Source organism: Opisthocomus hoazin, chromosome 1 (assembly GCF_030867145.1).
Source record: "Opisthocomus hoazin isolate bOpiHoa1 chromosome 1, bOpiHoa1.hap1, whole genome shotgun sequence".
NCBI classification, from domain to species: domain Eukaryota; kingdom Metazoa; phylum Chordata; class Aves; order Opisthocomiformes; family Opisthocomidae; genus Opisthocomus; species Opisthocomus hoazin.
The window spans coordinates 128530505-128818862 of record NC_134414.1 but is presented as its reverse complement, the minus strand read 5'-3'; the positions used below and the strand labels follow the sequence as shown (position 1 = coordinate 128818862).

At 43.9% G+C, this 288358-nt stretch overlaps 1 protein-coding gene across 14 annotated transcripts; it reads left to right on the top strand.

Moving 5' to 3' along the window:
- The first annotated feature begins 116945 nt into the window (after nucleotides 1-116945).
- BBX (BBX high mobility group box domain containing) lies at nucleotides 116946-275879 on the top strand. Of its 14 annotated transcripts, none has more exons than XM_075435493.1 (17): nucleotides 116946-117005; nucleotides 120269-120341; nucleotides 200714-200884; nucleotides 202399-202641; nucleotides 208723-208921; nucleotides 214683-214750; nucleotides 221521-221601; nucleotides 222289-222369; nucleotides 227657-227737; nucleotides 231056-231136; nucleotides 233300-234209; nucleotides 235102-235240; nucleotides 238496-238644; nucleotides 245350-245436; nucleotides 252854-253051; nucleotides 253696-253888; nucleotides 256687-275879. In XM_075435493.1, exons 3-17 carry the CDS (start codon nucleotides 200723-200725, stop codon nucleotides 256772-256774), a joined length of 2760 nt encoding a protein of 919 aa, XP_075291608.1. In that variant the 5' UTR covers nucleotides 116946-117005; nucleotides 120269-120341; nucleotides 200714-200722; the 3' UTR covers nucleotides 256775-275879. The 14 variants fall into 14 exon arrangements, with proteins under 14 accessions (XP_075291608.1, XP_075291617.1, XP_075291599.1 ...); XM_075435502.1 differs by lacking the exon at nucleotides 116946-117005 and adding an exon at nucleotides 118745-118775; XM_075435444.1 differs by lacking the exons at nucleotides 116946-117005; nucleotides 120269-120341 and adding exons at nucleotides 129853-129903; nucleotides 133882-133970.
- Nucleotides 275880-288358: the final 12479 nt, after the last annotated feature.

Genomic DNA, 288358 nt, shown 5'->3' with positions numbered 1-288358 from the left:
GCTGATTTCACAGCATGCCTGTGACCTTCTCCAGAAACACAGATGTGAGGTGAAGGTTGATGTTAGCTCAGTGCAGCTGTGGACCGAATGTTCTTGTTTGATAAGGGCTAATTGCTTACAAAACTCAGCCCTGGTCAGAAGAAGCAACATAGTTTTGTTCCAGAATCACATGGGGAGGGTCGGGGGAATGACCTGGTCATCAGAAGTGTGCCTTCTGCCTTACGGGCATTAATGTCCCCTCCATATCACAGCTGTAGGATTAGTTACCCTTTTTTCTCGTGTCTGCATGTATGCTCTCAGGAACAGCCTTACATTTATGCCATCCATGCCTAATTGCCTAATTGCATAATTCCCCTCCTCTTACATGAGGATCAAATTACAACTTTCCATGTATGCCAACTGCTTTTACCCCTTGGCAAGTTTGGCGGTTTCCCTTTGAGAATCAGCAACCAGCGGTATAGAGCAGCCAGCCAAAATCATGGAAACAACAGTATTTATTATTCATACAGCAACAGGAACACAACGCTGAAGAAAAAAATAGTTCAAAGTAGCAGCGGTTTGCGTGCAAGTATAACTCAGCCACTACCCGGACATCAGTGATGGCAACCAAGAGAGTGCCATCTTAACCAACGACCCCAGGGTGCCCCTGACTCTGTCTCCAACCTTCAGAGGGACTGAAGTGTCCAAGCATCCGAGTAACGCTTGAAAATGGGACTCGGACATATCTGAATCACCAAGGAATATTCTACCCAACTGCAAGCCAGACTAATGATTTATGCCTTTAATGAAGGCGCAGAGTATGAGCACACATGCCTACCCTCCTTCCACTTGTTCTGCCTGATCAAAGTTAACGAAGTTTAACGAACTTTGTCCTCTTTTAATTAGTGATTTTGTACATGATTGGGTGGTTCTAGACTAAAGTTTTCTCTTTCAAAACAGGCTAAACTACAGATCTCTGATTCAGTTCTCCTTGTTTCTTCCATATTAGCAGAAAAGAGATTTTTGTCCCCATAAATAATGCAATTTTTTCCCAGAAGACACTGCTTTGACGCCGTGTTGACTAAAAATTCCCTATGCAGTTTTGAGACTGTTAGCAACCATTGACTGTGGCACTGCTTTGTCAAGAACAGAGCTGTCTTTCTGTCAGTCATTTTTCTACTATCCTAGTGCCTCAATGTTAGCACAATTTTTTCCCTGGTATTGCAAATTGCTGAATCTTAAAAAAATTAATTGCATATACACTAGTGATCACTTCCATAGATGGGACCTAAGGCAAAACACACAGATGAAACACTATGCTCCTTCTTCTGACATTTTCTGGAGAATGCTATCCATGCAATTGCAAATAAAATCACCAGGACCAGCTGCTCATTTTATCTGTGCCCTTCCAGTTAGACCAGCTATTAAAGTCTCCTTACTCTAAAGTTTTCTCAGTTCAGACAAAATCTCTGCAGAGCAGAGCTGTTCAGACAATATTAACAATTTATTCCACGGCTGTTATACATATTTGTATATTATATCATATAATTATTACATCTAATAGACAATAAATAAATATATTATTATATATTATAATTATTATATACAGGTACATAATAGATATTGTATATAAGTATATAATATATAGACTATCTATATTATATATCTGTATATAATATATATACAGGCAACTTGCATAGTCTTCCTTTTTGCTGCTCAATCACTGCTACATTCATGTTCACAGGACTTTTTTTTTCATTCACTCACCCTTAGAAGATAATGTAGACACATCTGCAAATGTGGTAAAGGCTGAAGTGGTACCGTTGTGTGCTAGAGATCCTCTCAGTTCTTCGACTCAGATGTAGAACGGGTGCAGCTCTGGGTGCAGGAAGCACCTCTGTTGCCATTGGAAAAGAAAGTAAAGAACCATGGGCATCAGGATTCAGAGAATACAAGCAGAATAACTTTTAACTCCAGTAGACTTTAGTGTCTGAAACTTCTGCTCATTTTTAATAAAATGGTTCTCCTGAAGAATTGCCCAAGCTACTGGTGGGGAAACCTAGGTCTGCTACCTGATACCTGACCTGTCAGCATTGAACAAGAATTGAAGCTTAGCAAAGAAAGTAAGGTATCTCAGCTAGACCACCACAGAGTCAGGTGAAATCTTAACCTAGACATCCTACCCTGTCAGAAGCTACCCTAATAACTCAAAATACAAGATTTAATTCATCATCTCACTTAATACTGGACCCATAATGCATAATAAGGGATCTAAGTTTTTTAGATATTATTTTTTTCCTAAATCCATATATTATTCATCAATACTCATAGTATGAAGGCTCATTGGAAGAGATGGATTCCATGTGAAGGAAAAATGTTACATTTTTTCTGCAGCAGAGCGCTGCATTCATATCTCACTGCTCCCCGCTAAAATAATATTCACTGAGTGTAAAGGTCTTTGTGAAATGTTTATTGAGAAAGAACGTACCCTACTTGTAATTTCTAAGGCAAAATGTGTAGCCTGGTTTAAAGCATTTTGAAAACGAGTATGAAAAGTTAACCTCATATGCCACCTCTGAGCCGTTCCTCTGTTATTCCAGTCAAGATAATTTACAAAACAAGTACTTGCCGTGGGAGACTGAAGCATGATATTACTTTGTGCGAATGCATTATAATAGTCAAGTATTTAATCACTTTTCAATTCTTGTAAAACAAAGAACATTTTCCAGCGTTGTCTGAACTGCTCTCTCTGTAGTCAATGGGTGTTCAACTCCTTTACACAGGAGAATTGAGTTCACCACCCTGGATAATGAAGACCTACTGTATTTTAGACTATAACTCCTCAGGTGATTGAATATTATCTGCTTCACAGAAAAATACAAGTAAAATGAGCTCTTCACCTGTAAATAATTTGGTTATAAACGAGAAAGCTAATGTATTTCTTAGGTAACAGTCTCAGCTCTGCTGCATGGTGCACTGATTCCCCCTAGCCAGTTCTGGAATTCATATCAGCCACCCCAAAAAGGGAAGGTTAGTGAGGATTTTTGTGAAAAGTCGCTTTACTAAACTGAGCATGGAAATTCACATGAAGAGTTTGGTGCAGAACACGGCCTGACTGCATTTTCTTCTCCCCAGCACAATAGGAAGAAAGGCAGCACTGGAATAATCTTCTTTGTCATCTCAAAATAGCTCTTCTTTGTTTCTCACCCTCACCTCCCAGAGTTAATCCATAAGCTCTGAGAGCTCTGTAAATGCTCTCATAGGCTTTAGCAGACTTTGGTTTACATTTATAATACAAAATTAAGGGTTTAGATTATGTTTTATTGATAGAATATCCACAATACAAAAAAAAGCAATGGACATCAAAGTAATCAACTAATCCTTTTATCCAGAGTCGTTCAGATCAATCATTAAAACACCACCAGGTTCTGACAGATGCCACCATGACAGATTTCTTTCCCTCCATGTTCTTTTCATTGCCTCAGATTTTCTGAATTGGGTCATAATTGCATTTGGGCTTTCAATGGCATGTAGTCAAACTACCTCATTATGAATGATAATTTCCTGAAAATAATTGAAAACCAATCCATATTTCTAATCTGTGGCAGGTTCTTTGCTAGCACAGTATCCTTTTGTTGTTGTTGCCACTGACATACAATACGTGATCAAGGAAAATGTCTGGTTCCCATGGCTATCTGCCCAACACTGTCCTCCTTAAATAACTAGTATCACCTAACCAGATTTGGAATGTTTCCAATCATTTACTTGTAATGCCGCTTCTTGCCTGCCACCATTTCGTAAGGCAGCTCTTTGGCATTTGCAGCCTCCCCTTGTTAGCACTCAGCCTGTAGAGAGCCCACCCCATGGTGTATTGCATCCTGATGAGGCGTCCCAAAAATCTTTCGTAAAGTCCATTGAACAGCGTGGGCCGTCTCTGTGCTGCCACACGCCTGAAGCACCACCATAATGCAGCTTATGCTTGAACTGTCGTAGTAGTGGCAAAAGGCCCCAGATAAGGAGACAGCATTTTGATCAGTGGAGCCATGGCAAATTTTCATCCATTCATGAAAATACCGTGTTTGGGATTTTACATACACACACACATGTATATAGATATGTATATTTATGCTAATTTGTTTTCCTCCTTTACAGTTTAAATTATTCCCATATTAGACAAGTGAGGCAAAGTTTGTGGGAAGCAGTAATGTTTCTTATGAAACCAAGCTAATTTATTGGAAAAAAGCAAACAAGCTTTCCTGTATAGAGGCCCTTCTTCAGGTCTGAAGCCAAGGTGTTCATATAAGGTGATTTTCAAACATGGCCACAAGAACTTAGCCTTCAGGAGTGACACATAATATTTAACACCTGTACAACCAGCCAGACCACTAGAAAAAACACAGGGACCCTTCTCATGAAATATCAGGGTATAAAATAGAATAAGTCTCCATAGAAAATGCTGTGTGTGTATGTATATCTACACAGCATACAGCTGTCCCAGGCAGAGGTAATGGTCCTGGTTTAGAATGCAGAATTAGTTGTCTTTTCTGTCATATGTGGACAACTTTTCTGCAGCAAGCTTGAGTCTCCATACTGCTGAGTAGTACAGACGTGCCCCATAGGGTCTAATGTACCTTCACCCTGGCTTAAAGTTCGGTATATACTTAAATGTTTTTCTGGGCTATTGAAAACACTTTCACTGCACTCTACCTGTTAAAAGCAGACCACAGTAATCCTGGAGATGGGAGAAAACACTGTTTAAAAACACTTTATAAACACTCTACTTGTGTGCTAGAAATTTTGAAATTATTGCTGTTTGCCTGTTTCTCACAAGTGAGGACTGACAATGCCTTTGCTTAGCATAGAATCATAGAAATCATAGAATCATAGAAAGTTTTGGGTTGGAAGGGACCCCTAGAGGTCATCTAGTCCAGCCCCCCAGCAGCGAGCAGGGACAGCACTAACTAGATCAGGTTGCTCATCTTTCTCCTCTTTTTCTGGCCCATCTCCAATCCCGTCTGCCCAGGATTTCTTAGTCATTGCTAACAGGCAGCTGCCATTAAAGTCCTTTAAAACAACATACTTTCACACCAGTTGACTGCAAGCTCTACAGCAGTGTCACAACCTCTCGATTTTGTTCCTAAGGACATGAGATTTTTCAAACAGTTTGAATATATTTGATCTCTTCAGTTTTTAAAGGGCTGCCAGCAAGACTGATTGTTCCCAGCTAATTGGAGAGAGAGAAAGGAGGGAGGGAAGCTGGCAATAGAAAAACAGACTTCAGTCATCATAATGCATGAAGTTTGTTGTCTGATTTGGCAAATTTTATCCTGTACCAAGAGACTGAGTCCAACTTGGGCATGACTGTATCATCAAAGTCTCAGTGTTCAGTGGTGTCTTTGGAGGCTGTGAAAAAAATGATCAATCCAGTTCTCAGGATATACTTCAAACTTTCCCCAGAGCAGAGATCTCCACTGTTGGAGGCAACTTTTGAGAGGATGGACCCTCCTGTGGCTATACCCAGACCACAGCTCTGCTAGAAGCTGCAGAATGGCTACTGGTTGTACTCAGAGCTGGGTTTTCCAGCCCAGGGTGACAGCTTTGAGTGCTTTCTCCACTCGGTCTGTTAACACAAGGGACACTCCTCAAGGGGGTTGCCACATACCCTTTGGTGGGGGACAGGCACAAGTTTCTATTCAAAGCCAAAGCCTAAGAGTCAGAGCAGAGGATTTCTTTGCCATACATTCAGGCCTGCCATGTAGAGCAGAAGAGTGAAAAGGGCTGCTCAAGAGATATAAGATGAAGAGGCTGCCTCACTTCTTCCACCTCTGTTTCACTAGGTATGTGAAACAGCTTCTCCGACCAGGTGAGATTGTGTTTAAATGCAAGAAAATCCAAGCAGGAAAACACTTTGAGCCATGTGTTGTGTGCACGTCACATGCCTGCCTCCCCTCCCACTCCCTGGAGACATCACAGAAGTCCACATCTTCTCAGACTGATTCTTGAGCTGAAACAGAAGAGGTGCTGGCATGTATTTAACATGCAAATATTAGACAGGAGTATTGTAAGTGGCCTGACCAGTGAGGTGACATTACTATCCATCAAGAGGAGGTTATTCCTTTCCTGTATGAATTTACTGATCTGACTTGGTAGAGAGCTGTGGGGAAGGTGGTCAAGAACCATACCATAAATCTTGAAGACCTGATGCAAGCACATGCTCATAAGGCAGCATGCGAACCATTAGCTTAGAGGAATCTGCAGAACCAACAAGGAAGATACATACTTTTGTCAGAGACTGGAGCTTGTAGGTAAAAAAAAGAGCCAGAGAGCTTCTAAAGGGACAAATTATTTGAGTTAAGGGTACTGATCCTGTCATCCCAACTGCAGGACTGAGAGGCAGCTTAGCCCACTCAGGAGTTCCCTGCTGTCTGGTTAAATCACAAACCAGAACAAAACTCCTATCTGATAACAAGTTTTACATGTTATTGAGATTATAAATACTACACATTTGCTTTGTAGTTTTAAGATCCATAGGCTGGGAGGCTGTGGACCAACTTTGGGCCAGCCAGTAAAAGGATTTCCTTCGTCAGGCTTGGGAGACCATCGAAGTCTGTGGTCTGGCCATGACTAACATAGAAGAACCAACAGTACAAAAACCTCCCTAACCTGTAGCTTATGCCAGTCAGCAAAGTAATGCCAACCACGCCAGCAGCACAGCTGTATGTGTGCCTGACGCAGCCTGTCTTGGAAGCAGGTCTGACTCATTTCTCTGTCCCCTTCACACATACCCAGTGTCCCCGAGGTGTCTGAGTGTGGACTGCCACAGCCCCTGTTTGACTTCAGTATGCCTTGGCTGTGTCCACTGCACAGCCCTGGCACTGATTTCTCTAGCGGCACTCACTTGCAGCCTTGCTGTGCTATCTATTAAAGACTTCTAAATTATGTATTAATAACAAAGCAAGCAAGATGAAAGCAGATTTGGAAAAATGCATATTATCTATACACTTTCTTGTGCCACTTGGAGATCCTGAAAACTGGATCTTGCTGCTTTTTTTCTTTTTTAAGGCTTCTTTTGAGTATAAGAGTTTTCCTTAGCAAAGAATACAATTGTCCACTGGACTATATCATTGCTAAGCTTCTAAAAGGTACAGTTCTAGCTAAGCAAGACTTTGGAGTGGATTTTCTTTTGCACTGGCCTTCTTGGAATGTTTTATAATGGTTTTATTTTAAAGGAACTTCCTGTTTGTCTGAGAACTGGAGAGGATGGAGACTGGCAAACTGCTCTGCAGTTCTGAGCTTGGCAAAATGTGTTTGAAATCTGCAGATATTCATCCTCTATCTCTTGCAGCATCTTAATGATGCGGCTCACTGAGGTCTGCCACTTGCCCCTGAATTTTCCTCTCATGTTTCCCCTTAGCTTATTTTCACCTCATTCAATAACTATTAACATAATGCTGCTCTTAGAAGCCAGTAGAGGCTCATTGCTGCTCTCCTACAGCAGCTCTCTATCGTGATACACTCACCTGTCTGTGTAAATTGAGCTAGTAAAGAGAAGGCAATTTCTAGGACACAAAGATTTTAACAGCCAGATTTGTGCCTGGTGTAAATCAGCATCATTCTGTACTATCAGGTTTTTCCACCAGTGACTGGTTTAGCCCAGGTGAGGAGGTGTTGGGTAGGAAATTAGAAAACCTCAAGGCAATTATTCTTTGTTTCCTTCCACCTTTCTTTGCAGCATGTCCAGAGCTGCCATCCACTCAAACATCTGGGCACAGACCTACCACAAAAAGACAACCTTGTCCAGCTGTGCCTAGTTTTCTTCAGTGGTACAGACTCAGCTCTGACTCTCAGGAGTGGCTCTTCTCATACTTGCCAAGTAACCTTGACCCTGGAGGGGCGATGCTGGGCCACAATGACAATTTCACATGACCCTGATATTAAATGCCTTTTGGAGCACTAGTTATTTAAACCTAACATGTGAGCCCCAGTTCAGCAGATGACAAATGCACATGATTCATTTTTAAATGTGATGACTCAGTAGGGCCGCAGAAAAGCTCACATTGAGGTGTTTCTTTTGCTTTTAATTCCTGCTGTAGTGAGCCAAAAGATCTTGCACAGCAAAAAAACCCAAAACAAAACAAAGGAAACATCCATGTTAAACTCAGCAGAGTCCAAGTTGTAGGTTTTGCTCTTTTGGGCTGTGATGCTGCAAGTTGCGGTGACTGGGGCTACGGACAGGCACTAAACAGTTGTCACAGGCAGCTGATGTTGTGGTACAAGCAAATGATCCAGCATCACATTCCAGAGCCAACTGTGTTATGTTAGCTAGGAAGGTGGGCCAAATTCATCCGCTGTGCGGTTCATGGCCTTTTCGTCTCCAGATTTTCCATTCATTTTTTATATCTGTCAAGAGGGTAGTTTAGAGAACATTACACTGCAATAACATTGTATTCCATTGGCAATATTCCTTAATTGTAGTAATAATACATAATCAGCCATATATGTATGCATTAATATATTAGCTGCATAGCTTCAGCACTAACTTCTGTTACGCCTAACAACAGTCATGCTTGGCTACCTCATTACCTGAGCTTCAAGATATGAATTTCTTTCTATTACATGCTTGGGGTATACATTATTTTTATAATAGGAGCCAATGATGTTTTTGTCAGAAAGCCACGGAGTTTTATCATGGAGTCTATAAATTTTGTACAATGGGATTTTCAGAGGACCGAACAGTACAGCATTGCAGCGCGTTGATGGGCTGGCAAAGGGTGAATTCTTCGCACGCTCACCAACCCAGAGGAGTTTAGGGACACCTGAAACTACCACTCTCTTTGCCTCTAGCTGCATATGCTTAGGGTGTCAGAGAATAAGGCCTTGCTTTCAGGATGGTCAGAGTCAGCTGAAGATTTTGCTGTGACATCTTTTCCCGAGGGCACCTGTTGGACCCATGGGAGCAGGCGTTGCTCCTCAAGCAGAGGGGAGCAGCTATGGAGTGAGAAGGAAGGACACAAAGAAGAGTCAGAAAATGGGGTTTCTTTGTAAAACCACTTGTCTGCAGTAATGGTTAGGCAACACCTAAAACCTGAGGCAGGGAGCTTCTCAGCTGGCCTGGCGCAAGGGCAGCTTCAGCTGGTCCCAGCTACTGGCCGGGAGTGTGTGTGATCCAATGCAGTGCTCCACGTCCCACCATTCATTCACTGTCCCCCACCAGATTCAGACAGGTGTTTGAGCATGGGCCTACAGAAGCTAAACCACACCACAGTCCCACCTACGAGAGTTACAAACCTACCTCTGAAGCCACTGCGAGCCAGATGAAGAAAAGCCAGTGGGGTCTATGAAGGGAAAAAAATGGTTCAACGAAAAGCATGTTATGGTGCGCACTTGTGCTGGAAGGGTACAATATGGTGGGAGGTAACAACAATGCTGAAGGAAAATAAATCGAACAACAGAGAAGACCAACAACTTTCGTCTGTCTCTGCAAAAGCCATGAATGACATCTGCTAAATGACAGTGTGCCTCAATTTGCAAAGTCTTACTTTTAATTGAAACAAATAGCTACAAACGACATGCAGAATAAATGGACAGCTTTTTGCTATGTTTTGCAAAGGTGAAATGTGGGACTGGAAAGGGGTGACATTGGTGAAGGGACTAACTTTGAAATGATAAAGAAAAATGAACAGGGGAGGAAAAGAAAGGGAATTGGAAGAAATGGAGCAAGAAAAACATTATTTTGTGTAAATTAAATTCAAATAAAAAAGGATGACACCGGCTCTGATTTGTCATGCTGAAGTATTTTAAAGTCAACAGTAATAAGAGAATTATATAGAACATGAGCACCCCAGAAGTGCCAGGTCCACCTTTTTTTCTTTTTTAATAATGAAGCTGCTGATGCACATTTGTCAAGAAGACAAATAAACACCCTTTACACTCACCAAAAATGGTAGCCTTGGTCACTTAACTTCTTCAAACTCAGCTGCATCAAGGTGAGAAACTCTGAAATCTACTGAAAAAAAGTCAAGAAATTACCTCAGAAATGTTAGGTTGCCATTTGACCTGTCTTTCGGGTCTCCTTTAATAGCTGGGCACAGCAGAGGGTCCTTTTCTGTGCCTTGCTGTTTTCAGACTGCTGTAGACGTTGATTTCTTCCACTCCAGTCTAATCAGCTCAACAAGAGTTGCAGAGAAACTCCATCTGAACAGCAACAGCCACAAAGGAAACTTCGAGCCCTCTCTGCATAGAAGGTCGTCATGGGTGCTGGCGTATATATGGTTGGGTTGGGTTCCTTCTAAGAGGAGCAGCAAACTTAGTCACTTAGAGAAAGAGAAAGGGAAGAAAGAACATGGGAATATTCAATCACGTGCATAAAATCCGGCAGCACTGAAAAAGCAATTCCTGCTATTCCCAAAGAAATGCCACGCAGTAATGCTATTATTAGGCATAGCTCAAATTTCATCTGGTGTTGTCACATGCCAGAACCTACCAAGACAAAGATATTTACCTACTCCAGGCAACTGCATGGAGGCATACAGGCTGAGTGGGCCACTGATGCAGTCAGTCTCAGGGCAGATGCGAGGCAGGACAGCGAGCAGCCACATCGGCAATGGGTTTGTAGAATGGAAGACAGGCAAAACCTTGCCTCTGGCCTCACACAGGCTGGCTCAGTGGGCCTCCAGGAAGAAACAGCAAGAAATTAGCTTTCTGGAATAAGAGAACAGCACTTAAATGGTGACTTGTGACTCTAAGAGAAACTGTGCAACTCACCTCAATGGTATATATTTGTTCAAAAACATTTAGACTCATTTATACACATTCAGTTATTATTAAACATGACAGTTTGGATGTAGCTGCCTTTCCAGAAAGCGCCTGAACACTGTCAGATGTTCACTGTCAGATGTGAGTCATTTCATATTGGCCCTTTCCCCCACACACTTTCCCTGTGAATTGTCTATTGGACAACAGCAGAGCTGGGACGCTGGGCTAGATGAAGCTCTGGTCTGAGCTGCTATGGCCTTTCTCCTGTTCTTGTGAGGGCAAATCCACACAGCATGCTAAAAGCATAAAAAGGCTGCGTGGCAGCATATATTCATTGCAGTAAATGCCATGGTAATACATGTGCCCAGATGCTGAGAAGTAGCTGCACTTCAGCTCTCCTGGAGTCTGAGCAGAGAAAATCTGTCAGCCCTGAAGACCACAGAGGCCCATCCTTAGACAAACAGATCATTATCACAGAGGCAAAGTTACTAGTTGTTCCTTTGTTTGCCCTTGAGGGAGCCCATCACTTACTGTGTGAGTCCCCAGACCCTCAAAGCCTTCCCTGCCTGCTTGCTTCAAGCAGCACAAACAGCCCTGCTGAACTTCCACCAGGGAACTCACAGTGCGTAACATTAACAGAGCAAGATTTTCTAAGTCCAGGGCTTACAGCTGCAGCCTAGCTCAAAAAAGCACTTATTTGTACTGTACAATTTCTAACAGCATATTTTCCTGTAGGAGTAGTACCGACTTTTGACCAGTATGTGCAATGATCAGGCAGTTAGACTCACAGTTGATTTTCCCATTCCAGAGAGGCAGTTGTACATATAAGCAAACACTTTTTCAACACCACCCAGCAGGAAGAAAATAATAGTTATACGGCAAACTGTTTCTAAACAAATGTAGGTATCTGACTTAAAATTAAATTGAAGTAGCAATCTTCAGTATGGGTTAAACCTTAGAGAGAGCTCCTTTCAAACCTTTTTCATGTTTGGCGAGCCCTATGTATTTTCCAGTGTATGTCTGCATGGATGGATTAAATCTAAGGCCACCGGCGATCAGCTTGCTGGGTACAGTTACCTTCCATGGGCCCCCAGAAGTAGTCCTTGGACCACTGATCCATGACCACAGGTTTTGGAATCACTGCTGTAATTCTTCAAAATTTGCGAGTACCTTGATGTGCTGGGAGGGCAGAAGTATAGTGCTGTGCTATGAACCTCCTCATAAATTCACCTCTCCGATCTGGTATCATGCGCAAGCCTTTCCTTCCCCACTGCGTGAACAAGAATTGATAAAGTGGAAGTCCTTTTTCACCAGGCAAAGGTGGAAGGTGCGTTGCAGAGAGTGGCCTTGTTTAGGGACAATGTCCAAATCTGGATAGGATTGTCACCTTTCTCCCCGGGGAAATATGAAATGAACAAAGATCCTGAGTTAATAAAAGGATTTGCTAACAAGACCAGGGAAAGGAGGACACGCCAACAAAGTCCCACACCAGTCACACGAGATGAGGCCATTACAGAGCCAGGTCTGTCACCCCTGTAAGGCAAATGGCCCCAAATCGGCTTCAATTCACGCAGGCTGCTGCCTCCATGCCCAGGGTATGGCTCTGCTGCTCACAGCCAGGCACGAGGCTCCTTTCGGCAGCTCTGACACCGACTTCCAGCCCCACCGGCGGGGACGGGGGCAGCCGGGGTGGCAAGGCCAGCAGCACCCTTAGTGTCTGCCCTGCCTCTGCCCGGCATCTGAGGGGCTCAAAACAGCAATCTCTTGACGCCTTTTGGTTTTTTGGCATTTTGTCCTTATTTCCCTCTCTCTCTGCTACCTGAGCCTCAGCGTGGACCTGTGGGAGCCAAGCCCCTACCCAGGCACACAGCCCTGCAACAGGAATGCTGAGCATCAGAGCCAGCATACAGTGGTACTTCTTCAGGAGACTCTTCTCTGCCTCCAGCAAGTTACGGCTCAAGGACATTTGTAGGAAAAATAAGTGGGTTTATTTTTAACAACCCTCAATCATAATTTGCGGAATCAGTTTCTGAGTCCATGTCAACATTTAGCACCATCACTGCCCTGGGGCACAGAGAAGCTCCTTGGCTCAGCAGTTTGCCATGTGGCAGGTAAAGCAGGACTCTATCAGTTTTGAACCTGCCATCAAATAGTTGCACCTCATGATCCCATTACCTGCAGGGAAAATATTAAGGCTGTTTTTTCCTGTTCATTTGCTTTCAGACAAAGGTTTGGAGAGTGACACGTATTCTTGTGCTCCCAGTGACTGCCAGAGGCACCCTCCTTCACGGATCAAAAGTGACAGTTTGGAAACAGAAGAAGGAGATGTTGGATGCAGACAATCAAAGGCGAGGCGAAAGAGGAGCAGGAAAGGGGAGCAAAACAAAGCCAGGGTGAGATCCTATTGCCCTCTGTCAATACATCCAGTAGTTAAGCACCAGGGAGGCAGAAAAACTGTGTAAGGCAATGGACAAAGCTGGTAAAACCAAACAGGTATACCCTGCCTATGAATAAACATAGCCTGCAAAACAGACATGACTGGTTTCCAGTCACGAGAAAAGTGAAGCTTGGGAACAGCCCTTGAAAGGAAGATCAGGGACAAAAATTGCTGCAGCTAAGGTGGAGATAAATTGGTTTATGCAGTGCATACATATCGTGGTAGTCAGTAGTCACAGAAGACACTTTTTTGGTACCTACGCACAAGACCTTTTACAAAGTCCTGTTTTGTTATAAAACAGATAAATCCACAAATCTGGCTACAACCAAAGGATTACAGTTGAGCAGAGCAGGAGCTTCCATCAAAATCCTGTAGTTAGGAAAACATCTGCTGTTGCAAGGCAAGTTCTTTGATGGTATGTCACTTTTGAGATATGAGGGGGATTTTCAAGACATCTGAGGGGAACCCAGAATCTGGCAGCATTTCCAAAATGAGATGTAGTCTTTCCAGCAGAAGTATCTGTTCCACCACAAAATCTCTGATGCTGAAAAAAGCTTGTGGCAAAACAGCATAAACACAATATGGGTCAGTGGCATAGGTGTTGCTTTTGTTTATTAGAATGTGAAATGAGTTGAATAATTTTTTGTCTGTTACAATTATTTATGTGCATGGGTGTAAGCGTGCGGTCACTTGAGCTTTCTGGTTAGGCTGTTATTGCTCAAGCCCAGCCACAGATTTAGCAAATTAAACACACAAGGTCAACAGCACAGCAAGTAGACAGGTAAAGGGGGGGTCGATGTGTGTTTACAGTTACATTACAAGTAAGAAAGCACAACACGAGACGTTGGGACTTGCCTGAGCTGCAGCTGGAGCAAGACTGCAGGCAGGGAGCTGGGACTCAAGGACAGACCTGCCACCTGACTGGGAGGGCGAGCAGTCTGGGGCTGACTGTCACCAAATGTATATGGAGTTGGTTGCAAAGGTCTGGTCTGTTGAGCAGACAACAACTGACTGCTGAGGTGACGGGGCTGACAAGTGGGCTGCTGGCTGGACCTGCTGGCAACTGAAAGGCTCACACTTGAACTCATAATTAAGGGTAACAGGGACTAATCCCCAAATTGTCTGACCTGCTCAATAATTCTTAATCATATCCAGCACTGTATTTAGGGGTGGTCCCCATCACTGACTAAATGCTGTCCTGTCTCTCAGGATCCCAGATCCATTGGCTGCAGCAGAGTGAATTGGGGACTGCAGTTTGGCCATGTTGCTTTCACTTCTGCAAGTACATTCTTGTAGCTTACTTGTGCAAAGAGCGACAGGAAGGCATCACGATGGGTAACAGCTTCGAGGTCTCCCATGTGAAGCTTTCATTTTCCTTTTTTATGGCAGTTTAGCATTTTTATTATGTAGTATATGTACTGCAGTTGCATGCTTTTAATCATTCCTCCTGTCTCCTCCAGGCACCCTTTTTCCCCCCTCATTCTAGTAGCTCTCATGGGCTACGTACTCATTCAGAAAGTATTGGGAATAGGCTCTCAAACCATTTGCAGAGGATTGTTATCACTCAGGAAACACTTCGGAAACAATTTTTAGAAGCTTATTACATGAGATGAAAAGCCAAGGAGTGAACTACTTATCCGTGACTCCTTCAGTCATTTTAGTAATTTCTTATTGTAATACAATTTGAGTGAGGTGATGGAAGATTAGTAAAGGCTGACAGCTGTACTCAAATAGTTAAAAAATAATCCAAGTAATAAACTGTATTATAGGTATATCCAAGTCTGATCACAATATAGGGCCAAGGGCAGCTATTAAGAAAGTGATCAGGCTTTGTGGTTAGAACACTAGGAAGGAGCTAAACCTTCACCTCTCTGGCCGTGTCTACCCCGCCTCTAGGTGGTGGCTGCCTGTGAGATGCAGAAAGTCTGCGAGGGAGGAAATGGGGGCCGGGGCAGCTGTGTTTGCAGCTGCCCTGAAGGCACACGTGTCTCATTCTCCATCCTTGACAAGCAGGAGCAGTCCTTCCTACGCCTGTCCTGCCCTCCCATACGTAGGGAAAAGTACCTGGGGTGCGCTTCAGCAGGGATGGACAACTGGGGTAGGTTTTACTGGGAAATGCAGCTCTAAATAGCAGCAGGTAGATGCCTCTGTGCCTCAGGAAAGTCTCTGGCTGTGCAAGTGCTGGCAGGGGGGTTTCTGCTGAAGGACCCGACTGTGCCATGGGTTTGGTGCCTCCTGATGAGCCTCAGGGGCTGAGATAAAAATGAGTAGGTTCCTCAGCATCTTTCATGGCTCAAGGTGATCCCCGTCAGCTCTATGCTACCTGGAAAGCAAAAGCATCCCTATGCAGCAGGGGATTCTCCTCTGATGGGCAGGTGAGTTGCCAGGCCGTGGCCAAGTACTGGCAGCATTGGCTGGGAGGTTTCTGAGTGCTAATTCATAACCCCGGTGCTGCATGGTGCCCTGCCAGGGCTGCTCAGGGCTCTGCCCCAATGCCATCTTCCCTTCCTCCTCTGCCTCAGCTAGCCACAACAGTGGGCACCACATGGATTTTGGGATGATGGGGCTGTGCAGTTTACTAGGCTCCTTAGGACAGGTGATAAAAATGTGCAGAAAAACATCTCCTTGCTACAGTACTTCCTGGGTCGGTCCCAATTACTGCTGCTGGCAGGGCCCCCCAAGGCCCCCTCTCATGCATGCGCCCATCCAAAGACGAAGGCTGCTGTTTCATCTTCACTTGCCGTTTGGGTTCTCCTTCCATTAAAGAGTGGGTAGGGATGCATGAAAAATTAAAATGTGTTATTACTTATTCCCCTTTTGAACCGTTTCCTTCCCTGAGGGTTATCTGCTTCTTAATTCTACCAGATGACGGGGGCGCATTGTGCATTGCTTTCATTAACCTCCATCCTACACAAACCTTGCTTCTCAGGGAGGTTATCAAAATTAAAAAATATCAGGCTTTTGTCTGAAAACATTTCCTTACCCATTACCACACCAAGGATTATGAGAGTTGAAAGAAAGAGGGAGATCGGTGAGGGGTGGGAGAGGGAGGGACAAGAATTTTTATGCAGGAAGGGGGAAGAGAATTTTTTTTAATTGGAAAATGGCATGATAAAATCACAGAATTAATGAAGTGAGAGAGCTCAAGGTCAGCGTAGTACCTGAAGATACTTGAAACACACTTTCTATCTTGGTTTCTTACGAAAATGAGCAAGTCTCTGCACATCTGCTTGCTTTGTCATTCCCCTCTCCATGATTTTTAAACCGGTTGACAGATTTCAGTCCCATCTTAGAGAGGGGTGGAGTCTTCCTAAATAAATCCACTTTTCCCCTTTTCATAGAATAGCCACTGGCAGAGACATTGGAGCAGGCTGAAGCAATCACATTGTTTCCCACCCACCTTTCAATGCTCTCAGCTCTAACTTTTAAATCATGCGCAGCACCCCGCGCCTTACCACCAAAACCCTCTGTGGGAGGAGGGCTGTGAGGGTGAACCGGCTGGTTTATAACTAATGGGGTTGTTGGTAACTAAAGGAGCAATTAATAGCTGAAGGGGAACTACTGCCTTGTAGTTCAGTTAAAAGAGTCGCTCAAGCAACAGAAACAAATCCTCCGGAAAGTTGGTTTCATTACTTCTTCGGCTTGTAGAGCTCTTCGGCTTTTTTAACATTATAACACATCAAGCTAAAGACAGCGTCATAAATGGACTGAAGAATTGAGCCTGGAAACAGGGAGCTCCTGCCCTGTGAATGACTCCAGGGAAATGAAATCTTCTCATCTACATTTTTGCTCGCAGATGGATCAGCAACACAGGGCAGGCGCGCCAGGGTGGGAGCTGGCAGGGGCCCCGGGGGGCACGCTTGGCTTGCTGTGCCCTCCCTGCTCGGCTCCTGGGGACACTGGCAGCTGGCGATGGGTCGCTTTTGGGTCCCCAAACTACTGCAAGTCCAAAGCCAAAGGCACACGCTTTCCCAGGGGGAAACGACCAGTCCTCTGAAGAGTGCCTTTGCAGGGCCAAGGCCAACACTTAGCAAAAGAAAGCGTGTGCGTGACAGATTATGAATAATTGATTCTGGTGACAGCGATTCACAGATGTGACATCACTGTTGGGTGCATTAGGATGCTGAGCATCCTTTGGGGGATATTAGAAGTTAGATGACCCAGGGAACTCAAAGATATTAATGCATAATTTATTTTACAGGGGAAATAAGAAATGAGAGCAGTCCATAAAATTCTCATCATATCCCATTTCTTTTGTTGTGTCTCCCTCAAAAGGGTGTTCTGCTGGAGACGTTATATTCTTATATAAAAATAATCTCCTTTCCACAGGGAGCATTCTTCTCTGAAAGCAAAAACCAAAGTCATTGTACCTTAAATTAGAAGCTAAGTCTTTTTTAATTATTACAGCTCACTGAAGCAGGAGTCCAAAAATAACATGTAAATCAAAAAAGAGAAATCAAAAAGGCAAAACAAGCCACTGAGCTTCATTCTGTAACTGGAAAACAACTTGAATCCTGGGGCTCAAAGAATCCCTCTGAAGTTCAGTCTTGTAAAATCATGCTCTTTCTTAACCCCTACAGCATTCGCGTGTCCTGCAAGAGTACCTCTCTCCGTAGAGAGGATTTGGTGATGCCATCACCTGCAGTGCCTGGCTGCTGGATACTTTCTGAGGATGAAAACCTGTTTTGATGCCAGCCTTTCTCTCCTCTTTAGTGGATATTCTTCATTCTCCTTTTTTTGAGTGAGTTTCTTTGTTCCTCCTTTTTTCCCTCTGGTTTTGTTCCTCTCCTCTTTCCCCTAAATTGCACAGCGTTCTAGCAGCTTTTATCATCCCTTTCTTCTTTTCTTACAGATTTTGAATGAAAATGAAGACTGCAGCTCTTAAGGGAGCAGGCTGCATGAAAAGTTTCAATTTTGCAATTGGATTAACTCTTTGATTGTCAGATATCCCTCTATGTAGCATTTGGGGTAAGAGGAACTACAAAATCTGTTCATCTTTACTTAGGACCATCTACTTTGGTAGATACACTTCAAAGTTTCCTGTTCTATTCATTGTAGACAGAGTATTTTCTCAATGGCCCATCCATGGAGGTATTGCACTAAGTCTTTAAGTATAGACCATCTATAATAAAGTTATTTTGGTATTGTACAGGACTTCAGTAGCTTGGTTGTTAGATGCTACTCATCTAGAAGACGCAATAACTGAAGCTTCTTCCTGATAACAGCCCCTTGGGTCTGCCCTTGTGTTTACATTTGGTAAACTGTATAAGATTATCACTGGAGCCTCCATTCAAAGCAAACTTCTGCCACAACAGAAACACGACGCACAGAAACGCTCCAGAAGTGATGTTCAGTGTGGACTTTTGTGTCATGTGCTGTTCACAAAACCTCCCTCCTCCAACCTCTGCACAAAGGAAGGCTATTCGGACAGTAGCTTCATCTGACAGGGAAGGCTGGTACTAAGGCCAGTGCTGTACCTGGAATTTAACCCTCCCATCCATTGTGCTGCAGTCCCTGAGTCCATGGTCACCCACAGCAATGAGGGAACTAGCAGGGACCAGAAAGGTAACCAGGTTATTGGGGATTTGCAGCAGAAGCCAGAAGGCACCCAGAGATCAGGGCTGTGCCCAACAGGACAAGAAAGGACAAACTAGCTAAAGCTGTTTGCACCACTGCTGCAGACTCGTGCATTGGCAGCAGATACACAATTTCAGACAAGCATCTTCTTATCAGTGCAGCATTAGCTGCCATATAGTGAGAAACACAGGATGTCTTTATCTCTCAGCCCGGAGAGCATGCCTATTTGGCTTGTAGGCTTTTTTCTTTCCTGAAATACAGCTCACAAAGACTATGAGCCAACGTAACACAGAAGCACAATCCATCAGGATATATCTGTGTACACATTATTAAGCATTAAAGGTAAAGTTAGATTAGCAATAACCCAAATAAAATGCATTGTGATTGAATCATTAATTTTAATAATAATAATAAGTACAATAATTTTAATTCCTTTTTCCTTTCACAAAGCGCTTATTATTCAGTGTGAGAATTATCAGAGAACTAGAAAACATGACCTGCAACGAAAGATTGAACTAATTGGTTCTGTGCAATGTATGGAAGAGAAAATGAAGCAGAGACATGGTAAGAGTTTTCAAATACATAAAAGGCTGCTGCAAAGAAGAAGGGAATATTCTGTTTTCTGCATCCATGACAGATAAGACAAAAACCGTCAGGTTTTATTTGCAGCAGAAAAAGATTCTGCCAAGAAGTCAGGAAGCACGTTGGCTCAGTTAAGGGCAGTAAAGCCAGGGAGTAGCCCAGTTGGGGAAGGTCCTTCTGTAGAGTTCTTAAAGAAGAGGTTAGAGAAATGTCCATCAGGCTGTCTGGCCTGCTGTGGGTGACATTTTAAGGTACTTTCCAGCTCTCTTTTCTATGATTCTAAATTTTACATGTATTTATGAAGACTGTTTGTGTGATAGAAAGCCTCATGACTCACGACATGATGCTTAATGGCAATTCTGTTGCTGGTGTCTGTCAGAAAAGGATTGGGCTTATCGGGTCCTTCAAGAACCTTTCTGAGTACCAATGTGGAGATTAATATTTCTGGATGTTTTTTAATTCTTCATATGCATCAGGCCTTGCTTTGTCTTAAATTCATGGGATAATATTGTGGGTGGGTGATGTGTAGTATACACATTGTGTATAGTAGCCTCAGAATCCAGAGTCTGGAATAAGAAAGCGTATTAATAATGCGTCCAGCTCCTCAGGAGTATGCAGCAATTCAAGCACTTGCTAACAGGGGCATTTTATATGCACCCAGCACCATATCTCCTGTTTGCAACATCAGCGATCAAATGTGTAATCACATTTTATAAATATCACATTACTTGCATTTGTAGAGTTCCCCTGCTACCAAACGATGACCTAGGGGGACCAGGAAAGAGCAGCTTCCTGTACTGTGGGGTGCAATAGAAGTTTAGCAGACTTCTGCAAGATCACATAGCAGCTTTATACAAGGAGGTTGAGAGAAACGTCATGACCAGTTAAAGTACAAGGGGAATTATAAACCATGGAGGTCAGTTGGTGTGTTCACATCAGCTGTTTTAAACTCTCCCAGATATTTAATTTTGAAGCTTTCCGTTGAGGGATTCAGTGTTTCTTTGCAGACTCTGTAAGTGACTTGGGTACCTAAATTAGTTCCTAAGTTATATGGTGTGAGAACCTCCCTGTGCAATTATCCTGGTATTTGTCTGCGATGTTGTGTTTAATGTGCCAACTGATGCACAACAATTTACTGAATCCAGAAGTGATGATTCTTGAACTTCAGAGCAAGTTGCATCAGTAGTTGGATTGCAGTGACATGGGTCACAGCCAGTTTCTGGTCAGATCAGAGTGGCTCCTAGCTGAAATATCTAGAGGTATGACCTTAGTATCTTGCGGTCCAGTGACAGCTTGTTCATGGGAGAATCTTGTAAGAGGAATATTAAGTAGTTATAAAACCTGACTCTTTCTGCCCAGCCTTGATTCCCTTGCGTTTGCTATCTCTTATATGCCTTATGTGACATATAAATGTAATATACAAATGCAATATATAAAGCTTTTGAACTACCTGTTAGATAGCATGCACCTGGTTTCTGACAGACAGGTACTCTTTGTAACTGCAAGTTGATGAGGGACCAGTGAATGGTCAACTGACTTGCAGGCTGCGTGGCTGTAAATACTTGCTTCTCAAAAGAAAGTAACCAAAGAAGGAAGAGGTGTTTCTGAGTTTCACACAGCTCCTGCCTAGGAAAGATGTATATAAGCTTCGTAAACCGGGAAATCTGGAAGCACAGTGAGCCCTTGCAATGATTCATCTCTCTTTTAACATGATGGGTAATGAAATGCCATGGTGGGATAACAGTCCAAGAGCCCATTTGGAGCAAACTCATTTGGCAGTGATTCTTCACAGAGTCAACACCGTGTACGAGCCCAACAGGCAGAAATTGGTGCCTGAGATGTGCATATTATCGTCTCATCTCTTGCTGATTTACAGCACTTCACAGTCTTTCCAGCAGAGACACCTACAGTTTCAATTTCTTAAATATTTAGTCAGGAAAACTTCCTAGGCAGAAATTTCCACCCCAAGATTTAAAGCACAGCATAAGCCCACGTTTGCTCCGCATGGATGTTCCCTCAGACGAAGGTTTTTGGAAGCTATTAAAAGGATCACAGCTTTTAGCCAGAAAATAAGCTGATGTTCAAAGTACTTCAGCGCATACGTCAAGCGCATTAGTATATGCTTAAAGCTAAACCCTTTCCTGGCCTTAATTGGTGCCTTTTCCTTCATTATTTTTTTTTTAATAGCTACATCAAGCTTTCTCCGTAGTCCTGCAAGGTAAATGGAAGACTCCTACTGATTTCAGTGGGATCTCTATGGCAGCCCTGCTTGCTTTATCTTTAGTCCTGGTGACATTATCTTTAATATCTTTAAATAGTGTGTGTGCCAACCCTTACTTTCATTTTCTACTACCTCTCTGACTGATCTACATGGGGATTTGCTGTCATCTGTGGGTAACTGATGGACCTTGCAACAAAATTATATTCCCTGGCCCTTAACTGTCAGGAAGCTTTATTCCCCCGCTCCTCTCCCCCTGCCCCCCACCCCCCCTCCCTTATTTGAAGTGTTTCCAATTCAGGCCACGAAGTAATTAAGGGCACTGGATTTAACATTGACTGTAACAGGACTATCCATCCAAATTTGACTTACATTACCTAATTTTTATTTTTCCCTGCAGAGCATTTACAAGGCCAGGCAGGTGTATTATCTCTGCATACCATTCATTATCAAGCATGACTGGAACAGGTGGCAACATACTGATGTGTGTTTAATGGAACAGACGTTCGAATGCATATTTCAAAACTGGGCAAATTATTTCCTTTGTAAAGCTGTCAAATCATGAGCAGTGACAATTTCAGGAGTATGCTACCTCATCCCAAACTTCATCTTACTTTCATGTCTAACATCTGCCAACAGGTATTTTATTTTTCAGATTTTTGCAGTCTTCACTAATGCCTGCTGTCCACACTTGGAAAAACGACATGCGTAGTCTCGGTATGTAACTTTCTGAATCCACAGCATGTGGCCCTGCCTGGACAGAATGACCCTGCGTGACTGTCACTTTAGCCTTCTGGACCTTTCAATCTACCAACATTTGAAGCCAGCTGTAGTTGTATTTCTCCTAACTGGGGTCCCACACAGTTCTTGTGTCCTCTTCAGAAAGGTGTCATTCTTCTAGTTGCATGCCTTTGTTCTCCTAAGACAGAGATGGAAAATAACAAAGGTTTGCACAAGAAGTGGAGGCTTATTAACACTCTTGACGTTAGATGTGTTTGATGTTTAACCCAAATGTCGGTGGCCCAGTTCTCTACATAATCAAACGACGTGTGCACCTCCAGTGTGGAACATCAAAGGGAAATGCCCAAAGCACTGTTTGGTAGGTGGTATAAATGCTCCTTCAAGATTTCCACGCTCACAGTTTTTTAGATTTCACTCAGTGCTAGTGATGCCCAAGTTGCTAATCCTTTAGACCCGGATGCAATTTTCAGTTACTTCAGCAGCACCAAGCTAAGACCCTCAGAGAGTCTTACTGGATTCAGAAGAATTATTCAAGCTTGTGTAACACAAATGTTGATCTCCTTTCTTAAAACAAGCACAATTAATTTTTGTCCATTTAAATTTTCAGTCCTTCGTGGGTCTGAGAGTCGTAAGGGAAAACACTCTTCAAAGGAGCCCACTTTCACAGGAAGGGATGCTCAACAGGCTGTACGCCTTATGGAGATCACACTGAAGTCAATGACCACCTGTCTACCTTAATGTTACAGCCAACAGCAAGTCTCTGGCTGACTTGAAACCACATATAAGGTGGATTACTTTATTATCACCATTTTAGAGGCACACGAATTTTTTAATTTAACTGAAAACCAAAAATAGGATAAATTATAAATATTATATAAGTCAGTTTTTATAACTGCAATATTCAGAGCTGTTTAAATGAGCCAAAGTATTTGTAGTAACTGACTTAATTCTTGAAACCAGGGGATATTTTTAAAAATAAAATATAATTAAACGTAGCTGGAAGATGTATATTTAGCCAGTATCAGATATTTCAGAAATACAGTTATTTTTAATTCTATGTTTTAAGTACTTCTTGATTCCTTTGAACTTTATTGTCAAATAATAGGAAGTTAATTAAGCTATTTCCTTCAGAATCTGGTCACAGAGTGAACTGAAATAATGAAAGTTACAAAACAATATCCATTGACATGAACTCCTCACAGCTCTGAAATCTTAATGCCACAGAATATTTGCAATACTTTCAACTATCTTTAATTCTTCCCTTCACTTGTGACTTTTGTTTTGCCAAATCTTGCTCCCATCCAACCAGAATAGTCACTAAACGTATTCACAAGCTGACAGGTGTCAAAAGAAATGTCACACCAGAGTACAAATTGATTTTACTCTGCCTGAAACTGATGGAGGGAGTGGGAACACGAGGCATTTTGAGCAGTATGAGCCAAGAAAGAAGACTGCTTCTCCAGAAGAATCAGTGACCACTGGGCAAGTTGGATAACACATGGACCAAACACTCCAAATTCATAAAGGAAAAGGCTCTGAATGACAGAGATTTTATTAAACGATAATGGAGGCAGCCCCTTCTTTCAATTTTGTAAGCTGGAAATAAGTAAAGGCAAAAGAGATTTTGTTCGGTGCAAATACTGGACAACTGTTTCACGCGGGTGTGCTACGATTTCCAGCTATCTATCTGCCTGAAGGAGCCTAATCCGGGCAGGCTGACAGCATTTAGCACCTATTTCCCCTACAGCTGTCACTCATCAAAACTTTTGATCTTTAATTTCATGTCTAAACACAAGTACTCTCAACTGGTTCAAGACATTCAGCTCTCATGCTTTGGAGTACTCTCAAAAATGTTCATAAATAGACAAAACATCAAATAAATGCAGCAGAAGGATAACCCAGAAAGAGAAATGCTTGGTCAGAGCCCCTTTTTCACACGCTGCATGTCCAACGTAACATCAACTGCTTCCTTGAATTTCTTCCGGATTCAGGAGTGGTGCAGAGATAGTGATACCATGAGAAGTCAATAGCTAAGAAGATTTGGAAGTATGTGAAAAAAAATTCGTAGAATTGTTTATATCAGCTTCAACATTAATAAGGAAATTGACCTATTAATAAATGGCAACCAACTTTAATTATCTGACTGGTGACTTCAGTGATCTGGTTATTCACAGATATAAAGAAGAAGAAAAAGAAAGAGGTTGAGAGTTAATGAGCTACTTCTGTGCAGCTTCTTGATAATCTTGGGAAACTCAAAAGAAATTGGGAGGAAAAATCATTTAGTTCATTTCTTTCTCTTCACAGTTACTTGGCAATGCTCTGGACACAATCAGTATTTGCATGATGTCCACACCTCAAGTTTCATGCAGACCATGAGAGCCCCTCCTTAGAAAATCACTCAATCTTTTAGACAATTTTCTTTCGCTAGCTTTCATGGGCTTCACTCAAAGTAGAGTCTCCATTTTGCCTGACAAAGACTGGACTGAATACCATCAGTTACTGGAAGTTTATTCAGCAACCAAATTATGCCAGCAAACACCCATGCAGTAATTCTTTAATCCTGACTCAGTAATTTTATTCTCTAGGAAGGTCACGATTATAAGCAGGTGACTATAATTTGTGTGCTTTATTTTCTCCATGGCTAATTCATTAGCTACGATGACCACCTGGATTTACTGCACTTCAAACAAACTGGGGATTAGATTGTTCCTGGGAAGTGCAGGTCTGACCCCATGTGCTCACAGAGATGATTTGTTGCACTGTTGGCTGCCCAAATGTTGCTGGCAACTTGCTTACTGCAAGTTGTTTGTCTCAGTTACTTGATCACAATGTACCTGCCAGGTGATAAACTGATTTAAATGGGCATATTGCATGACTCTGCAGTATCTGCAAGTCTCTCCAGAAAAAAATGAATACACAGCGCACCACCTCTCACCCTCAAGAAAAAGACTCAACAAGACCCCAAACACCCAAACAGCCAAAAGGCAAAGTCAACCATGAACGACCCAGTCAAAAAGGCATAAGATGAGAGCTATTGATCTACCTCAGGCTGGAGAACCCAAGGCAAGGATGTGCCATCCTGACCAACAGCATGCCATAAAATTCACTGCCCATACGGCACAGCAAAGAAACTTTGTGTCTGCCCACCCTTATTTTCAAGCAAATGGGTATACAGGAGCACTCAAATGGTTCTGTAAACCAAGCAGCCTATAAAGTGGGGTAGGAATATACATCAGTCAACTTATGCGCAATGGGGAGGAGAGTCTGGACTGTCTGGTCCAGAAAGTCATACAAAGCAAAAATCTTGGTTCTTCATGGCAATGTCATTGGCTGTGAAGTATTGTCACTTGGTCTCAAAGAGCCTTCTTAGCTTCACTCAGAAACACTGTCTTCACAAGGGTCATGTCTGGTGCAAGGTATGAGTAGGTGTTTTTGGGGAAGGGTAGCAGTGCGATGCTGAATGATGGCTGGAACCTCCCCTCTGCTGCCTTGCCTTCATCCAAAGCCTGTGCTGTCCAGCTGGGGCTTCTGTTAACATGACCACTTCTCCCTGGCTTTGCTGCTTCCCTTACAAACAGGGGCCATAAATACTAAGAGCATTCAGCTCACATAGATAAAACCTAAATTCAAAGAGCAAAGTCTGTTAGACTGAATAAAACCGGAGGCTGTCTCAGCACATAAGCGCAGCTGTACCTTTGCCCAATTTACAGTACATTTTGAAATGTGCTTAAATAACAGCCTTTTTCACTGCAGTCAGTTAAAATGGTCATTAGAGTACTCTGCATCAGCTTTCCTTGATGCTCTCATGAGCCTGAATAGTAGCAATTTATTACCCACGGGGCCATGCAGCTTCAATCTCCAGTGGCACAATGAGTTTTCTTTCATTACTATAGATACATTTTGGTATGTTCGTTCACCTTCCCTGAAGACAGCAAGACTGCCCCGCTGAGAATTAAGTACGCAAATGTTCCACGCTGTATGATGCACCTACCAATTTTTCTCCTGCTATTTTGCAGCATTTAGAAACAGACCAAACAATTTTCTGAAACGTGACAGTTTTTGCAAGGGTTGGTGTGCACCTTCACTACACCTTCATGCCCCCAACAAGCTCAGTAACATGAAGGATCTGGTTACGTCTTTCCTAGTTGAAGCAAAACCAAAAAGGACGCTCTGGAAAGCAAGCACCTCTTACGTTCTCGGGGTGAGACAAGGGTCAACAATGCAACAGAGCAATTTCTTACCCAAGTGATACATGTCTTTTGATGTCATTGGTGACTCAGACTTCCTTAAAAGCAAGGCTAGATGGTCTCTGCAGTCTCGTAGGCAAGCCAAGTGCTGGTATGACATGTTTTTCTGAGTCATCCACTTTTCTTTGAAAATTCTGCCTACATTTGAACTGTTTGTTTAGGACATATCCTGACTGTAGACAAAATGTAAACAAATTTATTTTTCTTTAGTCAGTCTGTTCCATAACCAAAATCTTATTGGTCCATTTTTAAGCCTTTTAAGCAAAATAAAGAGAATATAACATGAGGTTCACCAATAGCATTCCCAAAGATCCCCAGATTCTTCCAAAAAGTCAGTGAATACGCAAGTGATTTCTAAAAAGGCAAAACACTATTACTAAACCATTGTAATTCATTGGAGTTTTATTCTTCTAGGACTGAGAGGTGACTGAATAATGAGTCAGTCATAAAGTTTGTGGCCTGTGCTAAAATCAGACAGGGATGAGTTGCCTGTTCTAATGTACTCATTAGGGACAGAGTAAGTACATCCCGGTATGCTTGAATAGAACAATTATTTTCTGCTGCAATTGAAATGAATTATCAAATGCCAGGTGAAAAGCTCTGTTCTGAGTCATCATTCATCAGGAAAGATTTGTTCACAGAATTATAGAAGTTTGCAAGATCAAACGTTTATATAGGAATGCATTCTTTGTGCCAGCAATTGACACTTACAGCTCTTTCATATACCTGAATGAAGTTTGCTTCCATCTTTGCTACCAGCACTTGGAATACACTTTAAATTACCATTATCAAGATATAAGTGTGGTACTGCTGCATTCACTGGTATTTACTTCACCTTTTTAGAATTCTGCTGAGTGGTAACATCATGCAAAACCAGTGGGCTTTGCAGTGTGTAACTGCTGGGAACCTCAGCCAGTGCATCTTGAGGAACTCAGAAGGGAACCCATGGGCAAGACACCATCCACAGCCAAGTGCAGACCTGTCTGAGGTAGGCTAGGAAATCCTGAGGGATGAAAAACTATCTACTTCTGTTCAACGGTTAAAGTGACCTTGCCCAGCCAAATGGCCATGAGGTCTCTGCTCATTCCTTAAAGGTCATAGTGCAAGCTGCAGTATGTGTGGTGTCGGAAAACAAAATTAAACTCACCCTACTACAGGGCACTTATTTTCAAATGACAAAAAGAAACAGCAAAAGCAGGTTAAAACTTAATCATATAAAATTTAGCATCTTTCTGTTGGATTCCTTCTTATTTAGCTAAAGACAAAGCTGGTATTACTGCTGAACTTATAAGCTTTATTAAGTAAATTACACTGAAAGATAAGAAGCTATGGAAAGTCAAATTAAAAAAAAGAGGGTTACATTATACTAATAGAATTAAATCCTGGGATTTAACATGTGCAGTTTAAAATTTTATCAAGTACAAATAATCAAACCCGTTAATTCATTTCTTCTAGGCACAAAATGGCAATTGTGCCAAAATTATATCCTTGGTACATAGTACATGCACTATCAGAACTAAAATGGTGGATCGCTTTGCACGATTTCTTGCCTGCGAGGAATGCGAGGCATGCATGTCCAGGTCACAGGTTTGCACTCCCTAGAAAATACCTTTGACTGAGAGATCTTTCAATGCCTAGTAAATAAACCTTATATTAAAAGCACGTACACATCCTACAGCTCTCCTGCTAATGCTTTCAAGTCATATACAAAATTGTTAACTGTTTCAGGTAAAACCAGGTGGGTATTCTAGTCAATCTGGCGCACAACTTCAGTGGCCTCTCTGTACCTGTGCCTTGACCCTCTCCTGTGAGCCTGCTGGGACGCTCTGCCTCCGGCTCTGGCAGTGCCCCGCGAGTCTTCGCCTTGCTGTCTCAGGCTCTTCCTGGATTTCCTACCATAACGTGGCCACCTTTTTGCATGCTTTGCTTTACGCTGCCTCAAATGCTGCTTCGGTGGCTGGTTCACTCTCGCTTTTGCAGTGCCCTTATAATTGCCCCAGAATTTTTCTTTGACATGAAAGACTCAGTGGCTGGGCACTACTTTGTTGCTACAAGTCTTCATTTAGAAAACAGTTTTGGGGGCCAGGTGTTCAGTCTGTTCTCCACAGCTGAGGGTCCCTCACTTAGCACGCTGGCATGGTCTCCCCAGGCAGCTCTCTCAGCTCTGCTGTAACATGATGAAATGAGGAAGAGCAGAAGGGGGAGAAGAAAAGAAAAGCATCAGGTTTCCCTCCTTGTTTTGTAACGATTTTCCCAACTCCCTCTTTCTCAGTCTAGTAAGGACTAGTTCTCATCAGAAAAGCCTGAATCCTTGAAAATACCCTGGAATTTAAAGAAGATAATGAATAAATATATACATTAAAATGGTAAAGGTACAAAGGCAGTTTCAGAAATTTTGGGGAGAAAACAAAGGGAAGTAAAAGGGCAAGGAACTAAGGAAGCTCTTCCCCCAAAACCACTTTCCTGTCCTGCTTACTCCTCTGGTTGCCATTTGTGGGAATAAGAATCACTTGTGGCTTAAAATGGTCGTCATCCTTATGTAATGCCAGACTTTCTGGTTGAAAACTACAGCTGTGATTCAGACTGAGGATTAATACCTCAACAACTGATAAACTAATAAATGACACCTTCAAAAGAAAGCTGTACTATGCAGCTTCAAAGTAATCCTGATCAGATTCAGGGCAGTTATGCGGTACCAAAAGCCAGAATAATTTCCTGAAATTTTCTTTTAACTCTGTGTAGGACAGCGCAGGGCGTTTGAATAAGGGAAATCTCTCTCCGTTCAGGCTCACGAAAGAAGAGCTGAGCCCATCTGTAAGATGATGTTACCATCTGCTGGGCTTGGGGAGGAATGCAGCAGAGCCAGGCGAATCCCGCCAGCTTTGGCTTTAGTGAGCACCCAGTCGCCCACCAGCATCCCTTGCTGTCACCGGTGCCACTCTGGGAGCATGGGTGGGCAGCTCGGTCCTCAACAGTCCCCCTGCCATGGCTGTGCCCTGGGGACAGGGATCCCAGCCGTGGTGTCGGGCACTCGTTCAGATGCTAGGGTTGAGAGCTGGCCTTGAAGGCCAGGAGGCCTTTGCTGAAGGCTTACTCAGCAGCACCAGCCTGCAGGGCCCAAGGTGATCCCTGCTGGGGGCATCCCTGATAGGGAAAAGCACCAAGTCCGCTTACCCCACGCTCCCATTTGGTCCTTACTCCCAAAGGGGCTGTCTGTCAACATCTCGTCTGCCCGGCTACACTCTTTTTTACAAGCAAAGAAAATCCTGTAGCATTGCCTCAATTAAAATCAAACAGCAAAACCAATCTGGTTACTGCTTTGTCCACCCTAAGACCTTGGCTCAGTCTCCGGCCACCTGTGCAAGGGGTGGTGGGCACTGGGGACAGCGAGTGCCACGCGTAGACCTCACAAGCCACCAGCACACTCCACAGGGACGTGCCTGAGAGGTGGTTGGTGGCACGGGGGCATGCCTAAACCATCTTGTAGCACACCAAGCCCACCCAGGGACAGGGTGCTGTCTTGGAGAAGCATGTAGTAAAAGGGAGGAAGACTTCAGCATGTGCTTTGAGCTTGGTAAATGCTCAAGTGCTCTCTTTTGGATGAGGGCCAGCACAAACGGGCACACCAGCATGAGCTCCTGGTGCCTAAAAACGCTGTGCTGTTCCCTGTACTGTCCACGGCAGGAGCTGGGTTTTTGCTCGGGATCTTCTACACTTAGGAAATATTGAGATGAACATTTAACACATTTTCTGTTTCCAGCTGGAATTAAAAAATGACAGAGAGTTATTGCTAGCTGGAACAAATGACAGTTTTATAATCTCCCCCAGTGGGTGGGGGACGAAGAGCAATACAACACCGCTCAACATTTTTATAGCTGGGAGAAAAAGAAAAGAAATTACTTTAAGCTGATAGGTAGAGTACCGTGCACTGCAAGCCGTTACATTTCAGTTAACTGGCTTATACCCCTGTGCACCAAAACTGCTTTGACAAACAATGCTTCTTGGGAACTGACTGCAATATATCTCACCTCATCAAAATCACTAGCACATCCATTGGTACTTCTCAGAACAAGTAACAAAGCTCAAGGACTGTATATTATGTTAAGCAGTTTAATATTGGATATAAAACAGTGGTGCTGGTGCTGGGGAAACAACTGCAGCCTATTTGAAGAGTAATGCCAGCTGAGGGAGGTCACGCGCAATCAAGGAGTGGGGGAGAATTTAATATTTAACTTCCTCTCTTGCAGTATTTAATCACTTGATATAATACATAACTCCTTGATCTTTGACTTTTGGAGCACCACAGGAATTGTCAGATTTTCTGAAGCATCCTTTTCCATCCAAAGGAACATTATTTAGAAAGGATCAGTCAGTAACTCCCTGGCTGAATGAAATGCTAGAGAAAAAACTCAAATAAAATAGTGTCACTATACAGTATAGCTGCTGTCTAATTTTCAGACCCCAGACGTGCTTATACCACTCCTGACACTCTAGTCAAGATGAATCTGCAGCATAAGGCCATAATATTCAAAATCTGCGTCTTTTGTGCATTTGCTATGAATGCTAAATTTAAAAAAACAAGGGACTGATTTTCAGTGCCGCTGTCTAACTAAACCCTGCAAGATTTGTGATTTCATCAATTTGTTGAGTTAGAGTGAGACGTGTTTTCGTGGCAGATACAGACTTATTTAGAGGAAACGGAGACCTGAATTGTTCAGGCTATTTATGTACCTTGCTCTTTTCCAAGTGCTATTCAGCTTTTTTTTTTTTTTTCCAGAGCATTTTTTTCACTAACCCAACCTCTATATTCCTCACTTTCAACTGGGATTGAGACACAGACAGATCACAGACCCTCATTCTTAGCAGTTACACTCATGTACGAACCGAAAGGAGTGGAATACATACGAGGGTCTTTGGAAGACTCGAGCCTTGTTCTCCAGCCTGTGCCAGAACATATTCACAGAGAGGAATGAGTGACACTAATGAAAAACTGGGGTAGGTGGCACGAGCCCTCATTGTGTGATATAATCCAGCGAATGCAAGGAGCACAGGGCCGCCATTCCCATCCGTCTCAAGACAGGGAGTTGTCTGTCCTGAGAAGGAGGTTATGAATACCCTCTAACCTAAGGGATAGAACAGGAGAGCTACTTCTTGTTGAACCAAAAGCATAAGACGATCAGATAAATGGTGAAAAGGAGTCTTTCACACCCCAGTTCCTAGTCCAGAACAACAGAGCCACATCCAAGCTCCTTAGCCTTGCCACTCCTGGGGGGCTGGCAGCAGCACATTGGAGTGGGGAGGCTCTCTGATCGGAGTTATAAAGAACAAACAATCACAGTGTCCCTCCAGACCCAGTTTAAAGTCTCTGAGCACAGTGCAGACCAGCAGGCTAAAAGTCCCGTAAGCATCAGCACGGCAGGCAGAGGACAAGCAGAGCTCTGCTCAGGCCATGCTGCTGCCTAGAAGTGCATGGTTGGTTAATCCAGTTGCAACTGTTGTAGGCATGAAGGCATCCCACCAACACACTATTATCACTCTTCTGTCATTTTCTTTCCTGTATCTCTTTGGTTCTCTGGTTGTCTTTGCCTCAGTAACTTCTTTAAACTCTTTGTAGATAGTTTTCCCACTGTCACTGACCAGACTCATTGCTCAGCACTGGCATTAGCAGAGGACATTTAAAAGTTACTGCATATCTTCTGGACCTTTCCAACAGAGAGTTGAACCTGCCCAGGGGTACAGAAATGAACTGTATGCTTCTCGGTTTTGTAGTACTCTGTGTCCTGCAAGTCTTTGCAGCACAGTCACACAACCACATTTCTTTCAGATGAAAAACACTAAGCAGTTCCCTGCAGAAATGCATGACAAACTGCAGTTCGTAGGGGTGCTGGGTCCCTGGTCAAAGAGTTTCAGAACCAGAACCCATTGTGTTTTAGAGGAAGGAGAAATCCTTAAAACCAATTGAGGAATTGCAAGAAATTCTTCACCCAGTGCCACATCATTTCTCAGGCTTTTCACCCAAGGCTTGATTTGCTTCAGCTTAGTCATACGCAGGGTACGTACATCTGAACACCTTTTCCAGGAAGAGAATGAAATGTGCAAACTCATAACTACAATAATAAGAATGCCTAGCTCAACTATTGTGTAGATAAGAAAGCAGGCATCAGTGAAAGTGCATTTCATTCAGATAATTAGATCCTGCTGACATTTTCTGTGGGAGTAAGTTAAGGAGAGCCAGTGATTCTAGCCGTTGTTCAGATACCAAGGAGGAGTATGAAACAATTGCAACTTACCATAAATAAAGCTGACATGGAGCAATGCTTATTTTAGTCATGATTTTATTTTCGCAAAGACTGTGAAGATTAACTTTATCACTGGGAAAAATCACCCTTCTTTAAGTTAACCTAATGATTTTTCAGGGCCATGTTGTTGCACTAGCTAATCAAGCCACATGACACACCAGGGCCAGCTCCTAACAAAATTCAGTAAACTAGCAGGGAGCAGGGATGTGGGACATCTCAGTGGATATGAGGGGCAGGTTAGGCTGGCCGGAAGAGTGGTGGGTTCCCAGGAAAGTGCCGGGTATGTTTGTCAGTGGGCCACACCTTCACGAGACATAGGTTCCCCCTGCAAACTTTGCGAAGACTTGTATGTGCCTCGCAGAAGTCAATATGAGTTGTGCTGCATCTTTCCATCAGTGCATCCTACAGTGATGTACCTTCGGGGCAAAATGACACTGGTAAAGTTGCTCTTACACTACTCATTTTCCGTATGATCGGCATATTGTCTAGTGGTTGCTGCATAGAACTGATTGCCAGCCTCATCCTTCACTCCCTAGCTTGCCACATGGCTTTCTCACTTCTCTGCTTCCTTTCTACAGAGGAAGGATTTGCAAAAGGTTGAGCAACGCAGTATTTGTAAGATATTTGAGATCCATATGCAAAGGCCCTCCGCAGAGGCAAGGTTTTTGTTGTTCAAAACTTTAAAGATGTTAAACAGGGCTCTTCTTTTTTTTAATTAAGCCATCAAAACATACACTGCATACACTAAACAATTCCTTCCAACACCTAAGTCAGATGGTGTGAAGATGGTTCATGTTAAACACGTTTGGAGTAGGAGCTTTCAGCAGAAGGAACCTGCTGAGAATCTTTGCAAATCTGTGTAAGTACAATGCACAGACTGTGGCTGGTAAATTAGGACATAGCCATATTTTTTTAATGCAGATGCTAACAAGAGCGTGCCATGTCTCTTCCAGGTGCAACACCATTCATCTTTGCAATTGTATTCCAATAGCACAGTCGTGGCACAGATCTTTCTCTCTTTTCTGTCTACAGATTAGAGAGCTGGCAAGAAAAAAAAGGTGTTGAGATGACAATATGTAGCTCCATACAGAGAACAAGGCAGGATAGAGGAAGAAGACACTAGCAAGGATACTCCTGGACTTTTCCATGCCAGAGCAACAGAGATGCCACTGGCCTAGCCTCAAGCCCAGCCACAGATGGGCTGGGAGGCCTCCAGGGGCGAAGAACCAACCCTGGTCACCCCAGAAGGATCCTGGACCCTCTCATAATAACCAATCTTCAGCCCAGAGGCCGCACCAAGATGGTGAGAAAACTGAGGCAGAAATATAATTTCATACTTTATTGTTCTTAGCATTTCTCTGTTGCATTCATTGTGCTGCTAAGTAAAGCACAATTGTGATTTAAGAAATTCCATCCCATCCCAATGAGAATAAAATACAAGTTATCCAGCATAATGTGAGGACAAGTTTAAAATGTGTCTAATCCCTTTTTAAGTCTCAGGTCCCCAGTACTAACTTCGACATACTTGAATAAAAACATGCTGTTTTGAAAAGTTGAACACACTTCTTTAGATTATCGCACTTCCCAGCTGTCTTAAATGAAGTACATGAAAACAGAGGAATCTCTTGAAAACTTTAACTGAGTATTTTTGCTGTTCAATTCTTTGGAGAGATCACTTCATTATAGTGCTCGTTCTTTTATATGAGAACATGCACTGTGCTTGTGGAAGGTCTTTAGCTGGCTTTGTTTGCAATGTTAAATCACCAAAGGGAAAGTTAAATACAGGAAGTAAAATCTGTGTACACAGCACCCCAAGACACGTCTGCAAGAGAAAACCTCTGCTTTTATTTCGGGTCCAGCTGCCTGTAAATATTTGAAGGAGGAATATGACTCTTAGGCCTCTGAAAGCCTCTGTGTTTCAACACCTTACTTTCACAGATGCAATAAACTGTCTCTAGAAGATTCACCATCACCACACATTAACTCGTCACCTTGAATAATAAAGTTCACAAACATCATTTCATCTTTTCCATGCTAAGTTGCCTGAATAAAACAAGGGCACATCGCATTCCTTTGATTTGTAGGTTGTATACTTTGTAAACAGCTTCGCCACAAACAATCTGAAAACATTGAGGTAATGGGACATTCTTTACAAAGTTCCCACACTTACTGTCCTCCTTATTATTTACACGTATCAGCACTGAAATATTGCAATTAGTGGGATGAATTTTGGAGGAATCCATCCAGAGGAACAATCAAGGCTGATTGTCTCAGAAGATGCAGAAGCTATTAGTGATCCCATGAAGTATTAAGAATGTTGATCCTGCTTTGTTAAACAGCCTGGCATTTCCAGCTCTTGCTTTTTACTGTCAGGGCTATCAGAAATGGCACATTTGTCACATATAATTGAAAAATGGCTATCTGCCTTCTCAGAACTTCCTTTCATTTAGGTTTGGTGTGAGATATGCAAAGCATATTTATGCCTGGCACATTGGAATGTTAAATTCAATTTTCTAATGTCTGCCACTAGCTTGGGGGAAAATAGCACACAGGTTCTTTCACGTACCCTGGGGACCATCAAGGAAAAACAACAGTCCCAGAAACCACTTGTGCTGCCTATGTTTCCAGGGCACTGAGGTTAAGAAGAATCTGTACCAAAAAAAACACAATTACAAATACACTTTGAGACAGTCAGCTCCTGTAAATGCTTTAAAAGACAGTTGCATGAATTTTCAAAGGTAAATGTGTGCAGATATTCTATGTGCACATCCTGTATTTACCTCAGGTATGAGTCATGGCCACACAGTTCAGCTGTTTGGAAAAACTAGCTTATGATGTGCTGCATCAGATTGGCACATGCAAATGCAGGCATTCATAAGGGATGTTAAAATTGTGAGACTCTGACTCCCTGTAGTCAGCATGGCCCCAACCTCCATCCCAGGCCAGCACAAGACACTTGCAGGAAGGACCAGTTTCTTTTCCATCATTCCCCACTTCACCCTACTGCATCAGTGGGACTGATTGCAAGTTCAGGACAAAAAGGAAAGAGGACCAGAGCCCCATGGAAATAACCACTTCTGTGATCAAGGTGCCAAGATGATTCATCAGCTCGAACAGTCGCTCATTTTGTGGGCTTTTTTACAACATGCTCTTGAAGGTAACTTTGACCTGGTTGTGACAGAGCCCTATGGCACTGAGCCACAGATCCCAGGCATTGCTCTTCGTCACCCCTTCAGAAGGGCTCTCGCAACTCTCCAGGTGGAGATGAGCTTTCTGTCTCTGAGCACAGCATCTTCCCTAAACAATCAGTCAGAGGAGTCAGCATCCCTTGTTGTGCCTGAGAGATGGTGATTCACTGCAGGGCAGGACATGTTGTCAGTTCAGCACTGCAGGCTCATCACAGGACATGGGAAGGAAGGAAGGAAGGAAGGAAGGAAGGAAGGAAGGAAGGAAGGAAGGAAGGAAGGAAGGAAGGAAGGAAGGAAGGAAGGAAGGAAGGAAGGAAGGAAGGAAGGAAGGAAGGAAGGAAGGAAGGAAGGAAGGGAGGGAGGGAGGGAGGAAGGAAGGAAGGAAGGAAGGAAGGAAGGAAGGAAGGAAGGAAGGAAGGAAGGAAGGAAGGAAGGAAGGAAGGAAGGAAGGAAGGAAGGAAGGAAGGAAGGAAGGGAGGGAGGGAGGGAGGGAGGGAGGGAGGGAGGGAGGGAGGGAGGGAGGGAGGGAAGGAGGGAAGGAGGGAAGGAAAAACTGGGATGAGAAGGAGTTAAACAAAACAACTTTACCCTGGGTGGAGATTAATTCATTCCCTCTGCACCTATCTACCATCACCATATGCACCCAGCCAAGACTCATTGCCATCCTTTCCACCACAGTAGTGTGAGGCAGGACACAAAGACACGGAAGCAGTTTCAGCAGGGCAGCGGCGAGCAGTGCTGGTGAGGAGGCAGCTGCATGTGCCTTTGTGCTCCGAGGGGCCTTGGCTGCCCTTACCTCAGTCCTCACCTCCTTGTCTCTCCCCTCCCAGCCCATGCCTTGATGGTGGATAGCCGTTAGGAAATAGCACTGGAGGGTGATAGAAGTTGGGTAATTGTGACAGACCCCTTAAAATGAGGATATTGAGAAGAAAACACTCTGCAGCTTTTTGGAAACCTTTTTGCAGCTTCCAGGACAATTTGTTGATGCAGTTGGCAGTATTTGAGGACGAGAAATGTAAGAAATCGGCTGCTTATCACTGGTGTAAATGACAGCAAATCTCTATGGATGAAAATAGCACAATAACTATTAGGCTCACTAGTGGGGCAAACTCATCAAGCACTAGGATTTTAGGGGACTTTTTTTTTTCTCTGAGCCATTCTGCTTTAAAGAATTGCAAGCCATGACACTATCTCAGACACACTTCTCTCCCTTTCTCCTACTTTACCTCATTTCTTGCTGTACACCCTCATTGCTGCGGACATTCAAAATCATTCATGTACATAAATCCAAAGATATCCATACATCTGGCCCATTAAGTGCTCAGGTGGCCTGAAGCTCTGACCCAGCTGTGGAACAGCCTCTGTTGAGCCTTGAAGGATGTGTCTTCAAGGCCACACCCATTATCTGCAAGTACTACCACAAAGATAGCCATAACGCTGGCCTTTACAGAGCTAGACTGCATCCTTTTTTTCCCATATTGCATGGTACATGCTGCAGTAGAACCAATCAGGTTATGAAAAATGTAGCTAAGTGGGGTACATACTGGATGATCTGCATCATCAGATGCTGAGATACCTTTTGGAAAAAAAAATCACGCTTTTAACCTTCTTTGGAACCCACAGTAGTCTTTTTCTGGTTCTTATGCTGATACAAAAATGATGTGAAATAGCTTGTGGCTTCACGGTGATGTTAAATAGGATCCTGTCTGCACCCCACAGCATCCTGAGTGGAGATAGCAAAAAGCAGCACAAAGAGAAATGTGACTTTCCAACCCAGCAGTTAGGATATTCAAATGAGCAGTGAGAGGACTGTTTGCTTGGTTTTGCTCCCGAAAGTGTCTCTGTAATTTACACAAGTATTGACTAAAAGCAAAGCCATTTCTGGAGCCTGGGTCACACAACTGTCAAGAAAGTGAAACATCACAGCCCCTCTTGGGCTTCCTCCTGCAAAGCTCGTACTCTTCCTATGCAGCTGGACCTACGCATTTTCTTCCACCACTGTCTTCATAGCTACCACTTGAAAGGGCATGAGTCCCACATCATCCCAGCTGCCTATGACCTGGCAGCCCCAGACTCACATGCTGGCCTTTAAACAGACTTGCTTATTTTTCTTTAAGAGCCTGATTTATCAAGAAAGAGGTTGAAGGGGAGGGTCTGGTCTATCGAGCTTGATTGGGAAACGAGTTAACCCTGCAGTCTCACCACCCAATCAAAGCAGAAGCCAAACTTGTTGCCCCAAGTAACGGTGATAAAACAGAAGTTAGTATAAAAGGAGTGACAATGGTCAGGGGTTCCTCCTAGGATGGGCTAAAATGTAGCTAAAGATATAGTAAAATACAGATAAAAAGAATTTAGGTTTCTCCTTTCTCTTCTTCTTGAATGTTTCCAGGTGGTTGAAGTAGTGTGTTTGAGGGAACTAGAGATTGTGCAATAGGTTAGTGTTTAGGGAATAGAACTTGAAAGCAGTAGTAAGAAAGTGTGGAAAGAGATCCTTAAACAGAGAAGAGGTTTGAGATTATAAACAAACAATACAGCGACACACAGGACTAGCTTGGGGATGGGAAGAAGCTGCTGATTGCAGTCACTGTTCTGCACTTGAGGTCATCTCTGCTGCTTCAAAAATTGGCCATGTGGGAGCACTACCTCTGGGTTCCTGAGTCTAGGGATTTCCTCTCTTCCTTTAGCTGAAGTGGCCACTCTACCTGCCAAACTGAAATCTCTAGTTCTTCCAACCCGTTGCACAATACCATCTCGTTTTGGTGAAATACAAAACTGCTTACAGATGGTGCTTTTGGTTTAAGAAGCAATTAACACTCTCTTTTTTACCTTACACGTTACTAACGACTGAGCTAGCCTAATTCTACTGTAATGGTACCAACTTACTATCTTCTACATCATTAAAAAATCTATGCTTGGTCCCTTCTGAATGCGCACAATGGCATCTTAAAGAAGAATGAAAGATCTTGACTATTTTTTTCCTCTCTGACCACAAGTCCTGTTCACAGGTTTATCTTCTGTCCTTCTGCATGCTCCCCTTCAAACCCAGCAATGAAGCAGAATCATCATGTGCTTCCCTTCTGTCAGCACCCAGGTCTGCTTGCCAAGCCTAACACTAAACAAGAGCTCACAGAATCATTGTCCTGGGTTTGCCCAGGACAGGGTTAATTTTCACCGGAATCCAGGAAGGGGCACAGCTGGGGGTAGGGGCTGACCCCACCTGGCCAAACAGAGCCCGGTATTCCATACCATGTGCCGTCATGCTGGGTTCCGGTGGGGGGGGCGGCACGGCGGGGACTCACTCGCGGTTTGGGAGCACGCGGCGCCGGTCCTGTTCGGGAGAGCGGCTGTCTGGGTTGTGCAGTTCGTTGTTGTGTTTTCTCCTTATTTGTACCGTTGTTGTTCCTGTTTCCCTCTGTTTGCTGTTCTGTTAAAGTGCCCTTATCCTGACCCACCAGTTTCTGCCTTTCTTTCCATTCTCCTCCGCACGCCGGCGGGGGGAGGGGCGGCCGCTTGGCGCTTTTGTTGCCGGCGACAGCCGAAACCAAGACAATCATTCAGGCTGGAAAAGATCTCTAAGGTCGCCAAGTCCAACCATCAACCCAACACCACCATGCCTACCAAACCATATCCCAAAGTGCCACGTCTACATGTTTTTTAAACACCTCCAGGGATGGGGACTCCACCACTTCCATGGGCAGCCTGTTCCAATGTCTGACCACTCTTTCAGTACAGAAAGTTTTCACAGTATCCAATCTAAATCTCCTCTGACACAACTTCAGGCCATTTCATCTCGTCCTATCGCTAGTTACTTGGGAGAAGAGACCAACACCTGCCTCACTACAACCTCCTTTCAGGCAGTTGTAGAGAGCAATAAGGTCCCCCCTCAGCCTCCTCTTCTCCAGACTAAACAGCCCCAGTTCCCTCAGCCGCACCTCGTCAGACTTGTTCTCCAGACCCTTCACCAGCCTCATTGCCCTTCTCTGGACACGCTCCAGCACCTCAATGTCCTTCTTGTACTGCGGGACCCAAAACTGTAAGCAGACTTCGAGGTGCAGCCTCACCAGTGCCCAGCACAGGGGGATGATCGCTTCCCTGGTCCTGTTGGCCACACCGTTTCTGACATGAGCTGGGGTGCTCATGGCCCTCTTGGCCACCTGGGCACACTGCTGCCTTGTGTTCAGCTGCCTGTTGACCAATACCCCTAAGTCCTCTTCCGCTGGGCAACTTTCCAGCCACTCTTCCCCAGGCCTGTAGCGTTGCTTGGGGTTGTTGTGGACCAAATGCAGGACCCGGCACTTGGCTTTGTTCAACCTCACACAATTGATCTCGGCCCATCGATCCAGCCTGTTCAGATCCCTCTGCAGAGCCTTCCTACCCTCCAGCAGATCGACACTCCTGCCCAATCTGGTGTCATCTGCAAACTTACTGAGGGAATCTTCCCTCAAGAGACGCAGCCTCTCATTTATTGAACAAGAGCTCTCCCTTTTGCGGGGAAGGAGGGCAAAAGTGTCATTTCAAACAGCGTGGGAGGATAACTCAGCCTTCGCAAGCCACAGCAACCTTCAGTAATTAGATCAGCCACCTGACACTGACTTCTCACTCTAGTATGGGAAAGCTGTTGCAGGATATAAAGCAAATTGCTTGCCTATACCAATGGCTTTTGCTGTATCAAGATAACCCACTGGGCCTCTGCAAACCTTGATGCCATCACGTAAGTGTCATCTGTGTGCAGAACTGACTTAATGGCTTCAGCTGGTTTAACGATCCCTCAGAAAAGGAAGGGCTTTAGCTAATAAAGGTAGGACAAAAGACTTCAAATGTATTGAAGAGGAAGAAAGTAGCAGGGGTTGCTCTTTACTGGTCCCACCTCCAATGAGAGAAATATGCCCTTTATTAAAAACACTCCGTAAAGGATTTCTTCCAGAAATGATGAGAACACACAAGTTTCCACTTGACATTTTACACCTAGAAATGTAAATATTTGCGTGAACGTACATGTAACATATGAGCTATCCCAATAAAAGCAAAAGTATTGTTCAACTTAATGGAAAGTGAACATGAAATAAAGCAAAAGAATAAACAATGTCTCACTCACAGTTCCCTGCCGTGGAGAGGCCATGGCTGCAGACTGTTTCCCTGCTGTCTATTGCATATTTTAAAAGGGTGATTTGCAACCTAGAAACAGATATTCTGAGTGAAGAGACACAATGCACTGAAAAACTGAGGTTGGACTTCCATTTCTTTGGCCACAAGGCTTATGAAATGGCTCTTTCTGCTTCACACCTCCAGGTGCAAAGTTGAAGAGCTTTTGTGCCAAGCTATGAAAGAGGAGAAGGTTTCCTACTAAAAAACAAGGAATAATATCTTTTTTTTTTTTGAGAGAGAGAGAGAGAACCTGAGGAAACACATCTTCAGAGCTGATAGCAGCCAGAAATAAGGTACCTTGTATGAATCATACAAATGAAGTATGTTGTACGAATTAGCAGTACTCTTGTCAAACCAAGGTGACAGAGGCAGCATGTGCTACAGCTATTTATCTGTGTCACAGGTGAGGTGGGAACTGGTTTCCAAATACAAGAGCGCTCTACAGTCCCTCTATTAAGTTTCTTCTTCTGCTTTCTCCTCTCAAAAGGCATAGCACCATGAACTAGCATGTGAGTTATCTGAGGCAAGAGTGTTTTCTGGAAGGGTGGGATGGGAGATGAACAGCCAGGAATAAGGGAACTGTAAGTTTACAAGACATTGATCTTGTTTGTTTCTTTTCTTTGGGACTTTGGTGATTTTTATTTTTTTTTTTAATGAAAAATCACCTATCTACTTTGCTTGCTTATAAAGATGTATCGATTTGTGGGGAAATAAAACTTCCAAACTTACAGAGGTACACTTAGAAAGTGCCCTTATACCCACTGCATGAAAGAACAGTGCGCTATGACAATCCAGTGTCTCACCACCATGACACTGGACCTCTCAGTGATGAGCCATCCCAAAGCTCAAGTCTCTGTTGGGCATTTTGGCCACTACATGGAGTGCCCGCACACTGATCTATGATCCACAGAGCCCACAATTGCCTTGCCAGGTGCTTCAGACATTCGTGCCATGGCCTGTTTAATCCCACACTTGGGACCAGGCACAAAGGTTCAAGTCACTCCTGTAAGAGCTCCTGAGTTAATGGACCTTATGGATGCAGCTTTCAGGCCACCACCACCACAGCTGCCTGCCAGGGAAGAAGCAGCACAGCTTACAAACAGAAACAAAACCTGCAGCAACACTTACACCAATGAATACAAGTTCTAGCTCTGGCAAAAGAAGCATTTTCTTCCTTTCTCCTCAGAGAAATAAAGTCTTTAGGAAATTAACAAGGATTGCTTCAGGACACATGTAGCAACTCCCAGAAAGCACAGTAGCATCTCTCACCTATTATTCGATCTCCAAAATGGTTGCTCTCCGTAAGGCATGAGGCAGTTCAGACACAAGTGCTTCTTTTAAACCAGATATTCATTGGAGACCTGAATGGCTGCTTTCTGTTTTAAAGATGTCTGCCAAGACCTCATTCAGCAATCATGAGAAGAATCTCAGTAATCATAGAATGGTTTGGGTTGGAAGGCACCTTACGGATCGTCTCATTCCAGCCTCCTTGCCATGGCCAGGGACACCCTCCACTAGACCAGGTTGCTCCAAGCCCCATCCAACCTAGCCTTGAACAGTTCCAGGGAGGGGGCAGACACAGCATCTCTGGGCAACTTGTGCCAGGGCCTCACCATCCTTATGAGGTGAGAATCTCTCATGAGGAGTATCTCTCAATATTTGGAGGGAGGAATATTTTTATTTGTTTGTTTAGGGGACAGGGACATTGGAAGCAAAGCTGACTCTTTATCTGAAGGATTATGTATATAGCCCATTAATCTTCTAAAAAAGCTTTTCGTTTTTGGGCTGAGGTTTTCCCAGTCACTTATGGTAGCCTGTCTTTACTAACAATGGTTTGATGTGATCAGTCTCTGCCATGTTCCTGGACAGGTTGACTCGGCTTCCGCAGTGTAAATAAGCAATTCAAGGAAGGAGAGAAGGAAGACAATCTACTCTGTCTCCATTTGCACATATGAAGATGCAGAACAGACTGTGTAATTATTTACTGATGCCAGTTTCTCAGGCTGTGGCACATTTTTTCAGATGGGCTGGTTCTAAATTCTGTAGCCAGGTTCCATTTCTTAGCATTAGAAGTAATACTCTCTCACCATTATTCTCTCAGGGTTTACTCTCACTCTTAGCTAGTGTTGACCACCATAAGAAACAGGATGCAAGACGAAAAGGATTAGTGTTTAAATCCAGGAGAATATTTGTTACATTAAGGCAGAAAAAATAAATCAACTAATGACTACACACCCACAATGCTGTTTTTCCACACGAAGCTTTTATTTATCCAGGGATATCTGCAAATACCAAAGAGATTTGGATTTCACTTTTCAACCCTGCCCATCAGCTACCAGTCCCACGCAACCATCACTCCCCACACCTGTGGTTTCCAGCGCACACTTACTGCTGAGCCTGTGCGGGGGCTGAGCTGGACTGTCCTGCTCTCTCTGCTTTCCTCCCAGGTTTAGTGATTACGCTTCTGGTGGGAAAGTATCTGATGCATCTGAGCAGCTGCATTTGCTCATCCATTCATCTCTGGTAGCTTCAGCATCTTTTGGGTTCCTGAGTCCGTGTTTCCAGTTCATTCTAGTTTCCAGAACAACCAAGTCTCATTCTTAGTGCTTCTTCTCAGCTAATTAGGTTATGTCTCCACTTCCTGTACCTTCTGGCTTCTCTGCAGTTCTAAAGACTGGTATGACAGGTTTGGAGAAAAAAATCCCAGTGCCCGAGTCCTTTTTTTTCTGGTTTTTTTTTAATAGACATTACATTTGCGACTTCTCTTCCTTCAATGTTTGCCACATTTAGCGGTGCGTTGAAGGACTGGGACTGTATTTTTGCCTTTAGATCTCCCCTTTCATAGGGTCCCTCTGATTTTATTGCACTCTCCAGCAGAACAACCTCTGTTACTGGTATTCGGGGACTATATCAATGAAGAGATACCACTAGCGAAAGTGGCATTGTAGATATCTTTTCATTTTCTGACACCAATGTTTCTGTTGCTGCTGTTCTCTTTTCTTGCCCATGTAAATGCCTCACAGGATTTTTTTCTAAAATGTTAATTTTCTGGCTATCCAGTCCTTCCACGCCTCTCCCTGTGAAGCCAGTCACACTTGGTAACTGTACTCCTGCTCCACGTACATGCCTGTTCCTCCCTTCCCTTGATCTTCTCTGCGCTGGTTTCTTCATGCATTTTGCAGCACCGCCAAAGCCATCAAAGTTATCTGTACAACACGGGGAGGCAGGGGATCCCAGGAGCGATGTGGTCTGTATCCAGGCTGCGTGATATGAGATGCATCCAGCATTAGGGACTCCATCAGCTTCAGGGAAATACGACAAGATCAGCTTGCTCAGAAGTGATTCAGCACAATTTTATGTTCATCCTCTTAGCACTCATACATTCATTTCCTTGAAGCTCAGCCCATGGACTCCAAACCAGATTTAAACTCGAAACTCTTTTCAGCATTTACCACGTTCAGCTCTCAGTGTCCACACAGATCATTCGTGAAATGAGGAGAAAAAATGGCCGAAGTGTCTGTAAAACTTCTGTAGTTATACAAAATAAGTATAAAGCCAGAGCACTTCAGAACTATTTTCCTTCAGCCTTACAGTAAAGCTGCATTACAAGTCTGTCAACAGAAAATATTCATCTTCTTTGTTTCTACCCTAAATTCATTCTTCCCTAAACAGTTAAAGTTCAAACAGTATTTCATCGGAGTCTAAAGTTCTCCCCTCTCCCCTCCTGCCCAAGTCCTTTAAAAAAACCTGGACCTTTAAAAATCAAACGACAAACACGTGGGTACCAGGGACAGTACTCACCTGCTGTGCCGCAGCCCCCCTTTCAGCTCCCGATGAGGCAGGTAGCCCTCCCTCACGCTCCCCTGGGGTTATTTTCTCCCACATTTGCTCTATTCCAGCCACCAGATACATCGGTATATCTTCTCTTTCACTGTGGGTGGGGGGCTCAGCCGCCTGCCCAGAGCACTGCACCCTGCGGCCGTTCCTTCTCCTCATTTCCAGGGGGGTCTCGGGAAGCCCCTCACCCCGCAGAGGAAGGGCACAGGGGGAAAGAGCTGGTTTGGTGTAAGGTGAGAAGCGGGTAAATTCTGCTGTGCTGTGGGAGGGAAGCGATAAACACCCTGCGAAGCAACGGCACGTGTCCCCGCTGAGGGGGTGCTGGTAGCGAGGGGGCAAAATCGTGCTGAGGGATGCTGCGTTGGCCAGGCAAGGCTGTGCAAAGCACTGAGGTTTGGTGCAAAAGTGACGAAGTTTGCAAGGATGGGCTGGTTTAATAGAGCAGCCCAAGCCGTCTGGGAAGGAGGATGAAATGCCCTTAAAATTCAGGATGAGTAATTTATAAACAACTTGGTGATGGCTGGAAAGCTCAGTGGAAAAGAGACAAGGAGCTTAAATCTCTTAAAGATCAGATGAATTTTTTCTGGAGGTGTGTGGTGAAACTTTTCTGATCAAGGTTAGGCAGAAACACAAGGCTTGAGAGAGCACTGAGCAACCTGGTGAGCAGTCTGGAGAAACAAGGTTTTGCTTCTGGAGAGGCTCATAAGGAAAAACTCGCCAGCTGGACACCCCACTTCTAAATAAAAATCACATTCAGCCAGAAGAGCAAAGCTGCCCGATGGTTCGTCCCCTGACAGCTCCCAAGAAAACGCCCGGGACAATAGAGGCTTGACGTGTTTTTAGACAGATGAGCCTAATTATTCCCTTGACGCGGTGTTTACAGAGTTGCGCGGCTTCCTCTCATTAGTCATTCATAACACTGATGCCGCACACCCACTGCCGACCAGACGTTACCTCTGCAAACCTTTGTATTTTCTAAACGCAGCAGATCTCTGCTGTACGGACACCAGGAGGCTGAGGACACCGCGTCCCGTTCTGCCCGAGGCCGGCCACGCCGCCCCCACCCACCGAGCCCGGCCGGTCCGTGAGCCGCCCTCCTCGGGGCTCGGGCCGGCCACTCCGCCCGCGGACACCGCGCCGCGCTCAGCACCGGGACCCGGCGGTGCTTTGGGGGTTTTTTTTTTGGGGGGGGGGGGGGGGGGGGGGCGATTCCTTTTTCGGGCGAGGCGTGCGGGGGTTTCCCCTCCGAGCGCGACGGGGCTGGCGGGAAGGCGCCTCGACACCAGGGGGCGAGAGCGCACCGCGGACGCCAGCCGGGAGCGGCTGGGCCGCGCCGGGGCCTGCCCGCCCTCCGCCCGCCGGCCGGCCTTCCGCCCGCCCTCCGCCCGAGGGACACCGGCTGTGGGGGCCGGCCGGGGGCCGGGCGAGGCCGTGCCGCTGTGTGCGAGGAGCGGGGAGCTCCGCTTCTGCCGGGAACGCGCGCAAGTGCAGGGGAGGGGAGGGCGGGTGGAGCAGCGGCCGAGAGGGAGGACTGAGGGGGGCGGGGGGGGGGCCTGTCCATCATCCAGTTTGCCTCTGTGCCTTGTTCTCTCCGTCCTTCTTCTGTCCTTCAGGCTTTCCGGAGCTGTGCTTGAGGGCTGAAGTCGCTGTTGGGAATCGCAGCGCCAGGGAGTCGCGAAGGTTGGAAAAGAGCTCCGAGATCACCGAGTCCAACCGTCAGCCCGTCACCGCCAGAATTGCTGCTCAGCCGTGTCCCCAGGCGCCACATCTGCACGCTGCCTGGACACCTCCAGGGACAACGTTTCTCATCCCGGGTGTTTTGGTCTGCGTCTTTGTGAGCTGTTGCATCCCCGCTGCCCAGGGGACGGCCCTTCGGCAGGCGAGGGGGTTTCAGGCTGTAGATGGTCCCGTTCCCTTCCAGAAGCAGAAGAATCAGCCCCTAACTGAAGTGTCCGTCCTCGGGTTGTTTGCTGCTGGAATCAGCTGGGCAGCAGAGATCACATTAAGAAAAGCCTTCAGATGTTCATTATAACGCTGATCTTTTTAAAACTGCTGCAGCACACCTTTCCTGAAAGCATAGCCCGTCTCTTCATTAGCATGACTTCATTTCCGTCCTGTAAATTGCTGGAATGTCGCCTTCTCTTCTTTTAGCGACCTGTTCACGGCTTAGTTTGAAAAGCCGCTGGCATTTTTGCCTAGCAAGAATTTTCAGCAACAAATTCAACACTTTTTACCTTTAAAACTTGTCTTTAAAACAGGAAATTTGGGAAAGGAATCAACAAAAATCTTGTTTTTGCAAGGAAGAATCTTGCTTTCTTTGGATTTGTAAGCTGGAATTTTAACAGACATGTCCCATTTGCTTATGCGTCTTTATTTAGGAGGTGAATATGCAGGGAATTTGGAGAAAAGTTTAGGGAAATAAGGAGGGCACTAACCTGGCCCTTTACAGACTTCAGTATTGATAGTGAGTGAATAATTCCCCATTTACTAGACATTTACACATTGTTTACTTCAAGGACATGGAAATTCATACTTATCATATACATCGCTTGTTATTGTTCTTACTTCCTGACTGGATGACTGAGAAAGGAAATTAAGCTGTGCTGAATGAAATGTGTTATTGATAGCACAGAAAAAGAGCAAACTTCACAGAGCAAGCCTAAACCATTATAGGCCTACGTTGCTTAAAGATAACTTACTATTCCTGGTGGAGGTTTTGCTTTAGCTGTGATAAAAGTCTGAGGATGCAAAAAAGGCAAGGCTGGTGGGGAGAGGTAATGTGCTTTATCAGAGTAACTCTTAGAACTGGTCAACTTTTGGGGCTCACGGGTACTTCGCCTCCATGCAAGGAGTCTATAAGCATGTATTTCCTGTACTTTTGCTATGGGAGGTGTCACGTGTGGACCACATCCTGTGGAAAGGAGTTTGCGCTCTGTGCTATTAATGCTGCAGTGTCACAGCCACCCTTGGTGTAACTTGCATGGAGTCCCACTGCAGTGGAAAGTGGGAGCTCCTGGGTTACTGCAGCTTACTGTAGATGTTTCTGCAGCTGGATTTGGCCAGCTGCACGCTTTCCCCACCTCAGCCTGGACACGTGCATCTCCTAACACAGTCAACCAGACTCCCAGGCTCTTCCCATTCAAGCAGTGTTGCTCATAGCAAGGCCTGAAGGCAATTCCGGCTCCAAGACCTGCATCCTGCTTGGATTTGCCTTCTGAAGGGTTGAGAGCCTTCCTGTTTTGGAGCGTTTATAAATATGCTTTGTTAAATTTTTACAGCTACAATTTTGCCATCCATTTGGATTTATGTTACTGGGAAGTTGGTTTTGCTTTTTGCGCACCAATGCCCAAACCTATTTTTGTCAAATTCATTAAACTGACGGAGGATAGCAAAAAGAGGGAAGGCACTTAGACATCATCCAACGCTCAAAGAGGACAACTGGATATTTGACGAATTTGTGTCGTTCTTCTTTTATGGTCCCTGTTCAGTGGTCTTCAAAGTCAGCAGTGTTCTTTGAATCAAAGTCTATGGATGTATAAGCTTTTCAGAAGAAACTCCACACGTTAGTGTAGTCCAGGTTAGGGACTCCCCTTTTCCAGGCTAACATGCAGAATGTATCTGCTCTTTACATTAATAAAGACATATGGGAAGAGAGGAAAGCAACCTCCCTGTTTCATGCTGGGAGTTGTGACATTTGGAGGCTGCACATGCAGACAGCTAGCTCCTCTAGGAAGCCTGCCGCTGCTTCTCCTAGCTGTGGGAAAGAATCGGAGGCCATAAGTTGATTCTATTTTTGTCCAAACAGCCTGTGGAAAGCAAAATAGAGTTTCCTGTGAGAACACGCTGCTTCCGAAGCCGCCTGAGCCTGCCAGTGACTACGGTGCGGTGTCACACAGCCAATCTCCTTCACTAGCTGTCTGTGCTGTGGTTATTAGGGAAGGACAGCGAGGATGGGCAATGGCACTCATGGGCAAGCCGATGTTTTTCTCGTGAGACCTTGTGTAGGTGAACAGCGGTGTTGTTCCTTAGGGAGCTGTTTCTCACACAGGCTGACAGGGACAACTGGCGGGTGCAGGGGTGACGTTTATAGCTTGGTGTGTCAGCAGGAGGCAATGGGGGAGAAGGTTGTGGTCATGGCACCGGTGCTGGTGGCTGCATGCTTGCTGCTCATCAGTCAGCATGCGTACACTGAAAAAAATTGTTCAGACTATTCCCATTGAAATGCTTCCCCCTAAAATGGCCACAGTTTGTTGCCAGGGTGTTTTTGTAGCCTCAATATAATCCTGGAATCCCCCATAGCTTACAGATAATTTCAGACCGAGAAAAAACAGCTGCAACAACCCTTCATTTTCAGTCAGGGTTGTAGCTCAGAAACAATTTTACTAAAGTTTCCTGGGCTTATTTTCATGGGCTGCCCTTTAACTGTCAAGGTGGGATTTTGAGCTACTGATTGTCCATGCTCAAAGCACACATAGGAGCAAGACCCAGCAACTGCAGTCTGACTGAGAGGATGGATGTTTGTCCAGCTATCCCGTGAGAGGTGATGCAAACCAATGACCATGCTTTGGGGTGTCATTGCTTGACATCATCTTTCACTTTCTTTAACCACTTTCCCATTCCTCCAAATGTAGGTAATAATTTTGCTTCTTTCCTGGCACCTACTGGTAAGACCTCAGCAGCACATGGACAGCAGCAGATGTAGAGTTGCTGGAGTGTGCCCAGAGAAGGGCAACGAGGCTGGTGAAGGGTCTGGAGAACAAGTCTGATGAGGTGCAGCTGAGGGAGCTGGGCCTGTTTGGTCTGGAGAAGAGGAGGCTGAGGGGGGACCTTATTGCTCTCTAAAACTACCTGAAAGGAGGTTGCAGTGAGGCAGGTGTTGGTCTCTTCTCCCAGGTATCTAGCGATAGGATGAGAGGCAATGGCCTCAAGTTGCATCAGGGGAGGTAAATATTAGGAAAGATTTCTTTACTGGAAGAGTGGTCAGGCATTGGAATAGGCTGCCCAGGGAGGTGGTGGGGTCCCCATCCCTGGAGGTGTTCAAAAAACATGTAGACGTGGCACTTCGGGACATGGTTTAGTAGGCATGGTGGTGTTGGGTGGATAGTTGGACTTGATGATCTTAGAGGTCTTTTCCAACCTATGATTCTATTATTTTTTTGAAATGAGAATGATCTCATATGCAGGGCTTCAAACTAGCACTTCTCTCACCACCAGCTTGCCTCTCCATGTTACAATCCCAGCCATACCTCAGAAAGTCCTAGTTTTCTTGTAGGAGCTCAGAAGTCTGTGTCATTTTTTCAATCCCCAGCTTTTTCAAATGTAATGTTTTGATGCTGTAATGTTTTGACACACCACAGAGAATTAGTAGCAAAGGGCTCAAGATGTCCAGCACAGCCACTTGCAGTTATGGGCAACAAACCCTGTAACGGCCTTCCCAGAATATCAGATTATGTTTCCACAGTAGCAGGCAGCAGAGAGCAAAGGAAGTTAGGTCTCTTCCAGTTCCTGGTGTAGGCATAGCTATGGATCACAGATATCTACCTGTCCTCGTGCCAACGTTGCTCTTCGGCTTAAATGGCTCTTTTCCTTTTTCCTTCCTCTACGCGTTACAGACAGCAATCATGCTCTCCACCTTCTCTCTGCTGAAGCAGCCAAATCCTTCCATCCACCTTCATACCTATAAAACAAATATCATTGTTCTTCTCTGAGGCAGTGGGCGCACATGATATTTTGGCTCCACCTTTCCTAAGATTCTGGGTTTTAGAGCCAGAAGATCTTATCAAAGGTACACCTGCAGCTGACTTGAGGACAGTGCTTCCCGACCAGAGACAGTTAATCATCAACAATATCCAGATGGTTTGTGACTGGGCCTGGTGATGATGCATATACTTGGGGAATTTCCAGGTTTTGTTCATGATTCATTCAGCTTTGACTTCCCCGGCTGAAAAGGGAAGATCTCACAAAACATGGTAATAGTTTGCATTAAAGAGCACTTCACACACAGCTTTGCACCAATTAAACTGGAGATTCTGAGATGACTCCTTCACGGGCATGGTGTTGCATCATGAGATTGGATTTGTATCAGTTTTCTGTTGTGTACAAGCACAGGCTCACAGGAACCTTTTATAAGATTTGTCTTAGATCTGTCTCCAAGGCCATTTACTGCTGCAGTGGGAGAGGGCTTAGCTTCCCCTCCAGTCTGCCATTCTGCTTGCATCCCTCCTTTAATAATGACAGTAATGCAAACTGTCACTCTCCTTTTATTCCAAAGGCAGCTGACTTTTTACAACCTGACACCAGATTTGCATCTTAGAATACAACTGCAGTCATTCAAATAAGTGATGAGAAATGCAGCAGAGCATCCTTTTGGCACCAGGAACATATACATCTACTGTCGGCACTTCAGTGATAATGAGATGCACCTTATCACTCTGTTATGTGAGCATCTGCAACATCCTTAAGACGTTGGTCCCACTTCAGCTAACCTTCAGGTCCCACGTCGGCGAACTGCCAGCAGTATGCTGTAGTCAGAGGATGTGGTGGCAGTTTCAAGGTCTAATCATGCATATAACTCACAATCACTGTGCTTGATGTATTCTGAAGAGGTTTGATGTAATAGGTTGGGTTTTGTTCTCCTTCTTATGGAGCAGAAACTTACAGCATGTCACTTATCATGAAGGTGCTCAGCTACGCGAACATTGCAGCACTGCTAGCAGCCGTGCATAGTTATTGCAGGCTGGTACCCCCCTATGCTTTCTTCTCCTGGTGCCGTCACCACACTCAGGCTCCCTGCCTCTCACTGTGGGCTGACAGCTCCTTTGAACCCTCACAAGCCCCTGCCCCTCAGGGCATGCCCTGCTTTTGCCTCTGGGCTGCTGGGGACAGGGGACACAGTCACTAGTGGGCCCCGGGCGGTGTGTCCCTCCCGGCACCTGCAAACATCGCAGCTGCAAGTTGCACCCCTTGTCTCCAGCTGCGCCTGCGTGCTCGGCTGGTAGGACCCTGTGCCTCGGGCGGCCCGGAGCCCGTCTGGGAGCTGTAGCACAGCCTGTGTTCTTCCCAATGACAGTGCCCTGCTGCACGTCATTTCTGGGGAAAGCCCCATAACCACTGAATATTATTCACCATCATTTAGTCTCTGCTGCAACACTCTGTTGGAAAGGCAGAGTCCTCGAGACACCTCAGATGACATCGCTTCTTCTGTCCCCTGCATCCTTCACGCCACCAGCCTCGCTCACCCTGCATCAGACAGTCTCTGTGGCTTGCCCTGTGCTGTCACAGGCGAAGGGGAGACCCATTCCCCTCCCTTTGCCCATGACTCATCCTTGCTGTGATTTCTTCAAGAAGCAAGTTAATACCATCAGTTAAAAAAAGAGAAAACAAAACATTTAGTCCTTCCAACTTCTCAGCTGCTTCCTTTTTGTTTCGGTCTGCAGGCTCTCCAAGGCATCTCACTTTGTGTGCTGAACCGTGTCGAGCACTGATGCCGCTTTCCTGATTACAGAAACACTCTGTTCCGCTGGCCAGGACTTCCTGTGTGCATGGGGACGTAAAATACTCTGCAGGACACTTTATCCAACTCCCTAGAGTCTCCAGGGAAGAAGCCTCAGGCAGGTACACTAGGGTGGCGGTGCCAAAATGTTATCGGTCATCCCTGTGCCATGGCCCAGGCAAAAGTCCGGCTCTCGGCTCCGCAGTGCTCCCCAACTCAACAGCAGAGCCAGGAAACAAGGCAGGCAGAGGAGCTGCCTCATCTCGAGGGACCAGTGCAGCCCAGCGATATTTTCAACAGTGAGGTTTTCAGCCATTGTTTGAGCTGTTTCATCATTTATGTCTATTCCTCTCTTCTCTGTGAAAAAAAAAAATCAAAAGGCAAAAGTGGAGGGAGCCTAGAACAGAAAGAATCCTGTTTTTCCAGAGGAATGATAATGGCTCCACCATGCACTGTTCTTGTACCGTAGCCTTCCCAAAAATATTGCTGTAGAAGATAGTTTGCAGTTTGGAAGTGCCCTCTCCCCCAGCTCAGTGCACCCTCAGACCTCAGAGATACAAGCGCCAAAACCAGCACTCACCAAGGTCCTGGCGGGGCAGCAGCAGAGCCCACAGCTTGTGCCTTTGCTTCGTGTGGTCCTGATCCACCGAAGGTGCCTCAGCTATGCTTTTCGTGTGTTCTCAAGCAGTGGTCCACCAAATGTCTACGAAAGGCCATTTTCATCTTCAGCCCAACGATCTAATCCAATACTTTTCTTCTTGAAAATAAAGCAGGTTAATGTTGATATTTTTTGGCCACATGCAGTTTGTAGAACACAGGAAATAATAGAAAACATCTTTTAGCTACCATACCTGTTTTATTCCATATCTTTCTGACTATAGCAGAGGAAGACACGCTCCTGTTACCACATTCGTTTCATTTTTTACTAGATTTGTGTAAACTTCAGCTTCTGTGATACGCAGTTCAATTTCTTTTGGGTTTCATAGACAGTGGCAGAAGGAAGAAGGAAGAACATCTGACAAACATGCCTCACTTCATTACTGTTTTGGATATCCCACCACCCCACCCTCATTTGGGCTGTCAGATGAAACCAATAGCTCTCCTTTAGGCTTCTCTATTCAGGAAACAGAGGTTGTATGGCACTGAAAGGGCCTCCGGGAGGTGAAAGGGCCTCCGGGAGGAGAAGGCTGATGATTTGTGTTTTGTCCTGTGGGTCATTTCAGACCAATGATGTTTTACAGGGTCAGCTTCTCATCATTCCCAAATATCTGAAGGCAGCACAGGCAGCAAAAGAAGCAAGCCCATGCTCTCACAGTGCCTTGGCATATGATGGGACACTTATATTTAAAGAAATCCAACATACCAAATGACAGGCTCACATATACCATTATACGTACAGGTGGCCACTTACATAGCTCCCAGTTTCACTCTAGATTTTGCATGAGTTCTCAGTACTTTGAAGCCCTCAGCGGTTGGTGCATCTCCATGGGACCTCCACCCTCAGCAGTTCTCCTGGTCTGAAGAGCAGCTAGCCCAGTCTTACCGCCCAAGTTCAGTGCTTCCATTGCCTCTCTTGTGGTAGTCTCACACCCAAGCTGCAAAGCCACATCTGTGGCACTTGCATGATGCCAAATGACTGCCCGTAAATCATCCACATGCAACCCCGTCCCTCTCCTTCCCATGCCTCACCTCCCCTCACTTTCCTGTTGTTGGCCTCTGTCCTGAAATAACTTTCTGTCACAGAATGTCTTTAAATCTGTGGTGGTCACTATTTTTCACCTTTCCCTTTCTAGAGCTGGTCTGCCTTCATTGCCACCCTTCATAACTTGGAACAGTAGACAACTCAATAAGAGATTATTATATTCTAAATACTTAAATTGTTTTAAATTGAAAGATACAATTTTAAGTCCCATATTTCATTATCATTGCTAAAAACACTGCTTCTGCTTGGAAGAGAAATGAAACGAGAACTGGTTCTCCTCTCACTGCAAAAGATTTGATTCTCTCCTAGCCTATATGTGATACATTTACTTATCCTTGTAGCCCAAAAAGAAAATGGGTGGCATGCAATGCTTATGAATAATTGTATCATGCTTGTAAAATCTATAGGAAGACCAGTTTTATTTCTGTATGGTATTAGTCTTTAACACACACAATTGAGAATTAGTGCATCACCTTTTTCTTTACGCCAAGTTTATGCCTTTCTATTAAAATTACATATGAACAGACAGCTGTGAGATCAAACTGAGGTGTTGATATTTTACGTAGAAATGCAGAAGCGATGACTCTGAAAACAGCAGTTCCTCACCTGAACGCAGCCCTTAGCATTAAGTCTGCACAACTCCCACCGAGAGCTCTTGGGACTGACCTCAAGCTGAGGCGAAAAAATGTGTCGGGGGTGGGGCACGTGCACAGTGGTGCGTAAGCATACCGATGCAGTAAGAGCAGCCAGGCGTGGTGCCATGGATTCGCTGTGTGACTCCGAGCGTATCCGTGCAGACTCTGATCCTCGGGTGCTGGCGAGGAGCAGCCCTGCGAGATCCCCCAGCCCCTGCTCCTGGCCCCGCCACAGCCTCCCCGCGGGGCACCAGGACAAGGGCAGTGCCCGGTCGTGCTCGGGGACCCAGCCAGGGCAGGCCCTGCCACTGGCAGGAAGAGGGTGTCATCCCTTTTGATTCCTACCGCAGTAAGATGCCAACATAAATACGGTGATAATAATCTCTGTCCTCATGGAGGTGAGGCAAGGATTGGTGTTATGGAGAAACTTCAGGCTCTCAGATACTGGCAAAAGATACACTTGATGCATGCAACAAGAGAAGGACTGTGTGTAGATTGTATGTAAATCTACCTCTTTTTTAGTCTAACTAATGCAAATGGGGTAAAAATTGCCAAGCAGTCAGGCATGCGAGCACGCCCTCCTTCTCCATCAGCACGCAAACTTGCTCTTGCTCACAATTTTAGACCATCCCTGCTGCAGTCCTACCACCGATCTATATAGAAATTAATTTGGATCAGTGTGGTATACTGTGGATGATTGCAACTTAAATTTCAAAGAAATGTATGGAAGTAAGAATAAAGTTGTGGTTTAAGCACTTTAGAGATGCAGGTTTTTAGAGATGCAGGTTTATTTCTTTACAGCATCCTGAGTACAGCAGGGTGTGCTGCTGAGTGATGCAGCTTTCCAGCTCCTGAGATAAAGATGCTCTTTCACAGTTACGATCTTGGAGTACTGTGGTGATCTGACGTTTTGTGTGTTTTTAAAATGTGTTCCTTGGATTTAATTCTCTATGTTGATACCAAACCACAAGAAAGAGACCTGAAGTAAGAAAAACAACGTAGAGTGTATCAGAAGTTGAGACCAATTCACACAAGCCTTATAAGACCTAGAGGGAGAAGGTAAAAACACCAGTCCCCTATTTCCAGAATTTTGTGACAAATCTGTGAAGATTATTAAGCCATAAAGCACTCACTCTCAAACTTCTGACACTTTGGAGATTTCTTCTCATGAAATGGCAAACTTTTTGTACAGTATTCTTACAGTATCACAGTGAGGACACATTCAAGTACAGGGAAATAGAAAAATTGATACTTTGTCTTTAGAGTCTTTCTAAAATTCCTGGGGATTCAAAGAAAGCAGACGATCAAGCAGTTCCCTCTGCTGGAGTAAACTTGGGCACCTGGAATATATTCCATAACAGTGTGACATTGCTCCGGATTACTTCAGTAATCCAATAAATGTGAATTCAACCCTAGGGAAATAGAACTGTGCAAAAATGTAATTACAGGCTTATAAAAATCATACTTTCCTAATATTCCATGGCTTTCCCAAGAGAAATATATTACCTTGGGGGATGAAGTGGGTGTGTATTTGCTACATCCATCGTTACAATACATGTAATCTGCTGCCACTTCTACCTACAAGCAGAAGATGCTGGACTCTGAAGTCTCTTTACTGTAGCAACTACAGTGAAATCAGAGTACTGATGTCAAACAAAATCTGCATGGATTTAGATGAGAATCAGAGCCATTAACACAGTTTTATTTCAGTATTATTCCTGCTCTTTACCTCACACATAGGTCCACACTTCATCTTTTCATAGAGATGTGTTGGCTGCAGTGGACCTACACTAATTTACACTAGTCAAGGACTGGAATATGTGTGTTTAAAACTGTCAAAAAGTCCTTGAGTGGAATATGTCAGCAGGAACATGCTTTCCTGGAGTAGGGACTGTTCTTCGTGCTTCCAGCAAAGAAATGCAAATCGAAATCATTCAATCACACTGAAAAGCCTTAACAAAATGACTGCTGTTATCCCTGTTGCTTGTAGGCAGAACTTGAGATCAACAAGGCCCTCTTGTTTCATGATAGCTCTCACCTGCCCTATCCTTCAGCGGTGGAGGTAGAACCACAACCTTCCCCTACGAGAATTGCTATGGGGATTCCTCCAGAAATATGCTTGCTTGGAAAATCAGTCAGGATTTTTCTCTGGAAAATGTTGATATTTTAGCATTGGTAACCGACAGTCAGAAGAAGAAAACCACTCCTGTCTCCACCACCTTTTTCCACCCCAGCAACCCAAGCTTTGGGAGTTCACAGACTGAGACACTTTTTGAGAATGGAGACACTAAGGTGGACAGTGCTGCTCTGTGACACCAACCAACCTGCTCTTTGCCATTTGGGCAGGAGTGAGTCTCACATTCTGATTTCTTGTGTGCAAAAACATTAAAGTCTACTTCATTCTGACATGGAGTGGAAAATGGTTGAAACCTCCTGTTTTGGGTGTGCATGGCAAGCTGTTGGAGGCAGGGAGCTGCAGGGGTGGCCTCTGTGAGGAGAAGTCAGGGCTGCCCTGCTACCAGCCGGCTCCATCTGACACACGGCAGAGCACAGCTCAGCCCCTCGGCCAAGATGGTGGCACCTCTGAGCTGACCAGAGGAGTCTGCGGCACTTCTGTGAAAACATATTTAGTAAAGGGTGGTAAAAGCTGGGAGAGAGTGAACAGTGAGGCCAGAGGAGTAGGAGGCACTGCGTGGCAGAGCCGGTAATACCCCCAAATGCCCTGTGGCACGTGGAGCAGGTACTCCCCCAAAGAGTCTGCAGCCCGTGGAGGACCCATCCTGGACAACAGAAAAAGTGAGAAGGAAGGAGCAACAGAAGAAAAGAGTGATAAAAGCAAGCAGCAGAAAGAAACCACCGCATCTTGACCCCAACGCCCTGTACCGCCCTTCGCCTCACCAAAGGGAGTGAGTGCAGCCTGCGGCCATGACAAGGGGAGTGGAGCCCAGGAAGGGGAGAGGAGAGCTGTCCCGAGTGAAGAGCTGAGCCTGGGAAAGACAGAGGAAAAGTGTTTTCCATAAGTACTGAAATGTTTGTCATCTTTGTTTTCCGATACCTGAATCAGAAATTAAATGTTTGTAATAATTTGCAGTAAATTAAGATAATTCCCCACATCCAGTCTGTTTTGCCTGCAACAGTAATTGCAGGCATCAGTAAGTGACCTACCGGTCTTTACCTCAGCCTACACGTTTTCTCACTTTCATTCTTGTTGTTCTCTCTCCTTCCCACTGGGAAGAGTGAATGAGCAGCTGGCTGTGAGTTTGGGGGCTGGCTGAGGGCAACCCACCACATCCTGAGAACATTTTTGGCATGAGAAAACCATTCCCTGTCCTCTCTGACTGGTGGAGTAACTGTGGGGATCATGAAGCATTTGAAGAGGCTGCCTGAAACAGCCATGAAGTCTCACCACCAGGTTTTTAAGGATCCATGAGTGAGCTATCTGCTGGGAGTGACATTGTAACCTGGGTGAGGCAGGGGAATACACGAGGTGATCCTGTTTCCTATGACCATATGGCTTAGACTCCTCTGTTTCTAAAGCTCCACTGATCTGATCACTCAAAAATGCCAAATGAAAGCAGTCTACCTTCATGTTTATGAACACACACAAATGGGTAGTTTTACTTTTATCATAAACAATCTCCTTCAAAAATTGGCTTTCAAATAATGTCACATTTATTTCATTATACCTCATATAAGAAGAATTCAAGGGTGATTTTTCACAGTATTAAATAGCACTGAAACAGAGTAATCATTCAGAAATATTGGTGCATATCTTATCTCACCATGCCATCAGCAGCAAGGCAGACACCACGTGGCTGAGTGCTTCCTGGAGTGCCAGCAGGAGTTAACCAGACTAGGAGGATTCAGGCAAAAGTCCAAGGATGATACTGAGGAACGGAAAACTGCAACTTTGATGGGATTTGGTTGGTTGGTTGGCTGGTTTGGTTTGGTTGTTTTAGTCATTCCTAAAGGTGTGCATTGGCCATCCAAGAGAAGAAGAATGGTACTGGTTGTTCTTCGCATCTTGGCAGCCAGAATATTCTGGACTTTTCCTCCAAGCTGGTGTGGATGAGACAGTTTAGCTTCTAAAAAAGTCGTACCATATGTGGCCCCCTGGCATAGTCTGTTGCTCTTTGCAGCTTGGACCAAACTGTTGGAATGAGGTCACCCCGGACTTAATGTGCTGTGATCTCAACATATGAATGTAAATGAGTGGTGCTAAAAACAACTAATAATGATCTTCAAAGAGGAATAACTTGTTGCCTTTCCCCAAATAAGCAGAGCAAAAAAAATTCAATGCAAAAAAACCTCTTCGTGTTTCGAGTTTTCCTGCCAGCAACAGCTCTCAGAAATATCCACTGGAGGAGGCAGGCGGATAGGAAGCGTTCAGCAACTTTTGTGTCTACCATATTTTTTATCACAATACTTCACGCAAGTCTGTCAGTGGTGTATCCTTGCACAGAGAGCATCAGCCAGTCATTGGCAACTCATGATGCACCCCAGTCATAAACACACGGGGGTTTGCAGCTGGAGAAGCGAGGATAGCTCTGTCACAGATGAACTTGTGTGTCATCTTATTATTGAGAGCACATCTCCATACTGCACGAGTTCTTAAGCCACTTGAAGTTTTTTTTTGCTTGGGTTTTTTTCCCCACAAAAATCATTATCTTAAAATGTTCCTGCCTCATTTAACAGCAATTACTGCTAATATACTTCCATGGCGCAATATTGTAATGTAAATTTAGCTTGACTGCATGATGATGTGGAGATTTGCAAGTGCTGTTGAAAGTGTTGCTGTGGGAATCCACATCAAGCTGTGAAAGTAAGATCCTACACTTTGTCTATAATAAAGCGAAAGGGTTCCTGAGACCCTCCACCTTATCCTCCAGCCATGCCCAGCCTTGTAAAAGCTGGGTAAACCGCAGCATATGACGGAACTGGTCACAAATGGGATGCCTGCCACCAAGCAGTGGCAGGACTATCGGGGGCAGCACCTGCATGTTTGTCAGAAAGATCCCATGTGAAAAATAGAGAGAAAGTACTGGAGTCCAGCAAGTGCCGTGCTGACCTCCTGTTGCTTTAGGATATTTGCAGACTTAACAAAGCCCAGCACAGCTCTGAAAAAAGATGTGTCTTTGGTGCTATTTCAGCTCACAACTCAACATTTTCTTTCTCCCACCCTGAGACCCTCCCCATGCCCTGTCCTGGGACAGCAAGGGCCCCAAGGGGTGTGGGATCTGAACAAGCACACTCTGGTCAGATCTGCCACACTGCCGTGTGGTGTGTGGCTGCTATGCACGCAGGCCCGTGGCCTTTCAAGGAGGCTGGTGACAAGCACAAACACAAGAGATGGCTGAGGCCACGGCCCTGCAGAGGTGCCAGGCGGGCACTGCGTGCCCCTGCTCTGTGCAGGGATGGGGCTGGTCGAGCTCGACGTGCTCCAAGCAGAGGGGTACCCTGGCTTTGTCACTTGATTCAAACACACCGACAAGAAGGAAAACAACCTACATGTTTTCTTTTTCAAAGAAGAATCGCTGCAAAAAGCATGACACGAGAGATCAAGGCAGGATGGGGGAGACAAGGGAGTGTGTGACTGTTTTGCCTTTTTCTCCCTGAAGAACATTTCGCCATTGCCCAGGTGCACTTCAAGCAAAGGGGCTGAAGCAGCAGCAAGCCAAGGTATCAGCACCAGACAGACTGCAAGGTACGATGAACCCGATTTAAGTGAAGGGAGGCCTCTTGCCTGTGTCATGGAGATCTATAATGCCCATACATTAGGTCACCCTGATGTCTCTTAAGGAAAAGCATGTGTTCAAGGAAAGCAGATTGTCTTGGCTGTCACTTCCTGATTTAGCCCCTATTCAGTTATTTTCTATTTGAATTTGGCTACACTAGCCAAACCCTGCTTGGATGATTGACATTTTTAGAAGAGACTAGCAAATAGCAGATGACAAATGATTTGCATCTCCTGCAGATTTATGAAGCTTTGGATTTACAAACATTTTCATGACTATGCCACAGCTATCTGAATGTTTCCAAACAAAGAGAAACAGAAGCTCCCAAGCAGTGAAGACCTCAGTATTAGTTGGTTATTCAACAAACTGGAGTTTTGTTATGCAACTGGCTCCAACACTTGACCTGTCCTTTACCCTTTGGTCCATCCCTTCACTCTTTCACTTTCATTGCCCACCTCTCATTGTTTATCCTCTTGCTTGCCCATGTGCTTTCAACCTTATGAGTTTTAATTCAAGTATGCAGAGGTTTTTCGTGTTATGTTGATCTCTGACATTCGGAAAGCTTAAGGATACTGTTTTTGAAAAGCCTTGAATATGAAAGCAACCTATGCATTTATAGGCTGTGACTTTCAACAAAATGCAGGTACTTCACTTTCTGTGGGACAGTCTATTGTACCCATTCTCTCCTCCCAGTGCTTGACTGATAAACACATGATCACACAGAAGAAAAATGAAATAAATCTGCTTACTTAGACACTGAGCTTCACCAGCAGGACAGTATTGCTTAAGCATGGTGCTGCAGCAGTAGTCATGACCTATTTCCATCTAAACACTAAACTTCCTTTTTTAAGTTCCTTGTTCACTTAATTAACTGTAAGCCTTGCTTTTCTTATTACCTTGTCCCCCTGCTAATCTAACTCACTGCAGCCTCCTCAGAACAAGGTGGTTGGCTTCATCACTGAAATTCATGAGTGAACTTTTAATCTCATTCAGTAGTCAGAATGGGAGGGCAGAGGTGCCAGCATGGAAATACTCAAGCCCTGGCATAACGCTATTGCAGCTCATTACTGACCTATAGAAAGTGTCAGGGTATTTTATGAGGTGTCCCTAAGGCATACCAGCCTTTTCTGCCCCAGGATTTTGCCCTCTCTAAGCTCCTGATGTCCAGTACAAATGCTGGAACTGGGTCTTTTCACTGGCTTTATTCTAAGGCCCTGCAGTTATAGTCACCAAAATCTGAGTAAGATCTCAGATTAATATCTGGTGGAAACCTCTTGCGCCATGCTGACTGCTTGGGAATACACTTCCACACAAAGCAAACAAATCTCCCTTCAGACAACAGCAAGGCTCTGTGTGAACGCTCTGCTTGGAGGGAGGCTGTGGGATGAAGAAGGGGTTGAAATCATTGGACATCATTTTATTCTGGTTGTGCAATTCTGTAACGCCTTCTCTCACGCTGCCCTGGCTGCTGCTGGAACCACCTTCTCACTCAGACATGTGAGCCAAAGCCTGAAGAGGGTTGCTGCAAGAAAAGTAAAGCGTTCATCCCACTACATGTGAAAGAAATCACCAGGGACCTTGCTTCTGGAGACTGATCTGCCTGCTGCTGTCACTTTAGTTTCCCTGTTCCGCTGGAATCGAGCATCCTGATGCTGAGGAAATCTACATCCAGGCCCATCAGTGAGTGCCACATCAGCAGCAATTTCAGCTCAGAGCTCCCCATTGTCTCCTCAATGAAAAATTGAGATCAGGACCAGCTAAAATAAGCTTTTCAAAAGGTCTTTTCCAGAAAGAGGAATACCTGTCTTTCAGAACCTTTCTTTTCTATATATACACACTAGGAGCAAGCAATGACTTACTGAAGTGCGTGTGCATGTGCACATACACATACACATATATATGCATTGTAAAGAGATTTTGTTTTGAAACAGCAGCAAGGCACATTTGCCAACACCTAAATTAAAGACAAGGAACTGTATTAGGCAGGAGAGCCAGACCTGCAGGGAAACTTCAGTCTCTCATTTGAGTAAGACAGAGAATCTGCTGATTGCTGAAAGCAGCTTTCTCCCTCTTTCTCTTCTAACACAAAATTTTCTGTCTTTGAAGGCAAGCTGTTCCCCACAAGGATTTGCTAAAAGGATAGAAATGCGAGGGAAGCATTCCTCCTGCAGCAGTGCTGCTGGAGCCTAATAACCTTAACTGACTTTAGGTGTCTCCATGCTCCAGCTCTGTATCTCCTGTTAGCTCATTCCGCAAGAGCTACTTAACCTAATTACGGAGGAGAAGACACCTCAGACTGTGACAGGCGAGGAAGTGGGGGAGGGCGCACAACGCATGCTTTCGTCATGATTTGTACAGGATGCAAAAAATGCCCTCTTCCCTTAAAAATAAGATGAGTTCCACCGATGCGAGCCCTGGAAAGACAATCTGGGAAGCCCGCTCCCCGCCGTGCAGCTGGGCTGCGCTTCCCGGCAGGCTCTGCTGCTCCCGCATCGCCCTGGGCTCCGGCGAGCCGCGCCTGTGCCAGGCACCGCTGCGTCTGACGCCAGCGAGAAATTGTGTGGCACGTGTAGGGCTGCCTCTGCAAGGGGTGCGCCATCCCCTGCTCCCCCTGTGCCCAGGGTACGAAGGCAAGCCGTGAAAATGAGCAGGGGATCACTACGCGTTTCCTGCACGGAGCTCGTGGTGGCAATAGGGCTGTGGAGCTGGAGGCAGTGTGACAGCTGTGGAAAACAGTAAATGATTACGAGGAGAGCAAGCAGGCTTGTCTTTAATTCTTGCAACAGAAAAACAAGAGGGCATCTGTGAAATGAGCCTGGCTAAGTTTTCTTTCCTGATTTTTCCTGAGTTGCCTGTGGAACATTGTGGCAGCTGGAGATAGGATGAAATGAAGTGTTTCCGTTGTGCTTTAGAAAACTCTTGCTATATAAGAGAAGAAAAAAATACATAAAAAGAGGCAAATCCCTCATTAGGTCATATACATGCCTGCAACTTTCAGTAACTGAAAAGAAACTTCTTCAAATGGTGACTTCTACAGGAGGAAAAATTCTCCGCAATAGATTTTTGACACCTTTTTCTGAAATGTTAATTTTAGTCATTCGGAGGAAAAGATCATAAGCAGAGGGGCAGTAAGAGTCAGTACGATAACAGCACTATTTCAGACATGTCTGAAAGCAGATCATCGATGAATGGTACAAAACATGATCACTGCCAGGCTGCAGGGCTGCTTTCTGACAAGAAGTGTTTCTGTTTCTGACGTACGTGTAATTTGCATTCCTGCCTTTTGCAGGAGAAGTGTGAACTACTTCAGCCATTGCTGGCCACAGGTTTGAGGGTTACAGGAAGGGAGAATGATGTTTTTCTGTTGGAAGACGAAGGGGTCCTCCCATAGGCTTCTTCCGTGTTCTTGTGTAAGGAGAGCTGCAAATAGTTTTTCACAGCACCAGACAGAGCAGTTCAGCAGCAGAAATCGTGCCGCTTTGCCGGGTAGAGAGGAGGCATGCAGTGCTCGATGGGAATAACAGTGCTGCTCTCCCACCCTTTTGTTGTGCCGCCTCAGGTCGCCAGCACGGCGGGGAAGGCAGGCTTACCCTTTCTCTGTGCCACGGCTGGTATAACAGGCTCCTGAGAGCGCTGCGGACAGAATAAGGACATGACAGCTCTCCAGATTTGTTCCCATTTTCGCTCGGAGCTGAACCGAGCCTCCCAAGCATTTGTTTGTGAAATGGACGTTTTTTGGTATGGTTGTTTTCAGAACAAACACTTTTGCTTTGCAGCTGAGACGCTGGATGCCATCTCTCAGGCCCCCTCCTCGTGCCCCAGGCAGTCCTGCCAGGGAGCCCCACACGTGGTGAGACCCCTTCCCACTGAAACCTGGATGACACCACCACATGCTGCGCTGACAAAAGACTTTGCCTTCAGTAAACCTGCGAACTGTGATACGTTTACATTTCACCAGAAAAACTCCTAGCTAGCTGTAATCCTGAATTGAGGTGTGACCTTCAGGCACAATACAGTACAAATCATCAGAACAGCACATCTATTATTATATAGCAGAGAGTGGAAAGGACAGCAAGAGTGTATGAGTTAATAACACGAGTCCTGGCCACGCCACAGAATGCCTAACAGGGAGATTTGACTGCACTCCTGAAAAATTGCAAAGCAGTGCCTATAGGAAGCTGTATAGTAATTCCCCTGGGACAGCATCTCTTCCATAACACCTGCTATTCAGATCTGGCCCATCCCCAATCTCCAGATTAAGTATGTAAATCACCAGATATGCAGAACAGAATTTCTGAAGCAAGCAGTAAACAACGGGTTTGGGCGGGCGTGAATTTAAGCCTAGCTTAACTTTTCCAAGCTGATTTGTTCTGCAGAACCCTACAGGCATGAAAGCAGATCTGGAGAGACCCCGAGGTCTTGGCGTAGCACTTCTGTCACTCACCCTGCCTGCCGTCAGCAGCTCAAAGGACGCGGAGACATCTCTGCAGAGCGGGAGGTCAGAAAGAGAAGCGGACTCTGAAATGTCATATAAGTAGGAGAAAGACTCAAATAAAGGGAAAAGTGTATCTCCTCCTTAGTTTCTCAGCATAAATGATACAGAATTACTCCAACCACAAACACCACTAAGGGAAATAGCACCCATCACATAAGATTCGCTACTGATAAATATATTCCACCATCCATACGCCTTGAGACTTTCTCCTTCAGAGAGGCAAAGAAATGTAGAGACCTGTTCACACAGCCCAAATTCCAAAACCTGGCTTCTGTGGCTGCGGAGGTGCCCCAGCTCATAACCCACTCAGTCCCACCCCGTGCTTTTTGTCTGAGGGTTTTGCTGAAATTCCATAAAACGCTGGCTGTTGTTTAAGCATGCCTGCTTCCGAGTGGGATTTGAGAAAGCCCTGAACACATTTGTGACTCAGAGCTTGATATAGTTCACGGAGGGAATTTTTGGGCCAGGCGTGTTGAAGGGCCTCAGTCGCCCTGCCGACACAGCCCATGCCATGCTCCCCTGCCCCACGGGCGCAAGTCATGGCACCCCAACTTCTGATGGCAGCAATGGGTGCGGGAGCTGCAGCGGGGTGCTGGCTGCCTGCCCGGAAAGGCCAGGAACAGAAACACACACAGTACCGGTGTGAGCATGCGCGTGTGAGTGCAGGTGAAAAAAGACTTCAAAGCAGTTGAGTGCATGCAAAGCTGCCTGAATTACTTTTCTTTTTTTTTGAAATAGCAAAGCAAAAAAGTCAGGAAAATAATTGTTTTGGTACCCTTTTGGTTTCAAATCAAATTGAGATAACATAAATTTCAATAAAAACCCCATAATTTTTCTCTTTTTAGGACTCTTTTTTAGTTATTTTTATGGGTAATTATTTGAAAGGATAATTTGAGCTTTTTCTAGTTTTGTTGAGGAACTACTGTCTGATCTTGGCTGTAAATGCCCTAAACAATTCTGTTATATCCACTTTCAAAAATTCACTTTTGTCCAAAAACTTTCACCAGCTTTCAGAAAACAGCCTAGACGACACATTTTAAATAAACAAGTGTTGGTTGGGCAGGCAGAGTATCATAAGACAATTTATTAATGTTATTCTACAGGAAAAAGCATCCCCAGAGGAAGTAAGCTCTGCCTGACCATCGTGCTCACTCTCTGATTGCATTCAATATTGTATCTGGGGTGAAATTACCAAGTGTATTGGACTAGAGATTAACTAAATCATCAAAAAAAAAAAAAAAAAAAAAAAAGATGGGTATGAAGACCGAAAGATAAGGGGAATGTGCTTGAAATTTCCTGAGAAACTTAGCTGCTTCAGGAGCACAGCACTGGAAAGGGAGTGGACCTCTGTGGGGAGAAGTGTACTCGCCCTTCCTAAAGGAAAAGAGTTTTTTCCGTGATGATCCAGAGAAATGCGTTACAAATGCTGTTGAAATATCCTGAGCTCTGGCCTCAACAGCGTCCGCATGCCAGGCTGATCTACAGGTTGCTGACATTAATATACACCACGATACCCTCTGACTGAATGAGCTGTCTCTTAATGTGATGGAGCAGACCAACCTCATTGCACCGAAACAGTTATGCACAGCAGACTGATGAGAAACAGCTGAAATTTCAGCATTGTGTCTAGTGGACCTACATGTAGGTTTCTGTGAGAGTTTTATTAAAATTATTAACCAACATTTTCTGCTAATCAAAACTGCAAGGTAAAAATGTTCGAGATACTATCTCAGTTCTGGGAATCAATCTAGAGGGATAAGGATTTTTGTGGCACTATTACAAAATACTGAAAAAATCAAATGCAGTGACTGCTTTTGGTGAAAAGTCCTGCAGTTATAAAGCAGGGTCATTTTTCACTGGAAAGCATCAATTACTTCTGAATAAATAGAAGACACCTCCCCTGCACACTTTCTTCCTATCATTTCGTAGCACACCTAGCTTTGTCATGTCCTCTTTTGTTCTGCTAAACTAAAAATCTCTACAAGTTTCAAACTATTGGGATGTTGTTTATGTAATTGAAGAAACAAAGACCATTGCAGAAATGACTTGGACACTTTGGAGCAAAGGCCTCTCGGCTCCTGGCTTACTTGTGGAAGCGTTCTCCGACTTCTTTTGAACCGCTTGAAATTCTGGCAAGTCTGTCCCAGGCCAAATGACTGTAGAAATGACTACTAAATAAACAAACGCCCCTGCATTTTGTCAGATTTGGGACTGCAGGAATACACACTTGGCTTTCGAGAGGTCTGTTAGACCACGCTTGGCTGTGCAAAGGAAACTGAGCCAATGGCGTGTCTATTATACATGGTTCCCTTTGATTCCTCGCGCTTGAATAAATGAATTATTATTTTTCTTCAGAAGGAGGAACAAAAACTGGGTAAGAGGCAAGTGGAGGTTCTTCCTTGATAATGAAGCCCTCCTTTTGTCCTTTCCAGCAGAGTTTTATTTGCAAATGCCCATTCTGCGCGAGCTTTAAAAGGCCTCGGCTTCTAACAGTGCAGTGTCCTCATTGAGGCTGACCTGGAGCAGACCTCTATTTACCAAATATAAAGATGCTAATTATTCCGTGTATAGGCCTTAACATGATTACAGAGAGCATGGACACTGGTTGTTGTTATAGCAATCTGAATTAAATTATGCTTGTGCCAGCATAATTAGGAACCCCCCACGAGTTTATTGGGCTGGTATTTTAACATGGCATCTCCGCAGCTTGGTAAAAACGACGACAGTCTCACTCTTGTGCTGACTAAAGCATGCAGGCTGAGAGACGGAAAGCAAATGAAACCCTGAGGAGGGAGGACTGGGCTGCAGGCGAAGCCCAGAGGTGGCTTTCCTACCCCTCTGAGCGTTTCAGTAAACGCTCATAATAAAAATAGGAACTGCCGTTATAAAAACTAAACTTCGGCCAGGCCTTCCTTGTGAAGCAAAGGCCTTTGCGCGGTGGGAACGATCGCAGTATTCCAGCCCCGCAGCACCACGGAGGCAGTGAAGGTGTTTGGACAGGCCAGGCGAGCACGTCGGGGGGCACGGGATGCCCGGGCTCTGCTGGTGCCCCCATCCCCGGGGGGGCCGGCTGAGTCTGCCCCGCTGCCAGAGCCTTTTGGAAAGCCAGGCAGGAAGATGAATGCGGTGGGGGGGCCGGGCCGGTGCTGCTGGCCAGCCCTGGTCCCTGCCATGGCCACCCCCAGCAAGAGGCTGCCTGCGGGTCTCATTAGCCGTGGGTGCTGTCACCATGGCCATCCGACTGTCCCTCTCTCTCCGCCCTGGAAAGCCACGCTGCAGCTTTGTCACCCAGCTTTGGGAGCAGCTGAAGGTGAAAGAGTGTCTTCTGCCTCCGTTCTGCTGCTTTGGAGGACATTTTGTCAAAGGCTTCCCGAGGGCCAGGCAGCTGGTGTTTGCAATGGAGAAGCAGCATCTGCACGCTGCTGATGGCTGGCTCTGCTCCCAGCGAGATGTCCCTGAGGACACGAGCAAGGAGGGCACCCCTGGGGCATCCCTGCCGCGGAGGGGGCCCACACGAGCCCTGCACCCACCCGCTGCTCACCGGTGGGAAGACCCAGCCCCAGAGCTGGGTCCCTGAGAAGGGACGGTGAGGCAGGGACGCACACAGCCATAATAAACAACATGTCCCTGTCCGAATCGTAAACATTGCCAGTGCGGTCCAGAGAGAAAAGGTGTTATTTCTGACAGGAACTCCAACAGGATTAACTCCGACACATGGTTCGGCTTCTAAAACAGACGTCAGTCTGTCAGAGGTGCGAGTCGCGTGGTGGCAGCAGCAATGCAAGTGCTGCGTTTGAAGCCTGTGTGGTCAGTACTACAGGGATCTCACCGCAGCAGAAAATCACCGCGTCAAGTGCTTGGTGGGATGCTTAGCTTCCAGAAACACACAAAAAACGAGCTGAAATCTAGGCACAGGCATTGCAGCCAATGGGGTGAGACACACATTTTGAATTATGCAGGTGCTTAAGGAATTTGTGAAACCAGGGACTGTAGTTTGCTTTCATTTCCGGCACTTTGCATAATTTGATTTTCTGTATACACTGTGAAGTCAGAAACAAGCAATAAGTTCAAGTTTACTATACAGAAAAGAATCCAACATCTACCACATACTTTCCAGGAACTCGCTCAGAAACTTTCTGAATATATGACCTTGTTAGCCAGGCTTACGTTCTCTGGGATCATGGTGAGCCACAAATGCGAAAGAGGCCCGGAGAGAACAAGTTCACAGGGGAATTCCCACGCAGGAGAACTCACCAATCTAAATGGTCCACAACACTGTCTTTGACACTGTGGAAGACTGCAATAACAGCAGAGCAGCAAGTACAGCTTCCCTGGTTCTCACTGTATTCCACCCGCCTCATAAACAGTCATACGAAAAAGGAAACATTACCTTAAAGGCTGGTGCTTTTAAGCATATATTTACATCATACATTTGCCATATAATCAGCAGCATTAAGTGCCCTAAGAATCAAAGAGCATGGGAGGAAAACTTTGCAATCAGTAACTAATATTTGCAGTTGGGTTTGTTGGGGGGGTTAGGTAGGCTTAATCAAGTCTCATCAGAACTGACCACTTGATGGCTCATGGTAGATTTTGCTCCCATCCCAGAGCAGTGGTGGGACAATGCCAGTGGGGTAATGCTCAAGGGCCAGATTCAAATCCTGTATAGCTTCAGTGTTTGTTAAAAACAAGAGTTGGGGAAGACTTTTTCTTGGAAATGGGATCACCACCCAACACATTCATGCATTCTACTGTCAGTAAACATCCTCCTCTGTCCTGCTCTATCCATTTCTCCAAGGTGATGGGTCCCTGCCTTGCTACAGGGCACATACATCACTGGCTGGAGTGTCAGACCTGCTCACGGGAGGCTGCCCCATTGGGCGGGAAGCACACACACCCTAGCAGAGCCTCAGCAGCACCAACAAAAATGATTTTACCCTTCCAGGGATGATGACACCAACTCTGATATCTCCCACCACCCTGTGTGAGTGGCGTTATTCTCCTAGCAGTCCAAGGAAAGCTCCTTCTTGGCCCAAACAGGCCAAACATCCAGACTGCCAGGGCTTTGCCTTCTCTGGATGATGGGTCCTCCCCAGCTCCAGGCAGCAGCAGCTTTTAGCCCCTGGCTCCTGTTGTTGAAGGAGCCAGTCCAGAGGTGCTGGCCAGCCTCCTGCCCAGGAGCGAGGAGGAAGAAGGGTGATGGAGTTGGAGGGATGCACATTGTGGGGCTGGTGTGACACCAGCAGCAAAGCCACAGCTGCCCCTTTTGAAGGCAACAACCTCAGCTTGTGGCCAGCGCCAGCCCTGTACTCCAACAGCAGGATCCAGCCATGAAAGCTGACGAAGCACCTTAACGATCACAGCAACTGCAGAGCAAAGAGCATGTATTCACACAAATAAATTTTGGTAGATTTGTTTTTTTCCATGTGACACCTGAAACAGGAGCATCTTCCCTCCTTCCCTCGGAGCAGCGGTATTTCTCTGGTACAGCTGCACTCTAGGCGATGCAGTTGCGTTGCAGATTCATCTGCAATGGGTGTCTCAGCACAGCAGTGCAGGGGGGATCTTCTTGCTGCCAGCAGTCACGGTGACTACATTTTATCTAGATTCAATCTGTGGATCTTAACATAGTTCTTTGCTACATGAGATGGAGTCCTGTTCCTGTGAAAGCACTGTCTTTTGGAACAACAATTCAATGAGTTTACTATGAGAGCACTCACCAAATTGCGGGGGGGGGGGGGGCAGGGTGGGGATAAGGTATTTTAGGAATTGAAGATGAACTCATGATATTTGGCATACAGCAGTCTTATAGGCACCTTCAGACTTAATAAAAAAACACAATTGAAGTAAGGAATCAGGCTTTGACAAAAACAAATACAAATCTTTGTGTGATGTGTGTCAGTTCCCTGTGGCCCATAAAGATAACTCAGCATAAACTCGACTATAAGGACTTATGAAACACAGAAGAATAAGCTAAGCTGGTGCTATAAGGCATGGACTAAATGCAATTGAATAGTGTACTGAAGTAACGTGACACAGACGATATTGAGAAGCAGCACATAATAGTCTGGCTTCATTTTCACATCGGCAGGGCAGTTTGTTTGAAGCAAAGGAACAAAACCAGTTCATTATTTCTGCAAAGGTCTGCTGATGATAGTGCAGTCTAAATGCCATTAATGTTAGTACTGCTGAATGTTTTACACTGACTTGACTTCTGCTGTTCCTTCCTGAATTTGAGAAAAATTATTTACCCGTAACTCTTGTGCCGTCGGCGTACACAGAGGCTGTACCGGGGACCAGAAATGGGAGCTTTCCTCAGCTATTAATTTCTCTCCCCACTAGATGGCCCATATCCCTACCCCTGAGCCAGCCAGAGGAAGATTTCTTCCCTGCACGCACGTATTTCTGCTCTACAGAGCGATCCCATGCCGGCAGGCAGTCTCTGCATGCTGACAGCCCGCCGTGGGGAAGCCCACTCCCTGCTGCCCTACCCCTGGCATCGCGGAGGGCTCTGTTTTGGAAATCCCGTCCTCTGTATCTAGGTAGAGGGACACGGCCCCTGAGCCCTGCGATACGTGCCATTTCACATACAACTATCCCCCGGAGTACCAGTGCCAATTCTGACTGTGTTTTTCCAGAAAACTGTGTTTGGAAACTCGTATCCTGAATTTAAAGGCAACTCCCCTGTTTTTACAGCATGCGGCTGTTTCACCCACACGTTGCTGTTCCCCTTGCCGCTGCACAGAGACATTTATGCAGCGTTAAGCAGGTCTGGCACTGACCAACAGAAAGCAGGGTGCATCCTCTTTTATAGCTACGTACTCACACTCTTAAGTACCTAAGTCCCTTCCTACATTGAAGAGGAAAAATCTACCCCCCCCCAAAAAAAAAATCTCTAGCTGCATTATTCTGTGAAGATACATATACGTAAGTTCTTCTTTGTGCCCCAATAAGGACAGGGGAAAAGCACTCCATTGTAAACATATTTACTTACAGTTAGAGAGCAGGAAGGGCTGATGTATTTCAGACAAAATGAGTAATCTGATATGGGAGTGAGGATCTCTGGCATAAAAATGGGAGCAAACCAGTACAGCAGCAAAATCAATGCTTTTTTTAGCTTGAGGAACTTGGATCCAGGTAAATCAGAAAACCTCACATTCCCACTCCAAAACCAGAGACTTCATGCTAAGAAAGGAATCAGACACACAGCAAGGAAAAATCTCTTCTCTTACAGCATTTATGACATGACCATCTCCTTGCGTTACATCTGCACCACTCTCAACTACACGTCAAAATCATATAGCCTGAGGAATCCATGTCCTTACGGTGAAGGCACAAAGTATGCATACACATTATTAAAGTTGCATTGGTTTTGTTCAATCTGCGACACAAGGCCTTGGAGGCATTGCTGCCTTGAAGAGCAAACACCAGTTTTGGTAGTTAAGGAGCATAAATGCTAATTCCTTCTCTGATATTCACCTAGCTTGAAACTTCAGCTATGTCACTTACGCTGCAGTTTCCTTACTTGTGAAGTACAAAGGAAATAGTGCTGTGTTTGCCTTGCAGGGATATCTTGAACTGTTTATGTTTGAACTCCGCTTTGAATGCACAGGTAGCTGCTGCTTAATGGCTCTGTATTTTTAAAACCCACTCCTTTTTCAAGAAGTCAGAGGTCTTTGTAGTGATTCATCTGGTTTTCCCTTGGTCACCCTTGTGACAGACTACGAAGCTGTTCCGGGAGGAGAGAAGGAAGGGATGTCAAATGGCAGAGCACGGGCGCAGGGCACGCTGCCGTTCAGAGGGACACCATAGCTGCCCGTGTAGGACAGGCCGGGGATGCATCGAGCCCAGTGCGCATCGCCCGCAGTGGCCCCTGCTCTGGAAGAAATGGTAGATGTTCTCCCATAATTCAACCCATCAGGATGAGCTACGCATGCCTAACCTCCTCTGTCACTCATGCCAAGACAGAGTATAAATGATCCCTGTAAGGACCAGAATAGAAATGGTACTAGCAACTATCAGTCTTCCTCCTTTCTGTACTATCCAGATTTGTACCTTATCACAGACCAAGCCTGCCTCTGAAATTCCCCAGAGGTCCTGGCCAAAAGCACCAAAATCGTCATGCCAGACTGCACTGTCAATGTAACATGCTCGTATCTCTCCTCGGTGCTATGGAAAGCTCTGTTTGCCCCTCTTCTTGGGGTGGTTAGTATGCCAGCGCCTTGCCTGCCTCACACATCCTGACAGGCCCAGCATTCCTGTACTTCATGGCCCTCAAGGAAGAAGTACAACCATCTCCAGCCACCACACACCCATAGCAATTTACCCTGGCCATTGCTATAGGATCTCTGTCTCTCAAACCACTGAAGACATGAACATCTCAGGTCCATCAAAAACGGGCATAAGGTTGATGTGTCCAGCCATGGCTAATCTGTGGAAAGTCTTGAGATCCTTAGGTCTTAGGAATAAAGGTTTGTGCTGATTTGATAGGCAAGAAAATACAGTGTGTAATATGTGAGCAGTCTGCTGTTGACCAGAACACGGGGAGCCTCAATGAAAGGTGTAACCTTGGTGGAGCTGGCATAGGACTGCAGCCTTTCTCCGTCTCCAGCATCGTAGGTGGCAGAGATCTCTTCATCTTCAGTAATTAGCAATGAGGCCTCAGAATTAAAGGCAATCAGTGTAATACAGCTGCAGTGCTGATGTCAGATGTGCAAAACCGAGAGCATGGAGAAAGAAAGCAAGAGCACGTCACATATGAACAATAGCAGGTCTCCGTGAAGTTATATGACCAGTCAGATGGTGGATTAACAATTTTAGCAGCTGTTCCCACCAATCTGACTCTCCTGAGGGAAAGCATAGAAGAAATGCTTTTTTTTTTTTTCTCCCTGGGAGAGAGATCCTCTGTAACGGAGTTCTTAGTATCAAATAGTGCATTGAACTAGAACTGTAATATTGATTTTCATGATGTCTTCCACAAAGCAAGCAATCCTTTGAGCCACCAGTTTGGTCACTGGAGAAATGCAATCTAAGATAATACAGAAGTATGCATCAGGGTGAACGACTGACACAATTGATTTCCACATTCCCAAGATGCTAGGCTGTTGAAATTTGGTATGCCCATACATTAGGAATGGAGCTGCATACAAGCACCCGGAGGAGAAGCAAATATCATTTTTGATCTTTCTTTCTGAGATCACCAGAAGGTCAGCTGTTTTGTTAAAGCTGGTCTCAAACACTGATGTTGCCTTCAGGACGAGATTTTGAAATTCATTCTGGTCCTCCAAAATTCAGTATTTCTGTCACAAAAAAAGTCATCACTCTAATATTTCATCATTCTATTTCATTTTCCATCTGTGGGACATGTAGGACACGAAACTTTGAATCTGGAGAAACTAAGGTCCTTTGAGGTCACTAGTTCAGTTCTTTGAGCTTTAGGCAGGACACCTCTCAAAGGGGTGCAAGCATATTGTAGACATTGATGCTTAGTGTCACTGTGAACTAATGGGCCAGCTGCGGTCAGTTAATGAAGCCTTGAGGTCCATACAAAGAGGATCTTAATTTTGGATTAATCTGAGCACACATACACAGGAGCTTCCACAGTAAATAACAGTTTGACAGTTAGGTTACTGTTTCATATTATGTTCCTACTTAATAATACTAATTCAGTGATGTGCTAGGATCCAGAACCTGAAAATTATTTAGCTGTCTAATAAAGAGTAAAGTCATTGGAAGAAAAGTGTCTTAAAGTACCGTGGAAGGTGCTTTAGGTGTCATGTTTCCATAGAAATTTCAGCTTGCTGAGTACCACATTATTGACACTACTTTCTCTCTGAATAGCACACCACAATCTTTTCCCATCCTTCTTCTGAGAAGAGTTTCCACATTCAGAAGCAAGAATCCCATGGAGTTTGTGAAGAATTTTGCTATTGCTAATAACTTTCCAGGACAGGTGCTCAGAGCCTATGCCAGGCAGTTATGAGTCTGCACTTAGGCATAAGTACTGAAGTCTCTACTGTAGTTAAGTCTCATCCTAAGTAAACCTGTGATATGCCAATCAGAGGACAAGTCAGAGCTGATGACACGTCTCCATAATACTGAGGAACAGCGCAGTGATTGTGAAGGCAGTTTAGGTCAATGATTATGAAATTCTGCACCCGAAAGGACATACAGATAATCTATATAAATCTTTAAAGCCCTTACAGGATTAATTTTAAAATGATCTAATATCAGACTAATGCTTTCCTCTCAAAGAAGAGAACATACCGCTTCTGAGCAGGAGCTGTAGGCAAGCCTCAAATCATCTCTTTCCAGCCAGTCACAACGGAGTGGGGCACTAATCAAAGCTTTTCTTCCCCTTCCTCAAGTGTCCACCTAACAAAAGGCTATTTCCAGGACGGAGAAACTGAAAGACCAGAGGAATGTAAGAGTCCAACATCTCCCATGTTCTGCAAGTTCTCGGGCAGAATGAAAAAAGTCACAGATGTGTCTAAACCCCTCTAAGAAACTGGTATGTGATTCAAAAGCCTGAGACACTTTGATATGTATCTCAGGTAAACTACCCTCATCAGACCCTGACAGAAAGTTTTCGCTTCCCTCTTACCTACCACATTAATTCTGAGCCGGAGCTGGATTAGCATAGGTTGGAAAAGCAACAGGTATTGAAGAAAAAGCTGTGACGCCGAACATCCTTTTCATCAGAAACTATGAAGTACTTTTCTAATCTTAGCGGGCATTGTCTGTAGGCTTCCTAAAATATTTCCCCAGAAAAGATCAAAATACTATGCATTTACTCTTGCAGCAGCTGCTCCACAAAGGACAACATATTGCCTGGCTTGCCTCTAAATTCTCTGTACGTGCCTGTCCTTTGACTGGGAGCTTCTCTGATCAGAGAGTGCTTGGCACATTTCTAACATGTACTTGTGATTAATTAATTGCAATCAAAGAGAGACCTGTAGGTGCAGACAGATTGCTCGCCTCCTTAGAGAAAACATTGCCTTTCTCCTGTCTGATATCTGCAAATGAAACAAGAGCCCCCAGACACCACCCTTTGTCATCAGTCTGTTGGAAAATTTGCATTCAGAGGCTAAATGATGGGAAAGCGAGCAACACGTCTCACGCAAGAGCTCTGAGTTGCTCTGCTGTTGCCTTCTCTGTTTCCAACCACGAGTAGACATGAGGCCATTCAGATGTGGGCAAGGTATCTGTCTCTGAGCTGTTGGAGATGAATCCTGGTGAGTTCCCTGCCATCTGTGGGCAGCACAAACCTAGCGGCCCCCAGGAATAACGAAGAGCCCTACAACAGCATTTTCTGCCTCCTGAGCAACCCTCTGCAATCAAAACATCCCTTCGCTAAAAACCTCTTAACATGAAAAGCAAAAGACAGACTCCAGAGGAAAGGAACAAAAGGAAGGAGATTGAAGGGATGAGTCTGGAGCAGAGTCCTCCACACAGCCGTTTTCCACACCTACGTTAGCACAGCATGCACCACAGGCACAACTTACTCTGGGAAAGAAACTCACTAAATACTGCTTCTCTTGGAAGGTTTTTAGTGCAAAAGTACAATCTGACCAATCACAGAATCAAAAAATCACAGAACAGCCCAGTTTGGAAGAGACCTCCAAAGATCATCTGGTCAAGCCTTTCAAGGGAAAGGGAGCCTAGCTCAGATTATCCAGCACCCTGTACTATCACATCTTGAAAACCTCCAGTGACAGGGACTCAACCACATCCCTGAAGAGGTTCTGTCCCTGATATGTTTATGTTCCTCAAAAGCCACCAGGTTCTGAGGCAAATCAACACAAAAAAGAGCCATCCTCTAACCTGTTGCGGCAAAGATTTTTACATGACAGGAGGAGTAAGTAGTTACTCATATGGGAAAACAGTAACAACTGATCTGAGACCAAAACCAGCCTGCATGACTTGGCCATGCAGGACAGTGAAGCATGTTAATATGACCCACTCAGATGTGTGCCTTTTCTGCCCTTTGCGAGTGCTGAGTGTAACAGAGGGTATTTTCAACAAAAAAAAAAAAAAAAATTAGTTTCTTCCAGAAGAAGCAGTATTAACATGCAGAAAGAGTGATGACTAATGCTGGACAAATTAATTTTGTTGCAACATTCATTTTATGAAAAGCCTCAGATGAACCTGTTTAGTTTATTTCCAGAAAGCGGTGCTCTTTACTGATGACTGACTTTTACTGATGGCATTCTTAGAAACCCCCAAATGATCATTTTGGGGGTTGTCAGTGTGGTTATTTGCAGGTGATGAAGAAAGGAAGTAAATAAAAATATGATTTGACATTTCATTAGTAATGCTAGAGATGGCTGTGCACAGAGTGGAGGCAATGAATATTGCACCTGCTGGAGTGCAAGCAATAAAGGCAAATGCGTAGCCTTCTCTGACCTCTAGCCTTCATTACCCACAACAATATGCCGTTCCCTGTATCCGAAATCATACTATGCTTGTGATAGCAGCAACCAGTGGCTGGATTTACATCCACCCAGCCAGAGTTAAATTGCTCTGATTCAGCTACCTCCTTCCTTTCTCTCTTGAACATAACCTGTCTTCTAGCTAGACTGCTGCCTTTCCAGTTGGGAATAAGCCACTGTTTTAAAGAAAAAGAACTGTGTGGGTGGAATGAAATGCTTGGAGGATATATGCTCTGCCATTTAGATTTTTTTTCCCTAATAAAGAAAGGGTGCAAAAAAGATGCCTGGATCCAAAGCACAAACCCAAGTGTGCAACTGCGTCTTTGAGGTTCTTTCTTGATCATTTAGATAACTAGCTGAAAAAGGCAGTATTCAAGGTTCAAATCTCCAGACTAACTCCGAGTAATAAGCAGTGACTAGTCCAAATATTTTAATGGTAACAAAGATTAACATTAAAGTGATAATCCTCTATAAAGAATTTAGCAATTCACACAGTTTACAGTGGTATAAATAAGATCAGACTTTGACCCGGTATGAACATATAATCAATCAGTGAGATACCCTGTGAACAAAAAGCCATTTCCTTGTACTTCATACTTGAAGAGATTATGAGAAAATGATATGCTTTGCATAAAATATAGTGCACAGTCTTGTGCCACTGTAGCTTGAAGGAAAGGTTACATTCACAACCGATTATTAATAAGAACCTTATTTTTCTCCTGGTCATCTAGTTCTTTACTTAAAAATAAGAGCATCTAGAAAACACTGTGTTGGTTTTCCATCTGGTGGGCGATAAAAATGATTTTCCATACAGTGGGTGATAAAAATGATTCTCCAGCTCCAGTCTCACACACAATGCTCACATTTGGCTCTAACAGGACCAGTGCTCAGTCTCAGTGAGACGTGCGCTAGGAAAAGCTGGCATTTGGAGTCCACTAACTAACTGTTAGTTACTGTTTGTAACTGTTACCTCCCTGATATCTTCTGGCAGAGAGCATTAAACTCAGCCGACTAACACAATCTCCCTGCACCTCTCAGACTGCTGGCCCAGTCCACACACCACCACAGCTGGGTGCATCATGATGGAAAGTCTAAAGGTGTTCATGATGTGGTTGAGTCTCTGTAATGGATCTGAGCTTATCTTGACTACAGAAATTAGCTTTATGTATGTGTACATCTATATATAGACATACATAGTGAAAGATACACATTATGCATAAATATACATAAGGATACATACAGATATAAAGATATAAAATACATAGAAATATGATACATCCTTCTTTACAGATGGGCTAAAAAATATTTTTTGTGTCCAGCAATTTCCATTTCTCTTTGGAGAGCTGGCCAGTCTCTGCCGGCCTCTGCTTGCTGGGTTAACCCTCTTTCGGCTACCTTGCTCCAGAGAACAATTAACTTACACTGCTTTATGCCTGAATTGGTGAATGTCGCATTCCAGTGTGGATGAAAATCAGTCCTTTCGTTGACATGGCTGCTCACACGCACACACACCTTTCCAGGATGCAATTCAACGGCACCCAGGAAACTCAGATTGAAGCATGACCCGATCGCGACAGTGAGGAAACGTAACAGTTCCTCACTGGAAGCTAGTGAGGAGTAACTTTGCTGGTGGCTCACAGAATGGCAGAGCCCTATCTAGAGACTTGGGAGATATACAAAGCATTAGGCACAAGCTTTTCTACCTGCCCATGAACTCAGATCCAAAGTTACTCTATTAGTACTCTGCTTTCAGCTTAACTTTGCTCTCTAGTTCAGAGGAGTATTGCAGGCAGCAAGGAACAGAACTGCCAGTAGTTATTGACAAGGCTGCATCTTAGGGTACCCGACAGCATTGTATTTATGACATTCATCAAATGAGTGGAAGACACAAGCGCATGTGCTCAGGTACAAAGAGGAGTTGAACCACCTGTAGGCAGATAACGAGCTGTGACCTAGGACCTCAAAGATGTAACAGCAAGTGCCCCACCTCTGCATGACAAAGGGTCAGTGAGAGATGTTCAGTCGATATAACCAATGTTTTTGATAGTAAATAAAACCTACCTGCGGGAAAAAAGTGCTCAGCTCCCACATCACTTAGTCGTTTATGAAGATATCAGCCTAACCCAACAGAAACCCTCAGCAGGTTCCAGTATAAAACAGAAACAGAGCAAAAAAAAGCAAATAAAGAAACCGAAACCTTTCCAATAGCATAATGATTTCTTGTTTACTTTGAGAGTGTAAAGGGCAGGTGGGGCATCTGACTCTTGTTGATACTCGGTGGAGGTCAGTATTTCTGTGCCTTTTGATAATTTCCCTCATAATTTGTAACAAAGAGCCTAGACAGTGAGAAGGGAAGAAGTCTCATGATCATCTGGATAAGTGAACTAAACAGTCCATCATAGTCTGACATCTCTGCAGAAATTAGTTGGATGAGGCCAGCTTCTGATCGCTTGTGAATCACACCCTCACTCTACATGGCAGTAACAGAGACAGTACCTAGTCTCACATATCGTTTACAATCCACAGCACTCAAAGTACTTTAGAAAGTGGAGGACTAATCCTTTGAATAAGCTGGTCAAATACAGAGTCAGGAGTTCGCAATTTGTTCTCGAAGAGGGAAAGGGAGGTAGTAGCAATGTTCTTGTTTTGTGCAGCTAAAATGAAAACTTTCCATTACACTGAATAAGCAAGAACCATAGGTGCAGGCTGTGGTGTCGATCAAAATATGGTCCAGACAGCAAGCACGGAGTCTGGGGACTGCATGTAAGCACGTATTTAAAAGCAAGAACGCACCCTTCACTGCTACATTCACCAAAGGAGAATGCCCAGCACCTTTGAAGTGTTTCTTTGAACCATGGTGTCTGGATCTGGGCCAAGAGAGAAACAAATTCCTGGCTCCGGTGAGCTCTGCAACCTGCCCTCAGGTATATAAATCTCAAAGCACCTCATCTAATTACGGTTTCAAGAGCAAAATATTGGAGGAAGTCATTCTAAAAAAACATTGCCATCACTTCTGCCACATAGATATTTATGATCTCATCTCTGTCTGCAGGGTCAATACTTCCACCTAGAGGTGGTTTTCCATAAGAATGTCAAATTTATGTTGACGCTTTTGTAGAGCCGTTCTGCAGAAACAAATGGGCTGGAGACTGGGGAAAACTAATGTCTGCAGCCAATTATTCCTGTTTGGCAGGAGTCCTTCCTTCTGTTTGTAAGTTGCGGCCTATCATTTCCCTGTGATTCACTCACACTTCAGTGTCAAACCAATGTACAGACCCGGTGCAAAGCTCAGACACAGTCAGAAGGCTCCAGTGGTTTACCCAGTGAAGCCAGCTGGCGATTCAGAGGAGATAAAATTCTGTCCTGTTTACTTTTAAAATCAAACCTTGTCATTGCTGGCTTGCTGGAGGGCTTGAGACAATGTAAAGGGAGCTTTCTCACCCTTTCATTGATGACTACTCCTGAAGTCTCTGCTTCAAGAGGATGAAATCCTCCCTTCAGCTCAGTAGAAGACATCTGCAAAACTTCATCCTTAAAACACACTTTAGAAGTGTTGCACAGGACCCTCTACACAGAGGTGAATTTTACAGAGGAATGGCACATCGATTGCTTTAGCACACACAGGTTGTCTCTGAAAGTCCAGCAGTCTGTTCTCCTTACTTCAGAAACGAACAGTTAGCATAACATTTTTGCATTAGGTAGCCCTGATTCTGTTTTCATGTGCATGTCTTGTATCCTGGTATAACTTTAAGCATACTCAGATACAGTTGTTCTGATTGCTGACAGCAGAAGACCTAGAATGGCTCAAATTTATTTCATAATTGTGACAATACAGAGGCAAGTGATGAGTGTATTTGTTTTAAAAATATCAAATTATTTGCAGCTTTAAACTTTCCTTTTGATTTTGGATTGCAGTTGGCATTATATTATTCTGAATAGTGAAAACCCTCAGCAATTACACTGTTCTTGGAATACCAGGAAAGTTAAGTCTGTCGTAACCAAGAATGCTGCCTTGCAGACTATGAATGAAATCCTGATCACATTGACATCAGTTGTACAATTTAATTTGACTTCAGGGAAGCCAAAAATTTATTACAAACTGTAATTACTCAGAAACTGGATGCACTACCTTTGCAAGGGCTTTCTACAAAAAGCTTCGTGTCTGGGTTTGCAGAATTTAACTGAATTTAAGGTTTCTGAAAAATCTTGATGGGAAATGTCCTGCTTTGAAATCTCCATGTTTAAATTGCCATTCTTTTTTATCTGAATGTATTTTATAAAGCAAGTTGGGTTCCTAAAATTCTGTTTGTGTGCTTAAAATAAATAGATTGTTGGGGTTTGGGAGGCTTTTTCAGAAATGCTGATCAGCCAGCAATTTTGTGCTGAGGGCGTTCCGCCCGGTGCAGCACAGCCGCTTTCGCCCTGCCAGGTCCTGGAGAAACGCAGGGGAAGCTCTCTCCTCGCACAATGATCCTTGCCTGGGCAAGAGTGGGGGCAGGCCCCGCAGAGCTGGTCCCCACAGCTGGCATCCCGCTGCCAGCCATGGAGCATCGCCCCTGGGCCTCCCAGAAGCTCCCCCTCAGTCTTCAAAGATGGGAGTGAAAGCCTTGATTTTTCTTCTTGTTTCCTGAAGGAACAGGCGCAAAGAACGCAGCTGCTGAGCATCCTGACATCTTAGCTGTAAAATGAGAACAATGTGCTGCCTCTGCCTTACAGAAACCCCATGAAGATGCACCAGGGCTGTTAAGGTCCAGCCAAGGTCTGAAACTCATGGACACACAGCATCCAGAAATGCCTTGTTTGCTCCCCTCCTGACCCCTGTGCATCTTCTGACAAGAGAAAAAGACGGCACGCAGGACCATGGGTCTCCCACGTTTTTTGACAGGCTTCACCTAGAAAAAAAAGTCTGTTCCCTTTTATGACTATGGTTTTAGAGTTAGGAAAAGAGACTGCAGGTTATGTGTGTGAAAGCCTTTTCTGTATCATTTGCTCAGTTATGCTACCTCAGTAACTGTTGTGATTAAAGTAAAGCAGCTCCATAAATTATGGACCTTTAACTTGGCTTAACGGTATTTAAAGCTGGTTCCTTAGAGGAAAAGGAAAGAACTGTATCATGGAACCTTGTTTTTACTGTCACACCTTGTCAGTTAGCAGTACAACCACACCAAAACCTACATTCTGAGGCAGTACTTGGACCCCAGACATGTTTCAGTACCAAATCATGGGGAACCTGTGCATGGAGAATCTTTCTTCACATACCAAGATACTTCACTGTCTTGTCAATACCAATCAATGCTAATCAGACCTATCCCTTAAACCACCAGACACGTAATGCCCAACTTTTTTTGTCCCAGCAAGCTATGGAGTTTTTCCAGCAGCAGCAGAAGCCCTTCTGCTCTACCGTTGTTACCCTGCTGCTGCGAGATGCTGCCAGCAGCAAAGCTGTTCACCGTACCCAAAGTGCGGTGCACTCGCAAGCTGCTGCTAGAGGGAGGCTGAAGGCCTGACGTGTTTGGGCAGCCTGTTGACTGGTTGACAGGCCATTGACTGAGCATCCCAGCATCGGACAAAATCCAATGCAGTCTCACTGCCTTGGCAAGCTAACCTGCCATCACTGAACTCAGTAATAGGAAATGAAGCTCTCCATGCTAATCCCAGGTGAAATCCAGGGAAAAATCCAGAAAAACTCTTAAGCGTATCTGATACTACATTTTGAACCTGCTGGCTATTTGTCACTCCTCACCCATTAGACCTTGCCCCAAACCACTTAGTGGCACCAAATGCCAGTGGCTATGGCAGGGGACCACCCTGTTCCTCACACTCAACACTGAGGGGTACCATGGCCAAGTGAAACAAGCCTTAGAGATAACAAGGGTGAATCTAAGCACAACACAGAAACAAGCAAGACTGATATCAAATAAATTAAGCATTTATGTTGCTCTCCGAGTCCATGAAGCCTGTACTCTGACAACTTTGCAGAGATGGAACCACCACCCAGGACTTAGATTTCTATAGGAGTGGAAGGGGGAGCCTTCTTACTCAAAATATCTAACTGGATAATCCATCTCAGGAAGAAAAGCACGATCGCATGGGAAAAAAATTTGCTACTAATTTTTTTTTAATATTCAGTTATGCACAGAGTAAGTTAACAGTTAGCCAGATAGGCCCACATGGTATGTTTGATAGTAGGGAGGGTGTGAATGAGGAAGATTAAGGGTTGCAGAAACACAGTTGTGTAACTATTCAGCTGATTTGTATGAATGTGCTGGTGGTTTTACCCATGCTTCTTCCCTTTTTTCTTTTTTTCTTTTTTTAAGAAAACATGCTGGATGCAATCCTGGTCTCTCTGAGATGAATGGAAAAGAACATTGACTCACTTTGTGTGGGCACTGTGGAAGAAAGTGGTGGGTTTTTTTCAGGGGGAACTTAAATAACAGGCTGGATGGACCAGCATAGTGAAAGACGACCGAGACTGCCGTGCAAAAGTGGTTGGCGGTGTTGTGATTTTTTTAAAAAAGAAACTAGGGCAGAAAAAAGATCGTAGGTGGCTTGCTACTTCATTGCGGGGTGGGAGATGGTGGGGTGAGCACAGCAATTTCGGAAAGCTGAGCAAATAGGACAGAGTGTTGTTGAGTAGTCACGGTGCTGGGCTAGGAACATGGGGAGCTACATTTTATTCCCACTTTTAACAGCAATTAAAGGTTCATGCCAGGCAAATCATTTTACCTGTGTTGCCTTCTCTGGGCCCCTTCTCCATGGCTGTCCCTCAGGATTGCCCTGCAGGGCAGAGCAACCTTTCTACTCAGAAATACATGTTTCTCAAAGTATGGCATAGCTAGAAAGCCCTAAATTGGTAACACCCGCTCTTCCTCTCCCTTGCGATCATACAGGTGAGCTAGTGTCTGGTGCAGCATGCCACATGGCAGCAGGCCGGTGGCCACCCCGATGCTGGGGCTTTCACCTCCCTGTTCAAAAGTGCGGCTCTATCAACGGCAGCTAATGCACCATGCACGCAGGGATCCTAGCTTCACTCCTGGCGGTGAGGACTTGGAGAAGCCCTCAGCAATCCACTGGAGCAAGGCTTGGTACTCACACTTTTGGCAAAGTCATCTGATGTATTAGCTGTCCAGTTCTCGTACCCTCCTGTTGTAATACAAACAGTAAATAACAAATAGAAATGGCAGGCATTCACTATGACTGAATGTTATGCAGACCATAAAACTCAAACAGAAATGACAAAGAAATGTTCCACTGCATAATTAAAACTGGAAATATTTCAGGCATTTAGTAGTGTGAAGTAACATCAATAAAAAGAGAAAGTGAACTCAGGAGTTTAAAAATGAATAAATATTTATTTGAAAATTTATAATTGAATAAATTCTGTTCACAGTCTCTTCAAAAGAGGCTGAATATTTATTGTTTAAGCCAGAGACCCGTGACTTGGCTGAGCCACAGGCAAAGCTGCTGAGTAGGTGATGTGCTGCAGGCAATTTATACTTTGCTCTTAGCCCAGTTTTAGGGCACGATGCTGCCTGCAAACCATTGCCTGAGAACCACTTCTTTGCACCAACATTGCCCAATCTTTTGACCGCAACAGACCATAACTGCCTCCTCCGTCAAATGAGACGAAATTTCTGTCTTGTGTTCCTGATCCCATGCTTTCCCAACACTTGAGAAGCATGCCATGCAGCCCCATCAAACAACTTGACAGACCTCACCATCAACCACACAAATAAGGGGACACCTCTGTTTTGGTCACTTAACATCTATGAGTCTTGTTAGTGTGGTCAGACAGTGTGAGGTCCCTAAGAAAGAGGACAGTAGGAAGCAAGCCAAGAGATACCAAACCTCTGAGCTGGGAAAATTATTTGCTCCTTTTCCATATTTGACAGGCTTCAGGAAAACCAAGGAGCAAGCAGTGGGCTGGATTAAATCTGAACTCTGCTGGCTGGAAATTACTACATTTTTGCAATATATACTGTGGAAATTTATTGGTACCCCGTACTGGATCCATGCATTTTTCATGGCCACAATAGCAGTAACAAACTTGTATTTTTTTCTATCAGCACATAAAAAACCCAACACTATCCACCCCTGAGTGACACCAACAGTCTTGCTAGCTTAACTGCATTAACATCAGAGACCTCTTTCACTGGTTAGGTCAGCAGTCACATCTCTTCAACCACTAGCATACAGTACGGTATGCTCAATTTATCCGGGTTCCAGAAAATCATCTTGTGATGATTTTTATCATCACAACTAGAAGAAATGTAATTCCTTCATCTAAAGAGACAGGCAGGCATGTGTCTTAGAGATTACTGCTGTGATGAACTCTGCATTTTAGTATGAACTATGATACTATGTCGATTCTAAAAATATATAAATAAGATGTAGGAAAAGATCCTTAGCAGTTTTAGAGCACAGTAGCTCTGATTATTTCAGAAGAGCTATATTAATTTACACAAAATGTAGGTCCAACCCTGCATTTCCAGTGCATCCTTCTCAGAGGCAGAGTAGAAAAAAAGGTATAGAAAACAGAAAAAGAGATAACACTGTAGATCTAGTCCCTCAAACTGGGTATTAGTCAAGAAACATGAAACAGAGAGTAAAAACCTGATCTCATTTCTAATGGTGTATATTCTTTTCTCAGGATTACTTTTGACTTTCCCAGTTTGGGTCAGGCACAGGTGCAGAGGATCTAGATCATATCTTTAAGGTTCCCTCTGATTCAACATCTAATAGTGCTTATCAGTTGCTGGTTTAAAAGGCGCAGAAGTCATTGAGTAATTGATGCCTTAGCTGCAAGAAATAATTCTCTTGAGAGAAGTCTCTGAGCAACACAAAACCAATTATTATTTCCAGGAACTTTTAACTTTTAAGAAAAATGCATCCTTGAAAAACAGCAATCTAATTCCTAGTGGTAAAACCTCATAACTCAACTGTTCCATTCACTTTTAATAATTTACAGCCTTTCGCCTGGAGAAGGCTATGTGAGGTGATCAGAGTGGTCAGCAAATGAGGTGAGGTGAACTTTCTGATACTCTTAATTAATTGTTCTGTGCCCATTGGTCTGTGCCTAATAAGAGCTTGTGGGGGCTTCATGAACTAGGACATTGAAAAATGTATTAAAAAATCACTGTTATCTACAGTTGGTAAACCTAGTCGGTTTTCTAAAGCTATTCTGCCTCCTTGCCTGAAGAGTCAGACCCTGTTTTCAGGCTTCCAGCTAGAGATCTGAGGCTGAGAAACAGAGAATGGAGAACCACAGTGGATCCCAAACCCCATCCATTGCAATCACAGGAAGCCACGCGGCTGTCATCACTGCCTGCTTATCCTACGTCCTCTGTAAGCATAGCTTTTCCATCTTACCCATTGGAAATCTTTGATTCACAAATGCTCTAGAAGATGCTCAAAGTTTGACAGCGTTCTGCGATTGTTCAGTGGTGAATCAGAGAAAGGACCAGTAAGAAATATTTTTTGATTAAAGGATACAGCATCTATTTTTGTAAGAAGCTTTGGGAAGATCTCGTGGAGGGTGTCTGCCCTTGTCCATCTTCCCTGACTCCTCAGTAGTGATGTCTGCAAAACAGAAAAGGCAATGCCAATGAAGTGGTGCTACCATTTCTCCTCTTTCTCTCCTTGAGAGCAAGAAAGGCCATGTCTGACCTGACTTTTGCTAGAGAGGTGAATGGGATGATTTCATGTGTAAATGAGGAAACCTTGGCAGTTTAAATGAAAGTTATAGCAGTTTATGTTTGAGAAAATCAACCAAATGGACTAGTCTCACTGTCAATAAAAATAAATGATCTAACACAGTAGCTAAATCATGAAGAAAAGAGTACTCTGAGCAAATGGGTCTCCATAAAAAAAGCTGTTCTGGAAATATGAAATTCCTCAAGTGGTTTTGTAGAAAAGAACACATAGTAAACACAGCCATCAGTCCAAACAGAAACACAAGTTAAGACTGAGTTAATAATTTTCTGAAAGAAAATCTGTTGTGAGTACATTTTCTTCTTGGGGAAAAACAAGTCTCTTAAGATAAATTCAAGCTCCCCTGTACGTGTATGTTATATGACATCTGTGCAGATTGTCTGAAGGCATTTAAAACGCAATTCATTAGTTTGCATTGATATTTTCAAAATCCTGCTGAGGTTATTTTCTATGAGACAGTAAATTGCGGGACAGTTCCCTAATAAATATCTCATTTCTTTTTGCAGACTGTGGGCCAAATTCAGTGGTGAACTCTATGGTTGTGTAACACACATCAATGGCTTCACTCTGTTCTCCCTTACAGAGGTAGCTCTCTGGTGTCACCAGCCTCAGAGAAGCAGAACCGCTTCTGGAGAATAAATGACAAGAGAACAAGTGACCAGGCATAAAATGACTATGGGGGATTTACATGGGGCAAAAACTGTATCTCCACTGACATTCAGGCATTTTACATCCATCTGGATCTGGGATGGTTTAACTGGCATTGAATCAGCTGAAAACACTGTGTGGACTCAGTGGAGCCGCAAAAATTTTATCCAAAACATCAAATTCGGACTTGAGTTAGTTCTTGCCAAGATCACTAATAACAAGGTAAAAGTATGGCTTCAGGTATGGATGAATGTATGGACATCAAGGAGATGCCTGCTTTGCCATCTTTTACTCACACTGCTCTTCTGTGTCTTTAGTATGTCCATTACCCTCATCTTGTATGCTCAGCTGGTACAAGCTCTCATGCCTTGCAATTTATGTATTTTTTTCTGACTAATTTCTGACCAACCTGTTAATATCTTCAGTTACCTGTCCTAATATCTCTCCTGCCTATATTTGATTGCTATTCTTCCCCCCAGGTTTCCTCTCTGAAATTCCTTGTATCAGAACAGAGTGTCAGTCTGAACTGACATCCATTTTGTGTATCTTCAGAGGCCTACAAGGTACAGATACCTACATCTAGGCTAGTTTTTCGTTACAGTCAGTGGAGGGAATCAGGCAGTTATGGGACGTGATTCATATGACCTATTTTAGACCTACTTTAGATGAAATGAATCACAGCCTAGACGTGCCTATTTTTTCTTCCATGGACTCAAAGGAAGTCTGGAATGACTTGTTTAGCAGTGGATATCTGCAGCTAAGATGCCTACACCATAGATATCTATATAATGTCAGATGGATCCTACCTTTGATTGATAGCCTCATCATAGCAGCAGCTTAGTTTTCCAGACAGATAACACGTACTGTTTGGTGAAGACATTAATTCTGTTGAATTTGGCTTTCTTTGATATTCATCCCCAAATATTCTTCACTGTTAAAAGGAAAGTGGCTGTATCTTTTGATGTGTTGTTTTGTGAAATTGCTTCTTGCATGTGCTTTTCCTTTTGCATTCTTCCTTTTAGCAAGGCTGCTGATAATAAACACCGAATTGAAAAGAAAGAGCAAAAGCAAATCTTCATCTTCTCCTAAGAATCTGATGAGTTAGTCAGAGATCTGCTGTTTTGGATTTGTATGTTAGGTCTAAGGATTTTATGCTAGAGTGTTGGTTTTCTGATCTAAAATCACAGAACCACAGAATCACAGAATCACAGACTCACAGAATGTTAGGGGTTGGAAGGGACCTCTGGGGATCATCTAGTCCAACCCCCCCACCGAAGAAGGGTCACCTACAGCAGGCTGCACAGGTCCTTGTCCGGGCAGGTCTTGAATATCTCTAGAGAAGGAGAATCCATAACCTCTCTGGGCAGTCTATTCCAGTGCTCCGTCACCCTCAAAGTGAAGAAGTTCTTCCTCATGTTCAGATGGAACTTCCTGTGCTTCCTAAGTTTGTGCCCATTGCCCCTTGTCCTGTCGCTGGGCACCACTGAAAAGAGTCTGACCTGTCCTCTTGACACCCACCCTTAAGATATTTATAGGCATTTCTAAAGTCCCCTCTCAGCCTTCTCTTCTTCGGACTGAACAAGCCCAGCTCCTTCAGTCATACAATTTTTCTTTAATAATTTCTAACCTCTTGAGAATAAGAGGGCAGGGCTATCCATGATTTTTTCTGGTTCACCATTTCCTGAATCCTGAACTTCTCATTAGGATGAGGTACATCCTAATGTAGCAAAATTTTCTCTCATCTGTAGTATCACAACAGTTTGTTGGAGTGGAGTTCATATAGTCATGGACATAAACATTCTATAGTACAATACTTGTGCTTTACAGTATCTAAACTCCACTGATTATGGAGCCCAAAGAGCCTGCAAAGAAAATGGGAGGAAAGCTCAGCAACACAATGAGGTGAATAGCCAATTGTTTCAAAGAGCAGATTGGAGACTCCCTCACTTGCGACTCAGGCATGCTATTAGAAGGCAGAAGGAATACAAGAAGTAAATCAAATCATTGTCATTATAATGCCAAGGAAATGTCCAGAGGAATGAGAAATAAGGGAAATATATTCATCTGCTTAAATAGGATTTGGTCTGAAAAAGTCTACAGATTTCCATTGCAAAACAACAGATACCTAATGCAAAAGTTAACTCTATCTTGACACATGACAGTGAGAGCCAGAAATCCACCAAAGGCATAGACAGAGATCAAATATTTTCAAAAGCAAATTTCTCAGAGAAAATTCTCTTATTAAATATACTAAATTTGTAACAAATGCTGTAGCAGAGAGCTCCACAGGCTCTTAGGTCATCCAGAGAAAAAGAAGAAGGAAATATCTAGACAGTGGGCTCAGAATTAATCTGGAGTATCTCTCCAGGCAGCAGGATCTTCAAGTTAGCTGCACAAGCCCTCCATCAAACAGCACATAAAGGGAGCTGCGGCATTTAATGACTATGAGGACACACAGAGGGCAACCCAGGGCAGATGGGGATGATGGAGCCATGCTTGTGGCACCACCATCATGGTGGTGGAAGAAGGGCACTGATTCAGCCCGAGAAAGTCATAATCAGAGAGCAGGACGACAATCATGGTAATTCCAAACTCCTGCAACATCTCCCTTTTGCCATCTCCCATGGATGTCTAAGCAGTCCGTAAACAGCACGACAGAACTGCCAGGGCAGTTTGTAAAAAACAGTTATGGAAGACTAAGTCTGCAACGTCCTACATTTGTCGTTTTTCTATCTTCTTATCTTTTCTTCTTATCAAACTTTCTGTGCATTGTCCTCGGTCTTGTTTGAACTTCTGTTGTGAAGTCACTTCTCCATGGGCTTTTGCCCCCTCACCACTCCTACTCGCAGGAGTACTGCCAATAATAAGCATTTTTCACACTGCCAATATTAATCATAGGTTAAAACCTCTTCGCAAATTTTTAATAATTAGCACAGGCTAAAACCTATGTGCAAGCACAGGTGTGGTCTCATTCACTACCACAGATCTACACTTGATCTACAGAATTGTGAGGAAACAGAATTTTTTGTCCTTGAAAGCATTCACGATTTCGTGGACTATTCATGACAAACCAGAATAAACTTAAAGGAACTTGACATTTTTGGCAAAAACAGATCTTCCCGGGGAGGGAATGTTACTGGGGGAAAGGGAGGGTGTCATTCAAAATTCCATAACAATTGCTCCATATTTGGTATTTTTTTAAACAAAAGGTGGTTTCAAAATGTGTTTTCACAACAAAGCATTTAAAGACAGGATATCGTCTCAATGAATGTCTGTTTTTTTCAAAAAAAGTTATGTGTCTGATAAAAGTAATTTACCAGAAAATATTCAAACATGTCTAGCCAGTAGAATTTTTTATAACTGTGAAACAAACTTGAATGAATTTAAATTTTACCAAGAGTGACTGCATACTTTATACTTAAGCCATCTAAACAGTATTTAGCTAGAGAGAAGGTAAGTAGAAAGAAGTTGGTTTTTTTCCCTGTGTTCGTTAGACTAATGTGTTCTCTATAGCTTCTCTTACTCAGTGTAGCAAATGTAGGCTTGTGGGTGATATACACTCAGAGATACATAAAACTTAGGAGCGTGTTTAACCTAAAGGACAATGCTGGCACAGAAACAGATGGTCCAAAACTAGCTATGACTAAGTTGACGACAGACAGTTTCTACCTCCTGCACCAGAGAGGCTCTGGAGCAGCCTTCCAGCAGGAAGATGGGGGAAGGAAATCTATCCAGTAAAGTAATACATTTGTAAAAGAGATGGTATGGCCTGTTTGCCTGTGATAGAAGAGAGCTGGACGCAAGGATTTTTACACAAAGCAAGGTGATGAATATATTAGTTAAACCTGAATGATGGCTTTTGTTTATTGCAGCTTTCAGAGTACTTTTCTGTTATCTATCACTGCTTCCAGCAAAACCTTGTAAAAAACATTAGCTCAGATGTATTAAATGTGGGAGAAGAGGAAGAGACGGCATGGGGGGGAAAGGTGCAAGTACTCTTGACTGAATGCTGCACTCTTGGCTCCAAACCATCTGAAGCAATTAAAAAAAAAAATACCAGAGTGTTGCAGTATGACCCATGGGACAGGGTGCAACTCTGGTCTTGGTGTGCTGGACAACCTTCAGCAGCGATCATCAGTGTTGATGATTACAACCCCTTCCCTTAAGGGCTTTGAGATCTACCGATTTGAATAACGGTATGAAACAGAATCATAGAATCTTAGAATCATAGAATGGTTTATGTTGGAAGGCACCTTTAAAGGTCATCTAGTCCAACCCCCTGCAGTGAGCAGCAACATCTACCACTAGATCAAGTTGCTCAGAGCCCCCTCCAACATGGCCTTGAATGTTTCCAGGGATGGGGCATCTACCACCTCTATGGGCAACCCGTTCCAGTGTTTCACCACCCTCACTGTAAAAACTGTCTTCCTTATATCCAGTCTAAATCCACCCTCTTTTCATTTAAAACTATTACCCCTTGTCCTGTTGCAACAGGCCCTGCTGAAAAGTCTGTCCCCATCTTATAATCCCCCTTCAGGTACTGGAAAGCTGTTGAACAACCCCAACTCTCAGCCTTTCCTTATAGGAGAGGTGCTCCATCCTTCCGATCATTTTTGTGTCCTCCTCTGGACCCGCTCCAACAGGCCCATGACTTTCCCATGCTGAGGGCTCCAGAGCTGGAAATGGGACTCCAGGTGGGGTCTCACCAGAACAGAGCAGAGGGGCAGAATCACCTCTCTCGACCTGCTGGCCATGCTGCTTTTGATGCAGCCCAGGATACAGTTGGCCCTCTGGGTTGCAAGTGCACATTGCCGGCTCATGTCCAGCTTTTCATCCACCAGTACCCCCAAGTCCTTCTCGGCAGGGCTGCTCTCAATCCCTTCATCCCCCAGCCTGTATTGATACCAGGGGTTGCCCTGACCCAGGTGCAGGACCCAGCACTTGGCCTTCTTGAACCTGATGGGCCCACTTCTTAAGCTTGTCCAAGTCCCTGTGGATAGAAATTATCACTTTGCCACAGATTTAGTGACAGGAGATTTCATTGTAGATTTTATCCAGTAAGGTACTGTATGCTCTTTTATCTACATGAACAACAGATCCTTGGGGGATGTTTTTAAAAGGTGTTTAAGAAGAAAACACTTAAAATGCCTTTTTAAATATCAGCCTTAGCAATAAAAAAGAGGAAATTATAATATAAATTAGAGCAAAATTACTCAGGAATTCTGAAGATTAACTGCAAATAGATGTTCACAGAAAAATGGCAAAATAATTTGTCTTAGAATTTAAGATTGCTACAAATTTGCTACTAGTAGTTTTGAGGATGTGTTGGACACCACTGGGGGTAAGACACCCTCCCCCTCCCCCCCAAAGCCCTCTGGTTCAAGGAAGCTTTATTTTCAGTTGACTCTGCTCTGATTTACACCCAAGAGAAAACTCAGGATGGTAGTTCACCTTACTTCATTTTTCTTTAATATTTCCTTTGTACATTTTCTCTCTTGTTCAAATACCCTCACCCCAGACTGAGAGCAAGGTGCAGCTACCTGCCAGAGTGAGAAGTTACTCACACAGAGAACAACAGGGCTACTCACACTTCCCAGGGAAAGCGGACCCATTAAAACTGCCTAATTTTGTACAGGCCACGTTGGTGGTTGGGACTATTGCTCTTTACATGGTTTACCTTACCATTTAGCTTACCTTTTTTCCCATACGTTTAGGGCTGAGACTGCACTCACTGCAATGGGCCTTGTTTTGTAGGAACACAAAGGCTGTCTTACTAACTAAAAATAAAGCTGACCTGGCACTACTAGTAAGCATATTAATCACCAAAATTTGTTTTGGAACATACCTTGTTTTTGGGACAAGGAAAACATGGTGCAAGTTTGACTTTGTTTCACTACATTACTGAATGGCTGTGTTTCTTTTTGGTAGGTTTTATTTCAACCAAATTCTTTTCTCCAAGCTGCTTCTGTTTTGAAGCTGCTTTCTTTTTTTTGAAGAGACAATAAAATGATTAAAAGAAACTCTCAAACCCAGAATAAAATGTTTTGAGTGAGGTCATATGAAATATATTTTTAATATAGTCCGCTCTGAGTTGTTTTTTTATTTTTTGAATGACAAATGAATCCAGCAGCAGTCAGTCATTAAGGCTCTCTTCCCACTCTCTGCATGGTACTGCAGGCCGATGCAATCAGACCTGTGGCATTTTATACCCGCTTCTGTTTGAACAAATACAATTAAAGGGCAAAGTAAGATACAAGGCAGGGGCATCTCAGGCCTTTTGTCCTTCAGGGTGGTATCTGTGCACTGCCTGTACAATTTAGGCAGGAGACCAGCAGCCAGAGTTGACACAGCTGGCCTCTAGAGGCAGTCCTGCTTTTCCGTAGTGTAAACTACGATAAGGTCTACATGGCTAAACCTATGTGGAGTCTGAAACAGATTATCACAGAGTATTTGGGAATTATAACCGACATCAGTGTAATTCCTGCCATTTGCTACACTGAGTAGATTTAGACAGAGCCGAGAACACGGCCTGGCATTATTTCCTGCCTGGGCATTTCCGATTTGTTTGTCTCTTTTATGCCCTCAGAGACAGCCTAGAGCATATTAAGAGGTTTCATAGATAACAGTGATAACAGGTTACATTTATAATAGTTTACAGGTTCTAAACAAGCTTCTACCAATAAATTCCATCAATTGGTCCTAATGTCCTAAAGCAAAATTCACTGCATAAAACACAATGTCTAATTGTTTCTTGTGCTCCTAATGGACTTGTTTCAACTTCTGGCCCTTGCTTTTAAAAAAGAGAAGGTCTGTAGGGTGGAAAATGTGCCAGAGGACTTCAGTTGACATGAAAGAGTTCCACCATCTTGAGCTACAGTCATGCAACTTCATTCGTAAAATACATGAGTAATTATGTGGCATAATTACATGGTCTATCCAGGTAATTGCATGTGAAATTGAGCATGGTGTCATGTGCTAATGAGGTTTACAGCTACACATAAATTTTTGTGTGTATGATTGTATTGATTGAGATATTTTAAATCTATTCTTAATAGTAAGGGTTATTCAATTGTCTGGTCTAAGCTACTCCCAGCAGAGTGAAAGTCTACCATCACAGAAGTTTAGCGGAAGGCCTTTTCATCACTGATATTTCTGAAAGCAAATATTAAATGTGAGCTCTTTCTCCTCCCACTGTTGGTCCAGTTGCTCTGTAAAAAGCTGCCTAGCAGTGATCCATTTCTCTTGTGCCAATGGAAATCAGGAATAAACAGGAGAAATCAGGAAAATTGCTGAGGTCCTGCTACCGCTGTCATGTGTCAATAGGCTGTGTACAGAATAGTAGATAAAGCATGTCATGTACAAGCTGGGTGTTTAGTGCTGACAGAGTGGCATACAGATGGTTATCCTATTGCCTCAGGGAGGGAGCAGGAGGAGGGCCTGGTGGACCTGCCCTGGTATGGTTTTACTCCTCCGGGTGATGAAGGGTACATCCAGCACCTCTCAGAAAGCTGCTGCCCCTGTTATTTCGGTATATTGTGGAGCCCTGAGGGTCAGTTTGAGGCTAGGTACTCTGCATAAATCCTGCAGAGGCCACTGTCCCCAAAGAACCTGCAGCATACCCTGCTTCTCGGTGGTTGGACCCACTTGCAACAACCACCAGATCTCGGGGGCCTTCCCCCTTAGAGCAGCCCCCAGGCATGAGCTGCATCACCATCCATGCGTAACAGCAGCCTTCCTCCACGCTCATCCTCCCTCCTGTCTTCTGTACGCTCTGTTATCAAGTACTGGAAAGCAGAGGAGGGTCCACAGCAACAGCAATGGCTGGCCAAGGACCCTTCTTGTGCCCTAGGTATTACTCTCACGATCCCGTCGTCGTCACCGTCTGTGGAGATGGCAAGGCTGAATAGTCCAGGAGAGCGGGCGTAGGGAGGTGTGCCTGACCGAGGAAATTAGAGATGTATTAAATGCTCATTTACAAAGGAAGGTGAGATCATACCAGAACACAGCACCTGGCCTTTCTTGCAAGTTTATAATACTGACACCTGCTAACATTAAAAAAATACCCTATTAGGAAACAGTTTTCACCCACACTGTCTCGCAGTTGTCTTTCCTTTCACTGAAAAGGCTATATTAGCACCAAAATCTTCTGCTGCTGTTTTCCCGCTGGCTACAGTAATACTGGAATCAAGCCTAAATGTGAACATAATTGAGAACTCTTTTGAATATAATTATCTCATTCAGACATACTGGTTCTAGGAAGTCAGGCTAATGCATCATTACAGTAGGAGTCTAGAAGTCCAGGGCTGCTTACTTCTACCTCTGATTTGCCTACTGACTTGTTTTATGACTTTAGAAACAAGTTAACTTTTCTGTGATTCATCTTCTTCAGCTGGAAGACGGATATGATAATGTTTGTTTATTTCAATTAAGTTTTGAGTAGTTTAAAAGGGATTAATTAACCTCCATCAGACAACTTTGAAAGGTACTAATGCATAGTGCTAATAATACTATAATAACCCTAAAAATGAGGAGGGGGGAGGATGTTTTAGAAGAAGAGCTTTAAGCTTAAAGGTGGTGTAAATAGGAAGGACGAACAGTATTTTCATGAGTGGGAATAGAAAAGCTACTGAGCCATCTAGTCCATTCTTGAGCAAGACAAGTTAAATTTTGCGTATTTATTTATCAGTGAACCATGTGTCTTCTAATTCCTCTTTGGCTGCTAATTCATTCCATTTAGTTGGGGAATGTTTACATCTGTTCTCACAAAATCCCATTCATACCTCTATTTCAAATTAATCAGCCTGGCTCAAACTTGGGTATACGTTCTAGAGTCAATCCTTTCAGGAGTATCTTACACTGTTAATACATCCAATACACAATGCTTGGGATCATATCACCTCATCCAAAAAGAGCATTAGATTTGTAGCCTACTCCCAGCCAGCATGGGTTTTCTTCCAGCACAAATCTGCATTTTTGAGGCTGAAAACAAGAGCTGATATTCAAAGTAACCTGGAGTAAATCATTACAATTTCTCCGAAGACAATGGAAATACGTCGATCCACAATAGCTGAGGCGCTAGCCCTGCAATAATAATTAAGAGCTGTGTCAGTGCCAAAATAAATACAGTCTAAATCTCTACTTATTTGTGTATTTTTAAACGAAGAATTTAGTGCTAAACTCAGTCTTTGTGTACAACTGCAAATAAGTACCTGAGGGCAGAGTTGATTCTTGCTGTCATAAATGTCATCGGTCTTTCTCTGTAGCTTCCAGTGGGAAGCACAAAGCTGTGGACCTTTAGGCTACAAGATCCGTCTCTTCCCATGAGTAGACTGGGAGTAAACGGTTCTCCTAAGGTAGAGTTTGTGAGTGCTAGTGTGTTTTGCCAAGGTATCGTTTAAGTTCATTGTGTTTTCTTAGGACGTTAAGTCAATTATGTCATTGCATTTACAGGTTATATCTATAATTAACAGAGCCCAGAATTAATCCTGCTTGGAACAGTCACAAATACACAGGTGAACTAAAAATGATCATCATTCTCTATGCAGTTGACCACTTTCACCCCCATATCATCAATAAATTAAATAATAATAGAACCAAAGTATTCCTGAGAGATAGCTCACTTATCAGTCCTCTTCAAACCTCTGTCATAATGTTGAACACATTCCATATAAGAGCTCCTTCCTCTGTGGAGGAGCTATTCATCTCCAAATAGTTGTTGATTTTAATTAAACTCTATAGGTTCCCCAATACACCACTTGGTCTCATCCATGTGCAGCTTCCACAGTTTTCCTTGGTGGATTTACTTCGAATGCAGTATTAGTGGTGTTTTAGTCTTTGCGGTAAGTCTGTTTCTAAGTATTGCTCCTAGGGAACTTGTGGTAATGTTTTCAAAATCACCTAAGAGCCCAAGTTCCACTTTCAGTGGTGGGCGAGGTGCCCACGTCTCTGGCCAGAGCAACGCGCCGGCAGCCAGACGGCCATTTCAGCATAGGCCACGCAGCAGCTGACACCCAGCATTACGGAGGTGCAGAAATCTCCCTTCTTTTGGTCACACCGGGCTGCTGAAGAGAAAGTCATTCTCATCGAGCCTTCTGGATATCTCCTACCTCATCTGCATTTGTTCAGTATCCCTATGGCAACTACAACAGTTGCTCACTTGGAATAGTCATCTTAGGATAGTATTCTATCATTTTTTCTTTTAAGTGATTTAGCAATTGAAAATAAAAGAAAACAGTAAAACAGCATCAATGACCCAATAGCTCTATGGAGACAACGTACAACTGCTTAACAGGACCAGGACTGCTGTTCGAGTGGAACAACTGGACTCAGCAAAAAGCTACAGCCTTCCTCTTGGGCAGCTCAGCACTTTTCCTTGGCGCTAATTAGAATGGGGAGAGGGGGAAATAGCCCTTAAATCAGAAAGAAACCTCAAAAGTTACATTTAGGGAAGGAGTAGCCTTTATTTAGGTCAGTGCTTGTGAGGTCTTTAATTTCTAGCATCGCTCTCTTGAAAGGGTTTTGTAACTGTGAATTGAAATTCTTTATCAGGGTCTCTAAATGGCAATGAAAATTACACAGTGAAGGACTCAGTCAGTAGTGGGATATGTTTCCTTTCTCCATCTGATTATCGCTTAGAATCCATATCAATATGCTGGTTTTGGTTTCATCCAGTTACTGCAGAAGCATTATACTAACTGTATACCAATAAAGCTTTGATTGGTGGTGGCTTTGATCAGGGTGGTTTTCTTGTCTCCATCTGCAGCCGTTTCATGGAGAATGTCTGTTAAAATTCTCATGTCTTCATGTTTTGCAGAAGTTTACAGTGTTTCACTTTGAAGATCCATAGCTCAATCCCCAGTGTCAGCAAAGGTGAAGTCAATTAGACTGTTTTAAGGCCTTTATACCACTTTAAATCCAATTTAATAAAATTAAAATTAAATTAAATTTTCCATGTTTAGTTTCTACCAAAGGTTTTGTTTGAAAACATAACATCATGCATGATTGAGGCAGTGGTCCTGACAACACATTCAGAGACAAGCTGATGAAACTCCTCTTTCTTTCATGAAAAGAAGTATTTTCCATCTGGGTGAGAGCAAGAAACAGAATGTTTCATTGCAAGTTATTTCTGTATTTAAAAAAAGAAACAGACACCTTCAAGCACTTTCACTTTGAGCCTATCATGTTTTCTCCCATATTAAAACATGAGTAGAGGAACCTCTCTGTCTGTATCCATGTGTATTTTTGTATACATCTAGTCACACAAATATTTTAAAACAACACTGAAATCAAACATTTGAAGATGAAATGTGTCCTCTTTTAAGCCAATGGCTAACCCTCAACTTCAACATGTCCGTTCTTACCTGTAATTATGTCTTGAGATTGAAATCGCTATCTTCAGTGAACTAACTGGAAGAATTTAATTTTGGAACCACTCTGTCCCCACCTACTTTATTATGGATGGTTCTTCCAATGAAATTAAGAGCAAGAGGAATGGTAAAAGGCAGGAATAGAAACAATTTTTTCCATTGATATGTGGGCCATCTGACTGGCAACAACAATCAGATATACTGAGATGAAAATCTAAAGATACAAACTTGGACTGAGATTATTGGAAATACAAAGTTTGGTTAGTTCAGAACTGAGAAATGTTGACAATTTTAACTATTTCACATTAACTTTCATTACTTCTTTAGTTATGTGCAAACCTCAAAAGTTACAAAATAGAAATACATGCTTTTGCGAGCTTATTCTTCAAAATGTATTACTTCTGATGAATTTCCTTTTTCATATATTTTTAAAAGTTGGATTTCCACATGAGTCACAAAAATAAATCAGAAAAGAGAAAAGAAACATAATAGATATGTACATACTTTTAAAATCAACATATGTTCAATTAAATTGTATTTTGCAATGAGGTCAGCCTCCCGCTTCAGAAGCTTTCCTGAAAAATACATTTGTGTGGATGAATCATTTTAAGATTCAACAGTCAGTGGAAGTTGACAGAGGCTTTTCATATGAAATATTACACAACCTTATGAACATCAAAATTATATGGCAGGAACTGTTCTGTTGAGCACTACAGTCACTTTCCCAGGATCAGATCAATACATTTTCTGTCAAAGAACTAAATCTGCTAAAACAACCAGAAAATTTTTGCATGAAAATGTTATTTTTAATACAGCTTACAGTGTAATTCTAGAGCAATACAGATAGGCTTTTTAACATGCTTTCTTATTAAACTGAGGAGGTACTACACAGATTTCCCAGTACATTTTCACAAGCTCAGACCCATCTTGCAAAAGCTTGTGGACACACTTCACTTTTCACAGAGGTGTATTTATTTTGATAGGATAGGTCTCTGCCTGCAAAGTAAGCACCTATGTTAAGTCTTTTCAAAATTAGGGTCTTTGGTTCTGATCATACAGCCGACTGCATAAGCTCACCCCTGTAACTTGGCTAAATCCCTTTTACAACACGTGGAAGGGTTGTGTTCGTAAGCAGCTCTCCGGGTATAGCCAAACTCTGGGAACATTGTGCGTGTGCACAGCTTTTCAGAGGAGGTAAAATTAAAGACTACCTTACTCAATCCCAGTGGATCTAGCCACAGTTGAAGAATTGTTTTTAAAGACTGTGTGTCAGCTGCAGCTCTTTATGCAGCCCTCGTGGAACTTTCTGAGTTGGTTTCAGGGAGTGTCAAGACCTCTTTCTGTGACAGAAGACACAAAGATAAAAGAAGGGGTTGATGTTTCTTTGCTTTTTAAGAAATCAAAGTTATCATTTGAAGGACCAGTCATCATTTGGTCTCTTTGGTTTGACAGACCTTTATTCCCATTCCCTAGCAGTCAATATCCCACTGGAGGTAAAGAGTAATAATCAGTAAAAATCATTGGTTTTGTGTGTTGGATTAAAAATAATGGCATTATGTTGATGGTTGCAATGATTGTAATGAGGTGAAGAAATAAAATAGTTGTTGAATTGGGTCTTTTCTTCAGGTTGAAGAATGTGTTTGAACTGTAAAAACATGATTATTTGAGGCAGGGATCCCTGGATACTTAATTTAAATCTAGTGGATAGGAAATTAGTATTTTTCAGGTTCACGTTCTTCTAAATCTTCGTACAGAAAGCTAAGCGGAATTGTGACACCACCTAACTTCAGGCACCTAAGAACCTCTGCCAAAAGACAAGCTCCTCAGATTCTGTTTACTGACAGTGAGGGGAGCTGAGCAACCACCAAAAGAAACCCAGAGTGAGTCTACGTCCAAAGGGAGCCTGTACATCTCTTCACCACTTACAGAAGGAGCCTAAGGAGATCTAGCCTAAACTGAATCCCCACCTAATTTTACTTGTTCTAGGCCTCATCATCTATGGCTTACATATTCAGAGAACCCGATCACTTTACCAGGAGGCAGCTACAATGGAACTTCATGCCCCATTCACAGACCCTTTGGTTATGAGCCTGTGCACAGACCCAGTAAGTCATTCATAGATACTCCCTGAAAAACGTGCCCAAAGTTTTGCTTTTGTCCCCAACCTAAGGCATGTAACTGGGTAACAATGGCTTTGTTTGCCCTTCACCCCTTGCAAGAGACTTTAGATGCCTCAAGGCTGTTGCTTCTAACAGATACTCAGGGAAAGAAATGGAGTGACAGGTGCAGGACACCTTGTGAAGCAACCACAGAAGAGGGCAGTAGCTGCAGCACCTGGTATCTCAAGAAGGAGTCTCACACAAAGCTAAGGCCTGAGCTTCCAACACCCACTTCCACCTCGGCAGTGCTTACATGAAGAATGGGGTTCTGAGAAGGTGCCCTACAATTTCCTGATGAGTTGCCATCAACCGCATCACCTTCCATCAGGTAAATCCAATATGAGCATCTGCTCTTGTCAGTATCTGAATACCAGCTTGCTCCTCTGGCTAGGAGTAAACTTCTCTGCAAGGAAGGACCACCTGTCTGCACCCAAGGCTGTTTTTTTGAACTTCTGCTAGTTCCAGAAATTTCTTCAATTTCTTATCTACCATGCAGACTCCTTGGAGGTTGGGAAAGGTACGTTCCCTTTTCTTCTCAGAGGTCGTAGCAGTACATCCCTTCAGCAATGTCAAGGTCAGCTACAAAACCCATTTTAGCATCTGGGTGATGCAGGCCATGGTGTGAGACTCAGTCCTCTGCTGGCTCACACTTCTCCTCCTTGGATTATTGCAAGAAAGAGAGAAGAAAAGAAACCAAGCCCTGGGCTTTGCTCCCTCCCAGGACATCAGGAAAGCCACAGTTCATCTTAAGCATCCTTGAACAAGTTGCGCCCATCAGTCTGCAGTACCGTTTAGTTTCAGCTCACCTACAACTCAGGACTGGCTCCGGTAGACGACTATCCCTACCCTGAGGATTTAACTGGTCCTGTGTTTGGTCTTGGAGTGCTAGGAACACTGAATCTTTGTCCTACATTTTAATTCAAATTCTCTTCAATCATACCTTTTTTGCAGAACTGTGAGGCATTGAGTTTTCATTGTCCCCAGCCAAGAGAGAATGTAAAATGGCTCCAACAGGTGCAGCCAAGAAGCACTTCAGAATCCACTCGCAACAGACACAAAGTAAATATATTCACTAAATATTTTATTTTGACACATAGTACATATTCATCCTTTAAGCAAATACTATAGCCAAAGGGATGCTTGCAAAGAGACTGACACAAAAGAAATAGCAAAGTATAAAACTATCATTATCCTGCACAGAGAGATTTTTGTACTTTGAAGAATTTTTATATTACTCATTGAGTACCGTTCTTGTGCTCTGTACTGCTGAAAATGTATAGCCAGCACTGGGATAAAAATTTTCAGAGTTATCCAAGTGATCTGGAGACTAAGACCCACTGACTGCCAGTAGTTATTAGGTGCTTTTGATGGTGTTACCTGTCTTATGGAGTCCACAGGGCTCACTATCTAAACCCTTGAGGTCATTAAAAGACTTTCCATTTACTTCAAAGGCTCTGTGTCAGGCCTGCAAGGTGCTGTAAGCTCTCTACGAGGAGACAGGAACCTTTCTGGAATAGCAGATTGCTTTCGACTAAGAGAGACTGTTCACTGAGGATAATACAAAGTATTTTTAAATAGGTGACACTCACTGCCAAATGCAAACAGTGGAAGGACTGACACTGGGATAGCACTGCATGTGCATTTTGTCCTTCCCAGTGAATTAAGAAGAAAACCTACAAAAACAACACCCCAGTTTGATTCAAACTGCTGCAGTCTTCACTCACACCTCAGCCAGGGAAAACTCAAGTAATCTTTGGCAAATCTACAGCATCCCATCGAGATTAGCAAGGAAAAAAAAAAATGACTCACCTTGCTCTCTTCTGTCTACTCAAATTTAAAAGAATCAGGGCTGCCTTTTGTTATGAAACCCAACCTTGTGTGGATTCCAAGCTGATGAGCACGAGCGCCTGAAAATATCAGAAAACTGTGGTTTAGCAAGAGAAATAGGGAGTGAGTGGAGGAGCCATCCTGTTGATTTTGGAAGGAGTGGCAAAATTTCCACTGACTTCAGCTGGGCACGAGCCAGGCCCACTGGGCATAAAACTCCACTTGGCATCTCTTCCATCTTCCACACACAACACTGACAGGGGTCTTACAGACAAAATTTAATTCACTGTGGCACTCAGACATCACCCAGAAATTGTCTCTTTGCGGTAGAGTTTACCTCTGTGTAAAGAGTCAGCACAAATAGGACTACGAGAGACTTGGATGGTACATAAACCTTGTTTTGTTCCCCTGCATAACTGAATTCCACCCTTGGAGAATAAGCAAGGAAGTCTGCTTCTTAATGGTTAGTTTTCTGTTACAACACATGATGGATGACTGTTTTAAAAATTTTTGTAAAGGCATGTATGCATTATACTAAAGAAGGGTGTTAGTTAAAGAAGGGTGTTAGTTTGATGGCGCTGGGGAGTGAAACCTTGGATTTAGTCAGAGATAAGAAATAACCCTTTAACACTTTCATAAAATCTCTGGTTGAAATGAAGATACAGCAGCATCCTGTGACTTCATCAGCCCCCAGCACCACAACCTAACAGCCTTTCACAGAGCTTAATACAGAGGACAAAGATCAACAGGATGCTATTATCAAGCACCATGTCCTGGGAAAGGGTAAATGCTGAAACAGTCTGTGCTAGCATCCTTGTTGTATTACCTCTGCATCCATGGATAGTGAGAAAATGAGGGCTTCTAAAAGTTAATTCACCTGAAGAATTTGACATTCATCTTATTATTAGGCTAAAATACTACTTCACCATACGTAAAGGAGTCCCAAAGTGGACTAGGATGATTGCCATACTGAAACCTTTCAATTTTGTAGGATGTTATTCCTCTCTTCGTTTCACATATACACATACACATACACATACATATACACATGCGCATACACACACGCCTGTTCAGAGTGAAAACTTACTAGCTAGGCATCCACAAAATTTCTCCAAGAATGCCTAAGTTTCGCGGCATAAAGCAATGAGTTCCAGTGGCAACGTATGTGCTTGGTTACTGTCATGAGATAGCAGGCTACCCCTACAGACCTCAGTGCGGGGATGACAACCTGACAAAATCACACCCTGGACTTACTTCACTGTCACTGGAAAAGCTCTGAACAAAGCTGGAGAATGAAAGGGGTCAAAACAATATGTTAAATAATAGTTGGTATCCTAACAAAGACAGCACCAAGATTTCACCAGCTGGGTCTTGTCTTGGGAAGATGCTGAACGGTCTTAACAGGGAAGGCAGCAACCACACAATTTTCTTGGTGTTACAGATTAGCGAAAATCAAATAATACCTTTGGAGAAAGTGCATTATTATTCACGGTAACAGGAAAATGCCTAAAAGTATTTGGGCCCTTTCATTAAACCACTGCAGTCAATTACATAAAAACTACTTCTGAGGAAGGATTCCATATCCATTACTGGCGCTAAACCATAAAGGAGTATAGATGTGAACGAACTAATTTTTCCTTGATTAAAAGTGCTACTGAGAGTTAAACACACACTAAAGTTATGTTCAGCATAAGGAGAGAATCTGAAATAAGAAAAGAGAGAAAATAAGCTAGCGGGAAAAATGATGGGGCAACACCCACCTGAGTCTGAGCAGAGTGGAAAGCCAATGCGGAGAAAAGATAGAAAGTGAAGTGATGATGGTGGAGAAAATACATTAAACAGAGTGTGCCCCATATTCCTACTTGTACATGTCTTGGAGGACAAGGGGTGTTCCAGCCTCCCCTGTGGTAACAGAATGATTCAGCAGAAAACACAACACAGAAAGAGTCAGCAAGAGTTTTTTGTCCTCAGGGGCCAATGCTTATAATCAGAAATCAAACCAAGTTAATATAGAGGCAACACCAACAAAAGAAGAACTACAAAAATTCCCTAGTGTAGAACCACCTATTTCAGTAGCGGAGTTTCGATGCATGGTGGCATCCTTGTGCTCTCATTTTCCTAAAAGATACCTTCAGTGTCTGGTGGCAGCCTTGCACTCTCATTTTCCTAGAAGATACCTTCCCATACGACTATGGACAGATTAGACCTAACCTGAACATTGAAGGAGAGGTGTTTATTCTCTAGCCGTTCTGCCAGTAAGAGCCATGCAGCTTCACAGCCTCCCAGCCGCACACTGTGTCTAACTGGTGAATGATTTAGAGGCACTGACGTTCCCAGCAGCTCAGTCAGGCACCTGTGAAACTAGGCTCTTCCACCCAGTGCCATTTTGAGGCCATTGCTGCTAGTTCCTTTGGATTGGCAATACTTCCCTCAGAGAATTTATTATTGTACATCTCAAATTACTGAGCTAGCAGATAGCTGAAGTGATTCTTGTCCTAGCTCACAGTCATTTTTTTCCAATCACAATTGATATCCCATAGTTTCAGTCCACATTTCATGTTTGTGTACACCATATCTTAATTGTGTCTTTAATTTGTTTTCCCTGCCCCATTTCAGAAACTGGATAAAGCATTTTAGAAAGTGGCTCGGCAATTAAATGTTCAAAACTATAAGGGATATGTTGTATTACCCATGCTGTTTCCTATGTTGAAAGGCACTAATTTAGGGAAAACTGCTGTATTTTGGGCATGTTCATCCCTGTGTGCATGGGATGAACCTCACAAATATACTGGGTGAATGGACATTTTGTGTAAGTGAACTTATCCCTGGCAATAACCTGCATTCAGACTTGCATGCTTACCCCGTCTCCACGTATTCAGTGTTTCTGCTTATAAACTTGTGTGTATAATGAAGCTTAGTCCAGTATTCGCTCCATAAGTATATTAACAGGCAGTGGAACTGTGGAGACCTTATTCATATTGGTGAGCATTTACTTAGGTCATTGTACCTGCTGAGAAAGTGCTTGCCAACATGTATTACAGCTCCACAATCTAGCCTCACATAATCAGGTTCTGCCTGTACGCAGTTAGAGGCCTCCACAATGGAGCATTTCCATTCCCTGAAAAGGAGAGCTGCATGTGGAATCAAGCAAGATGATATTTTTACCCATACAGTTTTCCTCTTGCCAGGAAGCTGGTTGGGTTTTATTCAGGTTTGTTTGCTTGCTTGTTTACTTATTTTGAATGTCCATGGGGAAATGTAATTTCCACTTAAACTTTTTTTTTTTTAATTTTGATAATAAATATAAACAATACAATGAAGATAAACGTTCTGCTTGGTATGTGTTGCACAAGAAGTATGAAAAATTTCTAATGAAACATATTCATTTGAAATTGGAAGGTGAAGGGGTTCCTATCAACTATAATGTGAAAGACTAGAAGGATTAGTCCTTAAGGAAATAACACTTCCCACAGCAGTTAACACTCTGTGTGGTAAGGAAAGGAAACAGAAGAGGGTGCATGGTCACAGCTTCTCCTCCACTCATCTGCGCATGCCTGTTACACCGGCTTGTGTGGATGCAAATATGCCAAGCTCTAAATTATACCAGTCACATCAGAACAGCAGAGCTTTGAGAATCAACCCGCACTGACTGACATGAATGTGATCTTTTCCAATAACTTCAACAGGGCTTGGTACAGGGCCCTCCTTAGAATGGGTTCACACAGCATCACTAACTTGGTGTATCAGTTTGTGAGGGCAGCCAGGGAGAGACTTCACTTTCTTGGACAAGTCAGCATCTTATTTCATGATTATTCATGAAATGATGCATGCACAAAGTACCTTAAAAGTACATTTAAAAAAATTGTTTTCAACTGTTTCCAGCTGACTGAGGAGTTGCACTGGTGCAGGACCGAACCACAAGTGTGGACCTACAGGACTGAATGCCAGCTTGAGCACAGATTCAGATATATGACAGCAGTGAGAACAAGCCACAAAACTGAACATTGAAAAACCAGTCGTGGTAACTGGCTTCGGGGGATCCTTGAGCCAGTTCACAGGGTCCCCATAGGCGTAGGGAAGGTTCTGGGTCTATGTAATTTCAGACCGGAGAAAACTCAGTTTAATCTGCTGTTTGGCCACCACAGAGTCATGGAATGATTTGGGTTGGAAGGGACCTTTAAAGGTCATCTAGTCCACCCCCCCTGCAGTGAACAGGGACATCTTCAACTCGACCAGCTTGCTCAAAGCCCCGTCCAGCCTGACCTTGAATGTTTCCAGCGATGGGGCATCTACCACCTCTATGGGCAACCCGTTCCAGTGTTTCACCACCCTCACTGTAAAAAATTTCTTCCTTACATCCAGTCTAAATCCACCCTCTTTTCGTTTAAAACCATTACCCCTTGTCCTATCGCAACAGGCCCCACTAAAAAGTCTGTCCCCATCTTAGAAGCCCCCTTTAAGTACTGAAAGGCCACACTAAGGTCTCCCCGGAGCCTTCTCTTTGCCAGGCTGAACAGCCCCAACCCTCTCAGCCTTTCCTTATAGGAGAGTTGTTCCAGCCCTCTGATCATCTTTGTGGCCCTCCTCTGGACCCGCTCCTAAAGGTCCATGTCTTTCCTGTGCTGATGGATCCACAGCTAGATGCAGGACTCCACCATTCTCTTTGATGCAGACATGCCAGTGAGGGGCAATCTTTGGCTTTCAGTACTCCGCATACCCACTCAGAAGCCCAATGAGAAATAAAACAAATAAGCATAAACTTAAAAGCTATACAAGCAAATGTGGTTATTACTGACCAATTCCCTCAATTCTTTCCAGTAATAAAAATTTAGGATGCAGTATTGGTTGACTGAGAAATCTCAGGCCGGGTCTTCAATCTAGCTGTTGCCATCCGTATTGCAAAGTAAGAGATCCTGACAAGTACTTATAAACCGATGATAGCAGAAGAATATCCCACTGTAGTCAACAAGACCTCCGTCACTGCTTTTCATAATCCCAGGATTTCACTCACTGATCGTAAAGTTTTGTAGCAAGGAACGTGTCTCAACACAACACTCCAGCTTCACAAGGAGGATGGAGAAGCGACAGACCTTTGAAGCCATAGTCACTTGTTTCTAGGCAGGTCTTCTTGGAAGAACCAAGCTCATGCACAAGTTTAACCTTAAGTGCACAAACAGCCCCTTCAAAGTCAATAGATGAGTATATAAGCTTTCCTTTGACTGAAAGCTAAGTTTGGATGTACCACGCTCTAGTACTTTTTAAAATAAGGTTTTTGTATGGGCAGAATAAGTGGAGTGGAAGCAACAGATCAGCCTGGAAATTTAAGAATGAAGGGAAAATAATTATTAACTTAAACTGAGCACCGCTGAGCATGCACAACTTGAGTTCTTCTCAGCAGGACTTCAATAGAGTCGCAGATTTAAGGTTTCTTTATGAACACCCAGTTCATCACAGACCATAAATCTCACCGTAGATCTCTGCATGCCTTCCACAACTTTCATTTGAAAAAAAATGCAGACAGTGTTATGCAAACCACCGATTTTTCAAATTGCTGGAAGTTCCAAAAAAAAAAAAAGGGACAACAGATCACTTGTGTTAACCTAGATTGATTATTTTTCAGAAACGGATGTTGAAGTAAACTGACACTGAAGGCCAGGAAAGCACACTAAAAATGCTATGTTTCGGGTCTGATCATTTTTAAGGACTTTTTTTTTTTATTGAAACATGAAAATGTTTTATTTGAAAAGTATTTGAAAATTTAAACTTTTGCATGCAAATACAGGCACTTATACCTGCCCTTCCCTCCACATACGTAAACATAATTCCCCAAAACAGCGACTGACAAAACTCACCCTTCGCAAAAAATGGCCCAGTACTATCAAACTGGTTTTTTTCTGAGAAAGTTAAAACTTTATGGATCAGATCCACCATTTACCTTTTATAAAATCATAAGGAGCATTACAACCAGAGAGGGTTGTAACTTTTAGTGATGCAGAGATCTCAACAAAAATAAATTCTTCAACTAGAGCTGTAGACAATCAGAATAAGGGGAATACACACCCACCATGGGTGTTTGAGGGCTAAACCAAGCAGGGCTGGCAGACAGAGTCCAGTGTGGAATTTGCCTGCTTCATAGAGTAAAATACCTTCTTTGCTGGAGCACTGGCACTGGGGAAAGCTATGAGAACCTGCCGACTTCAGGGAAAAGCCACATTAAGAGGGCGTGCAGCAAGGTACACTGTATATCTTGTAAAGGGCTAGTTCTTACAGGCTGGCCTGCCAACGATTCTCATGTTGGAGCAGTGAGGAGCAGGAGAAAGTGCCCTTCTTAAGTTTCACCTTCTCCATCTGAACCCAGTGGGACAGAAACAATGCAATGTTCTGATTTAATTTCCTCTCGCAAGGCCTTTCACCTGGATGCACTGAAGCAGCGCATACCCTTGCTCCTGCAGGAATATTTATAGTGTGTTGTACTAGTCCAAGACATGAATTGTGTTCTTCTTCCTTTCTCTTTTTTTTTTTCTCCTGGAAGGCCTCAAGATCCGTCCAGTTTTGTTCCCCACCCTACATGAAACTTCAGTGCTGATGATTTTAAATCCAAAAGCAGTTCCTCGAAAAGGGCAGGCTAGACGTGGCCCTCTGTCTCTGGGCTCCACTGGATTGGGTGCTTCCACCCTCTTTGCCAGGAGCTGAGCCAGGACTCCTTCACTGTGTCCCCACGTGACTACAACCTGAAGGAATAAAATTCTGATCTCTGCCTCTTTGAAGCCTCTCCCTTGCAGAGATGAACAAGATCAATAACATTAAATCTGCAGTGCTCTGGATTTCCCTAGATATAACAAGTTAAGAGTCAAATACCATGTCTCTGAGCAGTTCAGTGACTAACGCATGGTCTTGTTATTTAGGGTCAAATGGTCACTTACTTTATTTACTTTACAACCATAGCAGTACCATGCATACAAAGAAGTGTGCTGCGGTCTCAAAATGGACATAACGACAGGCATGGCAGTGGGGCAATGAGATGCGCATCTGGGAAGCTGACCAAGCTGTAAGAATTCATGCTCAGACCTACTGGGTGCTGCTCTTTCACTTGAGTCACTGCAGGGACTTGCCACTTGTCAAGCACAGACTCAATGACATCCACTCCAGCTGAGCAGTGGACTTAGCAGGCTAAAAACTTCTTGCCCCTTGATTGTCCTTGTTCTTCTAGACAGCAGTAGGCCATCTTCTTAGCGCCCACTCACTGAGGGGAGCAATGCGGGGAAAGTGACTCCTCAGGAAAGACCCAGCATGGCTGCCCAAGGAAAGCCCCAAGTGCAGTTTAAGCTTGTCCTGGTTGGTGATGGTGGCACTGGTAAAACAACATTTGTAAAATGTCATTTGACTGGTGAATTTGAAAAGAAGTATGTAGCAACGCTTGGGTGTTGAAGTTCATCCTCTGGTGTTCCAGATGCCCTATTAAATTTAACATACGGGACACAGCTGGCCAAGAGAAATTTGGTGGCCTGCGAGATGGCTATTACACCCAAGCTCATCATAATGTCTGACGTAACATCAAGAGTTACTTACAAGAATGTACCTAATTGGCACAGAGATCTGGTATAAGTATGTGAAAACATCCCTATAGTGTTGTGTGGCAACAAAGTGGATATTAAGGACAGAAGAGTCAAGGCAAAATCCATTGTCTTCCACAGGAAAAAGAATCTCCAGTATTACGACATTTCAGCTAAGAGTAACTACAACTTTGAGAAGCCCTTATTCTGGCTTGCTAGAAAGCTAACTGGAGACCCTCACTTGGAAAAAAATTTTAGTGCCACTGTACTCTGCACTGGTGAGGCTGCACCTCAAGTACTGTGTTCAGTTTTGGGCCCCTCACTACAAGAAGAACATTGAGGTGCTGGAGCGTGTCCAGAGAAGAGCAACAAGGCTGGTGAAGAGTCTGGAGGAGCGACTGAAGGAGCTGGGGCTGTTTTGTCTGGAGAAGAGGAGGCTGAGGGGAGACCTTATCGCTCTCTACAACTACCTGAAAGGAGGTTGCAGTGAGGCAGGTGTTGGTCTCTTCTCCCAAGTAACCAGCGATAGGATGAGAGGAAACTGCTTCAAGTCACGTCAGGGGAGGTTTAGATTGGATATTAGGAAAAATTTCTGTACTGAAGGAGACTGGTCAAGCATTGGAACAGCCTGCCCAGGGAAGTGGTGGAGTCACCATCCCTGGAGGTGTTAAAAAAACGTGTAGATGTAGCACTTCAGGACACCAGCTGACGGCTGGACTTCATCGTCTTAGAGGTCTTTTCCAACCTTAACGATTCTGTGATTCTATATATATTTGTGAGGTAGCTCTGAAGTCTCTGGTGTTTCTTCAAAGCACCATGAACATTTATAGAAAAGAAAGAATGAGCAAATAAACAAACAAATGTTTGAATAACAACAGAAACAGAGATAGGAAAAAGAGGCCCTTGGGTGGAGGAGGGAGAGAACTACTTGATAGCACTGAAATGTAACAAGGGGCAAACAACGTAAAATTGAAAAATTAGTTCCAATTACATTTTATGCTTAAAGCAGTTAAATATTATTGCAGTTTACATAAGAGTTAAAGCAGTAACTGTAAAAATCAGAAGTGCGGGGTTGCTGGAAAGCTGCTCTCCTTTGGCTTAGCTTTTAATGGGGACTTTGTCAGTCTGAAGCAATCCCAAGTTACTGGATGTGAACAGTAGACCCACTGCGCTCATGTGTTGCTGGCTATGGAAACTGATTTGCTTGCACTACACTAGCTCAATGGGCTACAAAACCTCAGGTGAACAGGTCTGACCTGATTTACATTTTTTTTGTAATGCAGTATACTTGTATCAGGACAAGGAAAATCTACTGAGTTTAGAGCTTAGCGGGCAATTGTTTCATTATTGCAGACACTGCATATTGCACATACACTAGTACGTTAAGTAGTTAATACATATCAGTTTAACATACACCTAAATGTCTTGCAGAATCAGAAGCAGTTTTTACAGAGCTGACTGATAGACTTAAATGGATCTGGATGCTCTGGCTAACCTATTACTCCATTCTTCTGAAACAGGGAAAAATCATAAACAGCTCCTCAAGGTGTAGTAATACTTCTCTGAAAAAGGAAGGGACTGTGAAAGAGAAATCTCAGAGCAACAGAGAAAGAAAAGTATGGAGCAATGCACTGCAAGTTAGAAGCCCAGATTTGATTCCCGACTTTGCTCCTTCCGTACTGTGAGACTACCGGCAAGTCATTTCACTTGTCTGTTCCCCTTCCTACGCTCTTGTCTAACTTGTCAAATGAAACTGCTAGCAGCTTAGGCCAGAGGTTGCTTGGAGGATCTAATGCTCTAAGTGGCTGGTTCTGTCAGAGGGTTGCAGTTGTTAACGCTCTGCTAGTACAAAAGAGGCTTAAAAAATAAGAAAAAGACTTAATACGAGGCAGTGGGAATCAGGTGCACAGGTCTAGAAAGCGAACATTCAGAAGCAGCATCTCAAAATTACAAAGGAGAAATTATCCTGATTATTTTAATGCTGTGAAGTAACAGGAGTAAGGAATATGAGCAAAGAAATAGCCAGAATTTAACTGTGCCCTCCCACAGTGAAACCAACAGAACAAGCTGGCCCTTTCTTTGACTTCTACAAACTTCTGCTGAGTTCTCAAGAAACTGAAAGTGTTCCTAAAAGGGGCTGAGGTGGGAACAATAACTTCCTGAAAGCGTGGTTCTTGAAGAATGGCTGTCCTGCACTGATCCTGTAGCTCTGCTGCTACTCTAAAGTGGATATTCTGCAGCTTTAGTTCAGATAAAATGCCTCCTCCCCTCAGTGCTTGCACATAAATTGCTATTAACGTTACCATGTTACGCAAGTGCATTGGGGAGGAAAATAGGCACACTAATGCATTGTCCAGCTCCAGTGTTTTTTAACCTGGAGGATGCCACGCTATTCCATGGACTGTGGGTGGGCACAAGCCACGGTGAAAAAGCAACAGAGGTGGGACAGGCTCCATAAGGCTGCATCTGCCTCACCCTTTCTTCCCCATGCTTCTCCTCAGGCTGTGTGCAAAGCTTAACGCAGATCAAGCATATGCTCCCGGAGTTGCCTTATGGCCTTCCTTCCCTGCTCACATGACAACCGTCACTTGTAGTCAGCCATGGTAGCAGCTCAGAGGGATCCGGGGCCTGCAGGCTCAGGCTGCAGCTGGCTAGTCCAAGCCTCCTTTTTATTATCTGAATGCATTTAAAACGGCCGTGGAAGCACGCGTCTGTCTCAGCCTGGAAGAGCTGCCAGTGGTCAGCTCGATTCCACGGGCAGCAGGTAGCTTCCACCGTGGGCAGGAGGAGGAGAGAAAATGGTAATCGAGGACCAAACTCAGCCCCCCCCCCAAGCATTAATGAGCTCCACGGCAGGCCCCAAACGAAGGGAACGTAACAAATCCTGACTACTATTATTTATATCAACGCTATTATTTTTCCTGTTATTATTAAATAACAACTAAGTTTTATTAAGAAATATTTTTTTCCCTCTTGACAGATCACAGACACACGGCTACTTGCTTCTTGTATGTTGTGCCACAGATTAATTAAGAGGAGACACACACGTGGGAGGGAGACGCTCCACTGTCAGCTGGGTGCGAAACAGACAAACCCAAATTAACTCAAAGAAATGCCAGAAATGTACAACTTCGAAGGCCCAAATACTGCTGCGTCTGCATCCGAGCAGACTGCTTTATCTGCGCTGAACGGCACCGACTGCAGCGGAGCGCTGGCTGCACGCAGGAGTACCTGTGAGCAGTCCACAAGGTAGGGCCGGACCGGACTCTTTTAAAAGTTAATACCAATTACACAGAAGTGACAGAAAAGTACCATCCGACCATACAAGTTTCTGCAGAAAAATCTGGAAATTCAACCTGTGTGCAGTTTTAAAACAACTAATAATCAGCAATTTTAAAAATTCCAGCACTCGCTGTTCCTCGAAAAACTCCTCACAGACTCTGGTTAGTACCTTATAACTCTTGAGAAGAGTGACTGACAGAAGCCAGAATTATCTCCAAGTGGGCATGCAAAGGGATTAGTTTGTTTAAAATCATAGAGAAATGGAAACCCAGAAATATTTACCATCCTCTCCCACCACCCCTCATGACCTCAGTGTTTGCAGAAGGTCCTGGATCGATAGCCCGGGAAAATACAGTCCTCTCTTTCACTACGGACACAATAAATCAAAAGCAGTGGAAACCCAGACATTTTATATTCTGACTGTAGCAGCCTACCTTAGGTTACTCACCTCTTAAAGGGCAACAAAATACTTCTGTTTCTACAGGCCTCATAGGTGGCTGCCTTGCAACTCATGAAGCCATTTGTAACTGCAGAAAGTTGACATAAAACACGATTGCTCTAACGAGTAGCACTGTATGCCCATTTCGTACAGCTGTAAACACCTACACTACATGTAAGGCGTCCCTATCTTGACCTCTCTTCTGAAATGGCCAGTAAAGGCATCAAGTGTAATAGGGAGTCCTGTCCACAAGAAATTAAAGCATCCTTTAAAATTGACTTCACGTATACTGTCAAGCATCTACATCACTGATATTGCTCAGTAATTACCTACTTTGGCAGGATTTTAGCAATGAAGAGGTATAAGAGGCTCCATGGTGTACTATTATAAATATGGGTAAAAGAATCCAAGAAACAAGGCACTAATACGGAAAAGTAAGAAACTATACCATTGAAGTTTTAACTGTCTGGCTTAGGCCTCTTAGCGACAACTGCTTATGCCCACTGAAAAGATGCCGCTTACCTACAATTGCCAAGCACTTCACAATCTACAAATGATAGGAGGAAGCTCTGCTGAAAAATTAGGCCAACCTTTTCAAATGTGACTCATGAAATCTGTATGAAAATGAACTAATGAAATTGTGGCCTTCACTTGCCAGTGTCCTGATGTGCCAGTGACACCCGATGTGCACGGTGACTTCCAGCGGGTGGATGGTCGGCTCTGCTTCATTAGCACTGGAAATGAAGAAATGGAGTACAACACCTTAACTACAGACGACGTTTATCCTGATATTTTTATATTATTCAGGCTCTGACTAACCCAGCCCTGCTTACGACAAGCAAGATGGTGGGGCATTCAGAATACTTTCCGCACATCTTCACGAAAAAATGCGTGGGCTAACTTAAACTGACTTCTCAGAAACACGGATACCATTAGATTTTCTAAAGTCAGCTTGTACCTTAACCCACCATTTTATTCAGATGTAAGAAATATTATTTCACACCTATTTAATTTAACATAATTAACAAAATAAAGAAAAATGGGGGTGGAGGAAATGAAATAAGAGTAGGCAAGCAATGGGAAGACGCCGAGGCCAGCCGTACCGCCATGGAGAAGAGCTCAGGACAGAGACCGTACGGAACGAACCCGGCAGCACCCTTGCCGTGTCCGATACGTGACGCCGTTGCGAAGCACAACCATCGCTCCTCTACGGCAAAAAGCGAGTGCGCTCCAGTTTCCATTGTCATTATTACTGCTATTTTTCACTGATCTTTTCTTCCCCAACGCGCCAGTTGCCGGCTGGAAGCCCCAGCCTCACCCGGGGACAGCGCCGCACCAAACCCGGCGCTTCCTCACGGCAAGAAGCGGTGCCCCTCGCCCTCTCCCCACCCAGCGTGGCGGGTCTCGCGTCCCCGCAGGACTCCGCCGCGCTGGAGCGGGGCTCTCCCGGCCGACGTTCCGGCGGGGCTTTCCCGCCGCCGCGGCGCAGCCCCCCGGGCGCCGCCGGCCTCGCGCCGCTGCGTCACCCCGCGAGCGACACGAGCTCCCAGGTGAGCTCGGCGTCCGCGCGGCCGGTAGTGCGGGGCAGAGCGGCGCCGGGCGGGACGCGGGGCGGGGGCCGGCGCTACGCCCCGCCGCTCCTGCCCAGCGAGCCGAGAGCCGCCGCCGAGCCCGCCGCGCTGCCGGTGCCGGCCAGGGCCTCTCCGCCACGTTTGGGCGAGGACTGCCGCGGCGGCAGGCACCGCCGGTGCTCCACCGCATCCCTCCCCCTCGGCCCAAGCCACCTCGCCGCGTGGGTCAGGGGGCGACCGCCGGGCTCGGCGGGGCCCGGCCTCCCGTGTTTACTGCCCGGGCGGGGGCTGTGCGGATGCGCTGCCGCCTCCCTCAACTTCTCCGCTCGCCGCGCTCCGGCCTCTGAATGAAACCCGCCCAACTCGGCAGAGTAAGTTACCGGGGGGCTGCGCGGGGGGCGGCCGGGGCCGCGGCCGAGGTGGGCCGGGCCGGGCCGTGCCCGCCGCCCGCACCCCACCACGGCCCTTACCCCGCGGCGCTGCCCAGGGCAGGCGTAGTTTACTCTCGCAGCCTTGCCCGGGTGGCCAATGGACAGCGGCTGCCGGCGCCGCGGCCGGCGCGGGTCCGCCGCTCCCCTGGACGCCGGGAGCCGGCGGCCGGCGGCCCCCGCTGCCTTGCCCCGCTCCCCCGGCGGCGGCGGCTCCCCAAACACCGCGCAGAGCAGCGCGACGATCTTTGTGTGAGTGTGTGCGGGGAGTGTGTGTGTGCGCCAGCGGCTCCCTCGCGGGCCGCGGGTGTAACGGCGCCGCTGAATGGCTGGCGAGCCCGTCCCTCAGCGCGCCGGCCAATGGCGGGCCGCCTTATATCCCGGGGAGTGTTGTGGCGCTGCCCGGGTTGCATGGCTCTGTGTGGAGCCGCGTTCCGCGGGCGCCGAGGCGGAGGGGCTCCGCCGCGCGCCGCGCTTCGCTCCGGCCCAGCGGCGCGCTGCCCGCCCGCCGGCCGGCCCCGCCGAGGTGAGTGCGCGCCGCCCGCCGCCCCTCGCCGGGCAGCCGGGAGACGGGCAGCGGCAGGGAGGCAGGCAGGCAGGGAGGGGTGCCCTCGCCCCACGCTTTCCCCCTCCGCGGCCCGGCGGCGGGGCAGCCCCCCGGGCCCCTCCGGAGGCGGCGGCCGAGAGGGAGGGAGGCGCGGAGCTTCCCCTGCCCTGCGCGGCGGCCACCGCGGCTCCCAGTCAATTTTCCCCCCTCTCGCCAGCCCTGCTTTCGCTGGAAAGTTTGGGCAGGGGAGCGCGGGGGGGCTGGTGCCGGCCGGGAGGGCAGGGGTGGCCGGGGCTGTTTCACCGGGGGGAGGGGGCCGAGGTGAATTGCGTTGCAGCGCAGTGCATTTAAAAAAAAAAACAACCAGAGAAGCCCCGAAGAAGAAGCAGGCGGCGGGGGTAGGCCAGCCAGTGCCAGGCTGCGTCTGAAACCAGGCACCTCTCGCCGCCACAGAGAGAGAGAGAGGCGAGAGCCGCGGCGGAGGGAGGAAGGGGAAGGAGGAGGAGGAGGGATAGCCATCGGCCGCCGCTCGGTGCGTGCCTCCGGGGGGGACTTGACAGGGAAATCGCGGCAGGCAGAAACGAAACTTCATCCCGAGGGGCGGCGAGGCGCGGCGCGGCGCGGGGGAGAGTGCGCGGATCGGTATCGGCTGCCGCCGGCCCGGGGGGGCTCCGCGCCGCCGCCGGGAACGTGGGGGGGTGGGGGGGTGGGATATCGGAGCAGAGGGGGCGAGGGAGCCGATCCGGCGGCCGCGCGGGGCGGGAGGAAGAGCCCCGGCGCCGACCCCGACAACAACAGCGGCCGGGCTCGGCTGGAGTTGGGCTGCGCGTTTTCCGGTAGTCATCGGCGATGCACCCGGGGCGGCGGCGGCCCCGGTGGGCAGCGGCCGGGCGGGGGCGGGCGGCCCTGCCGGGGCTTCTGGTGGATGCGGGGTCGTGTTGTGTCAGTAAGTTTAAGGTGGAGAAGGGAGGACGGGAGGCGGGTGGGGGCCGGGGTGGGAGGCGGCGGCAGGCCTCGGCCGCGCCAAGTCCCGCTTCCGAAGGTAAGTTGTGACATTGGGTGGTCGCGATGACAGAAAACTTGGCGGGGGGCGGCCCGGGGAGGGGGCGGCCGCCTCGGGGGGGGCTCTCGCCGCCGCCGGGAGCCGGATGGGTGCTCGGCTGTTTTTGCTGCTGCGAGATCGGGTCGCTGGTAAATTACAGAAAGCAGCTCTCCTCCTCCCCCCCCCTCCCCCGGCAGCCGCTTCGCTCTTCCTCCTCTCGGGTTTATTTGCAATGTATGAAACTTGCATGGCTGTGAGGAGAGCGATCCAGCGTAGGTTTGCGAGGAGGAGGAGGAGGAGGACGGGGAAGGAAGGGTTGGAGGCAGGGGAAGGGAGGCAGTCGCGTTAATCCCGGGCGCCGCACGGCAGCGGGGCTTTGCGTTAGAGATACCGGTGGCAGCCCGCCGCCGCCGAATGAGGAAGGTAAAACGAAGCGATGCGAGAGCCGCCGAGGCGACATGTACGGCGGCGGGGCGAGAGGCACCGGCAGGCGGCTGCCCGCCCCCTCCCTGCCTGCCTGCCTGCCTCTTCCCTCCTCCCTCCCTCCCCGCCGGGGCGGGGAAGGACCGTGCCCGGGTCTCCCCCGCTCGCCGCCAGCCGAGCCGGGGGGCCGCGGGGCTTTAACCGTGCGCGGGGCGGATCGGCCACTTTTTTTTTTTTTTTTTTTTCCGGGAGAGGCCGGCGGTTAAAAGTTTTATTTTCCAGAGGTGAGTGTGCGCGGGGAGGCCCGGGCGGCGGCAGGCCGGCGGTGGTCACTCGGGCCTGGGGCGCCGAAACCATTGCCCGTCCTGCCGGTGACACGTCCGAGCCCCGCAGCGCGGCGGAGGGGCCCGGCCGGCGGGGCAGGGACGGGGCACCGGTCTCCATGTGGCTCTCCCGGCGGCGGCGGCACCTCCTCCCCGGTGGCAGCGGCGGCAGCAGCGGGATCATCGCCCGGGCCCGCGGGGAGGAGGAGGGGAGCAGCGGGGAGGTGTTTGCTGCCAGCCTGCCTCGCCAGATCCCGGCGGGGAGGGCCGGGGAGCCCCCCCGCGCCCCCTCCCCGCGCCGCCGCCCCTTCCCTGCCCGCCCGCCCGCCCCCGAAGGTGTTGGGCAGACTTTTCCCCCGGGAGGGTGAGATTTATGCGCTGCATTATTGCTCCTCTCCTCCCCCCTCAAAGCAAGATGGACTCTCTCTTCGCTCTCTCTCTCTCTCTCTCTCACTCACTCACTCACACTCTCTCTCCCTCTTTCTCTCCCCCTCTCCCTGTGTCTTGTCAGCCCTTCAAGATCGACATTTTGTAACTAAGATGCAAACTTGATGGTGACCGGGGGCGGGGGGATTGGCGGGGGCGCTGGGTAGGGGGGAGGAGAAGAAGACGACGGGAAAGCCCTGGGTCGCGGCGGTCTTTCTCCATGTTTAATACCTTTTCTTTCCACCCCACCCTGGAGCCCGGATTCCGGTGGCCCTGCACTTGGCGGGGGCGGGCGGCGGCCGGGGGTCTCGGCGCTCTCCCGGCGGGCGGAGGGGGCGGCGGGGCGGGCGCAGGGCTCCGGGCGGCCCGGCCGGGCTCCGCCGGGGGGAGCGGGCATTACCTGAGACCGCGGTGCAGCGTTGCCGCCCGTCCCTCTGTCGTTCGGGTGTCTGTCTGGCTGTCTGTCTCCGCGGGTGGGTCTCGTACCTGCAGTCTGGCGGCTCGTTCGTGTTGCTAATTCGGCGTTGTTTGGCTCACCCACGCGCGGGGATTGGCCGCTCACCCCTGTGAGTTCCCGGGGGTCGTTGTGGCGTGTGCCTCCTCGCAGGTGGTGGGCAACTTTCCGCCTTTCGTTTCGGCAAGGCGCGGGTGTTTCTCTGCGTGTGCATGTAGATAATTGCGTGGTGCATCCCTGCGCGTACGTACGTGTGTCCGTGTGCGCCCGTGAACACACATCCGTGTGTTCGAGAGGCACGCAGGAAAAATAACCCACCCGGCTGGTGCACCCTCGGAGGATTTGCTCCATTTGCCCAGTCCTGGTGCCCTTTAAAGACACGCCGCGTCTTTTATTCGCTCCTTAAGGTTTCCTGTGACTGTCATCTTGTTTCAGTGGCAACTTGTCTGGGGTGGGGGTGAGGAGGAAGCAAGTTTGAAGTTTTGGGAGCTTTCCTCTTGTTGGCGTTGTGGTGAGTTGCAATATTGTAAAATCATGGTGTGCTGATGATGTGCCTTTATTTGATACTTTATAGGTCACTGTCACATGACAAAAGCTTTGAGACAGCTTCATCTTCGTCTGTCTGTAATTTCCATTTGCCTTCCTGGGTAAGTATGTAAACTGTACGCACGGAAAAAGAACTTGGTTGTTCTTGATAAGATAGAGCTCCTCGTGCTGCCCCTTCTTACATGGGAGATGCTTGTTCAGGTTTTAGCGCCTCAGAAAACATGTCTCCTCCGAGTGCTTATAGCAACTGGTAGATTACAAAGTTTGTATGTAGGGGGGGGTCTGAATAACCTGAGAATTAAAAGGCTGTGCATATTCAGATCTCTCTTCACTTATTTTCTTTTCTCTTGTTTTTTCTTAAACCTTGTTTTGTAAAGATAATCAGCTGATTGACTTAGGGCGTAAGTTTTAAACCAAAGTAACATTAGAATATGCGAAGTGCCACACACAGGTCTAAAACTTCGTAAGAATGTAAAGTCCTTCTAAAATTCAGTGGTAGGAGAAATAGGAAAATATAAACAGAATAGGTAATTATAAATCTCTGGAGGTCGAGAATCAGTGAGAAGTTTAGCAGAACTGTAATACTACTGCAACAGGAGTCGGTTCAGCTTTAACACGTAAACTGAGAGCTAATTAGAATTCCATCCATGCTCTTTCTGTGTTACTGTTTTTTCTTTTGGCATTGATTAATGCAGGTACTTATCAATTTGGAAGATAAATCTTAGTGGCTAGTTTACTAGTATTCCTGAGCTCTCAGGTACACAAATTTTTTTTTTCTAGCTGTATGTTGGGATAAGTTTTGACACCTTTTGAAGGGTTTGACGTCTTTTAAGCTGAAGTAGAAGTGATACTTTAAAAAAGAGGTTCTGAATTTGTGGGATCACATTTGTAGATGACATATAGCGAGTGGCACTTGGAGTGCTTCTTGTACAATCGCCAGTGGTGGCACTGAACTGCATTTGGCCCAGAATGGGGAAGTAGGAGCTAATTTTTTTCATGGTACTATTGTGTACATAATTAAAAACAAGACAAGACATGTATTTGGGGTAAGCTTAGTACTCATAAACATGAATGATTAATAACATACTCTTGACCTTTTCCAAGCAGTGTATAGCGGGCATAGGATAAGTGATGGTCCTAAAAGTACTGGCTCAAAGTGTGCTGTTGGGAGCAGCAGCTGTTCCAGTGTGATATTATGACCACAAAACTAGTCTTAAGGCTGGGATAACCGCTATGGGGTAGATGGTTTGAAGGGAGGATTCTGCCTGTTTTCCAGTTCTTGTAGAATTATACCCCAGTTCCATTTTTTTTGTTTTTATGGGCAATGAGGTTGGTGTGTGTAGGTCTGAGAGTAATACACTAAATTGAATTACTGAAATTCTTCATGATAGACAAGTTGCATAGGAGAGTATTGCTTTCAATTTGATAGCATTACTGAGAAGAATCATGTTCTGTGTAGAGTAATTGGTGCAACAATTTTTAGAGAGTAAAAACATATTAGCAAATTTGAAAACTGGCAGATAGGCTTGAAACTGTTGTTCAGAGCTGAATGCAAATACACTGATTTCTGAGCTTAATTTTCTGTGTTTTCAGGTAAGTCAGATTAGAGTGCTGTAAGTGCTAAGGACTTTATTTGGAGTAATAGTAAAAGATACTGAACAAGAATATCTCAGGGACCTTGCTTCAGGTAGTATCTTCAGTCGTTACCTGGTTTTAGTTTTATGCAATGAAGTCTTCTGGATGCATGGAAGTTTGATCGTAGAAATGAAGCGGTGGTCATCATCTCCCCAGAACTTTCAGAGGAGTGGACCTTGATTTTGTGTATAGTGCTAAATGTAGGTCTTACTCGATGTTGAACTGTTGTGAACAGATTACAAAGAAAAGAAGGGTGGGGTATCTTCTTGAAGAAAAAGGCATAATAGAGGCTTTAGAGGAAGCAGGGAAACACATTTCCTCATAGCTTAAAAAATGGTAATAAAAACAATGTGCCTGGTTAAGGGGAGAATAGAGATTTCATTAGATTTGTCCATGACTAGAAACTTCCTGTTACTTTAGGGTGCTTTTAGTTTGGTAAAAGTGATGATTTCTTTGTTTACACAGTTTACACAGTTCTGAGTAAAGTAACCATTCATGAGTGGAGTTTACTAATTTGGTCTTGACTTATGGGAGAGACACCTGGGTTCTGGTCTTCGTTAACAAGTGCCGAGTGGAGTGCTGGTGTGTTGCAAGCTAAAAGGGGGTGAGCTGCTTGGGAAGGGGCCTTGTGAATGCTTCAGAAATTGGCCCATGGTCTCAAAAGTTCATTGGATACTACTGTCCCTCTTGGCACAGCAAGCTGATAAACCATTTCAAGCAGACACATCATTTAGCAGAAATGTAACTCGTTTCTGTGTTGAAGTAAACTCAGAATATTTAAGAAGCTTACCCTTGATGCTTTTGAGTTTTTTGGGGTCTGCTTGTCGTAAACCCGTTGCCTGCAAAGCTTCCATTGGTTTCAGCAGGAGGTTTATTGAGGAAAGGAGTGTAGGAGTGATGGTGAGAGGAATTTGTCCATGTTTATTTTCCCATTCAGGGAAGAAATTGCTTTCTCTTTCATAGCTGTTGTGTGAATAATTAAAGATATTAAATGTCACTTTTCCACATAAAATACCAGGGGTAATTGTGCAGTTATTTTATAGCTAACATTTTTTCTTTTCATCCAGAATGATCTTAATACATTTTGTTCGTAAATTAGTGGTTCCATAGCTTGCGATCGTGTAAGCATGTGAATATCTTTAAGCAGATGACAGATCTTGTTAAATTCACTGGTACGAGTGCTCACATTCAGAGCTTAAAGATATTCCAGGTTGCTGCCGCTCGTGGTCTGTGGGCTGAAGATGCTCAGCATCTCTGAAGCTCTGTCAACATGGCATTAGGCAGGGCAATCTTCTGCTGTACAGCTGGTAGCAGAGTGGTATGAAGAAAGGAAATTTTGACCAAGAGAGCTGGGCAGGGTTGCTCTTCCACTGCATGTAGCGGTGGGGAAGGTGCAGGTGAGGTAGATGAGACATGCGGTGTACAAGGCTCTGCTGTCGTGTCAAGGCTGTGAAGGTGCCTGCAGTGAAACACTGCCTCTCTTTCGGTGGTACGTGGCACGTGTAGTGTTCAGGCCTCCCTCTTTATCCGAAGGTGGTTCCTTGGTGGAGGAAGGCACTAGAAATCAAAGTCGGAACTGAACTGAAACTCCGATTTTAATTTCTGAGTGTGCCACAGACTCTCTCTGTGAGCTCTGGCAAGTGAAGTAGTCACAACCAGAGGCCACTTTCCAAATTTCGGACTCAAGTTGGACTTGGTGTACCCTGACACAGGGGTCGCCCGCCACAGCTGCCAGTGGAATCAGCGGCACTGCCGTGGCCTGCCGGTGGCTTCCAGGATCAGAGTTTTTTCCTGGAAGCACAGCCATATGTGCCTTTGCCACCTACAAATGGAGACTGACTGTACTTCCCTGTATCATTAAGTCATGTGGTGCCCATACATTGGGACAGTTTTCCTGAGTGAATTAAGGGTGTTTTTTTTAAAGCAATATCGATAATGTTTTACATTTCTGTAACCTTAATTTATGTTTTCTTTATTACTTAGGAGTCTATAAAGCTGGGTTGAAATAATAGTCACGTGTATTTCAAAATATTCTTGAGAAGAAACAGGAAAAAGTCAACTTTCTGACTTCTGTAGTGTTAACTTTATTTCTTTTCCATCTACCATGTTTCCCACCTTTCCTGGGGTATCATTGTCAGAGGCTTTTTCATTCTGTTTCATGTCAAAAGATTGTTAGGACTTACTTCATGTTTATTATTTTATTTTAATTTTTTTTAAGATCAGTAATAATACAGTGTTTCTTCTGAGAGCAATGTGGTGAGCCTGGTACTAGTGGACGTGTGAATTTCACAAAAGACTTCTACAGCTGTCGCCCTTCTTTACAGTTTACGAAGGGGTAAGACAAACCAACACGAGGATTACTCTAACATTAAGAATGGCTTGGTGGGCTGCTGTTAGATTGCATTGCTTGGAGGGGGGGGAAATCACATGTTACTCTTTCAATAAGAACAATGTTATTAATCATTGGCAGTTGTTGGCATTGCATTATTCACGTGCTTATGTCCTGTCTGGCGAAGTACATAAGCCATACTGTAGTCACACACCTCAAAACAAGGAACAAGCATTTTTGTCCCTGTTCGAGGGATCTGAGATGCAAAGCAATGAAGGAGCATAGGCTTGCCTGCGGTGGCTGAACAGGTTAGCATTAGAAGGGAATGGAATAAAATCTGCATCTGACTCCTTAGTTTTGTGTCGTTTCCATTGGTGCATGCTACCCCTCTGAAGCTCTCCTGGTAAATGCCTGTCTTGACATGCGAGTCGTCTCACTGAATTCTGTGCCAGTTGGACATCTTTTGCTAATACTCAACTTTCATTCATAATGCTACTTAAAAAAAGAAAAAAACAACAACAAAAAAACCCAACCCCCCAAAAAAACCACACCAAAGCACTTTCAGAATAACGTGAAGTTACTGACTTTCAGTTCGGTTGTATTTGTTGACAGCAGAGTATAAAGTAGGAGGAGAGCTTACTTAAGAGGTTTTTGGCCCTAAACGTGGTATTTGAGATACTGTGTATATTACACTATTTATTATATTACACGATTTATTTAATACTACTTTCTTTGTATTAACTTTATGAAGATACTCATTTTCATAGCATAGTTTTAGAAGTTTGCATTCAGCTGAAATAGTTCTTTACAATTATTTCTCATATTCATACTCTAATGTGAAATCGCAACTTACTTTCTTGCGAAACATGGAATTGACAGGAGCAGCCACTTTGGTACTCTGGCAGTATTGTGATAGATGGGGCAACTTACTAATCTGAACTTTTATTTCTAAACCAGCTAAACATATTTCATGCTTTAAGATTTTCAGATTTGCTGATTACTAGTATTTTGTTACTGAGAGTAGGAGTTGGCTTTGACTTTAAAATAAAAGTTGTAATTGAGGAGGAAAGTGTACTTTACTTAATGCCTGAGTGTAGACCTAATTGTAGTATTCTCACAATGGTATCAGCATTTTATTATTTTTAATATTTATAAATTGGATTACATAAAAGATGAATTGATAGAGAGGAGCTGACACTTTCCAGTGTTTGTGCCTTTTCCTTTATACCACACAAATGCATAATGTAATAGGAAGTCCTGAAGAGCATGGACAATTCAGCATGTGAAAATAAACTAGCTTCAGGCAGATCTGAGTACAAAGAAAGCTAGTACAACAAAATTTCAATTTTTAGCAAGGGGAAGGAAAGTTAACAGGATTTCATGAGGCTACACTGAGAAAAACAGTTGCTTAGGAAGCATGGAATTTTTATTGTCAGAAATCTTCCACGTGGGTATTTCAGTATAAGGGATTTCATAAAGTGTAGCAATCATCGAAAATAAACAGCATTTTATTGACCCTTTGTATCACAGAGAGCCTCGTTCACCAAAGATAAAAATAATTCAGTGGACTTGCACGACATGGGATCTATAGATGTGGAAGCTCTCTTGACAAGAAGCTTAACAAGTCCTGTCTACGCCTTCCCTTGCCGAGGGGAAGTGGGAAAGTGTGTCTCCCCTCTGCCTGTTTGGTGTTTTCTGTTTGTTTGGTTTTTTTAAATTATGGTTTTCTTCCTGAAGGGCAATATGTATGTAGCAAATCATTGAGGAGTCTGCTTTGGGACACTATGAAACCACACTAGCTGCGTGCCCAGCCGTGGGGTTACTCTCCTCTCGCGCAGGTGTGGCAGCAGGAAGGTTTCTGCCATCCACGCTCGCAGGAGGGGCTTCATCCCGCTCCTCTGAAGCCCAGAGTTCCCTGTGGCAGGGCCAGGCTTGCTTGTTAAGGACTGATGCCTTGGTACTGTTGATGAGAACTGAACTGGCCTGTGGCAGGATTCAAGTGAGGAAAGCTTAAACCTGCTGGTGGGCCTCTGGTGGGCTGGGTCAGGCGTTGGTCACCACATGGTGCTGCGGGGCATGCCGGCAGTGCTTCGCTGCGGTTGAGTTGATGGCTTTCAGCCTGCACCTTTCAGGTCTTGCCCCAGTATATATTTTTCTGCCAGCTACGTAAGGACTTTTAATCATATGCCTCGTCAGAAGTTGTGATTTTTAGGTGGCTTTATTTGTTTTTCGTTTGTACCGATGTCCTACACAATCAGGACTTACCCAGCAATTGCAGTGGGTAAGGCATGTCACACGGTAATAGTTAGGATTGTATCTCTTGTGGCAGAGTAGTAGGTCTTCACTATTCAGCCTGTGTGTTCTTTTATGAAGCAATTAATCCTTGGGTTTTGTTTGTGTATGTGAGAGAATGCGTTATTTGGTCGTTGTCAAAGCAATGTTGAAGAGAATGACACCATGAGAGATTTGGAGATGAAGCTGTATAAAGAAAACCTTGAGAGAGAATGGAAGGAGTGAGGGAGAACTTGCTTTCTTACCTTATTTCAGCATCTTCAGTATGAAGTAACTCCACTGAAGTCAGTGGAGCTGAAACGTTGTGATGTTCTGCATTAAAGTCTGTCTGTGAAAATTGGGAGGAAGTTGTCCTCTTTTGCCAGGTTGATGAAAAAGGCATTTTTGTGGTTGACCATGTTTGATTTGCTTTCCGCAAGTGAGCTTTGAGCCACATCATGCCTACAGTGATCTACAGTTAGCAACATCATGCAGATTTTTTAAAAAATTATTTTCTTTATGAGGTGAAGTCCAGGAACATCAATGTATCTTGGCCCAACGACTGAAGAGTTCAATCCTGCAGCTATAACTGTGCAATTGGATTTCTGAACAGAAAGCCAGAACCAGAGCTGCGTCAGCAATGTGCACCCCTTTGCAGATCTGCTGCCTGAAGTTGCTGGTGGCCTGTAATTCCTCAGGAAAGCTGCAGCTATCGCATTATTCTTAATTACTGATGTGCAGATAGTCCTGCCAGGGTCGTACAGCTGTTGTACTCGGTGGTCAGCGTGCAAGCTGATAGGCAGTCCCTGACCTGCTGATGAGCAGTGCAGGAAGGGCTAGGAATATAGACATTGCTGAGATGTGCAGAGTTCCCATAAAGGAAGAAAGGGTGGAAGAGCGTGAAGAGTCAGAATGCCATTTGGTAGGTACACGTCTTTTGGCACGTATGCCATTTTTGCTTCCCAAGTTGGTTATATGGCTAGGCAAAGAAAGCATTCTGATGTACTGCAAATCAGTGGCTGGAGATGATAGATTTGGAAAGAAGTGGCATTATCACCTCTGCTTCAAGTCTGGCTTCAGATGTTCTTTCTCTTTGCAAAAGGTTTCTTTATACCCAGATTTGATGTTGAATAGTGCAGACTTCCTGCCTGGCTCAGTTCTAATCAGTGAGTGCTCCTTGCTACAAACTTGTGAGTTTCAGAGTTTGTCTCTTTTTGAATACATCTGTAATTTTTTTTTTCTCATAGAAGTTAAGTGTCTTTATTTGTATTTCTTCCCTCTAATTTGTTGGAGATACTTTTTCATACATTGTGTTAAACATCAGTCATCAAGTGCTCATAATATATTTTGAAACAAGTGTGCAAAATTGCAGCGTGATCCAGCACTGATTACAGAGCTACGGCATAGAAATTAATAAGAAAATAAAAATAGCATCGTTAATTTCCAGCTGCTTTTGGAGAAACAGAGGTGTTTATATAGGGAAATTGGTGTCTGCAAAATGAAGAATGGCAAAACTGGTAGCAAATATATTAATGCAAGTAACTATTCACAATTTACTACTTCTGTTCTATTGCTGAAAAATGGGTTCCAGTGCCAAAAGAGTAAGCAGAAGCTCCAGTGTCATTCTTTGAAAACTGACTAAATGAAGAGCACAAGTGTCAGAGCTAGAGTGAGGGAAGGAAGTTTTATTTCTCGGTGTAGAAAACCTTAGATAAGGGAAGTAGTTTATGGATAGCTAAGTGTAACGGTTGGTTGTATGTGTCCATTTCCCATTAATATGAGAGAATTGCCTGTGTGCGTGTGAGGGGAAAATTATTTTTAAAGTGTTTCCCTTGGTAGTAAATCAGTATTTACCTTGCATCTCTTGTATGTGCTTGCTTGTGCTTGTCTGTCTCGCCTCAGCGTGCTGTACCAGAGCAGCAGAAGGTAAATAGAGCCTATGGGTAAAAGTGACCCAGGCAAAATCCGACACCGTGAGGGCCCTCGCCACAGTCTGGGCCGCCAGTTTCCTTCCGAGGGGGCTGTCAGAGGGAGCTGGGTGCTCCGCTGCAGGTTTGGAAGTCTCCACTGGGTTTGCTGTTACTCGGGGCTGGCCTGTTGTTCAGGTGGGAGCTCCCAGCAAAGCTTTGGGCCTGCGTGCCTGCAAAGTCTTCCTGGTTTCCAGTCAGCAGGGGAAGATCCTGCCCTCCTGACAGACATGCCTGGAGGAAGCGGGTTATTTATTTATATGGCGAAGCGGGCTCTGGAGGATGTCCCTGTCGAGCTGTGTGGCGGTGCGGCCAAAGTGAGTGAGAGGATGCTGGAGTGCGGGAAGGGAAGCGACCGAGAAAACTGGCCAGGTGCTGCGTTTTGCCTAAGAATTGTCCTGCTGGATCCTGTGCCACGGGTGATCCGGTTTCTGGGTGCAGGCTTGCTTTCCTGGATGGGCCCACAGGGCTGCATTTGAAGTTTACTGCTACTCTTCACTTACGGAGACAGAAATACAGGAATCAAAACGGCAGTGAGGCGGTCATCGCAGACATCCCCATGCAATTGGTGGCGGGAGAGAAAGGCACAGTTCAGGTCTTCCAGTGAGGACAGTATGTGTTCTCATTCAAGGATCCTAGAGAAAAAAAATATTTGAGTGGGGGATGGTGTTTCGTGGAGTGCTAACAGGCTTTGCAGAGATTGAGCAGGGCTGAAGGAGAGGGTGGGGGCAGGCACAGTGGAAGCAGGGGGGTTTTTACACCTTGTATTCCTGGCCCTTGTGAGCTCTTCTGTACATACCCTTACGTGTCTGCTGCCTTATTGCAGTTATAACTATTCAACTGATTTAAATAATGATTTTTATAAATAAACACTTGGTTTAAATTGGTGCTCTTAATCTCATTTTGCTTTGGTAATTTTGTATTTGTTTTCTCAGAAGCAATATCTATTGGTAGACAATTGTTAAAATACGTTACTAAATACAGCCTTTACACTAAATCTGGCACACTTTTTTGTTAGTTCAGATAATGCACAGTATGCCTGCGCACTTTCTGTGGCTTACATGCATTTATTTAGGTTGCAATTGTTAAGAAAGTTTTGATTTAGAACATGACAAATTATGCTTTTTTTTTTGAGGCCTTTAAAAAAAGTCCTATTTAATAAATCTACACTCAACCACGAACACACATGTGCACACAAGTTAATGCAAATAGATTTTGCACTTAAAATGTCAGTAAAATATTATTGCTAATAAGGTAACTGATTCTGCTGTAACCAAACGCAAGCTTTTAGAACTAGTAGAACTCAAACTTCTCTGCTTTGCTTTCTCAGATGAGGAGGAAAACAAGTGATCTTGCTTCTAAGTTCCCAGTTAGTTTCTGAGCTTTACACCAAACTCTGCTAAGTGACTCATGGACCAGAGACATTTTCTCTGCAAATACAGTGGAAGTTACTGCTTTCAGGTAACTGTGTTCTAAGCCTAATGCTTGTTCCTGGTCCTTCAGTGAAGAGTTACATGTTCAGTATTTGAACTTTGTTTACAGTTTTGATATCAAACATCTAATTTATTTTAATTTAATAAAAATTGAGTTATATAATATTACAGTAGAATTTTACATTGGTTTGTCATAATTTAAAGGTAAATTACAATTTGGTGCTTTTTATTAAAATACATTTAGCATCAGTAACATTTGACTGAAATTTGAGGCAGATTTCTTTGTTCAGAGGGTACTCATTTGTAACTGTATTTGTTTCTGTTAAGATGAATGTATTTTCTCAGATGACTTCAGTATCCATTGTCCAAAGTTTCTGTTTGTAATAATGGATGCCTTGGGCAGCATCTTCCACCATTAAGGAATGGAGAGTAGCTCACTAGGTGACAAGCTCGCCATATTAACCTTTTTTTGTGAGAGCTAGACCCCTGTGTAGCTTCTAGCAGGTATAGATCAACAGATACCTGTCTGTTTACACAGATATGTACTGAACATTAAAAAAAATTTTTGATTATTTTAAAATTGCTGTTGCAAGTTTTCCTCTAGATTAGGTGGCGTGTGACTGTGACTTTTAATGGTTGAGGGGGGACTTTTACAACTTTCAGAAACAAATCTAGCACCACTGGTGTCCAGAAATCAAACAGTGAAACCAAGTTGGTTACTGGATGCTGAATGTATTATTAATATATTAGATGAAGAAAGAGTAAGGGGGGCGGGAAATGGTAAATATGTCATAGCAACCCTGTGGGCTAACACAGATAAAGAATTCTTACCCCCACCCTACCAAAATATTAATAGCATCTGGGCAGAGTCAAAGAGCTTGATAACATGTATTGACTGTGCAACTCCATGCAATTTTTCTGCAGCAAGGGAACTGTGTAGCGGTATCTGTGACCATTGAGGAATGCAGAGTTGGACCTCAGGTAGTAGAAGGGTTGTGCTCAGAAGTGTGAAGTGTGTCTGAGGCCTGGTAGCACCGTTATACAAACTACTTGTGTATTGCAATTTTGCTCCTTCCCCCTGCGAAGGAGGAGTTGTACACTTCAAGAAGTGTTTTTATGGCTTTCTCTGGGCAGTGCAAACATAGGTTTTGTGATCCTGACTTTGTCCTGTTTTTCTGTATTCTTTTGTATCAATGTATAGGGTATTCAGTCTCAACAGTTATTATAGGCTTACATAACTAAATACGAAAAGATAAAATTAGAAAGCTAAATAGAAATTAGAAGAAAATCAAAGCAAACATCAAAATGCTGTTGTAGGTCACAAATGTTTTAAATGGTCAATTTTTAAAAAGAAAAACAAAACCTTCCGTAAAAAATTGAAATGGGAAAATTAATGAGTATTACCTACTCTTTTTCTTAAGAAGAGAACAAGCCAAAGTAAGATGAATCACTTATCCTGAAAGGGTCGTCATTTTCACATACATTTGGTACAAGATCAGTAAGAAAATACGGTTGGATATTTAGGCAACTTTTCTGATGTAAGTTGTTTATTGCTGAAGCATTCGTGTTTTATGATGCTGCCCTGAAACAATTAGCTCTTGTTTAGCATAAGTGTTTAAACAGAATGCTTTACTAATGTGGCTGATTTTATAGTTATTGCATTTCCATAGGATTGAACTATTCTTGTTCTAACTTGCTTCCACCCCCCCCTTAGACAGTTGAAATGTAGAGGCTTTGTTCCCTCTCAGAAAATAAGTATTTGAGCCAAGATTTTTCTCAGGAGAATTGGTATCTTTGACGGTGTTCTGTCTGAGATGTCTCGGAGAAACCTGTTACTCAGCATGTGCTTAGCAGTGTTTTCCTGTTAGGTTACATTGAAATGGGCTACTGGTCAGGCTAAAAAATCTGGATAAAAAATTCACTTTGGTCTGAATTAAGAGTTGGTGTGAGCTTTGCAGTTCCACTGAGGCCGCTGAACAGAATTTGGTTGCATTATTCACAGGGATTGTGGCAAAACCAGCTAGGAGCAGTGCATGCTTAAAATGTTGCTGTAACTACATCAGTAACACTTGATCAGAAGAATGAGACACCCTCACTTGTCTTTGGTTATTATTTGTGGGGGGGGGGGTTTGGTCCCATCACTACAATTAAAGCTCACTTTCTTCCCCTTTGGAGAGTTAGTCAGATGGATCAACTTGGTGAAATAATCCCACCAACAGTCCATATTTAGACGATAGGCCAGTCTTTTTCTTGAAACAATTTTATACTCGGGAACTTCCAAAAAGTCGTATCTTCACAACCAGAAGCATTTCTGCTAGTGCTGAGCCAGACTAGTGTTGCTGTGAAGCAGTCTGCTTTCATGGCAGCTCCAGCCAAGCACAGGGGGAGTGGAAAGGCAGGTGCATTGTCTTAGCCTGAGTACTCCAAGTTTGTATAAGGTAAGCTGCAGGGGAATATCCTTTGCAAAGTATTATATGTGTTATTTGCTGCCTGCAAAATAGATCCTGTCACTTTCCCAGGTACCCCAAAAGTAACAGAGGCAACTAACCATATGTGTGATTTTTTATTTTTTTTTTCCCCCTACCTCCCATCCAAAAAGGAGCTATGCGGTTACCGGGGAGCTGTGGGCCATTAGGTCTAGTCACTGTCACGCTGAGCTCAGTGAGAACTCTGCTGTTGACTTCAGTGGAAATAAATTCAGACTTGTAAGAAAACCTTCATGAATCTCATTTAGGATTCTTTAACAATCATCTGTACTTTACCAGTATAATGATACTGGTGGTTGGTGTGAATTTTACTGTTGTATAAATGTGAGTGAAAGTATGAGCGTGGATGGAGTAACCCTAGAGTATAGTATGCCACGACAACTTTTTCATCTGCGGAGACAAAAGAAAAGCAGTATAAACCCTTTCACAAGGATGGACTTGCATTTCTGTAAGTTTGTGTTTGTGCCCTTTGAGGTACGCTGGTGGAATAACTGAAACAGAAGTGAAGTGTGCGCGCACACAAAAAAAATCACTTGCTAGGTATGGACTAGTATCCTGGTGCCATAACACTTGTTCCGATTGTTCTGGTGTAGCTGAAACAAGACTATTTTCTAAGGTAGACAAATTCATAGCATAAGGCAGACAAATTCATAGCATAATGCATAAATTATACTCTGATGGTGCTAGGAGTGAAGGAGAGCGATCCTGGAGTGAGTTTCTAGTAAAATGTGTCCCACGCGCTGAATGAACTGCTTGAAATACACCATTGTGTATGCCCCAGGTTGAATCTAGTACAGTTTACTATTTAGGCTCAAGTATATTCAGAAGGATGGGTGAAAATACATTCCAGCTCCGCACTTACATTTTATCAAGCAAACTTAAGGTTAGCACTTCCTTCTGGGATTCCAGCAAAGGGTGAAAATTGTGCCGGATGGAACAGGAAAAAAAACCCACTGGCTGGTGCTGCAGTTTTTACCATTAACTTGCTTCATGATCTTGTGCAGATTGCTGCTTCTTTCTTTCTGTTTCTCCGTTTACAAACTTGGGATGGTGGTGGCTTCTTTCTTTGTAAAGTGTTCTGCAGTCTTTGGAAGAAAAACTTGGTACTGAGTAGCAACGCAAAAAGTCAAGAGTTGCCAGTATTTTTTTTTTTTTGTATATATATTTATTACCATGTGTTAGCTCTATCATAGGGTCAAATAGCAGTTGCATTAATTGTGGTGGAGTTACAAAACTTGAGGGGGATTTTACACTGAGACTCAGTTTTGTATAATGTTTGTGAAGATCTTGAAAAGATGCCTGCTTCTTTCTTGAGAGAGACAGACTTCAGGTTGACATTTAGCAATTCATCCTACCAGAGAGTCAAAATAATTCACTATCTAAACAGGTGTATAAGCAAAGTCTTTAAGAGTGTGTACTGTAGAACACAGGTGGTGTTGTCGTCTGTGTTACATATTTTGTTAAACAGTACATTTTTAGGGTATAATAACACTTTGCCTTCCTATTGTGTACTTTTACAGGTGTCAACTAACTACATTTTACAAACATTTCAGAACCAGTGTTACCACCCCAGTTTTGCAGATTGCAGAGTAGACCCAGGGATGTTCAGGTAAGACCAGATGGCTGGTGGCAGAACCAGGTACAGAACTCCGGAACTTCCTGCATGTTTCTACGTCACCATTAAATTTATTACACCAGCTACCTTTTTGGTACTAAAACATCTGCCCTGTGTGTGTGCACATATTACTTTTCCATATTGGTAGGTGGCAAAAATTATTATGAACTATCATCTGTCGATTTGAGGCTTACTAATTAAGTATTTGTGAACTTACCAAATCTGTTAGCATCCAAGTTCAGTTCAGAATTCTTCTACATTTAAGAGCTTGTGCTGCATGATAGGAACGTAACCTTGTAGGTCAGAGCTTTTGGACTTGGTGTTTTTTTTCTTCCAACCCAAGGTCTCTTCTTCACTCAGTGCTGTGTAAATATTGCCCTCTGTCCTCCCTACTTCTGTGAAAGTGACTTTTGCAAGGATGGACAAGCATGCTCTGTTTGCGGTCTGAGATGTGTGAAGGTGATAGAAACGTATTTATGCTGGTTGCAGGCATGAGCTAAAGTGGCCTACTGCTTCAGAAGGACTGCTTAGGCCAGGCTTGGTCTGTGCTTACATATTTCAGAGCACTCAGTTCAGCTTTCTAGCCTGGAGCTTCTTGCTCTAAGGATTGGCACAGATTGTCTGGAAGTTGGCGTTGTGGCAACATGGGGTTTTGTGGAGCACTTTGTAGTTAAGGTCCAAAGTTTAAACTTGTAGTTTCATAGTAGGTCAGTAACAAGGAAGCTTAATGTCTGTCTTTTAAAACAGATTAGATTGAGAATCCATCGATCACATGCTTTCCTTTCTTAGGCTAGTGCTGTTCAGAGCTGTGTTAAGCATATTCCACTTTCTCAGTTGGTACGTAGTCTTGAGCATACCAGAACTGGATTTCACAGAAAATTCTTAGTACTTTGTTCACCTTCTGATGTCAAATCCAGCCATCTGCGTGCTATACTGTGAAGTAAAATGATAGAAAGCTAAGAAGATAATAGGTAAAAATCTGTAGATCCCAAGGGAGTTATCCCCCATCCTTGCTCTGCAGTTCCAACCAGCACTGTCAGGTTTTTTAGCTGCTGACGTTTTTCTAAATGCTGCCAAACTTGCATCTTTTGGACTGAGTTTTTCCTGTGTTGGGTTTATCTTTAAGACAAGGGCTGTGTAGGGTTTTCATCTGAGGGAGATGGGAAAGAATTAGTAGAATAAAAATATTCAAGAGAAAAAAAAAATAAACTGAAAAACAACTTCTAAAAAAACCAGTAAAACCAAAAATGGGGAAAAAGCCTATAGATCTTAAGGAGCTTGGCCTGAAGAATACTGGCCCGGCTTGTCATCCAAAGAATTGATTTTTATTTCACAAATACAGAAGTTTTTTTGTTTGGTTGGTTTTTAAGAACTCTGCTTCAGCTTGGAAAGGACAAAGATCTTTATATACTTGATTATTTTAGGGCCCAGTCCTGCAATGCCTCTGTCATAGCGGTCTCCCTGAGCTGTTGCAGTTGCAGGATTGAAGCCCTGCATGCAGCTAATCTTACAGGGACCTGATTCTGCTTTGAGACATTTTGGCACAGATCCTTGGGCATGTGCACAGTTCTGGGTAAGCTGTTCTGGCTTGGCATCAGCGAAACAATTGGTGAAGATGGAGCTGGTTGTGGATTCCAGTTTATGAAGCAGTGAGGTTCCTCTTGGAAATCTGATAAGATTTGTTACATACTGAAGTTTGTAAAATCTGTCACCTGAGTGATTTTTAGAGGTGTTTTTCAAGAAATAGAGGCAATTACATTCAGACCTTTCGTCTTTTCTTCTTAGAGTGTAAGGGTAAACAGTTGACAGCAAAAGGAGATCAAGTAGGGTATAGATAAAATAAAAATGGAAGGTGTAAGTGGCCCAGTAGTGCTTTTTTTAAAAAAAAATACTTCTTCCCTCAGTTAATACATGAATAAAGTGATGAATTTCTGTAACTGCTTGGAAAGAAGAAGTAAAAAAAAAAAAAAATCTTACCTGACAGCTAAGGAGTAGTGTTTCAGATGGTAACCAGGCTGAAGCCATGCCGTGATGCTTCCTTGGCCTGGGCCAGGTGCTTCTGGCTCCTTAGAGAACTCACAATTCTAAGCAAAGTTAATGCTGGTCGTTTTTCACTGCTGGTATTCAGAATGCTGTGGACAACAGTGACAACTTAAAATCATCAGATACTTTTCAGTCTGCTGTTGCTTGGGAGTGCTGTTATCGGGTCCAGCAAAGTTACACTCATCAGGAAGAGGACTTCTGGTCAGGGTATGAGAAGTGTGTCTGTGCTGCGCCAGGTTTCAAACCATCTTGAAGAGTAAAGTGGTTGCTCAGCTCCCTGATACTGCAGTTAGTCTGCTGTGGGCACGTAGGCAAGCAGAAGGTTAGCTCAGAGATCCTCCTGGTGCGTTGGTAACACTGCAGAATATAGGACGAGTAGAGAAATAAAATGGGAATAAGAGGATATGGCAGGAGATGATTTACTTGCATCAAAGTGGAATTTCTTGTAGGGTCCTAGTATTTTCTCCTCATGCTTTATTGTGTTATTGAGACCTGCAACAGGTGTTGGATCTGATCCGTTCTGGTGCTAGAGCATGCTATTTCTTTTTCTCTCTAGCCAGTGACTGAAGGCGGCGCTTAGGTACGTGTCTGCAGTTACAGTGAGACTGACTTACCATCATGCTGCTTCAGAGCAGGGAAAAGGTCGAACCAAATAGCTCATGATGAGGAGATGTCTGTATTCCTAATACCCAGAGTACCTGGGCTGTCCTTGCAAGGTGTTGGCTGTGTCCAAGGCAGGTATGGTATGCACTGCAGTTCTGATTTCCTGATCATCCAGGTTAAGTACTCTCTTCTAGAGCTCTTTGCCTGTTTGTCTGTCTAGGTTTCTGGTAGTGGAGATGGAGATGGGTAAGGACAACGGTGAGGAACAGTTGTGTCTTCCAGTCAGGACACAGACACAGCTCATTCTGGGAGGGATTCTCAGTACTGGAGCTGAGGTGTGATCAGAGGTTGTCACAGACACCTCTGAACTCTGTCTTTTAAGTTAATTGTATAGCTACTAAGACTTTAAGAGTAGATAGGAGGAGATAAGCGGGGGGAGGAATATCATGCTATCAGAGACAACCCCACTTGTGAAGTTACCAGGGAAGCTGGTGAGATCGTAAAGCTTTTTATTCAAGAACACAAAATTTCTGTCCCTCAGGTATACTGTGCCAGCTTGATTAGTTGCCTGACATTTTGTCATTGTTTCACTCTGTAGCAAAAATACATTCTGCTTACATATGAAAGGGGTCATTTCTGCTCTATTTCCTTTAGCTGTGGATCTGTAATTATTGTTCTTGAGTTTATTTATGAGCTACTAGGGCCTTTACTAGAGATGATTTGCTTGTGACATTGGGAAGAGCTGTTCCTGTTTTGAATCAGTTGACAGTTTTTCCTTTACCAGAAGGAAGTTCCACGGAGTTAAGTTTGCTACAGCTGGCATCAAGTACACAGCGCAGTAGATCTCCACCAGGTTCAGTGAAGCAGTCGCAGAATGATGCGGGGGGTGGAAGTACTCACTAACTGTTCTTGCATTACTGTGCATCTGTAGCAAATCACTTGGGTCCAAGAGTAGGAAGGAGCAGGTTCATGGAGTCACAGCATCTGCACTGCTCTGTGCTTTTTCATTTTTGAGATCTGGAGTAGCAGAGGTTTTGCTTCAATAAAAAGAGAACCTCATCTCATCTGTATTGTTTGCAGCTGCTGTTCTCTTTTGCACCTCCACAAAGTCGATGTGAGGAGTTACCCATCTGAGTGGAAGTAGACAATGTGTAAAACATGGGGTCTGTGATCCGTGGATCTTCACCTGTTTGTTACTGTGCTGAAAAAGTTCTTCCATTCCAAATGTCTTACTCTTCTTTGGAGAACTTCACTCAGTCGTAAAGTTGGCCATGTATGATAGGGGTGGAGGGGGGTGAGGAAATGAAAAGCGTAAAATAGAAAAGTCAAATTGCAATTAAAAAGTAATCACATGGAATCAGATCTTTTTGGGAGAACTGGACATGTGTTATCGCTGTATTAAAAGTTAAGCACATGCACAATTCCTTACAAGACTCAGATTGTTGGGTTTCAAAATTGCACCTGACTGCAAGGACTTTCAGCCTAAATTCATATTATTTCTATGTGGAATCTATTTCAAATATGTGAAATTTACTGCTGGTGACAAGTGTTTGATCATAGTGTTGTTTTAAACTTAGATGCATCAGCTTCCAAAACTTAGGTTTCTTGACAGATATTTAAATATTTAAAACATCCTCCATGAGATTACAAAATCCAGCAGTTCAACTATGTAAACAATGCTAGGAATAATGAACCAGAAAATATTCAAAATGGCATACCCTCTCCATAAATACTTGTCTCTTGTTTTAACATTCACCATGATGAAACAGCAAGGAAAGTAACCCCTGAATGTTTATTTGTTTTAACTTACTAGCTTGCTGCTGAAACAAGCTTTCAGGGAGATCCATGGAGTCCCACAAGGTGGCAGGAGCTAACTGTTGTATACTAGAGCCATGGTCTGAAAGAAAGTAAAGGTAATAAACTGATTTTGCTAGTTGCGTGCATTGGAATTATGAGCAAGTTAGACCAAAATTTCAAAAGCTCACCTTGTGTAGGTGGTTCTTGGACTTCTGGATAATTTGGGCAAATGAATGAGATTCTATCCTCAAGAATCTTACTTCAAAAGAGAAAGTTCAAGCATTCTTACTTTGTCAACAAACAGGACCTTTATTTTTATTCAGTGGTGGTAATTTGCTTGTAGTGTGTGTGATCGCTGTGAATGGAGAGCAGGGATGAAGCTGTGCAGGAACTTGCTGGTGTATGAGGTTCACAGTTTAACAAGTCAGCAGTGAGCACCTCTTAACTTGCAAACTCACCTTGACAGTGTGGGAATGCTGACCACAAGGTGGGACACAGCCGCCAGGGCTGAGGGACTGCGGAAATAAAGGAATTTTCTGCTGTTTCAGTGAGGCCGTAGAGGTGTTCCTCTTTGGAAGCTCTGAACAATCAAAACGACATTGAAAGGATCCAAGTTTGGAGATTATTGGGAGTATTCAAAATAGCTCATCCTAACTAGTGAGACTGTCTTGGCTGGTATATAGAGCATAAGGCTGAAATGTATTCGTTTCTCTACCCAGTGCCCAGATCTTTCTTTAGACTGATGGAGTTCTTATTTCTTCCTTTTCTTTCCACTTACCCACTGATGGTCAGCGCTCTGCTGAAACGTTCTATGATCAGAACAGATTACAGAACAAGGGGGTTAATCAAGTATGTCTCACTGAAGGCATGATTCAAAACCTGTGATTATAAGCTCCTGCTTGCCTAACCTAGGACTTTGAGTTCTATGTCTCATTTTTGTAAAATCTTGCTGGCCTGGCTTAAAAGGAATTTGTGGACTTTAGGGTTTTAGGTGGCAGAAGTAACACTGAACAAAACAGTAGTAAGGTGAAATGATTGGCCCTGATTCAGTGGACCACAAAGTGTTGGTTTTGAGATTTGTGAATCTTTTGGTTTGTGTTAAGAGATTTTATTTTAAATGAGTAGACGTCCCTTTTTATTTTTTTGAATGAGAGGACAGATCTGTATATTAGCCAGATATCTTGGGAATTTGGGCAGCCCTGTTTGTGTGGACAAGACAATGCAGTTCAGTAGGGCTAAGGTGAAATTGAGAATAGGTAGTTTTCTTAACCAGTAGACAGATACTAGGAGTAAAAATAATTCAACTTTTATATGAAACTTCGGTTTTTCTCATCTCAGTGTCAATTGCTTGTCATTATGCTGTAGAAAAAGAATCTAAGCATTTGTGGTGGGGATATCTGAATAGCTGTATGAGGTGATTTGGGTGAGAATTTGTCCATGCCCGTATATGAAATAGTGTTGCTTCCATCATTGCTAGAAAAAGAAACAAGAACATTTAAAATCAATTCTGGAGTGACTTACAGACCTGTTGCACTAGCATGCATTGTCCAATAAAATATCTACACCTCGTTTTACTGACAGGGGTGACGGGACAAGATGTGGAGAGGAGCATTTTCAGCAGCTACTGTAAAGGAGTAGCGTATACCACTGTCTTGCCAAAATATGGGATCTTCAGAAGCATTTCTTTTTATACCTGTATTTGGAGGAATGTATGAAATTTAGGAAAATCTGTTAGGGCTGACCTGAATAATTTTAGTGGATGTAGTCAGATGATACTTACAATTTTGAAGTAAAATTTTGTGATTTCCAGTGGTTACACCTTTCACTTGCCTCCAGTTTGAAAACGATTTTAGTTCTTACAGAAACATCCTCAAATAATGATTAGGAAGGTAAATAATTAAGCAAGGATTCAGCATGTGATGAGCCCACTGGTGACATCTGTGCAGTTGAAAAGGTGCGTGTTATACAGTTATGTACCGATAGGATTGGACTGGTGATCATTTAGTATTTAAATTGAATGACTATCAGGTGTGAATTATTACGCAGTTGGTGCTTATTGAAACAAACTTAGCTGTACCTGACATTACTTCTGTTTGCAATTTTCAGTCACGCAAGTGTGATTAGATGCCTCATTGCCATTGCAACTCAGAAGCAATGGATCACTTATGTTGACTTGAAATACTCAAAAAACCCTGCATACCTGTATCTAAATATGATGAGAGAAATCGGTTTTTAACTTCAGAATGGGAGATGACATATTAACAAGGTGTCTGTGTTCAGCAGTGTTCTTTAAGTGTAGTTCATTTATGCTACAAACATGTGGACCTTAATGTAGCTTGCAGAGAGCTTGCTACCGCTGCGTGTTCAGAATACTATAGCAAGGTAAGGGTTGATTCTTAAGTTGCTTTATGCGCAAAGGGTCAGTGATCATGATAATACCAGGAGTAGAAGGAGTAGTGCAAGCAACTTGCTTCAATTTGACCACAGAGTCAATACAGAAAAAGGCTCCAGAGTGTATGGCGACGTATGTCTTACTGGGTAGAGTGGTAGCTTTCCAGAAAACAGTGGACGCTGGGGGGTATTTCTCAGCAGTGATAACTAAATGATTGTGAGAGATTTCTGCTTTGTGGTGTACTTAAAATTATTACGGACAGCTGAGAGGCCTGTTAGAGATTACTGAATAGTTTGGCAATTGATGGCAGTTGGTGCGTAACTCCAAATTAATCACAATGTTACTAGAGGAGGTAGAGGTGGGAGGTGAAGAGGACTACACAGGACATGTGCCTCTCCAGTGTAAGTATCTTCCAGGAAACCCATGGTCTTCCCTCCCTGTCTTGCCAAACCGTGTCTTAAATGTTTCAACTGTTCTGCTGATGTTAGTTAATTCAGGGACAATTGGAGTTGTCCCATCCGCCAGATCCCCTACCGAGGTGCTGAGTGCTTTCTCTTCTCCATGACCTCCTTGGGAATGCAGGGCATCGCTGGCCTCTAGTAAACGCCTGACTCAACTGAAGAGTCCAGCCAGACAAACAGACAAATATATACTGCCTGTTTACTACAAAGCTAAGAGTTTTCTGCATCCCTCCCAAGTCTGAGTTGCAGTTGGATTTGAAGGATTTTGAGGTCTAGGGAGTTGGCTACGCAGAGTCTTTTAAAGAAAAAAAAGATTCTTTACTACCAACTCTTCAGAAGCACCTTGTTAAAATGTAGCATTTCAGAATATAACCTATCCGTAGAACCTGGCATAATCTCAAACCTTAAGGGTATGTCTACATTGTAGACCGCTGTTTTGCAGTTACTTGAGTGTGTCTTCAATAAGGTAGAACAAGTATCGGAAGTGGTTTGGCAGTGGTAGCATGGAGCTCTGCACACTAATTTAACTTGCACTGAGTAAGGGTAAATTAGCTCATGCAGAGCTGGGCTGGGCTTCTATAGTTAGAGTTCATTGTACTCAATTAGTTGGTTTAAATCAGGTTTCTGTGTCTAGGAGCATAGGGCTGCTGAAACCATCTGGAGTCTCTGGGGCCAGTCACTGACACTTGTTGCCATATGCAACGAGGGCATGTCTTGGACATTCCTTCAAGATGCAAAATCTGGTTAGGCTGCAGTAACTAACAACTCTTCCTACACTAGCAGGTTGCAAATCCTGTTTATGGGTTTCTTTTATAGCACTGGATGTTGAAAACAGTACTTTCTCTTGGGAGATTATTTAATTAATTTGGCATTTATTTTGATACAAAGTTTTGCTGTTGTTGAAAGTGAAAACTAGTTGGGGATAAGATCTGCTTATTAGAGGGCTTGTTCTTGGGTTTTATAGGAGTGGGGGTGGCAGGGGAGGATGGGCGTATTGGCTTTTATGCACAGGGTAGAATTTTTGCCCTGCTCTTCTGCCTTTGCTTAAAGAAGCTGTAATTGAAGACTAGAGTCCCTGGGAGTATATGTGAAATATAGACATCAGTCAACACTGAGGCCAAGTTACCTGTGTTTATCTAAAGTATCTGATGTGTGCCAGTTCATTTAGTATCTGTTTAGTACCCATTGCTTAAATAGATGAAACTGGTCTTTTATTGACTTCAAGAAAGTCAGGTATGTCCAAATTAAAATAAACTGTAAATGTGGTGACTGACTAGTTAGTGCTCCAATTGTTGGGCGAAGCCTTGTGCTCTTAGACCAGCATAATCCTTCAGGGCCATGTTTAACATTCTCCCTTGTCCTCTCTGCACTCTTACAGAAAAAGTAAAATAAGAATGAAGAATAATAATCAGTGCAACATTTAGTGTGCTGAAGTTTTAAACAAGTGTCCATTGACAAGGAATTATTATGTCTGTGTGGTTCATGTCTACAAGTGATGCAGTTAAGTTCACAACACACATCTACACCCAGATCAGAAGATCAAATTGTAAAAGTGGAATTTCTTTGACAGAAAGGTAAATGTTGGAGGAGGTGTTCACCTTGTCCAGGTTGCTTGTTACAGCAGCCTCTTGCTCTTGGAGGACTGCACTTGCTATGTCTTGGATCTTTTCAGCACTGAAGCTAGCAGCTGCTTTCGCTCTCCTACCTTCTGGGCCGTACAGGGCAGGGTCCGAGAGAGAAGCAGTGGTGGTCGGCTAGGTGGGAGACACAGGGATGCAACCGATGAACCCTCTGAAGTTTAACAGGAGCAGCTTAAAGTTTTACTGTCTCCCATGGGCTGTCGTACCTTTCTGTGGCAGTTTAGAATGCATCAGTAGCAAAAGTAGCAGTGGGTCAGCAGTGCAGCCACCGCGTTTCACAGCGTGAGGTTTGTGGGTCAGTAGCTGTTATTGTTAACCTGTGTTTAGCTGAAGGAGTGCAGGACAGATGCAGGAATAGGAGAATTTGTGTTACTGGCAAACCAGTGTTGTACCCTGACAACTAGAGTATTTGTTGCTCTTCTGAATAGACCAAGGATGTAGTTCGAATCTATGAAGTATTGCATCCTTTGGTAACGAGTGGCCTATCTTAAACTTTTTCTTCCTATCAATTAAACACAAGAAAGCTGCTTGTATATTACAGGAGGGCGGATATATTAATGCTGTTACTGCGTTTATATTTATACAGGCAGGTAGCTAATGTGTAGATTGGTGCCTGTTTCTTGTGTTCGTGCTGGAGTGGCAGGAAGAGACCCACCCTCTTCTATGGTGTCCCACAGATGTGTTTTAGAGTTGAATGCAAGAAACCTGTATGATTTTTCCTTGATGGAGAGGTTTGCTGTATTTATATGTGCATCAATCGGTACTTTACATACTTCATTGGCTTTTGGTGGCTGAACCTAGAATGTAAAAAAAGTTTGATTTGGGGTTGTTTGTTTTTTTCTTTTTTGAGAGGTTGCATGTTTGAAGTAAATTGTGAATTTTGAATGTTGGTAATCTGTTTTGTGTTCTTTTATAGTAAAGTGAAGTGTTGCATAACAGAAACTTTTTTTAGCTTTAGAGTCCCACACAAACACTGGGGAGAAAACCACAGACCAGAGAAGAAAAAGCATCTTTTTTTTTTTTTTTTCTTTTTATGATTGAATGAGGAAAAATGACTCATTTAGTTTTAGATGGTACTCTGACAAAACATCGAGAAACTCTTAGTTAGAGAAGACCATGTGATAGCCACTGATTCACACGTCCGGCTTTGGTGTCAGGTCTCTGGATAAAAGTGGACATCGTCACGAGAGATGTTACAGCAAATGTTTTGCTCTGATGTATGAAACCCTAAGCAACACTTATTGCTGGAGATGAAATGAGACAGGTTTGGGTTTTTTTTTTTTAAAGTGATTTTGGAATTAGACAAGGCTAATGGATGGTTTTGCAGAAGCACCTTGAGTTCAATTTGTTTGCAGTCATTCAGAGGAATTAGTTGTTGATAAAACAAAAGATCAGCTAAAAATGGGTGACATCTCATAAATCTGCCATGATGGTTGAAAATTTTACTTTATTTGCTGAATTTTCATGTTGGGTGCTGTATTTACATGGTGCTTTCTTTCTGGCTTAATCCTTCCCCGCCCCCCTTGTTTCCAGGGAGGAGTCCTCTGTCCTTGCTCGCAGCTGTGATGGCCTTGGCTGGGGCCAGCCGTCCTCCTAGCAGCTCTGCTTCCCAGGGATGGCTGTGCCAGGCCCGGCTGTTGCCAGCACTGTAGGGTGCGGTGGTGTACCCCTGCAGTGGGGCGGAGTGGGGTACCTGGGCCCCCTCCAACGCAGGGCAAGGGCAGGAGGGGAGGCTGCAGAGGTGGGAGAGCAGCCAGAGGTTAAAATGCTGTAAGGACAGTTAAAGGTCAGGCTGGGTTTCCTCTTAAGTAAAAATGAACAAAAATTACTTCCACACTGCTTCTGCTGCCCTGCTAGCTTTTCCAGAAAGCGTGTTTATGGAGGAGAGTATGACCTGGGTATGCTGAGAACAGGATGGCAGCCCACCTGCAGGGACCTGACCTCTCCTCTGTGCCTGCTGCCTTGCTCACTCGATGCTGCTACAGAGACTGATCTCATCTCCTGCCGTGGCTGGCACAGCTGCCAGCAGTCCACAGATGTGGCCAAAACACATTTGTTTAGGGCACTTGCCTGTCTTCTACATCTTTCCCACTTTATTCCCCAACTGCTTACAGTGCCTACAGAAGTCTGGCAGATTTTTTGCCCTTAAATGTAAAAGGAACAGGTCATAGATTACAGCCCAAAATAAAGCTAAACTTCAGGATTGTGGCAAATGGGATACCAGTGGGACCAAGCTCCAAAAATCTGAGCTCTAGTTCTGGTCTTACATCGCACTTGATCACTATCTTAATAATTAGTATTCAAATAAATGCTAAACTTGGGCTTTCTAATGTGCAAGCTAATACTCTAACGTGAAGAAAATCACGAGTGTATTTTGAATGCAGAACTCGGGCTTCCATAGTGGTTTTCCAGCATTTCATTAAAATAAATTAGATTTGAAAGTTTGATTTTTATATGTATTGAGGCCTGAATTAAGTGAAGTACTTGGTGAATGAGATGTGGAGCTGAAAGAGGGTTGGGTTTTTTTTTTTTTGAAGAAAAGATGACAATATTTGGCCCAAACACTAAAAGATTCTGTAAAAACAATTACACATACTCTAAAGGAAATCATTCAAATAAATAGTTGTGTGTAGTGGCTGTTTGTAATTTGGCTTGATATTTTATCGCAGTTAGTTTTCCATTTAGGAGGGAGGATAGGAACCATAAAACTTGATGCAAATTAGCGGAGTGAAATAGCTTTCTTTGCAACTGCTCTTTGAACCTTTGTGTCTCTTTTAAGAATATGCTTACAGAATATTGCAGCAGTACATCTAGGAAGAAAACTGTGTTGTTTTAAGAACCAGAAGTATATTTCTTCCTAATAAATCATTTCTGATAGAACTAGAAAATAGAGAAGATCATACTAATGCAGTTTTCTTTTTAAAAGTCTGCTTTGCATTTTAATCTCATGGAGAACAGCTCTCATTGTTCTCAAAGCAAAAACTAGACAAAACACTCGTGAGTTTAAGAAATTTTCATACTGGAAATGCGGTGGGGTTTTTGTGCTAACAGGTAATGCATGATCTTGCATTGTGAGAAGTAAAACTTCTGCATCTCTGAACTTGCCAGTATCTTGTTCTAGTAATTAAGCCAAAAAGGGGACAACAGGATTTTATTCTGCCACATTGTATGTAGTATCCGAGCGCCTTCCATCTGTAGTGGAGAAGAACTGGGATTTAACTTCTCAGAATAACGGCATGGGGGAGGGATAAGATGAGACAGTGTGCTGCTTGTGGTACGAATTTTGGCTTGGGTATTTTATGTGTTATGACGTTTGTACCTGTAGTTGTTCTGACGCTTGTGATGTGTAGGGGTGTGTGGTAGGTAATGGGGCAGTGGCTTTCTGGTGGTGGAAATTTGCTGGTGCATGTATGCTGTTGCTGTACTGCATAGCTCAGAAATCCTGTGTGTGTACATGTGCATATATGAAAATATTTGATACAACTTCTAAGAAGTGCTGAGATCTAGGAATCATTAAAATGATGATTCTGCTATTTCTGAATACACAGATTGTTGGTGATGTTTTCTGGAATGCTTTATGAATTTATCCGTTTACTGTTACATTAACTGTGTGGTATTGCAGTGTTATATAAATGTTGGATTGGGAGATTGTATCCATTTTGAGCTGAGTAGTGACTTTGTTTAGATTTAGTGATTAATATTGTATTTCTTCATGGGATTGGAGTTAAATGCAGAGCTTCAGTGGAGATGATAACTTACTGATATTGCTGCAATGTGTATGTGAGCACAATTCTTTTGTGAATTTTACAGGAGGCAAGATTACAATAATAGACTGATGTTGCAAATTTGATTGATTGGGAAATAGTTTGGATGTCTTAACTGACAGTCACTTCCAGGTGAAATTTTGGGGTGTTTTAAATACGCTCTCAAAATGTTTGTTTTTTTCCTTGATTGTTTGCTGTTACATTTCCTTGCTGGTTAGGAGGAGAAAACTTTCAGCCATGCAGGATTCATCAGTGTTACTTTTTTCCCTTTGTATCTTCTTTCACCAGGTCTTCCCCATCTTGGTCCTTTTCTAAGTAATTTTAATGCTCGTAAAGTACCAGAGTAACAAGCCAGGAGAAGTCGTCCTGTCATGTCAGCTCAGGAGAAGATAGATGTACTGATGGAGTGAGTAAATTTGTGATCAAACTATCTCTGGGTTGGCTTGTTTTAAATAAGCAGAGAGATTATTTGGTGCCTAATCCCCACCTGCCTTTAATGTGGGAGATGAGAGGTCAGAAATCGTCACATGTAAATGAATTTTGACAACTGTAGCTTAAGCAGTACAAAAAATTCAAATTAATGTTAAAACAGTACAGAATAATTACTTGATTGGAAATGCCTGGACTTCTAAGTGTATGTGAATGAGTTTAAAAAAGCGCAGGAGTGCATACGCTTGTAGGTGCAGGCTACTTAGTACTTCATGCTGCCTTTCCAAGGTAGGTTTTTATCTTGTCTAGAAGCTAAAGGATGATTATGTGTTAGAAGATCCCTTTCCATGACTATTTTCGGGCTTTCAAAAAATTCATGTTCTCCCTGCAAGAGAAAAGCTGGCACAGTTTGAAGTAGTGGGTTTTCAACTTTTTTTTTTTTTGCATTACTTTAAAAACTCTAAAATATGGATGCCTGAAAAAGTGAATGTAAGCCTACCAACAATGGACTAATCTTAGTTACTTTCACAGACCCATAGGATGTAACGACTGCAGTGTAAAAACTGCTGATCTAATGCTGTATCTATACTGAAGTCAGAGACCTCTGGACAGGGTAGTAACACTAGCCAGCAAAGATAATGACAGAAGTCTGAACCGTTTGGAAGTGTTAAGCACGAACTGTTTCACTTCGAGAAGAATGGTTGCCTAATAATGACTTTCACAGTCCTGCCCCTGAAATCCTACAAACGGTAAACTCTGATTTTTAAAATGTACTTGTTATTTTGATGACCTCAGTCAAGGAAACTTGGGAGAGGCAAAGGAGGAGAGAATAATTATTTGAAGTACAAGCAGATGCTACTCTGATTTCTCAAGGAATTTTCTTGCGTAGAAAGGCAGGGTTAAAGAAATGGAGCTTTTTGTACTGAAAACAATGCAACATTTTAGCCTGTGTCTCTCCAACTTTTTCTTTGTATGACCTGTATTAAGGATGAAGTGCTTTCAATAGTAAAAAACTGAAATGGGATGGTAAAGGAGGGTCTTTCAGAACACTTACAAAAATTGTTTGCAAAATAAATAATGGCAAGTTACTCAAAAACATGTATGAGAGTGTTTTAGTTTGTTACTAAGTCAAGGTAAACTCAAGTTAAAGATGTGCCGTAAGTCATTTGTTAGTCAACCTCATAAATTGGTTAATGAATTTATTTTCTAAATAAGAATACTTTTTTTTTAAGTGCTTCTGGTGTTTTCTAGGTTGCTGGAATAAATTGTCTTTGGCTGTCATGTCAGGAGTGACAGAGATTGCTCTTGTCTATCTAATGAAATACTCTCGCTGGTGTACATGTGTACTTGAACTGAAGAAGTAGAGAGGACGAAGGAGGCTAGGGTACCCTGTAGCAACAGCATACCTGGCCGGTATTTGTGAGAACTGAGAAGTGCCCTGTCAAAACTGAGTATCAGTTTGAATAGCAGGGGAAAACCAATGCTCCGTGCTGTAGAATCTCTCTGCCATAAAGCAGGTAGGAAACAGCTTCTCTGAAATAGATGGAATAGTCCTGGGATTGGAGGTGGGCTTGTGAGCTCATTTATCTCTGTGGTGGTGGATTCCCAGAGCTGTGGGTGATGCTGTACAGGTGTTGGTTTTGGTTTGAAGAGAAGCCCAGGCATTTATGTTAACAGTATTTGTATCAGAAAAAGTTTGGGAAGATCTTTGCTGTTTCTCTGAAGTTGAGCTCTTAGCTGTAGTTTAACCTTGCCTGCTGTTGGTCCTCACACTGCCATCGGCACAATATCCCGTGCAGCTTTTGTGGATTCTTGGTTTTAATACTCACTAAATCTGTTTGGGTGGGTGTGTAAATTACATTCCCAGTTCCAATATAGTTCTGGCTTTAAACTATATGTTTTCTTAGTAACAAAGCAGCTGTAAGTCGCTTCGGTACTAACAGTTTCCCTGAAAAGAACGTGTAAGTTCTGAGAGTGAAACTAGTCTCAGTATGTGCATGAAAAGGGATAAAGCTGCCAGACTACATGGACACTAGTGCAGAAATGGCATTGAGATTAAGGTGGATGGGATCTGGCGTGTTGCTGCGTGTACACTGGCTGGCATACTTTGAAACACTGTCAAAAATTCAACAAGGCACAGTGAATTTCAAAGGAGTCATTAAGTGCTTTGTTAAAGTTGCTGGGTTTCATAAGCTTCTGGAGTGGGATCTTCCAGATGTGAGTTAAAGATGTGTTACAGGTTCCTATACTGAGCAGATGAGAAAATACATGAAAGAAGTGGTAAAGGTCAGATTGGTTGGCCACGTTGCTTCTTTTTTTTGCCTTCTCCCGTCAGTACTAGTGTAGAGGACATCAGACAGGATTTTCAGAAGTGTAAGGACTTGACTTGAACTGATTCAGTGTTTTTGTTTTGGTCCTGTGTCCCCTCTGTACCCCTGGTGCCAAACGCCTGCAGATCTCGCCGTGCCATGCTAGTGAAGCAAAACACTTGGACCCGAAGGAGAGGAAGACAAGTGTCCAAGCAGGACATACTCTCCGTGGTTGTCTCCACGGTCTCATTTAGAAAAAAACATAAACTAACAGGGCTGCCTGCTTTCAGCTGAGAGGTGGGGATCGGATACTGGCCGTGTGAGTGTTAGGAAGAGCCACTGACGTGCCGTTTTCCGTTACGGGTTTTAATTCTTCTTTTGAAACAACGGCTGGCGGCTCCCGTGGTGGTCAGTCCGCCTCGCCTGCTGTCTTCCTGGCTTCGCTCCCCAGGCTCACCTTCGCTGAAGGGTTACGCGTCGCTCTGCCCTGGCCGGGTTTCGGTGGAGCCGCCCTGACGACAGGGGCAGGCCCCGCTCCCGGGGCACGGCGTGGCGAGCGGCGGGTGCCGCCGGGCTCTTGCCGGCGGCGGAACGGGCGCTCCTGGGGCGGGGGCCGGCGGCCGCCCGCGGGGGAGAGGGCTGCGGCAGCGCCGGGGTGCCGGCGGCCCGCTGGGGCCCTGCCCGGTGCGGGCTGCCGCCATGGCCTGGCGAGACCCGCGGGGCTCTGTCTGCCTGCAGAATCCCCCGGCTCCCCGTCTGCCGCCTTATTTTTTTATTTTTTTTTTTCCCCTCCAACTTCGTCAAAGGAAGTTCGCTGCGCACCAAACATGGCAGTCCGGGCTGTGGGAAGACACCCTCGTCGGCCGGTTGCGGTGCGCAGTGAGGGCTTCCCCCGGGCGCGGCAGCCGGCGCGTTGAACCCGTCCGTCCCTGCGGGACGTGCCTTTCCCGGCCGGCTCACGCGTGAATGCGGCCGTGGGGCGGCGGGGGAGCGTCCGCGGGCGCTTCGGCGCCAGCGGGGCGGCCGGGTCGGGCAGGGCCGGGCAGGGCGGCAGCTTGCGCAGGGCTGGCTACCTGCGCGGCGAGGGAGCGAGCGAGTGCGTGCCGCTGACGTCGGCCCGCGCGGCGGCGGTGGCGGGGGGGGGGGGGGGGGGGGCGGTGGCGGCGCGGCGGCGTGGGGCCGTAGCGCCGCGGCCGAGCGGCGAGTGCGCGCCCCCCGCGCCGCCGAGCTCGGCTTCCTGCTCCTCGCCGCCCCCGGGGCGCCCGTGCTCCGCCCCCGACGGACGGGCTGCCACCGGCCCGGAGTGGGCGCCGGCGGGGCGGCGAGGGGTCCTCCCGGGCGGGCGGTGTCACGGTGGTTCCGCCAGGCTGCGGCGGTGGGGAGGCTGCTGCGCCGGGGGAGGCGAGTGCCGGTTTCACGTCGCGCAGGGCCGGGGAGTTGTGCGAGGGGGAACCGGGAGCCGCAGCCGGGCCCGGCTCGGTGGCGAGGAGCGAGCGGTTGCGCTGTTGCGCTCCCTGGTCGGATGCCGTCGCTCCCGCCGATGCCGTGGTGGAGCGAGCCACGGCAAAGCCCATCGCTTGCTGAGCAGGGAGCTGGGGTCGGGGAAAGTTTGTAGCGTGTGAACTTGTTTTGGTGTCGCTGGGAAGCGCGGACAGATACGGCACAAACGCAGCCATGAAGGAGAGGTGGGAAAGGTGAGGTTCACCTCAAACGACGTGCGGTAGAAGAGACGCTCGGGTTGGTGGTTTGGGAACTTCTAGATGGATTGAATAACGCCAGGAAGAGACTTTACAGTGCTTGTGTAGGAGCTGTGGATGTGGAATGCTGTGATGTATATGATGGAATGACAGCATTTTATAATGTGTGGACTCTAAATTGTACACAGCAGAAACAAAAACAACAAAAAAATTATTTTTACAGTTGCCGAGTATCCTTCAGGTTGGAAGCCGGGTTAATTGAGAGAAAGCCGATTGTTTGGAAGAATATCCCAGTTGCAGTAAATGGGCAACTTGTGTAGAAATGTGTCGTCTTACATTATTATATTTTTTTAAATTTAATTAAAAAAAAATTCTTTATTGGGTGAAGAAGGTAAATACCGCAGCTATATTCCAGCTTTTTAAGCAGGTGAGCGTCATTCTCTGCGTACCTTCTAATGGAGCTTCAGAATCGTTAACCTTGGTGGCAGGTTGCTGCTTGCTTCGCTGCCTCTTGGCAGGCAGGGTAACGGAACGGCTCCGCTCCTTCTGACTGTGGTGCCCCGCCTGATTTTGCAGAGCGGAGCTGTGGTGGGCCAGCCAGGCGCTGGTGCTGCCGTTGGAGCTGCAGGGCAGTGCCGCAGGCCTGAGCTGCTCCCTGGGTGGCACCGGGCAACAGGAGGGAACCAAGGACCTGGTTCAGGGCTGTGGGAGGTGTGATGTGTCCCAAGCTCTGAGGCCTGACCAGAATTACTTGTGCTCTTGATCCAGACCAGAGTGTGTGCGTTGGGTGGTTGTGTTCTGTGATGCAGAGTTGAACTTGCTGGTCCTGCTATAAAAAGAAACAAATTTAGTCTTTGATTAACTGTGGGAGTAGGGTACACTTCTCTTACAGTGAAGTTCCCCAGTAGCTGTGCTGACAGCAGTTCCAGGGAAACCTCCATTTCAATGTTTGATGCATTTTGCTGGAAAAAGAGAGAAGTATGGTAAATTAGAAACTAGGGTTTGATTTGTGGTAATGTTTTGGGGCATGACTAACTTTCCTTTTTTCCTTGGCAGAAATTGGCACTGCTTCTTTTAGTTGTGGGGCGGGTAGGGAGCGTATATTCTTAAGGTTGTCTTGTGTTACTGTGTTACACACTTACCACTTGTAATTGAACAGCTTTGTAGATAAAGGTGTAAAGTCAAAAGGAAAACTGCAAACCACTTTTATTGCCCAGTCTGTAGCCTGTCTGTGGTAGTGGTGGAAGAGCATTGTATAGGAAGTAATAATAAAACTTCCAGTCATGTGCAGTCCTGCATCTTTTCCATTAGGTTTCAGGCACTGGGTATACTTCACTGTGTGGTTTTCCCTCCATGCAGTCTGTAAATTTGTTGAAATCTACTTCTTGCTATAGACTGGTGCTCAGGAAATTAACCCTGTCTTACGTCATTACTCTGAGGGATAAAACTGTGGTTAAAGACATTTTATGTGCTGTTCATATCAGTGTGTTAAAAAGGTGATGCATGCCCATTTGCCTCAGTGAGTTGATTCTAAAGATAATTCTAAATGCTAATGTTTCCACAAGAAACTTATGAGAAGTGTGCTTATCCTACAGATGCCAATGTATTTCCATTGTGGGCCCGAGTACCCAACTTTTATTTTCCAAATTTACTACCTTTTTACTCACATTCTGCCAATAGAGAAACTGCAGCACTGGAAACACAGGCATGGTGTTGAGCATTAAGCCAAACAGCTGCTGGACTTCTGTGCTGTTTTACTCATATTGTAGTTATTTTCAAAATTTTCATTCTGATTGATAGGACACTGCTGTAAAAAATCCAACCTATATCAGTAGAGTCAAAGGTTCCTACCAGCAGCTCTAAATTTTGTGCTTGTAACTGATTTGCCAGTCTTGCTGATGGCTAGGGTCAAAGCATTTGCTGCTTTTCTGTCACATTTTGGCAACCTGATCTCCTGTTAAGTTGTTGAAATTTGTTAATTTATTTTGGAGTGCACTGAAGAGGGATGGGAAGTTCTGCCTGCAAGTTGAAGCCTTCCTTGTTTGAGAGATCACAAGGGTATTAATAAGTGCTGTCTCTTTGTAGGCGTGAAGAGTGAAGGGTATGGCCACCACAATCTTATTTCACCTTCAGTTTCACGTGTAATGCTGACCCCATCTTCAACACAGATAGAAGATACAGTATGTTATTTGAACTACAGCTCCCTGACAAAGCAGTGAATAAGACTTATTTGACAGAGGTAATAGAGAAGCACTATGTGTCAATGGTAGTCGCTGAAAGAAACAGTCCCAGCCTCAGACACGTCCATCCTGCCCCACGAGGCTGTGCTGGTGTTTTGGCAGTTGTGTAATGAACTGGACTGGAGGACTGATCGTAGCTAAAATTAATGGGTTTTATTAGCATAACTTCTTCTGTCCACTAAAGATAAAATGGACCACCATTGGGTGGATCATATATTGTGTCATGAATCCAGCCGGAGAACTGAACAGCTCTGTTGCCCCAAAAAGGGGGTCCAGGACTGTGGGGAATAGAAGCGGGACAGGGAATGGGACTGCTTTTGGCTTCAGAGCTGGCTTATGCTATCTTAACTGCTTGTCAAGCTAGAGTCTTAAGGGCAGGCTAGGTAAAATGCAAAAGAAGGAGGATGCATCTTCAGAAATAGACCACTGTTGTCAATATTCCTTCTAGTGGGGACACAATATGCATCTTTATAAAAGTGATTTTGCAGTCTGAGTAGTTTCCAGTCCAGATAGCACCAGTTAGTTACTGATGCTGAAGATAACGTGTCTTAATTGTGATGTTGCTCTTATCTTTCTCCTGTGATCCTTTCTGAAGTCAGTGCTGCCTTGCATAGCTTTCCTTCATGTGACCCAGCATAGCATGCTACATGTCGGGCTGTTCTTAAAAGTTGCATGGGACTTTCAGTGAGTGTGTTTGATAAGTGATTTTAGCAAGGTAGCTCCATCTGAGTGCAGAATACACTTTACTACAGGTTCAAGGTGCTGGTTAAATTGTAAGTCTGGAGTTGGTGCTGTAAATTGTTCATATGATCAGGTACTCTGAGATTTTGACTAGTGGCGGAATATTTCTAAAAGAGAAGGTAGCTTCTCCAGTGGCCTGTAAGAAGCGTATGTATCTGTGGCCAGTGCCATAATATTTTTTGTTTGTTTTTTAAATAGCAGGGTGATTGTTGTTGTTTGTATGTGATTTGTGGAGTTCAGGAAGTTTTTGTTAGTGGTTTTCAAGCATTTTTTATGTGTGTTCGGTGCTGGCAAAAAGCAGCAATAAATATTTCTACATGAATTCCCTGGGGCTGTGTTTTGGCTGGGGTAGTCAGATGTTACATCCCAAGATAAAGACCAGATTTTGAGATTTGCTAGTGTAGAGCTATGCATTTGTTCAGGGCCTTGTTACCCTCTATGAAACTCTGTGCAAGTACAGATATCTGTGCTGGTGGATTTTGACAAGGGATTAAAGGATCGATGTTTGCTTTGCTTGGAAGTTGTTCAGATAGTAGAGTTAAGAGTTGAAAATACCATCTCCACTCCTTCCCTTGCCCTACCAAAGTAAACTGAAATCCCATAGCAGAATGTGGCACATTATTACTCAAAAATCTGAAGAGTCAATTTAGTGTACCTTAAGCAACAGAAAGATGCTGTCCAATGAAAACTTTATACAAAACAAAAATTGTATTTGCAGGAGAGGAACAAAAGGAAGGATGAGGAAGAAAACTTATTTAAATATTCCTATCAAGATTCCACAGCATGAAATTCGGTTGGCTTTTATAAAGCCAGAAGGGTTGTGAGAATTGCCTAGAATCCCAAGCATTATAAAAAAATATATATATAAATTCTCAGTTTGGTTTGATTATATCTTACTTTTGGAGGGAAATGTAAGTATCTCTCCTCTTCCTGCAAGTGGAGGAGCTAGTTAATGAGAGTAAATCCCAGGAATAAGGCTTTTGTTGTTAGGCAAATTATAGCAAAATGCAAGAGGCCTAACACCTTGAGAGCTGATGCAGCTGGGCCGTGACCATGGTTCAGTAAGTACACAGCTTCTGCTGGTGAGGACATGGAGTTACTGCCCCTGTTACTGCACCTTCTAACAGTGTTGGGTCCACCCTCCGCATGGACATGGTGCAGTGGCAGCAGTGTTCTCCACGGACTTCTGTCCTGTCCGGGAGGATACTGGGAGAGCCTCACTGGGAAGCGCTGTCACAGCTGTGGAGGGGTGGTGCAGGGAGTTGGTGTGGTGTGCTGCCTCAGGACATAGTCTTCCCTGATGACCAGCTAACCTGAGCTGAAACCCTAGTAGCATCTGATATTTTTCGGATGTGAAACTTGAGTATGGTGGGACATGGTTTTTGAAATGAGGGCTAATGCTTCACAGGGGACTTTTTTTCAAAAGAAGACCTGAAAGATGCTACCAGGAAAAACCTGTGCATTTCAACTAAAAATGAGCAGGATCCACTGGAGAGTAAAGCTACTTAAAATGGGCTCCTCCCCTTTCATCTGTTAGATCACTACTGTAATGTCAAGTGTTTTTTACAATATCAGGAGATTAAAATATTTTTCAAATTGAAGGGAGATCTTTATGCAGATGTTCAAGCAAAATGTTTGTTTCCCAAACTAATTCAAAAGTGAAACTGCCTGTAAGAGAAGTGAAAATAATTTAATTGAGTTTTCCTGTTGCCAGTTGGCTACAAGAATGCATGTTTTTAAGTTTAAAATGGTAGTAGTATAGCTATAAGTGTTCCACACTTGCATAAATTAGTTTCTTTTTGTGACTGATGGTGCCCCTTGAAGCTTGTTAATGTATGGAGTAACTCAGACATAGCAATTGGGTTTGTAAACGCCTAGAAGTTTCTTGGGTAGAACTGCAAGCAAATTCCGTGTGAGCCTATGTGCATTGACAAAATCTCGGTCAGCGGTAATACCTTCTGTGTTGGTGGAACTCACTTAAGAAGCAGGTTCTTGTTAGTCAGGGCCAATAAAGAGTTACTAGATTTAAGCTATTTCCTCCCACTTCAAGGCTGCCAGAAGGCAGCCAGCTAGACAGGCCCCATTTGAAAGAGACTATGACACATTCTGACAACATAACGAAGGCCTTCCTGTCTATGTTGTTGTTCATGGTTTATTCAAAATGATCACAGGAGTAAGACTGTGATAGAGGATTTCTGAATTAGATGCTGGGCTTTCACCGAATGGCTGACTCCAAGTCTCTGGTACGTTCCACCAAGCTCTGAGTTCTGAATCTCCACATCAAAATGTTTGCTGCAGGTACAGACATCTGCTCTCTGGTGGACCTCTAGTGAGATGAGGAACCCAAGTTGGTGAAGTAGTGGTTAGGCAGAGGAAAAAGTTACTTGCTGGCTGAGCTTTCAGAATAAGTGACTATATTTTAAATATTGTTGGCAATTTACACTGATGATTCTGATTAAATTTGCTGCAGTATGGGTTGAGAAATGTACATAAAAGCAGATAAATCCTTTGCTCCTGGCAGTTCTGAGAGAGGTATTTCAGCTTGTCCTGCAGGTCAGCAAGCTGAGGAATGATAGGAGGGCAGGGCTCTTGGAGAAAAGCGTCTTCAGTTGACTGATACCAGATTTCTGCTGAGTAATTAACGTGCAAAGAGGGGCTGTCTTGAGATCCTTAGGCTTCAGTCAGTAATGTTTTTGTTTGAAGATGATCAGCTTCTTTGAATTATACCTGGAAATAATTCTGAAAAATTGTGCTATCTGTGGAAGATGAGTGTAATACGCTCCCTTTGTGAAACATCTCAGGGGCTGGCAGACAGCAACCCAAAGTTCCCATGTAGTCTTTGGCAAGACCTTTAGGAAAGACAAATTGTGGTTTTCTTCTGGGGTCATAAAAGCCTGATCAATATAATAAACCTTCTATCAAAAGGAAATCTGTCAACCCACATATTTGCAGCACTAACAAAGTACAGCCATGCTTCGGCTGATCTGCGTGTTAAGAAGCAGTAGAAGCTCTAGAAGGAGCTTCACATTTTAATTTCAGTGCACAAAGACAGGAAGGTATTTTAAGAGTGACTGTGGTATTTTGCCATTTCTTGTCTTTTTATTCCACTCTGCTACTATTTTTCTCCTGCATGGCTACTTTGCAAACCAGCCTACTGTGTGGTATTTTTTCTTGTCTTGCATATACCTTCAAGAAAGTACGTGTAACTACATACACACGTAAATGTGTATGTCTGTGAGTGTATGTATATGTGTGTAATGTAAGAAGTGTGTGCATCTTTCTTTTACTAGCAGCACAATGTGGGCTTGAGTAACAGTTACTGCTCTTCGTCCACTCTGTGCAGTTCACCAAAAGCATGGTGTGAGACGGGGCAAACGTGACTTGGCCCAGCACGCTATAAATCTGTAGGTCTCTACTACTGTCTACTACTCATTTCATCAGGGAAATATTTTGGCATGCTGTTTTATACAAGCAGTGAACCCAGTCTTTTGTTGCCCTTTAAGAGGATCTTGCGTGTAAAATACATAAATTAAGAAATAAAATTAGAATGGGTTAAATTAGTGTGAAAGTCTGAAAAGTGGCCTTACCCTTCATATGATGTTGGCCCGTTAAGACTGCAGAATATCAGTATTCTTATTGACAATACAAATTAGGCCTGTTTAAAAACTAGAAAAGTAGGTCTAGGGTGTGCTTGTGCAAACCTCGGACTGCTGCAGAACTGTCTTATAACTTCCAGACACCTCCGTGACTGGGCCCCTGAGCAGTGAGTGACAAGAAACAGCTCTTGGTGATTTACTGACCTAAAAGGGTAAGGTGTCCCCCACCTTTCAGAAATAAATGTGCGTTAGAACCAGTCTCTCTCCTGGTCCTTCATGTAAGGCAGATCTGACCAACACTTAATTTGCTAGACCTGTGAACAAGCAAGGTGGAGGTGTTGCCAGCTGAGATCAGAGGGCGGCTGAGCTCAATACTAGCTTGAAACATCACTTAGCTGCTGTTCGTGCCACACCATTTTGAAGGAACCTTCTCTATTTAACTCTGACATTAAGGCCTGCAAGGCTCCTTTTTCTTCCTCTCACCTGTTGGTATAGCTGTGGTACCACCATTTTCCACCTTGAACTGCAGCTTGAAATAGGTCAGAGCTCCTTAACAATACTGTAATGATAATTTGCACTTTTATAGCACTTTTCACTTGAATTACCCAAGTGATTTATAGACTTGATGAAGAAAGCTACGTGACATCTTTCTGGCTGAGGTGCTTGAGGCAGACAGAGGCTCTGAGTCACAGGAAGGTTGAGTATAAATTTAGGGAAGTCTCTTGGCTCATCCATGAGAGGTCTGAAGAACCTATAGTTCCTGACTGGGGGGGGGGGGGGGGGCCTGCTGCTGCCCGCGTGAAGTTAGAAGATGTTAGAAAGCATGGCTTGTGTGTGTTAGAAAGCTGGAGGGGGGGGGATGTTTAGCACCTGATACTGCAATAGATTCGTCTCTGAGCAGCCGTGCAAGTGTTTGGAAAGATGTAAACAGCAATCTCTGTTCTGTGAAGGAAGAGTAGCAACACTTTCTTCCAGAGTCTGGCATTAATGTTGCAGCAAAGTGATTTCTGGAAACAAAAAGAAACTTAAGACAGTCTTGCTCTTTGGTTGGGTGCCTGCAGTTCAGTCACTCAACAGGTGACACAAATTAACACAGAGTAACAAAAAATGACTAGAATCCCAGTGTGTTTCAAACTAAGGTGTTTATGTGAAAAATCAGTACTGATTTTTCACTTTTTTATTTCCAACATGGTTGAAATGACCATTCATCTGAGGGATAAATATTCGAAGTTTTCAAAGAAAATTATACTGCCTTAAATTTCTGGAGCTTACCTGATAGAGGTGTTGAACAGAGAACTGATAGTGTTACAAATTTTTATGAAGCTTAATAAGATTTGTATGGATGCTGATACTGTTTGTCAAAGTGTTTTGAATCATACTTCGAATAGCTGTTTAACCTATTATGGTTCTTACTGAGTTTTGCATGTTATTAGGCAGATGGTTCTTCCGTGGCAGAGGTACCTCACCTAAATACTTCGGTGCTTTGCCCAAACCCATGCAGCAGGTTGGTGCTAGAGGAGGGGTGGGAGCCAAGTAAGATCGGTGAGCTTGCTGTGCTGCTGCTTTGCTCTTTAATCGGCGGGCACGATGGTCGCTTGGGCTGGTGCTTCGCGTGTGTAGCAACGTTGTTCAGAAAATCTCTTTGCCCACCCCTGAAGAAGAACAGCGAGCGACAGACAGGTTAGAAACACAGCCGCATCGGCTCCAGAGCCTGTTGGAGAAGGACAGAACTTGAATTTGGCCTTGATGTCGGCCTGGAGTGGGAAACCAGCGATAGGGAGTACGGACACAGGACATGGTGAGCATGGCTGCTAGGACTGTGTCACGGTTCCAGTGCTGGACCTTCAGCTGAAGCCCAGCCAGCAGACTCGTTGTGTGCTTAAGCGTTCCAAATTCTCGTGTTGTGCCCCGACAGCCGGAGCGTGGCCACTGGTGTGGCTGCAGGAGTTGTCCATGGCCACTAGATGACTCCTGCAGCCTGCTGGTGGGTGAACTGGGAGCTGAGAGACACTGTGGAGGTGAGGAGCTGGTACGGGAGGAGAGGGTTCTTCTTGGTCCCTACTGAGTGAGATGGGCCGAAATAAACAGGTTACCTGTCTTGCAGCTGAAGGAAGTGTTAACGTGGTTGTTAGTTTGAGTTGAAGTAGTTGCAGAGTAACATACCTCTAGAAATCACTGATTTATGAGGTTTGTTAATAGGTACTTTGAAAGCTTTGGCAAAGCAAAGGTCTAGACCCCCGTAAGGTTAGGGCAGATTTATTGAGACAATGAACATGTGAAGAAGCTAATTTTACAAGTTGTACTGCTTTTTGACTACACTACAAGCGATATTTGGTTTTATGTTGAGCTCTGCTGTTACAACTCTTTATTTTTCAAACTTTCAAAAAAAGAAAACCCAGAAAAAACCCCACCCAAACCAGCAGCCACATAACGCTATCTTTGCCTCTCCTTTGCGTCTTGTAGATGGATGGACAAATCCTGTTAGGTTGGAAAAAATTTGAACAGACTATGTCGAAATTAAGCCCCAGGCAGAATTTCCACAAACTCCATGCGGATTTCACTGCATACTCAGAGGGTCCACTCACCCTGCAGTGCTCAGGATTAAATAATCTTCCTGTCATTTAGAGACAGCGTAAACGATGCTTCAGTTTCATAAACATGTATTTGCCAATGTCTGTACTAAGCATACAGTCACTTTATCAAGGTAATTGTGTGGTGAGGTGGTGCCATTGTTGCTCCATGTGTTTCTCTGACATCCATTTTTATTTCTAAGGTGTAATAATGAATCATTAGTTGCCATTAAATATGACCAGTTCCTGGTACAAAGTGCGTGCTGGATAAGAGTAGTGCACATGGCTGGAGATATTATTTTTTTCAGAATTGTTTTTGTCAGCCAAGAATCCCATAGAGATGAGACTTGGCCCTGAACTGTGGCTTAATCTGTGAAGATTTTATACTATTCTTTGAAGCTGTGCTGTCTGAGTGGTTCGGTGTTCATTGTAAGCATAGTGCTACTCCTGTTTCTAAACTTAATACACATGAAGAGTGTATATTTACTTCTAAGTAAGGGTCAGGTGTACCAGCCTTTCTGCTTCTATCGTGTTTGGAAGTTGTCTTCAGCTAAAGTTTTCACTTTTCTCTTTTAAATACATAAGACCTTTTGGAAAATCCCAAACCCCTTCTGAATTAGTTTCCAAAAATGCAATTCTGGATTGAGTCCTTGCAAACCAGGACTAGAATTTGCTTGACCTAAACCCATCTTCCTTTTGAGGGCTATGTTCACCCAGTGGCATGTTGGGGTTTAGTTCTTTGGATGTGTCACAAACACAAGATGTAAAAGCAGCTGTTGTATGGGATTTTCGGTTACTTTCTCTTTATGCAGACATCCCCTATCACTCACTTTCTCACTTTCAAAATACACGTACCTTGACATACATGCGTAGGCATCCTGTTCTTCCTCCCTATCTTCTTTTCTGCTCCAAGACCCTGTACTTTGGGCCTTCTAAGTTCAGAAGCCATGCTATGGCAATTTCATACTGGTCTAAAGGGAAACTGCATGACCCATAATTTAGAGCTAGACTAATGGACATTTAAATTCAGTATGATAAAACTGATGAGAAATACTGAAATAAGGAAACTGTTTTTTGGCATTTGTTTACATCACTTCCATCCTTCTTGCTACTGCTTCATTATTTTATTTGTTAAACTGCAAGTTCTGTTTAACTTGCTTTCTGACATTTTCATGTTTTTATCTGTTTACTTAAAAGCCATAGTTCTAAGGGGATCCCTTGCCTTGGTTATTTGAAAGGTCAAGGAGGGAAGGTTCAGGGGCAAGGCTAGGGAGGAAGCTGACCACCATCTATTTAAACTTACTTGGTTTGGGTGAATTTAGTGCTTTAATCTCTTACGTGCGGCAAGAGAAAATTATTAGTAGTAATTACCCTGCAACATGTTTATATCAGACTAGTAAAATAAAAAAAAAAAAAAGGAAAAAAAGAATCCTACTCTTGTAGCTCCCATTCATTTCTCACTCTTAAAATTGTTTTGTTGTTGGATTTATGCTACTTTTCCTGCCTCTGTCGGTGATGGTTGTAGATACGAATAGAAGGCAGCATGTAGTGTGGATCAAAGTGAAGTGAATGAGATGAATGGAAAATTTACTATGCTTGAGCTAATCTGGCAGTGGAAGTGAAATGAGTGGCTTAATTTTGTTTAGAACTATGCAAAGGGAGAGGCATTCATGTGTGTGAGTGTGTGCTGGTCCTGTCTGCCCTGGCTTCTGCCTGGTCCCTCTTCCCGTTCTCCCAGGCCCTGAGTGGCGTGCTGGGATGCCAGCATTACAGGTTATCGGCTGTGAGGGCATCTGGCATTTCAGGAATTAATTGGGCTGCTCCAGCAATCGGGAGCACAAGTGACGGTGGTGTATGTTATGTTCAGCTTCCTCTCTGAAGTGGCTGAATTGAATCAAACAGCAGCACTGACAGCAGCAGGGAGAAGGCTGAGCAAGGTGCTGTCGTCCCTGTGCAGACCTCTAACTCACAGGACTTGTGTGCCTGCCTGCCTTTCTGCTTCTGTCCTGTCTATCAGCTATCAGGTGGTGATAGAATAGCCCACAGAATCACAGAATAGTAGGGGTTGGAAGGGACCTCTGTGGGTCATCTAGTCCAACCCTCCTACCAAAGCAGGGTCACCTGTCACTGGGCACCACTGAAAAGAGCTTGGCCCCATCCTCCTGACACGCACCCTTGAGATATTTATAAGCATTTATTAGGTCCCCTCGCAGCCTTCTCTTCTTCAGGCTGAACAAGCCCAGCTCCCTCAGCCTCTCCTCGTAGGGGAGATGTTCCAGTCCCCTCATCCTTGTAGCCCTCCACTGGACTCTCTCCAGTAGCTCTTCATCTTTCTTGAACTGGGAAGCCCAGAACTGGACACAGTACTCCAGATGAGGCCTCACCACAGCAGTGTAGAGGGGAAGGAGAACCTCCCTCGTCCTGCTGGCCACACTCTTCTTGATGCACCCCAGGATCCCATTGGCTTTCTTGGCAGCCAGGGCACACTGCTGGCTCATGGTTAACCTGTCATCCACCAGGACACCCAGGTCCCTCTCCACAGAGCTGCTCTCCAGCAGGTCCACCCCAAGCCTGTACTGATGCATGGGGTTGTTCCTCCCCAGGTGCAGGACCCTGCATTTGGCTTTGTTGAACCTCATCAGGTTCCACTCTGCCCAACTTTCCAGCCTGTCCAGGTCACGCTGAATGGCAGCACAGCCTTCTGGTGTGTCTACCACTCCTCCCAGTTTGGTGTCATCAGCAAACTTGCTGAGGGTACATTCTAACTCTTCCTCCAGGTCGTTGATGAAGAAGTTAAACAAGACTGGGCCCAGTACTGACCCCTGAGGGACACCACTATTTACCAGCCTCCAACTAGACTCAGCGCCGCTGCTGACAACCCTCTGAGTTCTGCCATTCAGCCAGTTCTCAATCCACTTCACCGACCACTCATCCAGCCCACACTTCCTGAGTTTCCCTAGGAGGATATCATGGGAGACTGTGTCGAAAGCCTTGCTGAAGTCTAGGTAGACAACATCCACAGCTCTCCCTTCGTCTACCCAGCTAGTCATGTCATCGTAGAAAGCTATTAGATTGGTCAGGCATGATTTCCCCTTGGTGAATCCATGCTGACTACTCCTGATAACCTTCTTTTCTTCCACTTGCTTGATGATGGTCTCCAGGATAAGCTGCTCCATCACCTTTCCTGGGATGGAGGTGAGGCTGACCGGCCTGTAGTTCCCTGGGTCCTCCTTCTTGCCCTTTTTGAAGATTGGAGTGACATTGGCCTTTCTCCGGTCCTCGGGCATCTCTCCTGTCCTCCAGGACCTCTCAAAGATGATAGAGAGCCCAGTCCCTTTGATATTTCTTTGTTCCAACCCTTAGTATAGTCAACTTTCAGAATGGTTGATTGGTGTGCTTCGTAATGTTACGTCTTGTGCAAAGACCCAGGGAAGGGAGTACTGAGAGTGGTTGTGCTGAGGCAGATGATGAGGGTTGCATTGTGTTTATTTAGGAAAAAACACACAAAACAAACTGCTTCAGAGTCCGAGAAACTTTTTTGAATGAAGGGTGATAATTTTGTTTGGGTCATGGTTTTACAGCAGTTTTTCTTAGACGTTACTGGATTTAGGATTAAGAAGTAAAGCTTTCAGATATTTCTTACCCATTTCCAAGAGTTTTCCCCTCAAATATAAGCATTTGATTATGAAGTAAGATTTAATGGTAAACTTGGAATCATATTGAGGACTGTTTGCAGATGTCTTTCATTTATGTATTGGGTGAGATAACTGTAAACTGAATGTGTCTCAAAACAAGAGCTCCTGAAACTTCTAATTAGCCCTGCGAAAGCCTAGGATATTTTCATGCTTTAACCTTGTCTTTTTCAAAGGTCTGTACCAGTATTACTATCAGCTAAAGCAGAGGTGGCCTTGCACTAGTGCTTTTATGAAGTTTCTAACAACTGGAGTCTTTCCCAGCTTTGGTTTCAGAAGTCAGGTTTCATTTCCTAGTGCCAATATTGACATAGTTCCGAGATGGGTGTATTTAGTGTTCCTGCTGAAGAGGGTATGTTCTTTGATGTGCATCCAGAAAATTGTTTTGGTGTGGGTGGGATTTCTATTGTACATGGGCGCGAGGGTTCCCTCTAGGATTAGATTTCCTCATCCTCCCAAAGCTGCTTTAAGATGAATGCTTTTTGTACTGCTGAGAATTGGATTTGGTGTAAAAGCCTATTTCAGTGCATTGTGTAGTGACGGCCTAGGCCACCCTATGAAGTACGAGAAGTCCTCCCCAACCAGGGTGACCAAACTCCTGCCATCTCCTTTACCTTTCCTGGCTTTCAGAACAGGAAACCTGCAGGAGAAGAGTGCTGAAATACTTAAATAGCAGTTGTTAGCACTAATACCTCATTTTAGGATGATACTGGTGCTAATTTCACTGGTTTATGGAGAATCCTTTGAAGTCACTCATAATCTCAGTTTGGCTCCTTTCCAGTGTAATATTTCCAGGTAATTTGCAACTAAACACTCTGTTTCTGGGTTGTGCCAATGCATTGTGCTGGACAAGACGACACATTCACTTTTTGCATATGCAGTAAGAAGCATAAAGAATCTGTGTTTATTAAATAAAGCTTGGTTCCTTAACTGGGATTGCAGCAGAAACTCCACATAAGGTGCTGGAGACCTCGGAGAAACTCCTCATGCTGGCCAAGCCAACAGTCTTTCTCAAGCAGTCAAAAGTTGTAGATTGAGTTTCCAAAGAGATGAACCAGTTGTACGAGGGCTTTTACAGCCTGAGATGGGCTGCAGCAGATCCCATGTGGAAGTGGAGTCCTGATAGTAACTAGCTGATACATATTCTGAATTTCTCAGTCACTTCAGTTGCTCACTCTCAAATGTGAAGGAGCAGCAAAACAGACTTCAACTGCAAGAATTGATATTTATTTGAATATAATAGCCATTACATCTGTGTAATTGACAGGTTAGCTCCATTTATCTAGTGGTGTATTTCTGCATCAAGCACTTTCTTTAGAGTTGGGAGAGGTCTGTAACACCTCAGTTTGGGATAGAATACAGAGCAATTTCCACAGATGTGGTTGCACAAACCTACTAAGTGTTACTCATTTAAAAAAAAAAAAAAAACCACCAAACAAAAAGCCAAACCAAAACCCAACCAACCCAACCAACCCTAGATTCAATACGCATAATTTTGTGTATGCAGCAGTTCTGCACTCATCCTTGGAGTTCTGCTGTTGACTGTCTGTACCGCTAGAGTGGTTAATAAATACTGAATACAGTGTTCTTTACACTGTAATGTTGTTGTATTATTTTTTTCACAACAGCTGAATCTTACCGCAAATCCTTTACAAATCTGTTAACGATACATTCGTTATTATGGAAGAAACAACTAAATTACATTTCTACTATGTCAGACTCAAAAGTATGGGGTTTTCTTGTCTAATGGACATGTACATGCACAGGTGAGGAATAGTAAGGAAATCTGTCTAGAAGCTTGAAGAATTGTCTTGGTGTCACCTTTTCTTACTCTGGTATATGCACAAGGACTGGAATTGGAGGTTTGAGAGTTTTGTCCAGAAAGCATGAAAATTTGCAGTCTCCATGTTGATTTGTTTTGTGTCTTGACAAGGTTTTAAAGAAAAATGGCATTTTTTTAATTAAAAAAAGTTTAAGTAATAACTAGATATCTGTGGCCTTTCCTCCCACCCCCACAAAAACTGTTTTAGCTGACCATTCTGATAAGGTCTATAACTGCAGGATTACATAGCGGTGGGGAAGGAAGGAACGTACCATGCTGTTCAGCAAATACAGTCTACAAATACAGGTTAATGGTTAACTACATTTAAGTCTGGAAATGACTGTATAGTAATTACAGCTAATTGTGAGATGATACAAGTGCATTGCCATGTGATGTCCTCAGAGCACAGCGTGACTTCAAAATGTGCTGTTAGGAAAACGATTTGAGTATTACCGCGTCATCTTATGACAGAAATACCGTTCTTCACTGTAAAATCACTGAAGAGCCTTCATGGCTAGGTCTGCTTTTAACGTGTAGGCTCATCTTTTTTTCAAATATGTGCCTCTAAAGAGAAATTAATCGGTTCCCACTTTAACTGCAGTGCTAGCAGCTTGTCCAGCTGTGCAGTTTGCTGCCTGTGCTTGGCCCCGGAGCACCACGTAGAGCAAAGGTAGTTTCTCCTGATGCATTTTTGGAACTACTTGGTAGCTTGTCCCTGTTCGAGTTGCTGTTAGGCAATTCCTAGCATGCTATGTTTTGGCTTCTGCATATCTCTTGGCTAGGCACCAAGATATGATATTTAAGAGTGTGCTGTGCTCCCCTGTGACTCTTCTCCTCCTCTGGGGCAGCCTCTGTGAAATGAGGATTTTTATAGCCAGTTTTCCCTGCCTTTCTGCCCTCAATAAGAGCCTGTGGCAGAACAAATAATTGGCTCCCCTGGTTTTTGGTTTGTTTGTTGGTTGGGTTTTTTTCAAGACAAAATGAATCTATTCCTCATCTCATGGTCTTTCTTGTTTTTATAATACTACTAATAATTTTTGTTATTATTGGTTTGCACCTTCTGCTGAAGGATTTAGCAAAAAAATTTTAGCTTGCGTGACAGGGACTTCTGTGTGCAGCCCATCTCACCAAAGTTTCTCAAGGTCAATAGGAGTGCTGCAACAAGTGAGGGCTCAAAGGCCGTGGCTCTGAAGTCTTGATGCTAAGAATATTTATGTTTAGGCAAAACTTCTCCACCAAAGCTCCCTTCTGTTGACCTCTGGGATTACTTGTGCACTTGAAATGGAGCCCAAATGTTAAGCGCTCACGAGCTGGTGACCACAGGAGGGAGAGGCAGGGTGTGAAGGCATTGCTGCAAAAGGTGGAGTTAAGTGTCCTGCACCCAGGGTATTGACTGGCTGTCCAGGGGTTCTGCCGGACCTCCAGTGACTGCTCCAGGAGAGTCGGGGTCCTCTGGGGTTCCCCTGGTGTGTCCATCAGCCCCTGGGGAAGCCTTGGGTACTCCAGCACTTCTCACGGAAGGTCTGGTTTTAAGCAACAGCAACCCATCCCTAGCAGCTTGACTCTATTTCAGAGTAATGAAATCTTCTACTGAACAGGCAAAATTGAGATAAATACTTGTATCTCTGAGTGTACAAAGCAGTTAAGAACCTAAGACATCGACATTTGTTAAAAAAAATTTACATGGATTTTTTTTTTTCATCCTTTGTAAGTTTGAATTGGTTTTCCAAGTGATTTGTAACTGACCAGTCTCTGTTATGGTGAAACTAATTTTTGAGAACTAATCACTACTTAATTTATTTACATCATAAAAGGCTACTCCTGCAGCAAACTTAAAGCCACTTTCTATTGTATACTACTGAAACAAATATATGAATAGTAATCCCTAGCTGACACCTAGTGCTCTTTATTGCTGCCTTACTGGGACTCTTCACAGAGGAGTTACCGATGTTGTACCTTGTTCTCCAGAAGGCTGGAGTGGGGTGGAGGTCCTGGGGTGCTGGATAGATGGTGGAATAGAGCCCTCAACACCTTCAGCACTGTGTGTAGTTTTGCATGGCCTCCTGATTTTTGCAGGAAAAGCCAATTATGACCTGCAACACTAAACACAAAAATCCTCCCTAATTAAGAACCAGAATTTGGGGACAACCATGGAGTGGTGCTTACTGAGAGAGTGTGCTTCCCTGAGGATTCCTTTGTAGGAACATTTTCCTCATACATCTGGCTCCACAAAGGGGTGGGCACTGTCACTGGACCAGCATCCAAACCAGGTCCATTTTCATGAATTTAGAAAAGCTTTTGAGAAAGCCGTGACACCCTGCATCGGCATATGGGCTGCCTGGCCTCTTCACAGTAAGATGATGCTTCCATCCCAGCACACGTCCTTTTTGTTGCACCCAAATTTATGTGAGGGCTGCCTTGAAAGTTGAGCTGTTACCTTTTCGGTGTGATTTCCATGGACCTGAACAGGCAGGAAAGGACTGAAAATGTGAATGAAGGCACACTTTGATGAATATTATCAAAGATTGCAAAGCATCACAAATCTACACATTTATAGCAAGTTTATGTAATCTGTGTGTAAAATTTGGTACCATGGTATAGTTTTATGTTGCATTCTTGAGATGAAACAGAAAAGCAACTAAGATTATTTTTTGCCTTTAAAAAACCAAATTTGTTCTAAAATTCTTATAAATAAGTCTGTTTTTAAATACATCTTTGTAGACTTGTAATCATACTTAGAATATCTTTGTTTCCTCAAATGCAGTGCCTCCCATTTTGAGACAAAATTGAACTGGAGAGCGGTTGTGAAGAAGGCAGCCTCACTGTGAGAGTCCCTACTTTACTTCAGATTAGTTTAGATCGGAAATCTTACTTGGGTGTTGTTCTCAAGTAAGACCACTGGCTCTGTTAGAGCTGATGTACTGAAAATGCAAGTGGCTACAAGCACACCAGATGTATTTGGAAAAGGTTTATTTTCTTTTCGTGCCATTTTCCTTGATTGTAACCTTTTTGTATGTGGGTTAGTCCTGCTGCTCTGTGCGTATAGCTGCTGGCTTCAATAAAAAGCCTGACACAGGGCATGCAAACAGTCTTCTAAATATCCACAGCAGTGTGGGTAAACGTAGAGCTTGTGAAAAATAAGTCTTGACTAAGCTAATTAGGAAAAATATGTTTTCTGCAGTTTATTTGGTACATATTTCTGTGTTTTTTTCAGATTCTCAGAGTGCCTAGCATCTAAGTTTTTTTCACATTTTTTTTCTACTTTAGGGCTCCTGTGGTAAGTCTCTCTAATGAAACTTAAAAATAACTGTTAGGGCAACACTTCTGAGATTTTACTTAATTCTGTACACCGGGAAACAAGAGACTGAAAAGCTGTTGGCTGATGCTGGAACAGCATGTTGGGAGCAAAATAACTTCTTAATGCTGAATTGTAGATATGTGTATATATATTTTTAATGTTGAGACCCGCTATTTAGACCATCTTTTATAATCTGGTTAATCACAAGGTGTGAAAATAGAAGTAGCCACTCTAGTTGATTTTTGAAACTTGACAGCTGCAGTGTAGGAAAGGGTATTTTAGTGTTGAGGAGTATTTTGCTGCACTATGGTTTTTGGGGTGGGGTTTTTTTGGTTTGGCGTTCTGAGGTTTTTGTTTTTTACTTCAGGATTTTGTGGGGTGAGAGGGTCTAAAAAAACTTTTTTGATACTTCCTTTTTTCCCCTCATGCATCATCATTCAGTATTTAATGGTGCTCTCTAGGATTAAGAAGAATTAATAGTCATAATTTTTCTCTTCACTGTACTGTTTTCCAGTCTCTTGTAAAAGAGCTCTAATATTTTAATACTAAAGTCTGTCAGATCATTTAAAAACAAAACAATGGAGAAGATTTTATCATTAATTTTGTTTCTTTCTTTCTTTCTGCTATGAGGGCATATTCATGCTTTTCCAGTTAATATTCGGCATTGAAAGACAATTGAAGAAGAATAAGGATCCTGTTGAGCTGAACATAGCACAAACGAGCCTCGAAAAATGAAGTGTACTCCCAAGCACTAACTATTTAGAGGCACAGTTACTTTAGCTCATCGAATGGTGTGGTGATAGTTCCGGATGTGAGAGTGCTGTGGCGATTTTGCAGACCTGTCTGTCCATCCGTCCATTCCACGGAAATGCTTCTGCGAAACTGGAAATGTGGCTTGAAGGTGGCTGGGGAGTGGGCTAACTCAGGAAGCGCACCGGTGGGAGATGGAAGGGAGTGCTCAGGAATTCCTGGTAAATTCAGCGTTGTCCTGTGTGAAAGGCTTGTCAGGCTGCAGGCTAGCTGTAGGGTTTCTGTGACAAATCTGCTGAATGCGAAAGCTGGAGGAATGATAGGAACGCACATTGTTCGTCCTGCTGAACACAGCTTGGGGTAGCAGGGTTAATTGGGTTCTTCCTGGGGTTTTACTGTGCTTGATAAAGTTAATTTTAGGCCTGATCCTGCCTTGTCTGGCAGCTCTGCTGTCCCGTTGGGCTGAGTGTGGGAGAAAGGGAAATGGGTCACATGCACAGAAACTGGTCTTGCAGACAAAACCTGGCCGGTAGCTTTGGTGACACAGGGCTGAGCCTGCGATCTGTTTATCCGCTGGTCTTTCTGTTGGCTCAGCGGTGGTAATAGGGCTAAGAACTAATAAAACTTTGTCGTTAAAGTGAGCACTGACAGCGAGATTATCTGCTGAGTCAGAAAATGTCAGTTTTACATCGCTACTTTTAGGAGTTGTGTACTTAGGGAAGGGATGTTTACTCCTAATGCCATTTCGTGCATGTATACTTTCTCCATTTTGTGTAGTAAATAGCAGTTTGGTAGTGCCAAGTCTTTAATTTGAGACAATCCCGTTAAAATGTATGCAGTTAAAGAAATCCAGATGATGTTTTAAAATGAGTATTGTTCAGAATAATAAAGGGGTACATGTGCGTCTGCACTGGAGCTGAAATGTCCCTTGTTACCACTGTTTGCAGAATTAATGAGACATCAGTGTACTGAATTTTTTATTTCTTTATTTTTAAAACAACATGCTGTTGCGTGTAGAAGGACCAGACAGTGTTTAACAAAAAAAGTGTATAAAATATAAAAATTTATATTTCTATATAAAATATAAATTATGTATATTTATATAAAATATAAAACCAACATGTGTATAGTAAATAACTTTATAGATAATATTTTATATCTTGCATACTAAATAGGGGGCTTGAAAATTGGCTGTGTTCCTCTCCCCCTCCCCCCCAGGTGCTGAGGTTATAGAAGTGAAATCTGAGCCCTTCCCAGTGTTTTTCCCTAAGTATCTTCAGGGTTCCATCAAACTCTGGCCAGGGAATTTGCTTCGTGCCCAGCACTTTACTATAGCAGGAGACCAGGAGTTTCCATGTCATCCCTTGATGCACACTGGTCCTTGCTCAGCAGATAAAGAGGGCAGTTTCCAAGTGTCTAGAGAATTTTATTACAGTTGGGTTGGGGTGCAATAATGAATATGGCTTGTAAACTATATTACAGCTTCATCCTAAACTGTGAATGTCATAGTGATACAGTGGGCAGCTGAACCTTGTTCTAGCACAGGGCCAATTCCAACCATTGCGGGGGAAAAAAAACCAAAAACCACCCAACACAAAATAACAAGCATCCAAGAACAGTGGTTGCTTACTGATGCATCCGGCTTTTTAATGAAGTTGGACAAGGATGCTTTTTCAACTCGGTGGCTTTTAATTCCCATGAATGTGACTTATGTTTTTAAACATTCCTCTGCAGCTATGAGCTTTGTCATATTTTCTTCTGAAGGAAAGCAGAAACCACTGGATTTCAAGAATTTGCGACATGCTAATAGAATAATCATACCATTTAACTTTCCACATCTGTCTGCCTGAGTTGAACATAGAATATGATTTGGAGGTATGAAAGGCTACTTCCCCAAATACCACACAGCGAGCTATAAAACTGTCTAATCTGTCAACATGGGTAGAGGTCTTTCTGTTTCCATTCCCAGGGTGGCTTTTCAGCCGTCCCAGTGTATGCCATTGCATGAGGAGGATCTATAAGAGGATCAGGGTTCAGGAACCGTTTCTTCAGTAATCTCCTGCAGGACACCTGAAGAAATGACTCATCCAATAGTGCGTTACCATTCGTGGCCTTAACCTGTAACTTGAGGATGCAAAAATCTTTGTTTTTGCAATACACGGTTATAATCTGTGAAGAGACAATTTCCTTTTCCCCAGTTGATTCAACCTCAAATCAAACATATACTCCCTTTGAAAACCCAGTTCCTCAGATCTCCTTTTTTGGTGTTTGAATTTGTTTCCTGTCAGATCCTAAAAAAGAGCAAATCCTGCTTGCAGGTTGGTGGGGTTTATTTGTGGGTTTTATGTGTGTGTATGTTTGGGCTTTTTTGGTTGGTTGGAATTTTGTTTGTTTTATTTTTGCATCATTTACTGTCTTGTGGATCACCTAGAGCAGTTTGCATGCCTTCGGCATTCCGTGCAGCCCAAGACCTTCCTGTAAGATTCAGGTTTTTGTTTGTTTGCCTTCCTCTAGCAGACTACGTAGCTTACTTGGTGCCAAAGAAAACCAAATCGGAATGGCTTAGTTTTGTCCTTGGTGAGAATAAGCTTAATAAACTCCATTAGTCAGCTTACCTTTATGGTATGAATCCAGCCTTCTTACATACCTTTTTGTCTGTCCCACCTTATCTTACAAGCAGGAAACAGCAGCGTTCAAATGTTTTAATGCTCAAAGGGTGGGGAAGATCCTGCTCTAGTATCACTCGATTTGCATGCTTTAGTCACTAGAGGGCAGACTTGTACTTCTCTTAATAAATTAGTAACTGCAAACTAATAATTAATTAGATCGAAAGAAGTAGAAGTAGTTGCCTAATGCAAATAAACATTTTTGATGCATTGGGGTTTAATAGAGCAAATAGGAAAATCACCGTTTTTGTTTTAGTTAAAGATGCTTCATTAAGGATTTTGTTGTTGCTGTGTTTTCTGAATTGTTCAGTGGTCTGGAATTTGCTTGCTCTGATTTATGTGAACTAACATTGATGGGATTGGTGGGCAAGCTTCCGTCTCCTACTTTGTATATACATTATCTCGTAGAAACTCCCTATATGCATATGTTTCATGCTCAAAGTCCAAGTCCAGTAAATTTTCCTTTCAGTGAACTAACAAAAGAATTTTACAGATAGAAATGAGTCACCTGTTATTTGGGGCCAAAATCACCGTTATTACACTACATCTCTGTAATTCTTTTCCCAGTATGAGGACTGTTCTACCATGCAGGTGGGAAGCATTTTGCACTGGTGTAAGAGATGACATGCACCAACAAAGAATAAAGCCAACCTTTGTCTTTTTAAGGTATAGTATAGGAAATACCATACAATGAATGGCTCTAGTAATTTTCTTTGAAATTTCTTTTAAATTACATTGAGATTAATAAAAAGCAACCATCTCCCAGTCTTAGAATTTCATGCCCACTTACTCGTATTGGCTGCGCTTTCCCTTTTTTGTCCCTTATTAGCAGGTATGTTCATAAAATACAGTAATGGAATTGATTTGCTCAGCACTGTCTTGTGGATCATAAACAAAAGCATCTTATTGCTTGTTATCTCATATTTCAAAAACAGTGAGAGAACGTCTGGGATCTGCCTATATTGTAGTAAAAGGTTCATTTAGCAGTGGTGTTAGCAGTTTTGATTAGTTGAGCGAGCCATTAAGAGTGCTGATACCTGGCACAAGAATGCCGGTGGGAGGGGAGATTGTCAGCTATTTGTGATAAAATTCCTTTTCATACACAAAAATATATTAAAAATGTCATCAGAGAGATGTTGCTATTAACAGCACCTCTTTTTATGGGTTTCATGCTGTCTAATGACAGTTTTAAAAGTTCAGCTCTTAAAATTATGTTTAATTAAAGTCAGGAATTTTAAAGTCAAGGATTTGAATTAAGTAATCCACCAGTGATTCTATTTTTTTAAAAAATAAAAAAAATCTTGCAAGTGCAAGTCCTTGTAGCTTCAGAGTTAGACACCAAACTAACAGAGTTCGTAACGACTTTTATTTGAAATCACAGGATTGTTGACTCAGTCCCGTTTACCTGGAAGCTCCTCTGGTCTTAAGACGTTCTCTCAGTAAGATTGTATCTTCTTCTTACCTTATTAATAGTGTAAGTATCTTGATAGATGAGAGGAACAACAACAAAAGGACCTTTTCTTATCTTTTTTTTTCCTGACATCACTCTCTACTGGTGTATTTTTGTTTTCGACTGTTCTAGTGCGACAGCAGGTACACATCCCCCTGCGCAGGCCCTGAGAAAAGGGCGGTGACCTCAGTTATGCACAAACATACCTCTCAGTTTGGCAAAGACCTGTTGTGAGTTGCAGTGTTCAACAGAGCTGAAGCAAAGGACATGCACATTGTTCACACAGAAGATTCAAAATGCAGTAGGATTTCTTCCTTTCAGTACAAAAAACTTTCTACATCCTCTGGTTTTTGCCGTTGTTTCTTAGCTGAATAATTCCTGCAGCTTGGGTGAACGGGTACTAAATTTGTGTGGCTCATTGACAAGGTCTAAAATGAGTGATGAGTAACAGTTAAGAAGAATATATGCAAATGGAAGATATTTTCCCACCTCCTCTCACTTACAAGCATATTACCACTTGCCTGTAACAATAGCAGGTACAGCATACTGAGATCGAAATTATGATACTTGAAGGTGATACTAGGCTACAGTATTGTGCTTGGCTGATAAAAGCTGCCGTGGCAGCCTTCAGAAGGTCTTTGCTGAAGAGTTTGACTGTTGCAAGACCTATCATGAAGACACCTTCATTTGAATAAACACTTGAGAAGTCACAAAGGCTTTTGAAGACTAATTGTCACTTGTATGTCAGCTTGTCTTTTCTGGATCTTCTTGTCTCCCTTTCTGCCTCCGCCTCCTGCCTTCTGTTTGTGTTTCCCTGGACTGCTCAGCTCTTGCTTTTCAGATGGTTACGTTCACTTGCCTTCCTCTGACTGCCCTCTGTAGCTACAAGAAGCTGGATGTACGCTTCTCTCCTCCTTACTGAAGACTCAGCTTTAATGTTTTCCTTAATTTCTTTTTCTAGTTTTCCTGAATACGTCTAAGGATTTATGAAAGTTGGGTCAATCAGGTCTGAAAATAAAAGAATGGTTTCTTTTCTTACCTATCTAATACACTTTTAAGAAATGGTGCTCAGGTGAAACAAGTAAAATCATTACATTTGGGTATTCTGGTATCAACAAATGATTAGCCTTCATTTGCACAAATCATTTCATGCTCTAAGTAAACTTTTTTTCAGCGCAAAGGGTGTTGGAGTACAAATTATGCTGGTGGTCTACAGCTGCTTGTGATAGATGCCTTCTTGGGAACACGTGGAGAATTAGAATTGGTTAAATGGAATCAAAATTTGCCTTCTCTGGTTGACAGTTATGTGTTTATAGTTCCCAGAAGCTTTTCGCTGAACAATGATACATTGGATATGTGATACTAAATAAATATGAGGTACTGCACCAAGATTATAGAGGTATTTTAGACTGGGGAGGACGCTAAAATGAACATGTTAATTGTATTGGAATTAGACTGGCACACCTTCAGAACATGTCTTTCCACACTTCACGTGCCTGTGCTTGCTGGTCGCAGTAACTTCATTGCCACTGTGCAGGTACTTCTTCCATGGTTAATATTTTCCCACATTGGTAACTGGGAGCTCTTGCTTTTCTCTCTCAGAAGTTGTTGCATAGCAGTAGCAGTACGTGTAGCAGTTTTATGGCTCTGCTGTGCCCGATTTGCAGGCAAACGTGCGCTGTCAACCACCTCTTTCCTGTGCTGAACAGTCCTGCATCTGTGGGAGCAGATCCCTTATGCTGGCTTGGAAAAGACTGGCAAAGCAAAGAGCTGGTCCCCGGCAGTTCAGAGTAGCCTGAAGGAGCCCAGGAGCACATATAAGGAAATACCACTGTTTTTTCAACTATTTTTTCACAGCTATGTTCGCAATTTTGTCCAAGCTATATAAACATTCAAGTGAGAGTAACTTCTGCTCATATGGATAATGTTAGGGATCATTATGTGTTGTGCCAAGCTTTGTCTTAATTAGAAATACTGTTGCATGACTTTATTTGGGGTCGTAAGCTGAATTAACCTACCAAAGGGGTTTTTTTTCTTTTGAAATTGGTTATCAATTGGACATAACCAGATCAACCCTTCTATCGTTCGCCTTGTTCCGACCAAAGGGAAAGCTGGGGAGAAAGGAGGAGGAAAACTTGTTTTGAAACTCAAGATAAACCTATTCTTTTCTTGGTCCTGTCTCCCTCTCTTTATCTAGCGTAAAGCAGGTAGCAGCCACCTGTCCTAATTGTGGTGGGTGTATGGGCATGTCAGTAAATGTTCAGATGAGATGACTCTATGTTATTTCCTTTTTTCCCCCAGCCTCTTAGCATTAAAGTATCTTAGGACTTACCAGGCAAGACTTTGAATCCAGTGGGAGGTGGTGAAGAGCACTTCCCACGCTTGTATCACCCTCTGTTTGATTTTCAGACAACGTCCATGTGGATAAGCCCCTGACAAGTTGAGGGGGATTGCATTTTCTGGTTTGTGTAATTCTGAACTGTGCTCAGGGTCATAACATATAATGTGATTAGCTGGGGTAGTTCTCGAATCTCTAGCTTCTTTGTGAGCCTTTTCCAGTTTGGAGGTTGGTTACTGTTTTGCATAGCTTTCTGTGTCAGATAGAAAAGTGTCAGATACTCTTCAAGCTATGGGGTCCTTAGGTCAAGGGTTGTGTTGCTGAAGTGTTTGGAAAAGACTACATGTGAAACATAGGAAGGTTTGGTATCGTACAACTCAATCCTGAAAAAGCTTTGCAGTAGGGAATGATGTGCGTGGCATCAGTGGCTCATAGTGAGCTGGTAGATGAGACTGAGCCACTGCTGCGAAGCTGGCTGTTGTAGGCTGTAGGGATGCACCTGCAGATTTGCTTGCAATTCCTGCTTCATTGATGGCATTTCTCAAACTTGATCCCCTTGGAAGGAGAGAGTATTTGAAGCATCAGCAGGTGTGTTCATCGCTTCCATGCTAAGCAAACAGATAAGCGGTGTCCTGAGGGTCGTTCAGTTTGTGGTTACTTGTGTCTCCATGGTAATTCTGTTTTCCATGGAGATGGTGGCCGCCTGGGTCCGGAGGAGCTCCTGAGCCCATGTCCCCAGGCTTGGGCAGGCACCTCCAGCCTGCAGTGCCACCGGACTGTAATATCTTTACCAGGAATAATCTCTTTGCTAGGTATTAGGTGAATACTTCAAAATCTTAAAATATTTCTTCTCTAGTTGGCATTGGCAACAGTAGCAGTCGCTGTTCATCCAAGAGTCTTGATGGGAAGAAGGTGGGTAAATTTTACTCCTGTCAAGCTAGAGGTAATGGTTTGTAGAGCCTAGGGGTGCAAGTAGTGCATTGATAACATGGGGCAGATCCTGTAGGTATTGTTCATCGGTGTAGTCAGCTGAAGAAAGTGGCCTTGCTGAGGTTGTGACCTGTGACTTAAAATAGGTAACAAGATTCAAGAACGTGGTGGTTAGCTGTGGCATCTAATAGTGTCTTGCTGTTCAGGAAGATGCCTGCTTCCCCATTTTCCTCCAATTCAAGCTGATATTTATATCTTTAATACCGTCTTAGATGGCTCAGCAAATGCAGTATTGTGCTGTTTCCTTCGTGCATAAATTGAGGAGTACAGGGCACACGCTGAACTCCAGACAATCCTTGTTTGCTTTTGACTCTGGGCCGCAGCTTTGTTGGGTTAGAGTGAGTTGGATAACCAGTATCTGCCCAGCATCTGATTCTGTACCTGAGCCGTTTAACAGTGTATTTACAGTTCAGCTGCAGTAGGATAGCTTTCCATTACTCTAGTAGTGGCCAGCCTACTGCAGTTGCTTGCCAGCTGCTGCTGCATCCCCCTCTGTGCTGTCTTAAGGTTCCTTAAGAGGTGGCCGTTGCATGTTGAGTGTGTGGCCAGGCGTGTGGTGGGACACGCCATGCACATTGTTTTCACGCATGGAGACTTCTGTGTGGTCACAGTGGTCTCTGAAATGCGGACACCAGGTGGGCGTTCTGGTGTGAACACCAGTCTGGATGACCTTGCAGCAGACCACTGGTTGAGGATATGTTTCAGCAGGAAGATTTGATACCTGAGTATCTGCAGCTTTGGCTGGGAATGCTCTGGTCCCAGTGGTGAGGTAAAGTGAGGTATGCTCCACAAATCTCCTTTCATTGTGTTTTCTCCATTCAATTCTCCTCCTATTTGACTTTCATAAGCCAAAAATGTGCTTGGCCTAGCTTCTGCTGTGCGCTAAAGTGCTGATGTATGGTCAGCTACACAGCTCAGCTATGCAAATTGTGGCAACTTAGTCCTGTTTCTAAGCTCATAAATCCATTTAACCCAAATCAAAGTAGTGAGGTCTTCTGAGGCTTCAACTTTGTGGCTTTTTCCATCAGAAATCAGTCCAGTTTTTGCGGTGTTGAGGAACCAGCCTAAACTAACTGAGAATAAATAACTCTTAGACTGAAATAAGAATTGGAAGCATCTGAGTTGGTTTTAACTTAGTAATGTAAGTTCCTGTGTAAATAAGGGCATATTCCAGTATATGCAGTGTAACTTCCATAGCCTGAACAAATAGGAAATTTTAGAAGTCTGTTTGCTGATTTGAATTTCCATAACGGCCTCTGAAAAGTTATATGACAGAGGTAATCTGGAGAAAGCAAAATGTCAAATACTAAACACTCACTGAGTGATGTAACTGACTTCTAATCTGATGTAGCGCTTGCATGCAGTCTGTCTTGTCACTGAGCTCTAGCAGGCTGAAGCATAAATGGTCTTCTGAGATGCATCTTGTTAGGCGTTAATGTCATGAAGCCGTTCGTAATTCAGAAGAGTCTGAGGGTAAAAATCGCCTTTCCCATTTCTTGTAAGTATGTGTGTACAGTAAAATAAGCAAGTTTGATAAAGCCATAAAATCCAAAAGTTGTACATGTTACAGTGTATCTCAGCTATTTCAATTTAGGTATAATTTCAGTGTATGTATAATACAACAGAACAAAAAGTCTGATTTCTGGCAAATTACTTATTGTTTACTTTCTCCAGTGAGACGTTTTAAAACACTCTCTGCATTCCCATATGCTTTTATTGTGCAAAGCAATAAAAACTGCATTAGAACTTTGTCAGGTAGGAGTTCAAAGCCAGCAGAAGTCATGTTTGCTTCACTAAATACCCATTCAGGGAGATAATGCATACAGCATGTTCAGTTATATTGTAGAGTCTACAAAACACAAAATTACAAACCTGAATGTATTTATCTTATCTATCTTATCTGTGTCCTTGGCTTTGCTGGGGACTTTGTTATGAAGAGGTGCTCCAGAGTAATGTCATAGAGCAGCTCAGCAGAGGCCTTCAAGCATCATACAAGCTGTCAGTTTGTTTTCACTCTTTCTGGATTATTCTCCTTCAGTAAGTTTTGATTTACATAGTCTGATACAGGTATTGTAGGTCATCATCTGAATTGTAAAAGCTGCTTTTCCATGCAACAGGAAAGGCACAATCTCAGATCGTCTGAGGATGAATAAGAAAACCCTTTGAAAACAAGGGTGTCAGTAGTTCAGTAATGGTCTGTATTCCCGTCTCGTGCATGTTGATTTAAATCACTTTTGAGTCTAAGCTTAGTGTAGCCTTCCATTTTTATGGGGTTTCTCTGATAACACAGTAGAGACTTTAGAGCTTCCTTAGCAAAACATGACGGGGGGGGGGGGAAGAAACGTGGGATTTTTGTTTTGTTCGTTATAGCTTCTCCAGAGAGATGTCTTTGCGGGGTTGGGTTTTTTTGTATGTGGTGGTTATGATTTTGTTTGTGAGGATACTGTTCTCTTTTAATGAATCTTAAGGAAAAAAATTCATTACTTAAATGCACAGTCTTTTTAATAAGAAGAGATATTTTCTCAGGCGTTACACTGCTTTCTAGAGATGTTTTTGAAGCTCAGCAGGGTAAATCAAAGTCTACACTTCTCTGTAAGACAAAGACCTAACATCATCTTGGGACTTTGGGAGATATCCTCTGGAGTTTTGGCTGGAGTCACCCTGAGTGCTAGCAGATACTTAGTGTACTTGGTGTGCTGTTACTTGCATAACGATAAGTGATGGCAGCTTTTATTACAAAAAAGATGAGCTCCAAGGTGTGCTGTCTAATATATCTGCTGTCCCACACCCACGCCCCCTCCACATGCACGCTCTTTTATCAACCTTAGAGGAAACACCTAAATAATAATAACTGAAAAATATTAGTCTTTAGGTCCTTTTTGCTTGCTTACTCATGGTGCAAGCCCATTCTTCCTAATGGTTTTAGGCTGTTTTGTAGTCAGTTTGCTGCTGTTGCAGGTGCGAGACTTGCAGAAGGAAAGTGTACAGAAGTCCTAACTTCAGGCCCTCGGAGAGAAGGCTGGCGGTGGACCAGCAGCAGGCTTTCTGGAGCAGATGGGGCCGTGTATGGCCCTGTGCTTGGCACTGCTCTGAGGCAGCTGGGGCCATTTCAAGTGAAATCTCTGCGGGCTTTGACATAGGAAGAGCATTGAGGTATGTCGTAATGAAGGGAAACTGCAGCGTAAAAAACCACAACGCCTGGACGCTAATCTTGCAGCTGGAAGTGCTTGTCAGCTCTGCCACACTAGTTGTCATCCTTGAACATCGGAGGGACACCCATGCTTGCCTTGCTGCAGCCACTCGTGTGCAGCGAGAAGGGCCCGAGATGCTGCTCGGCTGCCCTGGTGGCCCTAATGCCGAGTGGTGCCCAGTGGGAGCTGCAGGCAGAGGTGCGGGTGGCCAAAGCCACTCACCTGCCACGAAGGCAGGGTGGCTGCAGGAACGCTGTGATGTGGTGACTACTGTGTTGACCTGTGTGTTTTCAGAGGAGGCTGTGTTCGTGAGGACACAGCAGGAGTGAGGAAGACTTGGCGGTTATTGTTTTGGGTGCAGGGCAAGGTGTTCATTTTTCTTTCCCTCGTTGGCCCTGAATGGTCAGTGTCTGGTCCTCTCGGCTGCTGCTCTGCTCTGTTGCAGGGGATGGCTGAACGTTCTGGGCAAGGCCTCCCTTCGGGGAGGGTTGACGGGCAAATAGTTTTCCTGCTGCAGCAAGGGAGTTCACTGCAGGAAGGTGAGAAGGTGGAGGGTGGCTGTTACTGTTCTGTTCTGTGGTTTAAAACTACCTGATTTGGTTCCTGATGCAAACAGAAAAAGGAGTTTGATTGGCTTTGGAGAAAAACTAGAGGCAGATTTATCACATTTGAGTAAACCAGACTCACAGCAAATAGGAAGTACTCCAGAATCTGTGACTTCATTGTATCATTTACAATTACTTTGACATGATCAGTTCTTTAATTGTTAATTGATGAAGCAGTAAATCATTATTAAAAGGGCGAACCTTCGTGTCATTGTTGGGCCGCTCACCAGAGAAAGCAGGAAATTCTCCTCCGCTCGAAGAGATCCAGTCTTTAACCCTAGATGAAGGGGCTTCATCAGCAATTGTTCTCTACAGGAACAGTTATGTATTGATGGTTTCAGTTCAATAAACTATATTTTGACTTATCTGTGGGCACAGCTGTGGTTTCACCTTGGCCGGTGGCAGAATAGCTAGATAGAAAAACCTTGGGTTTATGACTTAACGTGTACGTAGTTAGATGTAGATGTATCTTGTCCAAACATGTATCTATGTTTCTATCTAGGAATATCTGCATGGGCATAATAATACATTTTATAAAGCTCATAAAAGCTTTAGAGGCATTCACAAAAACTCAATTTTGCATGTGTTAATCAGCAGAGATCCTTAGCAGTGATCAAAAGAACTGGGAAAAACAATATTCCTATCTTTGTTTCTCTGTGGTCATAAAGATGACGAAGATAAAAACCATAACGCCTACCTGTAATCTCAACTCTCTGGTCTTGTTTGAGGTGTGGCTTACTTGTGAAGTGGCTTTTTTATGTTGGCTGGAGGTTTATCGTTTTGTTTTTTTCCTCTGGAGAACTGCAGAAGCAGTTTTTACCATCCAGCTGGAGCCAGACTACTGGAGTTTTTGTCATGAAGCCACTTCTTCTTTGACTGTCGGTTAAGAAATGTGAGTTTTAAATAGGTGATAATGTAAACAAAGCAAAAACCCAAAGTTTAAATACTTTATCTTACTAACAGGACTTCTCCTTTCAGTTTTTACACGCCTCCGGTGCTTTCTTGATGGTTCTCCAGAAAACCATAATGAAACAGTGCAGACTGAGATCCTCTGCTTGTAGCAACATTGTTTTTGACTGCAGCTCTTCCAATTTACAATTTTACTCCAGATTCTTGAGGTGTACAAGGTGTTAGTGAGAAAGAATAGCTGACAACAACAAAAACCCAGATGAAAGGGCAGCTGTTTTCCACGTTTTTTATATACGTAACGAGCATAAAGAGCTGAATCCCAGGCCCTGGGACTTGGCAGCAGAGGGAACCTGTGTCTTATGTGTTAGCGCTCTTTTTCCAGATTTCCGTGTTAGTTAGCAATGTCTATTTCAAATGCTTTCTTACAGTATTTTTCTTTACTTTTTTTCTTTAAATCAGCTTTCTGACTGGTTGCATTGTTGCTGAAATTTGCTGTTGCTACCATGGGTGGTTGTGAAGCGTCCTTCTTTTCAAGAAAATACGTAGTGTGTAAATGTTGTAGAGAGTATTTTGCCTTTACATTTTGGGAATCTGTTTGTGCTGTCTGTCTCTGTGGGTTTTCTTCTTCACTGGTAGGCCTGTGCAGTGGAAGTGTGAATTTAAGATGATTGACTTTGGAAGTGGTGTAGTTTTTCCTCTGAGCTGGCTTTGCCCTTGTACTGAGAATATTTACAATGGTGAGAACTCATTTGCTCTTCCTAAGCTTTAGCCAAATGTTTGACTTGTCATAATTTAACTGTGATACAAGGTGAAATGAGGTACTTAATGCCAATGTCAAAAAGTGTTACCTAGAGCCAGTTTTCACAACTTCAGTTTTAGTCTTTAAGGCTGGGATGAGTCATTTAATCTGACGCAGTGAAAACAGAAAAGTAGGAAAGGTGTTGAAGCACAGAGGTGTCAGCACGTTCCACTTTTCACATTCCAGAGAATATCTTTCCAGTCAGGAGGGAATTGTTAAGCTGTCTGCAGTGTAACTTCATGAAGATGCTCTGGTGTTTCCCAAGAAGCAGGAATTCAGGACTGTGACAGGGAAGAAGATGTCCTCAGAGTCCACTGAACTAAAGGAAGTCCCCCTGCTGAGTTCAAGTAGTAGCATGAAGAAGGTAGGATGGATCAAGTAAACTGGCACATCCACAGTTAAGTCTGCTTCCTTCCCTTACCATAATGTCACAGTTTAAATCGGGGAGGAACTCGGGTCAGGTCATAGGTAATGAACATAGCATAGGTGGTAGGATGTACTCTCTACAGGAGCACAAGGAACAGTAAGCTGCATGATGAGTAGTTTCTTGTCCACAATAGCCTGCCATTGTTGATACCCAGAGTGTTCAGGACAAACCCATCGGTTTCCCCAGGCTTTTGAAAACATTGGATACACATGGGGATAATTTTTTGAGTGGTGAGTGCCTGAATGAGGTGTGGCTTGTTGGCTGCTATTTTAAGAGCTTTTTCTAAACTGATTTTTTTTTTAAGATTTCTGTTTATTAAAGAAAGTGTCCAGCTTTGTGAGTTGTATTGCATTGTGAATGGGCATCAGAAGATAAACATGAAGGACCACTAGATGTTTCAAAGACAGAGGTTTCTGAGTTACTGCTTAATGAATGGTATGTGTTTGTGTTCCCTTACGCATGAAATCCACCTGTTCTGAGAGGCTTTGTTAAGTGCCTAGCATTTAATAAGGAAGGATCCACAGCAAAGTTTCAGAGGTTTTTTTGTGTTCTAAAGTTCCCTTCCACTTAAAATTTTTTTAAAAGAAAAGAAAATCCCTTGCCTATTTCCTAAGGAAGTTTCAGCGCGAACCTGGACTGCTCATGGAAGGAACTGTCTTAAATGATTTGAAGTGTTTGAGTCTTCGGTGGGCAGACTTCAGTTTCTTGCAGTGAGATCCTTTGTGTCACCACTTCAGGCTTGTGAAAGACTGACATATCGCAAAGATTGCTGCCAAATTCATGCATCCCATGGCAATTCTAGAGTATTTCAAAGACCTTCCACCTGTTTTCTCCCAAACTCCAAACTGTGGCAGACAGAGCAAGTTGTTATTTTTGAAACTTGAATTCTAAAGTCCTGTCCAAGCTTATTGAAGTCCTTGGGCATCTTCTCTGTTTCCAATAAGCTTTTGATCAGCACGTCATGTGGGGTTGTCTGTTTGGTTGCTTACCAGCTCATCAGGCACCTAGACTTACAGGGAAGACTTGTTTGTGTTACACCCTTGAGCACAGAGCAACAGAATTCTAAACTGGCCTGTCCCCATCAGGTCTCTGATGATGTCAAATTCTGGATTTAGAAAGAATTTGTTCGTTAGGTGCCATGCACTCTTGTCTTAAATTACACACATTACTTGACCAGGAAACTCGCTTACTGTTGCTTGCTGAGTTTTTTTAGAGCTTTCCTCAGTACCATGGTAACTTCATGCTTTTCCCCCTACTTAAAACCAAACTCTTTTAAAAATGAAGATGTGAAGGAAAGCTTGGACTAAATTGGACCCACATTTCCAAACACAATGGAAATACCATGCTATGTTTAAATCCTGTGGATTTTTCTTTTTGTTTGTTTGTTTTGAGTGGGGGAGAGGTGTTTGAAAACTTGAATTTGTACTATTGTGTAGTCTTCTGAAAAAATACATGAAGTGTTGAGCCAAACAAGCTGTGCTACCTGTTCTCCAGCTGCTGGTATTTCCAGTGCTTCTGCATTTAGAATTGGTGGCAAATACGGTAATGTGGCTGTAATCTCAGTTTACTGCAGGTCAAGTGAAACAGCGTCGTCATTCTCATGGTTTCGTGCAAGAGGAAGAAATCGGACTCTGAGGTGTTTAATTGTGCTCTAAGGCACAAAGAAATGTCTGGGAGACAGGAAGCTGGCTGACCTCAGCTTAGTCCCTGTGAGGATTGTGGCACTGATCCTCATGGAAGCCATTTCCAGGCACACAAAGGATAAGATGATGACTGGGAATGGACAAGCATGGATTTACCATGGGCAAATTGTGCCTGATCAATGTCATGGAATGACGGAGACAAGGTGCTGTGGGCAAGGGGAGAGCACAGGGCCTTGCTTCCTTGGATGGTACCAAGGTTTTTCACACTTCCATTAGCATCCCTGGAGACAAACTGGATACAGACTGAATGGATGGCTGGATGGGTTGCGCAGTGCGTGGAAAAAATGGCTGAACCAGTGGTTCAGCACTGAACTAGCAGAGAGTTACTAGTGGTGTTGCTTGGGGGCTGGTACTGGTGCCAGTGTTGATCAGTATTTTCTTTAATGATACAAATGGTAAGATGGAGTGCACCCTCAGCAAGTCAAAGGTGACACCAAATTGATGGAAGTAGTGGGTATGCAGGAGGGCAGAACTGCTATTCAGAGCGACTTAAGAAATTTGGAATGGACTAACAGGAACCCCATGAAGTTCAACAAAAAGAAAGGCAGAAAATAGCTTTGTAGATAAGGTCTGGGGATCCTAATGGGCAATAAATTGGTCAGGACTCAGCAGTATGACTTTCTAGCCACAAAAGCAAGCTGAAGGCTGGGCTGTGTGATCAAGAATGTAGCCAGCAGGTTGAGAGAAGGGGGCTTCCTGCTCTGCACTTCTGAGACTGTGGACCCCCATACAAGAGGGACCAAAGAACTGGAGGGTGCAGAGTTGAAGACCACCAAGGTGGTCAAGTCTGGAACCCATGGCTTAACAGGAAATACAACCAGCTCTTGCAGCCTTTCATCTGAGAAGAGAAGGCTGAAGGAGGCTCCAGTTGACTCCAACCATCTGTAGGACAATTATGAAGAAGATGGAGCTAGACTCCTCTTAGAGGTGCACAGTGGAAGTACAGGCAAGAGGCAGCAGTCACAAGTCGCAGCAGTGGAAGTTGTTGGTTGAGCATAAGGAAGAATACCCTCCATTGAGAGGGTGGTGGAGCAGGTGCTAAAAGAGGTGGTGAATTCTCCATCCCTGGGCAGGCTCCTGAGCAGCATGATCTAGCTTTGAAGCTAGGCCTGCCTTGAGCAGGACTAGAGACCTTCAGGTGCTGTGAAAGTAGTCTTTCGTATTTCCCTTTTCTTGAAATAATGGTTTGTTAGTGCATGAAAATTAGTAACTATGCTGTCTAGTTTTTAGGGGAACAATGCAAAAATATTTGCCCTAAATCCTTCATGTGCAGCTTATGTCAAATTCCTAGCTTTAGATCTTTTGAAGTGGATGTTAGTGAATCATGTGGTTGTCTTTCCATGAATTAAAAATAAGCCAAGCCTCTTTCTCCTTAAAAGACCCAGTTATGTTCAGCAGTACTTGAGGTGGTGATGCATTTTTGCCACGTTAGTGAGCATGCGTATGGCTTAAGAATGGGAGCATTGTCTACAGCCCTGCTTACTTCTGCTTAGTTTGAACCTTATTTGAGTGGGAGATTTTTAGTGAAAAACTCTGAAAACTGTCTTATGGCATAAAGTGACCTCGCTGGCGAAGAAGCAGGTTTTGCTGATAGCTTGCTTGCTTCCAGGAGTTCGAAGTCATTAATGCCCAACATCTGTTGAGCTTCAGGAGAATGTGGCTGTAACACTACAGGGAATGCCAACCCTTAAATATGGGTGCATTCAGTTACACACTTCTTATCTTTGTGAATATCACTTACCATTCTGCAGGATTTTTTTAATTCATACTGGTATTCATGTAACTCTCAAGTAAGGCAGCTTCTAAAATCTTTGTATGAAGGACACTAAAAATATTCATTTTTTTCTTCTGAATTTGCTTAAGCTCTGTAGGTTTGAACTTTAGACCTTTTCCATCAAATGAAGTAGCTTAAGAGTGTATGCAGAATTTTAGCTTATGTTTCGCCTGCAAAAAGACTTGGGCTTGGTGTTGCATGACATCCTGGAGGAAGTTCTGTGCTAACTTGGCTCAGATCATTTTGATGCATGGGCTCTGAGTGGGCACACACCTGAGAGAATACACAAAATACTCGTATCCTAAAAAGGGCTAGCAGCCATGTAGGCCAAAACTTCCATGGTCTTCAAATTAAATGCTCATTTTTGTTTAACGGATTAATTGACTAGTGAAGTGCAACAATTTAGGCAATGAGATGTGGAACTGTGGGACTAAAAAATACTTTGATTATTTCGATAGATGTTAAAAGGAGAGTTTAATGTACTGAGTAGCTGAGGCTGCCTTTTTAAGGGTAGACATGCAGTGAGATAATATTCTGCCTTCTGAGGGGTTTTTAAGTAACAATGTTTATTCCATTTTTTATGTGTGCTTTATGAAATGTTATTACTCTTTCTGGCATTGTGTGTGCCCTGTTCTTGTATTCGGAGGCAGCTTTGTGATTTCCTGCATCTCCAAATCTTTGCATTGCTTTTTATCTAAATGCCCAGAGGTAGTTGCACTATCCCATAAAGTTTCCAGGACCTCTACGTGGATTATTAGGCTGAGGATGTTGGATAAGGCCTAAATCGGATAGACACGTTCCATGGTGTGTTTAAGGGCTTGTATGCATTACGAATGGGAGACAGTGCTCAGGTCTAAGGTGAGATACTAGGAGTAGGAGGTTTGTCCGTGTAGCAGTTAGTCGGCACAACACCAGCAAACCCCTTGCTGCTGATGTCATGGTGGGGCAATGCAGCCGGCTTGCTCAGGCTCTGCGGCACAGGGACTGCGGCGGTCACTGGCACGGAAGGTGGGCTGGCATGGGTCGGGGTCGTGCGTGGACAGCAGCCTGTGCCTGCAGAGTGGTCCTCATTCTGCAGCTCCGTGGAGTGGAGGCCTGCCTGGAGGTGGATCTACAGCGTGCCTCGCTGGGGATTTTTAGTGTCTCTGTAATTGCTCATGTAACAAGCACACAAAAAGATTGCTGAATGTGAAGGCTTTCGTTCCAATTTCTTCATTTTATGTCATCTGAAGAGAGAGACGGCAGAAGGGAGCAGGGGCTGGGATCAGAGTTACAAGCTCTCTTGCTGGTTTGACTGTGAATTTGTTTCTAACCTTTTTTTGAGAGGTTTCATCTCTCTCAGACTCTGTTTCCGAACTGGAAAAATAAGGAAGGTATCAGTGATCCCACCTTTTATTAAATTGCTTTGAAATCTGGATTCAGGACAGAACGAATAAGAGCTAAGCTTTTTTTTTTCTTTCTTCTTTCCAGTGAATTTGGTTCTGCCACAGCAAGGTAGCTAACAAGTCTTTCAGTAGAAAAATAATAGAAGATGATGTTTGGTAACGGTATGTTTTTAACTTTGGTTCTGTCTCTACGTTCTAATGCTTTCTCTATAGAAGATAGAAATTTGTGTATATTGCTGTAGCTCTACTGAAGTATGTTACAGAAGTTAAAATAGCATCTTCCTTTTAGGCTCTTAAAGGTCCATTGTAAAGAAACCCAGGTATTTTCCTTGGTTGGTTGGCTGCCTGACACTGACTTCCATGTTTGTGTCTGGGAGTTTCCAAATGCAGATACAAGCACATACGTGTCTCTGATTACACACTGAATTCAGGATTTGATGTGCTCTGTGTGTTTTGCACAGGTGGTCTGCATGGCATGCGCCCCAGCTTGCATCCCCTCTTGGGCACACTGTATTGCATGGGCACATTTAGCCATTTTTTGGGATACCTAGTCAGCCCAGCTCCTTATACGTGCAGAATAAGAGGATATTTGAGGTGGGAGACAGAAGACCTGAAGTTAATTGTTCCCGTTATGAGACCAATATGTTAAGTCACCAAACTTGGCTGAGTATCAAAGGTTTGGGCCTGTGTAAGATCACAGGTTGGGTTGAGTGTAAAATTGAAACCTCTTGATACGGCACTGTGGATTTTTTGCTTTATCTGGTGTGAGGAATGCTTAGAAGATGCTTTATTCTCCAGGATTTTTGTGTACGTTCAGCTGAGGTCCTAATAACTCACGGACTTTAACATGTCAGAATTTTCTTATTATAAGAAACCATGAAGTTGTACTGAAAAAGCTCTGAATAATGAACTGATATTTGTGCCTTGTTTTGTTTCCATGGATAAGTTTGGGGTTTTTTTTTCCCTTTTAATTCTTTAGTCCTGAACTCACCTGTCTTCTGGCCCAAAGTCAGTTTATTAGAATGCTTAAACTTAGGCTTAATTTAAGCATCTGCTTACCATTGCAGGACCGAGAGTTGCATAATAGCATAAAAATAAGTAATAGAAATAACAACTTCTTTAAAATTTAAAAAGTGGGGAAAATTATTTTTTTAAATACCAAATTGAAGTTAAAATGAAAATAACCACTAGATGGCACTTGAAAATTGTGTGTTGAGAGAGTACATCTGCTTTCAAAATCATTACAAATTTTGGCAGACCCAAAAGGATTTTATGTGGATCTGCATAGTTCTGAGAGATGGTGTTGTTTCCAAAAACAGTCAATGTTCTTTTAACTGTATCTGCTTCTTCTGTGATCAGATTAAACCACTGCACTAAGGAATCTAGTCTGCATGAAAAGCTTGTTCCTGATGCTTAAAATGCTGCATTTAGAAAGAAGAGAAATACATATATAACTGATAAACGTGCACATTTGTTTGGTTTTCACTTACTTATATTCAGCTTCTTAACAAAGTTCTGCTCTGCCCTGGCATTCTGTTTACCCTCGTGGATTATGCCTAGTTTGAGATACAATGTATTTTGACAAAATATTGCTGTTTTAATATTTCTTTTAATATTATTTTAGGTCAATAGCTTGGAAATTACCCAGAGTCTGGTAGGGAGCATTCAGACAGGGAACACAGACTCCAAGGGTTCACTTTTCACTGCTTTTTTGCTTCACCCACTTTTTTGTCTTGGTGTAGGGGGAGGGGATGGAAGGAGACTGTCACAGTTTGGTTCCGCATAAAATGCGATAGTAGATAGGAATGTTTTATCAAGTAATTCTTGAGGTGTTTCTGTCAGTGATTGTTGCACAAGCCTGTTCTGTTTTGTTTGGAATTTTCGTGTAGCATCTTTATGGTTGTTCCTGAGGTGCGTAAGAGTTACATCATTGTGATTTATGAGCTAATAATATTGAAGATGAGCAAAGCTGAGTAAATACTGTCTGTAGCCACTAATTTGATTCTTCTTCTGTAGGAGCAGTGGGTAGTAGCTGTTTTGAGGGATGGTTTGGACAACTGTCTTAGCCAATTGCACTTGAGTTGAAGAGAACGAAAGTAGACAAACTATAATACTGGGTTGTGCAAGGATGTTTTATGGCCTGTTAAATATATATTGAGGGACTAATTCTTTCATTTGCTCATACAGCTGTATGTGGGTCCCCTGACACTGGTAGTAATTACAACTGAATTTTATTATGAAAGCTTCATTATGCACATGGTAAACCTTAGAATGGATTACAGTAGCGATGGACACAGCCGCATTGTCCCGGCTTTGCAGAAGACACTGGGACACAATCAACAAGAGGTGAAAAGGAGAGTCGAACAATTTTGCCATTCATCTGTGCTTCCCCTGCGATGTCTGCTGGAGGAACGTCCCCTCTTTTGTGCTGCTCAGTGCTGTGCAAAAGCATTTGGCTGTGTTTCTGCCGTGACTGGACCCTACAGCGCTTTGTATGCCTACTAATTGGAGATAAAAATGAAGCTTTGGGAGTGGCAAGTCAAAAAGATTGACTCTTTCTTGTTGTTGTTTTTTTTGCCATTCAGAGGGTCTCATCCTCTGAAGGCTGTGAGCAGAAGTCCAGGCCATCCCTTTTGTTCACATAATATTTGAATTGACTTTGAGTTCTTTCCCGATAGGCCCTTCACTGAGGAAGCTGTTGCTGAACTGCAGAGGCTCTTATGGGAATGAGCTGATGGAGAGTACCCATGTACTGAAATTCATTGTTTGCTGTGGCCAGCGTACCTGTGATCTCACTGGCTCTAAAGCTCTTTATGCTGAGATTAACTGTTTAATGACTTGCAAAAGCTAGTGGGAACTCCTGGTGATCCAGTTAACAGATCACCAAGAATTTCGTTTTAGGACGATGTTAAAATAACGGCAAAACACAGGAATGACAGCTGTCTTTCTAGAAAAGCTGCTCTTCATGCAGGCTCAGGTAGTCCTGATCACACAGGAGCACAAAGCAAATTTTTTGGGATGTGTATGCAAATGCTTTCTCAGTTCTGGACCCTTGTTTTCATTGCTGTCGGGCAAGTGTTCTCTCTGTCAGAATTTAACTTGCTAAAAGTCGGTGTTTTTTGGATTGCGCTGTTGCTATGGCCTGTGATGCTCTGCAGACAAGCACTCGTCTCCTGCCCGAGAGGTGGCTGCATTTCGCAGTCTGCTCTGTGTTCCTGGAGGAAAAGCGCGCTGTTGATAAATTGCTCTGGCGTCAGCAGAGGGCTTTTGTAGCTCTGCGTTGTCGTTATCCCCCTCTCCGTGGGAGGAAGCGTGGCAAAGCAGGCTGGGCTCTGCCTCCTCATGGTGAGCCTGAGGCGCGAGCTCCCGTTCCCCTCCCTACCGGTCCGTGCCCTCGTTCCAGCCGTTCCACACCCCCCTCCCCCCGGCTGTCCGTTTAGAACCCCGGGGCCGATTTCCAGGTAAACATTCCAGCCCCTTCACCTGCCGATCGGGCTCGGCGTCCGCTCTGCGCCCTCCCGGCTCCGAGGCAGCCTTCAGCAGCAGCCTACTGCCAGGGCAGCCGCTGCCCGTCCCCTCGCCATCAGGTATTTACTGCCGCCTCCCCCTCCCGAAGCGCTGGGTGCTGGCTCGGTGGCGTGTGGGCACAGGAGCCCTAAAACGGCCGGCGTGCCCAGCCCCTTGCCTGCGAGTCGGGTGCGGTGGGAGCGGTGCCCCCCTGTGCCCCAGCCGGTGCCCTTGCTGTGCTCTGGGGAGAGTTCCCTGTCCCAGTTCCCTGCCCCCAGCCGCCCCGCAGCCCTTGCCTGCCCTCACTGCACCTCCCTGTCTGCCTGGCCGCGGCAGGGCTGCCTGGTCCAGCACCCCGGAGGCTCCTTTCCAGCCGCCGCTGGTCCTGCACGGGAAGCAGGGCCATGGTGCGGGTACCGGCCGTTTTGTCGCGGACCTGGCGCAGGTCACCGCTGGCACTGGGCAGCAGCAGCGTTTCTGATGCCTCCGATCCCTCCTGCTCCCGAGCTGCGGTTGCTGTTTGTGCAGCATTATTCCCATACCCTCTCCTTCTTCTGGGTTTAATGCTGACCAGCTGAACAGGTCAGGCGCTGGGTTTGCGGATGTGCGTTGGGTTTGAGCGGCATTGGTGTTCCGTTTTGGTGCGGAATCGGTAGGTTTCTGCCAAACAGAAGTCACGTGGGCCAAACAGAGCGAACGTTTCCTGTGGGGTCGGTGGCCTGTCGTTTCATCCAGGAGATTTTCATTAAAGGCTTGGTCCAAAATACAGCTGAATCTGTTGTGCCCCATCTCAGCAAGTCAGTTTGAAAAGTGTTTGTCCCTTTGTTATTTTTTAAAAATTAGTAATTAGTTTTTGAAGTCCTGGTTTTTTTCTGAGGTTTATTTAAGATAAAGCATAGTAGAAAATAGAAGCTTGACCACTTCCTAAACTATTTCTAATTTATAAAGGTGGGTTTTTGTAGGTCTGGGAGCTGATTCCCGCAAGCCTGGTAGTTGGTACCTTCCAGCATTGAGAAGTTACAAGATAAATGTACTGATTTGGTTTTACCTATGAAGTGGCTGTTACCTGGCTTTCAGACGAGAGAAAAAACAGCCAAATGGGGGAAAAACCCAACATAATGAAAGACTTTAGAGAACCAGGGGGATGTCGTTGTTATGAAGATTGTCCTAACTCCCATCCAGCCATCCTACTTGCATTCTGTGCTTTTTGAGTACATTTTAAAATACTCTGCATTTTAATTATGTTTGAAATATCATGCACCACTTAGTTTTCGTAATAGGATTGAATTTTTTTACGTTTCGTGTAGGGGGTGAGGGCGATGACCCACGACAGTCTGGGCGGTTTGTTCAGCAGTGCCACTGCGCCGAGGTCCGGGGCGCTGGGCGAGCCCCCAGCAGGCAGTTCCCTTCTGCGGCTCCGGCATGGCTGCCTGTAAGGGAGTGCTCGGCTCACTGGGACTCGGCCTCCGTGTCCCTTGTGTCCACAGTGGCCACCCGCTTCTGCTTGGCATTGTGGGTGTGGAAAACAGATTATTTGCTGCTGTCTTTTATGTGTTCAAAGCCTGTTATTTGTCTTTGTCAAGCTAAATGATGTTAGTTCTCACAGAGCTTTGCCTTCATTTTTCTTTGCCCTTTTTCTTGATTCTTTTTTCTTTTCTTTGCCCTTTCTTCACCCTTTTTTCTTTCCTGATCTTTTCATGTCGTTTTACTGTTAGTTCTCTTTTTTTTTTTTTTTTTTGAGTGTGTTTTCAAGACTACAGCTACCAAGTTGTAGTTTGACAAGTAGTTTACCTTGCTGACAACAACAAGCGCTTGCTGGCAGCCTAGGTGTGATACACTCTTAACTTGGGTTTCTGGTACTGTAGCTAATGTAGCACTCCAAAGTTTGGGTTACATACTGAATTTCAGGCCAAGTGTTGGTTGAAATACTTGGCTGAGTAGGGCCAAGTCAGGTGTGTTTGCTCTCTGTCAGGGGTGTAAGGAAAACCCAGGGGTCAACATCTATGTTAAGTTTTGTCCTTTTAATTTCCTAATCAGTTTTCTTGTGTACTGTAATGATAGGATCCAGTTCCTAAGTGTCTTTTGAGGACAATTTTGTAGCAGGCAGGGTTTGCCTGTCTTTCACTTATTTTAATGAGGATGTTGCTAAAGGCTGAAGAGCTACCTGCAAAGTAAAATAGTGTTTTATTTCTTTATGTAGTCTTCTGCAAATGAAGAGGGAAAAAAAAGAGAACTGGAAAGGAAAGGAAGCAAGAAATTGTTATTTAAAATCAGCCATCATTAAAAGACTTTACAATAGATTACATATCTCTTCCTAACTTTTCAAGCTTAATTTATTTTATTATGCTTAAGTCTCATGGAAAGATTCATGTTTGTTTAGTATCTTTCGGAATCGTCAAATCATTTAGGTTGGAAAAGACCCCTAAGATCATAGAGTCCAACTGTTAACCTAACACTGCCAAGTCCACCATGAAACCCAGTCCCTAAAACCACATGGTTTTAAGACACAGTTGCCTGAAATGGTGACACAAGGTCAGGGCAGAGTATTCATCGCACAGAATAGGCAAAATGTGTGAGGTTGTCTTGGTGTGAGGTTTTCTTGTGCCATTCTGTGCACTTGCTGTCTGCATGTGGTTTCCATTTTGAAAGCAGATTTGGAGAGAGCTAGCCCTTGAAATGCCTTTACAACTATTCTGACGGATAGCTCTGAAGAATTGACTATGACTGCATTAACCAAAAGCAAAACTAAATCATAGGCACATAAAAAGGCAAGTGAACACTACTAACAAAGTTATTCCCACCACCACCCCCCCCTTTTTTTTTTTAAATTGAAGCATCCTGATATCATGGTAATAGTGAGTACAGTTGTGAAACATAAAGTGCTTTTCGTACTAGACAAAACCTGATTTAGTACTCTGCTTTAAAAAAACCCAGATAACATCTTATATTTTGTGCATGTGTGAATGGGCAGAGAGAGAGTAGAGCTAAAGTATAAAATCTGCTGATTTTTATAATAAGTTGCTTTTATTCCTCTTTGGTAGATGTGAAAGATTTACTTCAAAAAAAAAATTTGAACTAAGTGCAGTTGACATTGTTTTGATGATCTTGGGGTTTAGTTTTATGTATTAGAGAACAAAGAAAGGAAGCAACTCGGATCTGAGTTTAAGAGAGTAAGGAATAGCTTAAAATCATTTATGAAGATGGAAGAGCATGTCATTAAAAATTAAGTGAGACTTGTTGCTGTGTTGCTAAGCGTTTCGTGTGGTGACAGTCTATCTTGAACCTCTTCTAGCAAACAGGATTCCATTGAGTCTCAGCATGTCCCCCATTAAATCATCACATCTCCGAAAGTTAGAAAGCTCATTATAATGGCTTTCCACTGCGAGATGATAAAGAATATATTCACTGACTGGTCAGTAATTAGTGTCAACTAGTTCTTGTCCTTCATTATAGAAATATTCTGGTTCAATTATTCCAGAGCTGAAAGAAATTTATTTTTTAAAAAAACTGTTTGTATTCATGTAGATGTATTTTACTGCCAGCAATCTCCTTTTGCTTTTATTTGAAAATCCAAATAGCTCTTCAGCCCACTAGACCTGTGAGAACATGAATTCTTTTCCCAGTCTCCTGCTTCTTTGTTGAAACAGCTCAGTTCACTAACTGGGTAGCACCCAAAACACCAAGCCATAGTGTCATAGTTCAGTCCTCTTTTCTCTTTTTCGTATTTGTGTTTGTAGGGTAGTAGAGAATTTAGATAGTATAAAACAGAGCAGAAAGCGTGGAAAACCCACATGAAATTTTTGCTTTGCTTCTTTGTACCAGTAATCTGCATGACATCAGCTGAGGGCCCAGCTGGACTCCAGGAAATGTGGTTTTAATGTAGCAGGAAAACAGAAATTCATTTCCACTATCCTCATGGAAATGAGTGTTGCTGAAGTTCAGACATTCTTCCACAGAGAACCTTCCAACAGGGACTGCACCATAGTCACAGTTCACATCTCTGGGATTCTGCTTTTGCAGGTCTTGGATTTCTTTCTAGCCTATATTGACATATGCCTTACAGCGCTTATTTACTTTTAAAGACCTTTATAAGGATTTGGGTGTTTGTGGGCACAGTTTGAGGAACGCCTGGTGAGTGCAGATTGTTCAGCACAAGCACTAGTGGCATTCTCAGTGGCAGATCAACCATGGAATGAGATAGTCCCAAAATAAGGACCACAGAAGTTGGTCACCTGTCTATGTCAGGTTTTGTAAATAACAGAGGAAGATAGGAGGAAAACAAAACGAACACTCAAAAAATGAAGACTTACATTCAGTTGTGTAATTGATAGAGAAACGTACGCTGTAAAAAGCTAAACAATCATTCTTCTTCCCCACTCCCCTCCACCATCCAGCTCTTTTCCTAAGGAATCGTTTTGTGTGGTTTTTTTTTTTTCTGTGGAGCCCTATTAGGTATACATAGATACAAGACATTCAAGAAAACTGTAATTCTTTGCTTAATAATTCCAGGATCAGAAAGGGAATAATACAGCCAACACAAAAAGAAAAGGAAAAAAATTGTTAATTTTTTTTACTGGTGTAATATCTCTGTAACATTTAATCTGTATCTACACTAAAAGTAGATGTAGAACATCACCCTGAAGGTATCTCTTGCTGTCAGTGGATGATGAATGTCAGCCTTGACAGGTATCCTCAGGTGATGTTGTAAAGGTGTGTGTGGCTAATTTTAAGCAAAACTGTCCATACTTTTGTCTTGTCTTGTTGGAATATTCCTACTTTCTCCCTAGAGTCTGTCACTTTTGTTGTCATCCTTAAGCTGAGAAATATCTTGTAAAATCTTGTTTTCTGGTTTTAATTGTTTTTCTTCTTGCTAACTTCTAAAAGCCTCTTGCCTTAAAAGCCATCTGCCTTAAAAGATACATGATATTTTTACTGCTGCTGTAAAAGAAATTGCTTTTTTTGGTGATAAAGTTCATAAATTCCAGTTACCGCGAACTTTGGATGCTGTGTGTCTTGTATACTTTTAAGCACCGGATCCTGCAGAGACTGCTCATGACTTGTTCTGTGACTTTCTATGGAACTATTTAATTGCCAAGCTTAAGCACATGCTTCAGTTCTTGCAGGGTGCAAGTCCAGGTCTCTTTTGAAAAGCTTGCTGGTAGGGATGCTTGCCAGCACTGTGGGATCCCTGAGAGAGAGAGCCGGAGCTGGTATTTTTGCTTGATTCTGTCTGCCAGCTTCCTGTCTCCCATACAAAACAAGCAACTAACATGCTATAGATGATACGTGGAGAGGAAAAATAAATCAGATAAATAAATAGAACCTGAAGAGTCTGCTAAATGGATTCTGTTGATGTTTTGCCATTCAACAAATAAAGAATGCCAGTAAAACTTGTGCTGTCATTTAATCATACACGTTTTCACCTGACCATGGAGTGTCTTGTCTAAGTAGTTACGCTATGTCTTGCCAAAATCTTCTGAACAAAAACTAAATGGAAGTGGCCATGTTAGCTGTGTTTTGCGTTTGACTGGATTTTTTTTTAATGGGACAGCCTCTCTCATAATTATGTAATTATATGTGACTATATCAACAATTGTGACAGAAATGCCCATGAAGTGTGGGTGTAGTAATATGGAAGATGAAGCAATCCAAAGGAAGACAAGTTCATCACACTGTCAGCATCAATTTTAAGAAAAGTCTTGTGTGATGTAATAGAGAATTAGAACATTTTTCATGATGCCAGTCCTACTTATGACTGAGGCATCAGCAAAATGTGAACACCAAAAAAGTCTCATAAATGTACGTCAAGACTTAGGAGGACTTAAATAAGCAAAACATGGGGGAAAAGGATTTGGAAACACAGAAGTATTTTAAATAGGGGCTGAAATAGTTTATCTGTTCATGTTATGAATGACCCCCTGTTTTACAGGAAAGAAGAGAGGGCATAGGGGATAGAATATATAGCTTGACATGCTTAAGGGACAGGGGGCTTCCAGGCCATGCCATAAAAGTAAAGTTTGAAGTCAGTCTGTGACCTCAGTCCTTCCATCAGTGGGGTGAAATCAGGAGATTTTTTGCTGTTGATAATTGCAGAGATTCACTCCGAGTGACTGTATGTCTTTCTGTGCTAAATGGTGCCTGTGTAACAGCCAGGACCTGACTTACTCTGTCTTAGATCTCCTAAATGCTTGTGCAGCTGACACAGTGATGACCCATCTTGCTAAAAAGCCTCTTTATAGTAGAACTGCTGCTCAGGGTGATGACTAAGGTAAAATGGTTCACAATTTAAGAAAACAACCTAATGAACATCACTTGAATTCCTGGAGCTGAGCATACGTTTTCTATTTCAGCACTACTGTGCAGTGAGCTTTGGTTAGTTTATTTTAGGGGTAACTGGGTGTTCAGTACGTAGCCCTTCATGCATGCAAAACAAAAATTGATCTGGGCAGTAGTAAAGAGACGTAACACACTGAGAGCCCCTTTGGGGTTTGCAAGGTTACCAGTGCCTAGGCTCTGTGCTGCCTTGCCAAGCTCAGCATGGAGCGTAGGCAGGGCCTCAGGGATCATGGAGAACACATGTAAATACACCGTGAGGTCACTTAGTCCTGTGAAGTTTTCTCTTGCTCATCTTTCAAAGGGCAGTAGGCAGAGAGGTGCCAGCTGAAGGCGATGCTGTTGTTGACATAGCCTGGAGACTTCAGCTGAGCTTTGTAAAGGAGGGTCTTGGAGCACCCTTCAAACATCACTTTCACACTAACAAGGCAGAAGGCTGCCAGTAATCTCAACTTACTTAGGTCTGACAGTAGACAGAAGCCATATGATTAGCTCAGCTAGTAAAGTCAGTGATAAGGGCTGGAGTAGCTGACTCCCCGTTGTACTTCTAGCGCATTTATCCTGCTCAGAAATAGCCCGTGTACTTTATTGACTACAGTGATAGGCAGGTCTCTGTCATTTAGCAAACTGGGACCTAATGAATCTCTACTACCCACCAGAACTGAAGTTCCTGCTTGAACAGTAATTCAGCTACTTTGTCAATTTGTGTCCGAAAATACCGCAAACAAAAGCAAATGGCGGTTCAGCAATTTAGAAAGAGACAGATGGAAAGCATGATGCAGTGTGGTACATGGTGGAGGTGGGGGGGGACAGAAACAAAGTCAAACTTGCATTTCGTGATACTGGATTGCAGCTTGATTTTTTCCACACTTTAATGTGCTTTTAAAGCCAGAGGTGTTTGTTTCTGTGTATTTAGATCCACTTGGCAAGTCAGGGACAAAGATTTAGATGAAATGGTGTGTGATTATGTTCTATATGATACTCGCTGAAAAGACAGGAGTTGGTTACAGAAAATGAATAGAGGAGCGGGTGCTGTGAAATCAAAGTTTAAATGTGCTCCAGGCAGAAGTGGTGTGATGGGGACAGAAAACTGTGGAACTTAAGGGCAAGCTGCTACAAAGTTACAGGGCATCCTTGACTGGTGGGGGGCCAGGTACTGCTGACGAGCTGGGGGGAACTAACAAAATCTAGTACTCATCCAGGAAAATGCGATTTTTAAATGTAGGTTACAATTTCTGAACCTACTTCCTTCAGGATTCAGTTGTTCCCTCCAGCAAGCAGTGTCTGAAGGTCCTTCAGCTTTCTGTGCTGTTGGAGTCTGCGGGGTCACCACATTTCTGGTGCAAATGAGGGCATATTGCCAAAATGCCCTTGAGTGAGGTAACGAACAAGAAACACGTATGAAAGAGATGGGCCGGAGCTGTACAGGCTGTAGCTCCTGAGTGCTGCTGTGTGAGATGGTTCTGGTGAGGCTCACTCTCACAGTGGCACCAGGGCCTGGGCAACCAGTGTAAGTGTCACAGCTTTTTTTTTTTTCTGCCACTGTAGGCTGAAACGTCAGTGCTCTAGCAGGCATCCTCCAGAAAGCAGCATCCTAAAATGCAGTGTGGCCTTGCAGTTATGGAGCACTATCTCTTTTGATGCCCATCTTAGAGTTAAACAGAGCTTCTCCTGGCTTCACCTGCAGGACTAGAACTAAGCCCATCTTCTTTATCCTGCTGGTGAAAAGTCCCTGTAAGACTTTATCAACTTTTGTCTGCTCTGTAAAGATCTAGCTGGCTGACTACTCTCCAGTTTGTTTTGATGTTTGCGTTGTGCTCTTGGAAAGCCAGTCACGTTCCTGTCAGGATATTCATTGACGTTACACAGTGTAAACAGAAGGCTGCAAGGGACCAGACTGTGTGCCGGCAGCGCGTGCTTCCTGTGGGCTTCAATACTCAAATGTGATGTGCTGCTTTTATTTATTTATTTATTCAGCTATTCAGCCCTTACTTGGGTAGCAGATCTTTAAGCCATTCCTTAAATTGGTAGTTAGCATGTGTTAAGCATGTCTTTTTACCAGGAGGTAGTTCTGAGGTATTTTTTAGAGGAAGACACACACATGCAAGGTAGATGTGTAAGTATGTGTAGCTTCTGCATGCACTTGGTTCAGCAGATGGTTTGGTTTGTTTGCTGTGCATGGGCTCTTGTTGATGAGTACTTTGGAAGTGTCAGGGTAGCTGCTTCTGGTTGTTTCAAATTGATGTATTAAAATTCACTTTTTTAGGCAGGGAGTCAGATTTCCCTGTTGCACTTTTTAATGGCACTTGGGAAATCCTAGCTCATAGTGTCATGGGGTTCTGCATCAACATTGCTCTGTGTAAGTGCAGGATTAGCAGATGATTGGCTGGCGATATGTTCCACTGCTCAGAAGAGAGGTGTCCTAACATTTTCAGTGGCAAAATGTGCAAAACTACAGTGGACACAGGTGTGGAAGAGCTGTGGAGTCTGTCACCCACTTGACCGGTGAATTGTGAAGGCTTTTTCTGCTGTCCTTCAGACAGGAGCACATTCAAGAGCTGGACTAGCTAGTGCCCTTGCTTTGTGCTCTAAAATTGTATATTGCTAGTTAATCTGGGAATTAGGTGGAAATGTTAAGATTGGAAAAGATACTCCATAATGATAATTGGAATAAACCTCTGTCTGTTACCTTGCCAAAAGACGTCTGGGAGTCTTGCATTAGTGCCCCATGTATTTGTCACTGGTTTAAGTATCTAGATGATGGTTGCTTGTGCTTAAGGGTTTGTTGTGAACTTACAAATATTTTTCCATGACAGGTCACAGTAATGAAAGGCAGTAGTAGGAATAAGGATCATTCGACAGAAGGAGAAGGAACTGGGAAGCGACCAAAAAGAAAGTGTCTTCAGTGGCATCCCCTGCTTGCCAAGAAACTTCTTGACTTCTCTGAAGAGGAAGAGGAAGAAGAAGAAGAGGAAGATATTGATAAGGTAGTCTTCAGTGGATGCTTTGACTGTAGAAGGTTAATGGTGATTCTCCATAGTTGTGTTTTTGTTTGCTTCTTGCTGTTCTCTTCTGTGAACAAATTCAGCCAGTTAAAAGGAGTGACGCTGTGCCCATAAGGCTATACAGGTAAATAGCAGATAACACCACAAAAGTGAGTTATCAACCACGCTTTTAAAATCTCAGACAAAACTCTGGTTTTCAGAGTTAGACTGTAAGAGGGTAACATGGGTTTTTGACACCGGTTTTTTTTTAATTGTTCATTTTAGAGAAGAAGTTAGCCTGTGATTAATAGCTGCATCTAGTGGCTTTGAGGTCATACCAAGCTAATACTTTGTATTTTTTTAATCTTTAAAAAAAGAAATAGAAGATTAAAAGAGAAAAAGAAGAAAAAGCTGTGTACAATTTTTACTGTCTTTGCATGTCAAATTCAACTTATCCTCAAAAATACTGAGAGCACAGGTGGAATAATCTCTCTCCCTTTTGATGCTTAGTATTTTGGTATTGTTTAATAATGCTGGCCTTACCCTTTTTTCGTAAGGATCCCACAATGTGGCACCTCACAAATGCACAATTAGACTCATTCTCTGTAACATGAAGTGGGAATGGGAGTTGATGGGTTTTGGAGACATGATGTTTCCATCATGTGGATAATGTTTCTGTCTGCATCTCCTTAATGCTTTGCTAAGGCAGGAAGGGAGAGGTCAGTGCTGAGGAGGCTGCCTTGAGTCACGTACTGATAAGGAAGAGTGACCTTGACAAAGATAAGGAGCAACACGGAGGAGCCTGATACTCTGACAGTGCTTTCTGTTGACCTTACAGGTCACTTGCTGGAATGCGGCATAGAACAGCCACATTGCTGTTAGGCAGGGGCCGGTTTTCTGACTCGTACAGTAATAAGTTTCACTCAGAACTAGTTTTCTGTGGTGCGTCCCTTGCAGGAATGATAGGCTGGTCTGTGGGTGGGCAGAGCATATTTTGGCAGCGTATTCTGTTCAGATTTGCCCTCTGGCTCCAGCTGGACAGCTGTGCAGTGGCTGCACTGCAGCACAGCTCACAGGCTGAGTAATAAACAGCAGGAGATGGGGGCACAACCGTTACCTTCATGCTTTCCATGCTATGCACTTTGTAGTTGCAAACAAAGTGATTGAGGTCCAAGGTAGCTGTGCTACCCGCTGAGATGATTTCTAGTTTGTAGGAAGGGTGTATGAAGGATCTCCTCCCTCCAGCCTCTTTAGGACTGTTACTAGAGAATGGTCCTCAGCTTAGAAATCTGCTCCACTTGCAAGTCGGAGTTTAAGTCTTGTAGAGAACGTGAGTGAACCTTGGACCGTCAGGTGAGGAGGTTTGATGTAGAACTCCCAAGTCTTCTGGACAGAACAGATGGCCTTTGGAGGCAGCTGTGCACCTCTCTCTTTCACACACAGCATGCACAGACTCTCGGTCTCCATGAGAAGCGTGGATAACTGAGTTTGCACTCCTTCCCGTTTGTTTCTGCTAGGTGCCACTCCTTGGCACTGATGGTTTAGAGCAGGATGCTGATGAAACTGAAGATGACGAGTCGTCAGAGCAACGAGCTCGCCGACCAATGAATGCATTTCTCTTGTTCTGCAAACGCCATCGCTCTCTTGTGCGAAAAGAACACCCTCGCCTCGATAATCGTGGCGCAACCAAGATCTTGGCAGACTGGTGGGCAGTTCTAGATCCAAAAGAAAAGCAGAAATACACTGACATGGCCAAGGAGGTATGTTCTGTCTGAATGGTGGATGTGAAAGGAGTTCATTACATACTTGTCTGTCTTCTGTTTCTCGATGTATTAAATGTTTTCTGTGGAGTCGTTCTCTTCCCTGTGTTCCTTGGCTTCCCCAGTGGGATTACGGTGCTCAGAGCAGCTGCCATTCTTGCTTTGATTCACTTGGTCGTTTGGACCAGAATGAAAAGAAACTGGTCTCTGTACACAGACTAAGCTGGCTGTAGTAGTCATTGGTACAAATATATGCACTTTGTGATAGGTATCACCTGGTAATTCCTGCGGTACAAGCATTGGCATGTGGATAGTGGCCACTGAAAACAACAACACGCAGTTCACTGTCAGCTGACAAGTGATATGTAGCTCAAGGAGTGCGTTTGCTATTGAGAATACAGGTTGCTATTATAATACAAGTGGACCAAATCAAAAGCATAGTGAACAAACGTAGTCCCTTTTTACCTTTGATGCTAAAGAATTTAAAAATTACTAGTGTTTCATGAGGTACTCTCCCTACCCATTGGTTGACCAGTGTCTGACAGAGCAGCCTTTGGTGAGGCAGAGTCCAATACCCAAATTGGAGAGCAATACATAGAATAGAGTTCCTTAACTGAGAGCAAGGGAAAGAGATTTATCCCCATACTTCACAAACTATCTTTATGTCTACTTCTAAATGAGGCTTTTTAAGAAATAGCTTGCTTGGTAAGCTGGCCCCAAGAAAGCTGTGGATATTGATAGCAGAGTGAGAGACACACAGCCAGTTACTTAGGTTGATAACATCACCCCAAAACAGAGCCCCGTAGTTGCCTGTGTGATGTAAATCGCAGGTAACCATTAAATTCAATCTTGGAAAACACAGTGGAGGGCCAAAAAGAAGGAAGAACGTCTGTCTCATTTGTCGAGTAATGCTAGCGCTACTAGAAGTACAGATAGCTGTGCAATGGTTGGGGAAACTATTACCCGTACCTACCTTACTACCCAGAGTTGTCTGCTGCTATATACACATAGTCTCAGCTTTGTCCAGCCGTTCCTGATTTGTTCTGCATTCCCACTTACAAATTAGCAATGCTTCTTGAAATGTGTGGGAAAAGCACGATTAGGAGATCCAGTACAGATAGAGAGGAAGGAAAGATGAAGATGAAGAAACAATTTTTTGAAACAAACCTCATGTGACTGATTTTTTTTTTTTTAGCCTTTTGTCTTGCTGAAGGAAACTCATTCATTATGAAGGAAAATAATTGCAGAACTTCTGTATGAAGTGACAGATCTGAAACTATAAATCATATTGTTGTAGAAATCATTGTTCCTGTAGTGATTTATTTCTTTTTCTTGGCATGAAGAACAAATTGCATATTCAACGTCAAAGCGAAACAATAAATCTAAGTAGTTTACATCATTACAACTAGTTCCAAGAATGTGCAGAAGAAAGATAGCATATAATTTTTATTCTTTAAACAGTTATATGTTACAACAATAATTAGCAGCTGTGATGTGCCATTGAATATATTTGGGCCTTGTTCACCAACAGGCCTATTCTGTGTGTATGGATCAGTTGTTTTGTTTTAACACTCGTGTTAGTAGTTAGGCTTACTGTGGAGACTGTCAAAAAGATGTTAATGTCAAGTGTAGTGTGAACCATTTATTGGTATTTTTTTTCTTCCTAAGGAGAGCTTATTTAAAAGTCAAGAAGGTAAATAAATGCCTTTGGAAGGACAGAAAATTACCATTGTGCCAATAACCCTCTGTTTGAGTACCTGTATGTATAATATGCTCACTGAGGTTTAAAAAACAGTGGGTAAGCTTCTGTTACTTAAATGTAGTTCTTTAGTGCCCTTTGACTTCCAGTTTTCACCACGTAGCCTCCAGCCGCTGCCCTGGCAGGGCAGAAAGCTCCCAAGGGACCCTGTGTCACACCCGCTACCCCCACAACGTGTCTCATGTTCCCCAAGCATCTGAATCGCTCTCCTAGAGGTACGAATGGGCCCGACAGAAGTGGTCCCTACTGCAGTGGCTACAACCCTGTTTTACAGTCTCGAGACTGCTTTTACTACTTGATGCCAGAGTTTACAAAGCCAGTTAGCTCAGATCAGGCTTCAGGCAGGCGGCTTTCAGTTTCTTACCTGCTCAGTACCAGCAACTGATGCTATCTCAGCAGTGTGCAAATCAAGGCATTGGCATATTTACTTTTACGTATCTAGCTGTATGCAAGATATAGGATTTTGGAAGATAGTGAGGTGCCCGAACGTTTTGCCAAGTGGAATGATGAGAAGGAAGTTTTCTGTTGGGTTGAACATCTACCTGTGATTCCCACTGAGAGGATAATCAGGTCTATGGTTCATTTAGGCACTTTGGGAAAATCCTATTATGTACCTGTCTGTACCTTGGAGTGCCTTAATTCCCTAGAAAAACTGTCCCCGTGATCTCTCAGTTTTCAGTCTTGCGCTTCCTGGTCTCTTGTAGCAACACCTGCCCCGGAGACCTCGTACCGTGCCTGCAGAGCTCGGTGTCAGCTTCTGCTGCTGTTTTGTTTAGGAGCAGGCTTTCTCTTTGTAGCTTACAGGCTTTGTAGATTAACTTAACTTTGAAAGTTTCATTCTAGAGGATTTAAGCCCAATATCTGATAAATACTGCCAAGTGGAACCACAAGTGTTCCTGATGTTTGTTGACGTTTCCCTTCACTGAGGGGAAAATGAATTCTGGCCACTCGTAAATATGCTCCAGCATTTTTAGTTCCTAGAATAACAGGGGCAATGTTCTTCCGTTAACTCTTGTAGGGCTTACTGGGAATATTCAGCTGCCTTGGAAAATATCCAGTGGGAGTATTATTGTTCAAGCCCTGTTTCCCTTGCTAGAAAACACTTCATTTTTAAATATGTCTTTTCATCAGCAAGATCCGGGCAGTCGGGATTGTTTCTTGTAGGGAGCAGCCTGGTAATCACAGGCTGCTGCCATTTGGTGCAGAGCCGAGCGCTTCTCCCGGCTGCTGCAGGTGGGGCGTTCGCAGGTGGGCTCAGCCCGACCCGCCGCTGGCTGTCCCCACCGTGTCACCACCTCAGGGTAGCAGGGGACGAATGTTGTGGCTTCCCGGCTAGAGTCTGGCGAGCTCACTGGGTGACGTATGGACTGTAACATGTAGTGTGAACCCTGCATCTCTCAGGAGCGCAAAATGGAGTGTAGTATTTTCTGGGGATTTTCTTGTTTTGTTTTGGGAGGTTTTTTTGTTGTTACATCTCTGGAATTCATGTGACATTTAATAGCTGGTTGGTGGGATTTAAGCATGCATTTGAAGTTAAGCATGTGCTAACTGCTACCTTGAGGTGTAGCTGGAATCGACATGTGAGCTCCTGTTCCCACCGCACTGGAGAAAGCAACACTTTTTTAATTTGGTGATGAAAGCAACTTGGGGAATTGCACTGAAATGCAGCACCTTTTATAATCTCAGCTCTAAAGTGGCACCAGTCCCACGGCATCAATGCATCCTTCCCTAGGCTTTCACGAAACAGAAACGATACATCAGACTGATCCCACAAACGTATCCTGTGCTTTTTTTACCTCACCTGGAACTTCGGGGCATGACCCTGCCAGGTCATCCCTGCCACTCATATGGGAAGCAAGGTGGTGTCTTTGTATTCCCGGTTAAGGACTTACCTTTTTTTTTTTTTTTTTTTTCCGAACGACTTCAGAGACATCCTGAGACTGGCTGTGTTAAGTTGGTTTTCTGCAGGGTTGGTCGGGTGGAGGAAAACAGTAAGCTCTGCTATTGCCTTTGGCATTTTCTTGTTACTGTGTAGCTCATTTAAGTCATCTTCTCATGACCTGGTGAGCAGAACCTATGATTTCATTTTAGGCCTTGGTCTAACAGTCACAAAAATCAATACTGAAAGTCTTTCTGAGATTTGGATCAGGCCCTTGTATGCATTTTATAAAACTACTTCTTGGCCGTTGTTTAACTTTCTAGATTTCTTTTTCGTTTATCTTGAGTGTTGAAACTGTGAAAGGGGCCGCTGAGTTGTCCTCCCTCAGTTTGCTCCCTCCACTTTGAAGAGTGCAGTTAATGTTCACTTTTTGGCTTTGCAGGGGAAAAAAATCTGTTAATGTGCCACCTCACTTGAATTGCTCTGATTGGAAACTGATGGAAAGCTTATTGTTGCCTCATCTCTCAAATGGCACGCATTCTAGATCCTATTTGATGGACAGCCTGTCGGCTTGTCAAATTACTCCATAGAATAATTCAGTTACTCAAAGCAGCAGTACTGATACGAAGAGCTTATGTACCTCGTTGCTAGCGATTCCGTGCTTTTCACTCTGCTGGCGGGAAGCATGATTTCCGAGTGGGCGGTGGCTTTAACAACGGAAGGCAAAGCTGCTTCTCTCTGTATTTCCTTTCCGCCTCTTCCTTTACCCCCTCCCCCTGCCTCCCCTCCACCAGGCTATTTTTATGGGGTACTGAGCTCCCAAACCAAACTGAGGGAAAGGGAAAAGGGGCGAGGTGAGAGGTGGTGCAGTCCTTAGTTTGCAGATTTAATACCTACACCCTGTTCAGAAAATACGGTGTGTATGTGGGTCAGCGGTCCCTGCAGATTTTTATTATTTATAGCCATTTCTATAAATACAGGACTTCACACAGCAGGTTCAGATGGTGCTGTGCTTCTTGTAAACTGAATTGTTTTTATCCGTGCTACAGTCTGGAGGTAGCAAGTGCCAGCTGGTAAATGAAGATGGAAGTGAAAGTAAGCGATACACGTGCGACGGTGCATAAGGCATGCCGCTTACTGATCTGGAAAAACACTGCAGTGACTCTTACCAGAGGACGAGGTTTTTGGTGTGATTTCTGTATTTGATACCCAAGGGATTTTTCTTCCCCCTCTGCGCATGTTTCAGTGCAGGCGTGTGCATGAAACAGAGGTGCTTCTCTGTGCCGTAGCCGGGACTGGTGACAGCTGGCTGAGCGGGAACATGGGCAGTCATGGAGGAAACCTCCGGCAGCTGCCCTGCCACGTCCTTCAGGGTGAAACCGCTCTTTTGGTCGTTTGCTGCCATCAAGAGCTACCCCAGTGCATGAGGAGGTGTTGGGTTCCTTCTCACTGCGGTCAGCACTGGTCCTTACTGGGTGGGCTCCCAGAGCAGCCCATGCTGTGTGCCCCAGTCAGCTGTCAGGCAGCTGGAATGCGTGGCATGTTTCTGTGATTCGCAGTTCTCTGCCTTGCGTGGCAACACGTTTAAAACACTGAAATGTTTTCTCTTTATTGCTGTTGACATTCAAAAAATCTTGGTTTGGTCTGGTCAGCAAGGTACTTGGAAAATGTTAGTGTTGCATTTTGTGAAGAAAATGGGTCGCTGTCCTTCCCCCTACCCCGCAAACTCTCTAGGATCCAGACCTTTTCCCCCCGCTCCCTGTGTGTAGTCTGGCTTGGTTCATTTTGCTGCCTTGTACCAAGACTATAGCAAACAGCTCATAATGTGTGCTACATGCTCAAGGCCAAACAAAGTTTTAAATGGTCCCGGTTTGGTTTATTCAGCTATGCAGCATGGTACATTTTGGAAGAATCACTGCGGTATGTATCAGAAGTTCCTGATAATGAGGTGATACTGGTAGTGGTTTATTTTTGGTGCCTGGTTTGGGAAAGCATATACTCAAATATTCTGAAATATACAACTGTTAGAGAAAAATGAGTGCAAGGTAAGGAGCATCATGCTGCATTTATTGCTAAATGTATGTTTTCATTTCATTCAAACTAGAAAGTAAACAAAGATTGTACCTGCAAAAGAATTCTAGTAGCTGTCTGTTTCCCAGAGAGTCAGTATACAAGCACTGTGGAGGAGTTTGCAGTATCAGAACTTCAGCCTGCCCTCAGGAGAGGAAGGAGAAACCCTCCTCTTAAATATAGCTCTGCTTATATTAATGTTTCTTCTTAATAGATTGTGTTGGCAGTTAGACTCCAAGCATATGATTAAACTTTTAAAAAATCAAGATATTTAAGGATTATTTATTCTATTAAATCCTCTTACACGCAGTGCACTGTGTTGCCCTGCGGATAGTGTAACGTCATGACTGGTAATTTTCCTTTTCTTTTGTAGTACAAAGATGCGTTCATGAAGGCAAATCCTGGGTACAAATGGTGCCCCACAACCAACAAACCTGTGAAAACCCAGACATCCACTGTTACCAACAGGAAAAAGCTGTGGGCCTTCACATCAGATTCTGCAAAAGATCTACCAAGCCCAAGGAAGATGACTAAAAGTGAAGAAATGCCACAGCTTAACTTCGGGATGGCAGGTGATACTTCCATCGGTGTTACTCAGACATAACATTCTTGTTTCGTTTGAGGTTGTTTGAGGATGTGGTGTTGAAACCAAACTGCGATAGCAGTTTTCTTTGCTGCACGTGGTACTGTAGGGCAAATAACTTTCATGTCCCAAATTAGGTTGGCACGACTCTGGTTGAACCTTTGCATAACAGCTTTCTAAAATTGTCCTTAGTGTATGATTGCTTTCAAGAGTCTAGTCCAGATACGTGGCATCATAACCCATACCCCGTTTGGGGTCCAGGTTTGATTGATTTTTAATTCTCGCTTACCTGCTGTTAAATGTTTTTGTTTTCTAGTCAAAAAGGAAAACACTGACTGTGTGCATTCTCTTTCATAGAGCATTGTACTATGTTTAGTAATTTGCTGTTTACAAAAATAATTTATGGGTGTCTATGAAGTTGGAGTTGTTAAAGTTCTTGTGGTTTAATGTATTGCTGGAACTATCTTTTTGTGTTTAAATCAAGAGAAGAGTAATCTCAGTTAAAATGTACTCTTTTGCCCATTGTACCTTGGAGGGGCAGATTCTAACCTTTCAAACATTAAAAAAAAATTTAAAAATCAAATATATGAAGAAGTGTAGCTGGAGTGCCTGAACTGGTGAAAGACAGATAATGTCTCACCGATATCCACAAATAGCAGAACTGTTGCAATCATGACCTTGAAATACAGACACGTTAATGTTAAATACAGGCAGTTTAAGAACCTAACAGCCAAGGTAGAATATAATTTTTGCCCCACCACTGTTTTCTCTTTTTTCTTTTTTATATTTTTGCGGTTTAATGTTTCTGGTTTTATGAGTACTGATGTATTTGAAGCTTTGTCATATCCTACATAGTTTATGACAAATGTGTGGCTGATAGGAGTTTTCTGCTTAGAGAGATTGTGAGCTGGAGGGTGGAAAATGGTTTTATGGAACAAGTGTAAAGGGATAAAAAGGTATGTATACCTTTTTGCCAGTATAGTGGTATGAAAATTCCTGTAATGAAATTCCTTCTAGCTATGAAGGAACTGTGAAATGTGATCAAAATAGTTTTTCATGCTGTGTAGTTATGATATATGGGAGGCCAGTTCGAAAAATTGAAGGGCCCTTCATCCCATTCTGCTTTTGCTGTCAGAGGATTAACTTCTATGCTCCTTAAAGGTTTATTGACTTAACACAAAGAACAGGTAATAGGCCTTGTCTGCCTGTCTGCCATCCCCCACTGCTGCTGCTGGGCTATCCAAATGTAGAGTTTCTGACTACAAGAAATCTTGATTTAACACCTGTCAGAGCAGTGGACAGAGAATTTAAGAATTAATTAGAAACTCATCTAATTCATTGTTTTATCTATAGAGCCATTCATTTCTGAAGAAGGCCCTTTTGTGCTACGTGCAATTTATTTCCCCCCCCCCCCCCCCGCAAAGTGAGTCAATGAGTGTGGTAATTCATAGGGGTCTCACTCCAGTCCTCATGCCAATAAAGGCTGGCTATTTCTGGAGTATAACAATAGCTCATAAAATAACAACATCTTCTAACAGAGATATTAGCAGCATCCCAATCATGACAAGTCTGCCATGTCAAATGGATTACTGTTTTGTCAACTATATACCAGTTCGTGCTAAATGTATTTTGTTGTGTTCTTCTCTCCTTGGCTTCATGTGATAGTCCATTTCAACTCTGACTCTTCTATCCAGCACAACCCCTTTTAAAATCCAGGCTGTATACTAGCTGGTGAACTAAAATATAGTAGAATCACCTCAGAAACACATTTGCTTTTGAAATGCTACTGACTGTCTTACATCTTCAAGGCCAATAGCTTCGTTAGGACAGGGATTATGTTTCCAGAATCATTCCAGGAAATCTGTTTTACTGGCTGGTAGTTGTTAATCCTGTCTTGATTGCTTTTTAGATACTACATTTAATTTTGGAAAATGTAATATATGGAGAGTAAAATCTTCCTTTTTTTAAGTCCTACACAGGCCGTGTCTCCCCTTTAGTTTTGGCATTCCAACAATAACCTGTCATTGTGTCAAGAACCTGATGTGTGGTACCAGCAGTGGGCTTCTGACCTGCAGGCCCACTAGTGGTGTCCTTGCTCATCCAGCCTGGAAGTTGTAATTGAGCATGTTTTTCTCATGTCGTGGCTCACCTGTGATCTGTTGTAGGGTGTAGGGCGAGGACAACTGGTTGTTTGCAGGTAACCGTGACTATTGCATATCTACCCTCACAGTACAGAGCTAAGTGGGCAACAGCTTTGCTATACAAATGTGCAAGATTCCCAATACTTTTGCATTTCTGCATCAGAAGAAAACTGTCTGAGCCAAAAAGCTTTTTTAGTGAAGGAAAGGGTGGAAAATCCCACTTTAATTAGAGTAAGAAATATCCTGATAGAGATGCAATTTGTGATTTTTAGAAAGAAGGTTAGTTCTGCACCCAGGTAAAAGTTAATTCAAACTGTACCTGCTGGCCATCTTTCTGCTTCATTCTTCCTCCGTTCATTTTTTCCTCTAACTGAAAAATTGCAATGATGAATAAGCCAGCCTGTTGAGTTTCTAACCAGACCAATACTAACAAAGTATGTCATTCCCAAATAGTGAGATGGCTTTAAGTTTCATCAATATTAAAAGCTGCTAAGAAAGTCATGAATCGCCTCTCATTCTGCAAGTCAAATGTGTGTGCTGCTTCCTCACTACTGTTGATTTAACTGTAAATTGCTCTAAAATATCACTTTAAATTCTTAATTTTTCATACCAGTAAGTTCTTAGTTCTATAAGAGAAATGTTGCTGTGCTGAGAAGGTGCTATAAACATATGGCAGTGGCTGCATATGTACGTTTTGTCTTCCCTTAGATGAAGTTATTTTGTAATTTGAAGCCTTAGTGGAAGGATTTTTTTATCGTGATCAGGCGTCTAAGTGCCAGCCCTCTGCTACAGCTGCAGCATGAGTATTCATGTTGTTTAAGCACTGGATTAAACTTTAACTTTCTATTTAGTTGTCACTTTTTTCCCTTCCTATTAATTTTTGTATTTGAATAAACAGCCCAAGTATTCGTTTACTTGGGGAAAAAACAGCCCTATCCTTGTCCTGTTATGATAAGCTACTTGAAGGATGGAAAGCTGAGATCACCAAGAAGATATTTAGAAGAGGGGGAAGAATTTTAGAACTATAAGCTGGGTGTTCTCCAGTTGGCCAAAACTGAGAAGGGGGAAGACGACCCACAGTAACGAAAGTGACGCACAAGAGAGCAGCTGGGAGCCATCAGTGTGATGTGGGCAGAAGAAAGTGCTGTACCGCAGTGTGTCAGGTAAAGTGTTTTCAGGAACTGCAGGGAAGAGTTAATGCTGTTGAACAGAGTACAGCTCATCTGGCATGGCTGCACTGCTGATCATTCACGTACAAGAAAGATGAACTCCACCTGGAATAACTGGAGAGGAGAGCTACAGGGATGGCTGGGACCGTGGGAGATGGACATGCTCGATGATATCAGGAGATCTTGATTTGCTTAAGCTAGGAAAGCAAGTGGAAGAAGAGTAGGATGACTCCTGTAAACGCAGGAGAGGGAAATACCATTTAGGAAGAACAGTTATTTAATCTTAAAGATGCGGGCACCAGAAAAAAATGTGTGCCACCTGGTCCTGAGTAAATTTAAGCTGAAAACTGGAAGAAAGCTCTTAGTGCTTAGAAGATATGGGTTCAGCAACAGCCTTCCAATGGGAATAAAGAAAGTAGAAAGCAACCAGCCGAGCCCTTACTGTTTAATATGGGACTCAGTAAGTCTGTGATCCCATCTCTCCTTCCTCCAAATTAACTGCCTGCTCAGGCATTATCTTTCAAGATACGTATTCACTTGTCACTATTTAATTGCTCTGATGTCCTCTTGTTTGAAGGACTGAAGGGTTTCTGATCAAATATTTTGATGGCAGAAAGTGCTGTGCTGACAGGATTGCTTCACTTCTGAATTGTGCTTAGGTACTTCCTGGCCCTTCCCATTTTCTGTCTTCATTTTTGACTACTTCTTGTTAGTAGATCCTACACTTCTGATGGTGCCTTGTCTCTTTGTAGAAATTTAGTATCTTTTGTTCCTTTTTTATTTAAAAATAAAAACTTATTTAAAAAAATTAAACAACAAAAACCCACACACCTTCTTAAAAATTAATTCCAGTCAAATATTGAGTTTGAAGCCAGATGCTATTTAGGCTGTGTTCTTAAGGTAAAGAGCCATTCTTCTATCCTTGAGATAGAGGATGAGCCTGGTTTATTCACATTGCTTTCCTCTGCTTCTATTTACTGCTGTTTTAAGAGAGTATTGAAAAAACTTACCCTGTGAATGTCAGTGCAAGATGCTGTCTGAGGGAGACTTTCGGCAGCGTCTGTGGTATTGAATGAAACAGCACCAGTGAGTATTCCTGTGAACTGGACCTTGATCATCTGTAGCACTAAATCCTTTTACAGGCACAGGTTTGGCCCATGTCAGCTAAAAAACTCAACAGTTTCCTCAGCACTACTCGTGAGTGGGAATGGGCCAAGGTATTTCCCAGTGGGCATTTTGGATGCAGCTATTCTGCATCCAAATTTTGCATAACAAAATACAACCAAATGGACAAGGATAATTGTGACAGTTGGCTTCTGTTCCAGGGAGTGGTCCTAGACACAGATAATTTATTGTTGTAGGAAGTTTTTATTTAGTTTAGTGAAAGAAAATTGGAAAACGTGAGTGCACGCTTAGTGAAACCTGGGGAAAGTTACTTACCTTTGATGTCTTAGCATTACTGAGCTTGGTGTCTCATCAGTACAGCAAGGATAATGCTTCCTTTTCTCTCACATTGTGGCTGTTGTGTAAGACTTTGGGTCACAGATGGTCTCCCCCTCTCTACATGACACTCAGTTAAATTGGGCACCTGCATTGCTTCCAAGGCACTCCCCCAAAATCAGAAAATTAGTCTTCATCATGATGAAGGGCAACCACTGTTCTGAGTGGAAAAGCCACTCTGTGAGTAATGCAGTGCCAGAGTTCGTTGCTTTTGCTTCTTGTCGTTTTCCAAGCTCCTGAGGTGCGGGAAAGCTGGAGGCGAGAAACTGTCAGCATCAAATACTTGGAGAAAGAACATTTATATCTCCATTTTACTTTCCTCAATTATATATTGTATTGGCAGGGCAACAATAGGCAGGCAGCTTGCCTGGCCAGTGCCTGCGCTGTTCTGGCACAGAAAATCAAGCGCTTCATGCTTCAGAGCTGTCGGGCTGGCACTTCTCACCACAAAATGCAGCTCTAAATTAAAGCTAAATGAAAATAGACATTTCGCTTCAGAACTTGATCGTGTCATTTTGTTCCATCCTTTTACTTGTTCAGTGGCCAAGGAAGGGAACCACTCCCTCAGCAGGAGCATCCATTGGGTGATGAACACATGCTGTATTTGAGCGTGTTTGTGTGTATTTATGTATGAGATCATTACCATTGCTGTTTTAAAGATATCCATCTCTGTAGTACATAAAACTTTTGGCAGTAAAATTGTAAATCCACGCAATGGGGTGTTAAGCATACAAATCCAATTAAATCCTTCGAACAGCTTTGAAAGCCTCTCCCAGAGGGTGCAGAAATGGTTATTTGTGATTCTCTTGAACTGCCTTTTATGGCAGCTTGCTTAGAGTGTCTGTGACAAGTAGTCTTCTGGGGGTTTAATGCTGCAAATGGTAGGTTCTTTAAACAGGCAAATGAATAAACTTAAGACTTGGTTTTACTCTTTTAACAGATCCTACACAAATGGGGGGCCTGAGCATGCTGCTGCTAGCAGGGGAACATGCCCTCACTGCACAAGAGGTAAGAAACTTTTTTCTCTCCCTTACCACGAGCCCTCAGTTTAAAGAGAGCTCTGAAGAGGAATGTTAGACCAGTGGGAAATGAAATTTGAGATACATTTTGGGTAACCTCAGGTGGGACTGAAGTGTGAGCCCTGTGATATGTGTCTTGCATCCCAACCATGAATGTAGAGGTTGGGCCTAGTTTTTATACCCGTTCAGTATTAACTCTGCTGGCTGAACATTTGATCAGAGCAGGCAAGTCTGCCCCATGAGAGGATATTGTCACAGGCAGTAAGATTGAAATACAGTGACAGTGATTAAACAGGTGGTTTGCAGGGTCTTTCGAACAAGGTTTTCATATGCTTGTGCAATGCCTCACACAACAAGTAGCCTTGGCTCTAATAGCAAAATAAATACCTAATGATTTCCATACAGTCAGCGTCATTGTAGATGCATTCTGAAACCATGCAAGTGCTGACAGGTAAGCAAAGTATTGCGGTCTACTCCTATTCACGAAGTGTGTATAGTTTGTAGTTCAGTTGCTATCACAAACATTTTGTTTTTATGAAGGAGTCTGGTAAATAAGTGTTCCTGCATATCTCTAGTAGTGTCAAGACCTCTGGTCTTTCTTTAGACTGATTGTTATTTATGATCTGTTTTGTGGGCAGCTTTGAAAAGTGTTCAAAAGGTGGCTTGTATGTTGGATGAAATAGGTAATCACTGTCATAAATCTCTAGCCAGGAAAGAAGAGCAGTGGAATTGAGGAGGGTTTCTTTTTTCTTTTCTTTTTTTCTTTTCTTTTTTTCTTTTTTTTGTTACTGGGAGGAAAAGCAATGGTTAACTATCTATATGTGATACTCCCAAATGCAAAATGTGTAGTGCATTTTAGGTTGATTGCTCCTGTACTGCCAAGACTGAGCCAGGACTCCTCAATGCTTTGCACACTAGTTTGAGCAGTGGAAGCCTTTGTGCAGATGTGGGTGCTGGCTTTCTGTGCCACAGGATGAAAACTAAGAAACTTACTAGGGTAAGGTTGGCAGAGAAGTGATAACGAATTATTTTGTGCTAAAATAAATGTCCTGTAGTTTTCAAACTTCGACTCTCTCAACTTGGAGTTCAAAAACTGTTTTTACTGTTCTGTTACATTTAAATGAGAGGGAAGGTGTTTTGTAGTCACAGATACTCAGTTCAATTAAGAGGGGTCTTTGCTATGACCTTGTGAGTTGAGCTTTCTTGATTTTACATGAAAAGTGCCTCAAGTAGTACAATTTCAGATAGCAGTGAAGGAATAAAATTTACATGTGGATTTAGAGACACATCAGAAAGGATGTTGCGTGATTGTTTAAGTATAGGAACATTTTTTTTAATCAGGACTCTCTTTTTTTGCGCAAGAGACATTTCCCATGTGCCTACATAAACCCCGTTTTTTCTGGTAAAAGTATACAGTATGGCTTTTGATGTAATATTTATGTTATGTGTAAGCTATACTATGCTGTGCTCTTTTGGACCTGTAGTCTTCTTTTGAAACCTGGCCCTCCACATCAGAGGCAAGCTGTGTAATCTGCTTTCCCCCAAAATATAGAGCAAAATACTTGTTATAAATACAGCCTGAACAAAATTAGTTGAGGGATTTGTTGGCTGTTGTTAGAATCATGATGGACCAGAAAGTAGCCTGTGCTTACTATGTCCCCTATGTAAAATACATTCCTCCAGAACAATCTGGGTGCTTGGTATTCTCAAAGGGACCCAAATGGATGAAGTTTAGTTCTGCTAACTGCGTGTCAGCAGGAATTAAGTCTGTAGCTGTGTCTCTGTGCCCTGGGAAAATTCCTCAGTTTCTTTGCATGGCAGCCCTGGTGCGTCTTCCATTTTCCTTTGTTTACTTTCGATTCAGCATCAGTGGTCATCATTAGATATGGAGCAAATGTTTCTTAGGCTTATGCTTCCCCAAGTGCAGTAAAGATCCTAAACCTATTTGGACTCGGATAACTGAACAGGATTCCTGGCTTCCCATGCTCAGGCGTGCGGACAGAGGAGGAGTAAGATGTTCATCTTTGGATGCCTATGAATAATCTGTGGTTTGATTTCCTTGCTTACGCTTGAAAACAGTTTCACACCCCAGCCAGTGCTTGGGAGGTTAAGAGAACATGCTAGGAGGTGATATGACAGGCTCAGAACGAAGCGCAAGAATTCATTGTAGAATTGGTAAGCTGCTTTTGTTTTCAGTGGAGGGGCTGTTAGTTGTGTTGTGTTAGACCTGGTATTTGTGTGGGGGACAATTTAGTATACTAAGGTGCCTGCTGAGGTATTGTCAGTGAAGAGGTTCAGAAGTTGCTTAATTATGGAGAACATAGGTATTGTTTTTATATGCATATCAGTATATAAATATGTCATATATCTAAACCCCTAGCATTTCTATTTAAAAGAAAAAAGGACAAATGCAGTGTCATCTTTAAAAGAATGCTCTAAATGGTGTCATGTAGTCTTCATTATCGTTAAAGCATGTGTGTGTACATCTGAGATACATGTGCATGTATATGGTTCTTAAGCTGGGGAACTGCCAGACATGAGATTACCTGTGAATGTGCAGTTTGATTGCTTGTGCATATTTATGATTATGCAGACTTGGGTGGCCTTGTAGACATAGGTTTTAAATACTGTTATCATCTTAAACATTGTTAATAGAAAGGAGGGCAGCACTGGTATAGTTTTCTCAGAACTCGGGAGGAGATGAGGGAAATGATACTTGGAGGTCTGCTAATCCCATGTAAAAGTATTCAACACCTGCTGATTTTCTGTCAAGTGTATGTTAAATGAACGTATAGGGACTTTCCAAGTCAGGTGTTTAACGTTTGAGTTCTCAGAGCCCAGATGTCAGGTAACAAAGTGAACAGGCACCAGCGGGAGATTGGGAAGAGGCACAACAGAGATATTTACGAAAATGCATTGAGGCTTCAGTTGCCATCTCTGTACGCTGCCAGCTATCTTCTATTTTTGTAGTTTTTTACAACAGACTAGAGAGTTTTTCTTCTGATAACAGATAACTCTGTGTTGGTACATGATTGATTTCCAAGCAGCGGCTGGAGTTACTAAGCAGATAGGCAGGAGAAGCCACATACCTTACCAGCAGTAAACAAAGGACTTGGACATGCAGTGGGTTTCCACCTGGCTTCTGGGTCCCCTCTCATCAGTTACACCAGACTGTGGTGTGTATATGAGCGTGTTTTAGTGAACCCCCGAAGCAGAAACGCTGTGCGGGTCTGCTGCAGCTGCTGTTGCTGTGCTGGGCGGACCTTGTCCCCACAGCAGGTTAGTGAGCAGAAAGGCTGACATGTTAGTGAGCAGAAAGGCTGCCGCCGGGTGCGGAGCGCTCGTTGCTCCCCTGCAGATCTCCCTTGCTCGCCGGTCGGGCCCGTCGCCTGCCTTACAGCAGCACCTAGTGGCCTGCCTGTAGGTGACTGCCCGGGAATCCCGGAATTCGTCACGTAGCCCACAACCTCGCTCTTCACCATCTTCCCCCCTTGCCACTGCCCGGCACGTCGGGAGGACATTGAAGCCTTGCCTCGGTCAGTGCGGAAGGTGGGGAGCCAGGGGCTGTCCTTCGCCTTCGTTCGGCGGATCCGTTTCGGAGCGTGTTACGGCAGCCTGCTGGGAGAGGGAGGCTGCGGAGGCCATACCCGTGTGGCTGCCGTCTCTGTGAGAACAAAAGGTTACCTTGCGTGCGATGCCGGGTCTGCACAGGGTGGTGTTGCCCAGGGTGTAAATTGTAAGTGAAAAATATCTTGGTGCAGCTGAGGCTAAGCTGGGAGGAGGGAAGAGGAGAAGAGATGAGGAGACATTGAGGATGTTTTGTTACGGCAGGAAATGAGGTGTATGCAGTGGCACTATGTGTGCATCCACTCCCTCCAGTAATTGTTTTAAGGCTTTGATCAGGTTCGGCCTGGCGGAGGTTAGAAATCCTGGAGATCATAGAATCATAGGTTGGGAAAGACCTCTTAGGATCATCAAGTCCAGCCATCACCCCAACACCACCATGCCTGCTAAACCATGTCCCGAAGCGCCACATCTACACGTCTTTTTAAATACCTCCAGGGACAGGGACTCAACCACTTCCCTGGGCAGCCTGTTCCAATGCCTGACCACTCTTTCAGTACAGAAATTTTTCACAGTATCTCACATAAACCTCCCCTGATGCAACTTGAGGCCATCTTCTCTCATCCTAGTGCTGGTTACTTGGGAGAAGAGACCAACACCTGCCTCACTGCAGCCTCCTTTCAGGTAGCTGCAGAGAGCAAGAAGGTCCCCCCTCAGCCTCCTCCTCTCCAGACTAAACAGCCCCAGCTCCCTCAGCCGCACCTCATCAGACTTGTTCTCCAGACCCTTCACCAGCCTCGTTGCCCTTCTCTGGACACACTCCAGCCCCTCAATGGCCTTGTAGGGAGGGGCAAGTCAGGAGTGTGTGGGGAGCAGCAGCATGGGAGAAACAAACTCAAATTAGTGCTTCTGTCAGGCAAAGGCAACAGCATAAACTTCTTAAAGATAGTGGAAATTGATAGGAAAAGTGTGGTTGTTCTAGCCACAGAGTCGCCTCTGAGTTGCTGGGTGCTGACAATCTGTCCGTTACACACCGAGCTGCAGGAAGCCCGGCTTCAAGCCTCCTGCCGCGCCTGCGTCCTGCAGGGTGGGCAGGCCCCAGTGCATGGCCTGGGGGGCGAGGAGAGGCCTCGTCCTCCCTCCCAGGCTTCTCCACTCCAGCGTGGCACTGGTCTGGTGTGCACCGGGGTGCAGGGGCATGCCCCAGCGTAGGCGGAGGAGCTGTGAAGCCATGGTCCGCGTTGCGACCGCTGGGCAGGGTTTGGGCAGCGCCAGCCTCGGGGAGCGGAGCAGTTTCACATGGATTCCTCGTTCGTGTTGCTCCTCCTCAGCAAAGTGGTGCTCTCTCATATGGCATGTTGGATAGGTGCTGCTGGTGAGCAAACTGCTTTGACAGACACCACAAACTAAACTACGTCAGACAGCTGGTCAAATTGCAGAAAATTTCAGTTATATGGGGAACCAAATCCCAAATTTGGTTATTTCTGGGAGAATTCTACCAGTGAAGTGGTCTGAAACAACCAAAGGAGTGCTCAGACATGGAAGCAACATCCTTCTATATTTCACACCAGTGCAGAGACTCAGACCTTTAGAGACGGGTCACTCAACAGCAGTAAGATCGGTGTGTGTCCCTGGAGCAATCAGCACCACTGCTGAGGCACAGACAGCTTAAACATTGTACAGAAACGTGAGAAAAGCAGCAATAAACATTACATCAATGAAAACAGTAACACAAAGCATTGAAAACGCACAGGACAAGCATTAAAAATACATTCTTTATAACCCGTTGGGTTGGTATACCGCCATAGTACGCTGATAAAATATCCTGCTTGGTGTTTAGTAAACATAACGGAAGCAGAGAACATAGGAGGCACTGTGACTGCTTGGTTTGATGGCAGGGAAGAAACGAGTTCGACTGTGTATGTAAGCAAATTGTCATGTGATGTAGCTTCCCTTGGTGTGTGGGCTGCTACACTTGGATCTGGTGTTTTCAGGGGAGTATGGAGAGCAGGTTCCTGAAACAAATGCCACGGGTGCTGCTGCACTGCTTAAGCATCTTGGACAAACAGCAGCAGGAGCAGCAGTGCAAACCACATGTGCTGTAGGCCTGGCTATTCTGTGGTGCTTTGTGCTTACAGGCAACAGATGCAGTTGCTGGCTAAATCTCATGTGTGCATTCGCTAATAACTGCTATTTGTGTACTTGTTTTGGTAATAAGTAAGAGAAAAAGCACATTTGCATCAAAATGTTTTAAATAAACTGAGATTTCATGGAAAAATTAAAAGTTGTTAGGGGAAAAAAAATTGCCATCCCATTACTCTTCCTGAAATCCCACAAAGCCTCATTCCATTCTTCTGTTTCCTGTAAGCCATGTTACATACTTTATTTTATTCTAACAGTACCTCATGCTTCTAGGAGTTACACATGTAAATCTTTTACACTCAAATGTGACATGTTTGATACAATTCCTGTATAGAATGATGCTTAATGCATTTCTGGCTAAGAATAGTAGTATGGCTAAGCTCTGTATTAATTCAAATAAGGCTGTAGTTTTTGAACAGTGGTTTCTTTGTATTCTGATTTCAGAAGTTATGACTCTTTCTTGCACAGCTTCTCATAAGCACTCCTAAATGGATGTTTAGGAACATTATTTGAACAATTTTAGGCTTGTGGTACCCTTAACTACTTCTTTTCATGCTGGTAGGTGATGGAGGATTATTTTTCTAAGAAGTATTTCTGTCGCTTAGCAGCTCTGTGTCTTCAGAAATTATTTTTTTTTAGTTTCTAAAAAAGTAATTTTTTTATTCAGAATGGTAGTACAAATTACAGATAGAGCACTGTTGATTGCATCACCAGTACAAGGTAGTTGTGTGTGGAGCCCAGTATCATCAGTTTAGTATTCCGTTGCATAAAACTCTTTTGCAAAGTTTGGAATTATAGAAGAAAAAAAAAAATCCATGCTATTTTTGCGATCTTTCTTCGTAGATGATTTGGAATGGATTAAAATGGCTGCTAAACTATGTTTTCATCTATAAAAGTGATTTAACATGTCCAGGACTGTGAAATATTAGATTGCCTGTCTTCTCTTAAATGTTACTTCTTGTTATTGCTGCCTGGTATTTCATTTTGCTTATTGTTGTTCTTAGCTTGAAAGAATCACCTTTGAGGTTTTACTCTGCACATTCCTTGTTTCAGGTTTCCCCGAGTACTTGCCCGTCTGATGCAACTAATTCTACAGAAGCCTGTCAGAAGTCATCGTTGTTTCAGTTTGCAGAGGTGGGTTTCTTTAAAAAGGGTTGTCTTCCCCAGTAGCTAGTCTTAATTTTCAAGGATGTTAAACAGCCTGTAGTGAGGCTGCATCTAACCAGTGCATGTATGTGTGTCAATGACAAAATAATTGATACTTCTACCAAGGTTTAACATTAATCAGAGGTGTCGTTTGCAACAAAAATAACTGACACAAGTTAAACACTATAAAATGCAGTTCCCTTGATGTCTGGGATGGATCTGATATCTCTTCCTAGAGTACCCGCATGTGTTGTGTCCCTGTCCACCCTTATCTTCGCTGCTAAGTAGCAATTGGTGCTGTCAGCACCACCATTGAGCAGTCTCACATCTTTTACTGAACTGTGAAATACAGTATAGCATTAAGTTTTTGCTGCCAACCCTCTTTTGACATATCAGAAAGTAAATAAAAGCCCCTCAAAAAAGTCTTAGCCTGTCCTGTTGATCATAGGAGATATTTTCCTTGTGAAAAGTAGTTCAGGATCACCATTTCACGAATCACCCATGTATGTGTTACCTGGAAAGCAGATACTGTTCTTTTACGGGTATGCTGGGACTGGTTTGCATGCTCTTAGTATTAGGAGTCTCTCTGTGTGAGGGATCAGAAATTTAGGGTGTTGACGTTTGATGTTGAAACTGAAGAGTTAGGTAATACAGAAATAATTGTTTTCCTGACAGATCTCTTCAAGCACATCACAGCCTGGAGTCCCAGGAGCTGTAAAACAAACTGAGGAGTCTGCCTTGTTTCAGTTTGCTGAGGTATAATGGCTGAAATGTGGGAGGGGAGGATGGGAGGAAGCAAGGAACCAGTAGGAGTCCTCGCTGAATGGCTGAGCACCCTGTCTCAGAAGGGATTCCCATCAGCAGATGTTTATATTCATGACAGCATTGTGTAAAGAAAATCGTGGGGGAAATGACTAGTGATTTGAAGAGACATTGACCAATCCTACCAGCTGTAGCATGCACAAAAGGTACTGGGCTTGTGAACATTACCTGGCCTTTTATACCAAAGGACTACTGCAGACTTTTTTTTCCAAATGGCCTTTTAATTTACATCTAGGAAAAAAACAAAGACAAGACATTCTGAAATGACACTATGTGTACTGTCTATGGAAGAGGCTGCAGCAGTGCAGTGTAGCAACTGCCTTAGAGGCAGGAATGCTTTGGAAAATAAACTTGCAGGTCAGAGGAAGCTTATCACAACAGCTACAAGGACATGTAACAGCATTGTTAGGTGATGACTTATAAAGCCTACAACTTACCCCTAAGTACATAAGCTATCCATCTTCCTCCACGTATTGAAGATTTGGAGTTCTTAAGGATTGCTTGTAAGAATTTCTTCTCCTGTGTGTTTAAGGTATCTCTGTTAATTGACTTTCCACACATATACTCTTCTTGCCCGTTTGGGGGAGTCTGGTACTGCTTGCAGAATCAGTTACATACTAAAAGTATATTCAGGATGTGTCTGAAGAGATGGGGAAATCGAGCTGGTGCTGTCGTGGAGGAACATAAAAGGATGAAAAGATACCCTGTTTGTTATTCTTGTGTGTTTACAGAGGTTTCACTACATACAACACGTTTCTTTCTGTTAAATGTTAAGCTAATTGTGTAGTGTTTTTAGCTTGGCTAGGGTGGGCCTCGATTTCTTATGAGGTCCAGCTAAGAAAAAACAATTTACTGATTCGGGTGCCATACAATACATGACTGCAAAACACCCCTATAAAAGATATGTTAGAGTTGATATCTCTAATCGTGAGGATGTTTTCATATGTGCCACCTTTTTTTAAAGTTACGAGTGAATTTGGAAAGTTCTTTTGAGAAAATTAGTGGAATTAGGTAGGATGAAGCCATGTGCTGAAGCCAACCTGTTAAACCAAGTAAAAGATACAAGCTGGAGAACATTTCTTGTGAATTTTTACTGCAAAATACTGCATGAGTGAATCTGCTAACTTAGTTTCAAAAAAATCTTAGCCATCTTACATTTTAATTAAACAGCAATTTTCGGTATCTGCAGAGTTGAATAGGGTATGAATTGCCTTTAGTACAGCATTTCCAAATTGTCATGTAAAATGTGACTTAGCCATACTTCTCAAAATTTCACAGAAACTAAAATCATTTCCTCTCCTAATTGAACAAACAACAAGATGACAAACCTGAGAATTGTCATACGGATGTGACAGTGCATTGAGTTGCATAGCACTACCCTGAGCCAGCTCATCTGGCACATTGGAGTGCATGTATGAATCATAAAATGTTAGGTAGAAGAGGTGCTTAGAAGCTGGAGAGGACAGTTTTTAAATCAGTGTTAATAATCTCTATCTTGTAAAAATACATGCAATCTGGAGGGGGTTGTATTTTTTGGTTGTTTTTTCAGTGTCTGGTAGTAAGGGACAGAAACCTGGAAAAGCAAACAGCAAAACAAAACAAACAAACAAAAAAAAAACCAAGCCTTATTGGCCATCGTTATTCCTCTTGTTATACTGTTGTTGTGAAACCTTAATGGCAGTGACTAACACCAGGTTTTTTCTATAGCAATAGAGAAATGGCATTTTTTTTTTAAGACTGCAGCCTGATTTCATTTAGGTTGTTCTAGGAGAAAGTATTGAGCATGCCACAGAACCTCTTTAAGCCTTCTCCCCCCGCTATTAAAGCAACTTGTGCTCTTTCAAATCTAAGGGCTTTCATTTGCACAGGGTGTCTTTGTCAAGTTTGGCAAAAATCCCATTCCTTACAGTGCGACTTCTTACTGGGTCCTGTCTATATGAACTTGTTACTGCATTTAGTAAGCTAAGTTATGGGGTCGCCACGCCAACGAAGGCGACAAGTGGTAAGCAATTTGCAGTAGGCTGCTGTCAGCAACGTACAGTGCTACAAAAGAAAAGAGAGAGGGAGAGAAAGTAGTCATTTAGCCAGTAGCCAAGTAGACCTGTGAAGAAATGCGAAGTGTGCTGTGGTCTGATGTGCCTGGAGACTTTTGGCAACTGTCCCAGCTCAGTTTTGGTTCTGGCTGGGTGTTCTTCATATGTTCCCTTTCTCTTCGCCGCCTTTGCAGCAGGGTGAATAAGAGTGCCTCCTCTTTGTGAAGACAGCGATCCATTGAGTAGACTTGCCATTTAAAATGGACACCTTTACCCCAGGAGTACAAGTCCCCTGTCACTCAGAAACAGCTCAGTGGATGTAGACACAGCATGGGATTCTTTCTTCTTTACAGCCTTGGTTAGCCTTTCATCTGTTTGTCTGTTCCAAGTGCTGTAGTCTTCAATTAAATCTATTGAGGATATGGCTAATGAGGCCTGCCCAATGACTTGTCACAACAGATAACGAAAATCACGGGAGTAATTCGTTGGGTCCTGCAGGTGTTGCAGCAAGCGCCTTGGAGGTCTTTGAAGATGGTGTGACGTTCTCACAAGAGTGTTTTGAAATTTTGGAGTGTTGCCAAGTTACACGCTTGGCTTTCTCATTCTGCTCTGATCTTGGAAATACTTGGCCCTACTTTTGTCCTTCTCGTTTGTACCTTCATGGAAAGCCCTTATATAGGCCAGTGATTTCTGAGCAGTGGGCTGTGTTCCTTGGTGCGGTGGCTGTTTGCAAGCTGTCTGCTCACATGGGCTGGTTGTCGTCATCCTCATTGCCATGTGAGGGAAGCAGAGCAGATGGGACCCCTTGCTCTCTTGGTCTTACTGGATGCGTGTTTGGCAAATGCGAACAGATGGTGATGGCTGCTTCATGGAGAAGAAACACAAATACCTCTTAGATTTACTTAGCTAAACTCTCATCTGTTACTAAACAAAGAAAATGCTTCCTGAGAGTGGAAGCAATATAACTGCAAGTTTACCCATCTTAAAAACAAGATGAAGCCAAAACCCACAAACTCTTCACTTCGAGCTGCTTTTCTGAAGTTTTCTCTAGGTGACTTAATCAAAAAAGCAATCGCATGCAGCATGCAACAAGGTGGAATTTTCTTCGCTAGTCCAGCAGGTTACTATTATTGAAGAAAAATGCATGCTTGAGGATGATTTTGTCCCTGCTGTATTCTCACATACGCACTCTGAGCTGGCTTGCAGGCAACTCTTTCTGTTTATTTCCATGCTGAACAGGAATTTTTGAATCAAAAAATTTTGGTCAAAATGCCTTGAAATCGGTGGCATGAGACTAGTCAGCATTTTCTCTTCCAGATTTCCCCTAGATAAAGCTGTAATCTTCCCAGGTAAAGCCGTTACATAAGATAGACAAACATTTGCTGTTTGCCTATATACTGCAATTATTTAATATCTGTGTTGAAATTAAATGTGTATTCTAGGAGGGAGATGAAAAAGTGGTACCATGGCACATGCTTCTTATGCAAACTAGAATGTAATACAGTAGCTAAAATGCTGACATGCATTGTAATAAAAGATAATAATTTGGTCGTAATGATCCTCAAGTTAAACCTCTACGTAAGAAAGGGCTATTTGTGGTTGTAGTACTGCAGGTTCTGATTATTCTGATTATTCTAATTAAAGCTGGAAAGTGGTGTTAAGATGGGGAATGAGATCTCTCATCTCGTTGAGAGCTGATGGATCAGCCATCCTCTTACTTCAGGTGTTTGGCCAGCAACTTCAGCAGAATGAGTTCTAAGTTTGTCTCTTGCTGTTTGTTTTCTTGACTATGAAGAGAAATTTTTTGCTGAAGTGAAATGTTGGCTTCCTTTCTTTCTATTAGTACTACAAGGATCTTGCTTGCATTTTGTTACGAGCACCCATTCTCTTGTTAAAACAAAATTCCTTACTCTTTCCTCACATTGTACATCAGGAAGGCAAGATATGCCTGCATGTTCTCAGGTTATACTTATGTGTGTGAGTGTTTTTCTGTCCCTTTTCTGCCATTCATATTGCACTGAAAAAATCATTGAGCTGAGAATTTAGAACGGTAGAAAGATAAAAAGTTGAGGCCCTCTTCCTGTGAAGAAGACCCGCTTAACTCCGGTGGAGTCCTGAGCAGGTTCACTGAACTATTATCAGAGCAAAAACTAGGATTTTGAATTATTTTTGTTTAATATTAAAAATTATTAATAGTACGCATTCAGGTATCAGTCACCATATTTTAAATAGCTTGCAGTAAAATGGGTGTTCTGAATTTTGGTGGGGTAGGGCTATGTGTGTATGTAGTGAATGTCCTTGACGATTGAAAGCTAAACTCTTCAAATAATCTAGTTCAAAAGAAAGACATTAAATGTAAAGAGAAAGGCTAAGCTGATAATTTTGGCATCTGAAAGATCATGGTCATCAGAGTGATTTTTGTGATTAGGTGCCACAGAAACACTGGTGGTCTTGTCTCTAATCTTAGGGCTTTTCAAGGCTTCCAGGTCACATACTACCATGTAATGCCATGCCAAAGATGACCAAACATGAGAAATAGTGATTAATTCTTGCATTGGTGAACTGTTAGTGCTGCACTTGGAAGCAGGTCAGGAAAAATTTGGCTGCAAAAGCCATTCCCTGATGTGCAGTGGTAGTTACTTACTCAGTGCTGGTGCTGGCACACCAACATCTGTTTAGAAGGCTAGATTTGATCTCTAGGCATAAGGTTGTCTTTTTTTTTCTAACTAAAGAAAGTGAAACAACCAGTGCCTGTGAGGACAAATGGTCCTCCTCTATATCTAACCAAATGGGAAATGCTGCCCAGGCTTTCTGGGAGATTTTTCTTTAACCTTGACCAGCACAGTTCATGTTTTTAAGCAACAGGTATGTCTTTATCACTTAGTCATATAAAACAAACATAAACCACGCGGAGCGACAGAATAGTAGCTGTGGATGGTACAAACACAGAAAAGAATCCATGAGCCTAGTCTAAGGTAGAAATTCTGTATTTGCTTGTATCCTGCTGACTTCTAAATGCATGTTAAATGTTTTTTGGATGGGATTGCCTGTCTGAAGTACAGCTTTCTGCCAGATGGATCTAAAAGTAACTGATTCAACTAACTACTTCTTCATTCTTTTTCTCTGTTCCTTTCTGTCTTTCCTGTGTCCCACTGAAATATTTTCTCCTCTGTTCATTTGAAACCTAGATCTCATCAAATACTTCCCAGTTGTCAAGGTCTGAGCCAATAAAGCACTGTGGGAAGTCGGCACTCTTCCAGCTGGCAGAGGTAAAGTTACACCCGTTGGCATCACAGTGGGAAGATGTGTGTATCTTTTCCCCAGAAACGTATGAATTGTATAAGGTTTGCTCTAGCATCAATTTTAGTATTTCCAGGTGCACAAATTAGTAAATTATGGAGTAAGAAGAGAATTAGACAGTTGCAGTGGCCCAAGGGACCTAGCTTTTCATAAACACTTCTTAATGTGCATAGTTTCTTGGAGACCACACAGAAAAAATGATGCTTCTTTTTAAGAAAAATGGTCTTGTAACTGTAATAAAAACAATGCTCAGGACAACAGCAAAGTCAAGAGACAACAGTGTTCTTAATGAGGAGCTGAATACCGTGATTCAGAAAAGTAAAGCTTTGATAGAAGGACTGGAAGGTGCATTGCTGAACGGCACCAAGAATAGGAAGAGAAAAGTAGACTTTGAGATCATAAGGAATCTGTATGAAGTGCTGGAGGTTGAAGCAGTGTATTAAGTTCTGAAATTAGCAGCTGTCAGCAGCAGCAGTAATGAAGAATACTAGATCAGGTTTCCCAGCAGTCCTAGAAATTCTCTGTGAGTCTTAAATATATATTGTAGAGGTCTCCCCTTTGAGATGTATGAACCACTTGAAAATCTTGGAGACTTGATGTGCAAATATTGCTCTTGACAATTGAAAGATGAAGATACATGCTGCATTCTGGGTAAATAAGGGAGGATGCTAGCACCCTACTAGTATGCTTCCCACCCCCCCAAAAAAAAATCACCTCCTAGTTCCATGATGAAGATGGTTCTCTGGATCCTCTCGAGTGGCATCCAGCCATATATTCTTGCCAATGAGGTTAATCCCTCTCGGGGAAAAAAAGACAGATTGGGAGCACTGAAACAAAAGTATTTTATGTCTTGTCTGTGGATAGTAATGCTACTATCTGACTTTACAGGAATTTAAATGAGTGGAAGAAAACCTGCTTTACCCTGCAGGCAGTCCTTGACAGCAGCAGAGTTTGTGGGCGTGTGCTATGCTGTCAGCAGTGCCTGTGCAAGGGTGATTACACCTGGCTGTGGTCAGTGATCTGTAAGGGTGTTTGACTATTGCAACCCCAAGACAGCAGAAAGGCCTGGAAGACTTAGTCAAGGACACCAGAAGTTTTTGAGGTGTCCTCTGTTACAGGACAGCAGCAGCCTTTGAGTAGTGGTGTTCGGAGGGAGGCTGTTGCTGAGCCCAGCCTGACTTTTGGAAGTCGTCGTTAGAAGTTGTGATGTGACTGTGAAGCTTGTGAAGGCCCTAATCTGGGGGAAGGACAGGTGCTTGTCCACAGGAGCGCAGAGTTTGTATTGCAGTTGGCAGAAAAAGTGAAGCTGTGTCTGGCAGCCTGACGTTTGCACGTTGGACAGGTTTCTGTGATCTCTCTCTCAGTGATTGCTCAAATGGATTCCTGCGAGCCTAATTTAATATACAAAATGAATGTTAAAGGCTCTGATTCAAACTGAGAAAAGCATGGCAGTTGTGCTAAGTACATCCTTCTTGCCTCTGGCTGTTGTAGGATGTTAGTGCTAGTGATTTTTTTCAATTTCTGAGATCTCTGTAATACCGGATTGTAATTGGATAAATAAAATGACAGATTCAGTTTAACTTTTCATATGGCAGTTCAGGACCTGGTTTGGAGCATCCCAAATAAAGGGTATTCATTACCACCTCGAGGGTGTCCTAAGTTTGCAGGTTCACTTGGCAGACATCTGTGCCATGCTGCTGCAACTCCAGACCGCAGATGCTGTGTGCTGGAGGGGACTGGACTGCTGTCTCCATGCTGCTGGCGTGGCAGGGGTCTGGCGCCTGAGGGCCTGTCTGCTTCAGCACACCACACTGCTCGGCTCTTCTTTCGTCTCTCTCCTATGTACACTAACCAATTTTATCTTCTTTCCTCCCCCTCCCCTCCTTCCCTATGCCTTCCTGTCTGATATTTCACAGTATTTCACAGATGGTGATAAAAGAAAATGCAGAAGTGGGTTAAACGATTTTTCTAAAAAATTCTGAGAATTTCAAAGTTTCTAAAAATGGTTGGAGCAGTCGCTCTGCAGTCTGAAGCCTGGGAGGCTGTTGATGATCTGCTCTGCTCTGCTGAGCCTCTTGCTGTGCCTAAATGCGTGCTTTGTCTTCAGCCTTCAGCGCGGAGGCACGAGGTTGAAGGGAGGCGGTGGTGGGAGCACGCGTCACCCCACAAGGCAAGGCCGCCACTGCTGCCGCGGAGTACGAACAGCACAAGCAATGTTTGGCTGTAAGCGGCGTCTGGGGACTTGAGCTGTAGTGGTCAGAGCTTGGGAGATGCTGTGAAGAGCTGCAGCTTCCAGGAGACACAGAGATAGTGTGGTTAACCTTTTTTGTCTGTTTCCTTTACGGCAACAATGGGTTGATTTCTGCAAAATCAACTTTGTGGGCCCGTGTTGGCTGAGAGCAGTGAAAACTAAGTTTGGGAGGGTAGGGGGAGCTGAAAGGTTGTGAATGCTTTAGTTCCTCAGTCCCTGGAACTTGCCTTCTTTCTAAGGAAGCAGGTATAAGAAACCTGCAAACCTGAACCAAGATTATGGCATATGTCCTTAAAAACAGAACACTTTCTTCTTCATACTAGTGGCCAGTCCTGAGACTGATCCTTTAAATTTCTTTAGAAAACAGATCATTTCTTTGCACCTAGCTCAAAACTGATACAAAACACTCGAAAGTATTGAAGAGAATCACAACATGATACAGGAAAAAGATTTGGGAGAATAATCGGCTACCTGCTTGCCAGACAGCCTCCCATACTCTAGAGGAGTAGTAAAGGTTACCGAAGGCTTGAGGGCTCCTGCTACACTGTGGTTTCATAGGATCTCTTTTATAGGAGTCCAATAGGACGCCAACAGGCAGTGCCATAGCCTGACAGGAGTAACCTTCTTAAGCTATGACAGTGAAATGATTTTGCAATCAGATGTCCAACTAAACCTTAAAAAAACACCACCAATAGGTGGGTTGCATGCTGGTGTAGATTCGTACTTAGCCACTGGAGTCTGTTTATGTGTGAGAGAGCATGTGCTTCAGTTCATCCTGCTCTTTGAAGAAAGTCCTGACAAGATCCCCAAATCTGCAAATACCTTTTAGTGTCCAGTGGTATTATCCACCAGATCAGTGGTGGAGCAGGGTTTTGTTTATAACAGCACGTGCAGGTCTGCACTTCTTTTTCAGTATATAATCTTACAAATGAATTTTTGGAAGAGAGGAAATAATCTGTTCAAAAGCTGTGTGGTAAAAATATAAGTTGTGCTGGTAAAATAATGTTTCTTTTTTCCACCTTCTTTTTTTCTTTAGATTTCCTCAAGTACATCGCATTCATGCCCTGCTGATTTAACAAAGCAGTGTGGAACATCCGCATTATTTCAGCTGGCAGAGGTAATATCAAAATACTGATGATTAATTACCACAGGTGCAGTGGGGCGGAGAAATTAATGATGTTGTTTGCCAAAGTCTGGAAGGCAGAACAGTGCTACGGTTCTAATTACAGTGTTGCTTATAGAAGCATAAATGATCATGGCTGGGGTGCCACAAGTCAAGGTTTCCCCAGACTAGCCATCAGTTCGAGGTTTCTAAGATTCTGTGCTGCAGCTGAGAAGAGGTAGCAGTCCCTGGTGGGAAAGGGACTTTCCAATCACCATTGAAATTGTTTCAATTCCTTGTTCTACGGTTTGGGGTTGTGACTCTTTGGTTTGGCCAGGGAGACACAAGGAGTGGAGAGAGAGGGCTGGGTTAGTCTGTTACTCAGATTAGGCCATTGCCATTACAAATACCCTTTAAAGTTCGTTAGTTACTTTCATTTATTTTTGCCTACTGCTTTTTGAAGTGGGGAATAAACAACAACTTCTGTGGAAACTCTGCTGTGATACTCTCAGCAGGTCCTCCTTCTGGGAACAGTTAAAACCAATGGCCTCTTATTGAAATGTTGTATTTCTTTTGTTTCTAAGCTTGCTTTTTTTAAGCTCTCCCAATCTTAAAGATTGTGAATTGCAAGTTTATTTAGAGCTCACAAAACAACATAAGTCGCTTTTTTGTAGCTACACCCGTAGCCCTCTGAACTGTTGGCTACTGCAGAAGCAGCAAAGGTATAAAGAAAAAAAAAGAGTCAGTTGGCAAGGGGTGTGTGTGTTTAATTGACAAACTGTTATTACTGTCCAATGAGTTGCATTTTCAAGTTTGATCTTTAGCTTTCGAAAATCACAGGCTGTGTTTGCATTGCAATGTAATAAAAAAGTCACCGATGTACCTTGGTACCAAGAGCCCACCTCAGCATAGTGGTGGGGTTCTCCCATGCATAATTTAACCTGCTTGCTAATAGACACTGTGCTGCCCAAGCTCTGGTGTTTCCAGTGCTCATCCTCACTTGACCTGAGCCAGATCAGGAGTTCCTACCCTGTGCAGCAAGAATTCTGGAAGCTTACTACAAAGCATTCTATCATTGGTGTTATGCTCATACATATATTGGTGTAAGAGATATTTTTAGATGGCAAGGAAAAAATTCCTTGCCGATATGAGAAATCTAAAGCTGACCTAAAGAGAACCCAGTGATCTGGAGGGTACAGCCATACTGACAACATGGCCCATGGGCTGAGCTGTGGGATAGGGAAACTCCTGACATCTGGTTCAAAGCAAGCCTCTTTCATCTGCTTTTGCTCCAGGTGGCTGTTTGGTTGACATTTGTTTTAAAAATAAAATAGCACTGGGAATTCAGCTTGGGGGGTTTGAGAGGGAGAGTAAGAAGAAGAAAGCGTATATTCCCAAGGGCAGCTACTTGATGCTGTGAAGGACTACCCTCTGTAGCAGTGTCAGCGTAGCTTGCAGGTGATCCAAAACCAAGAGGATCTCCCAAGTCAGTGCTGCAGGAACATGGCAGCTGGAGGAGCTTTTTACAGTTCTTTTTTTGAATATCTCTGTTCCTCAAACCATATGAGGAGGAGATAACCATGGCAACCACTACTGCTTTGCAGTTCTTTGCAAAGTAAGTCTGTGACATGAGAAGAAAGATTTGGAAGACTTTTTTACTAACTTCTGAATTATTTTGCACATTCAGGTAAAAGAAGATAATTTTGATTACTGAGATTGAGGGCCATTTGGAAAACGGAGGAAAGAATTATATATGGGGACATTTGGGAGCTGAAGGGGATATGGATGTGAGATTTCAAGTAACTTGTCTGTGGGCATAGTGAGAGATGCCATATTGTTCCATTGCACTTAGGGTATTCTGCAAATCAGTCTAGCAGTGGGTTTCTAGGTTATGTAAAAGGCACTTAAAAGGATTATGAAAACACCACTGAGGTCTGTTGGGAGTCTTCTCCGATTAGAGCGGTAGAACCCACCAGCCTTATTCTAGCTCTTAGCCATCATCATGTCGCATCAGTTTCCGTAGGGCTTCACTGTGTTCTCAGTACTGCCCTCTAGCACAGTTTGCTTTCCTGAATGAAGATGCCAGAGGGATTCCCTGTGCAATGCTCTTGTTCATATGGGTAAGTAATGTTAACAGTTGATGGTGGTTTCATGGGATTATTTTTAAACTCGTTCTAGATGTGCCTTGCTTCAGAAGCAGTAAAAGAACCTGGGAGAACAAAAGTGGAAGCGTCAGAAGGTGTGGGAAGGGACATTCCAGAGGAAATTGGAGTAGAACTGGAGAAAACAACAATTAAAGACTCCTGTAAAGGAAAAGCAGAACAATTGGAGATAGAGAAAATGCAAAACCAGGGTGAGACAAAAGCTGAGGAATCAGAAACTGCAAAATGCAGAGATTTTACTAGTCTTGCAATGGAGAGCAATCCTTTTGAGACAAATGATGACACAAAGGATCCCATGTGCTATTGTCCAGAGTTTTCAATGGCTGACATTAATATCCTCGGGCTAAAGCCAGAAAAGATAAAAAAGAAAAAGAAAAAAAATAAGTTGGACCGGCACACAAATGAAAAATCCACCCCCAAGAAGCCCTGTAAAAAGAGGCAGTCCTCCGAGTCGGACATTGAAAGTGTAATGTATACAATTGAAGCCGTTGCAAAGGGAGACTGGGGTGCTGAGAGACTGGCGGAAACGCCCCGCAAAAAACCCCGCCCTGTCCCAAATGTGAAGGAAAGTGTGTTGGATACAAAATCACCAAAGAAAAAAGTGAAATCAAAAGAGAAGAAAATATCAAAGGAGAAACCCCCAGAGACCACCAAAGAATCGAAGCCTCCCGATTTCCTTAGTATTGTAGCCAGCAAGGAGGTACCCTGTGAGGCTTCTGGTAACATTAAAGTGGAACCACTGACCCCAACAGAGGAGGTGGTACCCCAAAGCTTACCGGAACAGGTCAAAACTGAGGACAGTGACTGTGTTAAAAAGATAGAAACCTGCGGCTCCAGGAAATCAGAAAGATCTTGCAAAGGTGCTCTTTATAAAACTCTGGTGTCAGAGGGCATGCTCACATCTCTGCGCGCTAACGTGGACAGAGGTATGTGGCTTTGAGTGTTTCATTTACAGCATGAACCACAAAAGCCTGCGTGGAGTGGGAGGAAGATCAGAAGTCTGTGTTTAAGCTGGAGTCTGAGCAGTGTGTGATGGGAGTGCTGTGTCTGGTCACCTAAGATGCTGGGGGCAGGTGGAGGGGGTGGACTTCAGGGTCCAAAGCAGGTCTTCTCTAGTCCTGCCATCTGTGTTTCTGCTTGACTCACAAGCTCTTAATCTCTTCCTTTTTTTCTCTCCTGATCTGAGATTCAGCTTTTTGACAAAAGGCTTTGTTGGTTAATTTGTCAGCCTGCTGATTGACGTATGCAGGGCTTGTGTTGTATGTAACCGTGAACAATTAGCCTGTTTCTGTATAAACAATTCTTGTGGTTGTGAGCGTGGTTCTTAGTCTTACAAGAGGCAAACGTGTTGTGTTTTTGCTTTAGTTGTTAGTTTTGCTGTAGGTGGTGAGAGAGAACCCTTTAACTTGTGGAAGGAAAAACTTAGATAATTTCTGGAAGCTTTCGATGAGATATCTTCAAATGTATTTTTCTAATTATTAGATTTATATGTGTAATTAGAACAGAAAAGAAAAATATGTTTTGTAATTTAGGGAAGTTTATTACTGTAAATCTACTCATCTCTTTTTCCTCCTTTATACCTCGAGAGATATATACTACCTCTGACTTTAGAGGTAGTATAAATCCTGGTGGGAGCAAACAGTTGCCAATATTGTCATTATCCAGTTTAAAATAAATGAATAAATGTTTTGTAACCCCTTCAAGAAGGTCAGGGATCGTAAGTTGCAGTACTGAATAGGTACACAAGTTCCTTCTGAGGTCACTTTGTTTTGGCATATTTTTCTAAAGATGAGAAACAATTTTCTGACTTCATCCTAGGAAAAAGAAGCTCAGGAAAAGGCAACTCCTCAGATCATGAAGGATGCTGGAATGAAGAAAACTGGGCTTTTTCCCAAAGTGGGACAAGTGGGAACAAAAAACTGAAAAAAACTAAGCCAAAGGAAGAGTTTGTTTTTGGGTAAGTTGTGGCTTAACACTGTTCAAAGTTTTAGTTAGGCCAAGCTGGTAACTTATGAGTGAGTCCTCCTCATTGTAGCGAAGTGAACTGCATCCAACACCCAAATAACGACAATTAATCAGAATTCCTGAAAATTAGAAACCCTACTGGGCTGAGTCATGCTCTAGATGCCTGTTCTTTATATATAAAAGTAATTCCTTTGAGATCTTTCCAGGTTTACACTACTTTAAACAGATTTGAATGACATTATTTGCTCAATTGTAAAAAAAAAAAAAAAAGTGCAATATTTACCTGCTTAAGAGGTGGTGAAGAGGGTTACTTATATTTTCAGAGCACTTCAGAAGCAGTATTTAAAGTTCTGTGTAGGCGTTCAATCAGCATAAATAGAAGTACAACTAAAAATAATAGATCTCTTTGCCCACTTGGAGAGATTGCCTATAGAGGAAGAGTAAACAATGTGCCAGTATTGGCAAATAATTATGATAAATATACAATTTTTCATTGTAGAGACAAGATATTTAAACTGTTTTTATACACCATGAAGAAATTAAATATATCAGAAGAATAACGAATGATTACAAATGTATTAAAATTTAGCAAGGCCACACAATTACTTGTCTAGTGTATGAATAACAATTTTTGTCAGAGTATGACAGATATATTTAACTGCAGACGTAGTTGTTTAATCTGCTTAGCCATTTAGACTTAACTTGCAATTTCTTGAAGACTTCCAGTTATCTGAATTCCGAGAGTGAAAATGAATTAAAAAGGAGTAAATTTTCCCCACTTCATGCTTAAAATTGTAATGTGTTTCTTTTGTGCAGGCTTGCAGTAGCCTTTTTTTATAACCTAGCCTACATGAAATTTAGCTGCAGCTCACTTTACAGCAAAGATGTTAAAGTGATGAAAATCTCCAATTCTTGTTTGCTTGGAATAGTCAAGAAAAATTAATGAAACACTTTTTGTATTTTTAGTGCATTGTACATAAGTTTAGTACATATTTTCAAAATTTAAATTGAAAGGTTGAAAACTTCTGCACAGTGGTGTGAAAACTGAATGCATCTCCTAGAAAAAGAAGAATGTAGTTAAGAATGATTTATTCAAAGTAGCTAGGAAAGTTGTGTAAATAATTCATTCAACAAATAACTGTTCTCCCATAATTAGCTGGTTGGATGGGAGAAATACGTATTTGCCCATCTTGTGTCTTGATTAAGTCATGTCATTAATGAATATTATCTAGTGAACTCTGTAAAGGCAGAATCGGTAATTTGTGGAGTGTATGTGCAGGAGAAGGTATCCATTACCCCTGTTCATTGCACCTACTTCATCTTCTGGCTACTTGAAGAGCTGGTTTTACCTGTACCTGCTCCTCCTAACTCTGCTGCCTTCAGCATCACCTTTCAGCCTCATTTTGTTTGTGTGTGTAGGGGGGGAGGGTCCTCACCCCTTTGCAATAATGTCTTTCTCCCCGTGTACTCTTACGTTCTTCTCCATCAGTAGTTGCCCACACTTCCCCAGTGGTCCCTGTCAAGTGTGCTTTCTCCATGTGCAGCCCACTCCTTTGCTGAGCAGTGCTCTGCCTGCACGTATCTCCTGGCAGGACGAGGCTGTACAGCATGAAGACCTCAGCTTAGCTACGTGTGTCTAACTAGGCTTGTGAGATGCTCTGAAAATTCATGACAATGTGAATTATTTTATTTTTTTAAATAATTAATCGCTGGCATAGTGATAGCACTCTCCACTGCCTCTGTGTCGCACAGGCTATAAATTACTTGCCAGGATGGCAGCTCGTCTGACTTCAGGGTAGGTCTTTGCTAATTAGAGCTCCAGCCTCTTCTGTGCCCTTGGGGCAGGAGCCAAGGCAAGTGGCAAGAGGCAGCGGGAGAGGAGCTGGGGCAGAGGGTGGAATTGCATGACGGCTGTCAGAGCAGAGAATTGGCTTGTGGTTGTTAGGCAATATCCGCATGAAAGAGAAAGGTGGCAGTACTGAGCACCACTAATGTCAGATACCTTTGTGATATAAAAACAAAACAAAACATGCACATACACAAACAAACCCCACCATGCATCCAGTCAGCCAAGACCCAGGGCTGTATTTTAAGATGGAAGATTGCTTACCTTAAGGAGTAATGATTACAGAGATAAAATGAAGCATCATTCTGTGTACCAAAACTTTCAGGGTGCAAGTTTTTAAGTGCTGCTTCAGAGAGCAGAGAGAAACATCAGGTTTCTTGTGATAATTCCAAGTGTACAGTACGTAGGGGCCATTCCTCCAACGGTCATGCCAACTTTTGTCAAGCTCAGGTTTTCCGCAGCAAACAGAATTAAAGACGAGTAGAAAATGTCGTTTTTTCACTGTCATTGATGGTGCTGTTTATAATCTGCCTAGCTGTGCACATTGCCTTTCATTAAAATGCAATTCCTTCCTATACTCCTGCCTGGCTGCAAAAATTTTGTATAAGCACGCTGTTCTAGCAGACAGCGTAGTCACTACAGCCAGCAATGCCATGCCACACCATCCCATTGGAGTGATTTGTTTTCATCTGGCTGTTAGGAGCAACAGCACCATGTCTGTGGATTTCCTGAGTTGCAGGTAAAGCTAATTACGGTCATTCAGGTTGGGCTGAGGTATGAGGGGTGTTGGGTTTCATGAAAGCATGAGCTAGTTGCATTTTTGTCTTGGAACAAATAAAATATGAGGGGAGCAAATATAATCCCTCAGAACAAATACGAAGCTGATTCCCAGCCCAAAGCATCAGGTTTTAGAATATGCCCAGAAGGTTGAATAGTTTAATATTTTTCTTCTGATTGGAATTGTGGTTTGAATTGTTGTTTTCGTTCTGGTTGTAAGGACTTCTATGTGAAGTTATTTTATTGGCTTGTCTGTTTATTGATTTTATTGTCTTTTTTTTATTGCCCTCACAGAACAGGCATATCTCCTCTACGAATCTTCAGCAAACAGAGCTAAATGTCACCAGTGTGACACTGATTTTTTTTTTTTTCTTAATTTTAATATATGCAGCTAATATGATCAATTTCTACTGAGTTAGAAATGCAGAAGATGGAGTGTACATTCCTATCCCAAAGTTGGGTTAATATATACTAGTCTGATGTTTACAGTGTGTGCGCTTATCTCTTTCCCCCTTTCTCTGTGTAGATAGGTATGTACATACGCACACGTGCTCCTAAACAATATATTATTTTTCTCCAGAAACGGAGTTACGTTTAATTTGGTTGGTTTTGTTTCCCCTTTAGCTTAGCAAAATTGGAAGAAGAATTTGAAAAGAAATTCAACAGCCTCCCTCAATACAGTCCTATTACCTTTGACAGGAAAAATTCAGCTGTTCCGAGGAAAAAGAGGAAGGTTGGAGGCGGCTCCTCTGAACAACCAAAATCCAGTAAAGGTAAATACCATGTGCCATACGTTCTTAAGCAACAACAATGGTACGACAAGCTCAGGAATTTATACTTTCTTACTTTCCTGTTACATGTGAAAAGTGTGAAGTCAAAGAAAACATTTTTCTAGCACTGAAATTAGTGGTTTCTCATCAGGGTTAGTTTTCAGGCTGTACTCGACTCCTGATTTTCACGCTGAGTACAACTGGTTAGAGTTTGTACGTGACATATATTCCTCATAGCAAGCAAATTTGTCAAAAACATGACCATTTGTGAAGGGAGTGAATTTGACAAGTTTTCCCACGAGAAAGTAGGGGAAAAAATGGCAGATGATCAAAAGGTTACATTTTGACATTTTTCAAAACATAGTTTTATGCCGGTTTGCATTTCATTGTAATTTTAGGCTCTGTAAATTAAAACATAAGATACCAGAGATGTCTGAATTAAACATTTGGGGTTTTTTTTTTCCGCATCAAGATTTCAACTCCTATCATATTTTGGAGCAAAAGTGTCCTGACATGATAAAAAAATACTAGAGGACAGGAAAACCAATTCCAGACCCAGCTCCATTGCTTGAGGCTCTTGGAGGGAGAAACTCATGACGCATTTGTTTTATATACAAACAAACCTGTGATGCAGAGGTGGTAGAGAAGTGAGAATATAGTAGGGAAGACTACTTTTAGACTGTGGCAGAAACAGTGATGAATACATACAGTACAGAAGTATCACAAAATGAAGGAATGACGTACCAGTAATTCTACAAGACAAAAGCATGCTCAAAAGAATCCTCATTATGCACAGTTCACAGTATGAAGCTGGTTTCCTTTTCTGCTACTATTGTAGTTCCACTGAGTGACAGGTTTTCAGATCTAATACAGCTATTTTAGACAGGTGACCCTGGATTAGATCTATGACTTTTGAATGCTTCACAAATAATCACATTACAGTATGCAGGATTGAGCAGCTGTTCTTTTCTAGTGCATGCCAGTTTTGGTATTGATTTTTCTATTTGTATAATTAGATGTGGAACAGTCACTTTTGCAAAATTAGACTTGTGCTAATACCAAGTGAGTTCTGACTTCAAATGCCTTTCATTTTTTTATGGTATGTATTTAAGAACTTTAACAAGCATGAATGAATTGCTTTACAGTATGATAACACAGTGGTTAATTAAGCAACATCTGTTGCGAACAAGATCTCATCTACCATGGTCTGGCAGTTGAAGTTGTAATAGCAGCTCCTTGTATTTCTCGCTACAGTGTTTACCTGTTCAAGTGTCTGTATGTCTAAAAAATTTTGCAGGCCCTACGTTGTTTGGGAATAGCATGCTAGAATGCTGCCTCAAGTCAGGAAGCCCAGAACTGCCTTCTACATTTGGCTAGGTTCATAAGCAAGAGCTTAATTTTTGTCCTAGTTTGTCCTAGTTTGTATCTCTTAAAAAGCTTTGGAGTATGTTTGGCCACGTCTCAAGGGAAGGTCAGAAACGTAACTGCAGGCAGTTTACAAGCCTGATGTAAGTAGTTTTGGCACAGCCCTGTGGAGAAGGCCGTGGAGCATTTGCCTCTAGCTGACAATAAGGGCTCTTTAAAGTAAGCCAGCTGACTTTGCACTGAAGCAGATGGTACAGAGTCATGCGAACTTTTCCACCAACTGAGCTGTGGGGTTGCAACAAGCAGCCCCAGGGCAGGAATATCTGATAGTGACACTGCTGTTTCTGTAGTGAACATCTAACCGCAGCCCCAGACTAAATCCAGACGGAGCTAGTGATATCTGCTCCCAATTTCAGCGCATGCTGAATTCACTCAAGTTAGCTGGGCAAGCTGTCAGCTTGTGTCAGTCATTCCAGCTCCCTGAAGAGTGAAGTTCAGCTCTCAAGAGGTAGCTGAGAAGCTTTCAGACAAACCATTTTTCTTTTGGAAAAGAAAGATTGATGAAAAGTAAATATTCTATGGCAATGGGTTGATTTTAATTTGTTTTATTTTGTTAGGATGCTTCAAATTAGAGTGAGCTGTGGATTTGAAACGACCTGAACCAAATTGCATACAAGCAAGTTTACTAGCTTAGTAGGGAAATTCTTCCAGCTGAACCGCACATTCATTAAGCTGAATCCTCAATTTAATTTGTGGTGTACTGACAGGCCATTCAGCCTCATCATGTTGTTGGCTTGCTTGTGAACTGTGACAAGTCCAAAGATGGGCATAGAATACTGACCTCCAAAGGTGTTAAGCGTACAGGTCTGCATACTAGGCTCCTGCAAGTATTGCAGGAAATGAAAACGGCGTATTGTGCAAAATGATAGAGCATTGGTTTGGTATGGTTCTGGGTTTTTTGAATTATCTTGGTTTTTTACACCATCAGAATTAAACAAAAGTAACATTTTTTTCTAGCAATATGATGAGCATGAACCATGAAGAGTGAATATAGTCTTATCTGTGTGATCGTTGGGATGTAGGAGACCTTAAGTTTGCTGTGCTGTGGTCTGCATTAATTACTGTGTCATATGGAGTTGTTTCTCCTTCTTTGCTCTTCCTTGGGGCTGTCTGTCTGTAAGGTAGTTAGAAGAGATGTCCAGCACAAATGGTGCCTACTAGTGGTTGGAGCCTCTGGATGTTTCCCAACAACAAATAGTGATCAGTAGGGGTAGGTTTATTAAACACTCTTTAAAATCAGTCCCTGCTTTTTCTGAATGAGCATGTGCAGGATAATAAACTTCCCAGGCATTCTCAGTCTTCAGATAAGTACTTAATTTTTGCAGTGTACAGATAAGTGCCTACTAAATTACATTTAAAATTTCCAAAACAGGCTGGAGTGCTACACACAAAAACTTTCCCAGGATGTTAGGTGAATTTAAATGGAGAAATGTTTTTGTTTGTTGGTTTTGGGGTGGTTGTTTCCCCTCCCCCCCCCCAATAAATAAAGTTGTATGCCTTAATATGTTTTATTTTTTAGTAGATGGTGCTGGATTGATTTTCTGTCAAATGTCATTAACCTATACCTACAGGAGGCCTAATCTGCTACATAATCCAAACAGCCAAGTTTGTCAGGTTGTTTTCCTACTCCTGAGCAGACAATCAGTTGGTCAGTGCCACTGGCTTCCCTCCATTGTGCTTGTCATGTCTAGTCCTCGCTTCAGCTAGTTCTTTTCATATAAAAACACCTGAAGAACCAAGTAAAATGAAACCTGTTTCAAATCCACATGTGCAAGGGAAAATTTGAACTTTCTTAAATGAACGGCAATTTTCCCCGAAGTTTTCCAAATTGTCCAAATTCTGCTCTCACTGAAATTAATGGGGGTCTTTCTTCAGCAGGAGCAGGATTGAACAAGTCATAACGCTTTGACAAATTCTACCTCGATCATTTTGAACAGGCAGTGTGCATATACGATAACAATGTCACAAAATGGCTGAAAAATACAGCTATACTGAATCTGTGCAGATGGCCTGCTCCGACATTTGCTGAAGCTGTGACTGATTTCTTTCTTTTTTCCTTCTTTCCAATGGCATATGTGCCAAAACATCCCACCACACAGAAGTCAGCAGTCTGCAGTGAGTCACTAATCCGCTTGTATGCAAAAATGAGCAACAGGCATAGTCATTATTTCAGCCTTGTGCTGTGAAGAAATGCTCACTTACACAGAAAGCACTTCACTGAAGTGTTCACGTTGCGAAGGCAAGGAGAGGAATACATAGTGTGCCCTTCTTTGAGAAAGGGATTGTCTACAGCTTTTTTTGTCTGTGGCCCTAGGACTAGAACTAAAGCATCAGCTTAAAATGGATACTTCTTTGTGGCATTCCTCTCGGTCTTAGCTGAGGGGTTTTTTTGGCTCAGTTCAAAGCATTCAGATGCCTGGAATCGCATGTTGTAATATTCCAAAGATAGTGACAAAAAAATACAGTATCTTCCTCAAGAGATGCGGAAATGCACAGACAAATCTGTTTGTCCTGGTTTTCTTACAGTCAGGTTGAAGTGTTCTCTTTGATCAGGCCCTTTAAAATAGGGAGCTTTGTGAGAGCAGAGGGGGCGTACGCCCAGCAATGTGGAGGAAATGCAGTTATGGTTTGTCACGTATGATGGATTCAGTTTCTTGCCTGCTGCTCCCCCGAGCAGCTGCCATTGGCCATAGCGAGTATTCCCAGGAGGAAATCCCTCCCGCCCTCAGTGACCACAATGGACAAGCCAGGGATTAGCAGGTGGTGAAATCCTGTGGCAACTGCTGAAGTGCTAGGGAAATGAAGAGCCATGTTGAATATTTCCAATAGAGAACAATGAGGTAAACTAACATTAAGGGGGGGGGGGCGGGTGTCAACTTTCTGTAGGAAATCGCATCCACAGTCCACTGCCTAACAGCAAGCCTTTTAGGTTAATTAGGTTTTTCCAGTCACAGATTTTGTCTGTTGAATGTTGACAAGTCGCATTTGTTTGAAGTCTAGGACTTCTTGCCTGCTGTCCCCATGAAACAGGAGTAGCATAGCCAGCTCTCCTGCAAACTCCTGCGTGGGTGAGTGTGCCTAAACTGTGCCCTTGGGGCACATGCTAGTGGGAGCCTGAAAAGGGCTATTAACTTTATCCCAGCCAAAACTGGCACATGGTCTCAGGAATAGCCCCTTGTTCAGCCTTTCCTACACGCAGATGTCCTGTCTGGTCCAGACTGTGTTTTGCCTTCTCCATATTGGTTTGGTTAATTTCTGTTAAAAGAAAACTCGTTTTCATAATTGAATATGCCGTGCAGAGGTCCTGTATTTGGCAGTTCATTGGCTTAGGCCTTAATCTAAAGGCAGGATGGGATGTGGCCATTTTCAAAGAACCACCACGTAGTCTGTTCAGTAATTACTAGACAGTTTGTATGTGAATATGGCCTCTTCTATTGAACTTCCTGATATTTTTTGCACAAGTTCTAGTGAAGCTATTCAGATTCAAGCTGATGTTGCCTAAGATGGTGTCTCACTTGGACTTTATTTGGTGTGTTGTTTGACTTCTAGATTTTGGGGAAATTATTAATCTTTTCCCAAAGTTTTGATTTCTTCAGTAGTAAAAAACAGCAGTGAGACACAAAGCCAACATGTACAAAATCATAGCGTTTCTACCCCTGTTTCTGGCTGGATTTTAGCTTTCAGTAATTTTCAGTGTTATTCAAACAGCCTAGTGCCTGTGAATGGTTTTCCAGTTCTAAGACTAGATCCTTCTTCCATGTGCTACACACTTTTCTCCTCCTTTCCCTGCATATAGAGAGTCAGTGGTGTCAAATTGAAGATGCACGATGTAGACTTACCTCAGTCGCATGTTGCTGCATGGTTGCAGTTGTCTCAGTAGCCAGTGTCTGTGTCTGGTTCCTTTTAAGGATGAGGAGGAGTGGAGGAGGCCAGTAGTTGTGGCGGGTAGAATCCTGTTCCAAGTCAGCTACAGATGGGAAGGACACCCTTTTGTTAGACTATAAGCCATCTTGTCACCTGCAGTGCGTCTCACTTCTGTTTGGGCCAGTCTGTTCTGAGTTAGCCTGAAGATTTTCTTGCTTGCTGTATCGTTGGAAAAAAAAATTTTAAAATGCGGTTTCTGAGAAGTAACTCGATAAAAATGGCTTTGCAGTGTAGAGGTTATGCACCTGTGATGTCTTTGGTCTGTTATGTCTGTGTTGCTGTTGTATCACTGTTTACTCCGTTAATGAGACAAAGAATAGCTTCTTGATGACCTCCGCTAGTGGCATACTTTGTGGTCTGATGTCACATAAGATGTCTTCTGACTATTACTAGTAAAGAGACTGCTATCAAAGTAGGAATGAAACCATGAGCTGCGCATAACCTCAGCTTCCTCTCCTGGGAGGTTTTACTTCTGCACTTAGTGTAAACTCATTTCTGGTCACCAGAAAGGCAAAGGTAACTCTTGCCTCCTGTGGTGGGTTGGCCCTGGCTGACAGGTAAGTGCTGCCCTGTCAATTGCTCACTCTCCCTCATGGGATGGGGAGACAACTGGAAGGGCAAAGGCAAGAAAAAAAACTCAGGGCTGAAGACAGTTTCGTAGGTGAAGGGGCAGGGGGGGAAACAAATGATGCAAAAGCTAGCACTCACCACCAGAAAACTGATGCCCAGTCAGTCCCTGAGCAATAACTACTTTGGAGAAAAACCTCTCCCCAGCTCTGTTGCTGAGCATGACATTACATGGTATGAAATACCTCTTGGTCGGTGTGGGTTAGCTGTCCCGACTATGTCCTCTCCCAGCCTCTTGCGTACCCTCAGCCTACTTGCTGGGGTGGCAGAGTGAGAAAGAGAGATCGATCTTCACGCTCTATAAACACTGTTTAGTAGTAACTAAAACACTGGTTTGTTACCAACAGTGTTTTGGTCACTGGTCTAAAACACAGCACCATCCAGGCTGCTAAGAGAAAAGTTTACTCCATTCCAGCCAAACCCAGTACACATCCAAAAGAGAGCGTATCTTTAAACAAGCAAGCAAAACCATTATTTTGTTGTATGGCTAAGTTTTCCTAAGGTCATCATTCTCTGAAATGCTTTGTATGTGCGTAAGCTTTGGGAGCTGATGGGTTGAAGTACAGCCTGCTGAAAGCCTCGAGAGCCATTGTGGCAGAAGATCGGGTTTTGAGGCTCCCCATGAAATGGCATGGTATTAGTGGAAGGGGAGGTTGTATAGTACATACTGTGACTGTTGTACTCTTTTTAAAACTGCTAATTAAAAGTATGTGTTATTAATGTTGTCTGTAGGTTCATTCCAGTCTCAGAAAAAGAACTTATTCCACAAAATTGTCAGCAAATTTAAGCACAGAAAGAAGCTTAATGTTCCGGACACAGGTACTGGTGCATTACTTAGTTAAGATTTTGGGCTGCCTTCTCTTGATTCAGTCTTGGGGAAGTGCTTCTAAGACAGAGGCTACTCAGCTCTGTAGTCTTTGATTGGTTTGGTCCCTTATTTCCCTGTCTGCTCTGATTCCATTAGCTCCTGGCTCCAGTTTATCATATTACCTTATTGCAGTATGATGCTGTTTTGTTTTTAATTGGAATCTCCCTTAATTAGTTTCACTGCTCCAGATGCCATGCAGCAGACCTGACAAAGCAAGGGCAAGTCTGCTGTTGGCCCTGAACTCTGTCTTCCACAGCTCACAGCTTTTTAGTCCTTTGCTTGATCTTATCTCTGTCCCTTCTGTAATCAGAGAGCATATTATTTATCCCTTTGCCAGAGCATTTCTCCTCTCACTGTGATTTCCTGCTGTGTAGAACTTTGCAGATTGCAGCTGGTCAGGGTGTAAGAGCTTTTTTCTGCACCAGATCTCAGAAATACTAACCTAAACCAACCCTTCCTCTGCAGAAATCTTAACTAGCTTTCTGTTTGCCTCAGATTGAAGATAACTTTGACAATTTATGTTATGTCCTGGACTTTATCTGTCCGCTACCTTGCATGTACCTCTGCAAGGTCTGTTTCTTGTTACAGTATTGTGGTCCTGCTTACCTACATACTCACAACTCTGAGGGGCATTTTGAAGTGCACAGCATATACAGGATTATAGCTTAGCCTGCTTCCCTGCCCCCCCCCCCCCCCTTTTTTTTTGGTAGTCATGTTGCCCACACTATCCAAATCACACCCAGGCTATTCCTTCGCCCTGCCACAGTGGAGTTCTCTCCCGCATCATCACTGTGGTGTGGAAGAGCCTCTCTGGTTCTGCTTACTTGGGTAGCTCCATGAATTTCTTCCAATTTTTCCCCATCCCTATTCATCTCTAAGATAACAAAATGACTATTCCCATCTCCAGTTCCTCCAGCTACCTTTCTGCTTAGTATCTTTCCCTAAGGCTTGGCCATGTCATTTCCTCTCCTTCCATGATGCTATGTTTTCTGTTCTCTCTGGTGTGTGTGCACTGTTTTCCCACCTAGGCTCTGCCAGCTCTGCTGCATTCAGTGGTGCAAATAGTTTGAAATTACTTGCTCTGTTTCATTGTATTGGTACAACAAACACGTTGTGGGAGTCGCTTATGAGAAGTAACTATCTTGCTTCCATGACCGTGTGAAAAAGGCATCATACAGGAACATAGCTTTTTATTGGGTGCCATTCAGATTTTTTTTTCCTGAATTATTCATAGACCATGTCGACAAATCAGTAAGAAAAATGTGTGTTTAAATTGTCCTGTGGGAAAAGAAAGAGTGTTTAATACATGATAGAGTAAAAACCAAAAATCTCTTAAAATCTGCAGATGTAAAATGTGGCTAAGCAAAATGTCAAAACCTCCATTTTATTAAAAGAAACCAGCCTGTTTTGATACAAAGTGAAGCGTGCGCTATGATCAAAGATTCAAGCCTGGCAAGTGTTGCGTACCCTGGCCTCATTCCAGCACAACACAGAGGCATGTCCTTGGAAGTTAAGCATGTGAATAATGTCATCATGTCCAAACATTAAGGATGTGTCTGTGCATTTGCTGGAGTAGGGCCAGTTTGCTAAGTTCCTCCCAAGACTGAAGCAAAGACAGGAGGAACTTACCAGTCTTACACAGCCCACATAGAAAACATCAAAGGAAAGACAAGAGATGTATATATTGGTGGGAAAATACATTTTCTCTGAGTTACAAAGGGGAGAAAATCTGGGGTCTTGCCTCCTAAGTGTACCATGTAGTGTCACTGAAAGCAAAGTGCAGTGTGGGTATGGCCTTGGCAGGCAGTGTACGGCCTTGTCTGCGTAACTTCAGCATTGGGGTGCTGATTGACAGCCGGCTGAACATGAGCCGGCAGTGTGCCCAGGTGGCCAAGAAGGCCAATGGCATCCTGGCTTCTATCAGGAACAGTCTGGCCAGCAGGAGCAGGGAGGTGATCGTGCCCCTGCACTCAGCACTGGTGAGGCCTCACCTGGAGTACTGTGTTCAGTTTTGGGCCCCTCACTACCAGAAGGACATTGAGGTGGTGGAGCATGTCCAGAGAAGGGCAACGAGGCTGGTGAAGGGTCTGGAGAACAAGTCTGATGAGGTGCGGCTGAGGGAGCTGGGGCTGTTTAGTCTGGAGAGGAGGAGGCTGAGGGGGGACCTTCTTGCTCTCTACAACTACCTGAAAGGAGGCTGCAGTGAGGCAGGTGTACTGTACTCTTCTCCCAAGTAACTAGTGATAGGACAAGAGGCAATGGCCTCAAGTTGCATCAGGGGAGGTTTAGATTGGGTATTGTGAAGAATTTCTTTACTGAAAGAGTGGTCAGACGTTGGAATAGGCTGCCCAGGGAGGTGGTTGAGTCACCATCCCTTGAGGTAGTTAAAAAATGTGTAGATGTGGCACTTCAGGATGTGGTTTAGTAGGAATGGTGGTGCTGGGTTGATGGTTGGACTTGATCTTAAGAGGCCTTTTCCAACCTTAATGATTCTGTGATTCTTTGATTGATCCTTTCGTGAGTTGCTAGGCAGCAGGGTGCTAAACTTTTCAACTCCACTGTCCCATATTCTGCAGTGGAATCCAAGCATCTTCATTTCAATTCAAATATATAAGGATTTAGTGAATCAAACCCTAAATGAAAATTTCAACTCCTTTTTGTGGCTAGTCTATACTTCTGGTGAGTCAGAAGTCTATAATGTGTGAGTTTGGTTTTTATGGAGTTAATTTTACTGGAGGAAGGAGCTTGAATATTATTATAGCTGGAGAGAAGACACTTGGAAGGGTTGCTGTCAGCAGAGGTCATGCTGGATTAATGTTTTGTCATCTTGAAAAGTGTGTGTGCCTGTGTGCATCTGTTTTGGATGAAGAAAAGTAAGTGCAGTAAAGGCAAATTTTGACATGATTGGATCATGTTGTCTGGGTCTGTCTCGGGTTTAAGTATCTGAGTGAATTTTCACTCCATGTGACCACATGGTACTCAGCATCGCCAGTGCAAATCACCGTATTACAAGTTTGCAGGTGTTTATAGAGATAGATGCAGCCAGTAAAATACCAGTGCACATGCCACAACCCCTGGTCCTCCTAGTAGAGAGCGCACAGTAATGCACCTGAAGATGTTGAGATACGTCACTTGCTTAGGAAGGCTGACAGAAGCACAGCTGGACCCAGCCCTGTTTAGGGAGGTTGAACACCACTCGGCTGAGAGATTTATTTTGTGCCACACTGTCAAGGCTTTCTGGTGGGAAGCGATCAAGGGGTAAGTCACAACCGGTGACTCTTTGCAGGTACATTTAGTGAGCTGTGCTGAGGGCTCTTGCATGGTTTGAGTAACAACTAGATGCAATGCTGGCCTTTGCACCAGAAGGGCAGAAGAGAAGATGAACATATACATCAGTCTCAACACTAGCTGATGTGTGAGGGAGCCCTGTCTCCTGTGGCTAGTAGAGCTAACTGCCTGCTACTGGTTCTCCACCAGTTCTCCCACACGCACATCAGTCTGTACAGCCTTAGCACATATGTTTGAGAAAGAACAGAAAGTGCAGAAAATTAGCAGAATCTCATGCAGCAGAGCTTCCCATGCCGGCAGCTGTTCTGTACACCTGGCTTGACCGTCTGATGCTTCGTCAGCTGGTGTCTCTCTGCTTATTGGTCCCCAGCCCTTGCTGCAGCTCCATGTGACCCCACAAGTGGTATTGCAGCAGCATCCCCTTGCCAGAAGAGCTGAAATTTCAGCGGGGGTATAGGTCAGAGTGTGCTTGGCATCACTTCCTTGGTGAAGTGGTTCCCCAGGCACTGGTGCCTGGTAGCTTTGCTCTGGCCTTGCTAAGCTTCCCATTTTTAACATCATAAAGACCATTAAAGCATTACAGCCCGCCTTTCCTGCTTGATACCGGCGTGCTTAGACCCACAGAGCCTTCATTCTCCACTAAATGTGGTTAAACTTCTGCAGCGCTCTCTCATAACAGATAGGCATCACTGAAGAAATTCTTTTAAATCTGTGTCTTGGTTCAGTCTGAAAAGCTTGTCCTCTTGTGGGGTGTGCTGAGTCAGTCCAATTGACTTCATTTTTCTTGTTTGCAAAGATGGGGGGACATAGGACTACATGTACTCTGTGTGCTTGCAGAATAGGGTAAACTGCCCGTGCTAACTTTTAACAAATCTAGCTCAGGAAACCATCTGGTATAGCGGTCTAGATGTTTTTCTCTCACAGTCGTTTTTGTCACTGTGGTGTAAGCACGCCAAAAGGCCCACATCTTCGTATCATGAGCTCAACTCTGCTTGCAGAAATAGCCCTGTAGTTCCGCATGTGCTACTGTCATGTGGAAAGCTAACCATGTAAATACCTGTTTGCAGGACTGCACAGTAGCTGCAGAGCCGCATTTTGTTTCTAGACGGCTCTAGCTGAGCCCTACATGGGGCAGCTCTTGACCACAGGACTGTGTAGAAACAGAAGGAACATGAAATGAATTCAAGAAATTACTAAAGAAAAATACAGGGAATTAAACTTGTTTAGCCCTGTGCTTTCTGCACAGCAAAACCAAGTCCTGGTTTGGAGAATTTGTGAAGTATACCTTTGCCAGCTAAAGCAGTGGGGTGCTGTTCCTCTTGAAGGAGGTGCAGGAGGACCCCTGTTAGCACCTAGCCTAGCTATACGTTTGTTGAAGCATGGACTCCTTTCTCCTCTGGAGTTTGGTGCAGAGAGTCTTGTGAGTGAAGTCTTTGTGTGATTTCCTCCAGGTTACGTTTTGTCTGCTTGAATCTGTAAAGAAGTCAATGAAATGATTGCTTAGCCCACTGTCCACTATGACTGCTAGAGAAGAAAAAAGTCATTCTTCCCCTCAACATCCACCCTCCACCCCGATACATACCATATTGACCAATCAAGTTAATTTCTGGTGACCTGACATGGCTTGTAATAGACAACACATCTAATTAAAAACATAGCACATCAGGTTTCTTTCTAGCATACGTTGTTTATTGTTTGAAATCATGTCTTAATATTTTTATTCAATGTAAAAAAAAAAAGTGACTCGTATTTCTAAGACTAAAGTCATAATGAACTCAAACTATAATTAAACAGCACTGTCAAACTACTATCTAATTGGAGTAAATCCCCAGATCAGAATTAACAAATAGTGTTGGACTACAACCAAAGCATTACATTAATACATAATCAATGCTTATAAATTCCCAAATAAGAAATCATGAGAGAAACCTGCCCATTTAAATACATATTTCAATTAAGATTTTGGCCACAGTCAGCGTAGTAAGCTTATCTGAACATCTCAGTTAGCCCAGTTGAGTTACTTGAAAGTCACATCTGCAGTCATTGACTCTTCTACTTAATTGGACTCTTACGAGGCAGATCTTTTCTTGTGATTTCTGTTGCTCTCTTTACAAAAAACAAGTTTTACAGTATAGCTGTGCTCTGTAAAGTTTAGCAGCTATAGCTAAACACCGAAAAAAGCTAATTGAAAATGTGTGCTCTTTTTCAAAGAGCATGCACAAGTTCAAAAATGTTTCACAACAGCAGATACGAAGGTGAATTAAGAACATAAACGAATGAAGGTTTAGAACATATGTACTACATCTGATTGTATTCTTATACTGTCAAACATTAGAAGATCCTTTGCCACTTAAAAGAGCAAAGGGCGACAGCTAACAAGATGTGTTACAGCTTTTGTCTTCACCCGGTCCACATCCTCTCACAGTTAAAAGGTAAAGAAGCTAGGAAAAGATAGAGGTTTTAGCCTTCTCTTTGAATGGGAAGCTCATTAAATCTACAAAACAATCAATAAATAAAAAATAAATACACGCTAAAATGTAAGAGGGCAAAGTCCATGCAGACTGCTTCGCAATTGTGCATGGTTTGTGGGGTTAGGTGCTCCTGTATAACGCAACTAGTCTTGGTGTAGGGCGTTGGTCTTGTTCAGTGCTGAGCCCTTCTGAAAGAGCAGTTGTTTCCACTCCAGCCTGAGTTTTGTGTGTGTAATTTTTGCTGATCCTGCCACCCAGAAAGGGAACAAATGGGTCTTAAGCATATCTTTAAAACGGGAAGAGAGATTGAAAGAAGTTGTGGGGAAGAGAAAGCTTAACTTGTAGATGTAGTAACAGCTGTGAAATATGTAAAGGACTGTTGCAAAGAGATGGGGTGTAACCTGACACGTAGTAAAGAAAATAGAGTTGAAAATGCAGCAGGGGAAATGAGATTAGGAAAAAGTACGTAATCATCCAGGATGGCAGTGCACTGGGAAAAATACCCCAAGGACTTGGTGCAGGTGCTGTGAGTGCTCCCAATTTCGAAACAGGTTAGACAACCATCTGTAAGAAATAACTTGGGCATTCCCTTTCCTACCTATAGTCTCTTTCTAACCCTAGCTTACAGTGACTGCAGATGGGATAGACCTCAATACTTCTGTTACAGGAGGAAAAGATGTCACAGATTGAATCTGTGGACTAGTGATACCCTATAGGACTAGTGATACCCTATAGTATCAGCAGTATGGCTTATTAAATCAATGGAAATTACAAATGCTTGATGACTATGCACTGATCTTAGAGTTTGGAAGCTTAAATACATTTTGTGATTGCTGTCTGACCAATTTCTTCATGAACAAGATTAACGTAACTGTTCAGTCAAGTGAAAATTTGTGATCATGTTCCAGTTCAGGGCAGAAGGCTACTTCAAAATGCCAACACTGGTAGTGTTGGGAAAGATTCAGACTGTTCCTTTCTCACTCTCTGACTTTATGTAGGCGGTATTTCCATCATGGTATTTTATCCCGTGCTTGCTTTCTTTTTTCAGCATTCTTGTCTTCAACTGTGATCTAGCTCTGCTTTTGTATTTGCTGCCTTTTGGTGTTTTTTTAAGGTTAGTTGTTTTCTAAAAAGGAGTATTTCCCTTTGCTTAGAGGAGATGGTGTAGAGTGACTGTAGAGGGAGGACAGGGGATTAGTAAGAAATTCCTCAATTCTGCTTGTGAGTTCGTCTGTGATCTAAGATAAGCTTATATGAGGACCATTAGTTGTTCCTTAAATACATTTTGTCTCTTAACTGCTCGCTGACATCTTCTGTTGCAGAGTGTTTTATACAGACTCTTTGATACCCTGCTCCCACTGAAGTGCTGCTGCCCATATCACAGTTTCCTTTGCAAATATCAGAAACTTGAGCCTTCTAGGGTATCTTTAAGAGCTGAGGCTACTATTCCACTGCAAATATCTGCAGCATTCAGATCGTATGTTGCCATGAGTTGTGCTCTGAGTACCTGTGAGGGAAGGCTTCTTGCAGATAGATGCCAAATGGTAAATGAGCATAGCTAGTAGCCAAATTATTCTAAATGTAAAACTGTATTTTTGTCCTCTTTCAGCCATATTCTCAGAAGACAGAAATTCTAGTGAGTCTGCCTGGAAGAATAAAATTTCTATATCTGCCCTAAACACTCCAGAGCCAGCAATGATGCATGAACCTTTAGTTGGCAGCCAGAAAAGGAAAGCAAGGAAAACTAAGATCACCCATCTCGTCCGAACAGCAGATGGTCGAGTGTCACCAGCAGGAGGGACGCTGGGTAAGGAAACTGGAATTAAAATTTTGTCAAAGCTGCATGATTGGAGAAGGTTTAGAAGTACAAGCAACCTATCAGGGAAGTATTTTTCAGTTAGCTTGGTTTCATAACTGCTTAGAAAGGTCATTCTTTAAAATACAGATTTCAATGAACTGGGAAATCAGTGAGTCCATAATGGTCAACTTCTTCTGTCTGAATGCCCAAATCTGTCTTCTCTCCCTGGATACTTCTCTCTAAGAACTGAGACCTGATACAGAGAGAAATGGAAAATGGTTAAGTCCAGTGAAGAAACTACACTGCATCTAGTTACAGAATGTAGAAATGAATTCTGTAATATGACAGTCAATGCTGCAGTCCTTGCACGAGTCCTCTGCAGCTGAGATAATCTTCCAGGACTTCTGCATCTAAAACGTACACAAAAGCTCTCTTGCCTGACCTAAAAGATCAAACTCAGTTGAACGCAAAATCAGTAAACTGCTTCATAAACCTTAGTACTGCTTCTGCCAATAGCTTGGGTCAGAAGAGGTTGCAGTATGAATCAGACTCCTAAAGGTAAAGATTCTGTTAACACTAGACTAGTCAGTGTGTCGGTGGGCTACTGTGAATTTAAGGGCTAGATTTGCAAGCTTAACTTTCTTTTACTGCAGAGGAGAAGCCAAAAGAACTGCCACAAAATACTCTTCAAAAAACATCAAGTGCAGAAACAGATTGCAACAGTGAATGCTCCAGAAACGCAGAGGCAGAAGAAAATCCTGGTATTACATCAGATATGCCAGCGGTGTCTGCATTTTTTAGCTTGGCTGCTCTGGCAGAAGTAGCAGCCATGGAAAATGTACACAGGTACGGTTTTCTTTTGCCCTTGTTGTCTAAGTAAATAGTATGTGGCTGCCAACTTGTGCAGAAAGCATGTGAATTGCAGACTGTTCAATTTGGCCTGTGTTGCCTCTTCCACAGTTTTCTGTGAATGTCTGTTTTACACCACTTGCTTAGTAGTGTGAAGTCTCCACCTGAATGACAATGTAATCTATTTCAGTAGCCAGTAAAATGATCCTCCCTGGTAAGCTTACCTACCAATTTTTGTATATGAACAGGTTCATATGCTCCTTGAGATCGTAATGATTGACTGTTTCTAATTATCCAATGCCATTTGTCAGATAATAGCAGATTTAAATAGCTATTGCATGCTGATTTGTGTTTTTCAATGGGCTAAGACTGCGGAGAGAATATCATATAAATTCAGCTGAAGTTTTTATGCTGAATGTGGCTGAAGGAAGCTAACTTGCTATTTTTACTCTTGTGCTTTGCTGTGTAGGATGCAAAGCCTCAGCAGAATGGTATGGGGCAGAACAACTCTGGATGATGGAAAGCCACATTAGTTTGGGTTGGTCTTCTCAGTTGCTGAGTAGACCCTCCACACAGAAAAGGTGGAGAAAGTGCAGGTTACTTAGGGCTGTTGGATCAGTTCAGCATGGTCAGATACTGCATGCTAGACCTGTGATGGGAGGAAGCTAATGACAGCAGGTACTCCTTGGCTCTTAATTATCCAGTGTTATTCTTTGATACTGCAGCTTTTTGGAGGTGTAATCACATCCTTTCCTGCATTGGAAAGTCAGTGAGGAAGTGCTGGGCCAGTTTGAAACCATCACAGCCTCTGCAAATGGCATTTGACAGATTGCTGGCTGTCTGAGAAACTCCACAAGGCAGCAGCTGATGAAACCATTCACAGCCTCAGTTTACTGCTGATCTCGTGGCCCCCATCAGCCAACCCAGTCCTGTGTGTTCAGGCTGTGCATCAAACATAGAAAAGCTTTTTAGAAGCTATGGGGCCCTACAAGAAACAAAGTCAGCTGAACCCAGCCTGCTAGCTCTTCTCTGCAGAAGCTGTTGTCTTGCTTTATCAACATTGTTGTAGGTGAGAAGTGTTTTCACGCTGCAGTCAGCCTGGCCTTTCCTCCCAGCATTGCAGAACAAGTGTTTACCATCAAGACATCAAAATCTGAACTCGTTTCTGTGCTGTGCTAAGCTCTGCTCTCTCTCACACCCTTGTGGTTTCATTGATTTCCATTAACACTGACCAGAAATGCACAAGAGCAGCAGGATTCACTTTGCTATGGTTTTCCCCTCTTTGTTCCGCTAAGAGTTCTTGTCCTCTTGTCCCTCTCGTTGAAGTGCGCTAATGTTTTACATAGAAAGAAAGATGCAAACAGAAGTCTTACTCCCACCTTTCATCATCTCATTGTGCCGCTGGAGCAATGCAGCACCTTGCATGAGTCCTCAAAGCAGCAAATGTCCAGAAACTGTTGCAAGTTCCAGCTTGTAATCACCCTGGGGGGTGGGGGGGAATGACAACAGGGGGAGGACTCTTTCCAACAGAAACTTAGCAGTGTCTCTCACAGGCTTGGCAAACGGAGGTCAAACCAGAAACCTAAATTGGATAGGCTAGATGCTTCTCGATTTTCTACTCTGTTGACTGTTTGTTACCTTTTGCAACTCACTTCTTTATCTGCAAATAGCCGGAAATGAGAAGAACATTAGAGGTTTGCTTGATGTGTTTCTTCAGTGTCTGAATTTAATTATTAAATAATTTTACAGAGCCTTGGGCCATGGAAGCCAAACTGCTTTTTAGCTGTAACTAGAGCATGTCTGGAAGTGGCAGCGTGGTTTTCATTTGAAGGCTGCTGTTTCGCTTTATTTACCTTGTGCGAGCCCCGGTGAAGCGCTGTGAACCTGAGCCACTTTTTGTGCCAAGGCTGCTTCGTTGTGCTCTGGTAGTGCGGCGCACGTTGGTACCTCCGTTTCTGCTGCGAACTTAGCTGTGCCGCAGTGAGGTAAAGTGGCCCTTGTGTTAGCAAGAAGCGGGCTCCAGATTTTTGTTGCTGCAAATGACACGTACTGTAACAAAAATAGAACCTGACTTGTGAGATTAGATAACAGGCGGTGACGTGCTTTGTGTATGTATTTTAAAAGGCAAGCTCCAGAGGAGCTCTCCCAAGTCCATCTGCTACAGTGATTGATGTTGATTTCCAGCACATAATTCTGACGCAGTTTATTTTTATGATACCCTGTGCCAGGGGATCATTTGTAAATTAACACTGCCGTAGTAACGAGAGATGTTGTGCTGGGCTGATGAACTGTTAAGTCATGAAACTTGGAGTAATCCAAATGCGCATCTCTGCTGATGAGTGTATTTCCATATTGCTTAAAAGCTGGATATTGACTCACATTAACATGATACATGTGTTTGTCCATTTACGTTCTTTTGCCACACCTGAGCTGTACTCTGTGGTTCTGAGGGCTGAAGCCACTCCCTTACAAAATGAGCAACAGCACTTGTGCACTCTTAACTTACTTTTCAGCTGCGCTTTGCTTTGTGTACTCACATACCATTATGCCTTGGTTTGGCCTGACTGCTTTGTGTTGCAGATTGTCCTCAGGGTATCATGTTACTGTTGCAGGAATACCTCTAAAAAAGAGTGTGTAACGGTGGTATGTGGGCATCTGTAGTAGCAGGGAGTTACGGTGCTGCACTGTCCGTTGTTAAACGCTGTCGTGTGCTGCTTTCCATCCTCTTTGGTCTGATAAAAGCACCTCTCGTACTCCAAATAATGATCTGTGGCTTTTCTTTTCTTCTTTTGCAGAAGTCAGAGGGCCACGCCTCTGCCACATGACGGACAGCCAAATGAAATGTCTCAGGCTCCAGTGCTTATTTCCTGCGCTGACCAGTGAAGCTCCACTTTATTGTAAAACGTTGTGCTTTACCTAATATCCTAGCCTTGTCTTTACCAAGGGAAGCTAGTCAGTCCATATGATGGAAACTATAGACTGCAAGCAAGTGTTTATTGCTCTGAGTGGCCCAGAATTCACTGGAAGCCAAACGTTAGCAACTTGGGCCAGGTCCTCAAATTGGAACCCAGTAGTAGGAGGGTGATATTAATTGTCTATTGATGAACAGAAATGGAATGACCCCAGAACTTGCTTTCTATTGAAGGCTTTTAAACAGTAAATAGGTGGTTGGTGTGAAAAAGGCTGCCTTTACTGTTAGCTCACACAGCGTCTCTTTTACCAACCAGAGAGTACGGCAACTAGTTTCGTATAATACCTAGTTATTCTAAATGAAAATAAAAAAAAAAAAAAAAAAAAAACAAACACTGACGCACTGCACTAGTTATTATTAGATATTCTTAGTCATTTTTGTACATGAAGATTTAAGTTCTAAGATGGTTTATATTAATAGTTATGCCTACGTTTATATTGTAGAATGAATTTAAAACCTGTTCCAGAGAACTCAAGGCAGCCTGGACAGATGTACCATTGTTAGCGGTGTTTGGGCAGCCATGTGGTCCAGATGTTCTGCACTTTTATATTTGCCACCAGAGTGGTTTACGGGCAAAAATTCTGACAGGCTATGTTTGGGTTTGTTTCTTTTTAATCTTGCTTTGAATAACCAGGATGATGTGCATTAGAAAAAGGAGTGGTGTATGGAAAATACTGCAGTTAATTGACTTGTCTGTCATGCCTTGGAGGGTCTCTTTATTTTCGCATAGATATCTGAGTGACTTGGTGAAACTTTCCTGTAAACAAAAAGTACTGCAAATGCGTTTTTCAAAAGTGACCTTAGTATTATTTCACCGTTATGAAAAACCTAAAACCGTGACTTTTCGATATACCTGTGCACCGATACACATACCTTTTACATTTTACAGACACTGGCGCTGTTGTAGTTACTATGCACAGTCCAAATCGGCTTCAGAGTTTGCGTAAAAGGCCAATTATAGTTTGTGTTGGTAAAATGGCAAGTTGTATACAGATAAACTACAGCTGAAGAGTAATGTTTGACTGAATTCAGACTACCAAACAGATCCATCTGCCAGTTTCTGTCTTTGCTTATGTTGAATTTTTGTGTTTTACTCTCATAAATACATCCCAAAAGCAGGCCAAGTGTATCACTTGGCCTGTTATCTTTGCTATCTTGACTTACACTATTGTATAACTAAGCATTGATTCCTACCAACAGATGCAAAATGATCACTAGTAATTGATCTAAAGCTACAAATTCAACAGGGTACTTCTTCTATAGCACAAGATGTTTCCCTACTTCTTGCATTGTAGCACAACAATTTACCAAATTGGACTCCAGCAATAATTTTCTATTAGTCTTCGTCATACCGGCTGATCTTTTGATAGTATTAGATTGGGTTTGAAGTTCTTTGAATTAAGTCTTTAAATGATGCGAGTTTACATCATTCTATCAGGCGTTCTTATTTATACTTGACTGAACTGATAATGTGTTTTGGGGTTATTTTGTAACTAATTTGATGTAATAGCCATATGGACAGTAACTCTATTAACGCTTGCTAGGTTTACCCTTTCATTGCTGTACTGAAGTGAAAGTCTTTGGTTCAGTGTCGGGAAACAATATACAACATACTACACGAGTAGTAACAAAGAATTAAAGGTCTGACAAAAGGCAGGTAGCTGGGGAAGCGTCACTGAAGCAGCACCACTGAGGATGCATGTGTTGGAAGAAGGGAACAACAACAAAAGAACAACAAAATTTACGAGCCAATGAGTCAGTGAAAAGGCTTTTTAAAAATTCAGGTGAATATATGACTAAGAGCCCCTAGAATGCCATTGCAGCCCATGGCAGTGTTTTTAATAAGATTTTATTAAAGTTTTATAAGTTATTTTAACGAGACGGGAAAAAAATAAAAGACTTTAAACTGTTGGGTCACAGCAAGGTGGCTGTTGGAGTTTTGGACCACTTTATAATTAGCTGAATCCAAATATGTTACAGTGCAGGCCGTTCACATTGACAATGGTACTAACTTATTTCTCTAGAAGCCTTTAGAGTAGATATATTTTTGTCAAAGCACCCCATCCTTCCTCGATTTAAATTTCAATATTGTTCCTGAAGATATTTCTGTATATTAATGGTACCTTTTTTAAAAGAAACAGAAAGTTACTTTTTTCTATATGAATTAATATCTTACTTGATCTGCTTTTCCTTGACTTTCCCTTAGAAGAGGGGGTAGGGTTGGGTCAGTTTACTGGATATGACTGTTTTCAGATACTTATAAACCTTTTTGTAGATATGCTTAATTTTTAAGCGATTAGGCACTGAGAGTAGCAGAAATCCTGCAAAGCTTTATAGTTCACTAGGCATTTGCCTTTGTTGGTTCTCTGAGTGATGTCTTGATTTCAGTAGCTAGAATTTTCCCTGAATCTACTAGAAGGGGTATCAGTATTTTCAGGTAACAAAGTCTGTTAGCACAACAAAAATTTCAGACCAATATCTTACTGTATTGGGGTTGGGTTTTTTCCTTGTTTGTTTTGTTTCAATTTTTATTAATTTCAGCTGCTTTCATTTTGGAAGAATCTTCCTGCTATTGTGTGTACTTCAGTATACCAGCAAACACTGTTACCCGTTAACACATTGTCCACAAATGCCTCTAGAGAAGAAATTGTTGCACCTTATGTATATCTCAAGCAAACCAAAATATGATGCTTTTCTGCTTTGTTTATTCTGAATATGTTGTATCATACTTTACTGAACCCATTTTAACGTAGCTAAAGCTATCGATATTTATGCATTTCACATTATTTTCTGGATCTGAACCTGTGTATAAATCTTTCTTTAAAAAAAAAAAAAAGAAAAGCATTTACCATAGTTGTCCTCTGTGACTTATCCATGGGAGGGGGGAATCTTGTCTCAAGTGTAAAATGCAGTACTGTCCCAGTTTTCCTTGGCTTTTATTTATTTAGTGATCGTTGATATACCATGTGTAGTTTTGAGGTATACAAAATACATTGTCGTAGCCGAAGCTACAGATCTAAGCAGCTGGGAGAAAATTACTGTAATGTCTTCTTAATTGTTCTAGTACTGTATACAAATATGGGAAAAATGTTCTGCAGAACATTTGAGATGCAGATTCTTATCCCCACAGTAGGTTATTTTCCAGATACTAGACCAAATTAATCAAAACTCAATGATCTTAAAGGTCTTTTCCAACATTAATGATTCTATGATTCTAAAAACATCTATGGAGATTACTTAATGTTCTGCTTATGGCAGAGCATTGCCCCTTGAATGTGCTGTGATTTCAGAAATAGAATATATTTATTTAAGATGAATGAATGCTCTTTTATACTAATACAATATCCCAAAGTCATGAGCAAGAGACTTCTTGGTAGTTTGGGTTTCTATTTTATAATATTGGTGCGTGACTTTTGAAATTGAAGTGATAAGCGTTGTTGGAAAGGGGCACAGGAACAAGGGACTGGTAGACGCGTGTGAACTTCCAGTGTTTAAATTCTAGCTTTGGTCTTTATTATTGGGGTGAAAGCTACCTTTGTAGCACAAGGCTGAAGAACATGCTGCAGTTTCTATGAAGTAGAAACCCAAGAGAGTTGTAACTCGCATCAGAATGAGGGAATGCCTTATAGTTTGGATGCCATCTTTTGGAACAGGATATTAAATTGAAGCAGTTTTAATTTCCACTGCCTGTTTAGCTCCTGTATGGATAATGAACAGACTGACTGCAACAGTTGTAGCCGTGGGACAGCTAAGAGAGGATGAAAGGAAAGCTGGCCTTTGTTCTCAGTATGGCAAAGTTATGGCAACAAAGAAGAGTTAGGAAAAAAGTTTGGGGTGTATATATATATATGTGTGTGTGTGTGTATGCGTGTGCGCCTGGATGTGTACATTCTGAGAAAAAAATGTAGGAAAAACAAAAGCATGACAGGTCTCCAAGAGACTATAACGTATGTTGACCCTTTGAGTGCACTCCCTTTTTTTGAATGCTGAGTCTAATATGGCTACCTCTCCTAAAAGACTACTTTTGTTAACTTCCATTTGCTTTCAGGCGTGATCATGTAATCTTTTCAGCTATTGATACCATTTGTATATCACTGTATGCTTTACTTTTCCAAGAGCAACGTTTATAGGGCGCAGACGACGTAAAGGCTGAATATACAGTGGTAGCCAAACTATATTGCTGGAGCATTTTTGTGTAACCTCTGCCATAGTCATTTGGGTTGCAGGACATGGGCCCGCTAATTCTAGTTGGTTCAGTGAGATCGGTTTTTGTAACAGCAGAAAATACAGTGCTCATGGGGTGGTGGACTTCAGATTTTGCCAGAAGTGACGCAGTAAGGCAAATGCTGCTCTTGAAACTTACTCTGGAGTTTACATTTGCAGTCCTGATTTTGCAAGGAAACATAACTGTGCAACTTGTGTGTTGTATACCATACGTTATCCATTAGATGCCGTTTGTTTGCCGTGCTTGTTTGATAGATTGCAGAGCTCCTAGGTATCTTTGCCATGTTTTGTAATACTTGTGGCATTCTCCTTATCTTGCACATGTTGTGGATCTGTCACTTACAGCTGCCAGGATGCTGAGGCACTTGAGGACACCAAGCACCACGAACGAGTGCATTTAGGCTGTGAAAGAATTCCTCGCCTCTTCCCCCGAATTCCCCAATAAAAAGGCACAGTGAGGTTTATGCTCTCGCCTAAGTACTATTATAGTCATTTATATACTCAGTATTTTTTACTGAATTGACAACTTTGAAGAAGCTTATGAGATGGATGTATATTTTATGTTCCCCCACCAATTCTTCAAAGTCAGAAATCTAGGAAGACTTGAGATGAGATCTCCACTCAGCAACACACTAAGCTCACGCTGAAACCCATCCTTACCTAAGGGGCAGCATTGTTGTTTGCACTGTGACAGTGCAGGAGCCCCCATTATGGACCACTACGCTCTTGGAGTTGAGCTTGGGCTTGCGTGATGTTCCTGTGGGAGGCACGTCATTGTGACCTAGGGCCTTCATTGACCTGCATTTTTAAAAACGACTGCAAATAGCTTAACACTTAATGAGTTCTTCCAAAGAATTGTATTGTAGTTTCTGGGTCTTGAGTGCTACCATACACCAGCAGACCCACATTGTACTGGAAAAAACCACACCTGTACAGGCTAACTAACCAGGCTTCCGAATGTAATGGTCTAATCTACTCTTTTCACCCCTACCACTGAAACCTTCTTTTCCCACACACACTGCTACCCTTTAATCAGTGGTTGGCTCTTTGAAGGTGACAAAAGCAAGAGGGGCATGTATGCGCGTGTGTATGCGTGTATGAGTACATGCGTGTGCACACACACATTGGAGAGCAGTGACTTGCGACGTGTTTTCTGTACAAAAGTGTTCCCATGTTAGGTCATAAAACAACATGAGGTTTCTCAGACAACAATTTTCCAACTTTCTTGCTAGATTTCAGTCACTTTCCTTCACATTACGCCATAAGGTGTGATTTTCAAAAATCGCACCTGAAGAAAACCACAGATCCTGCTGACCTGGATGCTGCAAAAACCTTCTTTCTCAGCAGTGCTTGCTTTTAATAACCAGTATCTGTTGACAGTTTTAACACAACTGATTTGCTATGATCTTTCTTCCTAGAGCCCAATCCTTCAACTTTTATTCTCACACATAATTCCACTGAATTTTGACCCAGTATTTGGCTTTATTCTCTCTAAAGCTTGGTGTAAACATGCCTTACAATAGTTCATCTCCATCAATGGTATAACAGACCTACTGCCTTCTTAGATGTGTGTAGTTAAAAGTCAATAAGCACATTTATAGAATGTCATACTTTCTTCAAAAACCTCTAATTTGATATTTTTAAGTGCACATGTTGTCATGTGTATAACATGCTAAAGTACATTAAACTGTGATAATGAAACTGAAAATATTTAATAAAATATTTGAAATATTTGCAAAGGACCTTCAAATAGATTTCTTTATATTCGTTCTATTTTGATTATCTAGTGTGTGACTGTAAAGAGTTTCCCATTTAAAGCTAATGATTGCAAATAAATACTATTCAAATGGAGCTTCTTTGCTACTTCACCTGCTTTACTATCAAATGATTGTTTGCTTCAACACACGGCTGAGTTAGCAGTATTTGCAGAATTTGTTTTTAGCTACAGTATGAATTCACCGGCTTTTTTGTACTTGAAAAGAAACAAGCTCATTTTCCACCTGAAAATGGAAGATGCCAAAGTCCAGAGATGGATCCTCAGAACTGTAAGCTGTAGTTTCCTGTCAGATCATGCATTCAGCTTCTACACAATGACTGTAAGGATGTCACATGTTTTGCAAAGAACTTCTGCCCTTTTGTTCTTGCTTACGCGTGTCTGTAATGGAAGCTTCCGTTTTATTTTTAAAAGCTTCTGAGCCTATTCAGCACTGTTGACATTGTTGGAAAGATCCATAGACCCATACAGGTGCCCCAGAATTCAGTGGATTTGTATCAGCATAAAGCTGGGGATTGTGGGACAGAGAGAGTCAGGACTCAGTGCGGTTAGGCAGTGGGAGAAAAGTTCACCTTTTCTCCTGAGCTTTCCAGGTACATGCTGTGTTACTGGATTTTGTTGTCTTTGCTCAATTGGAAGCTCGTTTGTAGTCCACACAAGAGAAGTCATCTCACATGAAGAAGCCCTTGCTATGTTTTCGTATGTTTGTCTTTGGACACTAAGAGAACTTACTCAGAAATGGATTCTCTTTTAGAAATAAGTAGCAAGTGTCATCAATGCTTAAAGGTCCACACTGCTTTGGAGACTTATTTAAACCAGGACTCTGTTCTGCCCGTATGTATTACTCTCTTGAGGCTTGAAAATCAGATTGTTGGGGATCTTGTCTTTTCTTGTCCTTGGATACCTAAAGTCTTCTTGATTGCAGTGTGTTTTTCTGATCACAGAAGACCCAAGTACAGGCTTCATGAAGCCAGCAGACACCTGTTGTTCACATGGGAGCAGAACTCCTGTCTCTGAGTCAAAAGTAGCAGAAGGGAATCCCTTAGGTTTGTTTTTTCAACTATGTGCTATTTACTCAGGGAAGAAGAAATGTATGCAATCTTGCACTGCCTTTAGTGGGTATGCGTCGGTATGTCTGCAAAGAAACCGGTATTGGAAGAACTTCAGCGTTGAAGGCCATGTAACGGTCACACTTGGGGAAGAGGGAGAAAAGCGCTCGTTCATTGAGCAAAAAAAGCTGGAAAAAAGAAATATAGATTCTCTCAGAACAGTATGCCTGGCCAGGGACACTGAAGTCACTATTCTGGGTTTTTTTTATTACCAAATTACCTTAAAGCAGTCATCTTCATTCCTCGAACTCCCATCTTTTCTCATCTGCTCTTATTTTGTTCTTCCAACAAAAGACCTGCTGAATTCAGCTAACTCTCAGTGCATCTCCATCTGGTTTGTTACCCAGCTTTCACTCACGTTGCTTCTTGCAGCGGCATGGCATTACACTGACACTTTCTTAACAGTCAGGTAAGATAAATTTCCACGATACTTTTGGAAAAACACGAGGCGGAAAGGCATCATCCTCCTCAAGCGCCGCGCTTCTGCCAGGCGCTCTGACGTTCTCGCCGCAATACCATTTGTTGGGTCCTTTTTGTTGTTCATCCTGGAGTTTTTTAACGTGCAACTAACCCTGCTCTCAAACAGACTTTTTTTTCCTACAATGTGACAACATTGAGACACAAAGTACATTTGAGCGTACCATAACCACGCTATATACCAGCTTGTGAAGCTGTCGATTCTTCAGCAGGACACTAGCACTTTGTAACAAAATACGAGATGCGTTCGTATATCTGCTGCAAAGTTCTGTTTTGTTTTATTTTCAGAAATAAAACCTGTAAGTTATAACACCCACCATCTATTCAGTGTCATCTTCTTTTTGTGGACTGTTCTTGGCACAGAAACAGTAAGAATTGAGCTCTAATATAGTTGTATTTAAAATGTACTCTAGATTTCAGCTAGGCTTCATCGGTTGCTTTCTGATAGAAGAGGATAACATTGGCTCTTCAGCAGAAGTCAGCCAGCGCAAGAGGTAGTTGTCTCAACTCCAGCTGAAAATCCAGCCTATATAAGGCGATACAATAAGTTCATTCCATACAGAGCAGCACTTCAGCCTATTCATCAGCCCATGAAACAAGAGGAACTAGTCGAAATAGATCAAAAAATCAAACCAGTTGAGTCAGAACGTCAGGCCTAGCACCAAAGTGCAATTTTCGGAATGCAAACACCTAATACTTTAATCCACTCTGTAGCATTTTGTTTATTACTTTCGTTACCTTAGTGTTTGGATATGGAGAACTGGTATCGAGAGTGTCAGGTGCATTTATTATGGTTTGCACACTAAGAGAAGGATGGTGTTGCCATCAAGCAACATCCAGTTTAAGGAACCAAGAAAAAAAAAAAGAGGGGGGAAGAAGAAAATTGAGCTCTCAGCAGATGTCCTTCTGATCCAAAAGAAGTATTGGGAGTACATTTTAATGTTAGATATATGGCCTGCCAAAGGCTTCCCAGTTGTGGCAGAGCATCAGGCTCCAGTCAGATCACTCTGAACATCCCTTCCTTCCAGTGTCTAGTGGGTACCCTTAATACCTAGTCAACACCTAGAATTATGATTTTATTTCAGACTTTCCTAGTATGAAGAATCTTGATTTGTAGATGTTTTCATGAGTGAGATGCTTAAAATGGTATTGCTGCTGAAGGTCTTGAGACTCAGCAGCATGTTGCCGAAGTTTCAAGGTCTAGTATATCGGATACCAACCTCAGAACATTTACCACAATGAGATTTCTGTTCCAGCTGGGGCTTTCTAAATGCTCCTATCTCATATCACTGTGGATTATTACAACATCTTGCCATCTTTCAGGAGTTACAGAGAATTTAGACATCAGATAGTCCCAATCTGTCAGTAATTTAAGATTTTTTTTAGATTTAAAGTTTTGGTGTTAGTGTCCAGTAATAGTGGCTTCTGCAACATCACGAAGTCTTTTTGCAGTGCCAGCTCTAAGCATTACAGTAAACCTGAGATCTTGAGTCAGTCTATTTTCAGTCTTGAAAAATTAGGAACTTTGATTCAGGTGGCTTGCAGCGCGCCGTTGCCATTAGCGTAGATCAGGGGGATGTCATTTGAAGCAAATTCATGGCATGTCTTTCTCTGACAGATGGTTCCCTGTTTCATTCTGAGATGTTCTGTCCGGTTTGGTCCTCACTGGCTCCGTGAAAGACTCTTTCTTCCCTGTGGGTGAACCTTTCTGGGACTCCCAGTTGTGGCATTTCTCATGAAGTGGGGCTCAGGCTGAGGGAGGCTTCCCCCCACACCTCCTAGCCTCTTCCCTTCAGGACAGCAAAACGTTTCTATGCCATGACAACTTTGTCCATGCAGCTGGGATCTGTTTTTGCCCACAGCTGCTCGGATACAATTTTTTAAAACACAGTAAAACAAACCTAGCTGGGAACTCGACAGTAGAATCAGATCTTCGTGAACTTCCAGGTCTCGGTAGGCAATAGTTTGAGGGGTGCCATGTGTCTTGAGTCAGAGCAGCTATGGAAGCCGTGTGCAGAGATTGATGGGTTACTGCGTCAAAGCTGGGTTTCCTTTTGTTTTGGAGAGCAGTGTTTTCCAGTGGAAATAAGGTGGCAGGGAAATCACCATCGCAGCAGATGGACTATTTCCTTGTCTTCAAGAGGTTCCAATTCGAGAGCGAGGTTTGCCAACCAGTCTAAAAAAAGAGCAGAAACTGCAGTTCTAGTCTGTGGCTTGGAGTGGATACCGTGTTTTACTTCAGTGACTGTGGTGATAATTTTTCAGTCAGAAGTAATATGTGAGCTGCTTGAGGCGTGATGCAGTTTTCAGCCATCCCATTCGCTTCCACGTGACAGCTGTGTGTGGCACGTGGCAAAGGTGTTGCTAACAACCTGTGTGTATGTCATAAATAATACCAAGTGTTCGTCATCATTTTGATCAGTGCTTAAGAAAATTCTTCCTGCTGTGTTTCAAGAACATACGTTGTGCTTGGCTGGCACAAGGTATAGTTTTACCCTGGGAAGTGATGGAGGGAAGCATTTGCTTTGCGACTGTTTAATCTTGGTACATGATTTTTTGCAAAACATCTTGACTAGTAACTGTCTTTGGTGTACCGTGTGTCAGATATAGTTCATTCAGCTCTGGGATCTTTTAAAGTGAAGATAACTACTTAATTTTACTCAGAAATCCACACCAGCAAGGGAATCTCTTAGAAAAAAGAAGGGTTACTAAAGGATGGCGTCTGCAAATGCTAGATCTTGTAAGATGTAGGACACGCGCGATATATGATTGCAGACGTCGGAGCCGGGGTGTTGGCAGGTTTCGGCACAGGTTCACCGTGCAGTTGTGCTGACTGTTATGAGGCGAAAACAAACGAGCCTGTGGTTTAAACATCAGGATGGCTGTATCTTACACGCGTTTGATTCACTGGAGTCCAGCGCGTTGTCGCCAGCACCGTGTGCCCTTGCCGGAGGGAGATGGAGGGTTGCTGCGGCGGGAGGCTCCGTTGCGGTGCTGCTTGTCCTGAGCGTTTGCTGTTCCTTGGTTTTCTGCAACACCCCATTTTTAGCTTGCAGCTGGATATGAGGATGGGCACAGGTTCCTAGATCAGGCGCAGCTGTGGCATAGTGACACTGGGTACCGTAGTGTCGTCCCCTGACATGTGCAGCAGCCCCGTTGCAGGTTTAAGGCAGTAGAGGGGAAACCGGCGGTTCCTGAGCACCTCCGGGATTGCCTCCTTGGGGTGGCCAAGGGCGGTTACTGCCTGTTTCAAGGACAGGGCCTGGGTTTTATGGTGGCAGCACTGGCAAGCGTGAGCTTGGACCAGACTCAGCAGAAATGGAGGGTGTTCGTAAAAAGTCATTGTAAAAGTGAAGCAGAGTTTTACTGTCACGTCCATAGGCACATAACAACAGGATCCATTCAGTCTTTTATAGCTTTTGTATGAAAACCACCTGGAATGCACGACGTTTGCTGCCACGAGCTCTGACAGCTGCACTGCTCACACAGTGTGCGCTGTGCTCTTGGTTATTTATAAACAAGCGAGGGGAAAGAGCATTGATTTTTTACAGATTTCTGTATCTACCAGGTGGCAAAATGTACCTGACATGCCTTGGTCACCAGGTGATTAGAAGAACAATAATCGTCAGGTTATTTGTAGGGCAGGGTCCTTATTTTAGCATTTTATTATTTTAGCATTTTCAAACAGATGTGTTTTTTAAATAACTAATTTGTGAGTGTTGTACGTGGGATACATGTTTCATGTGTGAGAACCATGAAAACACTGTAATACGTAAGAGTCAATATAAAAGCAGTAGTTTCATGTGCATGGACTCTGTTAATCTGCGGCTCAGTTGAAAACCCTAGACAAACAATAGATGTGCTGCTCCACCTTGGCAAAACGATTCTATAATTGACAGCCAGGGGTTACCAGCAGGGGATTTAAAAGCATCTTGAATAATGAAATACAAATTTTCATCTTTTAGACCATTCAGAAAATACTCAAAGTGCTTTGCAGGATGAGTAATTTTTTACTAGTTTTGATTAATAAAACCACTAATACAGTTAATTTGACAATCCTCAAATAACTAGAACACAGTGAGTGTCATTTTTTAGATGCCACGCGTTGCCTCAGACCTAGATGGGAGCCCCTTGGCAGCACCGGCCCGTCACACTTGGCAGTGCTTACGGGAGGACACAGCGGCACGTCTGGAATGTGCAGCTGCCTTCGGCATCAGACCACTGTCGCATAAATCTCAGCTGTTGGAAATGCATTGTGATCAAGATAGAAGGGGCATAAACAGCATGAAAGCTATTTAAAAATAAGAACTGGTTGGCTTTTGTCACTTTTTTCAAATCTGCTGTCCAACTGAAAATACTTTTTATTTGGTCTTTGCTGTATAGTTTTGTTTGTGTTGCTGGAAGTTGGGAATGTCGAACTTCACTCACAAATTTCTCACCTTCCTTCTCAGTCATCTTGCCTTTTCTCTCTCTTTGCTCAAGCAGCTAAAAACTTGATGGACATCAGTAGCAAAAGTTCCCACTGATTTTTAGTAGGATGGGCAGTGTCCCACACCTTCCCAAGCTACTGCATAACTCTGAAAAACTCACAGAGAGTATTTTTTTAATTAGTGGTGTTTTACCAACAATTTTCCCCAGCTGTGGCTGTGCATCAAATGCAGGTTCTGCAAAATAGAGGTGGGATCCTCCAGTGCAGTGGGCAGAACAGCAAAGCTGGGCTCCCCGGGCCCTTCTCGCACCCCGGCTTTCTGTAGGAAAGCCTCCACAGTGCCAGTGTTGGGAACCCGGCAGGCTTTGAAAATACAATAAATTATTTCCTTCTCCTAGCAGTTCATTAGTGAGAATAGTTTTGTAGTTTATGGGGATTTGGTCTGTTTAATTTTTAGTGCGTGTCTTGTTAGAGCAACTAATGTACCTTGAAGTCATGTGCTCTTTTTTAAAAACAAACCAAAACGCCCTTCGGCACTGCGTGTTAGACCTGCGACGTGTGTGTTAACTCATACTAAGCCTTAACTTGCAAATTAAAACTCTTGCCACATTTCTAAAATTCTTTCTTAGAGGGGAAAAAAAAGTCCCCCCAGACAAATACATTTTCTTTCTCCGTAATTACTGAAGAAACCATCAGATGAAATAAACTGAATATGTTTTTTTCCAGTTCCCGTGCCCATACAGCCTCGCCGAGGCCAGGAGGTGCACTGGGGGGAAGCCTGCGGGGTCGGGACCCCATTTAGGTGAAGCAGCGTCGCTTTCCCTCGGGAGCGGGCGCCCTGGCCGTCGGGAGGTGCAGCGCAGCAGCCCCACTGCGTCCAAGAGCCGCAGTGAGAGTTGCTCCTGCAGGATTCACGTGTCAGAGGAAGGGCCGTTACTCTGCGTGCCGTGTCAGTCAGTAAAACGTTGCTTTTAATTTCTGTATTGTTCGCCTGCTTCTGTTTGAAAGCTGTCCCAGGCACTTTGCGTGACAGAGCTGGTGTCGCCTGAGCAGTTCTCCGTGGTTTGGAGCTGTTGCGGCCGAGGATTTCGTGCCGGCTGTGGCAGCACCGGAGATTTGCCATTGAAATCTCCGGCTGTCTCCTTGAAATACTGCGGCGGTGGTGGTTGTCTCAAGGCCCTGTGCGCGTGGAGTTGGTGCTGCTGCAAAGATATTTTTGTGCTCGTATTACTGGTACTGGACATTGATTTAACCAAGAAACATGAAATCGGGGAGGGTGCCACAGACTTTGGCAATTAGGTGTGTCTCTAGACGGTCTTTTTTAACCCATGTGAAATTCATAAATTGGGAGAAAAAAATAATTCAGGGTGCAGACAAGCCTATAGGAAAGGCCAGCATCAAATTCTGTGTTCTCCACTTGCGTGTCAGTGGTGAGGGCAGGTTAGCAAGCTGCTAAGATAACTGTTCACTGCAGAAATGGTAACCAGATGGATTCCCACGGCCAGCCGTAGGTGAGCGTGACAGACTGGTGCTGCTGCTGTTTATTCGCTTCCTTTCATTCCTTGTGAGTTGATTGCTATTAATGTTGTCATATTAATTGTGCACCATAAGCCAGCTGATAGGAGCTTGGTGTGTGAGGCCAGCTTTGGGCAGCCATGCTGTGTTAAATGCAGTGTCGCAGATCATCTTCACGGTAGCGCTGATGTTTCCTAATGGTGTTTCATCTCGATGTTTGTGAGTGTTAAATGTCCCAGTCTCCTAGCTTGGCTTTTTCTCTTTTTCCTTTGAATGACCTGCCCATGCAAGCTGTCAGCAACAACCAGCAGAAAATATTGTAAAGATTTGGTGATTTTTGTCAGCGTGGGGTTTTCTTGCTTGTTACCAACTTGCCAACCGTTTGGTCAACACTTTTCAAGACGACGAAAGGCTGAAGGAAAGCTTTCCGTGGCAGCTTTTGAAATGTTAGGGTGAACATTTTTCTGCGTTCTTCTTGGTTTGCTGCTCCCCGGGTGTTTTTCAGGAGGACTGAAAGTAGACAGGCTGTTGACGGTTTGTGAGGAAGGTGTAAGCTGATTCTTCAGAGGATGTCTGAAGAGCTTGTGTGTGTTCCTGGACAAACAGCAAGCAGAGGCAGAAAACCAAGCAGCCAGTCAGGATACTAAACACATCCCAGGTTGTGGCAGGGTGAGATCTTGGCAGTATTTACTTGGCACAGAGTCGCAGAGCCGGAAGGGACTTGGAGACGTCGGCTAGAGACTTTCTCTGCCCTAAGGCAGGTTAAGCTATATTTATCACATACCTGACGGGTGTTGAACCTGTCCTGAAAAGCCTTTAATAGTGGAGACAACCTTTTTCCCATGCCGTTTTTTCCAGTACTTGACTATTGTTATGTTTTGAGGGTGATTTAATTCCCCAGTGCCTAAGTACAAAATTTTAGGGTATAGAACAAGAAGAAAAAGGCAGTGTCCTCAAAAGATGTTAGAGAAGCATTTTAGCTGTTTTTATAAATGCAACCTTAGAAATAACGATCAGATAAAATCTGAGATGAGAGTTTCAAGGCATGCCAGCCCAGCTTTATTGCTCGGCACAGGACTTCTCCGTGCCTTTGAAAAATCTCTTCCTTCGAATGCTGTGTCAGGTTGACAGTTAATAGCCATACCAGAGAGGTTCAAAGAGACCTTTCTCCTCGTGCTGTGTTTTCTATCTAGCGGTTGCCTTTAATTTTTTTTTTTTTACAGAGTTCTGACAGTAAAAAAACAGAAAACCAAACCAAACCCAAAACAGCCCAGCTTGCCAGCTTTTTCCTCAGTATCCTTTTCAGACACTACGAGCCCATCATTAAAGCCATATTGCAAGGAGGAAACCAAAGGAGAACACCATCCATTTCATTAGGTGGTGCTTGTGCCAGCCATGCCGAGAGGCTGGTGAGCCGGCGGGTGCCGGAGCCTGCCCTTGCTCTGTGGCCGTCCCCTCTCGGCTGCCTCCGGGCTTGGACACGTGCGTTTCCCTGGCTGTGCTCTGGCGGGAGGCTGCTGGCCAGGCGTCGCCTGCGCTGGCGGTGAGGTCCCTGCCTGGTGTCCGATCCTGCCTCTCCCCAGGAGGCGTGGGAAAAGCTGCCTGCGGTGCTGTCAGCAGCGCAAGGGCCAGGACATCCCTGGGTCTCAGTTTTGGGACGGGGACCCATGGCCGTACCTGCGATATTCTCTCCTGCTCTGAAGCCAGGACTAGTGGAAGAATTTTGAAACAGTTAGGAGACTAAGGGAGCAAGTCCAGTGTGCTGGCAAGAGCAGGGGGCTCCCTTGCTGATGGTGCACTGATTGAGCCGGGGAGATGCCACGGTTTGCCAAGGAGTCGGCGGGGGACAGACCGTTCTTTTCTCCATGCCGAATACCCAGTACCGGGAACAGGCGTTCAGCAGGGATGCAAAGGAAGGCGCACGTCCCTCCAACAAGGGATGGAATTCTCTTCGTTTTCTGCCATGGCAGGGGCCCGTGGCACCGCCGAGGGCTGCGCGGGGAGCTGAGGTGCTGCTGAGCACCAGCTGTGTACTTCCTTGGCATTGCGACACTGACAAGGAAGAGCAGCAAGCGGCCATGGAGGTGGCCCTGCCGGTGCTGCCGGGGGCGTGCCATGCCCATCTGCTGCTGTTGTGGGCCCAAGATCCCCTGAAGCCCCTCCACATGGTGCTACAGGCCTGGGCATTGACGTCCAGGGAGGTGCAGCAAAGCAAAGCAGGGGCTGGATGCTGCATCGAAGACCTGAAAGAAGTGATGCCGTAGGCAGGACACAAAGCCAAGGCCCCAGAAATGCTGGCCTCCTGCAGGTGCCTGCTCCAGGTGATGCCCGGACCAGGTGTGGGCATGGATGTGGCAAGGAGCATAGATGGGTGAGGGACCCAAGTCTATTCAGTTCCAGTAAGAGCCTTTGACAAAAGCCAGTGCAAGTGTGTACCAACCAAAGGCTGACTTTTTAAGGGTAGTGTCTCCACAGACAACCTCCTGCAGCAGGCGGCAATCTCGGAGTGTTGAGAGAAAAAGCATTTAATGGCCGAAAAGGAAACGGGTGCAACAGAGCGGTTCAGAAAATGCGTTTTCCTCAACAACCTTGTGAGTGGGAGAAATGACACTTTTATAAAAGGGGAAAGGAGGTATGTGGAAGGGATGAACTGATTTTCCCCAAGCTCAGTAATCACCCTGGCAGGGAAGGTGGCAGGAGTTTCTGGCTCCTGGTTTCGCACACAAGCTGTGAAATACAGTGGGTGCCTATCAAACAGCACTGCAGTCATAAATTAACCAAGATGTTCGGCAGTCCCTGGCTTTCACAATCAGTACAATCTTCAGCGATGCCTGGAGGAGGAAAAACATTTTCCTCCATCTTTCACGTTTTTTCTCCTGCTCCAGTGGACTCTTAATGCCTTGTGCATTTCCTCGCTCCTGCTCAGCCCTAGCAACCCTACCCAGGATAAGCAAAAATAGGTTGCGGTGGAGTCAAAAGCGACAAAAAAGGCTGCACTTTGCAGCAGATCAACCAGAGCATGACTGCCAAATTACACCCTTTTCCTTGGTAGTCAAAAAAGCACAAGAGCAGCCAGTAAAGGTGAATCTTTAGTTGATTTTTCTATCTAAGTGCTTGTCTCGTAAAATTTGCCTTTATTTTTTCCTCCTTCCCAGCATAGCAGGGTGCTTCTCGTAGTTTCCCTGCTGTTGAGTATCGGCATGTGCTTTGAGTCTTGTAGAGCTCAACAGGAATTACTAACAGAACTGAAAAAGTAACACTGATCCTGTAACCCTTGCAGGCACAAAATTCTTACCAAAATACAAAAAAGAGGCATTCCCAAAATACAAAAAAGGGGCATTCCCCTTCTGCTGTGCTTGCACGTCCATCTGCGTAACACCCAGGGTAAAGCAAGGTCCAGATTCATAAATGAGATGAAGTAATACTCGGTGGCGATGCAGGGACTGAAGTGACAGAGTTTTACACAGCGTCAGTGCACGGTGGCTTTCCCAGTATAGGCAGAAGAATTTACATTGTGCACCATGGAGGTCAGCTTCTTGCTTCTGTGTGTGCCTCTCCTCTTGGGGTACTGGAGCTGTGTGCTCCAGGTGGGTACCTGGATGAGAGAGAGAAGGGTACCTGCTGCTTGGAGAGCTACGGTTGCTTCCGAGGTCAGTCTCGTGAAATAACAATCAGGAATTTTCTGGCTTTACTGTTTTGTAAGCAAAGATGCAGAGGGCTGTGCTGAATTCGGCAAGGACGTGTTTGCCTGGCGTAGTGCTAGTGAGAGGTGTGGTTTTAAATACCGCCCATCCTTCATTCTCTGGTACTGCAGATACATCCTGTTCCTTCAGGGCGTCCTGCTTTAAAAATACCGGGTTTTAAGCTCCCCTATCAAAATGCAAGGCTTGTAAAGGAAGGAGTTAGTTTATTGCCACGCTTTTCTTGGTACATGTTTTGTGCTATACTCGGAAGACGGCTTCTGTCGAGGGTGTTGGATGCTTTTGGTCAGATGTCGGTGCTTGTGCTGGCAGTGGTTTCTGCCCGGTGGCCTGTGCCAGGCTGGGGGGTCCCTGAGAGCAAAATGACATCGCTTACGAAAGGGGCCTTGTCCCTTGATCGCTGTTTTTAATCAAAATTCGCGTTGGAAGACTTGCTGCCCGTCTGCGTGTGCGTGCTCCCGCTTTGCCTTTGCGGGTGGACCCCAAGATGCAAACGAGGAGCACACTGGAAACAGGTGGCACAAAAGGCACCCTTGGGGTGTCCCCAGCAAAAATCTCTCCTTTTCCCCATCCCCTGCTCGGTGGCTTGGGCTTGGCTCTCAGATGGCAGCAACGGGCAGCACTGCTGCCTGCTGCCTGCCTGCTTGTGGGGAGCACGAGGCCAGAATAGCCCAGCTGGAGATCTGGCCCAAAATGCATTAAAAGCATTTCCTCAGATAGTCTGTTTTAGTAAGTCATATTTAGTCACCCTCAGGACACTGGCTGTGGGAGAGGGAAGGGCTGTACCCTAAAAATAAAGTGGGATGGGTGGCTGGGTGCTGCCTGAAGGACCGCTGAGAGTTTGGTGTGGGGTGAGAGGCATCACATCGTCCTTAGAGAGAGGAGCCCTTGCAACGTGGTTTGAACAACGTGGGGCGGTTGTCAGGAGAAGCACTTTGAGAAATATTCTTTTAGATTAAACAACAAAACTCTGCATGCACATACAGACTAGGTCCTCATAACACAGCCAGGCTTCGACACTGTACTGCAGCATTATTGCTATTTATAATCAACAATTACTAACACTATAATCCAGTAAACTTAGTGGTAGCAATTACAGCAAGGTAAATAGCAATCCAGATGACTAAAGGCATTGCTGTCAATGCAGATGGCAGCTATGGCATTAGGAGAAAAAAATTGGTGGGAAGATATCAGAAGCTGATAGGCGAGCTTGGGTCTGCTAGTCTTTTATATACCATTTTTAATATACTTCCTGAAATGAAGCTTCAGAAAGGTACACTGCCTCTTTAAAATTAGTCTAGGAACTACAGGTAGTTCACATTATTTTTAAAATAATAAATCTATATATATCTATATTAAAATATATATGTATACATAAGTTGGCTAGCCTACCTTGTGGAAAGGCTGCCGCTAAACTAAGTCTGAGCTACTATTGTATTACCATGGTCTTCTGGTTTGTAGATAGCCCTTCCTTATTAGATGAGGTTCTGTTCTTGCTCCACAGAAGGTGCCTGTGTATATAACTCCTTTGTATTGCTTTCTGCAGAGTCCCTTATATATTTCTTACTACTAATGCTGTGTAGAAAAGGAGATCCAGAGATTTTACTACTGATAATTAACCATATAATGGCCATTAGCAAAATAAAGATTTCGTTGTTTGGGAAACAGATTATTTATATTGTGTATGGTTTATTGCCTGGTAACTTGTTTGGTGACTGGATATTCTTTTCCTTCTCCTGGTCCTTTTCTGCTCTTTCCAGCTATGGTGTTTACTCCTCACTTTGATTATCTAGCAGGCAATAAAGTATATTGTATGTTTTGAAGCCAAGCGGTGTGCTTCTTAATTGTCCATTAAGGGGGAGTCGGTGTCAGTGGAGGCCGGGCGGTGGAGCTGCTCCCTGGCAGGAGGACAGCTCTCCGGCTGTGGTGGGCACCTCTCCCCTGGCAGCTCTGGGAAAAGGCAGGGCCCAGGCAAGCGCCCAGGACAAAAACCTGGCATTTCCTACTGAAAAGGAGGGAGGTGCAACCAGGAGCAGTCATAGCCTTGCTTCCTGGCCATCCCTAAGCACATGAGGAGACCAGGTGGACACAGGTGAGTTACCGCACGTCTGCTGGTTCCACACGACAACCCTTGTTACTTCTCCAGCACGGGCAACAGTGACAGTGGCAGGTACTGTCACCTTATGGCTCTCTCAGCAGCCTGGTGCCCCAGCGGTGGTGGGTGCAGAGATGGGCAGAGCTCGGAGCACACTCCAGGCTCGGGTCCACAGCCTGGCGAGGAGCGGCAGGGGCCCTCTGTGAGGGGCCAAAGCCGCTTCCCGCGAAATCTCCTCAGAAACAAACAGCTTGGGCATCTGGGGAGATGCAGCTGCTAAAAACTGCAGCTTTCGTGAGTCAACACGATTTTCTGGCGTTTGTTTTTCCTTGTTCCACCCTGAAGCAAAAGTTGAAATGGTGTTGCTGCCTTTGCAGCAAAGCTTCCCAAAAAGCAGTAAAACCCCCTCATTTGTAAATCAAATGGATTTTTTTTGCTTCACTTATGACCTTCACCTGTTTTGCTGGTTTTCACATGAGCGTATGTGTGCATACTGCACATATGTACACATGGAGGCACAGCTGAAAAACCTTAGTCCCTACTCACTACTAATTTAGAGTAATCAAGTCTCTCACTGAACACTGGTGCTCTGGACAGTGGCAGTGTTTGTACAGTTCCATGTTCGTGCAGCCCTGCTCGGGCTCCTGCCTGAGCACCGCTCTGGTGCCTGTGCGGCAAGGTGAGTTTCTTTGGGGGACATGGGCACAGGCAGCCACGAAATGGCCCCTGGGCATGCCACAAAGCCAAGAACCTCACCTCCATCTCAGGAAAGATTATGGAGCAACTCATTCTGGAGGTCATCACTAAGCAAGTGGAGGAAAAGCAAGTTATCAGGAGTAGTCGGCATGGATTCACCAAGGGGAAATCATGCTTGACCAATCTTCTACAGGCAGCTCAAGCAGCCTCACAGTCACAGGCCCTGGTTCTCATGGGGGACTTCAGCCACCCTGACATCAGCTGGGAAGACCACAAAGCTAGGCATGCGCAATCCAGGAGGTTCCTGCAGAGCATCAATGATAACTTTCTGATGCAAGTGGTGGAGGAACCAACAAGGAAAGGCGCTCTGCTGGACCTTGTACTAGCAAACAAAGAGGGACTGGTTGAGGATGTGAAGGTTGGAGGTAGACTCAGCTGCAGTGACCATGAAATGGTGGGGTTCAGGATCCTGCGTGGAGGAAGCAGGGCGGTAAGTAGGATTAAAACCTTGGACCTCAGGAGAGCTAACTTTGGCCTCTTCAAGGAGCTACTGGGAGGAATCCCATGGGCCAGGGCTCTCAAAGGCAGGGGGGTCCAAGAGTGCTGGTCGCTGTTTAAACGTCACTTCCTCCACGCTCAGGAGTGGTGCATCCCCCTGAGAAAGAAATCTAGCAAAGGAGGCAGGAGACCTGCATGGTTGAACAAGGAGCTTCTAGCGGAGCTCAGGTGGAAGAGAAAGGTCCATGGAATGTGGAAGGAGGGACAGGCCACTTGGGAAGAGTACAGGAACGTGGTCAGAGCATGCAGGAATGCGACGAGGAAGGCCAAGGCCCACCTGGAAATGAAGCTGGCAAGGGATGTCAAAAACAACAAGAAGGGCTTCTTCAACTACATCAGCAGCAAAAGGAAGGCTAGGGACAATGTGGGGTCGCTGCTGAATGAGACAGGTGTCCTGGTGATGGAGGATGCAGAGAAGGCAGAGCTAATGAATGCCTTCTTTGCTTCAGTCTTCAGTGCCAAGGCAGGCCCTCAGGAATCCCAGGCCCCGGAGGTAAGAGAAGCAGCCTACAGAGAGGATGACTTTCCCTTGGTCGAGGAGGACTGTGTGAGGGATCGCTTAAGTGATCTGGACGTCCACAAATCCATGGGCCCCGATGGAATGCACCCACGAGTGCTGAGGGAGCTGGCGGGTGTCATTGCTGAGCCACTTTCCATCATTTTTGAGAGGTCCTGGAGGACAGGAGAGGTGCCCGAGGACTGGAGAAAGGCCAGTGTCACTCCAATCTTCAAAAAGGACAAGAAGGAGGACCCAGGGAACTACAGGCCGGTCAGCCTCACCTCCATCCCAGGAAAGGTGATGGAGCAGCTTATCCTGGAGGTCGTCATCAAGCAAGTGGAGGAAAAGAAGGTTATCAGGAGTAGTCAGCATGGATTCACCAAGGGGAAATCGTGCTTGACCAATCTGATAGCTTTCTACGATGGCATGACTGGCTGAGTAGATGAGGGGAGAGCCATTGATGTTGTCTACCTCGACTTCAGCAAGGCTTTTGACACGATCTCCCATAACATCCTCCTAGGGAAGCTGAGGAAGTGTGGGCTGGATGAGTGGTCGATGGATAGAGAACTGGCTGAATGGCAGAACTCAGAGGGTTGTCATCAGCGGCGCTGAGTCTAGTTGGAGGCCTGTAACTAGTGGTGTCTCCCAGGGGTCGGTACTCGGCCCAGTCTTACTCAACTTCTTCATCAATGACCTGGATGAAGAGTTAGAGTGTACCCTCAGCAAGTTTGCTGATGACACAAAGCTGGGAGGTGTGGTGGATACACCAGAAGGCTGTGCTGCCATTCAGCGAGACCTGGACAGCCTGAAAAGTTGGGCAGAGAGGAACCTGATGAGGTTCAATAAGGGCAAGTGCAGGGTTCTGCACCTGGGGAGGGACAACCCCCTGCATCGGTACAGGCTTGGGGCAGACCTGCTGGAGAGCAGCTCTGTGGAGAGGGACCTGGGTGTCCTGGTGGACGACAGATTAACCATGAGTCAGCAGTGTGCCCTGGCTGCCAAGAAGGCCAATGGCATCCTAGGATGCATTAGGAGAAGTGTGGCCAGTAGGTTGCAGGAGGTTCTCCTTCCACTCTACTCTGCCCTAGTGAGGCCCCATCTGGAGTACTCTGTCCAGTTCTGGGCTCCCCACTTGAAGAAATATGAGGAGCTACTGGAGAGAGTCCAGTGGAGGGCTATGAGGATGATGAGGGGACTGGAGCATCTCTCCTACGAGGAGAGGCTGAGGGAACTGGGCTTGTTCAGCCTGAGGAAGAGAAGGCTGAGAGGGGATCTTAGAAATGCTTATAAATATCTCAAGGGTGGGTGTCAGGAGGATGGGGCCAAACTCTTTTCAGTGGTGCCCAGCGACAGGACAAGGGGCAATGGGCACAAACTGAAGCATAGGAAGTTCCGTCTGAACATGAGGAAGAACTTCTTCCCTCTGAGGGTGATGGAGCCCTGGAACAGGCTGCCCAGGGAGGTTGTGGAGTCTCCTTCTCTGGAGATACCCAGACCAGCCTGGATGAGATCCTGTGTGGCCTGCTGTAGGTGACCCTGCTTCGGCAGGGGGGTTGGACTAGATGATCCCCAGAGGTCCCTTCCAACCCCGACCATTCTGTGGGTCTGTGATTCTGTGAGACACTGCTCTGCGAGGTGGGACAGAGCGCCCGGCTGGCGAGGTCATAGACATGGCACGCAGCCCCACCGGGCAGGGACCCCAGCCCCGCTGCCCGCCCCACGGTGGGGGACGTGCGGGGACGTGGCTGGAGCAGTGCTGTGAAGCCAGGAGTTGATCCCCACCGGGGGGGTTGAGTGGTCTCCCCACACGCAGCCCAGAGCACCCCAAATTCAGCTGGAGCAAGAGGAGCAAAATGCTGCCTCCATCCGAACTGGGCAGCCACCCCCCTGCCACCGCTGACAGCTGCTCCTGAGCCGCATGTGGGTGACAGACGGCCCTAGGTGGGGGCAGAAAAGGTCCCCAGAGGTGCCCTTGCTGTCACACAGGGACACTGGGGAGCCAGCCCCATGGCTCCTCACCAGTCTGTGTGCGAGGTGGGGATGCAGGGACATGGGGGGGGGGGAGGGGTGTCACATCTTCATTTCATGCGGTTGTAGTCCAAGCGCTCAGCAAGTCATTAGATTATTTTCTGCTCATTTTCGAGCTGTCCTTTCCTCCTTTAGAAGCAGGAGTACAACATGACCCCTTAAATAGCACAAACCTCCAGTCTGTTCCTCTACCATCTGCGCCCCGCCCACTCGGAAAAAAGTGCTTTTTCGTGTTAGTAAAAGTATATAGAGGATTATTTGATTTGTTTTGATGTCAACAGAGATGACGAACAGAAGACTCGCATCCGGGAAATGCCTGGCTTCATCTTGCTGTGCTTGCTGCATCGTGGGGGAAAAACAGGAATAAAAGCTGCTTCCCCTTTCCAAGCAGTGGGGCTTCTCCCTCGGACCATGACCCCGTGGAACACTGCTCTTGCATCCTCAGGTGGCTGTGCCAGGACTCGGCCTGACTTGCACATCCCACCTGGAGAAATTAGTTGGTGTCGTAGGCAGCAGCAAAGCTGGCAGCTCGTGAGTGTGTACAACAGCCCACAACATCTATATTCAGTGACTAATGAGTGCTGGAGTAAAACCTCAATTATGAAGCATATTTTACATGCATGTGTCTATATTTTTTCCTTTTTCAAATTGCTTAATGTGGCTATTTATGGTTGACAGTATTTTTTTTTTTCTGTAGCACAAATGGGATCCAACAAAGACTTTTTTGCCAGCAGGTTTGATGTAAGAAAAGAACGGTTGCTGCAGCTACTCAGGGAGGTTAGTGCTTTCCTGCCCGGATTAGTCCATCTGGCAGTCACAGGGAGCATTTGTACAAATAAAATGGATCCTGCATTTGTGCTGGGCCTTGTGTCCCCAGAGGAAACTCGGGGTGGCAGATGATGCTCCCAGGTTTGCGGAGCGAAGGCTTGGGTGGCCTCCAGGCTCCTCCAGAAGCCGTGGTCTGGCAAACCCCGTGTCCCCAGCCACGGACCGGTGCGGTTCTGTCATTCGTTTCACCGTTTGGTCAACACTTTGTACCAGCTGGCCGAAACGAAGGACTTGCACCCCCACAGAGTAAGGAGCGCTTCCCGGCTGAGTCAAAGTCTGACAGAAGTCTGTCTGTGCAGACATGCTTGTTCCAGATGAAAGCAGAGTGGGTCGGAGAGTGATGGGTCCCATGGCTGTACCAGCCCAGGGGGTTTGGGCAGCAGCGTTGGCTGTGGGCTCAGTGGTCTCAGGACATGCGTCTGGCAGGATTATGGGGAGCTATCTCTAATTAAATCAGCTCATTTAGCAGGAGAAATGAGGTGCTGTGTCAGCCTGCAAGCCCCAGGGCTCAGCTGCGTGAGCAGCGTTGCAGCTCGTGGCTTCCCACCCCCCCGCACAGGGGCCGGGGGGGGACAAGGCCCTCGAGCTGGGTCCCTGCGCCTGGGGCTCCTTTCCGACCCGCGGTCGGGATGGCCGGCCACCTTTGAGCAGCAAAAAATACCGGGGGTGGTTGTTGGTGGTGGAGTGCTTGGGCTGCCCGCGTTCCTCCTCACTGGTGGAAGGTCGCTGCTGGCACCAGGAGCTCGTCTTAATGCTTATGGACACGGCTGGGGTCGAAGCGCGGCACCCAGCTGGCGAAGGCAAACTCCAGCCAGGCCGGCGATGCCCCGAGCGGCGGGCAGCTCACGGGGGCCGTGGGAGGCCTGGCTGCACCAGCCCAACCTCGCGCTGGGCTTCTCCTGCAAGAAGTGAACGCTTTCCACGTCGTCTGATAACCAAAGGGAACAGAATCACAGAATCACAGAATAGTAGGGGTTGGAAGGGACCTCTGTGGGTCATCTAGTCCAAACCCCCTGCCGAAGCAGGGTCACCTACAGTAGGCTGCACAGGATCTTGTCCAGGCGGGTCTTGAATATCTCCAGAGAAGGAGACTCCACAACCTCCCTGGGCAGCCTGTTCCAGTGCTCCGTCACCCTCAGAGGGAAGAAGTTCTTCCTCATGTTCAGACGGAAGTTCCTGTGCCTCAGTTTGTGCCCATTGCCCCTTGTCCTGTCACTGGGCACTGTTGAAAAGAGCTTGGCCCCATCTTCCTGACACCCACCCTTCAGATATTTGTAGGCATTTATAAGGTCCCCTCGCAGCCTTCTCTTCTTCAGGCTGAACAAGCCCAGTTCCCTCAACCTCTCCTCGTAGGGGAGATGCTCCAGTCCCCTCACCATCCTTGTAGCCCTCCGCTGGACTCTCTCCAGTAGCTCTTCATCTTTCTTGAACTGGGAAGCCCAGAACTGGACACAGTACTCCAGATGAGGCCTCACCAGGGCAGTGTAGAGGGGAAGGAGAACCTCCCTCGTCCTGCTGGCCACACTCTTCTTGATGCACCCCAGGATCCCATTGGCTTTCTTGGCAGCCAGGGCACACTGCTGGCTCATGGTTAACCTGTCATCCACCAGGACACCCAGGTCCCTCTCCGCAGAGCTGCTCTCCAGCAGGTCTGCGCCAAGCCTGTACTGGTGCATGGGGTTGTTCCTCCCCAGGTGCAGGACCCTGCACTTGCCCTTGTTGAACCTCATCAGGTTCCTCTCTGCCCAGCTTTTCAGCCTATCCAGGTCACGCTGAATGGCAGCACAGCCTTCTGGTGTATCTACCACACCTCCCAGTTTGGTGTCGTCAGCAAACTTGCTGAGGGTACATTCTAACTCTTCATCCAGGTCGTTGATGAAGAAGTTAAACAAGACTGGGCCCAGTACTGACCCCTGAGGGACACCACTTGTCACCAGCCTCCAACTAGACTCAGCGCCGCTGATGACAACCCTCTGAGTTCTGCCATTCAGCCAGTTCTCTATCCATCGACCACTCATCCAGCCCACACTTCCTCAGCTTCCCTAGGAGGATATCATGGGAGACTGTGTCGAAAGCCTTGCTGAAGTCAAGGTAGACAACATCCACGGCTCTCCCTTCGTCTACCCAGCCAGTCATGTCATCGTAGAAAGCTATCAGATTGGTCAGGCATGATTTCCCCTTGGTGAATCCATGCTGACTACTCCAGATAACCTTCTTTTCTTCCACTTGCTTCATGATGGCCTCCAGGATAAGCTGCTCCATCACCTTACCCGGGATGGAGGTGAGGCTGACCGGCCTGTAGTTCCCTGGGTCCTCTTTGTTGCCCTTTTTGAAGACTGGAGTGACACTGGCCTTTCTCCAGTCCTCGGGCACCTCTCCTGTCCTCCAGGACCTCTCAAAGATGATGGAGAGTGGCTCAGCAATGACATCCGCCAGCTCCCTCAGCACTCGTGGGTGCGTTCCATCGGGGCCCATGGATTTGTGGACGTCCAGATCACTTAAGCGATCCCTCACACAGTCCTCCTCGGCCAAGGGAAAGTCGTCCTCTTTGTAGGCTTCTTCTCTTACCTCCGGGGCCTGGGATTCCTGAGGGCCTGCCTTGGCACTGAAGACTGAAGCAAAGAAGGCATTCATTAGCTCTGCCTTCTCCGCATCCTCCGTCACCAGGACACCCGTCTCATTCAGCAGCGGCCCCACGTTGTCCCTAGCCTTCCTTTTGCTGCTGATGTAGTTGAAGAAGCCCTTCTTGTTGTTTTTGACATCCCTTGCCAGCTTCAATTCCAGGTGAGCCTTGGCCTTCCTCGTCGCATCCCTGCATGCTCTCACTACGTTTCTGTACTCTTCCCAAGTGGCCTGTCCCTCTTTCCACATTCCATGGACCTTTCTCTTCTGCCTGATCTCCGCTAGAAGCTCCTTGTTTAACCATGCAGGTCTCCTGCCTCCTTTGCTAAATTTCTTTCTCAGGGGGATGCATTGCTCCTGTGCATGGAAGAAGTGTTGTTTAAAGAGCGACCAGCACTCATGGACCCCCCTGCCTTCGAGAGCCCTGGCCCACGGGATTCCTCCCAGTAGCTCCTTGAAGAGGGCAAAGTCAGCCCTCCTGATGTCCAGGGTTTTGATCCTGCTTATCGCCCTGCTTCCTCCACGCAGGATCCTGAACTCGACCATTTCATGGTCACTGCAGCCGAGTCTACCTCCAACCTTCACATCCTCCACCAGTCCCTCCTTGTTTGTTAACACGAGGTCCAGCAGCGCGCCTTTCCTTGTTGGTTCCTCCACCACTTGCATCAGAAAGTTATCATTGATGCTCTGTAGGAACCTCCTGGATTGCGCCTGCCTAGCTGTATGGTCTTCCCAGCTGATGTCAGGGTGGCTGAAGTCCCCCATGAGAACCAGGGCCTGTGACTGTGAGGCTGCTTGCAGCTGCCTGTAGAAGGCCTCATCAACCTCCTCCTCCTGGTCAGGTGGCCTGTAGTATACACCCACTGTAATGTCACCTGTGTGAGCCTGTCCCTTAATTCTAACCCACAAGCTTCAGAGCAAACTGAAAAGCCTTATCGCCTGTCCTCGGGGTGTGTGTCTCTCTTGTGGTGGGTGGTACGCTGCCGAGTACTGAAGCTGGCGGAGCGTGGTCTAGTGCTGCAACGGAAAAACTCTGCAGGTGCTCACGGAGAGGGGTCGAGCATGGCTGCCTGGACATGGCTGGCAGGACTGCGGACACCGCAGCGGGCTAGCCAGGACAAAGGGACACTGAGCACGGATGTTCTCCTCCGAAGCACATTCTAGCCTGTGAGCATAGGAGACCGGCACCCACTGCGGTGGCACGGATGGAGGCTCTCAGTGGTGGCCGAGGCTGTGCCTGCAGGCAGGCGATGGTGCAGACGCATTGGAGTGGTGACTGCAGAGCTGCCGGTGTCCCTCCTGTGGCTGCCACGCCAAGAAGGGGTTGGAGAAGCGCACGTGGGACCGTGCCGGGGTGGACAGTGGCATCCCTTCTAGCCAGCGCCAGTGGAAGGATCAGGTTATCTCTGCCAGCTTTGTTTGTGGAGCACCTTTACCTGATGCATGGTTTCATAGAAATGTCTCTTTTCAGCTACTTCCCGTGAGTTGTTTGATTTGGCAGGCCACCAAGCCTCGGTAACTGCTCTGCTTCTCCCTCCCAACCTGTAGTCTGGGTGTTTTAGTGAACAAGCAGCCTCCCATCACTGACTTTCCGTCTGTATTCAAGGTGAGGAACTGCTGCGCCATATTCCGGCATCTTGGCAGCCCTGGTAAAAACCGTGTCATGGCACAGCAGCACCAGCATGCGGGTGCTCATCTCTCCTTTCTGCTTTTCTGACTTCCCTGTTGCTCACAAGCTGGTTTTGGACCATGCCATGTTTGCCATCATCCACCCCAGAGATGGTTGCCTTTGATCTGCGATTTGCACGGGGCAGGGAGGGCAGGGCAGAGCCGCCTTCAATCTGGAGCCCAGAAATCACTTTGCCAGGGGGTCTGGAGCCCTCCTGCATGAAAGCAGAGCTGTAGAAACCCAGACCTCTGCCAACAGCGCCTGTTTTTATCGTTTCATTGTCCAACGATGTGTTGCTGGCCGCTTCGTTAGCCATTGGGTCGTTACAACAGGCGCCGTTAACAGCGATGGCGGGTTTGGTGTAAAAGCTGCAGGCACACAGCAGGAAGGCAGCACGCCAGGCGGCCGTCAGAGGGGATTTAGTTTTCCCTGGCATTTTCTCATTCCTTTTGTTGCTGGGAGGGATGCTTTTCCTGCCGTGCCCTATAGGTGCTTACAGTCAGTGGAGCTTCGCCACATGAGAAATTGGCCTGGCCTCATCCCCAGTTTTGGTTTCTCAGTCTCCAGATTATCTGTATAATTGAGTGACACTCAGTAAAGATATTTTTAAAACCAGGTCCTTTAAAGGCTAATGGAAAATATTGATATGTATTTATGTGTAATGTAATTATTCCCTTCTTTTACATATCACTGAAAAAAAAGTGGTGTATTCATAACACATGGACTTTTACGGCAAAATTTAGTTGCTAGAAAGGTCTGGGTTATCGGTATACTTAATTCATCCTTCGGAGGCTGGAGTAGGGTTGATTCATCACTACAGCTTTATCCAGGTGTTTAATGTCCTTTGTCTTTTCTTTTTCCCCAAGATGGCTGGATGTCGAGTTCCTGTTGATTTTGATAGGAATTAGACATGCTTAGCCCTCTGACATTTTTGAAAAATCTCAACTTCCATATTTTCCTTAAATAAGCATGCAGAGCACAGGCATGCAAAGGCTCACAGTCAGCGGCTGCCCCACTGTCGCTGCCCCACAGGGCACACAGCCACTGCTGCCTCCCGTTTCCAACGCGCTTTTCTGTCGTCTTCTTCTGAAAGCACCAGGGCTGGGTACAACAGCTCTGGAAAAGCACCAGTGATGAAGATGATTGAAAGATTAAACTTGGAGGGAGGAGAACATCCCCTGCAGCACTGCGGTGCCATGGAGGGGAAAAAAGAGAAAGGAAAGGGGAAAATCCGCGGTGGGGTTTGAGTAGTCATAGAATCATAGAATCATAGAATCATAGAAAGTTTTGGGTTGGAAGGGACCCCTAGAGGTCATCTAGTCCAACCCCCCACAGCGAGCAGGGACACCACTAACTAGATCAGGTTGCTCAGAGCCCTGTCCAACCTGGTCTTCAATGTTTCCAGGGATGGGGCCTCCACTACCTCTCTGGGCAACCCGTTCCAGTGTTTCACCACCCTCATTGTAAAGAATTTCTTCCTTATATCTAGCCTAAACCTACCCTGTTTTAGTTTAAAACCATTACCCCTTGTCCTGTCACTGATGTCTCTACTAAAAACATTGTCTCCCATCTATCCTATAGGCTCTCTTTAAGTACTGAAAGGCTGCAATCAGGTCTCCGCGCAGCCTTCTCTTCTCCAGGCTGAACAAGCCCAACTGTCTCAGCCTGTCCTCATAGGAGAGATGCTCCAGCCCTCGGATCATTTTTGTAGCACTCCTTTGGACCCGCTCCAACAGTTCCATGTCCTTCTTGTGCTGAGGGCTCCAGAGCTGAACGCAGTACTCCAGGTGAGGAGAGCAGAACTCTCATCATGGAGAGCAGAACTAATCTCCTGGTGGAGCCACTTGATAGAAGGATGTGAAAGACAATGCTGCTTGCTTTTCTCTGCTCCCTAGCCAAGGCACTTAGCCCCACAGTTTTCTGCTAGGCCTGGTCAAAAAAATGTTCTGTAAGTACTGTGGTGGAAAGCTCTTCTGCTTTGCTGCACTGTGCAAGTTTAATGCCATTTACGTAGGCTGAGGAACCACATCTGCTGTGTGGATATTCATCGTCTAACAACGCCTTGCCAGCCTAATCAAAATAAAACCCAACAGGTTCTATTAATTCAGTTACCATGTTACTGAAATTCAGAATCCTGATTATCTACTTACTGCTGGTTTTTTATTATTATACCCTTTCCTTGTGTTGGTATGGCATGTGCTCTACATCCATTTCTTTGCCAGCAGAAGGACATCGATGGCAGGGTTTCTTCCTGCTTGGTCAAGAGCCCATTTGAGGCTATTTTTTACACATTTTAAGCAATCTGGTTGAGCAGCCTTTCCTTTTTTTCTTAGTTGTCTGGAGGTGTAGTTACATGATGATCACTTGGGTGGTCAGGGTCTGACAAACCCTTAGTATCATTTCCTTGCACAAAGCAAAGCTAAAGCTAAAAGCAAGGTAGGCAACAGTCAGGCAATGTACTCTTACAGCAAGACACAAGCTGAAATAAGGTCAAGACTGCCCAAAACAAGCCTGTCCAAGAGGCCAGGCCTTGTGGCACTGAGCTTGCATGTGTATCCTGTTGCAGAGGTGCCCTGCCTCTGTCCCTGCAGTCAGCTCCCACTCCCCAAAACGTTCGACCTCAAGAGTGCTTCAAGATGGCTCCCCTTTGCCCAGCCAAGTCTTTCCTGAAAGATATCAGATTTTGAGGCACCTGTTCCCTTTGGTTTTCCTTTTTATAACCAGTGGTTGAAGGTAAACCACCTCCCATTATCAGGAGCAGTCGGGGGGCAAGCATCCCTCCCACCTGCCTCAGGAAACTTTTATCACATAGAATCAGTTTAAATCGCTGCAAGCTTGGCAACACTGGTGTTATTCCAGCTTTTGGGAGCTGTTAAGCTGGCACCACTCATTTTCATGTAAACCAGTTTGTTTCACCCTCATCTCTATTCGCCAGACTTGTTCCAGCCAGTGACGTGCTCCAGGTTGAAGCACTGCCCGAACACGAAAAGATTTTGGCTGGCTGGTGAAGGCGTAGTTCAGCTACAGCGTTGCTGGCAATGCAAATAAATAATTACCAGCAACCCTACGGAGGGAGCAGTGGCACAAGTCGAGCCTCTCCCAAGCTCGAGGTGTCAGTGCGGCATAAAGCAGCCAAGCTCTTCGGCTCAGCTGTAGTTTCATTGTTTTTTGGCACTGCAGTCAGCACTTAGGGCATCATGCTTCGGAGAGCAGCATCAAACATCAGGTGTGATGCTCCTGGAAGTATCCCTGAATTGCTGGGAGAGGAGATT

Excerpts from the sequence above, each read along its gene's own strand:
- BBX (XM_075435404.1), top strand. The coding sequence starts at position 129,853 with ATGGACCAGAGACATTTTCTCTGCAAATACAGTGGAAGTTACTGCTTT. Across the intron at positions 129,904-200,713 it reads GTGGAAGTTACTGCTTTCAG|GTCACAGTAATGAAAGGCAG; the intron begins GTAACTGTGTTC and ends TTTCCATGACAG. Across the intron at positions 202,642-208,722 it reads ACACTGACATGGCCAAGGAG|TACAAAGATGCGTTCATGAA; the intron begins GTATGTTCTGTC and ends TTTCTTTTGTAG.